The following is a 288,358-nucleotide window of genomic DNA, read 5'->3' as shown; positions in this document are numbered from 1 at the left end:
AGGGAGGAAATAGGAAGAGCACTGTTTGAAAATGGACTCGGGTTAGTTGTAAATGTGTATTGCAAACTCTGGGGTAACCACCAATTTTTTAAAAGTATTATTAGTGTGTTAAGAAAGGAGAAAAATGGAATCATATAAAATGCACAATTAAGCTGGGCATGATGACACATGCCTGTAATCCCAGTGACTTAAGTGGCTGAGACAGGAGGATCACAAGTTTGAGGCAATGTAGTGACAAAAAAAAATGTAGCTCGATAGTAAAACTTCCTCTGGGTCAATCCCCAGTACTGGAAAAAGCAAAAAAGAAACAAAATTAAAACCACAGAAGTAAGAATATACGTGGAAGACAAAGTAGATACAAACAGGGCTGAGAATGTAGCTCAGTGGAAGAGAACTTGCCCAGCATGAGTGAGGCCCGGGGTTTGAGCCCCAGTACTGGGAAAAGAAAAAAGGAACAAATAACAAGTGTAACAAATATCGAATGTCACTTTATATGTCAAAGACCTAAACACAACGACTAAAATATTATCAGAGTGGATTAAAAAAATGTTCAGTTATCTATTGTCCACAAGAATCCACTTTAGTTTGTTCTTTTATTTTGGTGGTGATACTAGGGATTGAATCCAGGGCTTCACACATGCTAGCCAAGTACTCGGTGAGTGAGCTACATCCCCAAAGAAACCCACCTTAAATATAAAAACATATATAGATTACAAGCAAAAGATGGAGAAAGATATACTCATGCTAACATTAATCAAAAAAGAAAGTGGGAATAGCTACATTAATTTCAGATAGAGCAGACTTCTGAAAAAGAAGATGGAAAAGTCATCAAGAATAAAAAGGCGTTACACGGACTGGGGTGTAGCTAAGTGGTAAAGTGCTTGGTGCTTGTCTATCATGCACAAGGCTCTGGATTTGATCCCCAGAAATGCAGGAGTTGGCGGAAGAGGCAAGAGGCATTCTGTAATGATAAAGGGGTCATACTCCATGAATATATAGTAATATTTAATATGCATGTTCCCAAGAACAGAGCATCAAAATACAGTACATGAGAAAAAGACTGATAGAATTGAAAGTGGAAATAGATGGATCCACCATTATAATTAGAGACACCATCTATCATAAATTGGCAGCGGACACAGGTGAAAAATCTGTAAGGACATAGTTCAACTCAACAACTGGATATAATTGGCATCTGTTAGGAACTGAAAGTTGGTGTTCTCTAAAAATTTATATGTTGAATTTTGGTAGCCCCAACCTCCACTGTGTAAATATACGGGCTTTTGGATGTAAGTAGGATTAGAAGAAGTTATGTGGGACTCTCATGATGGGACAAGAGACGCCAGATAGCTAGCTCTTTGTTTTTCCTCTTGTCTGTACAAGAAGAGGGTATATAAGCACACAATGAGGTGGCAGCTACCTACACACTGATAGAAGAGGGCTCAGAATAAAGCATGCCTTGTTGGCATCTAAAACTATGAGAAATAAGCCATAAGATATGCCTTAACAAATTTAAAAGAATAGAAATCATCCAATATCTGCTATTAAGCCACGATGGAATTGCACTAGAAATAAATGACAGGATAGTGAAAAACTAGGCATGGTGATGCACACCCATAGCCCCAGTAGAAGCTGAGGCAGGAGAATCACAAGTTCAAGGCCAGCCTGGGTGACTTAGTGAGACCCTCTCTCAAAACAAAAAATAAAAAGGGATGTGGATGTAGCTCAGTAGTAGGATAATTGCTTAGCATGTGTAAGACCCTGGGATCAATCTAGAGATTGTACTGAAAAACAAATAAATAAGAAATCAATGACATTGAAAATAGGAAATAAATAAAGAAAATCAAGAAAACTAGAATCTGGGTTTTTGAAAAGATCAATAAAATCCATGAGCTGGGCTAATTAAGAAAAAAAAAGAGAAGACTCATATTATCAATATCAGAAGTGGAACTGGAGAAAAGGAGATATCACTGCAGATACCATAGACATTAAAAGGATAATAAAAGGTACTGGGGTTGTAGCTCAGTGAAAAGAGCACTTGCCTATCATGTAAGGCACGGGGTTCAATCCTTATCACTGCATTAAAAATAAATAAATAAATAAAATAAAGGTATGGTGTCCATCTTTATCTAAATTTTTTTTTTTTTTTTTCGGTGCTGGGGATCAAACCCAGGGCCTTGTGCTTGCGAGGTGAGCACTCTACCAAGTGAGCTATCTCCCCAGCCCCTAAATTTTTTTAAAACAATAATAAAAGAACATTATGAGCAACTCTATGGTCACAAATTTGGAAACCTAAATGAATGAACCACTTCCTTGAAAGACACAATCTGTCAAAATTCACACAAGAAGAAACAGACAATCTAAATAGAGCTATGTCTGTTAAAGAAATTGAATCAATAATTAATAACCTTCCAAAACAGAAAACACAAGGCCCAGATGAGTCCTCTAATGAATCTCATCAAACATTTAAGAGAGAAATTACACCGATTCTCCACAATCTCTTCTAGAAGACAGAAGCAGGGGAAATACTTCCTAATACATAAATAATAAAAAAAAAAAACTATCTTTATAAAATAATATGAAGATAGTATAACCCTAGTACCAAAACTCAATGAAGACATGAAAGAAAAAGAAGTACAAAAACCAATATCACTCATGGACATGAATGTAAAGATTCTTGACAAAATATTAGCAAATTGAATCAAACAAGCATAAAAGGAATTATACACCATGTCCAAGTGGTATTTACCCCAAGTATACACAGCTGGTTCAATACTTGAAAATAAATCCATGTAAGCCATCACAACAGGCTAAAGAAGAAAAATCACATGATCATATTAAAATATGCAGAAAAAAATCACTTGACAAAATCCAATGCTTGTTGATGATAAAATCTCTCAGCAAACCAGGAATAGAAGGGATCTTTCTCAACTTGATTAAGAATATCAACAAAAATATATAGCTCAGTTGGTAGACTGCTTGCCTTGCATACACAAGGTCCTGGGTTCAATCCCTGGCCTCAAAAAAAAAAAAAAAAAAAAAGACTGACACCATATTTAATGGTGAGAAGCTAGAAGTATTTCATCTAAGATTAGTAGATCAGTAATAGAGCAAGGATGTTCCCTCTCACTACTGCTTTACAACAATGTTCCATAAGTCCTAGGTAATTGGTAAGACAAGAAAAAAGAAATGGTATGCAGATTGGAAAGAGAATAACTTCATCTTTGTTCACAGATGACATGATTATCTATGTAGGAAATTCAAGAAAATTGACACATGTAAAAATTCCTGGAACTTATAAGCAATTGTAGCAATGTTATGAGGTTAATATACAGGAGTCAATTGCTGCCAGGCACACACCTGTAATCCAGCTACTTGGGAAGCTGAGACAGGGTGATCACAAGTTTTAGGCTAGTCTGGATGATATACTGAGATCCTGTCTCAAAATAAAATAAAAAGTTCTGGGGGTGTAGTGCAGTGGTAGAGGACTTGCCTAGCACATGTGAAGCCTTGGATTCAATCCCCTGTACCAAACAAGCAAAAACAGTCAATTGCTTTCCAAAGTACCAGTAATGAACAAGTGGAATTTGAAATTAAAAACACATTACTATTTATATTAGCATCCCTAAAAATGAAATACTTGTATCTGAAGTTTAAAAATGCACAAGATATATATGGAAAACTACAAAACTCTAATGAAAGATATCAAAGAATGAAGAAATGGAGAGATATTGTATGTTCATGGATAGGAAAACTCGATATTGTCATGATGTCATGTCTTCCCAACCTGATCTATAGATTAGTATCATCCCATCAAAATCCCAGAACAATAACACAGCCACATCAATGCTTATAGCAGCTCAGTTCACAATAGCTAGATTGTGGAACCAACCTAGATGCTCTTCAGCAGATGAATGGATAAAGAAACTGTGGTATATATACATAATGGAATATTATTCAGCCATTAAGAAGAATAATATTATGGCATTTGCAAATAAATGGATGGAATTGGAGAATATCATGCTAAGTGAAATAAGCCAATCCCCAAAAAACCAAAGGCCGAATGTTTTCCCTGATAAGTGGAGAATGATATATAATGGGGGTGGGGGGTGGGGAGGGAGAGAAGAATGAGGGAACTTTAGATTATGTAGAAGGAAATGAGAGGGAGGGGTATAAAAAATGGTGGAATGAGACAGACATCATTACCCTATGAACACGTATGATTACACGAATGGTATGAATCTACATCGTGTACAACCATAAAAACAAAATGATGTACCCCATTTGTATACAACGAATCAAAATGCAGTCTGTAAAAAATTAAAAGATAAATTAAAAAAAAAAAATCCCAGAACAAGATGAGCATGGTGGCACATGCCTGTGGCAGGAGGATCACAAGTTTAAAGACAGTCTCAGCAGCTCAACGAGGTCTTAAGCAGCTCTGTGAGACCCTGTTTCTAAATAAAATACAAAAAAGGGCTGGGGATGTGGTTCAGTGGTTAAGTGCCCCTGAATTCAAACTCCCTCACAAAAAAAAAAAAAAAAAAAAAAAAAAATCCCAGAATATTGGCAAACTGATTCTACATGTCATAAGAAGAGGACAAGACTCGGAATACCCAACTTGATATGGAAGGAGAATAAAGTAGAGAGGAACCGGAAGACCAAGGACACCTAAAACGGTGTGGTGTTGGGAAAAAAATAAACAAATCAACAGATGAGAATAAAGAGACCAGAAATAGACCCACATAAATATAGTTAACTTATCTATGACAAGGGAGCAAAAATAATACAACAGAGCAAAGATAGTCTTTTCAATAAATGTCACTGCAACAACTGGATGTCCACACGTCAAAAAAAAAAAAAAAAAAGGCAATAAGATATAGGACAATTAAGAAAGAAAATAATCTAGACATAGACTTTACACCTTTTACAAAAATTAAATCAAAATGGATCATAAACCTAAAAGTAAGACATAAAAATATGAAATTCCTAGAAGGTAACAGGAGAAAATTTGGATGACCTTGGGTGTAGTGAAGAGTTTTTAGGTACAACATCGAAGGCGTGATCCATGAAATAAATGGTAAGCTGGATTTCATTAAAATTTAAAATTCCTGCTCTGTGAAAGACAATGTCAAGAAGTGTGATTGCTGGATGGTAAGAAAAAAGAGCATCAGTTTTGTAAGAATCTGCCAAACTGTCTTCCAAAGCGGTTGTACAATTTTCAGAAGACAAGTCACAGAGTGGGAGAAAATATTTGCGAACACATCTGATAAATGACTGTTACCCAAAATACATAAAGAACTCTTAAAACTCAATATGAAGATCTGGGGCTATAGCTCAGTGGTAGAGCGCTTGCCTCCCATGTGTGAGGCACTGGGTTTGATCCTCAGCACCACATAAAAATAAAAAAATAAAATAAAGGCACTGTGTTCCTCTGCAACTAAGAATATTTTTTCAAAAACTCAATCTGAAAATGAATAACCCAATTTTTTAAATGGGCAAAAGACCTTAAATGACACCTTACTGAAGAAGATCTACAGATGGCAAATCAGCATATGCAAGGATATTCAACATTATGACATCATTGGGCAAACACAAATTCAAAACAACAATGAGATACCACAACACACCTATGAAAATGGCATAATCCAGAACACCGGCAACACAACACTAGCCAGTGTGGAGCAACAGGAACTCTCATTGGAAATTTCTCTGATGGAAATGCCAAATGGCACAGCCACCCTGTCTTCTTACACCCACTGTAAGAAGACAGTTTGGCCGCTTCTTACAAAACTGACATACTTTTTCATATGATCCAGCAATCACACGCCTTGTTACTCATTCAAATGAACTGAAAATGTATATCCTGTGCATGAATGTTTATAGCAGCTTAATTCATAATCGCCAAACCTGAAAGCATCCGAGATGTCCTTTAGACAATATTATTCAGCACTAAAAAGAAATGAGCTAACAAACCATAAAAAGGCACGAAGGAAACTTAAAGGCATATTACTAAATGAAAGAAGTCAATCTGAAAAAACAACATAGACTATAATTCCAAGTATATGACATTCTGGAGAAGGCAAAACTACAGAGACAGTAAAAAGATCAGGGGCTAGTGGGGAGGGAGAGGTGAATACCTGGAACATGGAGGATTTTTAGGGAATCAAAACTGATATTACAATGGTGGATACATGGCATTATACATTTGTCAAAATCCATGGAATGTACAACACCAAGAGTGAACAAGAGTGAACCCTAATGTGAACTATGAACTTTGGGAGATAATCCGTGTCAGTGTAGGACCCTGGATTATAACATATGGTGTGGGACATGGGGTAGGGGACAGAGGGGTATATCAGAACTCTATACTTTCCATCCAATTTTGCTGAGAACCCAAAACTGCTATGAACCTAAAATAGAGAGAGAGAGAGAGAGAGAGAGAGAGAGAGAGAGAGAGAGAGAGAAATTTCCTTCCTGCTTGCTCTGTTCTTTTACACTTTCATTTCACCTATGGCTTTTTCTTTTTTTCTTTCTTTTCTTTTTTCTTTTTTTTTTTGTACCAGGGATTGAACCCAGGGGTGCTTAAAAACTGAGCTGCGGGGCTGTAGCTGTGGCTCAGTGGTAAAGTACTTGCCTGGCATGTATGAAGTACTGGGTTCGATTCTCAGCACCACATAAAACTAAATAAACATAAATGAAGGCGAAGTGTCCATCTACACCTAAAAAAATGTTCAAAAAAAAAAAAACTGAGCCATATCCCCAGCCCTTTTTTATATTTTATTCAGAGACAGGGTCTCACTAAGTTGCTTAGGGTCTCGCTAAGTTGCTGAGGCTGATCTCAAGCTTGTGATCCTCCTGCCTCAGCCTCCTGAGTTGCTGGGATTACAAGCATGTGCCACCGGCCCAGCACCTATATGATTCTTTTTTTTTAGGTTATTCAGGGAACAATTTTTTTTTTTCAAACTCCTGAAAGAAATTTATTTTTACGCTGTTTCATACTTTATGTCAGCCTTCTTAGTGAACAAACCAGCTTTGCCCTTTTAAAGAAATATGTCCTCAAAATTAAACACAAACTCAAAATGTCACTTTGATATCACATGTAATTTATAAAATATAATCATCTCTCACAAAAAAACTGAATAAGAGAAATTTCAAAAAAAAAAAGAGAAAGAGAATGGGTCAAAAAGAAGAATAATATCATCTCACTTTTTAAAAATAATTATTTTTTTTGAAAAACTTATCATTATTAAGTAAAACAGAGGTGCAGACGCAGTCAAAGGTGCTGATTAGAGACAGATGTGAAAAGGCCAGAATGCTCCGCTCCTGCAGCCCAGATGGCTCTGAGTGTAGCAACCCCACTGCAGACAGCTGTCAGCCAAGACCTGTGGCAGTGACAGCTTTCTCCCCACACCCTGCTTGTTCTGCGGACTCCTGGCTCTGACTTAAATCGCAGGAGTAAAGGGTGGAAGGAAGCCACCAGAAGGCAATCTTCAACTCAGAGAAAGGAAGAGCTTTCCAATATCCCCAAACACTGAGCTTCCCATCACAGATTCAGGGTCAGTGGTCTTCGGGGAAATCAGCCAAGGGCTTCACGTGCGAGGAGGGATGTTCTTTTCTGACTGCGAGTGCTCTAGGTGGCAAGGACCCTGACAGATTGGCCCTGGGCATGTCTGATTTACCTTGCACCTGTCCATCTGCCTGAAAAAGAAGGTGGGTAGAATGTTCTCCTCCAGAGATGAGGCCATAGGGAGCCAAGGACCCCTGGGGACATGGCCCCAAGGAAGGGCCTGCTCTTCTGGCCTGGTATGGTTTGGATGTGAGGCGCCCCCTAAAAGCTCATGTGTGAGACAGTGCAAGATGTTTTAGAGGAGAAATGACTGGGTTATGAGTCTTAACCCAATCAGTGACCGCATCCCCATGGGATTAACTGAGTGTGACTGAAAGCAGGCAGGGTGTGGCTGGAGGAGGGGGTCCCTGGGGCGTGCCTTTGGGGTATACATTTTGCATCTGGCAGGTGGAGTCTCACTCTCTGCTTTCTGATCATCATGTGAGCTGCTTTCCTCCACCACACTCTTCCACCATGATGTTCCGCCTCACCTCGAGCCCCAAGGAATAAAGCCAGCTGTCTATGGACTGAGACCTTTGAAACTCTGAGCCCCCAAGTAGACTTTTCCTCCTGAAAATCGTTCTTATCAGGTCTTTTGGTCACAGCAGTGAAAAAGCTGACTAAAACCCGGCCCTACGCAGATGAATAGGGACAGCTCTCCCTCTGTGCTCTGCTCATGCCCTCAGAGCACTGGGCCTTTCCACTCCACAAAACACCCCCCGAGCCTCACAGCACCCGGGAGGTAGGAGGGAGCTGGCATTTCTCTATCTGACAGGCATCACAGATCAGATGGAGAATCTGAAGATCACAGGCTTCAACGGACTGTCCCAAGTTCATTTGCATTGTCACTCATAAAGCTGAGACTCTAATCCAGGCCTCTCGATTCCAGATCCTGAGTCTTCCTTTAGGCCTGGTTGTCCCCTGAAATATCACAATTCAGAAGAACCTTCAACTTATCACTGGGTCATTGTATCAAAGCCCTTTCCGTGTGGCCCAAAGCACACCCAATCTCTGACCTGCAGTGAGACCGGAAGGGGGAGGGGACAGGCAGGCTCATCCCGCAGATGAGAAGTAAAGGAGAGAAGGACTCCGTGGTCAAGCCAGGAATAGAAGCGGAGTTCTCTTCTCTAGACAAGCTGCTGACGCGGAGTACAAGGCTCCTGGTTCTCTCTCCCCTGCCTGCAGGCCCGAGCAGCCTCGGCGCAGGCGCAGCTGGGTCTGAGTCCTACCTATCCTGCACCAGAAGAGTCCGCTGCTGACGCCTCCCTCCTTCAGCGCGCTGTGGCGCTGAGTGAGGCCCTTGTGCAGTGGGTCCCTGCTGTCCTAATTTCCTGGCTGAAGACCTAGATAGAGTGTCTAAATTTTCCTCTGGCCGACTGCTGCCCCAGATTTAGCCTCTCTGATGGATAAGTCTCCCCTCCCTGCTGGAGGCTGTGCCCGCCACTCCATCCCACTGCAGGGCTTCCCAAATCACATTTGTGTTTTGTTTGGTTTTGGTTTTGAGACAAAGCTTTCAACATTCCACGGTTCCAAGTGACTGGTATTACAAGTGTGTGCCACTGTGCCCAGCTCACCTGTCTTTAAGGTGCTGACGACCCACCAAACTCTCACTTAAAAGGTATGTGACCGAATGGAGAACATGCCAAAATTGTAATTTGAACCTAGATGAAAGACTAGAGACAGGAAGGCCTCACCCTGGAGGGTGGAAGAGACACGCGGTCATCGTGACAGTCTTCAAATCCATACCTCGAAATACAAACCCTCTGTGGATTTTTTTTCTGTTTATTTGTAACCAACAAAATGGCTCTTAAGTTCAGTTGGAAGAATAGATGGGCATGAAAATCTGATAGATTTTTGGAAGAAGAAAAATGAAGGTGGATTGTCCTACTGGACAATCAAGATGTAAAGTCGAGAACAAAGGTGTTCACTCTTGGATTCAGTCCAGAGTGCCAGGCTCTACGGCTTGCCTGGGATAGAACAAGGAAAAGCGAAAAGGCAAAGAGAATGGACTCCACTGGGCCTCTCTCCATGGGCTCCTCTGGAAAAGCCACTCTGCAGCTTCTGGCCTCAGACCATTCACGTGTGGGATGGGCTCATAATTAATAACAACATGAGCATACCAACAAACACAGGTATTCATTAAACACATCTTAGGTACCAATCACAGTATATGTAATACCTTCCTCAATCTTCACAGCATCCTTAATAAGATAGGTTCTATTATTACTGTCATTTTTCAGGTAAGAATATTGATGTTCAGAGAGGTTAAGTAATATGTCTGAGGTCACACAGCCAGAAGGGTGAAAGGCAAAGATAGCCTGGTTCTGGATTCTGTATTGCCAACTACTACTCACCCCTGACCTTCAGGTGTCAGAAAGACTCCTCAGAATGGACTACCTCGAGGTTCCAAATGAAGCAAACTTCAATGGCTCCAATGAGGCAACAGTCTCCTGAACCACAGGCTGCTTCAAGTCAGTGACCAGCCTGCTCAGGACTTGTATGGTTGGCAGAGAATGAAGGAACCTCTGAGACCATCAAACCCAATCACCCTCACAGTGCCAGAAGCCCCTGTTAGATAATAGAGGCCATTGCAGCCCCCTGTGAATACTGGTGACAAGCACCTTATAAAATTTTTGGAGGAACTTACCCTAGAAGGTTGTCACCTGCCCTTCTTAAATTCATTTGGAGGGTTGGCAAGGAGAAATGCACTTCCTGTCAAGAATCTATGGCAGTTGCACGTATTGTCATTGTACTTGGCTCCTGGCCCCGCCCCACCTGATGTTCCAGCCTGTCCCTGGGTGCACAGCTCCCTGCACGACTCCCTAACGCTGGAAGCACGCATCAGTGAGACAGCAAGCAAGGCTATTGAGTGGCAGTGACAGGCATCGTTCTGAGTGGCCTCCGTGTGCACCTACCTCTCTCTGCTCCCGCTGAAGACAGAGCTCTTCTGTCTCTTCCATCAGTTTGTCTGCCAAGGCAAGCACACGCTCACAGACCGCCCACTCACAGCTGAAGTCCTGAGGGGCAGGTGCCCAAGGTGGTCTCCATCACCCCCAGCATCTCCCAAGGAAGAGGTCAGCACCCCTGCTAGCCAGGGACTGACCTGAGCTGCCTCCCTCCTTTCTGCTTCATGCATTCACAGGGCCTTGTCCTTGGGAGCCCAAGAGGGTCCATGCATTCCCCAGGGCTGCTGTGGCTGGGCTGGCCCTCGGCTCCCTCCCGCCTGCACTGGTGTCTGGCTAGTGGAGAGGGCAGTCTTGGTGGGGAGGGGAAGGTGTCCGCAGCAGGCAGAGGGGAACCAGTGCTGGGGCCCACGTGTCTCAGCGGGCAGAAGGCGGGGAGTCCCAGGCAAAGCCCCGAGCCCAGAGCCTGCCCATCTTCTCTCTCAGCTTATTTACCAGTCAGTCAGGGCACAGGGGCCTGGGGCCCTGGGCCAAGTTCAAAGTGGTCTTGGTGTGGGGAGGGTTTGGGGTCAAGTGCGTGATTTGGACGCCCAGGTAGGACAACCACATCCTCTTCTTTTATGGCACTCTCTCCGCAAGCCCTATGCCAGCACCTGAAGGAACCTCGTGGCACCTGATGAACCTGATCCCCGCACCACCTCTAAAAGCTGGGGACTATTCTTATCTTCATCTCAAGTGGAGGAAACTGAGGTTGAGAGAGACCCAGCCGCCTAAAGACACACACAGCCCATAGGCAAGTATAAGGCTGTACGCAGACGCCGGCTCCTGGTCACCAGGCTCCCCGTCTCCAGCCGCACTGACCAGAAGGACATTTATCACACCATAAAGCCTTCTAGGTGCAGAACTGGTCTCTGGTTCCTCCTGGCCTGCTGAGCCCCGCCTGGACACCCCACCTGTGTCCTCCACCAAGCCCCTAGCCATAGCCCAGGCCCCCAAGTGCTACCACTAGGGAAACTCAGATTCCAGTCCGCCCCTTGAGCCAACCTAAATACTCCTGCTTTTCCTTAGCCAACTGCAGCCCCTGGGCCTCCAGGCTTTTGATCATGGCTTCTCCCAGCTGGGCATTCTTCCAGGTCCTGGGGAGTGAGGGCAGACGGGACAGAGGAGAGAAGAGGAAGAAACAAGTTCGTTAGGCCAGGAGCGTCTGGGAGAAAGGGCAAGTGCATGTTTACTCACCTATCCAGAAACTCAGCTGACTGTCACTCTGGCACCAGGCCTCTGGGCACACCACCAGCATGGATCAGTTACAGTAATTGGAAACTGGCCCAGGCTGCAAAGTGGGCCACCAGGGGCTGGGCCACCAGGGGCCAGGCCAAGAGCACTTTCAGAGCAGGGAAGAGATTGCTTCCCAGGCAGCTTCCTATCTCCCGGAGAGCCCGTCACTGAGCACAAAGCCACATGCAGGATGGGATTCAGTGTTGTTTATTGGACCAAAAGTGTGACCCAGCTCAAATAGGTAGGTGCCAGCGCAGGGGTTTATGTGCAAATGGACCATGTTGGGTACTCGCTCTGGTCCTTGCTAGGGGAGGTGAGACAGATGTGAGGAAGTGCCAGATACAATGAGTGATCGATGCTGGATTCACTCCCAAGAGCTGGAGACACATGGTGTCCACCTCTGCCACCTGGGATGGTAAATACTTCCCAAGCTCACTCAGGGGACCCTCGGAGGGCCTGCCTCCTCTCACCCGTCCTAGCCAACTCCTGCAGCCCTCTCAGTGCCCACGAGGATCCCAGCAGAAAAACAGGGAGTCCAGGGTGGCCCAGTCCGTCCCCACCCGCTTTGGATCCCAGCTGCCCTCCTGGCTGTGAGCACTTACACCTTCCCAGACTCCTGAAGCATCTCCAGCCACTGCGTCTGTTCGAACTCGGACTCAGCAGCCAGCAAGACATTCCCCTGCCAGGAAGAGGAGCCATGGGTGTGCTGAGATGGAGGCTCACTCTGCTCCCCCAACACAGCTTCCCGGGCCAGGCCGCTGTGGAATTTGCTCAGGAGGGAGGGAGGGCGTCACTTACGTGGAAGTCCTGATGGGAGATCTTCATGGCATAGGGCATGCTGGGCTCTTCCTTGGCCTCCACCAGGCAGCCCCCAAGAGGTATGACGCCCTGAGGGAGAACCAGAACACTCAGTCCCCACCCCACAGCTCAGGTCACTTGGGGCCCATTAGGGCCCCTGGATAAAGCCAGGTCCCACCAAGACCCCCAGGCTGGACCAGATCCTGGAGCTGCTGGACAGGGGCCAGAACTGACTCTCAGAGGGAAGAGGAAGGGGGGGCAGGCGCTAGGGTACAGGAGAGTTGGGGGTCCAGCCCGGTGGCAGGGTAGCGGGGTCTTATTCCCTGAGAGAACTGGCTCTCCACACTCCCTGCTAGACCACCACAAGGCGATGGACAGTCCCCAACATCCCCTGACAGGGCCTCGGGACTCTCCCCACGGGGGCCCTGGGAGGGGCGCCTCACCTTAGGATGTATATTGAAGTATTTATTGGTTTCAAAGCTCTTTTTCTCACTCTCAGAGTAGTAAAGCAGAAAGCTCTCTTTGATGATGAAAAACCTACAGCGGTGAGGGGAAGAAAGGGCGGAAAAGGTCAGGCCTCTGGGGACAACAAGAGTGCCTCTGGAGCCCTGGACTCACACAGGAGCCCACAGGGCCACCAGCTCATGTTCCACATCTGCACAAAGGCCTCAGCTTGTCAGCCAGCTGCCCCTGCATCAGGGCAGCGAAGAGGGAGCCCTCCCTGCTCCACGCATGACCCTAAAAATGGAGGTCGTGCTGCTCCTCTGGGCTGGCTACCTCCATCCCCCCTGAACCCTCGGCAGAGCAGGACACCCGAGGTCCTTCCCCTCAGGTTCCTTCACCCCTTGAGCTATCACCTCTCATAACTTAGGGTCTCCTCCAGGTGGGGTGGGAGGCTGGGAAGAAGACACATGACTTCAAGATGAGTCTTTTGGTATAATCTTGAAGCTGGCAACCAAAGGGCATGGGCCCCAGGCTGAGGCCACGTCTGCAGCGCCTGACACCCCACAGTGGGACACCTGCAGTCCCTTTGGTCTCAGACAGCTTCACGGCCTCCTTCTGGGACTTAGGCTCACTGGACCTTGATGCTTTCTGATTATTGAGGAGCTGCATCCTCAATGCCAACCCCTGGGAGCACCGCCCTGGGGACTCGTACAGAACCAATGCCTGAAGCCGACTAGGATAAGACCCCAAACACCCCTCACGGGAAGATCCAGTTTGGCCTCAAAGCTCCTGAGGCTCAGAGACACCCAGGAGCTGGCTCCTTCCTCCAGGGCCACTGATGTAGCAGTAGGATATGAGCAGAAGGTGGGAGAGATTCTGAGTTGTTGAGAGAGAGAGGAGAGAGAGAGAGAGAGAGAGAGAGAACACATGAAGGAGAGTTCAAAGCGGAGGTTTGTTGGAGCCTGCTAGGAGGGACTCCCAGCAGCCAACAGTGTGAAATCTCACTGCTGTGCATTCAAAGACACGGCGTTAATGACATGATATTGGCCATGGCAAATACAAGGAAAATCAAATACTACCGGACCACCCTGCCTGCCTTCCCAAGAGCCACTGCAGACCTGCAGTGACATCCTGGCCCCTCCAGCAGCTGGCCCTGCCCGTGCTCAGCTTTCCCACCACCTCTGCCCTTCAGTGTCTCTGTGCTCCACGGAGCATGGAGCCTCCTGCCAATGGCGGTCACGCTGCTCCACCCGAAACGCCTCCCTCTGCTCCCCACGCGGCTGCACGCTCCTCACCCACCCTGATGTCTGGGCCCCTCCTCTGCTCGCCCTCCAGGCTGTGCACTTGGCACTTAGTACCCACTGCCACCGCCTGTGTGCTTGGCTCATCCAGAGAGGGCTGCTGGGTTCCTGGAGGGTGGGGCCAGGCCACTTCCGTCCCACCGACTGAGGCGGATGTGCCCTGCTTGCTCCAAGGGACCCTCATGGAGTAGGAGAGACATGGGCTTTAGCATCACCAATTGCCCCTTTCCGGGTGGTTCTGGGGAGCCTTGCGAGGCACGCTCAGCTCTCTGAGCCTTAGTTTCTTCATCTATAGAGTGGGCGTGAGAACACCGACCTTATGTGGTTACTGGGAGACAAATGAGACTGTGTCCACCACTCTGCCAGCCGGCGAGGACCCGGGACAGGGCTGAGTGGCACGTGGCATGAAGGTGTACCTCCCCATACAAGGTGAGACGAGCACAGAGCTGCCTCTGCTCCCTCAAGGCATCTGAATATTGCTATGTGCCCCCCCCCATTCACATTGAAGCCCTAGCCCCAAATGTGACTGTATCTGGAGGCAGGAGGTAATTAAGGTTAACTGTGCTAAGAGGGCAGGGCCCTATTTGGATAGGACTGAGCCTTTACAAAAAGAGGAAGATTCTCTCCTCCTGTTCTTTCTCTGGCCTTCACCCTGGCTCTCTCCCTCTCCCTTTCTCTCTCTCTCTCTCTCATCCTCTCTCTCCTCCCCACTGTCCTGTGAGGAGAGTTGGCCCTCTGGGAAACAGGAAAGGGTCCTCACAGAACCCGACTCTGCGGGGTGATGGAGTGGGAGCGGGGAAGGCACTCCAGGCAGAGGACCTGCAGAGATGCAAAGGTCCTGAGGCCAGAGCGTGCTGGCTCTGGCAGGAACTGCGAGGCTGGGGCGGAGGGAGCAAGGCTGAAAGCGGCTGGGCCTGATGGTGCAAGCCCTGTGGCTCCGTGATGGGAATGAGGAGAGCACCCACATTCCTTTAGCTCTCACCACAAACCAGGCTTTCCTCCAAGCAGTCACCTCTGTTGACGCTTCGGACACTCACAATTATCCTGTGAAACAGGTGCTCCCTGCATTTTCATGTGACTTGCTGGAGGTCACAAGGCCACTTGGTAGAGGCTACCTTTTCCTCCGAGTCACGGAGGCTTTGAGCAAGAACAAGATCTGAAGTACATTTCGAAAGGCTCTCCTGCCTGCTGTGTTGAGGACAGATTTGAGAGGGGACAAAGAGGGGATGGAGTAAGAGTTGCCGCCACAGTGATCAGAGGGCAAGAGAAGATCTAGAGAATGGGGGTGTGCAGGAATCCTAAACTCAGGCCTGACTCCCTGCGCACAACTTGAGGGTAAGTAAAATCACATAAAGGTAAAGATTCAGGAAGGGTTTACTCTTATTATGGCTATTAGTGTTTATTGTTTGAGGTTTTCTGTTGCAGTTCCCCTCTGACCTCCTTTCCCATTTGTGCTCACACAGCCCCTGCTGGAGGGTCACTTGTCTGCACCCCCGACTCCTTAGGACCCTCCCTGTCTGCCCCTTTGGGTTGTGGGGAGCCCAGTGAATGTGGGTAAGGGCGTGTCAGCCTGGCCGCCTCCTCTCTGTGGTCTTAAAGAACAGAATTTTCACCTCTAGAATAAGGAACATTTAGAAGGGAGCAAGCTAGTCACTTTGCCAAGTGCTTTATTGACATTCTCTTATTTAGATTTCTCACCAAAACTCTAAGAGATGGAGGTGTGTCATTTCTATTTCACGGAGGCACAGAGAGACTGCGCCACTAGTAAGTGGCAAACTTGGAACCCGGTTGCCTCTGCTGACAAAGACTGAGCTCTCAACTGCCTGTGCCCCAGGCCTCCTCATCACCTGCCACCCTGGAATCGTTCCTCTCCCTAGAGCTGATCTTGGCAAAGGGATTGCAAACTCCTGCTCGGCTCAAGTCACAGAGTGTCAAGGAATCACCTTGACAGGTAGGTGCTATGCTAGACCCTGGGGCGAATGAGTCCCTGCCCTCAAGGAGCTTAGAGGTGAATGAGGAGAGAGAACATAGAAATCAATACTCTAAAAAATAGCTAATGTCATTCAAGCTCCTTATGTGTGTTAATTCACTCACTCCTTACAAGAGGTAGGTGAGGAAACTAGAGCACAGAGAAGTTAAGTAATGTGCCCCAGATCACACAGCTGGTAAACGGAGAGCTAGGATACTTGTAAAGGATGTAGGGCAACATTGAAAAACAACAGGGTATACTGCAGTACTACACAGCACTGGGAGGATCACTGTGACATTGTCAAGCACCAGAATATGTGGCAACAGAGTCCGTCTGTGTGGAGTACAGGGAGAGTGCACAGCAGGGGGAATGAATGGGTTAGGGGTCCAGCCAGGGGAGTCACTGGGAGGATTTCATAGCTGAGCAGGGTTTTGACGAGTGAATAGAAATATCTTAGGAATTTGGGAGGAAGCAGAACGGGGGAGCGAGAGAGTCCAGACAGAATGAAGGGAATGTACAGAAACTAGGGGATCAAGGTCATCAAAATACATCTGGTATCACAGGCAGATAAGTCCAGGGTACAGCGGGGAGGGGGTGCTGAGGAGGGAGTTAAGGTCAGAGAGAGAATCAGGGCTGAGAGCAGAGGGGGGCTTCTTCCTGCAGTCAGGGAAGCGGCCAGTGGGCTTTAAACAAGTACCATGAGGTCAAGTTGTAGTGTTAGGCATGGGATGGGGTGGCGTCTTGAGGAGACCCTGGTCAGGCAAACGGGCAACTTAGTCATTAGGAGATAAAGACTAGCAGGGCTTGTTGAACAATTAGACCACGGCAGAGTGAACTGAGTCTCGGGGGACAACAGAGGATTCTAGTTTGGTTGCCACTAGGAACATAGGAGCCATCTAATATGAATTGGAGAACCCAAGCTCCATTCTCTGAATTCAATAAGGTCCCAACCAGAGCCTGAAGGTTCACACTGGGCCCCTGAGAGCCCCACCTGGAGCCGAGGTGCATGCCTCTTAGACCACAGGCACCTTCCAAGTTGGGTGGGTCCTGTTGGAAGGGCCTCCCCTGTCCACTGGTGGAGCTCCTCCGTGTTTAGAGATGCAAATGCCCAATTTGGGAGTAGGAGCTGGGAGGGACTTTGTATAACAGAGTGATAATAATTTGAAGTAGGGGCAAAGCCTGAAGGGCAATGGGGAGGAGGAGTGATGGGGGGTGTGCAGAGGAGGATGCGGAGAAGATGCAGGAGTCTGAGTCCTACAGGGTCAAGAGAGGGTGGTGGACAGAGCGGGCTTGAGAAACCAGGCAGCCAAGACTCAGCATGACAGTGTTCACACCTCTATGTCCTAAGCGTTCTCTGCCTCCTCAGTGCCACACCTGCCCTTCAGTTCAGCCTGCTAGACCCATGACCACCTGGTGCAAGAGGCTGGGGTGCACCTTGTGGCAGTGGGAAAGGGTGGGGGAGACTGAGGAATGAACTGAGTTCCCCCTCTGGTAACGTAACAAGGACGCCTACACCAACCAGCTAGCAATCCACACAGGAAGTCTGAGTTTAGAGCCTCAGGCTCACCGGGACAGGATGTAGACTCCCTGTGGGATCTGATCTTGGGGCCAAGGTTACCTCACTCTCAAGAGGGCAGCAAGAGCCCGTGGAGTTAGGTGTGGGTTACTTTCCCAGGAAGGCAGAACATTCAGTCGGGTTGCTCCCTCTTCCCAGAGCCTAACGTCCAGCATAGACCCTGCAGAGGCCCAGCCCTTACTCCTCTTACTCTGAACTCCTCAGACCCTAAGGGAGGGTGTGGGGGTTGAAGCTGGGAAAGGACAGCTTATCAAAAGTGTCCTTAGTACAGAAGTGACAGAAGGGAGGTGGAGGTGTCAGAGCCTCCAGTGTTTGTCCCTTCTTGTCCAAAGGCCTGTATGCTCAGGGGATGCTCATCCCGACCTATGCTGCTTGTCTAGCAACTCGTCTGAGATGGCAGGTTGGCAGGAATCCCACCAGGGAGGCTCATATGTTCCTGGAAAGATAAAGTTCAAAGAGGTTCAAAAAATTGTATCAGAACTCTTCAAGCAATATAGTAAAGACAAGCTCAATACGCCAAACAGATACTAGCGTGGAGACACTGGTGAAGTGGGGGAGGACCTTGGGGCCCTACCACCTGGTCCCCACTCCCTGTGGTAGACTCAAGGCACCTCTAGAATCATCTGTGGAACACAGTTTAAGAAAACACAATTTGAGCTAGGCCTGGTGGCGCACGCCTGTAATCCCAACAGCTCAGGAGGCTGAGGCAGGAGGACGGGGAGTTAAAAGCCAGGCTCAGCAACAGCAAGGCACTTATTGAGACTCTGTCTCTAAATAAAGTATAAAAAAGGGCTGTGGATGTGGCTGGGTGGTTAAGTGCCCCTGGGTTCAATCTCCAGTACCAAATCCAAAAACAAAATGACAATTTGATCCCCCCACCCTCACTTTGCAGATATGACACCGGCAGCCAGCAACGAGAAGTGCCACAGCCTAGGACATGCAGCTAGTCAATGGCAGAGCAGGGACTGGAACTCAGAGCTCCTGCTTTTCAGCCTAGCTTCCTGTTCCACCACACCCACAGCTGCTCTCAGAAGCAGTCACTTTCTATGTTCGAGACCTGGATGTAGGAAGCTGAATGCCTGCAAGCTTGGGGTCTGCCCCCCCGCCCCCCACAGCTGAGACTCATCTTCAAACAGGGACCATCAATGGTGACTAAGGGAGAGAGTGGGAAAGAAGTGAGGTTTGTTTGCACAATGAACTCACTTGACTCCAGCAGACCTGTCTGTCTGGGCAAATGTGACCCCACTGAAACCTGAAGTAACAGGTGTGTCATTTCATTTTATGGCTGTGTGGTCCAGAGACTTTGCTCATCTCCTTGATGATGGGTAGAGGGACCTGGAGAGACTCAACAAGGCACCTTCCCCCTACCTCTGTTCCCTAATTTTCCTTCCTATTATTGGGCTTAGAGAATAGCAACTCTGTGATTAGGAGAAGGTAATGTTTTCCCAGAGAGTGAAAAACACTATGAAATCTTTTTTTTTTTTTTTTTTTTTTTTTTTTTTTGGTGGTGCTGGGGATCGAACTCCAGGGCCCTGAGCTTGCAAGGCAAGCACTTTACCAACTGGGCTATCTCTCCAGCCCTGAAATCTTTAAAGTAAGTTGCTCACTACTTATTTTTTTGGGGGGAAGACACTATCCTCCAAATCCCTGTCCTTCACCAATGCTGAAAGAAAGTCCCTGCTCTGTCACCTCCCACTCTTTCCCACACATATCTGCAGGAATCCCTGCCTCCCAGCTGCCTCTTGGCCAAGCCCCCACCCCCTCATTCTGCCACTCTGATAGAAGTATGGAGAATACAGGTTGATACCAAAAGGAGGGGGAGGGTGTGGCACAGATGCTTGAGCCTTATCTGCAGGTTGCAGCCTAAGATCTGCAACATGTGGATGCTGTTTTCACAGAACCCTAGGTGCCTGATGGGCACCATGAGTCTTAGCTGCCACCAATGACCACCAGAGACCCACCAATGCTGCCCAAGAGGGAACTCCTGCTGGGCTAGTCCCTACTGGTCACCTTGCAGCAGGGTGGAAGAGGGGACTGTCACAGGAAGGAATTGGCTGGGCCCTCTTCATCAGGGGCTCTGGCCTTAGGAGGCATTCAGATGGGATTTGGGAGAGGGGCTAGAGTACTGGACAAAGTATTAAATCTGAGTCTGGGCTGGGGAGATAGCTCAGTCGGTAGAGTGCTTGCCTTGCAAGCACGAAGCCCTGGATTCAATCCCCCAGTACCGCAAAAAAAAAAAAAAAAAAAAAATCTGAGTCTGGCTGCTTGGCTAACCCTGGCTGAGGCTGGGACTCCCTGATCTGTTCCCCTTGACTCAGAGCTGCCCATGTCTGTGCACCTATGTTACATAGCCCAAGGGGAGCGCAGAGTCATCGGGTCACCCTCTAAACACCTCCCCAGATTCCCTTTCCTCTGTTAACTAATGCTTTTGATTCCCTTCCCCTTCAGTTGCCTAAGGGAGAATAAAATGTGGCTTGAGCTCAGGGTATTCTCCCACCCCCGGAGGGCAGGGCTGCTTGGGGTGGGGGCTGGAGGCAAGCTTCCTCAGGCAGCCCCCAGGGGAAGAGGGTTTATAGAACGCAGTCAGCCCCAGGCAGTCTATCCTGCCCACTCATTATTTATGCAGCACCAACGGAGCCTTTCCAAGCCCTCTCTCCTTAGCAGCCAGGCCAGGGCATCGACCGCTCTGCAGTGGCAGGCCTGGGCTGCCTTGTCCCCAAGCTTCCCGTGGCTGCTAATTAGCTGAGGTCTGGAGACTCCACAAATGGGAAAACTGGGGCGCAGGGGGCCTTGCTGGGAAGCAAGAGGGGGTTAAGTGGATCATCAGGCCTCCCCCAAGCCCAGACCCACCCAGGCTAGCTGTTGCTGACTCAAAGCTAAATCTGCGGGGTGTGTGCATGTGCTGGGGTGGGGGGAGTGTAGTCCCAGAGCAAGGAACTGAGACCATGGACAGAAGCCTAGTGTGGGCAGTTTCCTGAACCCCAGTGGAGTGGGCCTCTTTGCACAGTGGGCGCCCCCAAGGAAGGAAGGGAACCAAAGTGCCAATCTCCTTTGAAGGGGATCGGAGGGCTTGACTTGGAGTTGTATTTGCAGATCACATGCGCTGTTCTGACTTTGAATGTTCTGACAGACTGGGTGGCTGTGGGGACCACTGATGGAGATTATCTGGGCACCCCAAGTCCATCACTGTGGTTAAATTGGGAATCTACCCTAGATGCTTCTGGGTCCCCAAATCAAATGTGGGTTCAGGTCCCTACTGTAACTGTAAAGGTAAGGGGGCCCAGGGACATATGCTGGGAGTCCAGGTACCTACATTTACTGGATGCAATCAGGTGAAAGTGCCTGACAAGAAAATCTTGGCTGAAAAGACACAGAGGCAATACCTGGGACAGCAGCCAGACCCAGTGGAGAGGAGTGTCTGCTGCCTGGAGGAGCTGAGGCAGAAGAGGGGAGGGGACATTCTGCTAATGGTGCTTGCATCTCAAGAAGTCAAGAAGACTTCCCACCCCCACTCGAGTGCCCTGGCAGAGACAGGTTGCTCCCCACCCTCAGCAGCTACAGCTCAGGCAGTTCAGCCCTGGAAGCCCCTCATACAATCTTTGTGCTGCTCCAAACCTCCACTAAGAGCACCAGAGATAAGAACTTTGGAGGAACTCAAGGAGTATATATTCCATGAAATCTCAGAAATATTTCAAAAGTAATAAAAATACATGAAACTAGGTATGAAAAATGTGAAATGCTGTCCCCAACTCCATTTGTTCTGCGGTCTTATAGGAATATTAAATTATTCATCAGAATTGAACATCAGAATCAACCACTGCCATATACACATGATCTGTGGTCCTTTTTTTTTTTTTTTTGCGGTGCTGGGGATTGAACCTAGGGCCTTGTGCTTGCAAGGCAAACACTCTACCAACTGAGCTGTATCCCCAACCCTGTGGTCCTAAGAACATTTGAGGCTCCTCTGCTCAGGGACAGTCTCCTGGTATAGGATGAGGAAAGGGTATGTAGATGCACCCTAGTTTCCTGGAAGGGTCACAGCCTCGAGGGAGGGGCCATGACAGGGCCTGAGTTTTTTAGGCGCACAAGTAGCATATCTCAGACTAAAGTTGAGGATGAAAACCATGCAGAAGATGGCCCATGGCACCTGAGACCTGCTTTGGGAGCTTCCTGCAAGTCCAGAGCTGTAAGATTCCCCTGTCCCAATACCTATACCTCCCAGGCCATTTGTAAGTGGAAAGTGGTCACTGACATCTGGGGAGTCCTCTCCAAGTGGGGGTGAGGAAGCTGGTGCTGGGGCTGCTCTGGATTTCCCCACCCAGCACCCCTTCCAAAATCAGTCCTTTGAGCAGAACCAGAGTATTCCTTCCCCCCTCCAGGCTTCATCCCCTCCAATCCCTGGGGTAGCATGGACTCTTCCAGGCCCTGCTCTCTCCTGGACTGAGTTTTTCAGTAGCCCAGCTCGCTCTATAGTGCTCCATCTCTAGCCAGCTCCTCTAGACCTAGGTGTGTTAAAGGGAATTGCCAGCGGAGGTCCGGAAGGGTGTCTGTGGCTGAAGACGGGGTTTCTCCGTGGGCAGCAGAATCTGGCCCAACTAGACTTGCTACAGCCATGATCTCTTCAGCCCGCACCCAAACTCCCCGCTCGGGACTCAGTTGATTCCACAAAGAATCCACTAGCTCCCGCTGGCCGGTGGTCCCACCCCAGCTCTGGCGGCCCAGGTTAAGAACCACATCTTTCTCGGGGAGCCTGTGCAAGTGAAACCGGCGAGATCAAGGTCACAGAGGAAGGCAGAGGCGGGACAGTGACTGGAAGTGATGGGAGGTGTCCTGAAACGCGGAGCTCCCTCCCCGGTGGTCCTCTGGGGGGGCTGGGGACGCACTCACCGCCGGGACCACTTGGCCGAAGGCCTCCCGAAGGGCCGCTTCCACAGCACCCCGTAGAGCTGCACTTTGGTGCTGATGTCCAGCGCGTCGGAGTCGGCCTGCTCCAGGGACGGCGAGGGAGACACGGAGTTGGACTTGGACGTGAACATCCTACCTCAGCCGGGCTGACCCGGGCCGGGCCCGCCCGCTCCCCGGGGCCGACAGGGACCCGGTGGACTGTGGGAGGCAATGAGGGTGGCGTCCGCAGGCGACTCGAGGCACCGTCGGGGCGCGTCCCACCGAGAGGAGATGCCGAGCAGGCCCGGGCTGGAGCTGCTGCATTAAAGCGCGCGGGGCACGGAGCGCGGCGCCGAGGGCCGCGGGGCTGGAGGCCGGCGGCTGGGACTGGGCTCGGGATTGCCGCGGGCCTGGCGGGAACTCCGCGGGGAGGGCAGCTCAGTCGCGCGCCCGCAGCATCTCCCCCTCCTCCGGTGACAGCCCTAATTCTGGTGGCCTCGATTGGCTGGGAGTGGCAGGTGAGCCCGCTGGAGGCCGACGGCGAGCGCCAATCAGGGCGGGCGCCGGCTGGATGGCCCGGCTCCCAGCGCCCGGAAGGTCCGGGCGGGTCGCGGCCGAGGATTTGGCCACAGAACCTCCCCACCCCCACCCGGCGCCCAGCCTTCCTCCAGTTCCCTCTGGCGTGCAGCACCTGCATCGAATCGCGGGACAAGTCTGCTTTGGGATGGGCGGGAGTCACCCGCAGATACCTACTCGCTTGAGGCGGAGCAGAGGAAGGAGCTCCGGCGCGGTGAAAAAACTGGGCTTGGGGTTCAACTCAGTCTTTAGATAGCGCTGTTAACTGCGGGAGCCTTGGTTTTTCTCACCTGCAAAGCCGAGATGCCTGCACCTCTTGGGGCAGACCGGTGGCCAGGTAAGACTTTGATAAATGCCTAGGTGCCCGCCCCAAGAGGAAGCTCCACCTAGATTGGTGTCCTCTCCCCGACCTCTCCTGTGGGTTTCTCTTTGCACCGCCGCGGTCGCCTCTCCCAGGTCGGATTTCTTCTCCTGGAACTTGGTTGCCTGTGTCGGCATTTGGCGCTCAAGGCTAATCTCAAACTGTCAGTGCAGTTCGTGTTCGTGATTTACTTGCGCGCCTGGCCGATGCTCCCTAGGGACGCGCGTTCCATTCATTTCCGCTTTCCTTGGGGTAGGTATTTGCTGACTGTCTCACTTTCTGGCCAAGGCAGACAACTGCCCAGCCCCTGGGGAACACCTCCCTCCCAGCGGGTGGAAAGGCTGCGTTAGCACGGGACACTCTATAAAGTGTTGGGTTAGCAACACTCTAAAGGCGAGGAATCGAGTTTGCGCCGCCTCGCTTTCCCAGACAGAGGAGCCACTGGCCCTCTCTGGGCAGCCACCATTCACTTGTACCCTTGGGGAACCACTTCCCTACTCAGGGTCTCTGATTCCTTATATAATGAGATAAAAATTGAAACAAACTTGCAAATGGGTAGCCTGAAAGCCAAATTAATTTACATATAGACATAGTAACTTGCCCAAGTTTTTTTTTTTTAAAGAGGTATACTTGATATCTTATAAAATGAACAGATCTCATAAATACTTATTTGGTGAATGCATACACCATGTAACCACCACTCAAAGCAACATACAGAACGTTTCCCTCACTCCAGAAAGTTCCCTCTTGCCCCTTTCTAGTCAATTCTCCAGCACCACCACCACAATCACTTTTATCACTCTTATCACAATTGTACATCTTAAAATTTGTGACCTGAATGCCTAATGGGTACTCTCCAGGGATCCCATCAGCCCCTATTATCCTACCTGCCTAGCTCCTCCCTGTATTTGAGTTTGTGGTCCTTTAATGCCTGGAAAGGTTCCCACATTAGGATTCTTGCTTTTCTAAGATGGATACTAAAAACTTTGCCTTAGGCCTGGTGCAGTGGTGCATGCCTGCAATCCCAGTGACTAGGGAGGCTGAGGCAGGAGGATCACAAGTCTTTGGTCAGCCTCAGCCTCTCAGTGAGACCCTAAGCAACTTAGTGAGACCCTGTCTCTAAGTAGAAAATAAAAGGATGTAGCTCAGTGGTAAAGTGCCCTGGGTTCAATTCCCAATACCAACCAACAAATAAAATTTGTCTGTGTGAGCAGTTCATTGGTCAGGACAGAGACAGGAGTTACAGATGATAAATGCAAGGAAGAAGCATGCAGAGACATGTGACTTGTTTTGGGTGGCCACTGTGACTGTAGTGGCGGTGGGTTCCTGGCAGCACACAACAGCTGCATGAGTGCTCTGTGGCACTGAGCTTCCTCCTCACGTGCTTCTGCAACAGGGTTTTGTTTTGTTTTGTTTTGTTTTAAAGGAGTATAATCTATGTTGTTTATTTATTCATTATTTTGTGGTGCTGGGGATTGAACCCAGGGACTCTTGTATGCTAGGCAAATGCTCTACCACTGAGCTACACCCCCAGCTGCAGCAGGGTTTTGAGTGTAGTTTTGGAAGCTTCACCTCAGGCCTGCCTCTTTGGCTCTCCTAATATCCTTTTAGTAAATTCATTCCTTTTCAAGTTTTGACCACTTGTGGTGAGTTTGTGAACCATCATTAGGAGATAAAGCCAGGATACCAGGAGTCATTTTGAGAAGTCCTTCAAGGATATGAGTTGAGTAAGCCCAGATGATCCTAGGAAGGGCTTAGTTTCTTCAGTGGAAGAGATGGCACCGGGTTTCTTCAATGGCAGAGAGAAATCTATCTTTGCCCATTCCTTTGCAAATAGGACCTCTGGACACGTAACGAACAGTGGCAAAGACTGTGGAAAGACAACTGGGAGACAAATGAGTTTGATCAATCACTAGATACTTGAGTGACTTCTGTTTCCCTCAACTAACAGCCCAAGTCATGCCAGGTCAGCTGTGGGAGAAGCCGTTTCTGCTTCTGCTGTGCTCTGCCCTGCCCAGCAGAGTGCTGAAGAATTCTGGGGAGAGCGAAACAAGTCAGAGGCCAGTCCAGGGCCCCAGGTCAAGTGGGCCAGGGCTGCCCAATCTTACCAGTAACCAAGTGAGACCAGTTTTTAGGGAACTTGCGCTTCCCAAAAGTGCCCCCCACTGCTTAGGTGCAAGTTGATGTTCTCAGTGGTTTGTTCACAACTTACTTATTTCATCTAATTTGACAACAGACCAGGAGATACTATTATTTTTAATTTCCCAGGTGAGAATCAAGTTTTTAAAAGTTGTCTGTTTGAGGTTACACAGCTGGTCATTTCCTAGAATGTGATAGGCTCACAAATCCATGTGGAATGAGGGAAAATGGCAGACTCAAATGTCTTGATTTGATCTGAATCCTAAGCCCAGACCCTTCCTGCTGCAGGATAGGGCCATGTGAATTAAAGTTTGGACTGGGAAAATTCTAGATCCCTTTCATTCTTTTTCTTTTCCAGTACTTTCTCAGTTGTCAACTTACCTAAGGCTCAATGTTCCTGTAGAGCCAAAAAGACAATTCTTCTTGCACTATAAAATTCCGGCTTCTCAGCTGAGGGACTCCTGACAGTGAATGTGCATTTTCATAATGTGGCTACTGTCTGGGGTCCAGCTCTCTGATCTTATACTTTAGTTACAGTGAGTCAGATACAAGGCTCACTCAAGCCAGAAATAGGCAGCAAAATATTCCCCAGCAGGAATGGTGACAGGGTCTCCCTGGAATTAACAACCTGACTGGGTTACTGAAGTTCCCAGAACCCTGGACAAACAAAAATGGCTCTTCCTTAGCACCACTGCCACTGCTCCCTGCTCCTGGGTCCTTGACCCCACCCTCAGGTATGCAGGCCATGCCTTTTCTACTTGTTTCCAGGCTGGTGCCAAGTGAAGGACCCAGGAATGCTGCTACTCTGTTTTCCCTAAGCCGTCCCAACACCAGCATCAATTTGATGACTTCGCTGGGCCCAAGCTTCCCTATGGGACCAAGTATCAGAAGTGAGAGATCTGGACACCAGGGTGGGCTATGGAGCAGCATCAAGTGTCTTTATGGAACCCCTTTGCTTCCTTCTGTGATAGGTGGGCTCTTGGGGAGAGAGGAAGAGACTTATGGTAGAGGGCAAACGGAATCCATGAACATGACCAGTCATGCTTGTCCTTCCGGTTAGGAGAACAAAACCACCAGCATATGTTTGGAATGGATCAACTAGAACAGAAGCATAATTAATTTAAGTGTCACGAGATTCAAAGACTTATACAATGTGCCCACAACTAATATATAGCTAGAAAGCTTAACCAAAGAGGAATGTTCTAAACCCGTTATCAAATGAATTGTCATGGAACTTGATTTTCAAAGAAGCTTGCTGAGAACCTGCACATTTCTTCCCAGAAAAATCATATATATAGTCAGAGAGTTCATCCCAGATGACTCACTCATCCTCTCTTCTATGAGAGGTGAGGGTGTCCACGGCCTGCCTTTGGGTGCTGTCCTTAAATAAATCTTTGCTTACCTTACTTCTTTTGCATCCTGGAACTTTCAACGGCAAAAAACCAGAACAAGCCTGGGCCAGGGCGAGGTCCTATCCTTCTCTTTGGAGGGACCTTCTTGGACCCCTGTCTGGTGACACTCAGACTCCAATTTCATCACTTGGACTCCCACTCTAGAGTTTGTGATATGGTTGTGGCACTGATTTCAGCTGTAACTACCCCCTCCTCTTGGTGCTGTGAACCTTTACCGATTCTGTTCTAGCCCATGTCTGTCCGCCTGCTTTGGAGTTTTTCTCTGTGTTAGACTATGAACTCTTTGAGCATGGGGGTGGGGTATATAGTACGCTCACTGAACTGATTCTCTTCACTTGGCTTCTAGTCAGGGGTTGCAGTTTCCTGTTCTAGTTTGCTTACCAAATGAATTCTGACCTCTCAGATCCTGGCTTCCACTCCTCTCTAGAACAGAACCTATGCGGTGCCTGAGAAAGGTTGTGAAAGCAACCTTGTGTGTGTGTGTGTGTGTGTGTTGCTGGGGACCAAACCCAGGACCTTGTGCATGATAGGCAAGCGCTCTACCGAGTCACATCCCCAGTCCCTGAAAGCAATCTGCCAGTGGCAGACTTAAGATCTGCTTTTGGCAGTAAGCCAGGTTGAGGACCAGGCTGTAACGTTAGCCTTGTGAACTAAGGACAATCACTGCAGTTCTCTGGCCTGTTTCTCTCACCCCACTTCTCCTCCAGCTCCCAACTTCACGTTCAGCTTTCACTTGGGACTCTGCAGCAGCCTTTTCAAATCTCACCCTACCCACAACAGGATCCCCAAAGAATCCAAGCTTACAGTATCCTCCATAGGATCTTTTCCACACTCAAAGTGACCATGTGTCTGTTTCAAGCCCTTTGCTGGGTGTCCCTTGCTGTGACTGCAGTTCCTAACTCGTGCCCTTTGGCTGCAAGTCCCTTCAGGGTCTGCTCCCCCTTCTCATCTGTTCTCCCCAACACTCCAGCCAGCCACGCTACTTCTGGCATTCTGAGAGGCTGCCAAGCTCTTTTGTGTCTTTTCCACTTGTACTTTCCTTGGTCTCAAGTGCTTTCTTCTTCCTCAAATCCTACTTTAAGACTCAGCTCAAATGACTCTTGGATCCTGACTCCTTTTCTGATGTCACTCCCTCCTCTCCTGGCAAGGATTAAAATGCTTTCCTCTTTTTGTTGAATCCTATTCCTACTTTGATTGGACTTTGTAAGATCATGATGGGTCTTAGGCTTCTTTGCCTGTGCAAGGCTTGGCTGCTTCCAGAACCTGAGAGGGAGCTGAGGGACAGGGTGCCATGCATAGGTGCAAAGCCAATAGGTCAAAGTGCAAAGGAGGCTGGGCAGGGGGAGAGCTTGTGTGGACCTTGAGGACCAGCTGCCCTGTCTCTGGGTGTGCAGGACTAGCAGGCCCCCACAGGAAGCCTCGTCACCCACGGGGAAGTCACATGAAGCCATACCAGTAGCCCCTGTGTAAGCTTTCTGACTCAGGCTCCTCTGCCCGAGGCTGCATAGATTCTGTTCTCATCAGCAGGGCCCATGTCTTGCTAGGCCTCTGGCCTCTCACTGCCCAGTAATTGCTCAAACCCAAGGCTGCCCATGCAGACTGTTTCTGGAGGTGGCCTGAGCACTTGCTGCCCTGCCAGCCACTTACAGGACTAACATGGGCTCTTGGCACCCAAGGGCATCCCCGGGGGCAGCACACTGCTCAGAAAAATGGCAGTGCTCCCTCTCAAGGGTGATATGTGGCTCAAAATGTACATATTAATTTGGATTCTAAAAGTATATTTTATTTGGAGTAAGGGGTGGATGTGTTGAGTCTGGCCAATAAGCCCATAAGCTATTTATTGTTACAACCTCACTCTCCCAGAACATTTGAGGCAGAGCCAGAGTGTTGGTATTTCATCTAGAACATTAGTAACTCAGGGAACCAAGTGCCAGAGCTGGGCACGAGTGTTAGCCCCATCTTTACTCAGTGACAAGACCACAGGCATGTTACTTTGGAACCCCCTTGCAGCTTCATGTATCCAAGGGGGAGCCTTCTCACTTTTAGCATATTAATTTGGGATTTATCCCCCCAAGTCCAAGAGCAAGTTCTTTTTTGGCTTCTTAAAGTACTGAGCAAAGGCAAAGGCAGAGACAGAAGACAAGAATAAAATGTGTACCTAGCCCAGGGGAAGACCTGCAATCAGGAAGTCAGGAGCTACAGAGTGAGAAGGAAACACCAGGTATGGGATGGAGGCCTCGGTGAGCAGCAGTAGAGGCCTGTGCACACGCAAGGTGGTGGGCGGGTACACTTCTGCTGCAGGTCATGACCCCTTAAATAAACCAGGGAGCAGAGGAAGGGAGTACTGGAGAGGAGGTAGCAGACTGAAGGCAGAATGGATGGCCTGCCAGAATGAGTAGGTCATTTATACAGAACTGGAACATAGATGCCCGGCAGTGGACCAAGAGGTGTCCTTGGGACCCAGCCAGCAAGTGAGGGAGACAAGCAGGATAAGGAGGGGAAGTCATTCAGCTTCCCCTTGAGGGTCAGAGGAGTTAATGAAGTGCAAGGACCTGGAAACTACTACTGCCACATCCACAAGTCATCTGCATGGTGACTCAGGCCAGCCAGGGAAGGGACACCAATTGGAGTGGAAGCAGGGATTATAAAGACCCTAGGTAGGCCTAAATATATGTAGGATTTTTAATCAGGTCTTCTAAGGAACCAACTCATCTCTATACCTGCCTCCTGCCTCCCCTTTTGGCCAGAATGACTTCTATGCAGAGCTCATGTTCTTGTGTTGCTACCAGGCCTTTGCCCGTAAACAAAGGTTCCTACCGGGAACCTTCCCCAACTTCTCCTCTAGCTTATTCTGCTCTGCCTCCAGATTCAGCTCAGGGATCACCACTCTTTGGAGGCCTCCTAGAGCCCATTCCAGGTTCCTGGCCCTGGGTGTCCTACTGGCCCCCATGGTCTTGCTTTCTTGTGCCAACCTCACTACCAGTACTTGTGATTTCCTGTTTGAAGTTCTCTAGGGAACATGAATTCTTCAAGGCTATGAACTGACTCTTGCTCCCTCCTGTAAATGCAGTTCCTCGGAGTGCTTGGTCCATAGGGTGACACTGCTGATTGAAGAGGTGAACGGAACACAGGTAGGGTTCCACCTACTTCTGGCTCTGCCCTCTGCAGAACACAGGGTCACTGCTTCCCTTGAAGAACCTGGTTGAGCTGTGCCCCAAGAGCATCCTGTACAGGCAAACAATCCAGTTTAGCTTCCTCAAATGTCCCTCCCTTGTCTGACAGCTCATGAATTTGTCAATATCTCTCCATAAAGACGGCAGAGTGAGGCACACCCTTTGCCTCTCATTCCAAGCCCTGAAGCATAAAACTGGGCAATGGCTAACACTGCAATGGGAACCAGCAGCCAAGACAGGAACGGGATCCAGGATTCCCCATCCCTAAGTCAGTCATACAACACCTTCCTAAGGTTAGTACTGGATTAGTAACTTGAACCCAGATAATTTCCTGCCTATACTGTTTCACATCCTTCTGACTCCATCATTCACTGTTAACCCCCAAGTGTGAGGCAAAACTGGAGTGACACAAAAGGTCACCGCTGGTTCTGCCAGGGACAGGCCTACAGCTCCTGGTGATGGTGAGGTATTGTAAATGAAAGGAAAAGCACCCCACGCCTACCCAGCAAGATCAATTCATTGAACACATATTTGAGAACTTACCTGCCTGGACCTTGTATTCTAGTGGGCAACAGGGACAAAGTGAAGACATGTATTATAAAACACATTAGAAGGTGATTGGTTTGCCGGACATTGTGGTGCACCCCTGTAACCCCAGCAACTCAGGAAGCTGAGGAGGGAGGACGATGAGTTCAAAGTCAGCCTCAGCAACTTAGCAAGGCCCCAAGCAATTTAGTGAGAACCTGTCTCAAAATGGGCTGGGGATGTGGCTCAGTGGTTAAGGACCCCTGGGTTCAATTCCTGGTATTAGGGGGAAAAAAAAAAGGTAAGGAGCATGGGATGGTGCAGGTTACAATTTTTACAATGTGGTCACAGGAGATTAAGCAAAGGAGATACTGGATCAAGAAGGCAAGGAGGCTGGGGAAAAGCATCCAGACACAGGGACAACATAGACAAAAGCTGCTCATTTCTTACACTATAAAAACCTCACTACAGGAAGCAGTTCTAGCTTTTAAGAATTAAAAACAACACAAAACTAAGGACTGCTGGCTGTTCTGGCTATACAAACCCTCCGTTGCCCCTGCCCCCCGCCCCCACACACTTTCACCTCAAGACAGCAGTGTGAAAGGGCATAATGCTGACTTCCTAAGATTTCAAATTCCACTGCTCAAGGCAGAGAAGGGACAGAGCGCTTCACCTGGCGACTCCTGTAGAGATGTCAGGGATCATAAACAGCATGTCTTCTTTGCTGGTTTTCCTCATGAGAAAGTTTTTAAGAAACATGGAACACTCTGGGCACAATCCTTATAACCAGCCAGCACACACATTTTGATATATAATAAAAACCCAGCACAAAATGCACCAGTAATACTTAATGAAATCTAATGACACACAGATAATACATTTCAGTGATACCTCATGTGTTCTTGCTTCTTTCCGCTGGGAGAGCTATCTTTATAAATTACATTTGCTAACAATGACAGCAAGGCAAAACAAGTATGAATGAATTTGTGCCTTTTGGAGCAGGTGGTATACTGAGTCCCTACTCACCCCCCGCCACCCCCTTGCCTAAAGAATGTGCACAGAGTAGATACATCTTTCCACTGTCCTTCATAGCTTTTCATTACCTTTTTGATGTTCAAATGTGGGCCAAGTCTGGCTGTCAAACAAACACTGCTGACAAGTAAGTAATGAGCCACTCACACAAGGTATGCACTAATAAAAATTTAATATCATAAAACAAACCAGAAAACAGCATTTTTTTAAAACCATTCACAATTAAAATGGAAAGAGACAAAATTATAAGGCAGCCATCCATGGAATGATTTCATGTGTACAAAGGATCCAGAAAAAGGGATATTTAAAATCACTGTTTAGGCCACTGAACCAGGGGAACTGCAGTGTCATCATTCCAAGAGACTCCCAGCCTGCAGAAGATGCCACCAGACAAAATCAAAGCCAATCTACCTGTGTTAAGCAACTGTATTAGGCAAAGAGTATCTAGAGAATTCCTAAGTGGTTGGCTAGTCTTTTCCCACAAGTCACAAGTCTCCTTCAGAGCTCCTGAGGTGATTCTGAGATGTCTCAGGAACAAAGAGGTTACATCACTCGTTTTAATTTCATAGCATCTCCAAGAGTGTTCTTAGGGAGACAAGGACCATTCTGTACTGAACACATTTTCTGATGCAAGGCAGGGTCCCTTGTAGGACAACTACAAAGGGCTCTCATCTTGCTTTGCAGCTGTTTGAGATGGATGTGATAATTATTCTCAGTCTCCAGAAGGGCTCAGGGACCAAGAGGCAGGAGCGTTCTGCCACAAGTGGGGGCTTGTGCTATGAACATACAGTTCCCATGTTCAGTACCTACCTACCAAGTGTCAGGGCTTTGATTTCAATGCTGGTGTGTCCTCCTAGTTCTACTGAAAAAAGAGGAAAACCAGGCAGTGACACTTAGAAGTAGGCTGGTTAAAAAAAACCCCACAAGTACACTTTCTCCTTTCTACAAGAAATGATACCTCAAAACAGCCACTCCCTTTCTTTTCTCTAATGATTCAAATACTAGAACAGGCTAACTTGGCTGTTTTGAATTGGGGAAAAAAAGGTGAAGGGCGGGGAGAGAACATACAGCCTCTGTAGACAGTACTGCTTCCAACTTCCTATGTTCCAGTGCAGAACCTCTGCTTTAAAAAAAAAAAAAAAAAGAATCTGGAAACAGCATGCACAGGAAAACTGAATCAAACCTGGCACATCACTGCTTTGGTGATATGGGAATTGAGCAAATAACTGGAGAACAAGTAAGGGGAATTAGTGTTTTTCAACCTAATCTGTCATTTCAGAGAGCACTTGGAATCTGAAGAAAGTCTATCCCTACTAAGGGACTCAATTGCATTAAGATTGACTTTGGTTACGAGGAAGGATGGACCATGCTTTTTGTCATCAATTGCATCTCTTTGGTCACCAATCATTCCATTTGTAATCATGGCAGCAGCTTAAGTATCACCAATGTTTTCAAATGTGTTAAAGCATTAAGGCATCCACATCTAAGGAGGCAGTTTTAAACAGGAGGAGAAGGGGACTGAAATGTGGTGAAGAGTAAGCACTGAGATGGCCTCTCCAGGGACCCTGCCCACCACATGAGCGAGCTCCTCCTCCAGTGAAGGAAACCTCTGCAACACTTCTTGGTTCTCTGCTGCCTGAAGATACATCTGAGCCCTATAAATTTGTATGGCTATTTTTGCCTGCTGCCCAGGAGAGAAATGAGTAGTTCCCGAGGCAACAGCTTTAGGATCTAGGAAAGCCCACAGCTTCTAAGAGCTCGTTAATATGGAGGTCCAGAGGGAAGGCAAATCTGGAAGTTTGATGGTTCAACCCTTGCCATAGTTCAAGGCCCTATCGAGCAAGATAGTCTAGCCAAATTTTTAAGCATGATGGCAAGGCACTGCTGAAAGGGTTTGGCCAGCAGAACGAATTTCGACCATTGCACACAAAATGATAGGAATTATTTCCATTCAAATCAGACACAGGAATCTATTATTTACTTGATCTCTTAAGTTTCTAGAGAAAATCACTGCAGCTATACCATGGAAGGACTAGATGACCCCCCCAAGCCTCTCCTGAGCCAGTGCTATCATATCTCACCAGGAGAGTCCCTCAGACTTTCCCTGCTGTGATTTTAACACTGTATGCAATGGCCGCCAGCCACTATACAAAACCCTATCCTACGTATGCTACTTTCTTCACTGAAGCCAGCAGAGGGCTCACAGTTTAATTCTACGGCTGCTGACCCAGTGACAAAACTAGGAAAGAAATTAAAAAAAAAAAAAGAGAGAAAGAGAAAAGAAGATCACAGGCATGCTGGCTTATGTGTTATATAAAACATTTTTACAAAATGATTAAATCCACTGCCCTGTAGAAACTAGTCTTGGTTCCATCTTAATGTTTTGAAATGGTACAGAAAATCAAAATAAATTAATAATACAGTATTATACACTCATTTGACAGACTGGTTTATGCAGATTTTGGCAAACATGGAAAATAACCTTAGTTTGTTAAACACTTTTGCCATTTCAATTGTTTAAATTATCAGATATTAGTGATTGTGTCAATTCACATGAGGAAGTGATATTTTAAGGGTTTAACAAAGCTGCATTTGACACAAAGGTAACTTCTTTGAAGGGAATTATGAAGGGAGACAATATTATCTTCATCATCACAGTTCAAGAAGTGGTTGTCCTGATGAGAATTCATTTCACACAAGTATTAACATTGCCACCAGCAGTTAGCAGCAAATTGTGGGGAGGAGGGAAAAGTCAGGAGAAAAGCATGGGAAAGATGAAGACACAGAGACATGATTTCGATAAGCTTTAAACAACAGGCAGACACTTCCCACTCATGAGACGGCTAGACTTTCTTCACGCTACAGGTGCTTATGTGAGCAGACATAACACTCTCCAGGCTGGACAAGGGCTTAGCCAGAGGGACTGCTGACCTGCTAAAAGAAATACTTAAAGAAAGAAAAAAAAAGAACAACATAGATTTTGGTAGTCTTACTTTAAAAAAGGTCACTACAAAGATGTCAACAATTATCCAAATTCACTTAAAATTTAGCATCTCTTAATTTCCAAAGATCCTTTGTGATCAGACCATTCTTGAAGGAGAGGCTATGCCTGACCCTACTAGAACTTGGCCTCTCTGTAGGAATGTGCTGGAGGCAGGTATTCTGCAAAAGAAACTTCAAAGAAATGCTACAAAATACCAGTCGTCCTTCAGAAGCTAGTCTCACCTCTGCAGCTCCACTGGATGGAATGACAGGCTGTATTTAGAGGCACGTGCAAAGGAGGTGTTTAAGTCTCTCTAAAAGTATCCTTTCAAAGGATAGCTCTTTCTAGGATAAGGTCAGCTTTCAATGTGTCTTGCCCTTACTTTCCTTACTATAATCTCAAATTAACTGCAATCACCTTTAGCATCTAAGAGAATGGGTGCTATGAGCTCCTATCAAGGCATGTGGCATAGATGCTAAAGCACCATTCGTACACGGTGAAAACCATGTGAAAAATCAAGGGGTAAAGTGGCAGAGCCTCTAACTAAGAGATTAAGCTTAATTATCGAACACTGTATTTTCATAATTACTATTTCATTATGAGTATGAAGTTCTCTGCTTTTCCTTAAAACTAAATTCCATCTTCCCTGAGAATAGGGTTAAGAGAAACATCAAAACTCAATATGCCAAGGGCCCTTTAAAAGACAACACAAGCCTATACCTAATCACAATGTGTTGCTCCTACTCTAAAAGCTTTCCCATTACTCCAGGATTGAATCTCACCTCCCTCCGGACTCTAGGAACACAGGTGGAGATGGGCAAGGCGAGACAAGAGACTGAGGAAGTGAGTAGCTGTCATGTGCCGGCTGATCTCACTGGCTGGCAAATGGCCATTGACTGAGGCTGGAACCTGAACATTAATGCTGGTGTCCTACTGACAGGATGAGCGGGATGAGGCAACCCAGAACCAAGGCTGCCACCTCCAGGCGGCTGAGGCCTCTCCCTCCAGTGGTGTCAGGCTTGTGGCTATGCCCCATTCCGCCCACCTCAGGGAGGACATGTACTGTGGCAACATAAAGAAATGTCCCAGCAGAGAAAAGCATGGCCACTCCAGTGGCATTGACCTCTGAAAGGGCTTCTTTACTGCTCTGTGAATTAAAAGAAAGAGGAAAAATTAAGTAAGATTCAGAGTCAGGAAGACGTTCCCATTGGAAAAACATTCAAAATTCACATCTGGTGCTACCTAGGTCACTGGGGACATCTTGTGAGCAGAGTAGCTCTATGTCATTTTTAAGGAGCTTCCAAATAAGGGTTTAACAAGAAGAGTGATGGAAACAATTATTTTAAAAAATGTATTACAAATTGACAATTTATAATTATAAATATTTACCGGATACAAAGTAATGTTAGGATTTATGAATACAATGTGGAATACTTAAATCAAGCAAATTATATCAATTACCTCAAATACTTATTTTTTGTAGTGAGGATACCTGAAATTTACTAGAAGTGGTAATTAAAGTACACTATTACTAGCTAAATTCACTACCATTGCTTTTCGAAACAAACTTCAAGTGCTGATTGAACAGGTTTTCGTGTATTATTCTTGAGATAGAATCAACAAGTTAATTAGATATTAAGTTTCAGACATTAATTCGTTCATTCTACTAATATTTAACAAGTATCCTTTGTGTGTCAGGCTTTAGGCTAGGTACTTGAGATATAGTGGCCATCAAGATGCAGGAATCCGGCTGGGGAGACAGCTCAGTCGGTAGAGTGCTTGCCTTGTAAGCACAAGGCCCTGGGTTCGATCCCCAGCACCGAAAAAAAAAAAAAAAAAAAAAAAAAAAAAAAAGATGTAGGAATCACCTTCACCCAGCTTAAAATGGTCTCATTTGCCAAACTTCATATAAACTTTCTATAAAAAAGGACCTATAGGTTAGGGATAATAAATTAAAGTTTTAAGAAAAGAACCTGCCACAGATGTAGCATTTAACTCCATCCCTCCAAAATTATCAGTATCTTCATACAAAAGTTCAAGGTTTATATGATCAATGAAGTAATAGTCATATTTTAAAAGGAACTATATAGCCACACAATGCATGCCTATAAACCCACCAATTCAGAAGGCTGAGGCATGAAGATCACAAGTTTAAGGTCAGTTTGGGCAACTTAGTGAGACCCAATTTCAAAAGAAAAAAGAAAAAGAACTGGGGATGTAGCTCAGTAGTAGAGTGTCCCTAAGTTCAATCCCCAGTACCAAAACAACAACAACAACAACAGCAACAACAATGATAATAAATAAAATAAAAAATGGTTAAAGGAACGAAGTATTGTTCATTGACTGAAAAAAGGTAAGGGTCTTCAGGTAAATGGGAAGAAGTTTCATAATGACTCATTTGTTAGCAATGAGATCAACAAGCCCTGTATGAACAGACTTTCAACCATTCTTTATAACCATCTCATTTTTCACGTTTCTTTTAATACAGGTTTTACTATATTAAATATAGTCAATGACCTTCAGAGAGGGCATGGAGGAAAGCAGGTTCCCTGAACAAGCCCTGGCCCAGCTGGGTTGTTAAGACTTTCTCCTACAGCTTGCCAGTTGACATTTAGGAGACACAGGGAGGGCTGTTGCTAAGAACCATAGCCCAACTAGACAGAATTACGAGGCACAAAAAGGTGCAGCCTAGAAATGAAAGAGTGCTCAGGCTCTGAGCTGGCAAATGATACAGGTCACTGCAGGTTTAATGAGAAAGGACTAGATATTCGCTATGGGGTGATAAGAGAGCTGGGAGTAGAAGATCTGAGTTTTAGCTGACCATAGCCATCTTGCTCAACCTCTGCTCTTTTAAGGGCTGCCACATGGCTTGTCACACAAGGGTATGACAGAAATTATTTCCATCCAAACCAGACACAGAAACCTACTATTTACTTGATCTCTAATTTTCTTTTTTAAATTTTTTTTTATAACTCTGTTTTGTTTATTTATCTTTTTATGTGGTGCTGAGGATTGAACCCAGTGCCTCACACGTGCTAGGCAAGCACTCTACCACTGAGCTACAACCCCAGTCCCTTGAAAGAATCACAGCAGTCACACTTAGAGACCCCCAAGCCTCTCCCAAGTCAGCTGGAGAGGTCCTCAGACTTTCCCTGCTGTGATTTTAACAATATGCAATGGCTGCCAGCCACTATACAAAACCCTATCCTGCATATGCTACTTTCTTCACTGAAGCCAGCAGAGGGCTCACAAGTTTAATTCCATGGCTGCTGACCTAGTGACAAGTCTAGGTAAGAAATAAAGAAGATCGCAGGCAAGCTGGCTTATGTATCATATAAAACATTTTTACAAATAATTAAATCCACTCCTGAAGAAACTAGTCTTGGTTCCATCTTAATGTAATGTGCCTACTTCAACATTCACTGAGGTACCTTCAACATTAGTTGTGGATGGTTGTGACTTACTGTACATCTAAAATAAAATAGGCATGGCTGGTTAAGTTATATTATTTTTAAATACTGAAGTTCTATCACATATCTGTGCAAATACTCTCAGAACTGATGAAAGAAACCTTCAAAATGAATGAATAAGGAAATGTTAAACTTATAAAGAGGACTGACTTGGAATTAAGACACTTTACATTGTACAGGTTTTTACTCCTGATTTTATCTTTAGTTTGAGAAGGTAATTATTTGAAAATTTTGATGTAAGAGACCATAAGTTTCTAGTAGATCACAAAGGAACCAGACATTTGTCTAGAAAAACTAGGAATGGTAAAACTTACCTTACTTAGGCCTAAGTATGTCACCATGGACATAACTGGTGCTGCCAGTGCAAAGACCAGCAAGTGCTTTCTGATTCGATTCCGCTCCAGACCAGCATGCATTAAGAAGGAAACCAATCCAAAAGCTGCTGGTGCCTAGAAATGAGAAATTATCCCTTATCATCATTCTAGAATTGTGGATTTGTTCTCCATCAAAAAGTACATGTCAGTTGGGCACAGTGGCACAGATCTATAATCCCAGCGACTCAGGAGGCTGAGGTAGGAAGATTGCAAGTTCAAGACCAGTTTTAGCAATTCAGCAAGGCCTTAAGTAACTTAGATTTTGTTTCAACATAAAAAATTTAAAAAAGCTGGGAATATTGCTCGTGGTAAAGCACCCCTGGGTTTCAATCCCCAATACCATAAAAAAAAAAAAAAAAAAATTTTACAGATGGGTGAGGTGGTGCAAGCCTGTAATCCCAGTCACTCAGAAGTCTGAGGCAGGAGGATTCCAAGTTCAAAACCAGCCTTGCAACTCAGCCAGACTGTCAGCAACTTAGAGAAATCCTGTCTCAAATAAAAAATAAAAAGGGTTGGGGATATAGCTCAGGGGTAAAGCCCCTGGGTTCAATCCTCAGTACAAAAATAAATAAATAAATAAATAAATAAATAGGATATTGCCATTGTCTAGGAAGTTTCTTACCAAAAGCCCAGGCAGAGTACCGAGACTGAGTTATGCCTTTTAGAAGTTAACATTCTAAGCTAAGTAAAGATTCTATAATCAAAAAAAATAAAAATATTTATGAACAAAATTCTATGAAATACAGAGATCCCTAGAGAATTTAACAGTTTGTGTATATGGTCTGGTCACAAAAACATAAAGCCCCATAAGTAAGACTTTTAAAAAATGGTAGCAAAAAGATAAATATAAATAGATTTATTCAATTCTGCAAAATGAAACTAACTCAAAAAAAATTTAGTTAGGAAACTAAAAAAATGTTTTAAGTTAGGAAACTAACTAAAAAACATTTTCCCACTCTAGCAAAACATTAAAGACCAAGAGAAATTTTAACTATGCATCTATTCAGTTTCAAACCTTGGCTTACCTTATGTAGCATTATTGCCACAAACACAATTAACTGGACACTAGTCTGTGAAGTAGAAGCTGCTGCTCCCAAAGCAACACCATCAGCTAAATTTGGAAACAATGAAACATAAAATGCCATAAACAACATCGACAACAAGGTAGAGGCTCAGTGTGTGGGCTTTAGTCAGGAAGAGCTGGATTTGACTCTGGGAAGGTTTACTTAACCTTTCTTTAGCCTTCTCATCTTTTGACTGATTGCTAATGCTTTAAGTTCTTTTTTTATGTCAGATACTTGAAATTTTTGAATTGGGAATTTTTTCAGTGATAAGAGGAAAAATATTCAACTGTAAATTGAATGTATGTTAAGGATCAGAATAAACATTGATGAAATTACTGCTTTTTTATTTTTGGAAGAAAAAAATGGGTTCAATAAAGCATGTATTTCTTAGGATTTTTACAAATTAAATGAGAGAATATATGTAGAAAGCTTAGCTTCTGGTCCACAGTATTCACTATCTGTTATTTTTGTGATTGTTAATGAGAATAGTATGAAGCTCAAAAATCCACTGCTTAATCAAATTGCAATAACGAAAATGCAAGAATTTCAAAGGAGGCATCTCTTCATCTTATAAAGACCTTTGGCTTTGACCTAGATGATTTATACGTAATGAATATATTGGCTAATAGGTGAATTTTGTTAGAAAAGCACGTCATGCCAGAAACGCCCAGATAATATAGGGTGCCACCTTTCATAAGCCTGCCTTTGTATTTGACAGAATCCTAATGCTAGGACTAGGTTTGGGTTAGGGTTCTGAAGCATGCCCAGTAGCAATGCTGTGACTTCTTCCACCTTCCACCTCTGCCTACACCGGCACTTTGGGTATACACTGTTCAGTAGGGCTATTCAGTACAATAGTTTCAAGGCTCTTTTTTAGATAAGATCCTAGGGCAGAGGTCAGCAAACTTCCGAAAGGGCCAGAGAGTAAATGTTTTAGGCTTTGCTGGTCATTTAGTCTCTTGTAGCTACTCAACCCTGTCAGTGTTGTGCAAAAATTGCCACAGAAAATACATAAACACATACGCATGGCTGTGTTCTAATATAACTTTATTAATTTGAATTATATAATTTTCATATGCCATGAAATATTCTTTTCTTTGTAATCATTAAAAAAATAGCAAAACTATTCTTATCTTGCAAAACCAACATCAGGACAGACCAGGGCACATACTTGTGCTGGAGGACTTCATTAAGTAACCCCTTCCCTGAAGACCAGCCTAAGAGCACTGAGTGCAAACAGGGTCAGTAAACACTAAGGCTTCCCCTGAGACAGGAAGGAGAGAGGTCCCGCTGCAGTCCAACCCTACCTGCAGCATGGACGACCAGACCCAGTGTGGTGGTGATTTTGGAACTGCTAGGCCTTCCTGTTTCTGGATCTGCAGTGAACATGAGAAAGACAGCATTAAGCATTGTGCGGCAGAAACTTCTCAAACACTGGGCTGTGATGGGTGAATTTTTTTTGAAAGCTCTTAAGAGTCGTAGATTATGGGCTTCACTACTGTCTTCTTTCTTCCTGTTTCAAACACCTGGAAGTTTCCCCCGACTGCCCAAACTTCCTCACACTCCTTAAACCTCCACCCTCCATGGAAAGCTCTCTATGACCTGATTGCTTCTTTCCAGACCCATCTATTTGTCATTGTTTACCTCTTCATCTTCCCCAGTCTCCTGCAACTTTATCTTCATTATAATATCTGTCACATTTGCCTTTCTCTATTTTATCACCACTACCCCAACCCCAATTTTCATCAACTCAAACCTACATATGCAACAGGCTCCCACTGTTTTCTCTTCCTTTCATTTTCCAGTCATCAAATTCAATCTCATTCATGTCAGAATCAACTTTTGAAAACATTACGTTGCATTCAATAATTAAGAACCTGCTTTTAAAAAAATTTATAGGAAGAGTGAAACTGTTTATTTTAATAGTGTTTTATTTATTGAAATGTTTATTTTATAGAGAGATTTTTAAAATAAATGTAGGAGCCAGAGGTCCAGTCTAGTGGTAGACTAGTTACTTGAATTTAATCCCTAGCACCAAAACTAGAATGTCTCTTCTCCATTTTCTCCACTTGATATGTTTCTAGTTCTTTCAGACTTTCTCAGTCACTCTCACCACAGTCGAAACTCTCAACTCCTGCAGAGGAGTTACTAGGCTTTCCACCCATGTCTCTGCCACATCCCACATGTCTGTCATTAGGTGGGTAAATATATATTAAACACTTGTTAGTCTGAAAGACTAACAATCTTACAACATTCACATATCCCATGGGCTTCTGTAGGGGCTTCTGTTGTTATTGTTGCAGTACTGGGGATTGAACCCAGAGCCTCCGATATGCTAGGTATTCTACTATTGAGCTACTCACTTACAAAATTTTTTCTTCTTTGTTGGGGGTACCAGGGCTTGAACTCAGGGTACTCCACCACTGAGTCACATCGACAGCCCTATTTTGTATTTTATTTAGAGACAGGGTCTCACTGAGTTGCTTAGCATCTCGCCATTGCTGAGGCTGGCTTTGAACTCATGATCCTCCTACCTCAGCCTCTGAAGCCACTGGGATTACAGGTGTGTACCACCGTGCCCAGTTTAAAAGAAGTTTTTGAGATAGGGTCTCACCAAGTTGCTGAGGCTGTCCTCAATTTTGTGATCCTCTTTCCCCAGCCTCCTGAGTCATAGGGATTACAGGTATGCACCACCTCATCTGGCAAAACTATCTTCACTTTTAAAACCAACTTTAGTCTTTCTCCAACTATTCCTTTGGAGTCATACACAAGGTATCAGAAAGAAAAACACCTCCAATTTGAAGAAAACAAGAATATTTCCCTTCAGAAAAATCACAGCTAAATGTGATGCTATTAAAGTGTTCCCTATCTAGCCTTAAGTTGAGTGACTTCACTACAATGGCTCAGGAAGGGCCAGACTCCCTCCATCCAAATCAACCCCATCACAGAACAACTGTTGCCAAGTAGCAAGCCAGAGGTTTGGATTGGATGCCCATAAAAGAAGACTTCGAAAGAGTTCCAACCTCTGAACTCTGTCTGTGAAAGAAAATAATATTTTTGCGGTGCTGGAGATGGAACCAAGGCCTTTCACATGTTAAGTGAGTACTCTACCACTGAGTTACATCCCTAGCCCCCCAATTTCTCTTGGGATGAGGTCTTACTGCATTGCCTAGGGTTGAACTCCTGTACTCAAGTGGTGTTCCTGCCTCTGCCTCCCAAGTGGCTGGAACTACAGGGGTGTGTCACCACGTCCAATTAAATTAAAAAAAATCTAAATATGAGTGTGACAACGAGTGCTTTGGGGCCACTACATAGCCATAGTCTGCAACACAGCCCAAGGAAAAAAAGGCAAAATATCTGTCTCTCTTCATGCTGAAGGGCACACCTCACAGTAGTCATAGCCAGGGGTAACTGCTTCTCACAGCACGCGTCCTTCTGGTCTCCTGGGTTAGGTACAACGATGCCAAGGTCCTCTCAGAGTTATTAGAACTCTCGCCCTTTCTTTAATAATTTGAAACAACGACACTGGTCTGGCTTAATTCTTCCTCTGCATCTAGGTAAGACTGTTCTTTCCCTATACAAGCTTTCTGTGTTCTACTTTAGTTTCAAAAACTATGAACACATTGAAATCAAAATATGAAATGTCTAAAACCACAGTATGATACAGTCAACAGCGTGGCTTCTGTAACAACCTACCTCACCCTTCCCAGCAGCATGCTTAGGCAGTCATTGCAAAGCTGCTCCAAGGTTACATGATCATTATCACCTAATCGTCATATTCGAAACAGCAACGTAAACTCACACCAAGATGGGCTGTCCTCTCCACGGAAGCCCGAATGTCTTCTGCAATAGAGTTTCTGTGCAAGGCAGACCCAGGCCCTGGGAGGATAGTGTGTGCTGGGGACATGGTTCCCCTGAGCAGCTGAGTGAAGTTGGGAGATTAATATTGAAAACTGCACTTTGTCGGGGCATCTTCAAGAATATGCTCCAGTTCCTCATGTTCAAACCGTCCCTTCAGGCTTGGGATAAGAGCTCGGACTCCTCAGCAGTCTCTGGACAAAGTTGGCCAAACAAGCCAACTCAAATGTATGCAACTTTATATCTGGAGCAGCAAGCTATAAACAGTGGCATTGGTCTTTCTATTTTTGAAATGACCGAAAAAGGAAGTGTAATTTAAAGTTTTCATGAAGACTCTTAAGAGTTCCTACTCATCCTCTGCATTCTTATTCTGCTGTTTTCGATGCTCCAGAAGCATATGAACTTCTGAATTTAGAATAGTCTTAGCTGCTTTGAACTCTTTGGCAAAGATCAGCTTCTATGTAGCCTGCTCAAGGATCACTGTGCCTACTGCCATCACTGCACCACATACTCTTAAGAATCTGCTGTTTTTCAAGCTGTCCGAAATGCTCTATTAGGTAGACTCTTAAGCCATTTACCAACTGCTGCCACCATATTTCTCTCTATCCAGACCAGTTAAACCAACGTCTTTAACACTCTCTAACAAAATATTCTCATTCTCCTTTCCCCGAATTTCCTCACCTCTAATTCTTGACATGTATTTAACTTGTCAATCCAAAACAGAATTCTAAGACCACCTCCTTCAAGAAAGGACAGAAGATTAATTCCAGCTCAAAGCAACAACTGTCCTCTGGCTCCAACCTAAGGTTCTGTGCAGCCCAGATCCACATGCTACTTCAGACACAGAAGACCACTTTCACTTAAATATGTCTTATACCCCCAGATTGACTGTAACTAATAAAGAATACATTTTCTACTTTTTTCTCTTTTTAACATGTCTCACAGAATGTGGCATAGTACTGGGTACCCAAGAGTTGCTTAATAAGCTCTTGTTGAAGGGTGAAAAAAAGTATTTATCTGTGGCTCATGAAGATGTTATCACTATTATAGGAAATACACAAGCAAGTAAATAATGTCTACATGAAGTAATGATGTTAAAAGATGAGAACACAAAAATGCCAAGTAAAATGACATGTAAACATTAGTCAAATAAATTTCAAGACATTTAATCCTGAGAAGACTTGCAGACAGAAGGATTTATAAAGGAAGGAGTATCTGAGTAAAGCAACAGAATAAATAAATTTTGTCATTCTCTAAAAACAGTAGAAGGGAAGCTAAAGCCATTAATCACTCTGAGACAAGAAATACTTCAATATCACCCCCAAAATGGGAAGAACAGTCATATTACTGTGTGATAAGCTTGTTTGGGCCTTTTAAAATATATAAGTAGTACCTTAAAGTACTTTATAAGTAGTACCTTAGGGACTGGGGTTGTGGCTCAGTGGTAGAGCACTTGCCTAGCATGTGTGAGGCACTGGGTTCAATTCTCAGCACCACATATAAATAAATGAATAAAATAAAGGTCCATCAACAACTAAAAATAATTTAAAAAAATAAGTAGTGCCTTAAATAAAATTTAGAGGCTTTATAATTAAACATCATTTTTAGAAGTGGGCACAGTGGTATATGCCTATAATCTCAATGACTCTGGAGGCTAAAGCAGGAGGATGTTTTAAGATCAAGGGCAGCCTGGGCAACTTAGCAAGATCCTGTTTCAAAATAATATAAAAAGGACCTGAGGATGTATCTTAAGGGTAGAACACCCTAGGTTCAATTCCCAGTATGACCAAAACAAAATGAAACAAGCCCTCTCCAAAATCCAGTTTTTATAAATCTATAGGAAAAGACTATACTTTAGCATAAGTTTAATTAGTGAATTAAATTTTACTGATATTTAATAATATATAAAACCCTGCATAGCATATGTAAAACTACCATCAGACTTTAAAGGCCAGCAAAAACAGTGACTACAGATGTAAAACAAAAGAACAAATAAAGAAAGGCATGCTACATTTAATTATTTGTATAGGATTATAGGGCACTTTTGGACCTATGCAGTTTTTTTAAAAAATTAACAAAAACACAGCAACTTTTGTTCCAAGTAGCACAGATTCATGACTATGGCTAACTTTACTTAGGTCCAGGTTAAGTCTCCCAAAGGTTTCCCACAGAGTCATTATTCAACAGACCTCTTTGCAAGGCCTTGTTTTCACCCCAACCCTTGATTTCTGTTAACACCTTTTCTTGTCACCTGGATTCCAGTCTCTGTCCAATGGCCTCAACCAGGATTACAAGGCACAGCTACTAGTTTAAAGGTGCCCTCAGACTTGGCAGACACCACATGGACAAAAATCCAGTAGAATCATTAGATCCACAGCCTCTTGAGCAGCTGGGACTAGGTTCGTGGACTTCTTAGTGTAGAGGAGTGTCCTCCGGGTGCACAGGCACTACTTCTTGCCCAGTCCTACATGGATATCAATTCACCTGGTGATGAGATACTGCCACCATGAAAACACTGGCCTTACGTTTTCTTGATGACACAGTGTCAGTCTGATGACTTTCCACTGAGGATTATGCAGGTGTCACCTATCTCTGTTTGCAACCTGACAGGTGGTGAGTTGGGGAGCTCAGCAGGGCTCTAATGGCTGCCCACGTCCTCAGTACCAGCCCTGCAGAGGCCATGTTTGCCTTACACTCGTAGGCCTACAAATTTTAAAGCAAAGAAAAATATCATAGAGACCATGTGGGCAACTATGTAACATAGCCAAGTCAGATTTCATCCAACAGAGGGCACTTTTCATTTGCTATTTGAAATAAAGCACATGAATCAAACCATTTTAAACTAAATCAACTTTTTAAGACAATATTTTTTATCTATCTATCTATCTATCTCTCTATCTTTGGATTGAGTCCAGGGGTGCTCTACCACCGAGCTATATCCCTAGGCCTAGGCCTTTTTTTTTTTTTTTTTTTTTTGAGACGGTCTCACTAAATTGCTGAGGCTGGCCTCTAACTTCCAATCCTCCTGCCTTAGCTGTCTAAGTCACTGGGATTACAGGCATGCACCATTGCATCCAGCTAATATTTTATTTTAAACATGTCTATGGCAAAAATTTTTTTTAAAATAAGGAATAGTAAGTACAAGGAGATTAAAAACCTTTCTAGACCAAGGGTGCTTTTTGTTTTATGTTTTTTGATATTGGGGATTGAAGCCAGGACCTCCTATATGCTAATAAGCATGTACTCTACCACTGAGCTACATTCCCAGCACCACTTTGATTTTTAAAAATCTTTATTTGAAAATCACTTCAAACTTTCACAAAAGTTGTAAGAATAATTAAATATATATCCATTTGCCCCTTTCCAGCTTGACCTACTTAACATTTTTCCCCACTTGCTTCATCACTTGTGTTCATGTTTGCTCATACACACAAATCTTTTCTGTACCATTTAAGGGTAAGTTGCATATATCATAATCTCCATTTCCCAGATATGTCAATGTGTATTTCATGAGAATAAGGATATTATCTTAAATAAACTCAGCAAGTTTAACATTGATATTTTTTATAATTTCTCTTGCATATTCTGTCAATTGCCCAATAATATCCTTCAGGACATTTCCCCTTTCCAGGAAGGATTCTGTCTAGAATTACATATTGCATTTATGAACACTGACATTTTAGGAAAATACATTTTTGAGAATACATTCCTCTTCTTGCACCTTTCTTGTACGTAACAGAATAACCATTCTTTCAGATTTGTCAGATGTGTTCCCTGAATCTATGTTCTTAGATAGAATACTAAAATATTAATAGAATAGTAGGTGAGGCTTCTTAGGGTACCACATCTAAAGTAGGATGTACACCTGCTATTCACTAGTAGTGTTTATTTTGGATTGTATACCACACATTGTCAGTATTATCTCATGGATACTCTGGATTTTGTTATATTCCTCTAAAGAATTTTTGTTTCAGTTTAAGTAGCTTTGGCCCAAGCTGCAAATTCTGCCTTTTGGGCAGCTGTTCAAATCACAATTTAGTTCTTTGATCTTTAGCTGAGTTGCTGGGAGCCTGCCCATGTAAGAATAGTTTAGTGGTTGGCCAGAAACTTGAACAGCTATATATACAGAATTTGGGGATGAATTTCTCTGTTCTCTCCTTCCTAGTACTCTTTTTTTCCCCCCAATGCTGTGGTTGTCCTGAATTCTGTTCTCTAGTTCTTTAGGCCAGAAAGAGTGTTCTATTAGAATTTTAGCTGCTTCACAGGATGCTCACTGCTAAAGTAATCAAAACAGCAAACTTACCCTTTTCCAATTGTTGACTCTCCTTTCCTCCAGAATGTTGCCTGCTTCAGTTTACTCATTAATGTCTTTTTAAAAAAAAAATTCTGTTGTTGTATATGGACAGAATGCCTTTATTTTATTTGTTATTTTTATGTGGTGCTGAGGATCAAACCCAGTGCCTGGCACATGCTAGGCAAGCACTCTGCCACTAAGCTACAGTCCCAGCCCCACTAATGTCTTTTTTATTTTTATTTTTTTGGTACTAGGGATTGAACCTAGGGATACTTTACCACTGAGCTACAACATAGTCCTTTTTATTTTACATTTTAAGACAGGGTTTTGCTAAATTGCTGAAGATTGTCCTTGGCCTTATGATCCTTCTTCCAAGTCATTGGGATTATAAGTATATACCACCATGCCTGGCTCCAAAGTCTTTAAGGCTATAAGTTTATGAATTTTGTCCAGAGTTTATACTTTATAGTTATCGGTAAGGAAGCTTGTCTGATAGCTTATTGAGTTATATCAAAAAGGAGAATGATGGTGACATTTTGATTATCTGGTTAAAGTATTGTTTGATTTCTTCATTTAGTTACTACTTTCCCTTTGTCACTAATAAGCAAATCAAAATTTACCTCCTAGATTTAACATTCATTGATGACTCTTGCTTGAGTCAACCTTTACAATGAGCGTTAAAAAATGATGGTTTTTCTAATTCCAGCACCTTTTTCAAATTTGCCAATTGGCATTCAGCAATCGACTACAAGTTAAGTACCCTCTCTTATCCTTTTATCTCTTAACCTATCATGTGGATGAGCTCATAGATTCCTATTCAATGATTTATACTTCATTATTGTTCTTTATTTTGGTGGTCAAATATTATCAGAATCCCTTTTTATTTAGTATAAACCATATCAAAGATGCTGACTTAGCCAAAGATGAATTCACTGATCTTAACACACAAAAAAGTTACTATGGGTGGAATTAAATTCACAAAGTCTTTACAAATTCTAGTTGTCCTTAAGAGAAGTTATCTTTCCTTGGAAAGAATGTATTTAAGTACATTCGTAAGGAAGTACTTTGTGAACCAGGATTTTCTACACTAGTAATCACCAAAACAAAATGCACAATCAACTGGAAGTTCAACTTAACATGTTGTCGTGTTAAAGACTGCCTCACCGTTTAATGTTCTTAATCAAGCTAAACAACAATAGCTATCATACTGATGTCCTAAAAACCAAAATTAAACTGCTGGACATGGTGGTGTACCAGCTACTCAGGAAGCTGAGACAGAAGGACTGCAAATTTGAGGCCAGCCTGGGCAATATAGCGAGAACTTGTATCAAAATAAAATAGAAAAAGGGCTGGGGATGGCTCAGTGGTAGAATACCCCTGGGTTCAATCCTCAGTATCACAAAAAAATTTTTAAAAATTTTAAATTTTAAATTTTAAATTAAACTTTTAACTTAGGATTTAAATGTATAATGTTGTTATTTAATGTACTGATAGAAGATACACAACACTATATTATGAATTTGTTCCAAAGTTTTGGTAACTATTTTTTCAACATAATTGATTTTTTTCTCTAGTCTTAAGTACTATGCTTTTTACACTTACAAACAATATCCTATAGGCTTTAAATTGTCTAAGGGGCCACAGCATAAAATAGGTTAAGAACCTCTGCCCTAGACTCTCAACAAATGTGACAGCTTTAAGACTAACAGGGTAATAAATCAACAAACACTTTCTAGTGCCATGCTACAACTCACTAGCTCCCCCAGTTGAATGAAATGTTCCCCAGCACCTGCAAATTTATTATAGAGTCCAGAAAGCCTTGGAGCCACTCACCGTCACTAGCATGAACATGGGAGCTGCCAATCTGGTCCACCAGCAACATGAAAACGAAGCCCAGTACGAGGGACACACCGATGTAGGCGTGCAGCTGTGTGTGGTTTGTGGCTGTGCTCATGTTCATGCACAGCTGACATTTCTGCTTTGTCTGATGCAATCACATTCTGTGTTTCACTGGCTTGGTGGTGTTTCCCTAGAGCAAAATAAACCATAATAAGGAATGTTTTTCCCTTAAAAACATTTTCATGTAGAAGCTGCCTTCTCTGGGATTTCTGTCACAGGAGAGTGGGGAGTTGAAGCTCCAAATCTTGATTCTTGTATTCCAGTGAAAGAAAATTTTAAAGTCAGACATGAAAAGCCAAGCAAGACAACTTTATAATAATGAAAGTAAAGTAAGGCTCCAAGCAAAAATCACTCTGAAGAGTGAAGGGAGAGTGGGTTCGTCTGAGAGGAGAACGACAAAGGAAATAGTGCTATTTCAAATTTATGGCTGTTTATGTTTGCCTAGAGAACTGGGATCCACCTTCTGCCCTCCTCCCCAAAGAGATGTTCAATTCCTCCTTACTTGGTTTTTAATTAAATGTCTAAATCTTTCTTTAAAAAAATGAAAGTCTGCTGAGGTGTAATTTACATACAATAAAGCATGATAAATTTCCACAAATGTAAAAATCCCCAGGAACTACTACTAAGGTGAAGATATAGAACATTTAAATTATTCCAAAAAGTCCTGTTGTATTCCTCTGATGTCATCATCACTTCTGGCTCTAGGCAAGCACCAATCTGTTTTTTGTACGCAGACAGTTTTCCCTGTTCTAGGATTTCCTATCAATGGAGTCCTGCAACACACATCCACTCTTTTATTAAGGCTTCTTTTACTCAACATAAAGTTTTTAGGATTGTGTGTGCTTTGTGTATAACAGTAGCTCATTTGCCTGTTTCTGTTAAGTAGCCTACTTTGTGCATCTAGCACCATTTGTCTATCCACTCACCTGTTAAAGAATGCTTGTGTCATTTCTAATTTTGACCTATTACAAATAAAGCTTATAGGAACATTCAATAGAAGGCTTCCTGCAGACACATTTTCTTTTCCCTTGGGTAACACCTTAGAGAATTGATGAGTTGTATGTATGTTTAACTTTCTTTAAAAAACTGTCCAATTGTTTTCCAAAGTGGTTGTACTATTAACCTACCCGACAGCAATGCACGAGGGTTCCACTTGCTCCATATCATTGTCAACAGTTGATAATGTTAGGCTTTTAAATTTTAAACATGTTTATATACATGACCATGTCATCTGCAAACAGACAGCTTTACTTTTTCAATCTTTATGCCTTTTATATATTTTCCTGGTCTTACTGAATGCTAGAATCTGGCCAGTATCCCAACACAGTTAAACAGAAGTGGTTGAGAAGAGATAACCCAATGTTATTTGAACATGTCTTTTCTCTGCTGTAGAATTATTTTTCTTTCTTATTTTGCTGAGAAATTTTTTCATGAATAGAAATTTAATTTTGCTAAATGCTTTTCTGCAACTGTTAAGGATAATCAAATGGTTTTTCTATTGTATTTATTTAATTTAATAAATTGAATTGGCTTTTGGATACTAATTCAACCCTTACTCCACATTCCTGGGATAAATGCTATCAGGTCCAAATGTATTATCCCTTTATATACTGCTGAACTCCATTTGTTAATATTTGGTAAAGGAGGGCTGTTGTATGTAATATCTTTGAGCTATACTGCTATCTTAAAATGAGATGGACTACACTTTCCAAGAGACGAAAGATCTCCTGAAGCCAATAAGATTCCATTTCACTAATTCGTAATACTAGCTAAGAAAGTCTTAAAACTGTTAAGTGTTATTTAAAATTGGTGAAATGAGATTTATGACAAAGTTTTTTAAACTTTTTTTTTTTTTTTCCCCAGTACTGGGGATTGAAAGCTGGGGCACTTAACCAATAAGCCACATACCCAGCCCTTTTATTTGAGACAGGGCCTCGCTAAGTTGCTGAGGCTGGCCTTGAACTTGTGATCCTCCTGCTTCAGCCTCCTGAGTTGCTGGGATTACAGGAGTGTGCCACCATGCCCAGCTTGTTTTTTAAACTTTTAAGACTCAGTAAAAAAAACAAAATTTATACCATGATCTAGTAAATATATAAATACATAAAAACCAAGTCAAAAGTTTCACAAAATGATACTTAACCTTACAATGCACTATTATATTTTCTCTTTCTTTTTTTGTTTTTTGGACTCAGGATTGAATATGGGGGTGCTTTACTGAGTTACAGCCCCATCCCTTTAAGTTTTTTTTTTTTTTTTTTTTTGGAGACAGAGTTTCATTAAATTGCTGAGGCTGGTCTTGAATTTGCAATCTTCCTGTCTCAGCTTTTCAAGTTGGTGGAATTACAAGTTTGCACCATTGTACCCCGCTCCTTGGTCTCTTTTTAGATGATAGTCACAAGTTTAGCTCACTAAATTGATGTCAAGATCACATGTTTTTACTCACTAAACTGGTATCAATATCACCAAATTGTTACTTCAGTGTGAAAGCACTATTGTAGGTAAAGAGAGAATGTCAGAATGAAACAAGAAATTAAAGGCCCCATTGAAATAAAATCAAAAGCAACTTGCTGTAACTATTTTTTATGTATCCCATACTGCTGCTGTTGAGGACTGACACCAAGAAATTAAGGACAGACAAATTCTCTAGCTAGCTAACTCTACATATGTATATCTCCTGGCTTTTGCTTCCATCAAACTGTAACCACTTCTATGGCACTGGGTGAGAAGCAAACTAGTTGCTTCTCCCCAGTTTGATCAAACAGCATAAAATTCATCTTTCCTTTTCCATCGTTTGCCTATTTCTTATGCAGGCAGGTGGCTGAATCCTGCAGTCAGAATCCCTGGGCTAGACTGCCAATAACAGGAGAAAGAAGTGGATGATTTTTGGATTAAGGGACAGAAATTAGAAGTCTACACTGCAGCAGCCATCAAAGACAGCTGAATGTGAGAGGTCAAAAGGTGGGCAGGTTGTATGTGCCCGCCGTGTCTTTACCCAAGCAAATTACTGTTAGAATAGATCAAACAACTGACTGGAAGCTCAGAAAGGAAAAATAAGAAAGAAACGATCTAAGAATCTTGAATTAGTGATGGTGAACAATTAAAATGTAGCTTAATGGTAATATAAGTATGTTTCATTTGTGAAAAATCATTCATATATATACTATCAATAAATGTACTTTCCTAAGTGTATGGCATATACTTTTTTTTTTTTTTTTCCCTGAGATGGGGAGCTGTTCTCAAACTCCTGGGTTTATGCAATCCCCTTGCTTCAGTCTCCCTCTCTAGCAGATGGGACTACAGATGTAACCCACCACGCCTAGGGACTTATATTTTTTGCATGTGATATTTCAATAAAAGATTTATAAACTCCAAATGCAGTATTCTGATATCTAATACTGAGATGACAGACTCCACTTTTCAAGTAGGGTCTTTTTTGTAGGTAGGGAAAATAGTTCAGCAGAGTTTCACATTTTAGGATGTGAAATAAATGTGAAGTAAAACATTGGATTTTCTCTAGGGACAGTGTGCTTTCATTTTAATATGAAATACTATGATTTAGTTCTTATTATTTATAATATTAAGAAGCTACCCTTAGCCAGGTGCAGTAGCTCATGCCTATTTCCCCAGCTACTCAGGAGGCTGAGGCAAGAGGGTCACAAGTTCAAGCCAAACCTCAACTTAGTGAGGCCCTTGTCTATAGAAAAAAAGGGGTAGGGGTATAGCTTAGTCAAAGACAGCACCTGGGTTCAACTCCTAGTACTGCCAAAACAAACCAACCAGCAGCAGATGCTGCAGCAGTTACCATGTGAAGTAAATCACAGAATTTTAGTAGCTACAATTTCAGTATTTAGAAAGTCATTGTTGGAAAGGAGTCTGAATGTTACCTTTTCATAAGGCAATCACTTTTTAACAAGTTGGGCTTCCATCTCAGCCTCTGCCTACTCTGAGTGAATGGACCCAAGGGTTTCTCATGATGCTTCTCCTGGACCCCCCTGTTCTTCAATGCTTAACTCACAAGTCCCCTCCCTCCTCCTCAGATTTTATCTTTGTCTCCTCTCCTCTTATATACTCAGCATACTGGATGTTTCTTTCATAAGACTTACCTCATTGTCCCAGAATTCAGAGATCAACAAACTGTAGTACAAGGGCTGGTGCAATTTTTATAAAAAAAGTTTATTGGAGTCACAACCATGCTCATTTAATCATGAACCATCTATGGCTGCCTTCATGCTACAATGGCAGAGTTGAGTAGAAACCGCACGGCTGACAAAGCCTAAGATATTTATTATCTGGCCCTTTACCGGAAAAGTTTGCTTGACCCTGCTGCCATTGATACTTAGCTTATTCATTTTTCCACTGGCTGTATCTCTTCTTAGATTTCTGAACTTCTAACAATTTAAAGCCAGAAATCTAGTAGACACTCAATGGAGGGTGCTGAAGGCAAAAACTGGCCTTCACTTCTATAAATTTTAATGTGACATTTTCTAAGTTGTGGCATTAATTATCTCTAGCCAAAAACTATATTTTAAAACATAAATAAAATAAAATTTTAGCTCTGTGTTTCAGGAAATTGTGCACATGCCTCTTATATAAATAAATCTGGTCTTTAATAAGTACAAAGGTATGTGCTAAATTAGGCGAGAGGTTAGGCTAAGAGTTTAGGTAAAAGTAAGGGCTAATGCTTGTTAAAGGTTGTTGGTCTACTATTATTTGTGAACAACAGCTGCATAGTAATTTTTTAAAGACAATTATTTCTGGGTGCCTATAGCATTGGAAGCTAATTACAATAACTTCCAGAAGGTAGTTAACATTATTTCACTTATGAGACAACTGTATCAGAGTTCAGACATATATTACAAGATCCTGCCATACCTTACTTGATAAAGGTTTATCTAAATAACCCTAAAACTCCATTTTTAGCACTCCCTTCAGAATCAAGTTTATGAATCCTAAGAAACACATTGTTATTCTCTAGTTACTCATCAGCTTTTGATCTAAAGTGGTATTGAATGAACTGATCACTTATTAAGCAGATTGGGTACTGAGTACATTTTTATTTCCTCAAACCAAAACTACTTTCAGGAAGGAGTCTACCAAAACTGACAATTTCATTAAAATGTGCTGCACATGCTTAGATGAATTAAATAAAAGTTCCAACATTTTTTAAGCATCACTGGTATAAATATATAATTCTAAAGTTATAATTGTGAAGGGGTTAATGCTTACTTTGATGGAAATTCTGGCAAGAAAACAGCAATATATAACAAATTGCTTGAAATAAGTAGACTACAGTTTAAGGCTTTTGAAAACAGATGTGTGACTAGCATTAAGTGGGAATTTAACTTTATGTAAACATATGAAATACTTATTGGGTAATAAGTACTAATTTCACATAAGGCTTATTAAGGTTTTGTTGGAATTCACACACACACACACACCCAAAAACCAATTGCCCCAAGAAAAAAACCTGAGTTATAATCACATGACAACTAGCAAAGTATAAAAACAGATTAGTTAGTGGATCCAAATGTTCAATATTAATCTAACCATTTTTTCTTCTACTTTAGGATGTAGAACCAATCTAGCAAAACTGAAATCTCAAAACCCAGCTCTTCACTTAAAATATATTAAGTTGTGAATATATGGTAACTCATTTATGCAAGAACTTCTAGGTTATTATTTCTGTTTTATAAGGAACACTGGCTGGTAATTCATGAGACAAGATATGTTCTATGTCACATTCCCTAATGCAAAGTACGTAACAAATGGTGTTATCAGTGGACACTGCACATCAGTCATATACTTCTCATGCCACTAACCAAGAGTGTTCAGCACATCATTATGGGTTCAATTCTTTCCATAAATATTCATGCAGGATTTCTTCCAGTAAATTCTATCAGTATGGGATGTAGCCTTCCCATGTCATAAATATACTAAGTTCAATGTAATAGAATAATTTACCTATTGAAAAGATACCTAGAGCTTTTCCTTAGACCACCTGGTACTTCCATGCTTTATATACAGTACAAAGTATTCCCCAAATCAAACATTCAGGTAATCTGGCTTTTTTTTTTTTTTTTAAAGGTGATTCCAGTTTTCATTTTTAAATTTTGGCCTTTGTTGACTGTTTTAAATTTCCTAACTTCTATTCATAGCATATAACTGGTTTTTATATCTGAATATTTTATTAGTTTTGAAGTCTTTAGGGTTTTCCACATATTTTACTTCTTCTTTCTAGATGCCTTTATGTCTTTTTCTAGCCTAATTGCTCTGGCCAGAGCCTCTCTTTTATTATATTTATTTAACTGTAGGGCAAAATGACAGAAAAAGACACAGAAATTATACCTTCCTAAAGAATCTATATGTGGTATTCTTAGAAGAAGGTAAAAATTACTGGGATCATCTTTGTTGAATCCATTCCTGACAACAGCAGTTTTGAAAATTATCCAGAAAGCTATGAATACACACATTTAGATTAGGTCTTTCACCTGAAGTTTGTCTTCCAAAACAGTTTTAAAAATTCCAAGACTTATAATGGTTTCAAATTGTAGCTCCATAGTAACAAGCAAAGCAATTTTCAATAAACTTTCAAGTTCTTAAAACCTATTTGTATAGAAAGTTTTTCCGACAGGAAAACTAATATCATCTAAGTCCAGTGATTTTAGAACTATAATTATAGGAAAGTACTTGAGAGGTTCCTTTTTTACATTAAGCAGCATTAAAACTGCTTACAAAAGTATCAGAGTGCTTAGTTAACTCAGGATACTGGCTCTGAAACATGTCTGTTAATTTTCTAATTATAAGATTCATAGAAGAACAAAACCATAGGCTTCAGTAACATGCAAACAAACTCCTTTAAAGTATAGAGAAAAGTTGGCTTGATCTACAAGAAAGATCTTTTACTTCTTAAAGGAGATATCTGGTGCTGGCCAGGAAGAAATGAGCCCAATTTAACTTCCTTCCACTGATTACTACAAGAATTCTGGACAAAACATGCAGAAAAAAGTTGTGAATACATGGTAACTCATTACGAAAAGTAAATATTACCAAATGAGGGCAGCAAAAACTTCAAGAAAAACTCTGTTCTACTTGACCAGAGGGCCAGGAAAATGGACTGCTGAGAGGTAGAGGGAAGTCTCTCCCACTTTCTTGTGACACTGGAGATGGAACTCAGGTCCTTGCACAGGCCTAGGCGGGTGATCTGCCACAGAGCCACAGAGCTACATCCTGGACCTTTCCCCTCTGCCCCCCAAGGAATTAGTTCTATGTCTTTAAAACAAAAAAATTTTATAGTTGTAGATGGACAGAATGCCTTTATTTGTTTATTTTTATGTGGTGCTAAGGATCAAATCCAGTGCCTCACACATACTAGGCAAGTGCTCTGCCACTGAGCTGCATACAACCCCAGTTCTCTGGATCTTTTTTTTCTTTTCTTCTTCTTCTTCTTCTTCTTCTTTTTTTTTTTTTTTTTTTTTTTTTAATTTTCTTTTCTGGTCTGCCTTGAAGGTAAGTCCAGTTGTAGAACTTTATGGCAGCAATATGAGCAGTAAAACCTCCAAGGAAAAAACATTGTTCTTCCAGAACAACTAGATAAGGGGACTCCAGTGGTCTGAAGGTATGGAGTGAGGTGAGTACCCTGGTTATCTGTCCTGTCTTTTCTATTGCCACTTGCCCTGAGGGGCAAATCAGCAGCTGTGTCAGCACAGGTAGCTAAAACTCATAAAGAAAAAAACTCTGGCCAGAGGTCCAGGAAGAGTCCTCTGAAGCCAGGGTGTGAAAGAACTACTGTGCAGAGGAAAGAGCTGAGAAGGGGCCCCCCTAATTAGGTGTGTAAACTCTCAAGCCCCAGGCTCACACCTGTATTCTGCATGGATAGCACACATTCAAACTGCACTGCAAAATCTTTAAAACTGAACTAAAATTGGAACCATCAGCCAAAAAAAGGCAAGATAGAACTTGACATTTGAATCTAAACAGGTTAACTGTTGCTAAAACCAAATAAAATTCCCCAGAGGATTTTGACAGAACCAGAGTCTCAACTATGTGGAAAAAACAATTCAAATTGTTGAAATCTGATCAATTAACAAAGGAAAAGAACAATCAACTCAACCTTACTGTGACAAATATTGGAATAAGCAAAGATTTAAAAGCAACTACGTTAACTAGGCTTTCTGATGTAAAGGTAAACACGTTTCGTATGAATGTAAGTCCTTAGCAGTGAAACAGTTACTTATAAAAAGTAACCAAGTGGAAATTTTAGAAGTGAAAATATCTGTAATAGTAAGACACTGGATAGGATCAAAAGAAGAACAAAGATAACCAAGGAGAGAATCTGAACTTGGCTACACAGCAGAGTTAAATAGTACCAATGATAACCCATGGCTCACAAATCCTAAAAATTTATTATCTGATGTTTTACAGAAAGTTTGTTGACCCCTGGTTTTAAAACACCCATCAGAAGACAGAAATTGTCAAACTGAATTTTTAAAAATTATCAAACTATATGCTATTTATAAAAAGATCTACTTTAAATATAATAAATGATATAGAATAAAGGTAAAGGACAGGAAAAGATATACCACCAAATAAGCTGGTACACTGACCTAAAGAAAACTGGATGGCTACATTAAGAATATTACTGGGAATAAAGGGGGATATTACATAATGATTAAAAAGGCCAATTTACCAAGGCATAGCAATCCTAACTGGGTAGGCACCTGACCAAAGGCTTCAATATTCATAAGCAAAAACTATAAATGAAAGATCAAATAGACAAATCCATGATCATACTTGGAAACTAATATTCTACCTCAATAGCAGATGGAATAAGCAGAAAATCAGCAAGGATATAGAAGATAAGCATTATCAAGCAACTTGACTTTTTTTTTGCACTACTGGGGATCAATCCAATTGACATTTATTGATCATTCCACCAAGTAATAACAGAACACATTTTTTTTCAAGTGAACCTATGAGCATTTAACAAGATAAACCATATCCTAGACTAGCATTTAACAAGATAAACCATATCCCAGACTATTAAAAATATTTACAAATTTATAAGTATTCAAATCATACTAAATTTGTTCTCTAACCAAATGATATTAAACTAGAAATCAGCAATAAAAAAAAAGGGGCATGGGGCGGGGAATGGGAACAGGACATTGCCCATATTTAAATGATACACTTCTAAATAATACATAGGTAAAAGATGAAGTTGAAAGGAATAAATGAAAATTTAAAATGTAGCATATTAAAATTAAGCAGTGCTTAAAGGGAAACTTATAGCATTAAATTCTTACATAGAAAGATCTCAAATCAATAACCTTCTAACCTAAAGAAACTTGAAAAATATAAGCAAAAAAAGCCCAAAGCAAGCAAAAGGAAGAAGATAAAAGGCACAGAAATAGATGAAACAGAAAGCAGAAAAATCAATAGGAAAAAACATCAATGAAATCAAACAATTTTTTTTGAAAAAGGACTCAATAAATAGATAAACCTCTAGCTATAATAACAAGTGAGAAAGAGAGAAGACAAATTATCAATGCGAAGAATGAAAGAGAACACTTCACTGCAATTAAAGGACCTTAAGGAATGACTACCAAAAACTTTATGCCCTTAAACTCTTCAATCTGGAAAAAAGAAAAAATCAATTCTTTCAAAGGCACAAACTTCCAAAGCATACTCAAGAAGAACAGGTAACTAGAACAGTCTTATATCTACCAAGGAAATTGAATTATAGTTATACACCTCTCAACATAGAAAACTTACCTAATACTTAAGGAAAAACATCAAATCTGTAAGTATCTTCCAGAATATAAGTGAGAACAGAACACTTTCCAACCTTGAGGCTACTAGCATTACCCTGATATTGAAACTATATGTATTAGTCAGGGTTCTCCAGAGGAACAGAATCACAGGAAGTATAATTATAAAAAGGGGTGATTTGTTAGATTGGCTTACATGACCAGAAGCTGGACAGTCCACAATGGCTGTCTGCAGTTGGAGAAAATCAGCAAGGATATAGAAGAACCAGCAGCTATGCAGCCCAAGAGGTGGAAGCCCCAGAACAAGAAGAATTAACAATACTAGCCTAGTCTGAGAACAAGGCTTCTGGAAACTATCTGGCAGAGTCCGCTTCAGAAAGGTAAAGAAGCAAGAGTCTGATATCCTCAGACGATCGAAGCCACAATCAAGAAACCCCTTCAAGAAGAGTAGAGCTTCATCTGCATCTGCTCTCTTGTTCTTCCAACTTTAATTCCATCCAAGCCACCATTCTTTGGGGCAGTGCTGCCCACACTTAGGAGGGTCTCTACTTCATTTCATTATCCCACATTCCAAGCATTCCGAGACATGCCCTCACTGACACCCAGAAGCCTCTTGATCATCTGCATCTCTTAATACAATCAGTTAACAATTCAAATTAACCATTACACTATATAATGACATTATTAGCAAATAAAATCACAGTCCAATATTCCTCATGAATGGAGATAAAATCCCTTAACAAACAACTAGCAATTTGGTCCAGCAAGTATATAAAAAGATACGATACTCTATAATGACCAAGGGGAGGGGGCATAAACAACATAGTAGTTCAATGTGTGAAATCAATCTCTGTAAGTCACATTAACAGACTGAAACAAGCATCAGATGCAATTTAAAATCCATTCAAGATAAACACTCTCAGCAAGCAAGGAATAGAACAGAACTTCCTTAACCTGAAAAATGGCATCTGTGGAGAGTAAAAAACCAAAAACCAAACCAGAGCTAACATCAGAGCAGCATGCTTAATGGTGAAAGACCGAATGAGAACAAGGAATGTAGGCTTTCAATCCTACTCAGTCTCATGCTGGATGGTCCACTCAGTGCAATAAGAAAAGAAAATATAAGGCAGATAGGAAAGGAAAACATCAACCACCTCAATTCATAGATTATGTGATTTGTTATGCAGCAAATCTCAAAGAATCAACAAAAAGCATCTCTGACTAATAAGTAAATTTAGCAAGTTTCTATAGAATACTAGAAATTGAAAAAAATTTAAAGTATCATTTACAATTTCAATAGACACTATGCATAAATCTAATAAAATATATACAGATCTGTATGCTAAAAATAGCACTGATGAAAGAAATCACAGAAGACCTAAATAAATGAAGAGATATACTGTGCTCATAGACCAGAAGACACAGTATTTTAAGGTATCAGTTTCCCCTCAAATTTATAGATTCAACTCAATCTCTATCAGAATCCCAGTGTTATTTTTTTGGACAATAACAAGCTGAATCTCAAGTTTTTATGGAAAGACAAAAGGATTTCATGGAAGGCCAAAACAAATTTGAAAAATAAGAACCAAGTCAGAAGAACTCACCACTTGGTTTTAAGATCTGCTATAAAGTTACTGTCATCAAGAAAATGTAGTATTGATGAAGGATAGACACATAGATCAATGAAAAACAGAATAAGAATCCAGAAATACATCAACACAAATCTGGTCAATGATTATTGACAATGTTGCAAAGACAATTCAATAAGAGAAAGGATGTTCTTTTCAACAAATGAAGATGGAACTATTGAACATCCATGCATATGCCAAAATATAAACCTTCATACTGTATGCAAAATCTTATCAAGGTGGATCATAGTTTATGCCTCAAACGGTTATTAAAGTGTAGGCATTCTCTCTTTCATACACACACACACATACACCCACATGCTCCAAACTACACCTGAAGGACTTCATTCCTCTACTCCAGTGTTTCCCCAACTTGTCTAATAAGAATCAAAGACAATTTGGTGAAAATAAATATTCCCAGGCCCCTTTCCTGGAGATTCTGATTCAATGGTCTAGGTTGGGGAGGCAGAAAAATTGCTTATAAAATGTACCCCTTCCTCATGGAACTTTTATCATTAGACACTTTAGAAAACACTGGCATTTGCAATTCTTTTGTAGTTCCAACATCAAGCAAAAACATTTGAATTATCTATTTAGGTATGTTCTGAATGTTCTCTAGTACACTAGGATGGTCATTTCTAAGTGAAAAAATCATAATTCAGAAAAATTCAGATGATCTTCGGAATATGAAAGAAAAATAACTGATCTTCTATATCATTTACTTTAAATGTCAGACTTCAAAAGTTTTCTATTTTAGAAGTATGTTTATAATGTACACAGTAAATCAGTGAAATAGGGCATGTAAATAATTTTTCCCTCATGGTAGGCTAATACAAAAAAAATGGCAACCATTGATCTAGGGCTCCTGACTTATGATCATTTCCCTAAAGCTGACAATCCTCAACCCCTGTCCTACTTCACAATAAGACTTCCACAGTCCTCACATGTATCTCTCTACCACTCTGGCCATCAACACCATGCCCATATTCATGCCCCAGCATAAAAGTGCCATCATTCTAGAGAAAGGATGCAGGAACAAGGTTCTTTTCCTCTACCTAGAGCCAAAAGTATGTGTTACATTATCTTAGAAAGAAACATGGAAGGTGCCTACCTCTTTAAGCTATTCTTTTTTTTTTTTTTAAATGGTACTGAACCCAGAGCCTTGTACATGCATATTAGGCAAGCATTCTATCACTGAGTCACATTCCCCAACCTTTTTTTTTTTTTATTTGAGATAGGGTCTTGCTAAGTGGCTGAGGCTGTTCTCAAATTTTGGATTCTCTTGCCTCTGCCTGCCACAGCTGGGATTACAAGGTGTGTGCCACCATACCCAGTTCTTCATACTATTCCTAATACCCAGTAAACACTGGCATTTAAGAACTCAGCTCCTTGACTTAGTTGTAATTTTCAATCCTTCAGAGGTAACTAAAAGGTTTCATGAATATGATAATCTGATTTTACTGAGTCACAAATGTGAATCAAACAGATGTCTGAGTTGGTGTGAAGGACCAAATCCACTTAGCTGATAAGTGAACCAAGCTAACCAAACTAGACATTCTCTATGCTTATTATTATGAGAGTCAGGAAAGGTTTCTTTAATTTTTTAGTTATCCTCATCAATTTGGTCTATCTCAATTACAGACAATGATTACTGTAAAGAGTCCTTGAATCCAAATGTGCATATCTATAAATTTTTGAATTAAAGATCACTAAGGGGGCTGGAGTTGTAGCTCAGTGGTAGAGCGTTTGCCTAGCACATGTGAGGCCCTGGGTTTGATCCTCAGCACCACATAGAAATAAATAAATAAAATAAAGATAATGTGCCTATCTATGACTAAAAAAATTTTTATAAAAATATCACTAAAAATATAACCATTACCATGTGGGAATTAGGAATTTTCTGAGTGACATTAAAAAGAACTATCAGGGGCTGGGTGTGGCTCAGCAATGGAGCACTTGACTAGTACCTGTGATGCACTGGGTTCGATCCTCAGCACCACATACAAATAAATAAATAAAATAAAGGTACTGTGTCCATCTACAACTGAAAAATTAAAAAAAAAAAAAAAAAAAGAAGAAAGAAAGAAAGAAAAGAAAAAAGCCGTCAGGGGGCAGGGGTTGTAGCTCAGTGGTAGGGCACCTGCCTAGCACATGTGAGGTGCTGGGTTCGATCCTCAGTACCACATAAATGTAAATAAATAAAACACAGGCATTTTGAAAAAAAGAGGAAGTTCTGTCATAAAGAACTGGATGTTACTGATTACTATAAACAATATTAAGTGAGTATTCATGAACCAGAGTACTCAATTCACAACTGCTAAGGGATGTGTTCAATGTCAAAGGTGTCAAACCATAACTGTTAAGAACCCTCTCAGGAAGAATTCTAGGGAAACATGAACTGTGCTCAGACAAAATACCACTAAGCTTCCTCCGTCTCCTGCCAACTTCCTAAATCAATAACATATCTCAATAAGGATCTTCTCTTTCTTACCCTCCAGAATATCTTCATAAAGTGCGTGTACTCCTTCAGGCACAATGACGGCCAGTGCTGTTCCACAGAGAAGGCCAGCACCCAAAACAGTCACCAGCTTCAGTCGCTCCTGGAAAGAAAAAAAAAAGACCACTGAAAAGACTGATTAATGAATGGGGAACAGTTTGTGAAGTATCTATAATCAGACTATGAACTGTATATTTGTGAAACCAATACCTACAATGGCCAGCAAACATGAAAAATGGTCAGCTAATGAATAATTAATTCCAATTAAAATAATGAGTAGCTGGACACAGTAGTGCACACCTGCAGTCCCAGCTACTCAGGAGGCTGAGGCAGGAGGATCCCATATGGTCCAGTGTTTGCATTGCATAGGGAGATGCTGGGTTCAATCCCCAGCACTACAAAAGAAAAGAAAAGAAAAGAAAAGAAAAGAAAAGAAAAGAAAAGAAAAGATTTAAAGTCACAAAAATGTGAATTCTTGTTGATGCTCTCTCCCCTTCCTACTTCTTTCCCCCTTTTCCTTCCCATGCCCCACCCTCCCTTCCCTAATGTTTTGAAAAAAGTGAATTCTTCGATTCAGAAATTTCACTTCTTGAAAGTGATCTTAAGAAAGAACTAATCAAAGAGGACCACCACCCTTATTAAGAGTGCAAACCTAAGAGAATCTGAATGGTCAAGAAAGGAGATAGCTAACTAAAGTGTAATACTTCATCACAGTACCACAGCACTCAGTCAGAAAAACTATATCTCAATGTCTATTCACGGATATAGGAAGTCATGATGTGCTACTTGTGGAAAAAGCTGATGGTAAATAGTATGTATTGATAATTTCATACTTATTTAAAAAGTACATAAAAGTAGAATAAGCACACATTAAATTCAACAAATTTTACTTCATATGTATAAGCATATGATAGGTAACAATTATACAATTTATAAAACATTTGTAATTTATAATGAACATTATTATTCATGATGAAAAAATGCATTTAGATATCAATACTAAAAATTATTCTATGGTTTTAATCCAACTTGATTCCAATTATTTCCTTTTAATTCTGGCTTCTCTGAGAGACTGCCTCCTGTCCACACAAATACAAAAGATTAGGTTTTCCTGCAAATGTCATAATTTCATTCTTCTTTATGACTGAATAAAACTCCATTGTGTATACATACCACATTTTCTTTCTCCATTCATCCACTGACAGACATCTAGGCTGGTTCCATAATGTGGCTATTGTGAATTGTGCTGCTATAAACATGGGTATAGATGTATTCCTATAGTACATGGACTTTAATTCTCAGTGGTATAGCTGGGTCATATCGTGGTTCCATTCCTAGTCTTGTGAGGAAGTGCCGTAGCGACTTCTATAGTGGTTGTGTTAATTTACAATCCCACCAATCGTCATACCCACTTTAAAATGGCCAAAATTAGAGAAACTGACAACACTAAATAATGACAAGGATATAGAGCAACTGGAACATTTGGGAGCATACACTGCTACAACTACTTTGGGAAACTGGCAGGCTATTGTAAAGTTAAACCAGCATTTCCCTTTTGGGTATTCACTCAAGAGAAATAAAAAACACATGTCTACATAAAACTGGTACAAGGATGTTCATAAAAGCCTAAATAAGAGTCACAATCTGGACTGGATGCTTAATGAAAGGAGACTGGGTAAATACATCATGGAATACTTAAGTAAATATAACTCAACAATCAAAAGGCATAAACTGGACTGGGGATATAGTTCAGTTGGTAGAGTGCTTGCCTTGCAAGCACAAGGCCCTGGGTTCAATCCTTAGCACTGCAAAAAAAAAAAAAAGCATAAACTGCTGCTACACATAGCAACATGAATGAATCTCAAAAGTATTTTCCTGATATATGAGTGAAAGAAGTCTTAACAAAATAAATATGTATTGTATGATTGCATGAGCCCACCTCTATGAAATTTTCAGAGGCCAAAGTAATCTATGGTGACAGAAATCAGACACAGTGGCTACCTCTGGTGAGCGAGGTAGGGAGAAACAGGTTACTTTCTAGGATGATGGAAATTCTCTAAATCTTGATTGGGATGTATGTTAACATTTGCTAAATTGATAAAATTATATTAAGGTCTGTCCTTTTCATTCTATAAAATTACATATTCATAAAACAAAATGAACTGGCAATAATTGACTCAGTCAGGATCTCAGAAAGGACTGATTCATTTGGAACTAGTCAATTTTAAGCAGCCTTCTTCACGGCAGCTCTCTGAAACCAAGGCCAGAAGTCTATGTAGAATACCAAAAAAGCACTTCCAAATTTTGTCCTTAAGCAATCACATCTGTCATTCAGATATTCCTTAAAATAACCCATCACAATTTTTGAGTCAATAACTGTGGCAAAACCAGTGGTGTTCACAATTCTGGATCAATCCCCATTCGGTAGGCCCTTACCTTCATGATATTGTACATTGTGTCACATGAAGGACTACATGGAGATAAGTCTTAAAGGCAGGAGCAGAGATGAATTTTTGATGTGTCCCTGCCATGAATTATGTTATAAGTAAAGGTGTACCATTTAAGATAATTGGGGGAAGAAAAGATAACTGAGAGCTAACAATTATACAGGATAATTTAAGATATTCATGAGGACTACAAACAAAAATTTTAAACTAAGTAAATGGTTATTTTCCTATACGCTGCCTTTTAATTTTAGTAATTCAAAATAACCTAATATTTTAGATATTCATGTTTCAAAGAGAAATTACCATAATTCCATTAACTTGTTTACATGAACCAAATTTCTGAATATTTATCCATTGTAACAGAAATTTTCTTAAGAATTTCCCTGAAGTACTACCAAGCTAGAAAACAGCTGAATCTCTGGCAGCTAATGCCATTACAAAAAAATATCATGGTAAATCTTTGAAGTACATAGACATAAAATTATATTCCTATGTTAATCACATGTGGACAATTAAATGCTCTCAGCTGAAGGAATATGAACCAAAGTTAGGTCCAAATCTTTTACAAAGACCCAGTAAAGCTTTTTATTCATCTTTAGAGACACAGGACAAATGTTTAAAAAAGAAGGAAACTATCTACCTAAGCTTTCTAAAATCCAAGTTTAAGAGCTAAAAAATGTAAGAAATTATCCTCTTTCAATACAAGGATTGAGAATCAAAGGCCACAGATGAGAAGTGATTTGCCCAATATTAGGTGGTGAAGGTAGTAAATGGTAGACAGGTGATTAGATGTTGCACTCTGCTGCCCTGTACCATTCCAAAACAATGTCCACCAGACAGCACAAAACACACAGTCCATTACATAAATTTTCTCTCCGAAAAAAAAAAAAAAAAAAAAGACAGTCATATGATTCTCTTCAAATGGTGTGAATCAGCAAAATCACTTAGCAACAGTAAGAGGAAAATCCAAACAATTAGTTATAATTGTTCTCTATTAACACATTTCTAAAGATACATGACAAAAAGAAAAATGAGTACTTCATAAAGTTGTATCTTTCCAATGTAAAGAACTATTCTTTATTCTGAGATGGTCTAGCCTACTTTTTGATGTTAAAATGTCCTTTCTTTTAAGAAATACTGGTGACAATAGTTTTGTTTTAATATTTAGTGTCCTTACTTGCCAAAATTAAAAGCAAGCAATACTGTACCAATTCTCCCAAATTTCAAAATATTACTGACCTGTGAAATCCAAAAACCTGGAAAACCTGATCCAAGTGAAGCATGAGATCATATCATAAAACATTCAGAAACAAAAGGATTTGAGAGTTTGTGGGAAGAGATCATCCTGGTAAACATGAGTATATCATCTAGCTTTGTAATTTTTCCCTGGGAGAAAGGCAGTGTGGGGTAAAATTACTGTGTCATGTTATAGTTCAGTTTGAAATTAAGTAAGGCACATTAATTACCAAATGAAGTTGAATCTCTTCACACTTTATTATTTGTCTCTTTCTTCAAAATTCTATCAGGAAACAGATTTTGTTTTTTGTTTACTTGCTTAGTTCTCGAGTTTATAGACAGTATCTGGCACGTAGATGTTTTTTCCCTAAATTGAAAGAATGAACTACATGCCCAGCCATGCAAGGCACTGGAGACGTGGTAGCTGCCACTTCACCAATGCAGTGGACCCTCTTTAGAATACTTGTGCTGGGAAATAATTCTAACATATTCCTTGAAACTATATCAAGACTTTTAAATAATTAGTTGATTCAGAGTTGTGGCTTGGCTCAGGGGAATAAACGTACATTTAATAAAAGACCATAATAGGATTCCATCATGTACAGTGACATAAACTGTCATCTGTCTAATAAATTCAAATATCTTCAGTGACATCTATTTTTCCAAGGAGTTCAAAACCCTTTTAGTCATTATTCCAAATATATGTATTATATGCATATTTATTCATATGGTAAAGCAATATAAAACTGTACTACAAAATTTTATCAGCTTGATAATTGTCTGAGTCTTTTGATCGTGACCAATATTACAGAGGTAAGACTTCTGATGAAAAAAACCGTGGTCAAAAAAACAAACAAACAAAAACAAAACAAAACAAAAACCAAGCTCACTGATGAGGGCTGCAGTTCCAATTTTTATTTGATCGGGGGGAATCTTGTTAAAGCTAAGTCACTGTAGACTCAACCTATATATTTCAAGCCTGGAGATGTGGTTCCATGTTATCTGTGTAACTGTATTCTTTCACACAACTGTCACAACTTGGGATTCAATCTCAATTGTGTGTTTATCAAAGTTAACAAAATGCTGCAGATTCTCTCCTTTGCTTATAGTAAATCACTAAAAGGGTATATTTAAATGGAGAACTACAAATTCCAAGTGTAGTTCAAGATGAAAAGAGAGTTCCAAAGCAATAGTTCCTGTCAGAGTGATGAAATATTTTCCTCAAGAGAGGCATGAACTGTGCAATGCCATTGGTTTTATGTTATCTCATTTTAGAACTTCACAGTTGTAGCTTGACAGAGCCAAAGGATCGACCAGCTGTATTAATTAAGACAACAGCTTGCACTCGATGCCATTAACTATCAGCACAAAGCTTTGAAGTCACTTTAATTTTCTTGGCAGACACCAAAGTAGTTAAATGGTTTTTCTTTTCCTGCTCATAGAAAACAGTCAAGAAATTATTTGGTTCAACTAAATATAGACCAACAATTTAAAAGCTCATGATATTGAAAATATGTGAAGCATAAACTACAATTTCCTAATAAAAAAAAAAAAGAAAGAAAAAGAAAGAAGAAGAAGAAAATCAAAGGTACATCTCTTTATTTCAAGATGAATTCCTCCAAAGTTCTAAGCACTGAAGAGGCAATAAAGATTTTCTCCATATTTTTAAAAACAAGTCTACCCTTTTTTTGGTACCGGGGATTGAACTCAGTAGTGCTTAACCACTGAGCTACATCCCCAGTCCTTTTTATTTTTTATTTTGAGACAGGGTCTTGCTAAATTGTTTAGGGCCTCAATAGCTGAGGCTAGCCTTAAAACTTGCAATTCTCCTGCCTCAGCTTCCCAAGCCACTGGGATTACAGGAGTGTGCCACCATGCTTGGCAAAACAAGCGTACTTCAAGGAGATATTTCCTAATATTAATTTAGTCACCACAGTATCTGCTGTTAAGTGTTAGTAACAGGAAGTCAAGAAAACACAGATCTGAATTTTGTTCAAGTCCTTGTAACTGAAACATATGCTGGGAAGCTCCCTAGCTCTAAGTAGCAGCTGTGAAAAAGCTGACCAAGTTCTTGAACCCTCCTAAGTAAGTTTCAACATGCTCCTCTGAGGTGCTACTATTACTATTATTGTGTAGCAGCTGTATACTATCTCACCTGGTACGAGTAGATGCTGTTATGACTTCTCTTCAACATCATCAGCTGCATGCATAAAAGCTTCCAAACAACCTCCACTACCAAGAATAAGAAAACAACTCAGACATTTGGGAAACATTTCAAGTGAAATGCTTCAACATAAGCCATTTGGCTAGTGACATATAGGAGTCCCCTTTCCTGATTCACTGGACTTTATAAAGGTTACATAATTCCTGTGTGTGTGTGTGTGTGTGTGTGTGTGTGTTCATTCTTGGGGATTGAAACTAGGGGTACTACACCACTGAGCTACATCTCCGGACCTGTTTGCCTAGCCTGCCTCAGACTTATTAGTCACTGGGATTATAGGTATGTGCCACCAAGTCCAGCTGGTTATCTCCTACAAGAGGTAATAACAGGTATGTGCACCAAGTCCAGCTGGTTACCTCCTACAAGAGGTAATAACAAGCAATATAAAGGTATCTAACTGAACTGAGCAAACTGATAAAAATATTAAATGAGTAAACTTTTTTGGTGGTGGTAGAGAGTACAGGGGATTGAATCCAGGGGTGTTTTACTACTGCCTACATCTCCAGTCTTTTCTTTTCTTTCTTTTAAGACAGGGTCTTGCTAATTGCCAAGACTGGCCTAAAACTTGCCATCCTCCTGCCTCAGTTTCCCGAATTGCTTGGATTACAGGCATGCGCCACCACACCCAGCTCAAGTCAGTAACTTTTTAAAATGAATAATACTCGGGCAGGGTTGTAGCTCAGTGATAGAGTGCTTGCCTCACATGTGTGAGGCACTGGGTTAGATCCTTAGCACCACATAAAAATAAATAAATAAAAAAAAGGTATTGTGTCCATCTACAACTAAAAATGCTTTAAAATAAATGAATAATACTTATGTTTGTAAAGATACAGTGTCATTTGCATTTATTGGAAAAAATGCATTTTAAATTAGCAATAGATAGATTGAGAAACTTCTTAGGGGCACGGTTGCATAAGCTGTCATCCCAGCAATTTAGGAGGATGAGGCAGGAGATTCCCAAGGTTGAGGCCAGCCCTATAAATGGAGACTCTCAGCAACTTAGAGAGACCCTGTCTCAAAATAAAATATTTTAAAAAAGGGCTGGGATGAGCTCAGTGGTTTAAACCCTAGTACCAAAACAAAAACAAAAACAAAAACAAAACAAAAAGAATTTATTAGGATGGGGCTATAATTCAGTATTACAGCACTTGCCTAACATACTTGAAGCCCTGGGTTTGGCCCCCAGCACCCCCCCAAATATAAAATTAAAGTAAAAAGAGAACATTTATACCCTTTGACCCTATCATTCTAAATAATCTGAAATATGGCCATAGTTTAGACACAAGAATATCCATACTAGCCAGGAGCGGTGGAGTACACCTGTAATCCCAGCAGCTTGGGAGGCTGAGGCAGGTATCTTTTTATATGTTATGATTTGTGATTTTATTTTCCTATTATATATTATAGTAGTTTTAAATTTTCCCACAAACTGCCTCTGTATATATAGTCAGGCCTTTCAAAAAATTGTTAATTTAACTAAAGGTCACATAAACAGTGGCTTGTAGCTACTAAACTTTGAGGCTCAGTTTCTTCATATTATGAACAGGTAAGAATTCTTCCTTTTCAAGGTTACTGTTAAAATCAACATAGAACCTGACACATAAATTGACACGTAGTTATTATTAATTATTGTACTGTGGTGAAAACTGCACTTTGAGGTTTTGTGATAATTGGGAATGTTTTGTCTTTTCCTGCCTGGAAGTCATGCTGTGACTTATTTCCTCTGCTGGCTCCCACACCCTTCTAGTTCCCTGTTCCTAGTCTACAGATGGCTTAGGAATCAGATAATCTTCTCTAGAGGTTCTAGACTAGCAACTTGCAAACACAAGTTGTTTGGCATACACAGTGCACCAAAAATTTGCACTCCAGGGTATTGGGAAAAGCTGTTGACGGGAAAGTTGTCATGCTGCAGATGCTCCTATGAAACCACCTGAAAGGGGTGCCAGCGGAAACTACCAACTGCAGGCAGGGGTGGTGGATGTGTGTGCAGCAGGAGTTTTGGGGCCTGAATAGCTGCCCACAGTGCAGAAGCTGTCTCCTGGGAGTCTCCCTGGAGAATGACGACTCCTCATGCCTGCAACCAGGAAGCTGGGTACATTGTAGGGGAGGTTTCCTCACTATAGGATTCGGTGCCAGAGAAGCTGCCTAGGAGGGTGCTAAGCAACATGCTAAAACCCAGAGGGAAAACCCCTTCCTTCTATAATTTCTCTCCAGTACCCTCTATTGACAAGGCTTAACATCCTGCCAACTGGCAGAAGAAAAAATATTTAACAGGCCCAGATGCATTTTTACAGTGTAGTCAATGAAAAGTGAATTTGGACTTGAGAAGCAATAAATTGATAACTGCACTCTAGCAAATAAAAATGCTTACTCTTCAGGCTATTTGGCTAATTAAAAACTTTCTGGTTGTTTAGATTAATGAGATTTCTGGATGGCCAAGTTCTATACAAGAAAGGTGCTACCAATATTCTTCTCCTTCCTCATTATTATAATAACATTTATTAAGTATTTAGTGTACCATTCCCATTTATTATATTTACTTACAACAATCCCATGAGATAGTTACTCCTGTTATCTCCACCCTACAGAGAGGAAACGGAGGCCTAGAAGTAATCTGCCCAGATTTACGCTGCCCGTAAACGGCAGAGGCCAGATATGACCCAAGAAGTCTAGACCCAGAATCTATACTCTTAAGCAGCATGTTAAAATTGCTTCTCATCAAGCCCATTCCATTGTTTAGTGTTTATTTTTGCTTCTACCATCTGTCTTTCCCCAATATGCCTTTGTCAAATGCATCAAGAATGAATGTGGGGGGCTGGGGATTGAACTCAGTGGTAGAGTACACACCTTGAATGCACAAAGCCTAGGGTTCAATCCCACCAATTTAAAAAAGTGGTTGAGGTATAGCTAAGTGGTACAGCTCATTTAACATGCCTGAGGCCCTGGGCTAGACGGTCAGTACCAAAAAGAAAAGGAAAGGAAGACATGTACAACAAAGTGTAGAAGCTGGGGTACAGTATTTTAAATAGAAAATTGAGCCCTAATAAATACAGGGCTTGCAATGGATAGTTTAATGTAATTACCTAATAATCAGTCTCAATACCGTCATCTTAAAACCCACATAATTGGGACAGAAAAATTTCCAGCCCAACAAATACTACTACCAGTTCAATAAAATTAGAAATTGAACATGAGTATTCAAGGAAGATTATAGTTTCTATAATTCTCTCGTAGGCTTCAATAAAATATCAGTAGCCATACTTAGCACTACTATTTGTTACCTGGAATTCCAAACTGAGGGGATCTTAAATCTCATTATCATTCACAAGAGTCACATCTCTAAATTCTCCAATTAGGGGAGAGATTAAGAAGACTGTCAGAAACATTCTGAATCCATTTCATGCCTTCATCCCTCAAAAAAGAAATCACTTCTTGAACAGTACAATTTAGGTTTGATTGAACTGTAAAGATGTCAAGTGTGAAATTAATCTTGGATAGCTCACAATGGGAACTATTTCAGAGTCCAATTCAGCAGGTGTTAATTTAAAGGGCATTTACAACATATCTGCTTTTTTTTTTTTTTTCTTACAGATTTTAGTATTTGGAGATTGTTTACCTCTGGAATTTCACATTCTGCGACACCAACTAGCACAAGGCATGATAAATGTTATGGAAGGCAAATGTAGTGCTGTTAAAGATGTTCCTAGGGGGCTGGGGTTGTAGCTCAGTGGTAGAGCACTTGCCTAGCATGTGTTCGATCCTTAGCACCACATATAAATAAACAAATAAAATAAAGGCATTCTATCCAGATATAACACAACATAAAAATAATATTTTAAAAAAGTTCCTAATATGAAGAACTAAAAGTACTAATTTAGATAGATCATATTTTTATTTCTTCTTTACAGAGTGACCATCAGGCAATGTCATCTAGTGTTCAAGTGCTCTGGCCTTGGGAATCACAGACTTAACTTCAAATCTCACCTCTACAAAAGTTTGTAACCTCTCCAAGCTTGTGAATGTGTATTTGTAAATTGAGGTATAACAGTATCTCCTTATCTTATCTAAAGGATTAAATAAAATAACACATATAAGTACTCAATGAACAGTAGCTATTACTATTATTAGGTAGGTAAGTCTTAATTATGTTTTTTCATATTGTATCCTGTAAAAAATTTTTTCAGAAAAATAGTATCAAATTAGATCATGTCCAGATTGTATTTTATCTAAACTTCATTTTATCAACCAAAGATCCCTACAAAAATAATAATCTACAGTTCAATCTGAGGAAAGACACATTACTGACTGTTTTCCAGATATGGGATAAAATTACTGAGGTTGCAAAGTTTAAAATCTTGAAGATAGAAATAAAATTCCAGGGGGATGGAGGGTAAGAGAAGAATGGAGGAACTTTAGATTACCTAGAGGGAAATGAGAGGGGGGAGGGGGCAGGAGTATGAAAGATGGTGGAATGAGACAGACATCATTACCCTATGTACACATATGATTACACGAATGGTGTGAATCTACATTGTGCACAACCATAGAAATGAAAAGCTATACCCATTCATGTACAATGAATCAAATTGCAATCTGTAAAAATAAAATAAAAATACCAAATGAGATAATATGGATGGAATGTATATCCAAGACTCTTAACACAGAACCTGGCATGTGGGAGGCACTTAAAAAGTATTTGAATTGAATCTAATTCAGTTGTTATTGGTTGAAAATAAGTATCTAGATGAAAAAAAAATAAAAAATTAAAAAATAATAAAATTCCAAACAGGTATAAGAGAAAAAAAGGTTAATTACACTTGACAATGCAAAAGTCCTTAAAAACGCAACTTTGTCAAACCTACTTCACAGAGAACCAATTGGAGAAAAAACACACTAAACAAATTTGTTCTTCAATCAAGTAAGCTTTGATTTGATGGTTAAGTAAACCCCCCAAAGATAACAATTATGAGAGAATTGATTATTATAATGAACACAAAAATAAAACTTTAAAATGTTAAAGAACAAAGCTTAAAATGGAAATAAGTATAATAAAAAAAGACAGTTAGATGTTAAGAAAAATAGTATAAAACAGGGAGGTTACAGGAAAAGCCAGGCCTCTCCAAGTGGAACACTTGAATAGGATTGCCAATCCCAAAACAAGACCTTTGAATTCCAAACAAATTACTGAGTAGTTTCTGAGACTGGGAGGAGAAGGAACAGGAGGGAGGAGTTATAAATTATAAATCTAAACAGTTATAAGATGAAACTCCTAAAAGAATTTTCATAATCAGTACTGAGCATCCTCCTCAACATTTTCAGAAGTTCTTTCTATGTTCTGCACATAGTCTTAAGCCCTGTGCTTGTATCATTTCCTTTCATCTTCACCACTATCCTCGAGCTTTCTAACAGAAGAGATTTGGATGTCAAATAGCTCACTCAAGTAGTGACCCTGATTTGGAACTACACTGTCTCGGGCAGTTCCTTTTGAAATTAGTGCATTATTAATCATACTAAATTTTTAAATCATCTCAAAAGTAGCACTACTTTCATTTACCTGCTTATGAACTTAGGCTGTTTTAACAATGAAAAATGTGGCACTACAACCCAAACTGCTCTGCAATAAGAGAAGTTCACAAACTGGAAGTCTCCAGAATTATTATAGCAATAGGATCATTACAATTATAGGAATAATTTTATGTATGTACAATACAGTAACAATACTCATGGGCATATAGTCTGCATGCCTTTTTTCTACTTCATTTCATTTTACAAATGTATTGGTCTGGATTGGAACAGAAATTTAAAACAAAAATAATCCTCTAGCAATGAACCTAAGATCACAATTTGGCCATCTGTTTGTAACTAATTTCCTTCATCATCAGAGCAGCTGCTGAGTTTGTAGAGGTAATATAGGTTCTAAACCTATTTATATAGCATTGTTATTAAGAGCCGAGCCAAAGAAAACTGCTCATTTGCAACAGAATCTAAAAAACATCAGATGGTGTCCAACTCCTTTACCAGACGGACCTCATTTTTGGCCTCCTTTACAAGTTTAGCTTTTCTCCTTCCCATATGCTGAAAAAATTAGCAAATTAATTATCATAGTCATTAATAACTGCATTTGAAATCAGAGTTTTTTCCTCCTTTGTTTTGTGAATTGTTTAGGGCACGATGGTACAGTTGCTAGGTCCGACGGCAAAGAAAGTCACAAAAGTATAAAAAAAGGGTGGTTTTGAGGGTGAGGCAAGTTGGAGAAAGTGAAAGAGAATTACATCACACACAACTCTTCCTGTGACTCTGCTACAGCAATTGTCAAACTACTTGATTTTAACACATTTCTAAATATCAACCCCGCCATAATTAATGTTTGATTGGTCATCTGACTTTATTATGGCTCTGAGAAATTCTGAAGAAGAAAGTATTGAACAACAAAGGAGAGCAAGATTAAGAACATGAATTAAAGGCCTATCTTTTCATATAAATGACAGTGAACTATAAATAAAGTAGGTTTACCTGCTCCTCTTCTCTTATTCATAAATACACTAGACCTTAAAAAAAGCTAGACTGCCTTAAAAAGGTAAGTCTTTTAGCCAATTTAGGAGTTTAGGGAGTTATTTCCTAAAGGGAGTAACTGTGCTTCCCAGTTCCCCCACGAAAGAAGCTTATTTATTATCTTGCTAGTTTCGTGACATATCAATCTATAATGGTAGCATCAAAAGCAAAAAAAAAAATGTTAGCTCCAAGGAGATGGAAAACGTCACTTGAATTTTTAAAATGTTTTTGACTAAGTTCTATATAACTTTTATTTACACTTAAACAGTTCAAAAGCATGGCTCCTTCCATCATAATAAATGATATTGTGAATGCTGATTTATAGCATTTTAAGACCTACATCTGGAAAAAGACCACTTGACTATCAACTTGGAAAGCTGTGAATGCCATGGGTTACTATGCCATGGGTCTGGTTAATAACATCACTCATGTAGACATTTCCTTTCAGTAAAAAAGAAAACAGCACATACCTGCATTTTTCAAGGATATTCAAGAAAGTTTGAAAAGATACTAAAATTGGAAAAGTTGAAAGCACTGTATAGAATTTTAAAAAGATTTAGCAGAATATGAGGGTGCACACCTGTAGTCCAGTTACTTGGGGAGGCTGAGGCAGAAGGATCACTTGAGCCAAGGGGCTTGATGTCAACCCAGGAAACAATATAACCCCATTTCAAAAACAAAAAAGAAAACAAAAACAACAACAACAACAAAAAAATGCTTTCCAGTTTGCTTATTTGAATTAATTATAATTCTTCATAAATGTTACTTTGGTAAGTCTTTAAAATAAAAACCAACTCAAATCTCACAAATGCTAAACCTAATACTGTCAATTCAATTCTAATGTAGTTAAAAGAACATTTTTAATATTAGAGGGTAGACAGCAGGCTCATAAAGTACTAGACAGGCAGGCAGGTAGGTAGGTACCCAGAAGAGTAAAGTGGGCTTCACAGGCCTCCAAGAACTGCTGCCTTGAGAGAATACAAGTAAAAAACAGCAACACTAAACATTCTGCTATCTAATAAGTTAAGTCTGTGGGCTGAATTTGTACATGGGCTAACGTTGTACATGTACTATGTACTTTTGGTGCAATGCACAGAGTGGCTAAGAATTGCTCTGAGTCAGAACTTATATACTTGATATTGCCCAAGTTTCACAATCTGTCTGTTGTTTCCTCTTCTGTACCTTGGTGAGTTTAAGTGAAGTAAAGTAACATGTATAATGGGGGGTAACGTTATCATTAGATACTGAGGAATTCAGATAAAAAAGGAAACAGAAAAGGAGCAGCAACAATTCAAGCCTCTTTTCCATCTGGCTATGGGCTTCATTTTCCTCAAACTTGAAATCCCTCATCCCTCCTTCTTTCCCACCCACAGAATATTTTCTTCACCAGCAAGGCCTCTTCTTTAGGGTCCTTCAAGGCTTACCTCATACTTCATCCATAACTTCCCTTTCCTTTGAAAGCATTTTCATGATTGTCACTGAGGCGAGAGCCTATTTTACTGCTGATCTCTAGGGCAAACTCATTAAATCTCGTTCCCTCTGAATATAGTAGTTTTTCTTCCCAAATTTTTGAACCCTGTGTACTTTAACTCTCTATAACAATCTTAAAGAACCTATCTGCATTTCATTGAACACTTTCATCTATCCTCCTTCCCCACTGATATTTAGAAATGATACCTAACAAATTAACCAAAATGTCAAAACACTAACCAAAGGTTCATTTCTAAGCAGATTTGAAAACAAACTAAGGACATTCATTTCAATGCTCTGCTTCTTTGAAAGGAAATGTAAAGTAAGAACAATATAATTTAAGCCAGGCGCAGTGTAATCCCAGAGACTGGAGAGGCTGAAGCAGGAGGACCACAAGTTCAAAGCCAGCCTTGGCAATTTAACAAGGCCCTAAGTGACTCAGTAAGAACCCGTCTCAAAAAGGGCTGGGGATTAGCTCAGTGGTAAAGCACCTCTTGGTTCAATCCCTAGTACCAAAAAAAAAAAAAAAAAAAAAAAAAAACCAAAAGTTAGTTTTTTTTCCTCATAAATTTACTGTAGTACAGTATTTAAAAAAAAAAAAAAAGCTGCCTTAGCTTGAGTTTCCCTAAAAAGAGAAAAATTATCAAAAAAATCTGCTTGATTTTCCCAAAAAGAGAAATTATCACATTGATACACTGATTTAAACTTATGAACAAATAATATTTTCCACATTTCTTCATAACAATCTGGTACCTTCATTCATGAAACCTCTAGGAATCAACAGAAATGTGATAGCTCCTCTCTCCAGGAATATGCACAGAGCCCCAAATATTTTTAGACAATTTCAGGGGATTCAGAATATTCCAGGGTCTCCAGTGGAGTATCCACTCTTCCCAGAGTAAGATTTCTAGTGCTGAATATGAGATTTGCTCCTATCATGAAATGTTTTGTACCTTTAACAATGAGTCTTCCTTATAAGACCTTTAGCTTTGTGATTAACTAGGGAAGCGGCTTCCCTCGGCAACTATCACTACTTCTAGAAGCCATCCTGATAAACTGGCAGAAATTGAGACTTTCTTACCTCTGAGAAATTAACAGCCAAGGGAATGATTCCAGCCACGTAACATCCCACCAACATAGCCAAGACAGCAGACTAATGGAGATGAAATCATCCATTCTGCCCTCTTTTATTCACCCACCACCACCAGACTTCAAAATTCCAGAGGCTTCAAAAGGTGCTTAACGTGTGGTGGTTCCAAGGGAACAAAGTGGGCTTTCCAGTTCTTTCGGCCTCCCCACCTGCAGATGTGTTCACGAGGCACCTCTTTCTCTTGAATGTACTTATAAAGAGCCCCTTTTTGTTGATACTAGCACCGGAGAAAACTTTGAGCAGTCTTAGTTCCTGGATTCTCGTGGGTTAAGAGATGTGGGAAATTTGTGCGAAAGAGCGATTTCTTCAACCGTTGGAATGAGGGTGGCACAACGGGCCCACTCCCTCTACAGACAACGTCCCAAGTAGCAGCAGGAAAAGGAGGAAAAGCCAAGCGAACCTGTGCGTTTTCTCCGCGCCCCTGTTTACCTAGGGTGACCAGCTGGTGATCCGCCCCCCACCAGGACTGGGACTAGCCCACCAATCCCAGCAAACTCCCTTCAATTCTAAAGGGGGAAAAGGAGTCTTGCAGGTCTTAAACGATGGGTCCTCGGGATTCAGCAGCAAAGCTGATGCAAAGCTGTCTCTGCCCTATACCCGATGCTGCCCATGGTACTCCACTCCGCCGGGCCTTGACCCGGAGTCACAGATACTACAGCGGCCATGGCCGCCAAGTGGCACCTCTTCATTACACCCACTTCCGGATTGTCTCACGCCTCCTCCTTAGGGGGCACTTCCGGGTTACAACCGATCTATAGCCCGGTATACTTATATTGCCGCCATTTTTGAGTAGGGCTAATGAAAGATCGCTGTTGTCACTGTCTAAACTGGTGATCACTTTAGCCGTATGTATGAAGCATGGGGTACAGAAGACAGCGTAATGAAAGAAAAACTTCTTCCTAAAGCTCCGAAACTTTTCCTTACGTAGTTCATCGCCCTTATAAAAGATGGCTGAAGCAGCGTCAATATCTGCTCTAGCTGCCGGAAATGAGTGCACCTCTATGGTCCAAAGGCTTTTTTGCGTCGCTCTTCCGACGACTTCCTGTGGCTCCTCTCGCGGGGATTGGCTGTTGGCGGCGTTGTGGCTGAGCTCGTGTGCGGCGGCGGTATCGGCAGCGGCTGCAGCAAGAAAGAGTTTGGCGCGATGGTGAGGAAAGGCCTCAGCGGCTACCCGAGCCCCCCAACCTTTGGGGCAATCTCCGCCCGTATATCTTCCTATCCTTTCCGCCCCAAACATCTTTCTCCAGCGTGCTGCTCCCGACCCTGCAGTTCGTGGGTCGACCCTTCTTCCTCTTCCCGCCGCGGAGACGCCGGGCCTGGCTTTAGGCCCCGCACCCGGGTCCGCCTTGCCGTGGCGCGCCCGCCTGTTGGTTGGGTCAAGGCGTGCAGTGGGCCTGAGAGTGCGCTTTCTCCCGAGTGCTAGTTGGTGGAGGAAGGCCTGGGGATGGTGTTCTTTGCCTCCAAATACTCAAGCCTGCTGTAGGAACAATGGCCGAGGGGTGTTTCCGAAACTGACAGATTTGTCAGCTTCCTGTACCCCGCGTGTGGGCCAGGCGGGGTCGTACTTGCTTTGTAGTGTGCTTCTTCAGCCATTCCCTTTTGTTTTCCTGCACTTGGCCTTTTAAAAATAATGTAATAATAATTTTTTCTTTTTTCTAAGATCTCTAGGTGCATTATTTATTGTTTCAGTCAACTGCAGTCCCGTTCTTGCACTTATTTATTTTCTTGGGGCCAGAATCTGAAAAGATAGGCTCAGCCTGGGGTTCAGGCCTTTTAGAATCTGATTGGGGTGATAGTAGAGTGGGTGGGTTTTTCGTTTGTTTTGTTTTTAAATCAAAAGAGAGATGCTTACAGGGATTACAGGGACTCGGGATTATTCTACACTTACCCTTTCTTTTCTAGTTGCTGCAATTATTGTTAACGAGTTAACTTTTAAGTTGTACTTTTCTGAGTTTTTTCAGTGTTTGACCCAGCATAGGCGTCAAAGGAGGACTGCAAATTGAAGGCCAGGTTTTAGTTCCTATTTTGCCATAACTAGCAGTGTGACCTTGACTGAGTCATTCTACCTGAGTTTCCTTCTTTCTCTACCTGTATTTCACTATTTGGTATTGTATTAAAATATTTAAATTCTGAGAAAGTGACAGTAACTAATATCAATCCACTTTTATTGGACAATTGTCAGCGACAGCTTTTTTTTTTTTTGGTTTGTTTTAACTTTGGGGAAAGCATTTGAAACTAATTAGCAAACTGTATGTATTGTAATATTTCTGCAACAACAATAGGTTTATAATTTAGTTGGAAAGAAAAGGTACCCAAGAAAAGGTACAAAGAAGCTTTACTGAGTACCTACAGGCAATAAGTGAACTCCACCTTTGAAAAGGAGTCATTAAGGACTCAGAGACCTTTGTCCCTTAGATACCTCTTTAGGGTTCATGTGTGTGGGACTTTGCTTTTCAAAACCAGATTAACTGTTCATCGGACTGAATAACTGCTTTTTTGTAATCAGAATAAGGTTTCTATTAAGGAAATTTTGCATTAACTTTTTCCTGATTTGCGTTTTACAGTCTCTTATCAAAAAAAAAAAATGCTCATATTTTTGGTCATTTCCTTGAGAAAGGTTCATAAGAAAGTCAAGGACCAATACTGTCCAGAAGGAAGAAAACCAGTAAGCCAAAGAGACCAAAAGTGGTTTGGGAGGTATTATGTATGATCTTCAAAAAATTGTTAATAGGAAAACACTGCTGCTTTAAAAAAAAAAAAAAAAAAAAAAAGACATTTTGACTACAGTTTTTAAAATTTAGTCACATTTCATCATAGTTTTTTGGGGGATGGGGAGGGTGGTACCGAGGGTTGAATTTAGGGAACAGACCACTGAGCCACATCCCCAGCGCTATTTTGTATTTTATTTAGAGACAGGGTCTCACTGAGTGGCTTAATGCTTCATGTTACTGAGACTGGCTTTGAACTCTCCATCCTCTTACTTCAGCCTCCTGAGCCTCTGGGATTATAGGCGTGCACCACTGCACCCTGCTCATAGTAGTTTTTAATCCTTTTATCTGAGGGAGTATACCGAAAATAGTAAACTTTGCACACTGGTTCATTTTAAGACTAGATAGGAAAAGCAATATATCATGTAACTATTTCTATGTGTTACTCTTTCAAATAAATTAGTCTTTAATTTGCATTAGAATTAGAACAAAATGAATATAGTAGCAACTGGTATAGCTAGGGTATAGGTCAAGCCCTGTTGCAAGAGTGCTATAGTGTGGCAAATGATACAGAAATCCCCCCAGCCATCCCCACTCTCACACGCTAGGCAAGTGAACCCAGAGCTTTATTTTAGTATTTTATTAATCAACTTTATGTACATGGCAAAAAAAAAAATGTACAGGGGGTAATCTCAATAAAAGTAGTGATTCTCAACTGAGCAATATTCTCCCTACCCCCCAGGGACATTTGGCAATATCTAGAAATATTTTTGGATTTCACAACTTGGGGGGGGAGTGTTTGTCATATCTAGTGGGGATAGGCCAGGGATGCTGCTAAATATCCTACAATACCCAGAGAATCATCTATCCCAAAATGTAATAGAGTTGGAAATGAGAAACCCTGAAATTGACCCACCAACAAAAACCATGTTACCTGGTGAATGTGAGAGGAAAGCCATAAATCTATCTGCTGTTCTTCAGGCATATTCATATTTCTTACTGTTTTAAATCAGTCTAACAGTTTCATGAATCTAGTGTTAAAGACAAATGATTTTGCTGTAAGCTCCTGAAGGCAAATCATCTACCAGGTGAATGGTTTAATGGATTTTTTTAGGGCAGTACTAATTTTATACAACCAGTTTTGTCTTATGCCTTGATGTTAGAGTATAACCCCTGTATAAAATACTACTCCACCATTGTGCTAAAGTTGGAAAAAGAACATTGGTGATAAAGTGCTTGGAATGATTTTTCTTTTTCTGAGTTTTATTAGGGACTCAATAGAGCTGAAGATAAAAAGTGACCAGTGGAGTCAGCAAACCTTAGTAGGTTTATAATTTAATTGGAAAGAAAAGGCAGTACAAAGGAGCTTTTGCTGAGTACCTACAGGCAATAAGTGAACTCCACCTTTGAGAAAGAGTCATTAAGGACTCAGAGACCTTGGTCCCTTAGGAGACTTTACAGGAGAGACGTGAATGCAGCTGTTAATACCACACTTGGGCCAAGGCCTAAATATTGTAGGATGAACAACTGGATCAATTACCTTTTAAGAACTGACAATCATATATTGTCTGACAATCACAAATAGGGAATTCTGCGTTGTACTGTGAATTTCTCAAATGCAAGTCAGAAACTTATATTGTAATTGCTTTTTCCCCTATAGTCTCACACCATTTTGCTGGTACAGCCAACCAAGAGGCCAGAGGGCAGAACTTACGCTGACTATGAGTCTGTGAATGAATGCATGGAAGGTAAGTGTAACCCTAATCAAGGAGTACAAGTCTTTGAGAGTTTTTTCCCACCCTGACATTCTTTATTAAAATATGTCTCATTTGGGAACTGGACTTTTGCCTCTAAATTACTTGAATTGTTAATTTGAGTAGGGGAAGTAAATATTAGAGTAGACCATATTTGTTAGATTTTCATACATTTAAATGTATATACTGTGTTTTCTTTGCTGTAAATATTACTTTAATGTTTTAAATCAAGCTTATTGTTTTGTGAATTTTTATTATCATTATTTTGTTATATTGCATTATATAAATATAGATATCCCTTGTATATTCTGGTTAAACTTCAGCTCCATGGAGTGGTTAAGGCAGGCTCTGGGGTTGGCCTCTGAACCCAATAGCCTGTCCATTAAACAAATAAACATTAAAAGCTGTTTAGATTTGGTTACAGTCCATCAGACTTTGTTAGAAAATAAACAATAGCTTAGAGAGTATAGGCTAAAGAAACCAAATCAACACAGTTTATTAACCATTTGATAAACTGACATCACCTGAAGGGAGCTATTAGCCTTTAATGTTTCTTTACTCAGTAAACCCCATTAGAGTACATGGATTGGGTATTCACAAGTCAAAACTAACTGGATTATACCTAAAATCTGTCATGTAAAACCAATAATGAGTATAAGTGAGAAAAAGTACTTGTAATCAGGTATCTTTTAGGAAGCAAACTAAAGTCCATAGTTTACAGTGGAGTTTATTCTTTACATAGTACAGTTTTATAGATTTTGCCAAATTCATGAGGTCATGGATTCACCATTATAGTATCATATGAAATACTTTTGCAGCCCTAAAAATTACCTGTGCTCCACCTGTTCATTCTTCACTACCCCACTCTCCAGATCGCTGACAACCAGTGGTCTTATTATTGTCTCCATAGTTTTGCCTTTTTTAGAAAGTCTTTCCTCAGTGTTCTTGAAGGATTGGTCCAGGATCCCATCAGTTACCAAAATCTGCAAATGTTAAATCCCTTACATAAAATGGTGTAGCATTTGTATGTAACCTATACACACCCTCCTGCGTACTTTAAATTATCTCTTAGATTATTTATAATACTTCATATAGTGTAAACGCAGTGTAAACACTTGTTAAACTTATTGTTTAGAGAATGATGACAAAGAAAAGTGTATGTTTAATATAAATGCAATTTCTTTTTTCAGATGTTTTCAATTCATAGTTGAATGCATGGATGCCAAATCTGTGTATATGAAGGGCTGACTGTACTGGTTCTTTATCACATGTAGCCTTTTCATGCTGGCTTCTTTCATCTAACAATATGCATTTAGGGTTCTTCCATGTCTTGTCATGATTTGATAGCTCCTTTTATTTTTTTTTTCTCTTTTTTAAAATTAGAAGTAATGATTTATTTTCCATTTTAGAAAGTTAAAAAATGAGGAGCCAAGGGTGTAATTCAGTGATGTCAGTGATAAAGCACTGAACTAGCATGCATGCAATCCTGGGTTCCATCCCCAGTGCTGTTTTAAAAAAAAAAGTTAAAAATGTTAAAGCAGAATTACTGAATCAGTTCTCACATAGTAATTGTCAAACGGTAATTTTCTTGGTTTATTTTCTTTCTTATATTAATATTCTTCTGTAAACCAGCACTTTTCCTCCCTAATCCCCCCACCCCCAAATTTTTATAAATGAAAACTTTTTAGAGCAGCTTTAGGTTTATTAAAAAAAAAAAAAATTGGGAAGTAGAGTTCCAAGGACCCCCTTTCCTTCTCCTCTCCCACTTTCCCTTATTACTACTTTTTGTATTAGTGTGATACATTTGTTGCAATTGGTGAACCAATATTGATACATTCATTAAAATTCACAGTACACATTAGGGTTCACTTTATTTTTTTATATTTTTTTAGTTGTCAATGGACATTTTTATTTATTTATTTATTTGTCTGTGGTGCCGAGAATTGAACCCAGTGTCCCATGCATTTTAGGCAAACGCTATACCACTGAGCCAAAACCCCAACCCCTAAGGTTCACTTTTTGGTTTGAACATTTTATAGACTTTGTTATATGTATAACGGCATGTATCTGCCTTATGCTATCATACAGAAACACGCTACCCTGCAAATATGGTGTTCTATCTATAACTTCCTCCAAACCACTAGCACCCACTGTCTTTAGTTTACTGTCTCTAGTTCTGCCATTTCCAAAATGTCATGTTAATTTTAATTGTAGGTGGACAAAATACCTTTATTTTATTTATTTATGTGTTAGGCTGAGGATCAAACCCAGTGCCTCCAATGTGCCAGGCAAGTGCTCTACCACTGAGCTACCACCCCAGACCTCACCTATATTTTTTCATGGTTTTATAGCTCGTTTCTTTTTATCATTGAATAATATTCCATTGTATGGACAGTTTGATTATCCTTTTACCTATTTAAGAACATCTTGGTTGCTGCTTTTTTGGCAATTATTAAAGTTGCAGGGGTTTATTGTGGATGTATTTTCAGCTCATTTGGGTAAAAACCTAGTAGCATGATTATTGAATCATGTGGTTAAGACTATTGTTTGTTTTGGTAAGAAACTACCAGACTGTCTTCCAAAGGGGCTGTATCATTTCATGTCCTCACCAGAAATGAATGAGAGTTCCTTTCACTCTACATCCTTGCCAGTGTTTGGTGGTATCATTACTTCAAGCTTAAACCATTCTAATAAGTGTGTGGAGTTGACCAGTGATGTACGATGTTGAACATTTTTTTTAAATGCTTATTTGCCGTCTGATTCTTTGGTGAGGTGTCTATTCAGATCTTCTGTCCACTTTTTTATTGAGTGTATTATTGAATCTTAGAAGTTCTTGATGTATTTTGGATACAAGTCCTTTATCACACAATGTGTATTGCAAAGATTTTTTTGTCTTAGTTTCTTGATAGTGTCCGTTGCAACATGGAAATTAATTTCATGAAATCCAACTTACGTGTTTTTTCTTTCATTACTTATGATTTGACATCTAAGAAACCATTGGTCTAATCAAAGTTTTTCTAAGACTTTTTTTTTTTTTGATGCCAGGAATTGAACCCAGGGTGCTTAACCATTGAGTGACATCCCCAGCCCCTTTTTTTTTTCTTTTCTTATAATGTTTTATTTTGATACAGGGTCTTGCTGAGTTATTTAGGGCCTTGCCAACTTGCTGAAGCTGGCTTTGGACTTGAATTCTGCCTTAGGCTCCGAAGCTGCCGAGATTACAGGTGTGCACCACCATGCCCAGCTTTCCAAGACATTTTATCATTTTACCAATTACTTTTAGGTCTCTGGTTCATTTTGAATGAATATTTATTTATGGTATGAGGAATGGACCCAACTTCATTCTTCTGCTTATATGTAACTATTCAGTTGTGTTAGCACTGTTTGTTGAAGACCATTCTTAATCCATTGAGTTTTTTTGGCACCGTTAATGAAAGGCAGTTGACTATAAATGTGCAGGTTTGTTTCTGGACTCATTTCTGTTCCATTGATCTGTGTGTTTGTCCTTGGGCTAGTATCACTCTCTCAATTATGATAATTTTGTAATAAGTCTTAAATCAGAACTTTGTTCTTTTTGAAATAGTTTGGTTATCCTGAGTCTCTTGAATTTCCATGTCAAGTTCAGGATCAACTTGTCAGTCTCTCCAAAAGCAGCTCGATGTAGGTCAGTTGTGGGGAGTATTACCATCTTTCTCTCTCCCTCTCCCTCTTTTCTCTCTCTCTCTCTCTCCCTCTCTCCCTCTCTCCCCTTCTCCCCCTCTCCCTCTCTCTCTCCCTCTCTCTCCCTCCCCCTCTCTCCCCCCCTCTCCCTCTCCCTCTCCCTCTCCCTCTCCCTCTCCCTCTCCCTCTCCCTCTCCCTCTCCCTCTCCCTCTCTCCCTCCCTCTCTCCAGTACTGAGGATTGAAACCCTAGGGGCTCACACATGCCAAGTGAGCACTCTTACCCTAACCTACATTCCCAGCTCTTTTTAAATTTTATTTAGGTCTTTACTTTCAGTGACATTTTGTAGTTTTGATGTACAAGTCTTGTGCTTCTTTTTATTAAATTTGCTCCCAAGAACTGTTACTCTTTTTTATACTGTTGTAAGTGGAGTTTTCCTTATTTCATTTTCAGGTCGTTTATTGTTAGGTGTAGAAATACAGTTGGTTCTATTATGTTGGTTTTTTTTGTCTTGTTTTTTGTTTTTGCTACTGGGGATTGAACCCCAGGGTCGCTTAACACTGAACTCTATCCTCAGCCCTTTTTTACGTATTATTTATTTAGAAACAGAGTCTTGCTGCCTCGTTGCATAGTACCTTAATAAGTTGCTGAGGCTGACTTTGAACTCAAAATCTTCTGTCTCATTCTCCCAAGCTACTGGGATTACAGGCATGCACCACTATGCCTAGCTCATATGTTGATCTTAACTGTAATTTTGCTGTACTTATTCGTTGGTTCTGATAGATTTTTTGGTGGTTTCCTTAGGATGTTCTGTTCAACAGAGATAGTTGTACTTCTCTTGCAGATATAAATGCCTGATTTCTCTCTTTCTTGCCTAATCATCCTTGCTGAATATGTAGTACAGTGTTGAATGGAAGTGGCTAGAGTAGATGCTTTAGTCTTCTTCCTAATCTAAGCAGAAAAGCATCAAGTGTAATGGTAACTATGAATCAATGCCTTTTTATGGCGAACAGTGAATTTATTTTATTGGTTTTTATGCCCTTTCCAGATAATGTGCTCTGTAGACAATTACATTAGTAATGCGATTTTGCTTATTTTAGTATCTTTATATTTTGGAATACTGAGAAGTATATTACACGTTTTAATGCTTTATATGCATTATTTCACATAACCCTCCCAACCCTGTGAAAAGAGGTACTATTGTTGTCTCCCTTTGACAGGTAAGGCTTATTTATGGGTAGAGTCATTTGTCCAGGATTTCATGATTATAAACAGACAGCTGGAGTTCAGGTCTGTTATAGTCTAGCATCCAGAATCTTAAGTACCATATTAAGATAAACTTCAAGCTGGTTGTGGTAGCACATGTCTATGATCCTAATGACTCTGGAGGCTAAGACAGGAGGATTGCAAGTTTAAATAAGACCAGCCTCAACAACTTAGTGAGACCCTGTATAAAATAAAAAATAAAAAGGGCTAGGGATGTGTGGCTCAGTCTGCAGATGTGTGGTTCAGTGGCTTAGTGGTTGAGTATCCCTGACTTCAATCCTTGGTATCAAAAAAAAAAAAATTAGGGTAAGCTTTAACCTCATTACCAATTTTTATTGTTTTTTGTTTGTTTGTTTGTTTTTTGTTTTTTAATTGCATCAAAATCCAAAGGCAAAATACTCATTTGTCACCCATCCTTCCAATGTGTGGTGTTTTTCATTACATACTTCGTGGTTATAGGAAGACTTACTGAATAATCTGATGTTATAAACCACAGTGTTACCCTTTTTTTGTGTGTGTATGCTAGAGATCAAGCCCACACATGCTAGGCAAGTGTTCTACCAGTGAGCTGCATCCTTAGGCCTAAGTCACCATTTTTTTGAACCATCAGATGACAAACCTTTAAAGCCCATTTAGCTCCAGTGGTTTGAAGTAATCATTTTATTCTTAAGGCACAAAATGGCTACCAACATTCTAGTGGATTTTTTTTTTTTTTTAATGTTACTACTGGGGCTGGAGCTGGGGCTGTACCTCAGTGGTAGAATGTCTGCCTTGCACATGGGAGGCACTGGGCTTGATCCTCAGCACCACATAAAAAATTAAGTTATGGTCTGGTGCTGTGGCTCAGTCATAGAGCACTTGCCTGGCATGTGTGAGACACTGTCTTCAATTCTCAGCACCACATAAAAATAAACAAAATAAAAGTATTGTATCCATCTACAACTAAAAAAAAAGTTTTTTTAAAGTTACTAGTGGCAGGGCCAGGGAGATAGCTCAGTTGGTAGAGTGCTTGCCTTGCAAGCATAAGGCCCTGGGTTCGATCCCCAGCACCACATAAAAGAAAAAAATTAGTAGTGGCAGTAATTAAAATGATCAATCTACCGTTCTTTTCCCAGTTCAGTTTTACTGAAATATATCGACATAAAGAACTACTCTTATATAATCTTTTGCAGTTGTAAGTTCTTGATTTTTTTCCTCCTCACTTAGGAGTTTGTAAAATGTATGAAGAACATCTGAAGAGAATGAATCCCAACAGCCCCTCTATCACATACGATATCAGTCAGTTGTTTGATTTCATCGATGATCTGGCAGACCTCAGCTGTCTTGTGTGAGTATTAGCTACCGTATCTTTAACTTGCATTTTTGTATTGTACATCTATTTGAGGTGGTTTATATTGGGAGTTCACTGTGTGTTTGACATTTATCTTTGCATTTTGCATACTTTATACTAGTTATTTCACTTACATATACGTCATAAATTGATAACAATGCCAAAGGTGCAGGGATGTCTTAAAACTTTGCTAATTGATAGCATTACTATTGCAGAGAGACTTCTAATTAAGAAATTTCATATCCTAATTTTTTTTATACCTAATCCTTTTCTTAGGCTTCCACACCTTCCAGTCTTTGTCTTAAAGCAGTTAGCTTTGAATTAAAACTAAGACTATTCTCTTTTTTAAAAAACTTAAATATATATAGGATCGAAATTTAATTTTAATCCTATTTTGTGTAAACATATTTATTTTGGTTTACTGGAATGAGTTTTTTTTTTTTAAATCCATGTTTTCTATTCTCTGTGATTTGTCAGATTTTTAAAATATTTTTTTGTTATAACAATGTTTTACAGTCATAATTTGCTTATCACCATTATTACTGAGGAGCATAAAGTGTTAGAGAGTGACTTAATCTTCTCACCATTTGTGAATGAGAAACTAACTGTAAATACAGCTCATTTTACAGAGGAAAATGGAAGCACTTTAGGATGACATTCAGTCACCATCAAGTGCTTGAAAACTTACTGCATGTCAGGCACTGTGTTAGAATGTGAGGGAGCAGTGTTGAAAACATAGGACCTACCCACAGGCACTTCTGAACCATTACTGCAGGATGAGTGAATGAGATATTCAAAATTGGGAGATTGATAATGATGAGGTCTGTGGATCTGGCCAAGGAGGAGCAGGGAAATAAGAAGTTTGAAAATGAGTGCAAGGCACTGAGGGGCCTAGGTATCAACAGAATCATCTACTAGATATGAAATCACCAATAACTTGTGTTTTTACTGTCTAAAATTTAAGAACAAGAAACTGTGTTTTTGTTCACTACTATATCCCCAGTATCTAGAATAGAATTTGAAACATAGTTAGCACTGAGTAAATATTGGTTGCATGTCATCCATATAATAGGATTTGAAGTACAGTTTATTAAAATGATTGATAAATTCTGGGCTGGGGAGATAGCTCAGTTGGTAGAGTACTTGTCTTGCAAGCATAAGGCCCTGGGTTCGATCCCCAGCACCGCAAAAAAAAAAAAAAGATTGGTAAATTGTTTAGAGAGCTAAATTCTCTAAACAAAGGTGAAAGACCTTTATGCTAAATTTTGGAGGATTTTATATTAGAAGTCTTGAAATTATATAACTGATCAACTTCGAGATTTATAATTGTCCTAAGTGTATTAACGTTGAGAAATTTTTACACTTGGAATTAAAAACTGACTAGATGCTTCAGTTGGAACTTAAGGCTTTAATAAGAGTTCATATATAGAACCTTCTATCTTTGAATTATTGGTTGATTTTTAAAAACTAACAGTTATCTTCATGATTTTTTAAGACATCACTTAGTCAGATATCAGTTATCTAATCCTAATGCTCTGAACTTTGGTGCTCATTCCCAGTAAATGGGAAGTAATTTAAAGCTAAGGATTGTTTTACTCACACTGGGAGAGGCTGTGGTTAAGAGCTTACTGGAGTTTCTGAATTAAACATAGCTGAATTTGAATCTTAGCACCATTAGTTAACTCCTTTGGGCAAGTTAACTCAGCATTGCTAAACCTTAGTTTGCTCATTTGTAAAATTTGTTTATTATTTATTTATTGGCACTGGGCATTGAACCCAGGGGCACTTAGCCAATGACCCACATCCCTAGCTCTTTTATATTTTATTTTGAGACAGGGTCTCACCAAGTTACTGAAGCCCTCACTAAATTGATGAGGCTGGCCTTAAACTTGTGATCCTCCTACCTCAGACTCTTGAGTTGCTGGGATTACTGGCATGAGCCATGGTGCTGGCTCATTTGTAAAATTTACTTAAATCTACTTCCCAAGACAATTTATGAGGCCCAAGTGCTTGCTTAACACATCAATAGCAGATATATAACAAGAACTCCATTTTTAACTAGATTGATGGAGTCAGAACAGGATTTTATTGTGTTCTGTAAAATTCGTCACAAATTTGTGAATTTATGAATTTCAGTTTAACAACTATATTGTACTGTTAACCAATAAAAATCTTTAGGGTTTTTGGCAATATAAAAAGCACACAAAGTAAAATACTGATTATAAAGGACATTCTGCAAGCATGTTATTCATGATAGGACATAACTGTGTTGTTAAATGTAAACCAGAAACCATATCTAGCATGCTAAGATGTTATTACTATTACCTAGATAATTCTTTGCAGCTCACGTAGTTTAGGTATAAGATTCATGGTAATCTGCAGTTAATTATCTCTTTAAAAAACTGTAAGTTGTAGCCTAAGTTATGTTTCTGTTTCTAATGTTAAAATTGAATTTAGGATTTAGACCATTTTTCCCACATGACTTTGATTATATCCCTTTTGTTATTTGAATATTCTAGAGAAAGGAAGTATTTCCAAAGGGGTCACCTACTGTTGTGACACTTCTGTAAGCACATATCCCATATCTTGCCCTCCCCCCCACCCTTTTTTTCTTTTGAGATGTGGTCTCAATGTATTACCCAGATTGGTCCTGCTTCTCCTCTTAATCAAAGATAATTTGAACTGTTACTTCTCAGACCAGGGATTGAGTCCATTTTGGGTTTGTAAATTGTTGTATTCCTTGCTCTATTAAATTTGTATAGCCAAAAAAAAAAAAAAAGATTTTCAAAGATTTGTTTTTGTTTGTTTGACCAAGACATTAGAATGAATTGGACAAACCTTTCCTGTGTTCATGTATGAATACACTACCAATGAAACTCTACATCATGTACAACCACAAGAATGGAATCATAATTAAAATTAGTATGTATATATAATATGTCAAAATACACTCTACTGTCTACATATCTAAAAAGAACAAATGAAAAGAAAACTCTGTGGCCACGAGCTAGGACCTTTTTTCCCCCCTTTCTCTCTTTTTTTTTTTTTTGTCTTGGGGATTGAACTCAGGGACACTCAACCACTGAGCCACATCTCCAGGCCTTTTTTGTACTTTATTTAGAGACAGTGTCTCGCTTGAGTTGCTTAGTTCCTCGCCGTTGCTGAGGCTGGCTTTGAACTTTCGATCCTCCTGCCACGGCCTCCCAAGCCACTGGGATTACAGGCATGTGCCACTGCACCCAGCTTCTTTTTCTCTTTTGCAGTATTGGGGATTAAACCCAGGGCCTTGTGTATGATAGGCAAGCACTCCACCACTGAGCTACATTCCCAGCCCTTTATTTTAAGAGAGGGTGTCTCTTAAGTTGCCAGGACTGTTCTCGAATTTTCAATCCTTCTGCCTCACTCTAACCCAGGACTTTTTAAAATCCTTTTCCCCAAAATCCCTTATTTAAAGCATTTTAGAGGTAGGGGTGTGCAGCTCAATGGTAGAGAACTTGCCTAGCATGCCAGACCCAGGTTGAATCATCAGTACCACAAGAAAGAAATCATTAAACTAAAAAACAGTATAGAAGAAAACGGAATATGTAACTTGACTGAGATAATGAAAAGGTACTTCTAATCAGGAAAACAACCTGTTGTCAGCAGAGACAGTACTGATTTCTTGGCTCAGACCTTCAGGTTGTTTGAGCCTACATTCATTTACTGTAACAGTGGGCGAAAAATTCATTTGTACCAACAGCTAGGAATTTTATTAATATACTTAACATTTAATTGTCACATTTTCAAGTGCCAGTTAAAAGCCATCAACTGACAGCCTTTTGTAAAGAAGGCATTATTACTATTTCATGAGCTGGAAAATAGCTTGCCGGAATGATTTTATGGGGTGGAATGGTCTAAATCTCTCCCACCCAGATGAGATGGTTCTGAGAAATTCTGTCCCTTTTGAATCCTTTTTCAATGTTAATATAAATACTATAGTCTCTTCTCCACACCCTAAAGTAGACTAGGTTTATTTAGGTAGGAAACCTGAACAGACGACAGTAAAAGAAAATTCTCACTTTTTAGAGTGTTCTCATTGTAACAAGGATGCTTAGGAGAAAACCAAATATTTCTTTATATTTGATTAAGGATTTTACAGATCAGAAAACTGCATTTTTTAATAAACCAGTTCTGGCCTTATCATTCACAGGAAAAATATGATGTTTATTATATAAAGCATTCCTACTTTGGAATTTGTTTCCCTTGCCAAAAGTTGGTGTGTGAGTTAACAGTGAGGACTCCGGCTTTAGGAGCGTAAAGCTCTTACTTGCCCAGCATCACTTAGCTGTTAAGTTGCTTCACTTCTTTGCACCTTTGTTTCCTCGCTTGTGAAAAAATAATGATAATTGTACCTTCTAACAGGGTTATTACAAAAAGGATGAAGTGAGTTATTTCAGATAACATATTTAAAACAATACCTAGTATTTGGTAAAGTCTGAATAAAAGTACTTTTATTGGTATAATTTTTTACTTAGAAATTAAAAAATGAAGCTTCTGGCTAAAATGAGGTAATAACTGATAAATCAGATATTTTGTTTTTCTAAGGTAACTCTAAGGTATCTTCTTAGGCAAACTAAATGAACCCCTAAAAGCAAACCAGGTCTTTGACCTCTCTGGGATGCTGTGCAGTGTTCCCACCAGGTGGTGCACACAGCTTTGAAACACTTCTTTGTATAATCTCTGGTGACTTACTGCTTTTTTATACTACAACTGTAGTTGAGAACTCATATGAAGAATGTATTACTTAACAGCTAAATTTCAGTTGTAGGTCAGTTGGAAGGTTTCTCTTTTTCCAAGTCTTGCAAGATAATCTTAAGAAGTGATTGGCTATTAAATGTACTATGGGCTCTGGAAACATTCAGAGTCCCATGGAAGTTTTACTGCTAGTGCTGTTCATCACACCTTCACCCTTCTCTTCTGCCAAGAGAGCTTTTGGAGCTTGCTTTGTGTTCTGAAAATTCTCTTCCACAGGCCTCATAGTATTTATTTTCTTGTGGCACTGGGGATAGAACTCAGAGAAACTTGACCTGAGCCACATCCCCAGCCCTTTTTTTTTATTTTTTTGAGACAGGATCTTGTTAAGTTGCCCAGACTGTCTTCAAACTTAGGATCTTTTTGCCTCCCATGTATCTGGAATTATAGGTATGAACCACTGCACCCAGACCTAGTGTTATTTATCTTCAAAAGAAATGCTAAAATATAGCTTATTAGAATTCCTTCTGTGATACTTTTTGCAGGGGAGGGCCGGAGGTGTAGCTCAGTGGTAGAGTGCTTGCCTGACATATACATGAGGCCCTGGGTTCAATCCCCAGCACTGTTAAAAAATATATATATACAGGAAAAAATCAACAGGAACTCTTTTCCAATATGTGTTTTTTAAGATTCCTAAATCTTAAATTAATTCAAAAATAAATTTAGCAAATCTAAACTTTATACTAGTGTTTGGTTTTGTTTTTTAATCACAAAAGGAACTGTAAAAATAGAAACTACGTGGGAGAAAGAACACATGGTTTCTGGTGGTACTCTGCTGAGAAGTAGAAATGTAACATATTGAGCATTTAACTTAACAGCTCTGGGCCTTGGTTTCTTTTTTCATTATAAGATTATACTAGGTGATCTGAAGTTCATATTGGTTAAAATTTAGCAGCTATATAAGCAACTTTTTCAACATTTCATTAAGATCACATATGGGAATGTGCACATCAGTACCATCATTGGGCAGTTATAATTTGAGGCTTTAAACACATGTCAGTAATTGACCACTATAACTTTGCTTATGACCTTTCTGTTCCTCAGTTACCGAGCTGATACCCAGACATACCAGCCTTATAACAAAGACTGGATCAAAGAGAAGATCTACGTGCTCCTTCGTCGGCAGGCCCAACAGGCTGGGAAATAATTGAGCTGGAAGCATTAGGGGGCTGGGGGTGGGCTTGGAACACAGGTGTGTACAGCGTGCTGTAGTGAAAGTTTTGTATTATAGTAATCCTGTTTCCATTTTGTTACACTCTGGCCAAGATTGAATGTATTAGATGAAATGTGAGGGTCTTTGAGGATCTTTTCAATCTGAAACCCCCGTTGCCCCTTTTTTCTTTTTTCTTTCTTTCTTTTTTTTTTTTTTTTTTTTTTTACTTAAACATTTTTATGACGATTTAGGTTGCAGTTGCTCTTTGTCAGTTTATGTTGGTTCCAGTCCTTCGAACTGTTCATATCTGCTTTATAACATTCACTGTACTAATCCTTCAAGATCGGGTGGGGGGTGGTGACACAGTTTAGTTATGTCCTCAAGATAAAGTCTTAGTGAAAAATAAATAAATGTTCTTTAGTTATGGTTTCTCACTGAGTGATTTTTTAAATTTTTTTATTTCCAAACATTTGGATTACCTTAAAAAGCATTATCAGTTTTAAACCAGTAGGCCACTACACAAAAAGAATTTGAGGCAAGTTAATGTGCTGTGAACACATTTTGCTGTTGTTTATATGAAACTAATAAGCTATTACCTCATTTGTCCCACATTCAGCAAATCTCATTTGTAGCTCCAAAACTTGTATCTACATTGTTGCAAACATCATACAGACACTCCTGGACACAATGGGATTATGACTTTAACTCACTAGAAGTTAAAAATATCCTAAATCCAGTGTATTTAATATTCCTAAACCGTGGAACACAGTAGAGTATGGTAGTTTCCCCTTGTGGTCTTGTGGCCAACTAGGAGCTGCAGGTCAGTGCCATTACCCAGCATCACTCTACTGAATGCATATGACTTTCATACTATCTTAAGTCCCGGACCATCTGTAAAAGATTTTCTGGAAAAATAGCTTGCCTGCTGCAGCAGTCAAATGAGCTCCTTGGCTTTGACCAAGTACTCCTTCTGGGAGGTCCTTGGGCCATTTTCAGAGCCTTCAGCAGTTGAATATTCATTTTCCACTTCTGTATGGAAGCCATATGGGTGAGGGAAGGTCCACAGAAAAGTCCAAAATAGTCTTCCTAAAAGAGTCATGTTGTGATTTAAACTCACCATATTGTACTTCCAGTCATCAGGTATGTGGATATTCCCTTATTCTGTTATCACTTCACCAGGGGCTAGTATCTTAACACACATCCTTCAGTTTGGTGGGTTTCAGGGAGGCTCTGGTCTGTTCTAATATTCCCCAACCCTGCTCCCGCTTCCACATTAGGGCCTTAACTTTTGTTTTATGCAATACCAAATTGAGTATAGAGTATCTGACAAAAGTATAGCAGTGATTAAAATTTCACTGAATCAGTCAGATTTTAAAACTGAAGTCTCAGAGAAAAAAACAAATGAAAAAAAAAAAACAAATGGATAACTAAGTAGTGCTGAGAATGTGTTTCAGTGGTTAGAGTACTTGCCTGGGATGTGTGAAGCCCAGGATTTGATTCTCAGCACTGCAGAAGAAAAAAAGAAAAGTCAGATGGTATTGTTTTTCACTTGGCCTGCTCTGCTAATAGTTTTATTTCTCTAACAGATATGACCTTGGCTTCATAACAAGAGCAAATCTGATGGGAATGGGATTTTTGAATTATTAAAAGTATAAGGAGAGTAGGACTGAAATAAACATTTAACCATGTCCAGTATTACACAGAAGAGAAACAAAAGTAGCCTTTTAGCTAAGGTGGAATCTGATGAAACTGGTTTGACCTAACTGCAATCACTAACCCTTTGTTGTTAAGAGATTTGGTATGTTGATTGATTGGCTTTGCCCCAACCATAAGTAAAAAAAGGTTTAATTTATGCATAGTAAGTGATGTACTACTACCCAAAGGTGGAACCTAATAGATAAATTACCAAAATCCTGATTCTTTAATCCACCATACTTTGTTTCATATACTTGAAAATTTCTAAAATATTTCTTGTTAATGGCTACATCTGTTCTTGAGTGCCTAGGAGGTTGCAGGAGTATAAAAGGGAAATTTCTAGTGTCTCCCTTCACTTTCAGTTCCCTGGCTTAAAATATTTCTAGTAACTCACTAAATGCCCAAACATGTTATATGCCTTGGTCCTTTTGTTAGAAACAGAGGTGATGGTGTACTGTTTTACTTTTAATAGGGATGACTACACAGTTTGGTACTGTCCTAAGAACAGATGAGGTTGGAAGAAATAGGATGGGGCAGTTCTTTAAGCATCCGGATGACCCTCCTTTATTGGATTTTTTTTTTTTTTTTAATTATTTGAAGGTTGAAATGAAAATCAGGATCAATATGTGAACTATTTAATAAATACTTGCCAGCCAGGTACAGTAGCACATGCCTGTAATCTCATAAATTGGGAGGCTAATTCAGGAGAATCATAAGTTCAAGACCAACCTTGGCAATTTAGTGAGACCTTATCTCAGAAAAGGGCTGGGAGTGTAGCTAAGTGGTAGAACCCTCTGGGTTCATTCCCCAGTACTGTAAAGAAAAAAATATTATTCTGTAGGGATACTTTTAAATGGAGAAATGTTAATTTATATGTTAGCATAATAATACTAGTATCAATACTTAGGCATAACATTTTGCTACTTAGAAAACGTTTTCACATAAATCATCACAGCAGTCCTTTGAGGTAGGAAAGAATGATTTCTGTTAATGAGGAAAAAATAGTTTCAGAGCAGTACGACAGAAACTTTGCCAAATGGAAGAGACAAGGGATTAACCTTAAAGTTCTTGAAGGGAATGGGGAACCACACAAAATGAATGGCTGTGAGCAATCTAATGACTCTCTAATGCCTGTCAAAGGGACCTTTTTAGACTCAGATATTTGGATTCACAAGATCTGAAGAGGTCACACTTGGCACAAGTGTACTTAAAAGGAAACAACTTTCCGACTAGGCAGCAGCAAGTGTTTCCCCTCCATGGGAATAGACCCTGTGGCAGTTCATAAAACAACCCAGGAATTATTCTAAACACACACACACATACATGTAGACCGTTCAGGTGCAAGAGACAAGACAGATTAAGTGCAAGAGCCACTGTCTTATATCACTCCATAGATTGTCTGAGTCCCTGCAGGAGTCATACTCCAGTAACAAGTGTCTGCATTCAAAGAAACATGAGGCCATGTCTTCCAGCCAGGTAGGTGTAGTTTCTCCCAGTTTTGGTGTGATGTACCAGTAGAGGTTATTTTCACTAGGACCAATCTTACGTAGTTAATTGTACCATTGTGTTCCCAAGAATAGAGCGCTAGAAAGTCCACAAATTGTCTATAGAGCATGAGGAGTTTTGTTAATCTTTTATCTACAGATACTTAAGTGTAAGATGGCACATCTAGCCGGCTTCATGAAGAAAATGACAGTTTGTCTATGATAAGATCTCATTTTGTTACCCAGGCTTGTCTTGTGCTCCTGGGCTGAAGTGCTCCTCCAGCCCCAGCCTCCTGAGGAGCTGGGACTACAGTTTTATGCCACTGTGGCCCAGCTGGGAAGTCCATTTGAGTTGGGTTTGAAAAGATAGCTAGACTTCGAAAGCAGGAAAATAGAACTCAAGTAATAACAAGATAGCAAAGCACTGGAAGTGTTTGAAAAATAGCAAGTAAACCATGGTAGTGGGAGGAAGGAGAGGCGGGATGAAAGCCAGGAAAGCTACAGCTGCAGTGCCTTAATCAGCAAGCTGAGGGCTTAAATTTAATTCTAGGGGCTGCAGGTCACCTTAAAAGATTTTTCAAGCCAAACCTGTCAAATCATTGCATTAGAAGGATTAAGCACTACTCTTTGTAGACTGGATTGGAAAGCCAAAGACTATAATACCCCAAAGCCAAGTCAAGAGAGGTTTTCAGTGAGACAGTAAGGTGAGAAATCATAGAAGGGCTTTTGCTTTGGATTTTAGGAGGACTTTTCGATAGTGTGATACGAAGGCAAGTAGCAAATTTAGAGGTGAAGAGGGAAATGGTGAAGTATAGTTAGGGAAGGCAAAATTTACTGAGAACTTGAAAAAAAGGTCATGTTTATATGAAAACAGTAAGTTGGGGGCCAGGGTTGTGGCTCAGTTGTCGAACCCCTGCCTAGCATGTGTGAGGCACTGCACATAAATAAATTTTAAAAATAAAGGTCCATCAACAACTAAAAGATAATTTTAAAAAGTTGGAAGGATGGATTTTCTTTTTTAATAGAAGCACTAATGAAAGTAGAAGAAAGGTCTAAGCTTTTAAAAAAATGTATTGGCTCAGTAGTAGAGCTCTTGCCTAGTATTTACAGGGCCCTGGGTTCAATCCCCAACACCATAAAAAATTAAAGAATATAATTAGACATTGATAATAGAAGATTACAGTCCCATTTGAAAAAAAAAAAAAACATTCTGATTTATCAATAGAAAGGTTAAGTTAACCTCAGAATAAAAAGTGAGGGTTTGTGTCAATGCCTTAATCAATTAAAATGTGCAAAATAGGTTACTATTTGGAGACAGGAATAGATACATCAGGACCTTGAGGACAGTGAAGAAAGTTTGAAACAGATAATAGGGAGTATAGAGAGGATAACAGGTTTTTGATGGAAACATTTTGTGACTTTGACCAGAAACATTCAATCAGTAAAGGAAAGGAAGGAGTTAGATATTGAATGCTTTTTGTTCAGTAAATTTAAAAAATAATTTTAAAAAATTTAACTGTTGATAGACCTTTATTTTATTCATTTATTTATATGTGGTGCTAAGAATTGAACCCAGTGACTCAGACAAGCTAGGCAAGTGCTGCACCACTGAGCCACAACCCCAGCCCCTAAAAAATAATTTCTTATGTCAGCCTGTGCAGTCCTACACAGAGACACTTTACCTGAATAATCTTCTCTCTCATTCTCATCCCTGGACATCAAATTGTTCTTATTTTAGAACTGAATAAACATATTTAAGAGCAATTATCCAAAGCAATAAAATGAAATCCAGATCTTTCTGGCTCCAAAGATCACATTCTTTCCCTAACACTAATGGATTGCAAATACTGTTTCCACCAACTAGTGTTGAGATGTCTACACCACAGTCACTGTGGAATACCAGGTTCCCAGCTCCTTCCTCTAGATTTAGTCAGCAAACATTTTCTATGAAGGGCCAGTAGTAAATATTTCAAACCTGTGCATCTCAGCCTCTGTCACTTTTTTTCCCCCCCAATTCTTTAAAAATGCAAAAGCCATCCAAACTTGCCAGCCATACAGAAATAAACTGTAGGCTCTCCCTCCTCTGGAGGTAGTGGGCATGCTCCCTTGATGTGTATTCCTGCATTACTGCAAAGGCATCTCTTGTCCCCATTCTCCTTTGCATGTGGGTCTACTTTATAAATAAACTTCTGTTTATGCTTTTGCCTGGTGTGTGCTGAAATTCTTTTCTGTCACATGCCAAGAACCCCACTGGTCAAGTTTCCCCTTCTCCCTGGGAACTCCTCAGACTCTTCTTCAGTGACATTTCTTTGTTGCTTCTATGGGGATTTTCAGAGGCATTGATTATAACAATTCCATGTTAAGAGGATGGCAACACAAGAATTCCAAATTATCCCCACAGCTGAGACCCATGTCTGTCTCCTTTAGATCAGTCAGGATGAAATTTTTTTGATCCCTAACTAGGGAGGGTCATTTCCCCTTGCCAGCCTGAAGCAGCCTTAGAAGATGGGTCTTCACTCCTCACCAACACTTAAGATGAAGGATCAAAGTCCCAGGGGGGAGGGGAAATGGCAAAGGGATTTAGGATAAAGAGAGATACTGAGTCTTAAATTCCCACAAGCCTCAAAATGCTGAAAGCATTGATGTCAACCTTGAGCAACATGCCCTTGTAAAATGAGGTAAATGCGCAAGCAAAGGGAAAACTGGCATAAAATTTTGTAGCTCCACCCTGTTCCACCTCTAGTCCAGCCCCTAGCACTGACCTTCTATAAATATTAACACTCCACATCACGGGGTTGCTATCTCCCTCTGGAGGTAACCCACACACTCCCTTAAATGTGTATTTCTTGCTTTACCCCATAGGCATTTCTCTGTTGAGAGTCCACTTTTTCCCTTGAATGTGTATCTATTTCCTAAATAAACCTCTGCCAATGCTTTTGGAAAAAATAAATAAACTGTAACCTTGATTTAGCCTGTGGATTGTAGTTTTACAACTCTGCTCTAGAGAATTTGATTTAATCAATCTGGATTGGGACCTGGGAAAACAGAGTAACAAGTATCAGACTTAACAGCTGGCAAACTGGGCAAAATAAATGAAGCTACTATTTTTCAGGCACTATACAACAGGCAGCACAGAACTGTGAACCCTGAGTGAAGGGAAATAAGAGGGAGCTCCAACACGTCTGCCTGCAGGCATTTTTCTGAAAGGGAGAATCTAAACAGAGGCCTGGTGCTGTGCGGAATTGAGAGAGGAGTTTGAGAGAAGCTGAGGGAGTTGGGAGTTGCAGGACAAAGTTGTGGAAATAGGAAGTTACATGGAAAAAGAACTCCAGAAACCTGCATGTGGGTCTCCTGACATCTTTGCTGAGTACCAGCCTGGGCCCAAAAAGACAGGAATCCTTTGTTGTTTTCAGAGCTCTTATGGGGTGAGGAGACATACAAGTCTGACTAGTCAGAGTAGAGTCCTTAATGGCCATCAAGGGCATGTATGGTAGCCTCCAGATGTGTTATACCTTAGTAATAGGCCAAATCTGTCCCTCCAGCAAAGACTACTCTAGAACTTCCTAGCAACGTTTTAAAAAAAGACTTGAAGGGATCAAACTGATCTACAAATAATTTGTGTGCCAAAATAAAGTCCAACTCTTATTAAAAGAAGATGAATAAAATAACATTCACAGTTGTCCAGCATTCAAATGACTAGCCATGGGAAGAAGCAGAAAAATATTACTCATAACCAGACTAACATCAGAAATGACAGGTGATACAGCTACCAGACGTGGACACTAGACAACTATTAAGGACTGGGTGTGTTGCTCAGTGGTAGAGTGCTAAGCCTCAGCCCTGCAAAATAAAACAAAAACAGCAAAACCCAGCAATTATAAATGCACAGAAATATTTAAAGGAAAATGAATTATTAGGAGAGAATTTGATTTTTAAAACATGGAATTTCTAGAAACGAAAAATAATCCCAAATGAAAATTTAACTAGATGACCTATAGTTTCAACGTATATTATTGAAAATCAGTGAGAGTAAATTTTTAGTGTTTTCACCACAGAAAAAGTTATTTAAGTATGTGAAGTAATATATATATGTAGCCATTGAAATGTACAAATATTTCAAAACATGTTTTACCTAATAAGTATATGCAATTTTTGTCAATTAAGAGTAAGTTAGGCTGGGGATATAGCTTAGTTGGTAGTGTGCTAGCCTCGCATGCACAAGGCTTTGGGGTCAATCCCCAGTACCACAAAAAAAAAAAAAAAAAAAAAAAAAAAGAATAAGTTAGAAAATAAAAATAATACTTCAAAAGCTGTATTAAGAATGTAAATAATAAAATTACATATATAAAAATTCACTGCATGAGATTTATAATGTTAGAAGCTGCAGAAAAAAGCAGTTAAACAGTGGAAACTTAAAAATGAAACAAAATTGAAGGAAAAAAAAAACAGTTTTAGTGAACCATAGGAGTATAAGCAAGCACTCTAACGTGTAAGAACATTCTCAAGAAAAAAAAAGGCAGAGGTGGAGAGAAAAAAATTATAGACCATATTTCTTATAGTTGAAGATTTATAAAGCTAAATCAATCCCAGTTACAATAACTATGACAACACACATAATCAAATTGTTAAAAATTAGTGATAAAATCTTAGCAGTCAGGAAAAACCCATTATATACAGAGAAATAAACAAGAATGACAGGAGACTTATCATCTGAAACTATGGGCACCAAATCACAATAGAATGACATTTTAAAATTACTAACATTTAAAAAATATTAACCTAAAATCCTATAATCAGAAAAATATGCAAAAATAAAGGCAATGGACTGGGGTGTTGCTCAGTGGTAGAGTGTATGTTTCACACGCACAAGGCCCTAGGTTTACTCCCTAGCAGCAAAAATAAACACAACCCAGAAATCCAAGTAAAGGTTGGGGATGTAGCTCAGTGGTAGAGCACGTGCCTACCACGTGTGAGGCTGTGGGTTCAATAGCCAGCACCATAGGGGGAAAAATAATAATAAAGGCAAGATAACAAAATTCTTAAGCTCTGGTTTTGACAGCACATACATTAAAATTGGAACAATCCAGGTATTAATACGACCCTCAGGCAAGGATGACTTGTGAATTAATGATTTGTTCCATTTTTTAAAGTGTTCTCAAAACAAAAAAAGTGTATGATGTAAGGTACATAGTAATTAACTTGACTTAGCATTCCAGAATGCGTACAATTTTTTCATAGGAACTTTTGCATGCTAAGCAAACACTCTACCACTAAACTACATCCCCAGATACTATATGCATATTTCAAAATATGTTGTATTCCATATATAGAAATATATATTCACACACACATATATTCCCACCACCCCAGAGACGGGATCTCACTATGTTGCCCAAGCTGACTTAAAACTCCTAGACTCAAGTGATGCTCTCACTCAGTCTACCAAGTAGCTGGGACTACATGTGCATGCCACTGCACCCGCTCCAAGGTATTCAAATTTTATTTCTCAATTAAAAAAAATAAAAGTCAGACATAGTGGCCCATGCCTATAATTCCAGCCACTGAGGTGGTCAAGGCAGGAGAATGACCAGTTCAAGGCCAGCCTCAGTAACGTAGTGAGAAGCTGTCTCAAAAAATAAAAAGGTTAGGGGATATAGCTCAAAGGCGAAGCATCCCTGGGTTTAATCCCACCACCACCAAAAAGTTAAAATAAAAAAACAATAAGTAACAGGGCACAGTGGGGCACATGCCTATAATCCCAGTGGATCTGGAAGCTGAGGCAGTAGGATCACAAGTTCAAAGCCAGCCTCAGCAAAAGCGAGGCACTAAGAGAGACCCTGTCTCTAAATAAAATGCAAAATAGGGCTGGGGATGTGGCTCAGTGGTCGAGTGCTCCTGAGTTCAATCCCTGGTACCCTCCCAAATACATAAATGAATAAAAATTGTAAAAGATTCTTCAGATAAACAAAATCTAAAATAACTGATTGCTAGCATGTGTGCACTACAAGAAATATTAAAGAAAATTCCTCAGGCAAGGTAAATAAAAGCAGATGGAAACTTGGATCTATGCAAATGCATGAAAAGCATCAGACATGCTAAGTCTGTGGACAAATATAAAAGACTTTTTTCATTTTTAAATTTCTTGAATAAACAATTCAATGTTTAGAGTCCAAGTGTACTATGGGGTTTATAACAAAGAATTAAAATGTATGACAATATTGCAAAGGACAGCAGGAGGAAAAGGAAATACACTATCAAAATGTTTTTTAACGTTAGCACAAAGTAGTATAAGATCATTTGAATGGTAGACTGTGAAAAGTTAAAGGTTCCTATTTGTAAGCCATAGAGAAATTACTCAGCCAGGCACCTGTAGTCCCAGCTACTGAGAGGCTGAGGTGGGAGGATCATTTGAACCCAGGAGTTCGAAGCCAGCCTAAGCACAGTAGTGAGATCCCCATCTCAAAATGAAACTCAATCCAAAAGAAAGTAGGCTACAAGATACCATGGACACTCTACTAGCATATGTATCTAAAAAGAACAAGAACAACAAAAGATAACATGGAAATGTGGAAATGGAAGAGTTGCCATGGTGATGCCAACCCCCATTTTTATCTACAGGCATTTGTTGAGTAGTACCTGTTCTATTCCAGGACCCCCCTAGCCTGCAGAACACCCAAAGAACAGGTAGGAAAATAGATAACAAATGGTAGATTTAGACCCAGTCATATTGATAATTACATTACATGTAAATGGTCTAAACACTCCAATAAAAAGACTAGATTATCAGACTGGATCAATAAAGCCAGGTGCAACTACATGCATCTACAAGAAACCTTCCTTAAAGACACAGAAGGGTTAAAAGTGAAAGGATGCAGGGTGGATATGCCATGCAAACACTAAGCATAAGAAGTAGGAGTGGAGCTGGGGTTGTGGCTCAGTGACAGCACACTTGCCTAGCACATGTGAGACCCTGGGTTCCATCCTCAGCACCACATAAAAATAAAGGTATTGTGTCCACCTACAAATATATATATATATGAAGTTGAAGTGTCTGTGCTTAGTATCAGGCAAATAGTATTCATAACCTGGAATAAAGAGGGATATCTTATAATGATAAAAGTGCAAAATCATCAAGAGATAAACCTAAATGGAAGTGCACCCAATAGCAGAACTTTGAAGTAGATGAAATAGAAAGCTCAAGAGATTTTGAGGCACATTAACCTGTGTGTCTCATTCTGAATGCTGCACGCCTGGCTGTCTTGCTCAGTCAGTTGGCCTGAGGTGGCCTCAGATTTTCTGCATTTTAAACACCCTTCCAGGTGATCACACTGGATAGCAAGCTGTCCTGACAACACTTTTTCTGTGATAACATGTAGGAAAGGGTCTGGGGTGTTTAAATGCATTGTAATTATTGATTGTACCTAACTAGACATGGCAAGGCACATAATTGGATACAATGATTAATTAACTAATAATTAATTAATGAGTAAAGAATGACTAGAGACAGTATGGACAGAGAAGAGCAAAAATATGAATATATATTTGCATGTATTATGAAAGTGTCCTGGGAGGGAACACTGGGGTGGGAGGAGTGCAGGGGTCAAGGAATCATGGGTAACAAGCATAATATGGAAACGCTAACCAAGCTCTAGGATAGGCATGAAGGCAAGTGAGACAGGCCAGGGAATAGAAAGGGCTGAGAGCCCAAGATCAACAGGACATTTGGGAGATGGGGAAGCTGGGGGAAGCTGGCTGATGGTCTCAGGGGAATTTCAGTGATAGAAACCTTAGAGTAGGGGCTGGGGCTATAGCTCAGTTGGTAGAGTGCTTGCCTTGCATGCACAAGGCCCTGGGTTCAATCCCCAGCACCAAAAAAGAAAAAAGAAAGAAAGAAATCTTGGGGGGGTGTATAATTTCCTAGTGATTCACGTTCCTGGCTCCAATGCACAGTTCGACTTGTAAGCCTGCTCAAAGAAAGATGTTTGCCTTGAAGACAATACAATCCCTTCAGCTACATTTGGAGAGCCTGCGCCAACTCATCTAGCATGTACCTTCCTTTCTGTAATATCCTTCCACTGGATGCTGAATTGGAGATATACTGTGAAAAGGTGGGTTTAAACGCCTCTTCTGTACCAAAGGTGATTTGCTTTGTGCTTCTCAAGACAGAAGGGAGAAGACTAACAAGAATGGATTACAACACTTAACTGGGACAGGCCGTGGGTCCTTGTTATCAGAGTTTGAATTTAAAGCCTCTGGACTGTAATTTAAAAGAAATGGGATAGATCATGGTTTCTTCCTTGGAAGCCTGGGGTTGGAGGAGTTGCCATGGTAATGCCAACTCCCACCTCCACCTGCAGTCTTTATTGTAGAGACCCCCTGGGCTTGGCCAACTATAGAGCCCCTCCTGTCTTGGAGGAAGAATGGCTGTTTCCAGTGTCTGCTCCAGGGAGAATGGGTGGGACTGCATCCAACCATGCTGGGCCGTTTCCACCCAGTGGCCCTGGCCGTTCCAGGGATGGCTTTGCCCTTGATGCTCTCAGTGGGCCCAGATGCCTGGCAGTGGCATGGTCCCTACTTCTCCCCACAGTGCAGAGCTCGTTCCAGTCACGAAGCCAGTTCCACATGGGAAGCTGCAGTTGCAAGAACACCCTCTGGTGGGTGGTTCTCTCACAAGCTGTCCTTATAGCTCTAGTAAGTGCCAAAAGGTCTGATAAAAACGTGACTTTTTGAGGGGAGGGGGTGTACCAGGGATTGAACTTGGGCACTCAGTTACCGAGCCACATCCCCAGCCCTATTTCGCATTTTATTTAGAGACGGGGTCTCACTGAGTTGCTTAGTGCCTCGCTTTTGCTGAGGCTGGCCTTGAACTCTTGATCCTCCTGCCTCGCCTCCCTGGATGCTGGGATCACAGGCATGCGCCACTGTGCCCAGCTAAGGAATGTTGTTAAAGCTGCTACAGTTGATAAGCACATCAGCCTGGGTGAGATCCTGCCTTGCCTTGATCCTGTCTTACATTGTTCCTGTTAGAGATGACAGGCAAAGGAGAAGATAGTGCCAGTATAAGATCCCATCAGGATTAAGGAATTACAATTTTTTTTAGGTTTTATAATCGTGATGTGGTTGTTATTATTTTTGTGGTGCTGGGTATCAAACTCAAGCCCTCCCATGCACTGTGCCACTGAGCTATACCCTAAGTCCCAGCGTGGTTATTTTTTCAAGTTATCTTCTAGAGTGCATATTGAAATAAAATGAAGTAACATCTAGGATTTACTTCAAATAATTCTGTGAGAAGGTATAGATGAAGCAAGATTGGCCATAAATTGATCATTGTTGAAACTGGGTGGTGGATATTAATCTTTCCTTTGTTATATGTTTGAAGTTTTCCTTAATGACAAGTTTAAAAGGATTTAAAAATCAAATAATCAAGTTACATCCTGTCTTGACTATGCATAGCCATGGTGCAGAAGCCATCTGGTGCCTTTATGACACTGGCTGTGTGTGCTTGCCCCTTGTCCTCCAAAGGGCTTTGCCATTTGCAGACCCTCAAGTCCTCTGCTCCATTCTGCACCCGCCACCCAGCCCCTCTCTGAGCCCAGGAGTGGGATGCTGCATCCGTAGCCACAGCCAATCGGCCATAAATGGAGTCTTTGCTCTGGACTATGTGGCTGGCTGCTCGGCAGGAGGAACTTCCAGGGAGGCCACAGTGGGCCTTCTGCAAGCTGGGAACAGCGGGGGATGTTCGGAGCCCGTGAAGCTGCATCTCTGACGCGCTAATGAGCCTTGCCTAGGGATGTGAGCCGAGTCAGCTTCCCACTAAATCCTGGTGACATTTAACAACCTTTGCTTAACCACCTCCCTAGACTGCTTCTGGCTGGACAGAGTGCCCGAATAAAAGCGGGCGTTTCCCTCCTCTGACAGCCTTACAGTGCCAGTTGTTACAAAGCTGCCAACTGCGCCCAGCGTTGGTGTGAGCATCCCTAAAGAGAAAGGCAATGTTTCTGAAGAGCCGATCCCACGCCTCGGCTTGTCGCCACAATCTTCTGCAGTCTGGTCAAGGAGGAAGCTGCTGAACAGGGGGCCTTAGAGACTTTCTGTTCAAGGAGTCAGAAGGACTCATTAAGCTGACACTTGACAGCTGATTTTGTCATGCTAACTTCAGCCCATTCCTAACGAAGGGCCACCAGTCCCTGAGGTGGTTGTGAGTTTTGCCTATTTGCAAAAGTAGATCTTTCATGCATGAAGGGGTTTTGAAAGTGTGTTGTTACATCACTCCATGGGTCAGGGGCGTTCCTCATGAGGCTAACTACCCTGCTCCCCAACAGCCACTCACCTAGAAATCATGCCAGGAGTTCAAAACTGAACTCATCTCCCATCCCCGACTGAGTCTAAGGTTTAACGTTTTCCTTTTCTGTATCCTGTCAGTCAGCAAGTCTTCCCTTTCTATTCCTGCCTACGCTCATTCATTTTATCATTCGTGTCCCCAAATGTTTACTGAGCACTTACTATGTGCCAAGACCCAATGCTGATCTCTCAGGATACAATGATGAATAATGATCCCTGCCTTCAGTTCTTACGTGTTTTCCTGTTTGGACCCTAATCACCATCCCAGTGTCTTAGTTCAGACCCTCATCATTTTTCCACTGGTCTTCCTGACTCTGGATAGTCAGTCATCATTCTCTTGTTACAAATGACAGAAACCCATCTTGAATTAGCTTAGGCAAGAAGAGAGGGGTATATTTTATTGACGCATGTTAGCAAACTGGGAATGGCCAGAGCACAGGTGAGTCTTTCGGTCAAAGGGTGCGAGAAGCTGATGGGACTTTCAGGGATGCCCACCACTTCATGTCAAGGTCTCTGCTTCCCTTAAGTGTCAGCTTTATTCTTTCCACAGACAAGCTTCTTCCTTTCAGTGGGGAACATGGCTGTTCACGGTCTTTGAATTACCACAACTATCCCAGTGACTTGGGACCCTGAGGCAGGAAGATCACAAGTTTGAGGCCAGCCTTAGCAACTTTGCAAGGCCCTAAGTAACTTAGCAAGACCCTGTCTCAAAAGAAAAAGTAAAAAAGACTGGGGACGTGGCTCAATGGTAAAGTACCCCTGGGTTTAGTCCTCAGGTCACACACCAAAATAAATTACCATAATTTTTAAAAGATGTCTTCTTTCTAGTCAAGTTCAAAAATTCCAAGGAAATGGTCTGATTGGCTCCACTTGGGGCATCTGACCTGGGGAAGAGACAGATCTGTGTGGTGTGCTACTTTTTTTTTTTTTTTGGCTCTGACAGTGTATCTTTATTTTTTTAAGAATTTGTTCTAATTAGTTATACATGACTGTAGAATGTACTTGAATACATCATGCATAAATGAAGCTTAACTTCTCATTCTGATTGTACATGATGTAGAATCACACTGGTCATGCGTCATATATGTACATAGGGTAATAATGTCTGATTCATTCTACTATCTTCCTACCCCATACCCCTCCCCGCCTTTCACTCCCCTCTACCTAAAGTAACTCTGTTCTTCCCTAGCACCCCACTCTCTTATTGTGAATTAGTATCTGCATATTAGATAAAACTTTGACCTTTGGTTTTTTGAGATTGGCTTATTTTGCTTAGTATAATATTCTCCAATTCCATCCATTTACCAGCAAATGCCATAATTTCATTCTTCTTTAAGACTGAGTAATATTTCATTGTGTATATATACCACATTCTCTTTATCCATTTATCTGTTGAGGGCACCTAGGTTGGTTCCATGTTACCTATAGCGAGTTGAGCTGCTATAAATGTTGATATGACTGCATCACTGTAATTTTAAGTCCTTTGGATATAACTGAGGATTGGGATATTTGGGTCAAATGGTGATTCCATTCCAAATTTTCTAAGGAATCTCCACACTGCTTTCCAGATTGGTTGCATCAATTTGCATTCCCACCAGCAATATGTGAGTGTGCCTTTTTCTCCATATCCTGACCAACATTTAAGGTATCCCCAATGATCCTCACCTCCTGGTAGTCATATCCTGATGTAAACCTCTGCTTACCAGTAAGGGTGGATTTACTAATGGCTCTCTCCTAATAGAAGATAGCAGAAGCTATGTAATCTCCTTCCAGGACAGAGCGACAGACTATGGCTTTCATCTTAGATGTTCTCTTTCTCATTCTTTGGGATCATTCACTTGGGCAATAACCAGCCACCATGTTGTAAGAGGGCCCAGGTGAGCAAGGTTGAAAGGCAATCATGAGGGCCTACCGAACACTGTATCATGGAGCTGTCCCCACTGAGCCTGGGGGCGCCTACAGCCCTGGCTTGACCCCTGACTGCAACCTCCTCATGAGTTCCCGACTCCTAGAAATTGTGAGACAATAAATGTTGTTTTCAGCCACTACGAGGTAATTTGTTACTCAGCAATAGACAGTGGTCAGGTGCCACTGTGCCCAGCAGGGGTTAGGAGTTCAACATGTCTATAATAAAATGGAAGCTTCTATTTCAAATCGCAAGGAAAGAGCATTTCCTAGAAAAAGGAGGGGGACAGTTTTGGCTAATAAAAATATAGATGCTCACTGCTTCTCCAAGAGTTCATCCTCTTCTTTACCATGGAAGAGAAATTTCTCTATACCGAACGTCTGGTGATGTCACTTTCCTGCTTGAGATTTTTAAAGCTCTCCATCACTTTTAATCCATCCACGCAGTTATAACCAAAGTACGAGGCCGAGCAGCTCATAAACAACAGAAATTCATACTGTACAGACGGGAGACTGGAAGCCAGAGTCTGCTGGGGTGATGGGGAGGGATTGCCGTGGCCACCCTGTCCTGTCACATGACAGAAAGGCAGCAAGGGAGTTCCCAGGATCTCCGTTCTAAGGTCTATTAGGGCTCTCGATGAACAGACCCCGCAGAATGGGGGAAATATCTATATTTATGAAAGGGTATGTACTAGACTGGCTTATGCGATCAGAGGCTGGAGAGTCCCACAGTGGCCATCTGTAGGCTGGAGAGCCAGAGACCAATAGCTGCTCCAGCCAAGGAGCTAAAAGCCTCAGAACAAGCTGGACCAATGATGCAGCCCCAGCTCAAGGCTGAAGCCTGGCAGCGCCCTGGAGAGGCGTTGGTAGGAGTCCGTGTTGAAGGCTGAGGAAGTAGGAGTCTGGTGTCCACGGGAGCGGCAGCAGCCATAGATGCACCCACTCTAGAAGAATCGAGTTTGCAGGCACCAGGGGGCTTTTCCTCCTCCTGCTTTTGTTCCATTCAGACCCCCAGCCCATTTGATGGGTGGGACTCCCTGCTCAGTTTGCTGGTCCACATGCCAGTTGTTTCTTTTTTTAATTATTTGTTCTCATTGGTTACACAGGACAGTAGGATGCATTTTGACACACTGTACATCAATGGAGCCCAACTTCCCATTCCTCTGGCTGCACGTGGTGCTGGTCACAGCAGTAGTGTGCCAGTTGTCTCTGGAAACATCCTCCTAGACACCTAGAAGTGTACTTGGTCAATTTCCTAGGCATCTCTCAGTCTAATTAAATTGATAATCAAGATTACCATCACATCAGGGCACTAATCCCACTCTCAATACCTACTCACCTCCCAAAGACCTCACTTCCTGATTCCTCCTCCTCCTCCTTTTGGCAGAACTGGGGATTGAATTCAGAAGTGTTCTACCACTGAGCTACATCCTCGGTTTTTCATTTTGAGACAAGGTCTTGCTAAGTTGTGGAGGCTGGCCTCAAACTTGCTGTCCTCCTGTCTCAGCCTCCTTAGTCGTTGGGATTATGGCCAGGTGTCACTGTGTGCAGCAGAGGTTAGGAGTTCAACATGTGAATTTGAAGGGGACACAAATATTCAGTTCATTGTACACTCTTCAAATAAAATCCAAACTTCTTAACTTTCCACCTGCAACCCTTTATAATTGGCACCTGCCTTCTTATTGTGAAAGAAATGTCCAAGTTGTCAGAAACAAAATGGAGTCACTGGTATCATCCCTACCAAAAAAAAAAAAAAAAAAAAAAGAAGAAGCAAACAAAGCTGGGAGGTTGTGAAGAGAGGATTCTTACACATGAGAGCTGATAGTAACCATCACAAAAGGCTGCCAGAATCACAAACTTTCTCAGAAGCCACCACAGTCTTGTACAAAACAAAAAAACTCATCCAAGGACATCTGCCTGGCAACTCTGTTCAACCTTGGTCTGCTGCCACTTTTTGTTATTAGCAGGTGGCAAAGGATTATTGTTTCAAAGTATCTCATGTAATCCTCCTCATTTTTGTCTTTAAAAACTTCCCCTCAGGAGAGAGAGGAGAGGAAGAAAAGGGAAGGTACTGGGGAACAAAACTGACCAAATCATATGGTCAGATCTTGGGCATGTACAAATACGCAGCAATGAATCCCACTTTATACCTAACGGTAATGCACCGATAAAAGCCACAACTTCCTCTTGTCCCAACATCTTTGAATATATTGATAATTTACAGTGGCATGTGTACTCCTATTGCAAAGTTCTGCTGTTCTCAAATATCAGTATTCTTTGGAGAATCTTTTCCTTTTTTTTTTGAACCGGGGACTGAACTCAGGGGCACTCAACCTCTGAGCCACACCCCAGCCCTATTTTGTATTTTATTTAGAGACAGAGTCTCACTGAGTTGCTGAGGCTGGCTTCGAACTCCTGATCTTCCTGCCTCAGTCTCCTGAGCTGCTGGGATTACAGGTGCATGCCGCCGCACCCGGCTCTTTGGAGAATCTTTCTTGGATTTTTTTTTTAATTTTTTTTTTTTAAATTTTTACAGACTGCATTTTGATTTATTGTACACAAATGGGGTACAACTTTTCATTTCTATGGTTGTGCACAATGTAGATTCACACCATTCATGTAATCATACATATATATAGGGTAATATTATCTGTCTCATTCTACTATTTTCCGTGCCCCACCCCCTCCCACCCCATTTTCCTCCACACCATCCAAAGTTCCTTCATTCTTCTCTTTCTTCCCCCACACCCCCCCTCCTTATATATCACCATCCACTTATTGGAGAAAACATTCAACCTTTGGTTTTTTGGGCTTGGCCTATTTCACTTAGCATGATATTTTCCAACTTCATTCATTTATCAGCAAATGCCATAATTTTATTCTTCTTTATGGCTGAGTAATATTCCATATATCACAGTTTCTTTATCCATTTGTCAATTGACGAACCTACGTTGGTTCCACAATCTAGCTATTGTGAATTGAGCAGCTATTAACATTGATGTGGTTGCATCACTGTAGTATGCTGATTTTAAGTCCTTTGGTATAAACTGAGGAGTGAGATAGCTGGGTCAAATGGTGGGTCCATTCCAATCTTTCTGAGGAATCTCCATACTGCTTTCCAGAGTGGCTGCACCAATTTGCAACTCTACCAGCAATGTTTGAGTATGCCTTTTTCCCACATCCATGCTGACACTTATTATTGCTTGTGTTCTTAATAGTAGTCATTCTAATTGGAGTTAGATGAAATCTTAGGTTGGTTTTAATTTGTATTTTTCTAATTACTAGGGATGATGAGCACATTTTCATATATTTGTTGATCACCTGTATATCTTCTGTGAAGTGTGTGCCCAGTTCCTTAGCCCATTTATTGATTGGGTTCTTTGTATTTTTGGTGTAAAGGTTTTAAGTTCTTTATAAACTTTGGAGATTAGTGCTCTGTCTGAAGGGTATGTGGAAAAGATTTTCTCCCACTCTGTAGGCTCTCTTTTCACATTACTGATTGTTTCCTTTGCTGAGAAAAAACTGTTTAGTTTGAATCTGTCCCATTTATTGATTCTTGCTTTTATTTCTTGAGCTACGGGCGTCTTGTTAAGGAAGTCTGGTCCTAAGCCAATGTGATGGAGATTCGGGTTGACTTTTTCTTTTATTTGTTGAAGGGTCTCAGATCTGATTCCTAGGTACTTGATCCATTTTGAGTTGAATTTGTATAGGGTGAGAGATAGGGATTTAATTTCATTTTACTGTATATGGATTTCCAGTTTTGCCAGCACCATTTGTTGAAGAAGCTACCTTTTCTCCATGGTAAGTTTTTGGCACCTTTGTCTACTATGTACTTACATGGGTATGTCTCTGGGTCTTCTATCCTGTACATTGGTCTACCTGTCTATTTTGGTGCCAATATCATGCCGTTTTTGTTACTATTGCCCTATAGTAGAGTTTAAGGTCTAGTATTGTGCTACCTCCTGCATCACTCTTCCTGCCCAGGATTGCTTTGGCTATTCTGGGTCTTTTGTTCTTCCAGTTGAATTTCATGATTGCTTTCTCTATTTCTATGAGAAATGTCATTGGGATTTTAATTGGAATTGCATTAAATCTGTATAGCACCTTTGGAAGTATGGCCATTTTGATAATATTAATTCTGCCTATCCAAGAACATGGAAGATCTTTCCATCTTCTAAGGTCTTCTTCTATTTCTTTCTTTAATGTTCTGTAGTTTTCACTGTAAAGATCTTTCACCTCTTTGGTTAGATTGTTTCTCAAGTTTTTTTTTTTTTTTTTTTTGAGGCCATTGTGAACAGAGTTGTTTTCCTCATTTCCCTTTCAGATGTTTCATTGCTTATGAATAAAAATGCTTTAGATTTATGTGTGATTTTAATATCCTGTTATTTGCTGAATTTGTTTATGAGGTCTAGAAGTTTTCTGGTGGAGTTTTTTGGATCTTCTAAATATAGAATCATGTCATCAGCAAATAGTGACAACTTGAGTTCCTCTTTTCCTATTCATATCCCTTTAATTTCTTTAGTCTGTCTAATTTCTCTGGCTAGTATTTCAAGGACAATGTTGAATAGAAGTGGTGAAAGAGGGCATCCCTGTCTTGTTTCAGTTTTTAAAGGGAATGCTTTCAGTTTTTCTCCACTAAGAATGATGTTGGCTGTGGGTTTAGCATAAATAGCCTTTACAATGTTGAGGTATGTTCCTACTATCCCTATTTTTTCTAGTGTTTTGAGCATGAAGGGATGTTGTATTTTGTCAAACGCTTTCTCTGTGTCAATTGAAATAATCATATGATTCTTAACCTTAAGTCTATTGATGTGATGAATTACATTTATTGATTTCCAGACGTTGAACCAACTTTGCATCCCCAGGATGAACCCCACTTGATCGTGGTAAAGTATCTTCTTAATATGTTTTTGTATGTGATTTGCCAGGATTTTGTTAAGGATTTTTGCGTCTATATTCATCAGAGATATCAGTCTAGAATTTTCTTTCCTTGATATGTCTTTGTCTGTTTTGGATATGAGGGTGATACTAGCTTCATAGAATGAGTTTGGAAGGGTTCCCCCCTTTTCTATTTCCTGGAATACTTTGAGAAGTATTGGAATGAGTTCTTCATTGAAGGTCTTGTAGAACTCGGCTGAGAATCCATCTGGTCCTGGACTTTTCTTGGTTGGTAGGCTTTTGATGGCTTCTTCTATTTCATTGCTTGAAGTTGATCTGTTTAAATTGTGCATGTCCTCCTGGTTCAGTTTGGGAGGATCATATATCTCTAGAAATTTGTCAATGTCTGATATTTTCTTTTTTGTTGGAGTATAGATTTTCAAAGTAGCTTCTCATTAAGTTATGTATCTCAGTGGTGTCTGTTGTGTTATTTCCTTTTTCATCATGAATTTTAGTACTCTGAGTTTTCTCTCTCCTTCCCTTTGTTAGTGTGGCTAAGGGTTTGTCTATTTTGTTTACTTTTTCAAAGAACCAACTTTTTGTTTTGTCAATTTTTTAAAATTGTTTCTTTTGTTTCAATTTCACTGATTTCAGCTCTGATTTTAATTATTTCCTGTGTACTACTTTTGGTGTTGTTCTATTCTGTTCTTTTTCTAGGGTTTTGAGCTGTAATGTTGGGTCATTTAGTTGTTGACTTTTTATTCTTTCCTTGGATGCGCTCCATGTAATGAATTTTCCTCTTAGTACTGCTTTCATAGTGTCCCAGAGATTTTGATAATTTGTATCATCATTCTCATTTACCTCTAAGAATTTTTTTTATCTCCTCCCTGATGTTTTCTGTTATCCATGCTTTATTCAATAGCATAATATTTAGTCTCCAGGTGTTGAAGTAATTTCTGTTTTTTATTTTGTCATTGATTTCTAATTTCATTCCATCATGATCTGATAGAACACAAGATAGTATCTCTTTTTTTTTGCATTTACTAAGAGCTGCTTTGTGGCATAACATATGATCTATTTTCAAGAAGGTTCCATGTACTGCTGAGAAGAAAGTGTATTTGCTTATTGATGGTTGGAATATTCTATATATGTCTGTTAAGTCCAGGTTATTGATTGGGTTATTGAGTTCTATGGTTTCTTTGTTTAGTTTTTGTTTGGAAGATCTATCCAGTGGTGACAGCGGTGTGTTAAATTCACTCAGAATTACTGTGTTGTGGTCTATTTGATTCCTGGAATTCAGAAGAATTTGTTTGATGTACCTGGATGCAACATTGTTTGGGGCATAAATATTTACGATTGTTATGTCTTCCTAATTTATGGTTCCCTTAAGCAGTATGAAATGTCCTTCTTTATCCCTTGACTAACTTTGACTTGAAGTCCACTTTACCTGAAATAAGGATGAAAACCCCGCTTTTTTACTTGGTCCGTGTGCATGGTAGGTTTTTTCCCATTTTTTCCCATCCTTTCACATTTAGTCTGTGAATGTCCTTATCTATGAGATGAGTTTTTGTTTTTTTTTTGTTTTTTTTTTTTTTGGCGGTGCTGGGGTTTGCCCCAGGGCCTTGTGCTTGCAAAACAAGCACTCTACTGACTGAGCTATATCCCCAGCCTGAGATGAGTCTCTTGAAGGCAGCGTATTGTTGGGTCTTTCTTTTTAATCCAATCTGCCAGTCTATGTGTACTTTCTCTTGTGCCAGGCCAGCTCAGACTCAGGGTAAGAGGGCAGAGTCAAGACCCACACTCTGGGAGTTGGGTGGAAGCAGGCTTATGGCGAGCAGCCTGCAAACTCACTTACTGCAGGAACAGCTATACATTTTATAGGTTTCTTGTCCAATCACAATGCGCCACAGGGGATCAGACTACCAGGCTCCTATAAGGGTTCCCTTGGTAATACTGAGTCAAACTGGGGGAGTTGCATACTTTCCTAGGTGGCCAGAGTGGAATGCTCCTCTCTGCAGGTTTTCCTGTCGGACCTGAATGTGCAAAGGTTTTCCTTACACGCTTGAGATGTTCACTGCTGCCAGCCATGAACTAGGATTTCTCCCAACAGCTATGTCTTTTGATTGATAAGTTTAGGCCATTAATGTTCAGGGTTATTAATGAGTTATGATTTGTATTCCCAGTCATTTGGCTTATTTTTGGTTTTTAACTTACCTTGGTTTCTCCTTTGATTGGTTTTCCCTTTAAGGTAGTCCCTCTCTTTTCTGACCTAAATTGTTGTTTTTCATTTCCTCCTCATGGAATATTTTGCTGAGAATATTCTGTAGTGCAGGCTTCCTATTTGTAAATTCTTTTAACTTTTGTTTATCATGGAAGGATTTTATTTGTCTTCAAATCTGAAGGTTAGTTTTGCTGGGTATATAGGATTCTTGGTTGGCAACCATGTTCTTTCAGAGCTTGAAATATGGTGTTTCAGGCCCTTCTAGCTTTTAGGGTCTGAACTGAGAAATCTGTTGATATCCGTATTGGTTTCCCCCTGTATGTAATCTGATGCTTGTCTTTCGCAGTCTTCAAAATCCTATCTTTATTTTGAATGTTAGGCATTTTCATTATAATGTACCTTGGTATGAATCTGTTGTGATTTTGTGCATTGGGTGTTCTATAAGCCTCTTGTATTTGATTTTCCATTTCACTCTTCAGGTTTGGGAAATTTTCAGATATTATTTCATTGAATAGGTTGTTCATTCCTTTGGTTTATATCTCTGTGCTTTCCTCAGTCCCAATAAATCTTAAATTTGGTCTTTTCACGATGTTCCATAGTTCTTGGAGGTTCATTCATGATTTCTTACCATCTTCTCTGTTTGGTCAACTTTATTTTCAAGATTAAATATTTTGTCTTCATTGTCTGAGGTTCTATCTTCCAAGTGATCTAATCTGTTGGTGATGCTTTCCATTGAGTTTTTATTTGGTCTGTTGTTTCCTTCATTTCAAGGATTTTTTTTTTTTTTTAAGAATCTCTATCTCTTTGTTGAAAAGATCTTTTGCTTCATGCAGTTGCTCTTTCAACTGCTTATTGGAGTGATCATTCATTGTCTGCATTTGCTCTCTTATATCATCCTTTGCTTCAAAAATCATTTTAATCATGTGTATTCTGAACTCCTTTTCTGACATTTCTTCTACCATGCTGTCACTGGGTTCTATTAATGTAGAATCTAGGTTTGTTTGGATCATTTTCTTCCCTTGTTTTTTTACGTTGTTCACGTATCTTCCCCTCTAGCAGTGCGGATCTGGGATATTGCAGTTTCCTCCCCTATGGGCTTATAGTGACCCTATAGGTTTCCAAAACCTCTTCTTTAAGGGGGAGATCAATATTAGCAGTGCCCAGTACAGATAATATGCAGCCCTAAACCAAATAGCCCCTATAAAGACATTCCAATATTGTCATAATAAACAGAGAGGATGAGTTCAATAATTATCTACAGTATAACAAATAGATTTGCAATAAGGTCTGCAGTTTCTAATGGAGGACAAAGAGGATGGGGAGGGGTGTAGGATGTAACTGTTAATGGGATAAGAAAAGAATATATAGAAGTACTAGATTGTAGGAAGAGTGAAAGGGGTATCAAAAGAAGTTGGTTGTTGGCATGAGAAAAGAGAGAAAGAGACTCTGAGGAAACAGGTAAACAAAAGGAAAATAGAGTGAGAAAAGTAAAGAAATAAAAACTTAAAATTTTTTAAAAAGGAGAAAAAAATAATCTACACTATAACAGTCACATAGTATTCAGACCTCCCAGTCTTCAGTAGCCTGATGCATGAGAGGTACCTGACAAAGAGCTTCCAGTCTCCAGCAGGCGTCTCAGGATGGGATTTGCCCCACCTAAAGATGGCAGCTACCGCTTCCAGGATAATCCAGGATGGCTACTCTGGCTTCCAAGCGTGTTGGCAAGTGGGGAGCTGCAGCTCGGGGTGAGGGTGTGGTCGGCTGGGGGTCCTGGAGGTGGAGTGAAGTTGGTCTGTTTGAGGGGTCCTGGAGGTGGGGTTCGGTCAGTCCAGGGGTCCTACAGTTCCTGGCTGTTGTCTCAAAATGGCGGCAGCCACATGTAACCAACCTGCAGGTTCTGTGACAGTGAATTTCCAGGCAACAGCAGGCAGCTGGCTATCCACTGGCAGTCTGAGGTCGGTCTGCTGGCTACTGGCAGACAATCAGCAGGTGAACCTCTGGTGGTGGGTGATGGGTAGGTGAAAGGCAGGCAAGAGGCAGGCAAATGGCGGATAATAGGTGCCAGTCAGTGAGCAATCTGCACTCAAAAAGTAGTCGATATGCTGGCAGATGATTGCAGCTGACAAATGGTGTAAACAGCAGGGGATCAATAAGCAGCAAAGACTGCCTCACCAAGAAACAGATATCCTCTGCTTGAAACCCAAGTTATGGAGCAACAAGGAACGCAGCCTCCCTCTAGTCTGCCATCTTGGATCCCTCTCTTGGATTGTTGTCTACACTGGCACTATCAAAATTCAACCCCCATCCATTTTCTCCCTTGCTCCCTACCCTAGCCACACTTCTTGCAGTTCCTTGAGGCCCACTCATTTACCCTTAGTCATAGGTTAAGGCTCCACTCAGGCATCGTTGCTTCTAGGAAGCCTCCCCTACCACCAGATCCCTCCACCCTCTCTCTCCTGGACTCTAATAATGCACTGCTATGGCTTATTGCACAGGGTGGGACTGTACTATGATTCTCCACCTTTCTGCTCTCAGGAGGAGGAACCGAATTTTTCATACTGGAATCCCAAGTGCCTTCCAAATAATAATAGGTTCTCAGCATATGGTTGTGATTAATCAACCAGCTAGTTAGTTGATGTTTGGTATCAAGGAATTCCTCTCATCTCAACTGCCTTTTTTCTTCCTGCACTGGGGATTGAACCCAGTGGCATTGAGCTACATCCCCAACCCATTCTATTTTTTGAGACAAGGTTTTGCCAAGTTGCCGAGGATGTCCTCAAATTTAGCATCCTCTTTTTTTTTTTTTTTTTTTTTTTTTGTGGTGCTGGGGATTGAACCCAGGACCTTGTACTTGTGAAGCAAGCACTCTACCAACTGAGCTACATCCCCAGCCCAAATTTAGCATCCTCTTGCCTTAGCTTCCTGAGTGGCTTGGATTACAGACATGTACCACCTTCCTAGCGTCTACCTGCCTATTAATACTACTATTATAAAAAAGAGAGGGGTGGGGTGCATAAATGAATGAAATAGACATGAGCCCTAATCCATGATACCCTCATGGAGCTTGAAGTCAAAGCTAAAATCTGATTTCATTAGGAAATCATCCAGGTTTCATGAGAGAAAATACTATTTTGAGCTGCTTAAGCTTGGGTGGGCAGAGGCCTCTCCAGCCTGGCCTTTACCCTGAGACCTGAAAGATGAGAAGGAGCCTGCAGGTGAGTGTGGGAGGAAACTTTCAGGGGAGGATCTGCAGGTAGAGGCCCTGGCTGGGGAGAGGTCGCTGCCTTGGGGCAGGAGAACACTGGCACAGTGAATGGAAGCAGGGTACCACAAAATGTGGCTGGACAGGAAGGCAGGGGGCCATCCTGGTCGGGGGCACAGTGAAGACTGGGGAGACACAGCCCCTCCACCGATGTCATTTATTCATTCAAGCAATGTGCTTCTCTCTGCGGGGCTTGCCCTCAGTCCTCCCTCCACCCAGGACACCCCTCCAGCATCTCCTGACTGACGTCCTTCGCTCGGGCCTTGCCAACTCCTGCCCCATCTGAAGTTAGGCCTCGCCCTCCATACACCTTCCTCATTACTCCATCCGCTGCCGTATTTTATTTTCTGATGACACCTATTCATATCTTGGAATACTCTTTTATTTTTTAATGGGTTCTGGAGGTTGAACCCAGGAATGCTCTACCACTGAGCTACATCTCAGCCCTTCAAAAAAAACATTTCTTTCTGAGACAGAGTCTCACCAAGTTGCCGGGGATCCTGCTAAGTTGCTAAGGCTGGCCTCAAACTTGTGGTCTTCTTGTCTCAGCCTCCTGAGTTGCTGGGATTCCAGGCAGGTGCCACCACATCTGGCTTTTGTTGGAATAATCCTGTGTGTTTTAGTTTGTTCTTCTAGAATATACATGCCATGGGGCCAGGGGCCTTGTGCATGTCGTTTACTACTGTTGAAGCAGACCAGGTACTGCCACCAAAGAGACCCCCTACTGCATGAAAGATAGGCTTCTCCAGGGACACCCCCTGCATAATCGAGCCTCTCTTGTTGTCAGAAAGGTTTTTACACAGGATATCAGCAAAAACTTCTGCAGAGAGCATCATGCTTGGTAGCTTCCTCTTTTTTTTATAAATGTCAGGTTTGCAACAACAACAAAAAAACTTGTAAAACCTCCGTCTAGCCTAAAAATATGGGACAAAGAGTAACTGTGAGGTACCCACCCACTGACATGTAACCACCCCACTGAATATAAATCTAAAAGAATTTCCAGACTCAGGGTTCAGAGATTTTTAGGCAATAGATACTCTGGACCACTGCTAAATAAACCTGCTTCCTGAAAATTCTTCTGGTGTCCAGCCTCTTCTGTCCTACATCACTGTGTGCCCTATACCTAAAACAGGGCTTGGTATGTAGATGAGAAATATTTGTTGCATTGTTTCATTGAAGGAGACAATAGCCTCTTTTTTTTTTTTTTGGTACCAGGGATTAAACCCAGGGAACTCAGGGTCACTTAACCACTGAGCCACATCCGCAGTCCTTTTTATTTTGTATTTTGATACAGGGTCTTGCTAAGTTGCTTAGGGCCTCACTAAGTTACTGAGGCTGGCTTTGAACTTGTGATCCTCCTGACTCAGCCTCCTGAGGCACTGGAATTATAGGCATATGCCACCGCACCTCACTTAGCCAATAACTTTTTAACCTCTATCTTCTGTCAGACCCAATGTCAGACACCAGGACAAAACAGACATTCGTCACACCTGGAGCCAATTCAAGGCCAGCCTCATGGGCCTGTAACCCACACAGTTGTACAGAACTCTATATGAGTAAGAAGGGCCCATGCTTGGTCTAATGCTCTGCTGTCATTGTTTCGAAATTCTTAATTTTTAAATTAGGTGACGCATACTTTCATTTTCCACTAAACCCCCAAATCGTGTAGCTAATCCTACCCTGACTAACTCCAGAAAACTCCCACCACATTTAGATTTAAAAACAGCTTAGGGGCAAGTTGGTAAATCCCACACACTATTGTGAATAATTATATGAGAATTTCTTAAGATATTTAAATAACTGTAATGAGGAAGTGCTTCAAAGAGATACTGTAGTTGAAGAATAAATCCTGGGAGTCAGATGTCCTTGGCTTCTAGGCCCTGCCATTTCCTAGCTGTGTGACCTTGAGAAACTCACTTAACATCTCTGAACCTTGGATTCCTGATTAAAAATGGGGTGATCATAGTATCTAGCCCAGAGTTGGCTTGAGAATTAAATGAAATAATACTTCAAACACTTAGGTCAGATCCAGGGTGTCCTAAAAAGCAGGTTTGACCAGCCAGCCCCTTCTGTTTCCTATGGCTCCTTCCACTCTCCTGTGCACTCCTGTGATGGAAGAATCTGGGTCACTGTGAGTGGTTGCTAAGTGAGAGGAATATTGAAGAGAAAAACTAAGGAATTATAGCCTTCAGGGAAGCAATAACATTTCACTTAAAAATTGGTTGAGCCAAGACTTTGTAGATGTTTGCAATTTGTATGCAAATAAAGTTAAGACTCCTCTGTCCTGAGCTGAGACATGGCCCCAGGCAAGACCAGAGAGGAGCCGCCTCCACCAGTTTCCCTTTGCTGCCAATTTAAAGGAAAACCTTAGATAATTCCAAAGCTGTAGCCTCCACTGCCTGAGCCTTTTAAGGAATTCATTAGTATGTAAGACTGCTTTCTAACAAGTCAGGGGCATCCCCATCTGTATTTCCAGCATCTTCTCTGCTCTGTCATCCTTTCTCTGCATTGTCTGTTTAATCAGGCGCTGCTGGTGTGGCATTAACTTGCAAATGCTGAGTCTCCCACACCCAATGAAAAAGAATTTGCACTGGGTCAAACCTCACCTGATTTCATGAAAACCCAAGTCAACAGTCAAAATTAGAAGAGACAGCTGACAGGCATCCCAAACCCCAGAGACTCTCAGAACAAAGGGAGAATGGCGGGTTTATTCTACTCATTTCGGCGCTTCCATTCATTCCGCAAACATGCACTGAGCTCCTTAATGTGTGCCCGGCACCGTACTAGGTACTGTGGCTATGTCTCTGTCTTCATGCAGTTTGCAATCCAATGGGATACAGGCCTTTAGGGACTCTCCAAGAAAGCTCCTCAACCTGTTGGCTAGGAGTGAGGATGGGGCTCTCAGCGAAGCATCTGGTACTCTTGCCCATGAATTACATCACTTATCCATCTCTTGGATCCATCGCTGCCAGGACTTCTCTGTCTGCAAAGTTAATAAGCTGAGCACACACTGGGGTTCCACAAAGCACCCTCCAGCCCCCACCTTGGATGTGAGTTAGGAATCTGGGGATACAGAAAAAGAAAGGCTGGGTCTCAGAAGTGCTCACAAGCTGTTGGAATGCAAGAAACATCAGTGAACTTTTATAAAGCAAAACGAGCTTTAGTGAGTGACCCAACCCAAGTTCTCAGCCTGCACCCTTGGCCCACACCCTTGACTGCAAAAAGTAACTTGAGGATAATGCGCAGGCACAGGGAAACTGGCACAAAATTGTGTGACTCAACCCTGATTCCTCCTCTAGTCTAGCCACTAGAAACCATCCCACCATAAATATCAGCACACACACCAAGGTCCTGTCTCTCCCCCCGAGATGAACTGTGTGCTCCCTTAAATGCATCTCTGCTTTCTTAAGTAAACCTTTGTGACTCTGATAGGTGCTGAAATTCTTTTCTGTCACTTGTCCTCAAAGTCCTCCTTCTGGGAACTCCTTGGACTTTCAGTGACAGGTAGACAAAAATCACAAGTCTGAACAAACACAAACTAACATTCTGAGAAAAGAAAACCTCAATCCCAGGAGGACCTTTGGAAAAAACAGCCCCGGCTAGGAGGCAGGCCACGCAGACAAGCAGCCCTCAGTCATTAGGGTCAGACTGTTCAGGGGTCCCCCCCTGCCCCCCCCCGATCTCCAGATAAGATGCCCAACACCAAACATGCCATCGGCAGTTGCTTCTGTCCCTGTGTCTTAGGACATGGTGTCCTTGGTTTTCTGTGTCCTGTGCTCCTGATTTCCTGCTCTGTGATTCTGCGCTGTTTTAACCTCAGCCTGTTTCTACCTTGTAAGATGACGACAGTACAACCAACCCTGGCTCAACCTACCTTTCGGGCTTCTGAGAATCAGCCAGGCAAGGAGGTGGAATGTAGAGGATATGCATAGGGCTTTGCAGTGAGCTCTGCATGGAGCCTGGTGTTCTCAGTTGCAATATGGGGATAACAAAAGTTTCAGGGCTGGTGTGAACTTGGAAAGCCTCAAACTTGGAACCGAGACATCAAAGGGCAGTAAAGTGTGAATCCTGGGTAGACTTCACAATTTTAAAACCTGGCTCTAACTCCTGCTAGCTGGGTAATCTCGAGCAAGTGTGTTAAGCCTCTCTGGCCTTCGACTCCCTAGTTTGTCAAGGGAGGGTGAAATTGAAAACACCTACCAGATAGAGTTGCAGTAAGGGTTAAAGTTAAAATGTGAGAGTCTCAGGGACTGGTTAATAAGGGAGAGCTGACCACCAACCCGGTCATTGGATGAAGGATCCACAGAAGGGACTTTGCCATGTAACTTATGGCAAAATGTACACCTGTCCTGCAGGGCGGCACATCACTGATGGCACTGATTCCCTGATTAATGGATCTTCTGGGGCAGAAACTCTTCTAGAATGAACTCAGCCATACGTGGCTGACGGTAGGGAAGAGACTCATAAATCACACAAAGCAAGGTTGGCATGTGGCAGCTGGCTCAGCAGCAGCCCTCGGCCCAGCCTTCTGCTCACCTGCCCTCTGCCCCAAGGTCCTATGGCTGTCCCAAGCTCCATGGCAGGCAGCCTGCTTAGCAAGGCTGCAGGACATGGTTCCTGCACTGGCGTTGACTCATGACCCCCAGTAAGGCACCGAGGCCCATCACAGTGACCAAACCTGAGCGTGCCTCAGAATCCTTGGGACACCGGGCCCTGTCCCCGGAGTGTCTGACTCAGCAGGTCTGGGTGAGGCTCAGGTTGGCACGTCTAGTCGGTTCTTAGGTGATGCTCAAGCAGCTGGTCCACAGGACCACATTAGAACCACGCCCTCTACAGGGTGGTGGTGCCATAGGTTCCAGCTGAGCTCTTTATGCTTGGGCAGATTTCTTCTCCTGACTTCTCCCTACTCTGGCCTCCATGAGGCTGTGTGTGTCCTGGCCTGCCCTAGCGGGGCGCACCTGTGGCCTTATCAAGACTAGGTGCTTTCCAGGCAGAGTCGCTCAGCCTGAGCACCCCCAGCATCACCAGTACATTATTACTGAGGACTTGGAGGCAACTGCAAAGTAGGAAGGAAAGATACCAAACCGAGAGAAGTGAGGGGAAAATGGAACAAATAAATATGGAGGCTCGCTCTACACAAGGCTTTTTTGCCTCATGCTTGCAAGGCAAGCACCCTAACCACTGAGCCACACCTCCAGAACAAAAATGAATGCAGCCCGAATGCGCTATGTTTACACTCACTTACAGAGCTCTGTGGAAGTGAAAGTGGGAGCAGACCTGCTTCTCCAGCAAGGAGCTGAGGCCGGCAGAGAAGAGAAGGCAGGTGAGCACCAGGAAGGAGACGATGGAGGTAGGAGAGGAAGAATCAGAACACTGAAGAAACAAGCTGGACAGATTCTTTTAAGGCAGGGGACATTTCTTTCGAGAAGTAAGCCTTTGAAAAACTGAGTGACATTTGACCCATGAAGACAACAAAGCAGAGAGCAGAAGGGAAAACACAAATAAGTGGAAGCAGAAAACATTTCAGAAAACAGGGTGCAGGTGATTTGGTTGATGAGGAAGAGGGTGGGAGCCGAGTCTCAGTTGCAGGATGGACTTGACCCTTGGCCATGTACATGATGTGCCTCTGTAGCGGGGGCGTCTGCGTGGCCTGCAGGGCTGGCTCTGCTGCCTGGGCCTACCCACCTTCCCAGCACCCTTTGGATGGAGGGCAGCCCAAGCTCCTACCCATGGCAGGCCACACAGCACACCCAGGAGAAAGCCCAGTGTCATTCTACTGTCCCCACTGCTGACTGTGATCTCATTAACCTGAACGAGTCTGCGCTAGTCCACCTCCATGGGGACCAAGGCTTTGGAAAGCAGAGTCTTCCTGGGACAAGGGCAGCCCCTGCCATGGTGAGCAGGGAATCCCGTGCCTGGCAGCTGCATAAGATGTCCACCCACACGTGGAGAGCAGCTCGCCTCCTGCCATGTCAAGAGCTGCCCCAACCCACACAGCCAGAAGAGGGAGAGGCCAGACCAAGGCTCTTTTGGAGTGTCCCTGTCGCAGCCACCTCCAGAGCCTCTTACATTCTGGCTCTGGGCCCAGAACTCACACAGTCCTACCAGTGCTGGTTTCCCATCGGCTGAGAATTCCCCGGAAGAGGGGACTTCTCCACCGCCGCTTGGCTTGAGCCTCTGGCTTTTGGCTCTGATCCCCACACTCTTCTAGCTCCTGGAAGAGCACAGCAAGTACCGGGCGGCCTTCCTCCCCCTGTGACTTCTCCAAGTGTGCTCCTTCCAGAGCCCCACCCAGCCAGCCCCACTCCGCCGGGCATGGCGGCCCCTCCAGTGCAGGTTGAAGACTTAAATGTGGGTACGCAACACCTGGGCCACTTGTTACAATTATGGGAATACAGAGCAACAGGTCTGGGTCAGAGCCCAGAACACAAGTCCCCAGAGGACTCTGAGCAGGTTACCTCAACCATAACCTGCAAGAGATTTATTTGAAAGACACATTGTCACAAGACAGCCTTGGTTTTCGGGTGTCTTAAGGGGATCAGAGACAGTCAAAGAGCAAGGAGAAAACGAGTCTTTCCCGGGCCCCTCCTGAGCATTTTCATTCTCTCCAGACAAGGAATGCTAAATTTCCCAGACCTGCTGGGCCCACCACAGGAAGAAAACTGAGCCCTGGAAAAAGGGTCACTAGCTCCAGAGGCATGTTTGTTTGGCCTTTATACTTCCTTCCAGAATTCCTGTGTTTATATCACCACAGTGCTGCGTGTACAGGGTGGGAAGCTCAGGACACCCAGCAAGGTGCCTGCTGAACTGCCAGCCTGGCAAGGGGGGCCAGTTGACTTCACCTGACCTTACCCAGCCCAAGGCAGAAGGCTCCTGGGATGTCATTGCAAGCTGTCCTGGAAGCATCATCTTCCGAGGGACCCCCAGGCCAGTGAAGAGGCCCCTCTTGGGGGTCCCACAGATCCTGCCTTACCGCATTGCTTTTATCTTGTGGGATTATAGTTGCCTAATTTCTAGTTTATAAGTGAGTGTTTGTCCATCTCCCTGCTAGGAGGGCTGGGCCCATTTCTGTCTGTTTATATGCATGTCATCACCCCGGCAACAGCCTGGTACGTAGCAGGCATTCAGCAGGCTTGTTGATAATAGTAATAACCTGCATTTAGTAAGCATTTAGACAGGGTCAGATGCTTCTCAATCATTAAATAAATCAGTCTTCACAAAAATCCTCTAGTGCTATGAGTACCCCCATTTTACAGGTCAGGAAATCAAGGCTGAGAGATAAATTTATTCCAGCTCACACAGCTACTAAGTGGCAGAGTGGGGAGGGACACAGCTGATGGGGTCTATAGAGTCCACACCCCAGTCCACTCGTCCCCCGCTTCACAGGTTGAATTAGCAGGCGAGGCCTGTCCTCAGATGGCTCTGGAGCCTCAACCCCGCTCTGCTGCTCAGGCAGCCTGGCCGCCTGACCAGGAGAAAGCAGGCCCCTCCTCTGCTCCTTCTCCAGGTTTTTGCTACGTGCCTGGCAGTGAGGACCCCTCACCACAAGAGACTGCCTAGGTCCCCTCCCTCCTTCTGGAGGAACACTGACTCAGACCAGCACAGGGGACACACAAATACCAGACACACCGAGAACATTCTCAGGAGTGAGCGTGTGGACGTCATGAGCTTGTCTTTCCAGTTTTCCTTTCCTGTTTCTTAGTGGGGAGGACCACATCTCACCCAGTACAGTGGAAGACCTTCCTCACAAGCCTGGGGGTGCCAGACCCCCTGGAGGACAGTGACATTGTCTGGGTTATTTCTACCAACTGCAAACAGGGAAAGCCCTACTGAGAGGCCAGGGAAGAGTGTGAAAACCTAAGCCAAGGGACAAAGAGTGCAGCTCAGTGGTAGAGCCCTTGCCCAGCAGGCGTGAGGCCCTGGTTCCATCCCTAGAACCAAAAACCAAACAAAACCAAAGCCAAGACCTAAAGGCCCAAAACCCAGGAATGGCTCCCTGCTGGACAAGTGGGAGTCTGGGCCCCGTACAGACACCCCTCCTCCCACCCCAGCAATCCTGTTCTGGGAGACTCTTGACAAGTTATGTAAATCCCATTGTTAATGGCCAGCCTAAAGACATTTGTGAATTCCTCTAGGGGCTGGCTGAAGGTTGACAGCCTCAGTTTCCAGGAAGAAAAAGAGGTGGGAGGAAAAAATGTGCCTCTGGAGAGGCAGTCTGGAAGGAAAACAAAAGAAGACAGACGGACTCAGGAGAAGCCAGCACCAGAGTGCTCAAGGCTGGGAGCAACGATGGATGGAGAGTGGAACACTGGCCCACCTTGGCCAGGAGGGGGCCTAAGAGGGTGCTGGTCACTGGGTTGGAGACCCAGAGGGACAGATGGAAGGAGGGAGGGATGGAGACTGCAGCCAGGGGCTTCTGCTGTGACAGGCCTCCTAAGTTTAGACCAAGCTGTATGCACTGCGGCCAGCTGGGGTTATGTTCTGAGCCCCTCAGGTCCATGGGTCAGAAGTTCTGGGAAATCCATGTCAGCAGTTAAGTGGGGGCAGGGGAGGAAATGGCCATGTCCAGGAGAGGTTAGTGGCTCCTTGGCCTGCTCACAGCAGTTCATGTGTGGCTCAAAGCAGCATTTATTTTTACCTAGGTCGACTCAGCTTCTGATCAGACATGGTAGGAGTTTCCAATTGGTTTCCATGGAAACATTAAGCAGAACATCTGCTACCTGATCAAGCGAGCCTAGGCCGGCATGACTCTTTCTAGAATTATTGTACCATTTTTTACCCAGGAATAACGTCCTGCTTGGATGCCTTCTTGTGCGGTGGAGGAGGGGAAGGGCAGCTCAGAGGGGGCAGAATGGGCTCCCAGGGTAGGACAGAAGGTTGGCTAAAGGTGAGCACAGTGGTAGGGCCACCTACGTTTCCATTTCTAAGTCCCACAGTGTCCTGCAGTGAGGTAACAGGAGCCTGGGCTGAGCTGGTTCCTGGGATTTGGTCCCTGCTGGCTCTCCCCAGGAGGCTGGCCCAGCTGCAGGAGAGGGTGAGACTTCAGCATGTGCATATTTCACTTTCCCCGAGCCGAGGAAGCGGGTGCTGCTTGGAGCTGGAGTCAGAAAGGAAGGTGCTAGCGCACGTGAACATGTAAGAAGTGGTTTTATTCCAGGTGTGGTTTCATAAAGACAATGTCCTCGAGGGCAGCTAGTGGCACATGCTTTGGTCAAGAAGAGGAAAAGCAAAAACAGAATGGGCCGAGTCCCCACCCAGGACAGCTGAGAAGTCCAGAGCCTGGCTGACCATGGAAACGAGGTGCGACCCTCTCAAAGGCTCTCTGAGCAGCAGTCCTTACATTCAAGAGAAGCCCGTGCTCCCGGCCCCAAAGGTCCATGCCGGACACGGCCTAGGCTCTAGGGAGAGGACGCCGCCCCAACCCTGGTTCTGTCCTAGGCTGCAGCAGGAGCTTCCCGGATGAACAGGGATCTGAAGCCAGGCTTGCAGATGGCGGCGGATGAAACTCCACAACGGAGAATGGGAGAAGTGTGGCCATCGAGGCAAAGGACCCCCACGCCGTGAGTCCACGGGTGCACTCGAACCTGGGCACAGTACCACTACTGGAGTGTGCTGGTGAGAGCCAGGAGGCAAGAGGACACTGCTGGAGAACCCTCCGGTGTGGGTGCTGGGGACCACGAACACTTGGCTTTCAACCCCAAGGGCCGTGTGGAGGAACAAGGCGATGGCAGTTTGGGTGCAGTAGGAGGGAGTTTGGGGGGCTGCAACTCAGATAGATGGTAGCTCCAATCCAGAGCAGAGGCCTAGACCCTTTGGGACCAGGGACCTCCTTAAGAAGCTAGAGAAATCCCTCTTTTCCTGGATCTCTCTCCAGGAAGATACACACACACACACGCACACACGCACACACACACACACACACACGCACACACACACACACACACACACACACACACACACACACCATATTGGGGACAATTTCTGGAAATTCCTAGACCTTCTAGAATGCATGAACTCCCTAGAATGTGTCTCTTCTATGAAAGATTGAGTGCTCCTGAGGTAGGAATGTCCACCCCAGGCTGGTTTGCTTTTGGATGGAGACCCCAGGGGTCCTGGTACCAACAGTTTTTTTTCCCAAGATCATACTGCCCAAGCCAGTGGCCAGGGTCAGGTGCTGAAGGGAAGAGCAGCAGGAATCTCAAGACAAGGCCACAGGGGAACTGGGAGTTCTCCACACAAACGGGAGCCACCAGCCAGCTTCCCGCAGAGTGCAATGGAATCCCTCCTGATCAAGGGAATCCCTCCTGTAAGGACAAGGGACCAAGGATGTGGTTTGGCCAGGCAACTAGCTCCTAGTGACTCAGGGGATGTTCATGCTCTGAAAGGTCACATTCTTATCAGTCACCCGATGTGCTATATTTACAGAGGCAAAGTACTTTGAGAAAGCAAGGTTTAAACCCACAAACAAGGGTGGGGTTGCGCAAGGGTGCATGGTGGCTACCTGTTTCCCCATTGGACCCAGGAGGAGAGACAGGGCACCAGATGTCATTAAGGTCCGTGAGAGAGGTCTCAGCCTGACACAGGGCCAAACAGAAGTAGAGTTTGTTGAATAAGTTGCACCCCAAGTCTGCCCTTAAAGATCCCTCTGCAGCCTCCTGCTACAACTGTGGGCACCCACAGGGTTCAGGCTGGAGGCGCATGTGGGCACAGGTCTTGGGATTGGGAAGTGTGGGTGGGACACTTCTGGGGAAGAAACCTTGTTCTTTTGTTGTTTTGCTGCTCCTCCATCTGTATTCTGCGAATTCTCCATCCCTTGCTCCCAGGATCCCGCCCCTCCCACACCCAACCCTTGGGTTTGGCATCTCTCAGGGCCCTGAGCTTCTCAGCTCCTCCTGGTTCTCTATCTGCCCCTGCAGGTGGCCCTCTCTCTCTTTCCCTCTCTTCTCAGCCTTAAGCCTCTCTACAGCCTGCCCATTTTCTCCTCTAAGGCTGTCCCCACTAGTAGGCCCCCATCCCCACTTGGTCCCTCTGTGGGCCTCTGTCCTTCGCACCCCCGGGCAACAGGGGGAGGGCCCATACAGCACTGTTTGAGTCCCATGTAGGGCCCCGGGAGAGGACAAAGGGCCAGGGGCACCTGCCCAGTCCCTAGCCAGCAATAGCCTGGCACCCTGACCATCTCCTCTCCCGGGGCAAGGCCAGGGTGGCACAAAGGACACTGGGTGTGCCCTCGGCATCTCCCCGGAACAAGCTTTGGAGTAATGTGTGTCGTGGCAGGGGTGTTTGCTGATGACTCCGCAGAAATGTGAGGAGATGGAAACGGCCCGCTTGACACTCCCACCCCAATCCCCCTCCGGTCCCAAAGTCTCATGCAAAAGGTACAGGAGGCCCTGGGGCTACTGTCATGTGTGTGGCAGCAGCTGCCACTGCTGGGCCTGGGCATCGGCTTGGCACTTGCTGGTCACCAGTTGGGCAGGCTTCATCTCCAGGCAGAGGCCGCTGACTGAATGCTGGATGAAAGACCCTTTTCTCCTCCATTTCTGGGAAGAAGAGAGAAGAGAAGGAGGGACACGAGAGCGCAATGGTTAGAAATGATAATGATGTACGTATCTTCATTTCACTCATCCCCCCACTTAAAACAGACTGTGTGTCCCTTATGTAAGTGACTGCCCATCCTGCCAAGCTTGAAGTCCCATCCCTCCCAACAGGGCACCTGTTTGGCAAAAAGCTGCTGTCTGGACCGAAGAGGCAATGCAGATACCCAGGGGCTGCATCCAGCCCGAGATGTATTTGGTTTGGACAGAACAGTGTTTATTTAAAGTTTGGCTTAGTTACTACACACAAATCTGCATGTCGAGCTTCTATTTGGACATTGGGCCCGATTTCTTGAGCGGCATCAGTTGGCTGGGCTGAGGACTTGCCTTCTCTCTGCTCTGGATAGGGCTTTTGTTCTCTAGTTTGTCACAGTCTCTGCCTGGTCCTCAGGGGCTTTAATCCAGCTCCCTGTAGGAACTTAAGTTTGTGAGCCTTGGCCTAGGTGACTCTCTTATTTCTGTGAACAAGATTTCTTCTTCCTGGCCAGGTGTGGTGGCACATGCCTGTAATCCCAGTGGCTTGGGAGTTTGAAGCAGGAGGATTGTGAGTTCAAAGCCAGCCTCAGCAAAAGCGAGATGCTAAGCAACTCAGTGAGACCCTATCTCTCAATAAAATACAAAATAGGGCTGGGGACGTGGCTCAGTGGTTGAGTGCCCGTGAGTTCAATCCCCAATACCAGCCCCAAAAATGATTTCTTCTTCCTGCAGTGCTAAGCTTCTGACCCAGCGCATAACCATGAAGCTGATTACCTCCACCATTTAGTAGGAACTGGACACCACCTTTACAGGCACATCACTGGGATGGCAGGGGCACTTGAGGTCCCCTATTGCACCTTCTCGTGCCTTCCTGCCCCAGGTTTAATGAGCAGGGAAGAATTTTTGCTGTAGAATATTTTAGAAGGGCCTAGATGAAGGATAGACTGTTGTCTGGAACATAGAGGGGAGTGGGTGAGAGATCAAGGTTTCAGGGATCAGGGAGACTGAACCGTGAGATAGGTCTATTTCTGGTTTCTCTCCTGTTTTCCTCCTATGCAACTCCCTCCCCCTCCCCTTTTTTTTTTTTTTTTTTTTTGTTTGTTTGTTTTTGGTTACTGGGGATTGAACCCAGGGGTACTTAGCCACTGAGTCACATCCCCAGCCCTTTTTTATATTTTATTTAGAGACAGGGTCTGAGACAGGGTCTCTAAATAAACTCAGAGGCACTGAGTTGCTTAGGGCCTCACTAAGTTGCTGAGGCTGGCTTTGAACTCGTGATCCTCCTGCCTCAGCCTCCAGAGCTGCTGGGATTATAGGCGTGCGCCACCACACCCATCTCTCCCCTCTTCTTCTGTCCACCTTTTCCTCCAGAAGAGGTGGGAGTGCTCAGGACTGCAGATCTGAGGGAGGGGGTCCATGTTCTTGCCGAGCAGCTAGGCAAAGCGGGATGATCTGCACCCAGCCATGGGGCAGGGCTAGAGCTGGAGGAGGACAGGAGTGAGAAGGTGAAAGGTGGGGGCTGCAGAGCCTGGGTTCCCCTTGGGAGTGTGGGGCTGTGAGGGGCCGCGTGGAGATCTAACCTCGCTAGGCCTAAGTGGCCCAGCTTAGAGCCTGAAGGTCAAAGGGAGAGAGATAGGGCCTGTGACCCCCTACAGTTCACAGCACACTACTGCTTTGTAGTCTCACATTCAATCATGTCCAGCAATGCCCATCTGGGGACAGTGTGGCCGTCCTCTCCCCAGGAGGCCTTACTGGCCCTGCCTTGGGGTGCAGGGCTGTCCTCGGCTGCACAGCCCGTGCTTAGCACCGTCGCATCCAGCCGGGTCTCGCAGGTGCGGCCCTTCCTCCTCCCGGCTCCTGACTACGTGCCTTGGGAGTCAAGTCCATGGCCCTTTCATTCCCGTGGCCAGCATGATCTGTACCTTCCCTGGCACAAGCGAGGCGCCGAGGGCAGCTCAGGATTCCACTTCCTGCCAGTGCTCCCAGGTCGTCTCAGGGCCTCCCGGCCACTCAATTCTGGGACTGGCCAGAGATAGTGTCGAGTCGCAGTCCTTTATCGGCACAGTCTCCGTTTGTGCAGTTCCTCATTATATAAGTGAGGAGACAGTCCCAGGGAGACGCAAGGAATGTCAAGCAAGGACTGCTGACCCCACTGACCTGGTCTAAGGCACAGGAGCCTGTCCGGCACATTAAACCCACCCAACCGGCCGAAGGAGAACCAAGGAGAGAGGCCCAGATTCCAGAAGGCTTTGTCTGAGAGAGCTGCTTATGCTGTCCTGGGAGGGGAGGGGCAGAGTCCCAGAGTGCTTGGGGACCTGGCAGAACTCACAGGAGCAGAATGAACGGGCCCAGGAGAGTCCTGTAAGCCCTGCAGGCTGGGTCGGCACAAGGGGGAAAACAGATGCATGAACCCCAGAGAAGTATTTGAGTGCAGGCTGCCCGGACACCTCCCAGGTCTGTCCTCAACTAGGAGAGGGTGGGCGTGGCTCAAGGCTTTCCCTTCATGGAGGTCCGAGCACATTATGCACCGGCTCTGCTGCTGGGCTGGGCAGAGGATGGGCAGCCTCAGGGCAGAAAGGATAAGCTGCACCCCCACCAGTCAGAAAGCTTCAGAAGTCTGGTATGGTTGGGTTGGCGCTCAGCTATGATTATAGCCACTTGGGAGGCTGAGATAGAAGAATCACAAGTTCGAGGTCAGCCTCAGCATTTTAGTGAGGCTCTAAGCAACTTAGTGAGACCCTGTCTCAAAAATAAAAAATAAAAAGAACTGGGCATGTAGCTTGGGTAAAGCGTCCCTGGGTTCAATCCCTAGTACCAAAAGGGGAAAAAAGCAGTTCAGAACTATTCAGTGGGACCAGCAAGCAGGTCACAGAGCTCTGAGACACCCCTGCCACACACACATACACACACACCCAAACTAGAGGAAGAGGACCTGGCTGCTTTTCCAGAATGGAATAGCAAACTCCCAATCATCCCTGAAAAGCCAGCTGGCCCTGGGAAGAAGAAGAGGGGTGGGTAGAAGCAGAGAGCCACCCTCCATCCACCCGGGCACTGACTACAGGTGGCCAACACAGGAAGCACTGCCAGGAGGGAGGGCAGGGCAAGGGCTGTCCCCCTCCCCAGCGACAGGCAGCACCTCCGGCCAGGAAGGGAACAGCACAGAAGGGAGCTCGGCTGATCCCAGAAACCTGGCCTCCACTGCCCCTCAGTTACTGCTGTGCCCTGAGCAAGTGACTTGGGCTCTCCAAGCCATCAGTTTCTCCCTCCCAGCCTGCCTCCCAGGACTCAGGGAGAGAGTGAGGGTGAGAGTGGACATGTGAGGTTGGTCGGGCCAGCCTAGAAATCACTGTATTTGCTGGGCGTGGTGACACATGCCTGTAATCCCTGCAGCTTGGGAGGCTGAGGCAGGAGGATCAAGAGTCCAGTCAGCCTCAGCAAAAGGGAGGTGCTAAGCAACTCAGTGAGACCCTGTTTCTAAATAAAAAGGGCTGGGGATGTGGCTTAGTGGTTAAGTGCCCCTGAGTTTGATCCCCAGTACCAAAAAGAAAAAAAAAGAAAAAAAAGAAATCACTGTATTTGGGTCTCAGTTTCCCCAGTCAGTCAGCAGTCAAGAAATACTTATTGGGCACCTACTATGTGCTGGTTTGAGTCAATGGGCTTAGGAGTCACACTGGCCAAAGTTTAAATGCTAGCCTTCCCAGAAGTGTGATTTGACGACCTGTAATCAGCAAGCCTTACTTTACTGCCTAAAAAATGGGGCAGTACTGGAAGTACCTCACTTGATGGTTGGGAAGATCAGATGAGGTGATCTATGTAAAACTCCTAACACAGGCTGGCAGGGAGAGCTGGCACTTACTTGAGCTGTGTAGTTGTCAGGGGCCAGGGATACAGTATTAACAAGACAAACTTCCTGTCCTCAGACCTACAGGGCTAACATTAAACAAATACCTAAAGAAGCATTTCCTCATAAGCAAAATAGTAGGCTGGCTCTAGAGGTTGACTTAGGCCCCATGGATCCTCATTCTGGAAGCTTCTCTGAAACTCCAGATTCCTGCCAAGGTCTGCCACCTGCACTGCATGTCCCCCTGGGGTTGCTGGCCAACCGTACCCAGGAGTGGAGACTTACCTGCTTGCCTTCTCTTGAGTTGCACACCTGCAGTATGACTGGGGACCCGGGAGAGGACATTAAGGTGGAGGTGGCAGCCAGGCACTTCCCCTGCTGCTGGATGAGATGATCACTGAATAGCCATGCCTGTAAGACAAGAAAAGGACAGTTCTAAATGGTTAGGTGGGTGGATAAGTAAAAAAGAAAACATGATGTGTAGTTTTTAGAATATTTTTACAAATAATTGTAGAAACTAGGAGTGGGTATATGGGTATTTACTGGACAATTCTTCCAATTTTTTTGTATGTTTGAAAATTTTCATAATCAAATGCTGAGGTGAGGAAGCTTAGCTGGAGCTGGCCAGAGGGAGATCAAGAAAATACCAAGGGACCCTGGGTGGGGGATGATAGGACATGGAGCCAGGCAGCCAGGGGGTGGCTGATGTGGGTGCGACACTCATGTTTGCTCATGTGGGCACAGTCCGGGCCTGCTGCTCCTGACATGGCTGCGACCAGGAGAGAAGGGCCCTCCAAGCCTTTCTCCCACTTCATGCTGGGAAGCCACGTGGCAGGAGCACTGAGAGGTCCCTGGGAAGGAGGGCCTGTGGAGGGTGTAGCTAGACAGGACGAGAACTAGCCCAGGGAAGCTCCTGACCCCATTCCTGGCCAATGTTCCTGGCTCCTCTCCCGCCCCCAGATCTGACCCCCACGCCCTTCCCAGCTTACCTGGGCTGGTGGGGGATTCTTGGCAGACCCTCTGCAGATCCCCATTCCAAGCAGAAAGTCCCCAGCTGTGTTCTGGCCCTGGGATTCTAAGCAATTAACCCCCTGCTTAATGATGCCAGGGAGCACTTCCTTCACCGGGACACTGAGGGAGAAGGCAGCAGTTAGGCTGGTCTGTGGGAAGCCGTCCTTATTTAGCAGAATCAGAAGAGGTTGAGCCATGGGACCCAGAGACCTGGCTTCTAGGAACTGCCGGGAAGCATGTGGCGCTGCGTGGGAGTGGTTCCCTGTCTCCTTCTGGAATTTTCCCCTAAGAGAATGGCCTCCCTACCTTCACCCTATCCTGTCCATCACAGAAGAGGCTCCTCCCGGTCCTGGCCCCATTTACCTGTACATTATACATGAAGGAGAGTTGGGCGACTCCATGTTGTAAGAGGCCAGAGCTGGTATGGCCGGACCCCTCACACCCCTCTCATAAAAAGAGCATTGGCTCTCGTGTGTTCATGGAGTAGATAAGTTTTTTGGGTAATAGACAGAAAAACCACCAACATCCTCCTCCGGCAGTTAACCCTTTCCTCTTCCACGTGGGATGAGGCAGAGAGAACCCCCACACTGGTCCTCTGCCCTCCCTGGCCTACCCATGTCCTTTGGCAGAGGGCAGTACCCTGGCACAAGGTCACTATGACCTGCAGTCCTGGTCAGCAGGGGAAGAGGGGGACGGGGCAGCCTAAGCCCCAGTGTTTTCCTGAGATTCCCTGAAGGACAGGTCTGAGACAGACGACCCTGGAAGGAGAGAGCTCAGACCAGAACACAAGGCCTGAAAACAGGAAGCCCGGGGAAAGGTTGGGGCCTCATCGTGGGACTAAAAACCATCTCAAAATGTCAAGGAAGGGGTGGTGGTTTTGAAGAGGCAAACTTAAAACACACAGATATGAAAATGTGTTCCATCTCATTAAGGATTAAAGAAATACATATTAGTTGCCACTCTGTGTTTCCCACATAGACTTGCATACGCACATCATGTATGTATACAGTTAATGACAGAGTTTGTGAGATTGAATCTTCTCATACCCCACCAGTGAGAGCATAAATTAGTCCAACTTGGGTAGTGTGGTATTATGTATCAAAGCCCTTAAAAATGTGCATAGCTCTGACCTAACAATGCTACTTCCAGGAATTTATCCTATGGAAATAATTAAAGATGTCTTAAAAGATATTCATCTCAGAATGGCTGACATTGAAAACATTGGAAATTCCTAGTTGTCCAACAATAGGGGCAGGGCTACATCAATTCTGGTTTATCCACAGGATAGGAGATCCTACAGCTATTATAAATGACTTTGTGAAAGACTATCAGGTAATTTGGAAAAATATTCACAGCATACTGTCAAGTTAAATAGACATGTTGCAAAATAATATATTATTAAAACATTTTCAAAATATTTTTTTAGTTGTAGATGAACACAATACCTTTATTTTATTTACTTATTTTTATGTGGTGTTGAGGATCGAACCCAGTGCCTCACACGTGGTAGGTAAGTCCTCTGCCACTGAGCGACAGTCCCTGCATGCACAGGGTAACGAACCTAGAGGGCTGCTGGCTCCGGCTGGCGTGGTCCTGTATATCTGGGTTTCTTGGATTATGGACCACCAGGGGGTGACAAGGAACCAGGAGGGTAGAATCTGACCTGTGTCTACTCTTAGCTGCCTCCTGGTCTCTCCGTCAGAGAAAACACGGGCCTGGGGTGGGGATAGGCTAACATTTCTGGCACTCCTTGATGCAGACGCCTTGTAGGATCTGGACCAAATCAGGGCTTCCTCAGGCTGGCCGGAACCACGGAACCCCAGAACCGACCGGCTCTCAGGAGGGCACCTTCATGTTCTCTCGCTCACCCTTGCAGCAGCAAGCCTGCCTCCAGACTCCCCTTGAGAGGTTGTGTAGCTCCAGAGCAGAGGTGGCAAGCTGCTGGCCTCTGAGCAGAATCTGGCTCTCAGAAATGTTTTGCCTGACCCGTCCAGGGTGGTTGTTATTTGGTTTTAATTAGTTGACAGTAATTTTTAAATAGAATAGAAAAATCTGAGTTCAGACTCTCGAGGAAATAGAAAGATCAAGGCTCACTGAGCCCCCACCGTTCTAGCATGCCGCTTATCCACCATCTGTGTGGTAGCTGTCCCTGCCGGGCTTGGCCTTCGCATCCCGGATTGCCACAGGCCTCACCATTCCCTCTTATCTCATCCCACCCACCTGACTTAGTTACATTACCTCTCTGCCTTGTCTAGTGACACTGTGTTATACTTCCCTCTCTGCCGAGACAAGAGGCCTGCTGAGCCCCTGTGAGCACTGTGTGAGGAGGGGGCTGTGGAGATGCTGTGAAGGGTCCAGGGTCGTTCCTGACCCTCCTGTGCTCTGCTTCTCCCCACTCGCCGCTGCTTAGGGAGGTGTGTTGGCTGATCAGCTTGCAGGGGTGAGGGAGGCACTCAGTGTGGCTTCCCATCGATGCTAGCAAAGAAACCCTGAGCTGGACAGCAAGCTCAAGAGCAGGTGCAGCTTCTGATGTGACTCTGTGGCAGTGGTCCGGGGCCAGGGGGTGGCAGTCATTACCCTTCCCCAGCTGCCTTCCAGGGGCCTGAGCTGCCCTCTGAAGTCCACCTCTGATTCCCTTTCTGTGGACCTGCTCCAAGCAGGACTGCCATTAGACCTTAAGAAGTAAGATTTATAGAAATAAGTTCTCTATTTCTCAAGCTGCTCCACTTGATCCATTAGAAAGTTGTCATAATACACTGATTTGGTTAGAGTATCTCCTGCCATCTGCTTGGGATTAGAACAAGCGCTCAGTGTCCACTCTGCCAGCACCCTCACAATGCACAGCCCACACCACCGTTCCTGACAGTCCTGATGAAGGCAATCAACTAGCAGCTGCTGAGGCCAACTGCAGAGTGCTGGACTGACAGGGGACAGAGCTGTGGTAGAGGTGCAGGCAGCCTAGGAAAGGGACAGCCTTTCCTTCAAGCTCCTCTGTCTTCCTGTGATGATATGGGCAGCTGTCAGGCTTCTGACTGGAAGCAAGCTGGTATCCTCAGGGCTAATACACCTCCTTTCTAACCAACAACTCATCCACTCCCGGCCTCTCACCCTTAGAACGGGTGGGGGGGACAATCTAGAGAGCAGAGTGACGAAAGCAACAGAAGGGGCCCCTGTTCCTCATTTAACATGGCTAGAGTAACGCACGCTCTTGACTTGGGATCCATCCAGGTATCTGACAGGGACAGCACTGCTTCCTCATGGACTTTGGGGGATGCCCTGCGGGCGGGGACTGAGGTATGGAGAGGGAGCACCCACAGGCTTCCCAGTCCTGCCCCTGGGCCTGGGGTCCATGGGCTCCGTCCACATGTGCAAACCCTGACAGGATGTAAAGAAATGTGTCACAGAAGTGACTCATGTGAATGAGTATAGTTCCCCTAAGAGCAGTCACTTCAGGAAGTTGTTCACTTCTTACACTTTTATAAATTAATGTTCTTCCCTACCCAGCGATTGTCCAGGGAGCTGGGTTATCCAAGCCACCCGCTTTCTTCTAAGGCAGCTGCTATTGCTCAAATTGTTCTGGAATTTATTGGAGATTGCTTGAAGAGTCACTTCGGTCGTATTGAGACTTATCTGAGGCATGCCATATTGGGCACTTGGGATTGTGGTATCTGGGGTAATCATCTAGCTTATTCCCTGGGTGTGGTTTCGGCCTAAGTGTGGTCACTTTCCAGGCATCAAATGTGCCCTCCAAAGACAAAGATTTGCCTCTTTCGAGGACATGCAGGCTCTGAGGGGTGTGGTGCTCCAGACAGCCATGGCAGCATCCTTGGGAGAGAGTGGCAGCGGAGGGGCAAGCCGTGGAGGGTGTGACTTAGACACCTCGGAGCACGCTGACTCTGCATTTGTTCAGCGAACACGGTTATTAAGTGCCTCTGTGGTGACAGGCACTACTGTAGGTGCTGGGGATAGAGCAGTGGCCCAAACAGACCCAAACCTCTATCCTCCTGGAGTTTACAGCAAGTTGACAACTGAATTAACGGGCCAGATGTATCCTAGATGCCAGTAGGGGTCATGGAGGAAAACCCAGCAGGGAATGGCAGGCAGGGCAGGCTGCTGCCAGTCCACAGTGTCCAGAGAAGGTGTCCCTGAGAGGGGGACGTTTGAATCAAGGTGAGAAAGTGAGTCACATGGACAGACCAAGATACCAAAAGGATTTGGAAATAGGACAAAGCAAGCCCCAGCCGGCACCGCTCACCCCCTGCAGTCCTGTTGAGGCTGCGCACAGGTCCCCAGGCGAGCGCACCCGCAGGACAACCTCATTCATATCTTGCTACCTCATCTGCTGGAAGAATGATTTGGTTTGGGGGTTTTTTGGGTTTTTTGTTTGTTTGTTTGTTTGTTTTGCTTTTCACGATCTTGGAGATTATATTATCGGATGCACAATATTTGTTCAAACCAATGTGGATTCACTGAGCCCAGCTCCCTCTGAGAATCGTTTCTCCTCGTGCCCCAGCAGCAGATAAGCCTGCAGGATCTACCATAACTGCCTTCTGCTGTGGCTGCTTTATTTCCTCAGGATAAATTCCCAAAAGGAAGAGGATCAGTCAAAGGTGATGAGAGTTCCTGCAGCCTTTGCTGCATAGTGCAGTGCTGCGGGACAATATCCAGTCAGCTAAAAATTCAGTTCCTATCAATCACACCTAACAGATCCTGGTAACGCCCTCTCAATTTCCCCAGAGACTTGTCCCAAAGATAAACACTGGCAGCCAGAAGGAGCCAGACACTGGCAGGGAGATCCCCTGGGCAGCACAGGTCCCCAAGCTGCTGGCCCTGGCCCAGACCCATGTGGCAGGTGAGGGCTACACTCACGTGAGCTCGGGGTAGACGTTCTCCAGGTACCAGCGGAAGGACTTGCAGTCCATCTTCTTCCTCTGCTCGATCCGTGTGGCCACGCTGAGGGGAAGACAAGGCCCAGGCAAGGCCGCTGTGTTGGGAGGAAACCTGGGAAGGGTGGCAGAGGCCCCTTTCCAGGCCCCAGGAGGTTGGTCCCCTCTTCCCGCCTACCTAAAGTGGCAAGGGTAGGAACCAGGGAAACCTGCCCTGTCCAGTCTTGGCCACTTGTCTCCTGTCATCCTCTGACCTAGAAACTCACCAGATGTCCTGGCTCTCCCTCTTTCCTCGCCTCAAATCCTGCTTGGGGCTCACCTTTCTGGACAAGCCCAGACCACAGGGGACCACACTTTGCCCAGGGCGTCTCACTCCTGAGACCTCAGTTAGCACACCACAAACTGGTCCTTATTTTGGCAGAGACTTCGTGACCTAGAAATTGTCCTCTCCCACTTTTCAGTTTAGGAGGAAGTGTCTGAACGACAAGAAGAGCGAACTTAGGATATCATTCAGGCGTCAGAACCATCTAATGAGTCCTTGAAACACCTCAGTTCAGCTTCCTCACCCTCCTCAGTCACACCAACCACAATGGCCACTGGCCGAGGACCTCATTGCCACCAAGCCCAGTCTCAGTTTCTTCTACAGGAAACTGGGGGCATGACTATTCACCTTGGGAGGTTTTTGTGAGAAGCAAATGAATTTAAAGAGACATGAAGCCCAGGATGGTTCTCAGTAGATGTTAGTTTCCCATTAAAAATATTTAAAGACCTAACTCTTTTTAAATGATAGATATAGGGCTGGCGATGCAGCTCAGTTGGTAAGCACAAGGCTCTGGGTTCAATCCCCAGCACCACACACACACACACACACAAAAGACAGAGATAAACAAATGGAGGGAAGATGATTCATCCATGATTGATCATTAACAATGTTTTCAAACTTCTCTGACCACAACCTTAAGGAGGAGATAAATATATATCTTATAGCATGATGTCTCATACCCCGAGAACACAAGCAGGTGTGCACACTGCACAAGTGAAACGAGAGTTTCAAGAAACAACACTTACCCTTAATTGCAATCAACTCAGATTTTCTAATCTAATCTATGGCGCTTTTCTCTTTCTCTCTTTTTTAATGCTGGTCACGACTCACTAAGTTGATTTCACAACCCGTCTGCATTTTGAAAATGCTTAACTAGACTATAGTCATAACAGTCCATGACAGGAAAACAGAGGGACAGATCACAATTCTGAATGGGGTGGTGGAGGCAGAACCTGAAATGTGTTCCGCAGACGGCCCCTCCCTAAGACACCCCTCTTCCTGCAGGCAGCTCCTGGACGGCAGGACCGGGGTCTTGTACCTGCATCGTGTACCCTCCCTGGGCCCAGAGGAGCCCAATCATGGCTGGTTGCCAGGGAGACCATGAGTGGCCCTGGCTGCACAGCACTTCACGTTGCTGGGGTCATGCTGACATGGGGAGGGAGGCAAGTGGTGGGGAGGCTTGCCGGAGGGCCCACCTGCCGAAGGCTTTCCCGATGGCCGAGGGCCGGGCTTCGTAGTAGTACTGCTTGTATTCATCCATCCACACCTCTGCAGTGCGCTTGGTGTTCCTAAGAGCAAAGGGCAGGTTAAGTTCACTAGAGAGGTGACAGGGGAGGGTTAGGATCAAGATGAGCTCTAAATGACTTTTGTTTGTTGATTAAAAATATATTTAAGAAAAAAGTTGAGCTCTATGAAGTACAAGGCAATGAGAATCTCAGGAATACAGGCAAAACAGGACCGATCAGGGTGGTCTAACGGTACAGTCCTGCTGGAGGATGGTCTGTCAGTACCCACCCGCTTTGAAAAGGAAGGCCAGGGTTAGTATGTGTTCACATGGAAGGACATAATGATGCAGTGTAGGGTGGCAGAGAAGTCACTAAAGGGCAAAAGGCAGACCCGATCCACACAGGCACAAACACATCTGTGGGTGTGCACCTCTCTATACACAACTATGTGGATGAAAAAGTACTTAAGGCCTGAAATGACAGACTAGCAACCCATTAACAGTAGTTAGTTCTAGTTAAAGGTCTGGAATGAGAGACTAACGATTACTAGTGGTAGTTAGTTCTGAATAGACAATCAGGATGCACAGGAGAAACGATGAGTAAAGAGGACTTTCACTTGTTTCTCTGTAATAACATAAACATGGATATATAATATAAATGTACATTATCCATATTGGTACTACTTGAGTTTTTACAGTAAACATGCATGACTTTTATAATTATAAAAATAACAAAAACGGGGTAGGGGAAGCAAAGCAAAACTCTACGTCACTCCGTTAGCTAGACTTGGGTAGCGGCTGCTCGAAGCCCTGCGTAAATAAGCCTGGCTGCCCAAGGTGGAGAACCATCCTTAGGAGAGGATGCTCACGACTTCACACTCCCCTGGCCACTCCATCAGGACAATGGGTCATGGGGTGGGCTTCCAGAACACTGCCCCCTCTCCTGAGACCTGGTGCACCCTGTGGCTGGGGTCATGAATGGACAGATGCTTGACTGAGTCAAGATCCGGGATACTGGCATCCAGAACCAGGAGCACCGGGGGTTCATTGAGTGGAGGGCAGTACTTATTTGGTCATTTGGCCAGTTTTTCAAGACTGTCATGGACAAAAGGAATCAAGACCAGAGAAAACTGGTGGTAACACTCCCAACTTCATCCTGGAATCCCAGAATGTCCAACCTGGAAAGGGCGAATGGGTCAACTGAGGGCAGACAGGTGGGTGGCAGCCCAAAGTCACCTGGTGAGTAATCATCGGGGTGGGATCTGGAGCTGTGGTGCCCCACTGCTACTCCAGGGCTTCCCAGGTCACCTACCTGATGTAGGTGAGGGCATTGCCCTCAGGGAAGTTGTAGGGGTGCCGCTTCCTGAACACATGGCCCACCCGGCTGCAGGGGACGATCTCCAAACTGCCACCGCACATCCACACCCTGAAGGAGAGCTCTGCAGGAGAGGGCAGCCATTAGGAGGGGACCACTGGATGAGGGTGGGAGGGGCTGGCTTTCTCACTGATTTGCTTGCTTTTTTGGTGGTGGGGTAGGGCCCCGGGCCTCATGCACACTGGGCAAGCGCTCTCCCGCTGGCTGCACCCAGCCCTCCTCTTTGTTGTATCACTGGAAGTATGTGCTGGGGTTGGAGCTCAGGGGCCTGGTTCATGTGGTGCTCCCCGGCCTTGCACATGCTCACCCAGGCATGCACACACGTGCACACACACTCCCTGTGGCTGATCCCGGGGGAGCAGTGGGAAAAGTTTTAAAGGAACACCAAGACCACAAGTGGAGGGGAACTGCACCAACACGTCCAGCCTGGAGCCAGAGGCCCTGCCCACACACAAGCTGGGGAAGAACATGTCTGCTCACTGGCCAGCTCAGGGCACCTGTGAGCCTGGGAAGCCAACCACCAACTAAACCGCAAGCTGCTCCTTGGTGTCCCTCGGGTTGGTGCCAGCCCTGCCTTCAGCCCCAGGTGGCCTCGTATCCAGGCCTTCTTGAGACTCACTTCCTTCGGAGGGTGGTGGTGCAACCCAAAGAGATCTTGCAGAAAACTGGTCCCTAGGAGCATCAGGAGATGCAAGAAGTGGCCACCGTACTTGCCATAAGGGATGTCACAGTCTGCCCTCTGTTCTCCACTTGCCATTGCCCTTTTGGCAGCTCACAGAACTTCTTAATCTCCTCTGAATCCCTCCTTTCCTTCATATTAACCTTGCAGTTAGACAGCCTGTGGCACTAGAACACTTTTTTCCTGCCCCAGAAAGTCCATAATTAAATAAAAAAGAAAAAGACTGGTCCTCTCCTGAGTTCCAACCTTGAACCCTCTTTTCATTCCCCAGTTGGCCCTAAGGACTTTTATGGTCCCTGGCCATGCCCAGAGGCTGTCACCTGGCACACCTGGCAGTGGCCCTCCCTGTCATTAGCAAGTGGGAATGGAGGAAGCAGGACTAACGCCCCCTTCTGTCCAGCCTGTGTGTACCAGGCAATGTTCAGACGTGGCTCAGGGCCAGGATGGCCATTTGGCATACCTGAATCCATACGAGGTTGGTCATGTTAATGGGCTTCCCTAGAAACTGAGGTTTTAGAACTGGGGACAGACCTGCGGGACAGAAGACCTACATTCTGGTTCAGTTTCTGCCAGACCGACTTTGTTATGTAGTTATGTTTGTTATGTAGTTAAGTTACCTCATCCTGTTATGTAGTTAAGTTACCTCAGCCCACGCCACCCAAACTATTGTTAATTACTGCTACTGTTATCAACAGTGGCAATGATGAGAGCAATAACCACCAGCCATTTACTGAGAGCATTAACCATGTATCATGCTATCTACACCCAAAATTAATTCTCACTGCAGCCAGATTATTATCATTTATACCATTTTGGGGTGATTTTTTTGTTTGTTTATTCTTTTGTTTTTGAGATGGGGTCTTGCTATTTGACCAGGCTGGTCTTGAACTCGTAGGCTCAAGCTGTCCTCCCATTTCGGACACCTGAGTAGCTGGGACTACAGTTACAGACCACTGCACCCAGCTCTATATATTTTGTTTTGTTTTTTTGAGACAGGATCTCATTTGCTGAGGCTGGCCTCCCTAGTAGCTGGGCCACCACACCTGGCTTAACTCTGTTTTTAAAATAAGGACTGTGAAGTTCAAAGATGTTAAATGACCTCTCCAAGTTCATCCAACAACAGAATCACCGTTACAGAATCACAACATAAAATTTACACTTTTAGAATCAAATTCTTTAGATCATTAGGCACGTTTTTATTGAAAACCTATTATGTGTCATATACTGTTCTAGATTCCCTTATACTCTAGTAGGGGGAGACAGAAATTCAGTGAGGTAAGTAATCAAGAAAGTGCATAGAACATCAGATGATCGCAAGTGCCCTGGGGAAAAGCAGGGTGGGGGCAGAGGAAGAGGAGTGGGGTGGGGGGTTATGGGCTATATTTTTAATTAGGTGGGTTAGGGAAGTTCTCACTGAAAAGGGGACATTTGGGACAAGACCCAAAACAGGGGAACAAGTGAGTCATGTGACTGTGTTGGAGATATCAAGGGTCCTGGCACCCCAGGAACTGAAATGAACACTCAGTTTGACAGAAAAGACTGATGGGCTTGTTTTCCCTCAAGTTTCAGGGAAAGAACTTTCTAGGCAGAGGGACCAGTAAGGGATAAACCCAGAGGTAAGAGCTGTGAGTGGCAGGGGCAGCCATGTAGAGTAGGAGGTGAGGGTGGAGCTCACGGGTGTGGTTTTGGAGAAAGGAGGATGGCATAGGGCCTGGTCTCCAGGGTGAGGACTTGGAGTGCTGCTTTTGAGTGACATGGGACAGGGTTTGAGCAGAGGAGGAACACAACCCAGCTGTGTTTTGAAAAGATTCCTAGGTCTGGGGGTGTAACTCTGTGGTAGAGTGCTTGCCTAGCATGCACAAGGCCCTGAAGTCAATCCTAAGTACCACCAATAATGACAATAATAACTATTATTATTAATCAAGTAAATTATAAAGTTATCCCTAAGGAGAATCCCAAAGTTTTCACATCTGCCAACCCAACTCAGGGTGGTCTCTGGACTCCCGAGTTTGGATGTCTCAGGGGACACAGGAACACGTCTTAAAGGTTTAGGCATCTCCTTTCCTTCAACAGAGGGATGAAATGAAAGACTCCAAGCCACCAGAGAGAGGAGTCTCACGCCTCAAAACTAGTCCCAGCAGCTGACTGGCTGGGCACTGCGCTAGCCTAGGCATTTCTTTGAATGCGCAGACGGTTCTTTGAATTTCTTCTAAGAAACAAACCCTGGGCAGAACCACTCAGCAGAGCTCCTTTCAAGTTCCCCAGACACAGAGCCCGTGCCTCAGGCACAGTCTGGAGTTCACTATTGATCATTCACTTGTTTCTCTGTCAGTCCCCAGTGAAAGAAAGAAAGGACAGAAGGGAGAAAGAAAGGGAGGGAGGGAGATAGGCAGGCTGGCCTCCGGACGCAGAGACTTTCTTTTCCAGCTTTCTGAGTCTTTTTAGAAAACTGGCTTTGCCCAAGTTGCCTTCAGGCTGAGACCCAGGACACAGAGGAGGTCGCGTGGGCCCAAAACACAAGTAAGGGGGTCAGGATGGAAGGGTCATTGTATCCCAGCTGCCAGAATTTACTCGTCCAAATGCCTGCCTGGTAACATCTTCCAGTAGTAAGTTACCGAGTGAAGAAACCCAACACCCATTTCTATCAGGTCGGTTTGAGCAGAACTGTTTTCAGTCCACTGTTCCTGGGTGTCCCTGCTCCTAACCTCTGGGAGACAAGCCTTTGACTCTGGTAACACAAGTGGCTCTGCTATAGGAGCAGCGGACGCCTGTCAGACATGGTATTTCCTGACTGAAATCTGAGAGGCGGTGCCACCTGTTGTCCCCCGCTCCCTGGTCCCCCTGATCAAGAAACCAGATCAGGATGGAAAAAGGAGGCGGTAGAAAGGACTGTCAGGGTGAGAATGGGCCTTGGTATGTTACAGGCTGCAAAGCACCTGCCCTTGTGTTATGGTCTGGATGTGAGGTGACCCCAAATCTCACGTGGGAGGCAATGCAAGAAGGTTCAGAGGAGAACTGATTGGGTTGTGAGAGACTTAACCCCATCAGTGAATTAATCCTCCGATAGGGATCAACTGAGTGGTAACTGACATGGTGGGGTGTGTCTGGAGCAGGTGGGAACTGGGGCGTGGCTTTGGGGTGTAGATTTTGTACCTGGAGAGCGGAGACTCTCTCTCTGCTTCCTGATGATGCGAGCTGCTTCCTACTACCGCCCTCTCCTGCCATGATGTTCAGCCTCACCTTGAGCCCCGAGGAATGGAGCCTGCCGTCTATGGATTGAGACCTCTAAAACCGTGAGCCCTCAAATAAACTTTTTCTCCTTTAACATTGTTCTGGTCAGAACTTCTAGTTACAGCAGCGAAAAAGCTGACTCAAACACCTTGCTTCTGGAGAGCCGCGGGATGCTCTGCCCTTCTCCACCCTGTGGGCGGCCCCACTGGGCTTCCTTTCCTGGGGATGATGGGTCCCTCCAGCAGGGCACGCCAGCAGGAGATGGCAGAGGGCTGAAGTGTGTTTATCCCCATCAGAGTCTAGGCTCCAACCCCACCTGGTGACCACGCCATGGTGCTCTGCAGCCCCAACACCCAGCTGAGAAGCTAGCATTGAAGGGGCAGCAGATCCAGCTCCCTACTGCTCGTCGCCTTCCTGCGGCTTCAGGGAGGACGAGGTGGCTTCCTGACCCTCCCGGGCCTCAAGGCTTCCTACCCACGAGTGTACAGCATTAGTGGTCTGCGTTTCATTCCTCGTCTCTTTGTTATCATTACAACCTCTGCAGGGCACAGAGGCTTGGGGAGGCTTTCCTTGGCCCAGCAGCAGGCAGCGTGCTGGTGAGAGGCTGACCCAGGCTGACGCATCGTCATGAGTCGCCAACACCCACACTGCCCACCTGCCCAGCCCTTCTGGGAGGGAAGGAGCTGTGGTCTGTGTTCAGTCCCTATGTCCTTCCACACACGTCTAACCATGGCCACAGGCTCTTCCTGAATAGTTAAATTCTTGACTGGCTGGATAAATTGCTCTACCTCTCTCTGCCCCAGCTTTTTGATCTATAAAATGGAGACCATGGTACTTACCTCAGAAGATCCTCGTGAGGATTAAGTGGCTTAATATGTGTAAAGTCTGTAGACCAGAGCCTCATGCATAGGATGTGCTTGGTCAGGGCTGTTACTATTGCTGCTGGGCTTATTGTTATTTCCCAACTTACCGAAGTTCTCTCCCCCCCAGATGTCCATTTGGGCATCATATTTTCCCAAGTGGTTAAACCAAGACTTGTCAATCACGAAGATTCCTCCAGCTATGACAGGTGTCCTGGGGTCAAGGACAGAAAAGAGGCAACGTGAGTTATAGAAGCTAGGAGTCCCTTAAATAGCCCCAGGACCTAAGGCCACTTGACCCAAGTCCCTGCCTGCAGAGTCACTGGGGCAGGATGTCTGACACACTCTCTGGCCCCTCCTTTCAGTCCCTGCAGGGTTCAAGGACCCAGAACAGAGCTGGCACTGAGACTGTGCCTCCTCAGGAGCCCTGGTGACTGATCTGTCCTCCCAAGTGCCTCCCAGTTCCCAGGTCCCTGGCCCAGGGAAGAAAGGGGACTCCCCAGAGTTCATGGCCGCCCTGACCTGATGGGCCTGGTGGGGTCTGTCCGGGTCATCTTCTGCTCTAGAGGGATCTGCTCCCACTTGAAGTGCAGGCTCCAGTCAAATCCTAAGGGACAGAACAGGGTGAGGATGGGGCTTGGGCAGAGCCACCCTGCTTACCCCCTCACTCTGCCACCCCTCAGGGTCTCCTTGCTCAGAGCCCAGTGGTAGAGGCTCCTCGTGCAGTCATTCCTTCGGAATGTGACAAGCCCCTGCCTTCACGGGGTTCACAACCTGCCAAACAGGCAGACACTACATAGGTATGTAAATGAGTGCTCCATACATCAGTCAGGGGTGAAAAGTGCTTTAAAAAGGAAATAAAGGCTGGCGCCATGATGCATGCCTCTAATCCCAGTGACTCAGGAGGCTGAGACAGGAGGATCACAAGTTCAAGGCCATTCTCAGTAATTTAGTGAGACCCTGTTTTAAAATTTTAAAAAATTAATCAAAAGGGCTGAAGATGTGGCTCAGTGGTAAAGTGTCCCTAGGTTCAATCCCTAGTACCAAAAAAAAAAAAAAAAAAGTCATCAGCAAAGGTTCTCTGAGGAGGTGGATCCATGAAGATATCCTGGGAGAGGGAATTCCAGCCAGGGCAGCAGGAAGCGCAAGGGCACTGGAGTGATTTCCCAAAGGGGAGATGCTAGGCCCCCAGAAGGCCACCAGCTCCAAGACCTAACTAATGGCTAAGTCCCTTTATTTGAAGTCCAGGTCCCAAAGATGAAATCCACTATGGCCTTAGCTCTTCTCTAGAGCAGTCTGTTCAGGAACTTTCTGCAGTGGTAGACTTGCTCTGTATCGGCACTAATGTGGTAACCGGGACCTCGTGTGGCTGTTGAGCACTTGAGATGTGGCTGCTACAACTGATGAAATGAATCATCAGCTTAAGTCTTAGTTTATTTTAATCAATTTAAACTTTAACAGCTAAATGGGGCTATTGTCTACTGTATAGAACAGAGTTGAGACCAGAGTGTTCCAAAAGAAATATACTGCAAGCCACAAACCTAAGCCACATACATAATTTAAAATGTTCTAGGAATCATATCAAAATATAAGAACATATGAAGTTAATTTGAATAAAATAGGCATAATGCAATGAATCTAAAATAATACCATTTCAACCTATAAACGAAATAAAAGATCCTAATGACATATTTTACATTCTTTTACACTAAGTCTTGGAAACTCCAACTGCCACAGTCTGTTTTTTTTATGCTTATAGCACATCTCGGTTCCAAAGAGCTGGTTTTCAAAATGAGCCACTTTTCAAGAGCTCAGTAGCCAAGTGTGGCTGACAGCCACTGTATCACACAGCAAGGCCTTGGCCATCCATGGGGTGCACGTGTCGGGAATTCACACAAGGCCTAGGGCTCCCCCTCCCTTACCCTAGAGACAGCTGTCACATTGTGGCCCTCTGCCAGGACCTGTGGCCATGGTCCCTGGGCTGGCAGCCTTTGGAAAGGATGTGCCAGTGCGTGGGGAGGGGAGATGAGTGACTAGCCCAGCTCTGTCACTGATCGTGCCAGGAACTTGCGACTCCAGCTCAGGCCCCTTGCCCTCAAACCCAGGGCTCCACCCAGCCCCTCTTCATTTTATCTTTGCAATGAAGGCTTGTAGGTGGTGTAAGACTCTGGCACAGCTGGGAAGAGCACCGATCCAGGGCTCTGGCTGCCCTCACCTGCCTCTTTTCAGGCTTAGAGCCCCTTCCCTGGGAGCAGGACCCACCTCCACGAAGATCAGCGGATGCTGCCAGGTAGGCAAAATTATCCAGACTGATGACGTCAATGATGGGACTCACCACACGGGTGTGGTCCTAGGAAGGGAGGTGCAAGATGGTGTGAGATCCTCTGCGAAAAGGAAGAAAATAGGCCCAGCCACCTGCTCTGGGAAGAAGGTCTCCTTGGATGTGGGGCAGTCAGCCTGGGCCCACCCCAGAACCCTAGCCAGGCCTCTGCAGGCCCCAGAAGCCAGCCAGCGACCTCGCTCACCCTGCACGTCCAGAGCTCAGGGCCCAGCGCTCTCAGTGATCGCGGAGACCAGTGCAGGCAGCCGAGGGCCATGGGCCGGTTCCTTGCCACACAGGGGCTTTCTGTGCAAGCCAATCTCTTTTTCAAAGTAGCTGCACTATTTTATGTTCCCACCAATAATATCTGCAGGCTCCCATTTATCCACATCCTTGCCTGCACTTGTTAGTGTCCCTCTTTTTGACGATAGCCGTCCTAGTAGCTAGGAAGTGGGATCTCATTATGGCTTAGAGTTGGGTTTCCTGAATGCCTAATAAAGTCGCACATCTTTTCATGGGCTTGTTGTATATCTTCCTTGAAGAAAATGTCTATTCGAATCCTTTGCCCATTTTTAAAATTGGGCTATTTGTCCTCTTCTAGTTGAATTGTAACTGCCTCTTCCTTTCCTGCCATCTGTCCCAATCCTCCCACTCTGGAGAACCGCAGGCACATGGAAGGAGCCCCCACCCTCTCCTCTCCTTGAGGGCTTCAGTCTCTCCTGCCTCCTTCTAAGGCTTCCCAGCCTGACTGCAAGCTCCCCCTACAAGGACCATGCCTCTCCCAGGAGCGAAGCAACACCCATTCACAGGAACCCTCCTCACCCACCCAATGTCGTTCTCGTGACAACCCATGGGACAAACACTGCCAGTTAGCCCTGCTTTCAGACGGAAAGAGGGATGTGGTGAAGTCACTCAGGGGAAGCAGAGCTCGGAGGCTTCCCACCATGCCTGCCCAACATGGCAGACTTTTCCCTCGGCAGCCCTGGAAACAGAGCAGCTCACCTCCTTCACCCGCTGCAGCATGGGCTGCAGCCACTCGGTGTTCACTTCGCAGTGGCTGTCCAGAAAGGTCAGGATGGCAGCTGCGGCCACATCTGCCCCGCGAACCCTGGATCGGATCAGTCCTGCAAAGGGAGAGGACAGACAGCACTTGGTGCCAGGACTGAGTCAATTTGCTTCCCAGGGCTCTCTGCCCCTTTGGGCACAGGCTCTTGGAGTTGCTGCCGGTGGCCTTCCTTTGCACTTCCGTTTGCTTCTCCTCACCTCCCTTCCATCACCCGTCACTGCTTCAAGGTCGCTCCCTGAGCACCCTCCATACACCAGACACTGCCGTCCAGTTTAGGGAGTGTCGTGAGTAGGGAATTCAGTAAAGTGTGATTTGGGACCAAAAACAGAGCCCTTTCCCTGGAACCTCTGGGTGGTCCCCTCCAGTTGCAACATCAAGTGTGACATGGAGAGAATCCTGTAGACTGAGACAGGCTGGAGTTTGTGTGCCCGCCCCTTTGCTCACTTTGAGCATGTTGTTTAACCTCTCTGTCTTGGATTTCTTATCTATAAGATTCAGAAAGATACAAACCCTGCCTGTCAGGATGAACAAGACAAGGACAGAGCCCAGTGCCCAGGTGACCTAGGCATGTTAGGTTCTGCTCGTCCATCCCCATTCCACGACAGTCTCACCAACGGCTCACTGACTGGCAAAGAATGGCCTTGCATTTGGCAGCTTCCTGCACAGGACTAAGGACCTCTTTGGTCAGGAGAGAGGAAGTCCAGCTGGTCCTGCCCTTGACAGAGCAGCCTTCCGTGTCCCGTGAGCTGTGGGGAGGAAGGGCCTCACTCCGGGACCTCTGAAAACCATCACTTTTTGGAGTGATTTCCCTGGCCACATTTCTGTCCAGCTCTCAGCCTCTGTCTATGAAACTAGCCATTCATCTTTCCAAAAGCCTATTAGTAGGCTAAGGTAGGAGAAATGCAAGTTCAAGTTCAAGGTCAGCTCTGGCAATTTAGCAAACTAAAATAAAAAGGGCTAGGGATGTAGCTCAGAGATGAACCCTCAATCCCCAGAACTGACAAAAAAAAAAATCCTGCAGCCCCCAAAGGTCTGATGACCCCTGCAGTGCAGTGACTTGGGAAACATTTCTCTTTGGTCACTTCTATGACAGTTTGAAGTCCTCCCTCATCAATATCCTCATGGCTCCTTGGACTGACTGGTCTTCCTTAAGTTATCTATCACATTCTCCTCTCACTCTAAAATCTTCAGTGGCTCCCTGCAATATTCTTTACCAACTCTAAATGCTCTCTTCTGGCTTCCAAGCCTTTTTTTTTTTTTTTTTTTTTTGGAACTGGGGATTGAACCCAGGGACTCTTAACCACTGAGCCACATCCCTGGCCCTTTTTAATATTTTATTTAGAGACAGGGTTTTGCTGAGTTGCTTAGGGCTTCACTAAGTTGCTGAGGCTGGCTTTGAACTCACAATCCTCCTGCCTCAGCCTCCCAAGTCACAGGGATTACAGGCATGTGCTACCATGCCTGATCAAGGTTTTTGTTTTTCTTATTTTTATTTTTTGTAGTTTGTAGATGGCATGGACAGTGTGCCTTTATTTTGTTTGTTTATCTTTATGTGGTGCTAAGGATCAACTCAGTGCTAGGCAAGCACTCTGCAACTGAGCTACAGCCCTAGTCCGAGGCCCAAGGTTTTTTTTTTTTTTTTTTTTTTTTTTTTTTTTTTTTTTTTTTTTTTTTTTTTGCGGTACTGGGGATCGAACTCAGGGCCTTGTGCTTGCGAGGCAAGCACTCTACCAGCTGAGCTATCTCCCCAGCCCGGCCCAAGGTTTTTTGACATCAAAATTCATGGTTCTTTCCCCACTGTGGACCAGGACTGGATTCTCACAGGAAGGAAGCATAAATGGGGAAGAGGCTAAGAGGCTGGCCTTCAGGTTGGACTCCGGGATCGGAAGCCTGGATCCTCCATTCATCACCCTGGGCAAATTACAGAACCTCCTGAGACCTCGGCTTCCTGTCTAAAAGATGGGGACAACAGCCTGTCATGAGGATGGGGCGTGAGAGCGCAGGCTCCGGGGGTGCCTGGCAAGGTGAGCACCACGCGCACCTTGTGCCTTGCCTTGCGCCTCCTGGCCTGGCATGCCCTCCCTTGCTACCCTTCAGGGGTCCCACGGGCCTACCCGCCTCAGGTCACTCCCGCACAGAAGCCCTCTTGCTTCCCCAGCTCCACTTTATCCAACTATAACCGGCCTGGGTGGTGGTGATTTCAGACCCTTGGCCACACACTGATCCCTCAAAGGGCCATGCTTTGTATTGTTGTGTGTCCCCTGAAGGGCCGAGCACAAAATGCCATGCGCCACTGGGGCTCCCCAACACCTCTCGGTCAAGGTGAGTCCACGGCGGCTTTATCCTTCCCTCGGTTTCCCACAGCCCTGCTCCAAGCCCTTTCCGTTTCATCCTTGCAACACCCTCCATGGTAGAGAGTGCCCTCTCCGCCCCGCTTCTCAGAAGGAACAACAAAAGCAGCCAGGACAGCAACATGGCTACAGTTACGGTGACAGTGCTGACCTCAAGAGAAGGAAGGTCTTCTGCAGCCCTGGTCCCCGCTGTCGGGAAGGAAGCAGGACCATGCAGGCTTGGCACGACATGGTCCCCACAGAGAGCTCACCAAGGCAGGTCCCGGTGGCACCTGAAGTTCAAGCACTCACCTTCCCGCCGGTCGTTTCGCAGGCACTTGACCTTGGGGATCCTGGTCAGGAGCAGGCAGTCTTCAGCTGGGGTGGGGGAAGGAAGGCAAGTTCATTCAGATCACGAGTGGTTAGGCTGCCCCAGGAGCTGTCCCATTCCAGGCTGGGAGGGGGTGGGGGTGGGAAAGGATGGAGGGCCATGGTCATCGTTACTGGCCAAAGGACTGCCCGGTCCCCCACCTCAGAGAGTGCTAGAGAGCACCAGCAATGGGCAATGGCCCAATCCTCAAACCTACTCTTTTGCAGCGCTGGGGCTTTTTACCACTGATCTACATCTCTAGCCTTTTTATTTTGATGCACGATCTCCCTAAGTTGCGGAGGCTGTCCTTGAACCTGCCTCAGCCTTCTGAATGACTGGGTTTACAGTTGTGCCCCACCATGCCTGTCCTTGGCCCAATGCTCACAGACCTAGAAAGAAGGGACGCTCCTCTGCACGTGGCAGTTAAAATCGTGAAGAACGCTGTTTATGTTGTTTCCATTTTTTTGAAACATATCATGTCACTGGTGTCCCATCCAGAGCAATATCGCTCTATCCCCTCCTATGGCACCAGGGTTGGGGAGGGCTCCTAGAAAAGACCGAGGCTCCCACATGGTGGCAAAGGGGTCAGTGTGGAAAGGCCGGGTCAGGCTGAAGAGAGCTTGCCTGGGCATCCTGGGGGCACAGGCCAGGTGGGGTGTGGAGGGGTGCAGAGAGGTGGGAGGATACTCACGATCTGAACTGAAGTCATCCACTAAGATGATCTCCTGGATCAAGTTGGCAGGAGTTCGGTTCAGGACACTGGAGCAGCAACAGGGAGAGAGACAGAGCCTGGATTTAGGGGCCACCTCCCCTTTATATCTCCCCGTATGTGAGGTTCTCCCACCCCGCAGCTCTAGGGCCAGCACGTCAGTCATGGGAGCCTGCTTGCAAGCTCCCTGAGCTCCAAGGACCTGGCTGGCACTGCTGCCTGGGCCTCAGGGAACTGCACCGCTCTCGGGGCTGCACTGCTGGGGTCATCAGGGCAGGAGCCGCGTGAGCTGCCTGAGGCTTAGCAAGCCGCCCAGGGAGCCCAGCTGGAGGGAGCTGCCCGACTGAGGCTCCTGCTGGCCCAGAGGTCAGGAGCAGTGTTTCCAAGGAGCTCCTGCCCTTCCTCTGTCCCTCCTCTTCCCCCTCTTCTGGGAAAGGACACCCAAGTTTCTTTGGTCCAGGGAATTCCACTGAGCACGCCTTTCCCATCCCATTCTTATCTAAGTTCACTGAGGAAATGGGGTGAGCGGGGACTGAACTTGACTGTAAGACCAAGTTTAGGAGGACAGCGGGCCACCGATGTGCACCTGTGGGGTTGGCCCCAGCCTCCTGAGGCCTCTGCTCCCAGCATTTCTGTCCTCACCCTGGACACCTGACCTTGCGTTCGACTGCTGTGTTAGACTTCTGGGATCTCTGACCCCCACAGACACCAGTCTTGGCGGAAGGACAGGATTCATCCTCCCAGTCCTCTCTGGCCTTCACATGGTCCGATCTCAATCTTAATGTCCTGCCTGGCCAGAGGCACCACAGACCCCCGAAGCTTTGGTGAAACAGCACCAATGAGATGCAGGTGGGTGGCTGGCCCTACCTCTTCACGGTGCGCAGGAGCGTGGAGCGGGCTTCGTTGTGAAAGGTGATGATGACGCTGGTGGCCGGCAGGTCCAAGGAGTAGGACACAGACGGGCAACTGAGAATGGAGCAGGGAGGTCAGCGGCCAGCCGTGGGGACATCCTCAGGCAGCCTCCATGTTTCTCCTTGCCCAGTCTGCTGCCCCTTGGAATACTTCTGTGAGGCAGAGAAGGCAAGCCCGAAGCCAGGACACGGGCCCTACCCCTTGTGCCCAGGCTCCAGCCCACGCTGGCCCAGTCCCTAGATGCCACCTAGCCTGGAGTCCTGGGAGGGAAGCAGCAGGGTGGGGGTGTCTCCCGGCTGGGGAGTTCCTTACCAGAGACCAGGAGAACCCAGAGCGCACAACCACTCCTGTCGGGGAGGACCCCCGCTATTCAGGCCTGTCACCAGGCCCCAGGGTACTGCCCGGAGTCAACAAAAATGCCTGCAGATGGGGCGTCTAGTGAGACACACGGGGCACAGGACAAAATGGAAAACCATCTCCCTTTTGTCTTTGGTCCCCTGGGTTCTTCTTTCTGCCATCTCAGGACGTTTGGGAGGCTCTGGAGAGGACTTGCTCCCACCCTGCCTAGCGAGGGACCCCTCCCTCTCTGGCACTCGGCACTACTGGAGACACCAGGCAGGCGGGCAGGCTGAGTGGCTCTAGGGGAACCAGCCTCAGAGGAGACGAGAGCACCTCCGGCCACCCTGCTTCTGCCCAGCTCTGCCATCTAGACACCACCTTTTTGGACCACTGTCTCCCCGTCCCCAGGTAGGGGAATTAGAGCCACCATTCCTGCCAGCCTTCCTCCCGCCATTTATTCAGGCTCCGGGCCGGCTGGAAGGCGACTGCCTCTGCTGGTTTTCGTGAGCCATCTTTATTACAACTGCTCTCTGCCTATTCCAGCAGTGACTATTTTTTCATTACAGAATTCATCCACTGATAGCGGCTTCCAGCCTGAATTCCCAGGCCCATTTCCTGCCCTGCAGAGCAGCCGGTCAGCCAGGCAGGAGTCCCACTAGCCCGGGTCCCCCATGGGAGAAATCCTGCAAGGCTCTAAAATAATTCTCCTTGAGAAAGACGCGAGACAGCAGTGGGGGAGGGACTTTCTGTCCCTGAGAAGTCATGCTTTCCAAGTGCTTGATCCCAAATGCCTGCAGACTTGGGGACAGGGGTGGACATGGCTAGCTGAGAAGGGGCATGAGGGTACCCAGCCTCCTGGCACTGACCTCCAGGACCTGATTCTCTGTCCTTGTCCCCTGAACCTTAGGTGCCCAGGAAGGAGGAAATCTGGGTAGCAATGCCCTTATCTCCCTGAAGGGGGCACACCTATCCACGTTCTATCTGGAGGATGGACATGAACTCCCACCACCCCTTGTATTCCTCTGAAATTTAGATCAGCAGGGATGGTACCCAGCTCCAGGGAGTCAGGAGTCTCCAAACCATTTGTCCCCTGCCCCTGCTTTACCTGGCTGATGGGGTTTTCTCTGGGATCCTCGTGGGTCTGTCTTGTGTGGTTTACTTCCCTATGGTCCCCTGGAGGGGGGTCCCTAGATTGAGGGCTGGACTAGGAACTAGCTTGACAGTTTGGAGTCCAGCAGAAACTATCCCACAGCTGAGAGGATCCATCATGGGAGGCAGAGTCCAGTTCTGCTCCCTATACACACACACACACACACACACACACACACACATACACACACGCTTGCACACATGTACATATGCACGCACACATACACACACACCCTGATCCACCTGAGCTCTCAGAGAGGGCCCCATGGCAGCATATGACGCCTTACCAGCTCACCTCTGCCTTGGTTGTAAAGAGTCTTATTTTACAATGTGCATAGCCTTAATAAGAGCGATCCTCTTTTTTTGGTCCAGTACTGGTGATTGAACCCAGGAACACTTGACCACTAAGCTACACATCCAGGTTTTTTAAAAAAATAATTTATTTTTGAGACAGTGTCTTGCTAAGTTGCTAAGTCTGGTCTCAAAACTGCAATTCTCCTGCCTCGGCCTCCCAAGTCTCTGGGATTGCAGGCATGAGTTTCAATTTCTCAGTAAATAGCAGAGAAGGTGGATGAGCTAGGAGGGTGTGCAGAGATGATTCAGGCCAGCCCTCAACTCACAGATTTGGGACAGCAGATCCTCCAAGTTGAGGGGACTAGGTCAGCCGTGGCTAGGGCTCCCATAAAAGGCCAAGTGGAGCTTTATGACCAACCTCATCTGCACTGCAGGTAGTCACAAGGGAAGACTGCCCCAGGGTTGACTGAGAAAGGACTCCTGAGGCCTGGAAGTGGCCATCAGAGCCGGGTGGGGGACCTAACCTAGTAGCAGGATGATTGACTTATTTGGTAGCGTGGAGGGAAGCTGACAGTGCTGGGGCGACAGGACAGTGAGGCCAGGGTCCCTCAGCCCCTGCATTCATCTCACCTTGCGCAGGCTGGCAAGCCTCTAGACCTCAGGTGTGCCTCTGTGAGTGACAGGAAGGTACGAGAACCAGTCCCCCTGCACCCTTATCTCACATGTGTCCTTTGTGCTATGGAGTAGCGGCTTCCCGAGTTGTGCTCACCTGCCCTCAAACTGGAGCCAGACAGAGGCCCCGCCCAGCTCTGTGTACATGGCTCCTTTTGTCACTCAAAGCTGCAGGCAGGGTGGTGGACCAGCAACAGTGCCCTGGTGGCTCTGTTAGATGTCTGCACCGGGCACAGAGGAGGGAACTAGCTGGGGTTGGCAAGGAACCTTCTGGGAGGAGAGGACACTGAGCCAAGTCTTGAAGGATATAGGTGGGGTGGGGGAGGCGAATTCAGGCAGAGCAAGCAGCATGCGTGCAAACAGGGACGGGAGGAGAGGAGTCTAGGATTCCAGGAGCATAGAGAGCTGGGTGGAAGGGTGGACTGGGAAGCATTTCCAGCTGTTGCCGAGGAGGTGGGGCAGCAGGGCAGGAGGAAAGAAGGGGTGGGCAGAGCACTCTGCCATTTGCACGGAGCAGGGCCCGAGGCCCCACCTTGGCTGCCTGCCTCACCTGTCCCCCAAGCCTCCCTGTGGTCCCCTGGCATGTCACTCTTGCTGGAATGCCAGATAAGACACTGAGGGGCCTCCCTGGTCCCAGCGGGGAGGTTTCCATGACCTTCATCAGCCCTGAGTAAGCCAACGAAATAGAGGAGGCCAGAATGTAGCCAGGGGCGTGGGTTTTTCAATGTCTAATCACTAGACTGAGACCAAGGGAATCTTCCTCAGTTCTTAAATGCACATGAATGAAAGAAAACAAGCTGAACCATGTTGGCCCTTTCTCAAACTTTCTTTCTGATGCACGCTATGGAGGCCATACCTGTAATGGCGAGTGTCCCGGATGGGCCTGTCTGGGCTCAGCTTGTCACTCTCCAGCTGGTTGAAGGCATGCTGCCTGTAGGGGTCCTCTCCCTCCTTCAGCTGCTTGGCTGACAAGTATGCCTTCTCATCAAAGCCTTTTGAGGGTGTTCCTGTCACCTGAGACAAAGGTCAGCATCAGAAGGGGTACAGGCAAGAGGGTTCCACTGTGTGTTGGGTGCTTAGCATGTCCAGGTATTAGCAACTGCTTCCCCTCATTTGTACCTTACCCTGGCTCTCTCCCATTGTACAGATGAGGAAACTGAGGCTGAAGAGACTTTTTTAAAAAGGACCCCAGAGAAGAAACTAATAAGTCATAGGTCTGGATTCAAATGGGTCATTCTGAGTCTAAAACCCACTCTCAACCAAAGCTCTTTGGAGAGGATGGGTCTTGGAGGGCACCAAACTCCCAAGACAAGGTGTCCTAAGAACACTGGAAACCAGAGTGGAGACTGCCAAGCACACTACAGATTGACCCTCTCCTGGGGATTAAGGTGGGCCTGACCCTGGGCTAGGCACGGTGCTCCATCAGACTTGGACAAGTTGCTGCAGACAGGACCACCCATAAGGACAAGCAAGCCCTCCCAGGCTAACACCAGAGCCACCAGAACTCAATGCACAATGCAGCCTCTCTGAGACTTCCGCTTGCTACTGAAGTGGTTCCACGTCAGATCCACTGGGTCACTGGCATTAAGTGCTGGGGAATGAGGGATGATAGATACCACAGCCCAGCTTCTCCCTCCTTAGCCACAGCCTACCCTGTGCTCCCAGAGTCCCCAGCGAGAGACACTGGGGAAAGACACATCAGAGATGAGTGGATGGATGAATGCATCCTGACATCTTATTACTGGAACCAGACTTCTGGCCAGATGTTCCCCAGAGTGCCATGAGATATCATCAACTGTGAGCGCATTCCAACTCCAACCCTTCTGCCCAGCTGGCACCCCTGGGCAGGAGTTTGAGGCCCCTGAGGAAGCAGGAAGGAGAGTTAGAATTTCCTGTTCACAGAACCCTAGTGTGAAGACTCTGTCACAGGCCTAGTCCTAGAGGAATGGTCCAGCAAGGCAGCTGGACCTGTTGGAGAGGGGACTACTGCGTGGGGTGATATCCATGTCCCTCTAGAGCCTCACTCCCCCCACTCCCTGCCACTTCCTTGGCCAGGAATGCTAAAGGTCTGGGGCGCCCCAACCTCCTGAACTGGGACCACTCTGCAGGGCTGTCACTTTTTCAGGAGGCCTCTGTGAGGATAGCCTATAGGGAGCTTCCTGAGAGCAGAGCCGGGGAGATCCTGTGTCCCATGGGCCTGGCCACACGCTAGCCACAGATGCTCAGGGTGTGTATGCTCAGAGGGTGACACAGGTGCAGATGTCACCCTGTAATATTCTGAGTTGGTGTCACGCCAGGGACTGAGCAGATGGGGAAGAGCCCTGCCCCCCATGGTCTCAAAATCCATTTCAGGAAAGACAGGAGGGAGAAAAGGAGGGAGGGAGGGAGACAGGGAGGGTAATATTCTGGCTTGAGTCCTGGATTGCCAGAAGAATCCAAGTCGTCCAGCTCAGAGCGTGAGTATGGAAAGGACAGTGGTCCTTTTTGTCCCTCCCACCTGGGATGATAATGGTGCTAGCGCTGTCCCCACTCTTCCTCCCAAATCTGGGTCAGGAGAATGGAAAGAAGCCTCCATTAAATGACTGAGGAGCTAAAATTAAAGAAAAACTGCAGAGGAATGAGTTTTTGAAGCTCCCAAAGGGAGAGTATATCACTTCATTATCTTACAAGTCAACTGTGGGAAATAACCGTGTTTATTTATTTAGGATCTATGGCCACTCGGTGGGTTCAGAAAACCTCCGAGTCCTCATCCCGTGCTCAGGCTGCCCAAGAAACACTGCTGGAGAGCCGCCCATCCCCCAGCTGCTGGGGCACCGGCCTGCCGTCGTTCATTTGGATCACCTGAGCGTCTACTCAGGGATGCTTGAACTCAGGGCCTCCCTCACGCGCTCAGCAAAGCTCTGCTAAGCACCACCTGTGTGCCAGGAAGCAGGAGGAATACTTCTGGGACTGTTCCCCAGCCGGCCACCTCCACACGCCTCACTCACAGCTTCCTCGGGCCACAGAGGATGTTGTGGAAGAATGTCTGCTCATGCTCCAGCTCTCCAGAGAAGGCCCCTCTAAGGGAGTTACACACCCCAGAGGGGCCATCACGGAAAGTCCGGGGCTCCCTCTCATGGGCCCAGATCCATGGAGTGGCCCAACACTCCTCCAGGTGGACACTTCCACCGTGAGACCACTTGTGAAGGAGGGTGCCATGGAAACACCAGGCCCACTCCCTTCCAGAGGTCTCAGCTCCTCTTCCATGGTGACCCAGCAACCCCTCGGGTTTAGAGCTCAAATATCAGTTGGCCCTGAGTCAGCGAAGAGAAGGACACACTGAGGATGGGTGGGATGGGGCTCACGGAGACGCCGGGCCCTTGCAGGCATTCCTCCCTCCTAGCCTCTCCCCAGCCGAGTCCACTCACCACCCAGAGCCCTCGGACCTCTGATGGCTAAGTGCCACTTCACACACCAGGGCCTAAATCAGGCCCTCTCAGGCTGCTGGATTCCTGCTTTCACTTTTAGTGCCCTTCTTTGCTCTTGATCTTTTAGGTCTTTGAGTGTCCCTCGGATGCCTCTAACTCAGTGTCTCAAAGCCAAGTCCCCGCTCTCCTCAAGCAGCTGCTTCTGTACTCCTGGTTGCAGAGATGGGCAGTTCCCACATTGACCTCCAATTCAAGGTTGTCCTTGATGCTTCTCCATGATCTGCAGCCTCTTCCCTGGGTATTTCCAGGTGGTACCCCATGAACATATCACTAGTATTAACTCAACAAATATTTCTTGGAAATCCACTGTGCAGGCACTGTCCCGGAGGCTGGGAATATGGAAATAAGCAGGGTGGCCCCCAGAAGGGGAGTCTAGGAATCTGGTCCCTTTCTTGCCCGTCCTGTGCCAAGCATGGCCACGGAGGATCAGGAAGAAACTCCCATCTCAAACTTAGAGCACAGCAGCTAGAGATCTCACCCCAGAACCTCAACACACCCCAACCAGTGGGGGCAGTGACCAGTGAACCCTGTTTTCCTTCTGCTGCCTTCTAAAAGGGAATGGGGAGCTGCTATCTGACTTTTCCATTCGTGTTGCTAACAGCATGGCCGGGATGAGGAAGTAAGTGTGTCATCTGGCCCTGGGCTGCAGGACCATCAGGAGCCATAGCTGGACCAGGTAGAGACTGGAGATCCTGGGCATGGAGCCCTTTCTGGAGTGGGTGGGTGCTGTGGCTGTTTGTGGAATCCCCATGTCAGGCTGGGGCATCTGTGACCCTGACTCTCCTCTTATTTTTGCTGGAAGGTTGAGTTGCTCATCTGTGAGCCCTGACCACCTGAGGTAACTCAGCAGGTGCTTCCTGAATAGAGGATGGATGAGGGAATGAACAAATGAATGAATATCTAAATATTCTCCCTGCTCTCAAATTACTATATCAGAGAGAAAACATCCTCCCACATGTCACATGCCCTTCAGTGACCTCTTCTCAGAGAAGTACAAGCCCTGGTCTCAGGGTGGCCTGTCACTCTGCTGGACTTAGCCTCCACGGTTGCTCTTGCTTGCTCTGCTCTGTCATACTGGCCTCCTTACTGTTCTGTGAGCCCTCCAGGTACCTCTCCTTAGCCCTCTGGTTCTTTCTGCCCTCCTTCTGGAAGGTTCTCCCAGATGTCTGCATGGCTCACTTCTTCACTTCTTGCAAGGCTCCAGCCAAACACTGCCTCCTCTGTGAGCCTCCCCAACCACTTGACCTCCATCTCATCCCTGCCTTCACCGCTTCACTTTCCTATGGCACTTGTCCCCATCTGTATTTGTACATTGCTTATTTATTTTGTATTTTTGGCCACCTCTTGCTGCAAAATTGTGTCACCAGAGTGCGGATTGTCTGCTTTTTTTTTTTTTTTTTTGGCGGTACTGGGGATTGAACCCAGGGCCTTGTGCTTACAAGGCAAGCACTCTACCGACTGAGCTATCTCCCCAGCTCCCAGCCCCTGCTTTTTTAATACAGGATCCCAAAGCCCACAACAATGTCTGTGTGATCACTAGACAATGGCTAGTGAACCACTAAGTGTGACCCCCACCCCCACCCCTCCACACACACACATTTGTTCAAACGCAACACTTGAACCTCAGGTGGCTCAAGCAGGTGACCAGGTAGTTTTTGCCTGCCTTAAGGATCTTCCTCTCCACTCACATGCTCCTGGCAAAGCTGTCATTTACTGTCCCCCACCCCAAGCCCTCCCACAGGAGTGGGCACGAGACTGGGGCCAAGCCAATCCTATCACTGGCCCTCTAGACACAGCATTGGTTTAGGAATGGTCATTAGATTCAATCTGGGCCAATCAGAATCTTCCCTGAGGCTTTTCTATATGATGAGCTCTTTTCATCAACTCTGCTAAGCTTGGGAAATGAAGGTCTTCTTGTCCATCACATGGGGAATCTTGTCTGGAGGATGGAATCAGGAAGAAACAATAAGAACCAAGAGATGGAAAGAGCTAACTCTGACAATATTGCATGGATCCTTAGAGTCAAGTCATCTCTCTCTCAGCCTCTCCATCTCTCTACCTACCTAACTACCTACTTAAATCAATTTTTCTTCCTTTCTTTCCTTCCTTTTTGCCTCTCTTTCCCTCCCTCTCTTTCTGCTTTTTCTACTTATTAAACTAGTTTGGGTTGGATGCCCCACTCCAGGAACCCCAAGCTCAGAGACATCAGTTCTTTTGTCCTTTTAATGAATAGAAAACCATCCTCCAAAAGCAAAAACACAAAACCCAGCAAATGAGAACCAAAGACAATGGCAGTGACCATTGACCAATGGTGGAACCATCTACTCTGAGTTGTCTGGCTGGTCTCTGGATTTGGCCCACCCGCTGGAGTCCAGGGCCGGGTGGGACACTCCCAGCCCTCCCTGGTAGGCAAGGGCTGTGTTCAAGCCTTGGGGTTGGGGTTCCATCTGGACCCTGCTGAAGAGTTCCTGTGTTGCCATGGTGAGGAATGAGCTCTGGGAGCTGGTGAGTGACAGCCTGATGAGCCTCCCACATCCTTCCAGCCCCCTGCAGAGAGTTCTTGGCTGAAGTTTAGGCTGTGACTCCCTCCCCAGGCTTTGTCCTTTTAGGGAGTGCCAAATCCAGCACTTCCGCATCCAATAAGGTCCATCACATCTGAAATTGTTTAAGTTGAAATAATGACTGTGCTCTATAAAACGGGAAGAATTACTTCTTGAGAGTTGTTTTTTTTTTTTTTTTTTCTGCCCATCATTTCGATTAAACTTTGAGACTTGCCTGACTAGCTTCAGTTTTTTTCCAGCTAGATTTGTTTATTGCTTCTTGGATTGCTAAATTTAGGAAACAAACAGCAAAGGGGAAGTTTTAAAATAAGAAAGGAAAATATTTTCCTTGTCATTTTCGTCAAGAACAGTTCAACCCCAATCCCCAAGCCTTGTAAACTTTCTCTTAAAACATACACATACTGCTAAATTTTAGATTTAAACAACTCCAACTCCTTTTAAATAATTGCTGCCCAATTTCCTTTTACTGCCAGTAAAACAGGTACCTGCTGGGTTTGCCTTTCACTAAATTTCAATGAAACTGAAAATAAAAAGGCTTTGGCCCTACTTTATGGATGGCTCCTGACTTTTTTTCTGAGTCTGCTATAAACCAAAAACACCTGGTGGACAAAATGTGCTTCCCAACCACTCCCTCTCCCCTGGAGCAAACTCTCATCTGATGCTGCGTCCCAAGCGCAAAGCCTGCCATTCTTACGTGAACTTGGAAGCTAAGCACATGATTCAATTCTTGGAGCTCAAGGTCTCAGGCTCTTCCGAATGAAAACCCGGGTCCCCAGGACCTTCCTGAGACCTGTCACTGCTGTCATCCAACCAGACAAGATGCAGTGGTGACAAAGGACCAAGATCTTCAGGTTAGGCATAGAGGACCCCTGAGTAAGGTGTCTAGAGTCCTTGAGGGGCCTGCTCTACATGCATCCCCATTTTCCATTCCCCATTGCATCAGAAGCAGCAATTATAGTAGCAGCCAACCCGGGCTCTGAAATTTGATGGCCTTGGGGTGAAATGCCAGTTCTTCCTGCTCTCTGACCTTGGAGTTTCTTACCCTTTCTGAGCATGTTTTTCATCTGGAAAAAGGGGAATTATCATAAGAATTAAAGATTTCATATATATATATCACTTAGCACAGGCCTGTCCCATACACTGTAATCTTTCTTATTAATTATTATTGCCTTGCCTGTCTTTTTTTTTTTTAATCAATGGTTCTTAGCCTTGGCTGCACCTTTGAAGTACCTGGGAAGATTTTAAAATTCTGATGTCCAGGCCATACTGAAGACCAATTCAATCAGAGCCGCTGGGGGAGGCGGGGAGAGAAGGTCAGGTTCTGGACACTCTCCAGGTATCTCCAGTGTGATGCCAAGGCCAAGAGCAGATGCATGATGGCAAGGGACTGCCAGGCATGGCTGCTGGAATCACAGGATCTTAGAACTAAGAGGGACTTCGAGGCTATCTCCTCAGACCCTCCCTCCCAGGGAGCCTCTCCATGATTTTGGTTTTGGGCCTCTGTTTGCTCTGTTATGGAGCTTCACCATCAGCAGAGCCAACTGCAACTCAGCGTGAGCCTAGTTACTATGGAAACCCTCTGCCTCCCAGCACTTCCGTCCCACAGACCTGGGAGGCTCTAGTTCAACTACATATCAAGACGCAGAGAACAGGGGCTGCTCTGGGGACACCCATCAAATACCTCCAGTTAGGTTTCCCACCATACCCTAACATCACTCCTCCAGGGGTGCTGATGACCACACAGCTTTATGACAACTAGTGGTTTCACCTAGAAAGGGTTCTTGTAGGTTTATAAGTTCCAGCAGTTCTAGTGGTCCCACTAAGAAAGTTGGGGGAGACCCATTGTCTTTAGGGAGCCAAGTCAATCAGGGTCCTCTATCCAAGCCTGGGTCAAGGCATCAAGCCACCTCCAGACAGTCTCTACTCAGATCCAGCAGGTCCAATGGGATCCCCAGGCCTCCATCTCTCACCTCTGCCTAGCCCATTCTGCTGGTATTCTAAGGAGTTGCTGGAGATTTTTGGTGCAAGAGCTCTTTTTCCACCTGCATATCAGTTTACCCATCTTGGTTAGAGCATGCCTGAGTCTGTGAAGGGTACCATGATCCTGCCTTACTTTCTAAGCCACTCTGGCTGAAACCCAGGGGAAGAGGTAAATTAGGGTCATACTGACTGTTCATTGAGGGTCTACTGGGCTCTAGGTGCTATGATAGGTGTTTATTTCTTTCTCCAAATATTTCTATAAAATAGATGTCCTTATTCAGACTTTGCAGAAGAGAAAACTGAGGCCCAAAGAGGTGCAATAACATGCCCAAAGTGACACAGCAGCTGTGTGACTGGGCTGGGACTGGAATGGAGGCTGTCTGGCCACAGAGCTTAGCACAAAGCCGCCTGTGTCTTCAGACTGCAGCTCGGCCCGAATGTGCCTTTCCAATTCTGAGCTCCTTAGCTTTAAGACAGGCCAGCTTCTGGTGCCCAGTGCCAACCCAAGCCCTGACAAACAAAGTTGGAGGCTCGCTCCCTCCTTGGCCTCAGTCGATGGCTCAGATGAGGACTTGCTCAATGCTGTCACCTCTTGGCCTGCACACGGGATTGGAAACACTGCTTAAGTGGCTCAAAAGAACATGGAAAAAAGGAAAAACACAAGAATTTGTGTTACTCAAACCAAACCAGTACACCACCAGACTTTCCTGGATCAGCCTGGGCCCTCCTGCTTCTTCCCCGCTAGGGACACCCTCAGGGTCCTGATGACCCTCATCACAGGTACATCAAAGGGGAGACAAAGCCAATTCCTGCTTAGGGTCTTGTCTGCCCAGTCATACGGATCCCCAAATGATGTGGCCACACTCTGTGAGAGAGGAGGTGAGCAGAAAGAACTGCCAAAACAGGGTGACCTCGGGGCTCCCCAGGCCCCAACAAATATCCCTTTATCCAACGTTTGGTGCGGGTCAGCACCTGTTCTGCTGTAAGTCACAGGGACCAAGGGCCAAGGTCAGCATGCTATCATTGCCTGTCAGTGTCTCATAGTCAGAAGTTATTGAACTTGGACCTGCCAGACATTAACCAGAACAATACAGGCAATAATGGGCCATGTAACACACAGAACATGCAGCATGACTGTGGCGAGGGTGGGGACGGGAGGGCAGGACCACCTAAGCCAGGGTTAAATTCAACCCCCTAGAACTCAGCCAGGCCCTGGTCACCGACTCAGAGCACTCTTCAGACAAAGAGCCGAGTCAGAGGAGCAGCTGATGTGGCACGGTACTGACATCATGGGGCAAATCCAGAAAAGCACTGCCCACGGTCTGTGACTAATAATTAAACAATGAGGATATACTTCTCACAAAAATGTCCACCAAAGGACAGAGCATGACAAAAGCAGACTTTTTGAATCGGATGAAGCATAAAGAGAAAAGGGAGAGGGGAAGAACTGGGGAAAAGCAGCTGCCTCGTGGGATCTCCTTTGGGTGTCTGCTCAGACACCTCCTAAATTTATGTTGAAACTTAACCCCCTTTGTGGTGGTATTAAGAGCTGAGGCCTTTTGGGAATTGAGGCAGCCCTGTGAATGGATTAATGTCCTTACCAAAGAAGATTCAGAAAGAGTGTGCCCCCTTTTGCCCCTCCACCTCCTGTGGTGTAGGGGCGCAGCTCTGGGGAGGGTGCAGCAACCGGGTGCCATCTTGGAGGCAGAGAGAACAGCCCTCACGATGCACCAAACCCACCAACCCAGCCTTGATTTTGGACTTCCCAGCCCTCAGAGCTGTGAGGATAAGTCCCTGTTGTTCAGCTACTTTACTCAGTCTGTGCTATTCTGTGCTACTCTGGCAGCACAGACAGACTAAGACAGGGGCCAGTGACAGTGCAGGGACCACTGTCCCTTCAAGAGGACCATGTCCCTGGACTGGCACCTCCTCTCTCCCTGGAGCCCAGCCTTTGATCAAGTTTCAATATACAAAGTGGGCGTAAAATCTGGAAACAGGGATAATACACACATTTTTTAACAGGTAAAACTTTTTTGATTACTTCCGGGTCCTACTAAAGGTACAGTTTTATTTGATGAGAAATCAAAGACGTAAATGTCCACCTGGGCTCCATGCAGGACTGAATGAACACACAGCGCTCTTCGCAGCTTCCCACGGACACCGAACCAAACATTGTTCGTGAGCAGCAACACACGCCATGTATTGTCACATAATCTAAATGAAGTGCTTATTATGTGTGTTTATCCCTGTTTTCCTTTATGGCCACCCACCCTGTAGTTAAACAGATCTGAAAAGGGAAGACTCGGCTTCTTAAAAAAGACTCGGGGAAAGATGTAAAGATGCAAAGATGTAAATTCTCTTTAACTTAATATACAAATTTGATGCAATCCTGATCAAATGGCAACTATGTTGGAGGGGAGGTTCAGCTGGAAGAGTTTAACCATGAGAGAACAATCAGTGGAAATCTGAAAACAATTAAAGATTGGGAAATAGACCCGCCAGATATTAAGATGTAATCTAATATTACAGATTTTATATAGCAAAATTTTTATGGCAGGTAAAAGATCAAATAAATCAATTGGAGAACATAGGTCAGAAATAGACCCAAATGCATATGGCGAGTTGGCATGAGGTATAGCTGCATTTCAAACGGCCCTGCGGAGGGAGGGCCGTGCTACTCAGTGAACCAACTCAGGAAAAGTGACTGGACAATGGAAAAGAAAAAAGTTGAACTCATTTCTTAAACCAAAATAAATTCCAGGTGACTCAAAAATTTAAATTTGAAAAGGAAACAAGAAGAACAAGGAAATAACTCATTTTTGTTTTTGTTTTCTAGCCTTGGACATAAAGACCAAATGCCATAAAAGAAAACACTGCCTAAGAACTGACACTTTTTCCGGGAATGGAGGTGCACGCCTGTAATCCCAGCTACTCTAAAGGCTGAGGCAGGAGGATCACAAGTTTAAGGTCAGCTTCAGCAACTTAGAGAGACCCTAGCTTAAAATAAAATAAATAGGGCTGGGGATGTGGCTCAGAGCACTTGCCTAGCATGTGCAAAGCCCTAGAGTTCACCCCTATACTCCCCCCACATATGAACACTTTTATAAGGAAAAAATGTCACAAAGTCAAATACAACCACACTGGGCAAAAATGCTAGCCAAAAGATCTAAGAAGAAAGGATTACTTCTTTAATATACAAAAAGCTCTTATAAAACCAATAAGAAAAAGACCAAATGCAAAAGAAACATACAATAAGGGATACGAAGAAGTAGTTAGCAGAAAAATGAAATGGCCAGGACTTTATACTCAAAAGACTTAAAATCAGCATACAGGGACACAGTCACATCAAGGTTTATAGCAGCTCAATTCACAGTGGCTAAGCTATGGAACCAGCTTAGATGCCCTTCAACAGATGAATGGATAAAGAAACTGGTATATACACATGATGGAATATTACTCAGCCATAAAGAAGAATGAAATTATGGCATTTGCCAGTAAATGGATGGAACTGGAGAATATCATTCTAAGTGAAATAAGTCAGTCCCCAAATAACTAAAGGCCAAATGTTCTGATATGCAGATGCTTATACACAATGGGGGCTGGGGAGAGAATAGAAGTTCATTGGATTAGACAAAGGGGAATGAAGGGAAGGGAGGGGGGATGGGAATAGTAAAAAGAAAGAAAGTAGAATGAACCTGACATCACTTTCCTACGTTCATATATGAATATACAACCAGCAAAACTCCACATCGCATACAAACCCAAGAATGGGATCCTAAATAGAATAAGTTATACCCCATGTGTGTATAATATGTCAAAATACACTCAACCATCATGTATATCCAAAAAGAACAAATACAAAAAAGATGTTCAGTGTCACTGATGATTAAATAAGCGCTAATTAAAACAAGATATAATTTCTTGTTAGTTCGTCTGGCAATGTGTAAGAAATATCAATTTCAATGTATGGAATTTTGACAGTTGTAAAAACAGAAGCTCTTATACGCTGGTGGATTATAGGTGGTACAATTGTGAGGGAAGGCTGTTTCTCCACATTAGTCTGTTAAATACTACTCTTTGACTTAGTAGGAATTCCGTTTTTAGGTAAAAATACACCTGCTTTTCCTGATCTGGTTCCGTTCGACACCTGCGTTCTCAGGATTCCCTCTGAGTCTGCATCAGCCCTGGTTCGGAGGATGAATTATAGGATCGCCTTGCCTTTCTAAGCATTAACCCTACAATTAAACTCGAGCAGTACATGAAATGTGCAAATGTTCTCACTGCAGCATTATTTGTAATAGAAAATGCTGGAAAAAGTGTCTATCAGTAGAGGCTGATTAAGTAAATTATGGGTTTTCCTTAAATTAGAATTCCAAATGAGGGTTAGGAGGAATAAGTTAGTTTTGTATAGCGATTCATTTGCACAAACTGTTTTCATAAATACACGCATAAACATGTCTGGAAAAACACACAGCCAACTGCTCAACAGTGGTCACCTCTGGAAAGTAGCGTGGGAATGAGATGGGAAAACTGAAGAATTTTACTGTTCACTTCATACAAGACAGGCTTTTAAAATACAAGACATGCTTTTACAATACTCTTTTAAATGAATGTTAGGACCTGGGTGCATCGGCACACGCCTGTAAGCCCAGCGGCTCTGGAGGCTAAGGCAGGAGGATCGCAAGTTTGAGGTCCATCCAGGCAACTTGGCAAGGTCCTAAGCAACTTAGGGAGATCCTGTCTCAAAATACAAAATAAAAAAGGGCTAGAGATGTACCTCAGTGGTAAAGTGCCTCTGATTTCAATACCTAGTACCAAAAAAAATTTTTAAAAAAGAGTGTTAATCCTTCTCTACCTGAGATAATAAGCTGAGTTAATCAGCGTCACCGTTGACATCGTTGCCCTGGGAGTGAGTGGAGGATGAACAGAAGATGGGAGGTAGGCCCCTCCTCAGCTGTGACACTTGAGCATACAGGTGTCATCCCAGAAGCTGTTCCTGATGGCCAGGAGGGGTTGGGGAGAAGGAAGGTGGTGTGGGGGCGGCGCTTTTGCAGGTGAATTCATCCTTCAGGTGATACTTGGAGACACAACTTGGTTTTTCCTAAAGCTCAAGTTCAACAATTAAAAACAGGGTGGGGAGGGACCAAGTCTGTGTGCTTGCCTTGGTTCACTGCAAGCATTATCCTCCTGACCCCAAGTCATGGAATCAACCTAAGTGAACACCTATGGATGAATGGATAAAGAAAATGTGGCATATATACACGATAGAATAGTATGAAGCCTTTAAAAAGGAAGAAACTCTGTCAACTCTGTCATTTGCAACAACATGGATAGCACTGGAGAACATTCTAGGGGGGTGGGGGAAGCAGGGAGATGGCAATCTAAGGGTATAAAGCCTCAGATAAGATAAATAAGTCTGAAATTTTTTTGGAGATCTGTTGCACAGAATGGTAGCTATAGCTAAGAGCTGAGTGCTGTATGTTTCCATATCTCTGGGATTGCAAATCTGCAATGATCCCCTCGTGGAAGATGTCAAATGTTTGAGGTGATGGATAGATTGCTTGGCTTCATTTGTTCATTCCATATTGCATTAAAAAATCAGCATCACTTGGCACCCCATAAATATGTATAATATGTCAATTATTGACAACAACAATAATAATAAGAAAGAGTGAGGCAGGGTTAAGAAGCAGAGCCCCTGTCAAGGGTAACTGACCTCACGTGTATTTGAGACTGTGACCACAGGAGGTCACCCTGAAGAAGCTGGTACTTAGGTACCTGGGTGATCAGTGCCATTTCCTTTTGTTTTGTCCATGTTCAACACTTTTTTTTAAAAAGACCTTTTCTAAGCACCTGGGTTGAGCACTTAACTTAGTAACTTTGCCGAAGGGGTTGGACAGGCTGAGGACAGCAGAGGGGGCTGTGGGTCAAGTCCCTCCGGCTAATCCACAAGCCATCTGCAGTGCAGGGCGACTTAACCTGAGTTCAGCGGTAGAAACTGCAGCAAAAAGGAGGTGATGATACCCCCCCCCGGGGGTCCCGCACGGTAGGTGAAACCATCCCAGCCAGCCTGCCCGGCAGGAGGGCGTTCAGCAAGATGGCCCCCAGGGCCTCTTCCACCCTGGATGGTAACTGATCCGGAACACGCCCTCTCATCCTGTCTGTGTTCCACAGGTGGTGACTGCAGATCGGGGAGCAAATGCCCAAACATGGAGGCCCCGGGTCTGTGGACAAGGCCACCGAGGAGCCGAGAGCTTCTCTGCACACGGCAGGAACCTGGGTGTGTGCTTGGGCCCCAGAGACCTCTGCGCTGGGGAAGCTGGAGAGAGGCAGCAGCTCTGACAAAGGGCCACCACAGTGGTATTCGCTCCCTCCGGGGCCTTGAGATTCAGACAAGAGAAGACCAGCCAAGCTCTGGAATGGGAAGCTCCAGGAAGCCGCTCACGGTCAAGCCCCCTGGTGGCTCCTGTCGAGTGTGTGAGCGAGGCAGATGGGCATGCTGGCGTTGGGTCCAGGGGGACAAAAATGTGTGTCTTACTGTGGTTGAAAAGTCCTCTGGAGAATGTCGTGGTGGGTTAGTGGGGATATCTTTGAATGTTACACTAAATCATTTTTAAGTCACCATAATGGTCATTAAATCGGGCCCCTTTTGGAGAACAGTCTGGCAGTCCCTTCCTAGTGCTAGATCTTTGGCACACGGCCTTGTCTATTTTATTCTGTCTACTGCCTCCCCCTACCCACGGCACAGTGCGCCAAATCTCCCACATGCCCAGAAGATTTAACTTTGGAAAAAGGGAGCGATTTGCACAAATATGTCCTCTCACTCGGGAGTCACTCACTCATTTACTTTTCTCTTCCTTCATTTTCCTTTCTTTTCTTGTTTCCTTGCAGTGCCGAGGTTTGAACCCAAGACCTTGCGCATGCGAGGCAAGCCCTCTACCACTGAGCTAACTCCCAGTCCCTGAGGTTCCTAGTTGAATCACAATGTAAATTATAGACAAAAATTAGGCACAAAGATATTCACCATAGTCTTATTTCTGAGAATAAAAATTTGAAAACATTCTAAATGTCAACAACAGGGAAAAGAGTAAGTTATGTTCTGTCAACTGAATAGAGTATTTGGCAACCATTCACAATATTTGCTGCAGGCTGCGGGGAAATGAGAAGGGTCTTTATCCCAAAAGACTGAGATTAGGCTGGGCTTGGGGTGCACATCTGTAACCCTAGCTACTCAGAGGCTGAGGCAGGAGGATTGCAAAATTCAATCAGCCTGCGCAAATTTAGAGAGACTCTGTCTTAAAAAACAAAAAGGGCTGAGATGTAGTTCAGTGGTAGAGCATTTTCCTGGCCAAGCATGAGGCCCCGGGTTCAGTTCTCAGTACTGTACAAAGACGGAAGGAAGGATGGAAGGATGGAAGGAAGGAAGGCAGGCAAAGGAAGGAAGGAAAGCAAAGGAAGGAAGGAAAGCAAAAGAAGGAAGGAAAGCAAAGGAAGGAAGGCAGGCAGGCAGGCAGGCAGGCAGGGAGGGAGGGAGGGAGAGAGAAATGAAATCAGAATCTTAAAGAGATACTAGCATTCCTAGGTTCACTACTGCATTGATGGACAACCAAGTGACCACTAAGAGATGAATGGATAAATCAGGTGCGGTGGCACACACATGTAATCCTAGCTACTCTGGACGTTAAGGCAGGAGCGTTTCAAATTCAAGGCCAGTCTAAGCACCTTAGCAAGACCCTGTCTCAAAAGAAAAATTAAAAGGACTGGGGATATAGCTTAGTTGAGAGCAGCCCTGGGTTCAATCCCCAGTATCAAAAAAAAAAAAAAAAAAGAAAGAAAGAAAGAAATCTAGGCTGGGGATGTGGCTCAGTGGTAGAGCATTTGCCTGGCATGAGTTGGCCTGCATTCTATCCCCAGTACCACAAAAGAAAAGAAAAAGAAATCTCGCCATTTGCGAAACATGGATGAGCGGTGAATGAAATAAGCCAATCGCAGGGGCTGGGTTTGTGGCCTAGTGGTGGTGGGCTCGCCTAGCACACATGAGGCCCTGGGTTTGATCCTCAGCACCACACAAAAATAAAATAAAGGTATTGTATCCACCTACAACTAAAAAATCTATTAAAAAAAAATAAGCCAATCACAGAAAAACACCCTGGGGTGAGGGTAGGGGAGTACAGGGTTAATAATCAACAGGCATAAAGTTTCAGTCAAGCAAGATGAACAGGCTCTGGAGATCTGCTGCACCACGCTGTCTACAGTCAACAGTTACGTGCCACACATTTTGAAATTTGTTTACAAGGTAGATCTCATGCAGAGTGTTCTTAAGACATTAAAAATAGAGTAAAATAAAGTAGAAGACAATATTTGTGGAAGAAAAAGACCTACATCTTCCCATGCATTAGCATGTGACCTACTGGAAGTTCCTTAAATTTTCCGACTCTCCATCTCTTCATTTATAAAATTAAATCATGATAGGACCTGGAGGACAAGTTATGGGATTACCCTTCCAGGAGAACGTATTATAATTACTAAATATAATGTAGAGGCTGAGGTTATAGTTCAGAGGTAGAGCACATGCTTAGCCTACTTGAGGCCCTGGATTCAATCCAGAGCACTGCAAAATAATTAAATAAATAACACGGAAATGAATTTTTAATGTGGAAAGATGTTCATCGTGCACAGTTAAAAGGGGGGAAGAAACAAGCTACAAATTAATAAGTGCATTGTGATTCCATTTTTGTTTATCTGGATGTTTGCATTTATCTTAATGAATAATTATTATACTAACAAAGTGAACTCTGAACGTTCTGTAGCAGCACCGAAAACTGCCTGCTGAATAATGGGAGGAAGGGGCAGGATACGAATCCTGCGTACTCTGGTTGCAGTTCCGTAAAACTTAGACAAGAAAGGCCTGGTGGAAAAGGCCTGTTATGAGTACGTGATGGGTGATTTTCTGTCCTTTTTGGTGCTGGTTATTATTATTATTATTTTTGTGTAATTGTTATTTCTTAAGCGTATGTGTGTTGTTGGGGAGAACCCTTTCAGATTTGTTCCTCTGAAGGAAGGCTGTCTCTATGGTGAGGAAAGCTGCCTTCCCTTTTTTTTTTTTTTTTTTTAGTAATTTATTTTTATTTATGTATTTTTTAAAATTTTTTATTTTGAGGCAGGGTCTTGCTCGTTGGTTAGGGCCTCACTAAATTGCTGAGGCTAGACTTGAACCTGTGATCCTCCCGCCTCAGCCTCCTAAACCACTGGGATTACAGGTGAGCGTCACTGTGTCCAGTTTGGTTGCTTACTTTATTTTTTTTAAAGGGCGCTTCCCTGGGCCTGGTTCACAGTTTACTGGCACTTTACATGGGGGAGAAGATCGCCTCTTTAGCAAGTCTAGCCCTGGGTGAAGTCCACCATCCCTACCCTATTTCTTATCAGCCCTGACCCCTGACTCCAAGCACCTTTAGGCCACCCTATCTGCCACCTTGAACGCTCTGGATCTAATTTGCCAGGCTTGAAGCTTCCTGGACCTTGCTGGGGCACAGTGACAAGCTAATGTAAGCCAGTAATAATGGATCAAGGCAGACTTAGCCCCCTTGAAACAGGCAGGCTTGCACATAGCTGCTGAGGATACATTCCTTTGTGGAAAACAACTTGGCAAATGTAACCAAAGCCTTTCAATGATTCACAGGCTTGGGTCTAGCAATTTGTATTCTAGAATGTTCCATAAAATAATAAGGATGTAAGGATATGGTATAAAGATACACTGCTTACTGTTTTTTATAATAGGAAAACATTGGAAATAATCTAAATGTCCAATAATGGGAGACTGATTAGATAAATTATGGCACATCATAAAGGACACCCAGTTAAATTAGAATTTCTGATAACCACAAATGATTTTTTAGTATAAGAATGTCCCACACAATGCATGGGATATATTTTTATTCTAAAAAACCTATTCACTGTTTACCTGATATTCAAATTGGGACAGCTATTTGTTTATAATTTACCTGGACATCTTGCATTTTTATTTGTTGAATCTAGTTATCCTCTACATCATATAATCAAATACTATGTAACCATGTTTTTTTACTTTTTTTTTTTTTTGGTGCTGGGGATTGAACCCATGGGCACTCAACCACTGAGTCACACTCCCAGCCCTTTTTATTTTTGAGACAGGGTCTTGATGAGTTGCTTAGGCCCTCACTAAGTTGCTAGGACTGGTTTTGAACTCAAAATCCTCCTGCTTCAGCCTCCTGAGCTGCTGGGATTACAGGCATGTGCCACCATGCCCAGTTGTCCATGTTTTTAGAGATATGGTTTTCAAATTGCATTTCTTCTTTCCTTGTGCTTTTAAGTAGAATTGCTCACCTTTTATCTCTTTCATATTTTAGATTTCTGTGTAAGACTTCGTTTGAAAACAAGGATTCCATTAGTAAAAAGAAAATAGGTTGAAAAACACTGTTACAGAAAATTATTTAATAGCAGGAGAGAGTGCTCATAAAATACTAAGTAGAGAAAAACATTAAAAACGAGTCTAAGTTTGTGTAAAAAAAAAGAGAACAAAAAATTTTTCAAAAATCTTTTTTTAAAATCAGTTATTATCTCTGTGGCAATTATAGGTAATTTTTTGGAAGAGTTCTAGAAGATTTTTCTCAGACTTTTTATAATGAACTAATACATCTACATTTTGGAAAAGAACCTTTATTAAGCGTATCTTCTCTCAAATGACATTAACAGCGTTCAGTCCTTTCAATTCATCTTTAAATCAGGAGTTAGGAACTCTGGGGACCTGAGGAAATCCATGTCTTACTTTCAGATGGTATATTCACATAAAATTTTGCATACAGTCCCCTCCCCTCCCTTCTTGTTAAGAACCCCTCCCTAGGTTCTAGAGAGCAATTTATTTACTGTGCCTTCTAACATCCGACCCTGTCTCTGAGGCAGTGGTCCTTAACTTTGGGGGGCCTGGCGATGAGCACACACCTGCTCTGAGATCCTATTCAAAGGGAGGGCCTCCCTCCTCAGAGGGGGAAATAAGGCACACAGTACTCGCCACTGCTGCAGCTGGTTCTGGGGTTCACAAACCCTTGAGGCCCGTTCTTAGAGTTCAGGTTTAGAAATCCTGGGGAGTCACGGCTTTGGCCCTCGCTGGAGCCTGAAGAATTCCTTGCATTCTGGGTACCACTGAAAAGCACTTAAGTTGGGAGGGCTCCACCGACAGAAAGAAGAACCAGAAGGGGTTCAGAGTCCACCTCCTACCTCCTCTGACCTGCACCCTGGGATTGCAGAGTGGGCGAGAAGGGGCTGAGGGAAGCACACTCAAGTTTTACCTCCATTCCACGTTGGTGCCTGCTCGCTTAGAAGGATCTCTCCAGCATCTGCATCAAAAGCCAGCCTGGTTTGGCCCTACAACCCTGTCCCTTGCCAACTGACAAGGTGAAGGAAACTACCCAGGGCCTGGGAGAAAGGCCTGTGCAGTAGCGTGGGCCCCGCGTCAGTAGCTACTGGACCCATTGACCCTGTGGAAGTTCCGCAGGTGGTTCTGTGGCCACTCCTCCAGGAGGCGTTCAGAACCATTCCTGCAGGCTTCGAGCACCCGGCCCCAGGACGCAAAAGCCAAAGCCATTTCCTAAGGGATCAGGAATGCTGCCTGGGCTCCCGGGGGGACAGCAGCTCTTGGAGGCAGTGACAGCAGCACCCACGGTCACAGCCCCAGTGACAGCAAGGGCAGAAACGGCTTCATCTGGGTCCTGACTCTGGTCCGGGGTTCCATTTCTTGGTCTGCACACCTGCGCACGCGTGTGTGTGGTTGGCATGCAGGGTGTGCCTGCGTGTGCACAGGGCAGGAGCGGGGGAGTGGACAGGGTTGTGTGTCAGGGCACAGGTGCGTGGGCAGTTCTGTCGGATGCACTGCTCAGATCTGCACTCCTCGGGGGAGGCCCAGGAGCCTCGGGACGGGAGGGCGTCCATCAAGGAGAGGCACGAGACAGACATGACGCAGCAGCCTTTTGTTCAAAGGCTTGAACATTGTTTTTCTACTAAACGGAAGTAGGTGCGGATTTCTTGTGCATCTTTAATAAAAAGAGATTCCCCCGGTTTTATGGGGCCTCAGGCCCTGTCTGCTCCAGAAGGCAGGACCTGTTCCCTCTCCTCAGAGGGGCTCTGGGGACAGGCCTGAGGAGCCCAGCAGGTGTGGTCCCAGCAGTGGGGGTAGCAGGTAGCAGAGCTGGGGGACTAGCAAGGCCCCCTCGTTCACTCAGCATGCTTTGTTTTTGGTACTGGTCGCCCTGAGCTACCTCCCAGCCCTTTTCATGTTTTACTTTGAGACAGGGTCTCCCTTCGCTGAGGAGGCTGGCCTCACACTTATGCTCACCCTGCCTCTTCTGCTTCCCCAGTAGCTGGGATGGCGAGCGGGCACCACCACGCCCGCTCCTTAGAGGCTCTGTGAAGCAGGGACGAGCTGGCAGGTGACCACACTGGGCCTGAGTCCCAGCTCCCCATGGAGGGCGAGTTGTGTAAGTTCACTCAGCCTCAACCACTGCACCTGCAAAATGGGGACAGTGACGGAAATGCCTCTTAGGGGGATTAGGAAGAGTCTGAGGTAATGCCCTGAAGAAGCACCTGACCTGGCTGGGGACCGAGCCACTCCAGCACCTGCAGCAACACCATCGCAGCTCAACTCCCCGCCCTGCCCCATCCTGTGTCCTGTCCCTGCCAGGAGCTCATCCCGGGCACTGCTCTGTGAAGATGCCCCATGCAGAACCGCCCCGAGGCAGCTTCCCAGGGGAAATGAAGTTAGAACACGCAGGGGGCGGGGACTAACCCTGAGCCCTGGGACCCCTGACCTCAGGAGAAACAGCAGCCAGTATGTCCAGGGGAAGGAACAGCCAGGCAAGTGTGGTCTTCAGAAATCAAGAGTGACAGGAGAAGAGAGTGACCGACAGGGTCAAAAGCAGCTGACAGAGAAGGACGAGGACCAAGAGTTAACTGCAGGATCTTGTCCTATGTGGCAGACTTTGGTGACCTTGACAAGAGTAGGGAAGACAAAAACCAGAGTGGAGTGGATTCCAGAAAGAACGGCAGGAGAGAAACAGCCAGCGAGCACAGCCGAGGTTCCCTGGGTCGCTATTTCACCCGAGGTGCGGAGATGCAGACAACGCCTGCTTCCCCAGGGCTCCTGCAGGTACAGACCCACCCCAGCTAAGGACAGCGCCTGTCCACCGTCTCAACCTCACACAAACACCTTTTGTGCTTTGTTCCCATTCCCAGTTGTTTTCGGGGCGGGGGGGCTGCTGACAGGAACTAGCTCATCCTGGCGGGAGCAGAAGGGCAAGGCCTCAGCTTCAGACCATGGCCCCAGGGGGTCTGCTCAGACCATGGCCCCAGGGGGTCTGCTCTCTGACTCAGGGCACAGCTCCCTCATCATGGGGCTACCTCTGCAGGACAAAAGCCCCAGCCTGGGTCTCGCAGACACCAGCCCCTGCCATGCACCCCAGCTCTCCTCCGTCACGTCCCTCCCCACAGCACCATACCACAGAAGAGGCCCAGTAAAGCATCTGCCAATCTTTGCACTGGGCTTCCAGACTTGGTTTATGAAATTGTCTCCTGCCAGAGGACCACTTACTCAAATAGCCGTTGCCACAACAACCAAGCCACCAGCCTGCTGTCCTACCTAACAGCCATGAACCTCCTGCTGGCTATTTGGCTCGGGGACCTGCAGGGGAACATACCCCTGAAGTGCCTAAAGTGTCTGAGAGGTGGGGCCACATGGGAAGTGAGGGGGAGGGAAGAGGAAGGTGTTTGAGAAGGTCCAGTTCAGTGCTTATAGTATTATTCTAGAGTTTTCCATCAACTGGTGGAGGTGAGGAGAACTGCAAAATCCCTTGTGCCAGAGGGGTCCCAACATCCTCCTGTGAAGCAGACCACTTCTCCAGGGACACCACTCCACACCGCACCACCTTTCTGCAAGCTGGAGGAAGCAGGGCCCTGCCAGGCAGAAAGACAACCACACAACAGGAGAATTTGCCAATGCAGGTGAAGGGCCCTGGGTATTAACCAGCCCAGAGATAGAGGGGCCATCAGGAACTGGCATTGGTGGGTTCCAGGGTTGCTCTTGAGGGGCTGTGAGTCATTCCTGCAGGAGGGGCAGTTTCTTTTCACGAATCCTGAATATCTCCAGCCTGAACAATAGCCGAGTGACCAGGGTTTGGAAGTCCCAGATAAGAGTGCAAGCCATGGTTCCTTCACTTGCTACCTGTTTAACAATAGGCAAATTACTTAACCTCTCTGAGCCTTCAAGAGGCAGTTTAACATTAGACAACTTCTGTGAGCTATAAAATGAGCATAAGCATGATACCAATCTCTTGGAATTATTTCAAGGATTAATTGAGATGGAGAACACCAAGGACGCAAGACAGTGCCTGGCACAGAGCAAGCGCCCTCTGGGTAGGAAGTCTTGTCATTAGTATTGCTATTGTTATCATCAAGGATGCTATGTCACTCGCAAAGCTAGAGGACAGAGGCATAACTGAGGGACTTAGGAGGACTGAGAAGGAGAAAGCAAACCTCAGCCTTGTATGTACTTCTGTGAAAAGTTACCAGGGGACATCGGTAGGTGACAGTGCTACATTGTTCTTTTCTTTGTCCTTTCTGTTTTTCCAGCTTTCTGAACTGAGCATGTAATACTTCTCTAATTAGAAAACACAGACTTTTCTTAAAGGTTAGAGATGAGCATTAAGAATGAGCTAAGGACTAAAACTCATTGAAGTGGGTGAATTCTGCCATGTGAACTGCATCTCAAAGAAGTTGTTATTTAAGTGCCTTAAAAGATGAATCAAGGTGCACAGGATGATCCAGTCAAACAGTTTAAACATAAAAGGTGTGAACTAAAGCAGGTTAAAAAAGTAAGAGAAAAGAAAAGAAGGCGAGAGTTAAAAAGTAGAACTATTGAAAAGTCAGGTACTTATTCCCCTGGGCAATGAGGAACAGAATATGTGCATATATGCCGGGAGAGTCCAAGGTGGCCAAAGAGGGTAAATCACTGAAAACTGCAGGTGCTACAAATGCATGTAGCCTCTGACCCAGCAATCCCTTTGTAAGAAGTTCATTCTATAAATATCCTAGTGTGACAAATGGCATATGTAGAAGGTCCCCCCCCCCCATACTGGGGATTGAACCCAGGGCCTTAACACATGCTAGGTGAGCACTCTACCACTGAGCTACACCCACAGACCTTTCTACTTTCTTTCTTTTTTAGTGGTGCATCTCACAGATCATTTATTCATGCAACATAGTAAGTGGTACTTATATCAGGGTATGGCGACGTTGCGTGTTCCCATCTAACAAAGCCTGCTTACATTCAGGCAGACCAACAATTCTGTACTCAAGCAAGCTAGCTAATGATGACCACCAACAGGTGCAGGACTTGCACCTTTCAAAGCTTTACTTCTTTCATCAGCACTCCTGATTTTGTAAACAATGAAGCTCATCAGCCCCATTCCTATTCAAATCTCTTGGTAAACCTGGGTATATAGTAGGGCTTCAAGGGAATCCAGTATTTTTTTTAATTTTTAATTTTTTTATTTTTACAGACTGCATTTTGATTCACTGTACACAAATGGGGTACATCGTTTCGTCTCTATGGTTGTGCACGATGTAGATTCACACCATTCGTGTAATCATACGTGTACGTAGGGTATTGATGTCTGTCTCAGTCCACCATCTTTCATACCCCTGCCGCCTCTCATTTCCCTCTACGTAATCTAAAGTTCCTCCCTTCTTCTCTGGGACCCAGTATTTTTTAATAATGGTTTGAAGCATCTTGGCAGAACCAATGGCTCCGACAGCACCCGATGGCGCAGACCACAGGCAAAGGTCACCAAGTGCACAGGCGCCACCCTGTTTACTTGATTTCAAGGCAGGATCTCACTAAGTGGCCGAGGCTGTCCTCAAACTTGCAATCCTCCTACCTCCACCTCCTGAGCAGCTGGGATTACAGCTGTGCACCACCACGCCCGGCTGTACAGGGTTATGAAGCACGCGTGGCCTGTACTAGTGAAAGACAGGAAATAGCCCAGTTGTCCATCAACAGGTGACTGGTTAATAGCTTATGGTACAGCCATGCAAAGAAATAATATGTAGCCATAAAAATAAAAGAAAGAAGGAACTTCTGATATGAAAAGATTTCTAAGCTTTATTAGTAAGTGAAAAACATCAGTACAAAACAGTATATGTAATACACTTTAGTGTAAAAAGTGGGGAAAGATGGTCTATTCCTATTTTCTTATATTACAGCTAAAGAAATTCTGGCAGCATACATGCAAATAACAGTGTTTGAGTGAAACTGAGCAGATGGGTGCTAGGACTTTCCAGAATGAAACCGTATGCCTTTCTATATTCTTTGGTTAGAACTTTATGAACATATCACCCATTTGAAATTAAATAAAAATGCATATACTTTAAAAAAGAAGAGTGAAATGAGATGATGTCTGAGATCTGCTACAAAATATTCCAGAAAAAAAAAATAGTAGAAACTCAGCAAAGAAAGTATTCCATGTGGAAGGCAGTTGATGGGTCTGTGGGGGTTCATTATGTTTGAAAATTCTCATAATAAATTATTAAAATTTAAAAGGGTCAAAAGGTCAAAAGATGGAAACCATCCAAATGCCTATCAACTAGCGAATGGAAAAACCATGTGGCATGTCCATATGTGGAATGCTATTCGTCTATAAGAAGGAACAAACTACTCGTGTAAACCTTGGTATGGGTGACCCTCCAAAACATTACTGGAAATAAAAGGAGCCAGCCATAGAAGAGTGCACTGGTTCATTCGCCAGAAAGGTTCCTCCCAGGCAAATCCACAGAGGTAGTAGAGGAGTGGTTATCCAGGGCTGGTGCTGGGACAGGGAAGGGACTTATGGGGGATCCTTTGGGAACAATGCAGTGCGCTCAGCTTGGTTACGGTGATGTCTGCACAGCTGGAAATTTAGTGAAGTCACAGGATTTTACACTTACAGTGGATGGATTTTATGATATCTGGATTATATCTCAATAAAATGTTTTTTTTCCTAAGTGGAGGGGTTGGGTCTACTACAGGGTAATAGTGGTTGGGAAGTGCAACCACTCTAGAAAGCAGTGTGGAGATTCCTTAGAAAACTTAGAATGGACCCACCATTTGACCCAGCTATCCCACTCCTCAGCCTATACCCAAAGGACTTAAAATCAGTATACTACAGAGATACAGCCACATCAATGTTCATAGCTGCTCAATTCACAATAGCCAGATTGTGGAACCAACCTAAATGTCCTTCAATTGATGAATGGATAAAGAAACTGTGGTATATATATACAATGGAATATTACTCAGCTATAAAGAATAAAATTATGGCTTTTGCAGGCAAATGGATGAAATTGGAGAATATCATGTTAAGTGAGATAAGCCAATCTCAAAAAACCAAAAGACGAATGATCTCACTGATAAGTGGATGATGACACATAATGGGGGGTGGGAGGGGGGCAAGAATGGAGGAAGGAGGGACTGTATAGAGGGAAAAGAGGGGTGGGAGGGGTGGGGGGGAAGGGAAAAATAAAAAAAAAAAGAAAAGAAAAAAAAATAGTGGTTGGGAGCAGGAGTCCTGGCATTAGACTCGCTGGATTAAAATGCCAGCTCTGCCTGTGTCGCTGGGCAAGCCATTTGACCTTTCAGGGTCCTTCTCTGTAAAGTAGTCCTGATGGTAGCTAATGCGTACTTACGCCAGCATCATTCCCAGTACTCTACATGTTAGCCCGCTTGAGCGTCACAACCCTCTTATGATCATAATCATTATATAAATTTAAAAAAAAAAAAACTGAGCACAAATAGGGTAAGAGACTTGCCCATAGTCACACAGTTAGCAAGCAGCAGGTAAATACAGTGACATTTTTAAGGGTCAAATGCTTAACCACCAATCTGCTACCTCACAATGACATCACCTAACGCAGGTCATTCTAAGAAGCAAAGAGAAATAATTAATATGAAAGTCCTGACCTACAGCCAGCGCACCACAATTGCTAACCAGGAAAAGGGTCGGCTCTCGAATTGACTCGAACGACTTGGGTTTGTCCGACTGCATTTTGAAATGTTCAGGAAGAAAAACACCAAGCCTCTTTAAGAAAAGGGCTAAACTCCACGAAGCAGTTGTGACAAATCCCTTTGCTGCGTGGTGAAGGCATTAAAGGAAGGGCAAGCGATGCCTGACGTGCCTGCTGTCCTCGAGGCAGCCAGGAGCGTGCCGTTTGGGGCCCAGGCTTTGGGGCAGACAGTGGGGTTTGATCCTGACTCCTACCTCATTTGGCTTCTGATCACTGACATCCACTTTGGTTAAGTCTCAGCTCCCTCATCTGTAAAATGGGTTGGAAAAAGATCCGCTTGTAGGTGTGGGAGTTACACTTGCAATACGTGCAGAGTGATCAGCCGGCTCCTGGCAGCTGCTTAGGGCTGGACAAGTGCAGGTTACTGTTCAACCTCGTTTTCCGGCACCTCGTTTTCCCAGGCCCAGGGCTCACTGACGTCCATCAAGGAACCGTAGCGTTCTGCAGAGGAAGAGGATCCCCATGTCTCGTGCTCCCAGCTTAGTGGCACTGTGCAGTGGGAAGGGCTGCCCGACAGGCCTGCCAATGGCTTTCACAACATCTGGATCACATCACCATGGAGGGGTGACGGGAATGGGGGCCACTGTCCCCCAAGATCTGACAGCCTCTCCGAAGGCCAGAGGAAGTCCGCCTCATCCCACTAACGAGAGCAGGACCACGTGCTGTGAGTTTGGTAAAAGAAAGATCATCATGGGAGGGAGAGTAGTTCTCCATCTCTCCAGGGCACGGAGAAAGGCCACTGGTCTAGGCTGGGGCCTAGGTTAGACACAAAGAAGGACTTTCCACAGGTTGTAACACCAGCCGAGGGTATGAAGGAAGCCCCGCCCTGAAGTCTTCAGAGATAGGGCTGAGGCGGGAAGCAGTCAGGTGTGCCCTCTCTGCCCTGCTGGCCTAGATTGGACTGGTCTCTGTCTCTTGTCCCAGGAGGGTTGGGGCCCAACAGGGGCAGCACCATTAAGCAACTGACCCATATTTTCCCTCTGATGCAAGATAGAGGCCATAATGGGAAAGGAGGAGGTTGTCGGCCTACCAGCTAAGAGCACTCACTCCGGAGTAAGACCGTCTGACTGAGCACAAGTCCCGGTTCTGCCATGGAACTCCTGTGTGGCCTTGGGCAAGTTACTTAATGTCTCTGTGCCTCAGAACCTACCCATAGAAGTTCTGGGAGAAGAAAATGAGATCCTGTCTGTAAAATGCTTAGCACTCCTTGCTTTCAGAGTCAACACTGTATAATTTGCAGCCAGTATTCAATGAGCCCGGGCCGAGGCAGAGACAAAGTCATATATAGGTCCCCATTCTCACCGGAGATTCTTTTCTTGAGCCATCAGGTCTGTGTCCAGGGGGGGTATCTGAACCCCTCCCAAGTCAGCAAGGTCTGTGGGTCACGGGTCATATCCACTACAGAACGTGGGGCACCGACCACAGTGATGACAGGCTCCTCCAGCTCTTACGGCGCTGGGAAGGCCGTAAAGCAGTTCCACAGGCGCCGTCTCACTTGAGCTTGCGGTTCATGAACCTGCTGGTGTCACCATCACCCTGACTTCACCTCCTCCTAACAGAGGTGAGGTCGTCCTGCCCATCACACTGGTCTCCTGCTGCACATCTGTGACCTGCGGTCAGTGGGCACAGGAAGGAGGTCTGGCAGGCCAGCCTCGAAGTCGGGCCTTGGTGGCCATCTGTGCTCCCCACAGTCCTGACCAAAGGCGCTGGTCTCACTTTGTCCTCAGCAAGCCAGCGTGTCTGCAGAGCTGGTCTTCCTGGTCTCCCAGTGCAGGGGTGCTAGAAAGTCAGAGTCAGGTCCCCCCAGGAAGTTTTGAGGAAAACCTCAAAAGTTCCGACATAACATTTTTCTTTTCTTTTCTTTTCTTTTCTTTTCTTTTCTTTTCTTGATACTGGGGATGGATTGCCCCCTGGGGTGCTTTTCCACTGAGCTACATTCCCTGTCCTTTTTCATTTTTATTTTGAGACTAAACTGCTGGGGCTGGCCTAGAACTTGCCATCCTCCTGCTCAGCCTCCTAAGTCACTGGGATTACAGGTGTGGGTCTCAGCACCTGGCTACGGACAATTTTTAAATATTAAGTGTTAAGAAAACATAAAGACCTCCACTTTAAAAAAATGCCCTTATCCCTCAGACCATTGAAGCTGAGGATTTAAATACAAAGAAGGTCCTGAGCCAGCGGGGCCTGGAAGCCTCCCTCACCCATGAGCCTTTAACCTTCTCTCCTGTCTCCTGGGCCAAGGTGTCTCCAAGAGCCATGTGTGTTGAGGGAGCTCGGTGGGTCCTGAGAGTCGCATGGGCCTTGCCAGGTGACATTAGCTCCTTTAACAGAGTTTAACTGACTATTGTCCGTCACGGAGCCCGGATGGAAGGTTTTGGCTCTTAATTCTTTTCCCCATGGGCTCCAATAGCGTTTTCACTCTCCATTCTCATTTTCTGAGACTGTTACCACTTGAACTGAGATTTTGATCTGAGCCCAGAGGTGAAGCGTACAGGGAATTTTTCTAGTGCTGGAAGGTGCTTTCAAAGGCCACTTCTTTTTTTTTTTTTTTTTGGTGCTGGGGATCAAACCAGGGCCTTGTGCTTGGAGGCTGAGCTACACCCCAGCCCTAGGGCCACATTCTTAATGTGAATCTTTCAGTCACTCTCCACCTAGCACCCAGGCTCTCAATGACAGCCTGACTATTTTTAATAACCTTTTTATTTGCTTCTGTCAGTTTAAAATCATCAACAGTGAATCCAAAGGGCACAGCCATGCCGACGGCCAGCCTCTGCTCCTCTGGGGAGTGCCCCAGACAGATGACTCTGGAGTCTGCCAGAGCCTGTTCCCAGCCACGGGCAGCCTGGGTCCGGTTCTGACGTTTTGGGACAGCTTGCTCTTCCCCCGCCTTCCTGTTTGCTTCAAGACCATCCAAGATGTTGGTTTCCTGAGGCAAAGGACACCTCTCCTGGGAGTGCCCAACTTGTTGGGAAAAAAAAAAAATTACTGCTTCCCAGGAAGCCGGCTAAGACTGTGCAGGTCAAAGTGCAAACTCGCGCGAATCTCCAAAACACAGTTCTGACATTCAAGATGCACACGTGGAAACCCGAAGATAGCTGCCATGTGGCAGTGTCCTTTACTTCTTAAAATTTTACAGATTAGATCACTGATATTGGCCAACCAAGCATATGTTCATATTAAATTAATTAACCAAAATAACTCAGAACAATTTCTACACTGAGCGTGGAGGACAGTCTTTGTTTTGGAAGCCTAATATCCATTTCCCCTTTCTACGGGCACCAGGATTCCTTTAAGGAAACAGCCTCCTGTCGCTGAGGGCAGCCTCACAGGGAGGGTGAGACCAAGGGCTTATCCCTCACCACCAGCTCCATCATGGAAGCCAGAGGGGCCTGCAAGGGCCTTTTGAAGACTTCCTACTTCTTCCTGCAAAAGGGCAGGAAGTTGGGCTGAGTCCACCAGGATGTCTCTGCCTTAGATTGACAGCAGCAATAGGGACTTACACAGCCTGAGCCTTCCAGCATAGTGAGGCCTGTAGGGCTTCTGACCACAGGGACCTTCTCCAGATCCTGCTTCCCCGAACACAATTCCCAGTGACTCAGTCATACTAACTACAACCAGAAACTCAACATGGCTCTGCGGACCGTACACAAGTGAAACCTGGGCTTCTAGCAGAGTAACGACTCCAGCCCTGAACCCCTCCCAGGCCTCCAGCACCTCAGCTTCCCTGAGGAGCTCCATCCACCTGCAGAAAGAGAGACCCAGGGCCAAGCTCAGCCCAAGTACCGGCCCTGCCACCGGTGTGGCGTCTTCTTGTCTAAGTGACGACTCTCCACACCTTCTGATGCAGTAGAGACCGACTACTTCCCAGTCTCTAGGGTTCCGGGTTCACCGAAACTTTCTGGTCCTTGAGGATATGCACTGTGGACGTCCCTTGATCTCATTATTGCCAGTAATTACAGACAGTAAGTTAGTGGGGTCTGGTGTGGCAGCTCACCACGCCTAACTAGGTGCTCCCTCAACGTAAAATGACGAAGGAAATGCTACCAGCCCTGGTTGGGACCCTGGAATGCACTGCACCAGAGTAACTGGCAAGGAGGTGTCGTCTCATGTGGGCCCAGCCTATCAGTGGGGGTGGGGACAGGTAGCACCCCAGCTACAGTTCATCACTAATTGCATCAGAGGCTCCTTTGCAGCTAGCTATCCACCTGTTCCCAAAGGTGTCTGGTTTGCCTCAACACAGAGCAAATGTTCACTGGTGTTTTACAGAGTCACCATGGTACAGAGGGAAGAGTTGTGGCTCAGAGGTTCCAGCCCTCATCTGCCGGAAGAACTGTGTGACTTCAACAAATGGTACTGTCCCCTAACCTTCACTGCCTCCTCTGTCCATAGGCCACCAGACGGCCTTCCAGCTCATTTCCTCAGCTCTGACCTGGGCTTCTGGTCCCATCAGAAGGCAGCACACAGCACTGCAGGTAGCCAAGGCACACATCCCAGAGAGTGGGCTGTGGATCCGGAGGCCCGTTGCTTCCAAGAAACACTGTGGGGCTGGAACACCTGTCTCTGAGGCCTTGGGAGACTTTGGAGGGAATTTCCAGCTCCCAGCACTGCGGAGGGCCTTCTCCCAGCCCTCAGAACTAGTCCCTAAACACCCAGATGGGATCACATGGAGAATTTCCTGCTGGATCTGGGCTCTGCAGTTAGGGTTTGTGGTTAGTGCATCTCACTTGGAGGCAGCTGCATCCTTTCCAAGCTGTGGCTGCGAACCCAGGAGGCCACGCGGCCCAGGAGGGTGGGATGTGGGTTGGCTCTGCTGCCCAACACACTGCTGTTTGCCTGTGAAAAAGTCACCTAACCTGAGTCAGTTTTCTCACCAGCAAAATGAGACTCTGGACTTGATTATTTCTATTCATGTATTTATTATGTATTCTGGTAGCATTAGATGCAGAAAGATAAAAAATTTCAGAGTCACGAAAGGGAGGGCTCCTTCCCACTCCCAGGGAGGGAGCCCAGGATGCGGGAAGCAGTTGTAATTGCTATATTGAATTTCTAGCTGCAACACTGTTCACTGCTTGGTCCTCACTGTTTGCTAAAAGGAAGCTTACCTGTCAATCAAGAGAGCAATGCTTCTTTCCAGCTCTGAAATCCACAATTCACCCTTTCCTGCATCAAGTCAGTAAATGTTTCCTGAGCATCTAGTTAGGCAGCTACGGGGTTGGACAGACCAGCAGCCAGACCTGAGGCCTCTGCCCCTGGGGAGCCCTTGTATCCCAGGCCACTATAGAATGATGGGCATCTCATGCGCCATTGTCCAACTCCTGCCGGTTTTACCTCCTGGGTTGGCCTAACAGTGGAAATACCACGGTGATGTCTATGATTGTACAAATGGGGGCCCTAGAAAAGCAGGGGGGCAAAACAAACATGCAATTCTATGAAGGTGTTCCGAGAGTGGACACGATCCCAAATCACGGCCAGGAACGCCTCTTTCCCATGACCTGGCTTGACTTGGGGAACTCGATCTAGAAAGCCAGGAGCGGTGAGTGACACTCAGATCCTAGAGATTCTCAATTACTCATCACCCAGCCTGGCTTTTGGCGGGAGTTAGACACCGGCCAATGAGATGCCCAGCATCCTATGGTGGCCTGGGGAACAAGCTTACTGTGCCTTGACTGGAAAAAGAGCAGATTGTGTTGCAATGCCAGTCAATGCCTGCCTGCTCACAATTGGTTTATTCATTAATATGTTCACATGTTATAGTGAAAGTTTTCCAACATACGAAGAAGATGAAAGAATTGCATAGCGAACACCCATGTACCTGCCACCTAGATTCTAATGCTAAGGTTTTGTTGTATTTGTTTTTTCTTATATCTATCCTTCTATCATCTGTCAATCAATATATCTTAATTTTTTTTTCATATAAGGAAGTTTATTAAGCAAACAGAGTGTCTCCCTGCAGGGTAAAAGAGAAAATGAGAGGAAAAGAGAAAGGGAGAGTGGAAAAGCGAGGAGGAGAAAGAAAGAGAGTCAGGGGGAGAGAAAGGCAAGAGAGAAAAGATCAATATATCTTAATTTTATGATGCATTTCAAAGGAAGCTGGAGACCTCAGAATGCTTGGCTTAAACATGTCTGCATGCATATTAGCTAGAATTCAATATGTACTTATGGTGTGTGTGTAAAATGCACATCTTAAGAGTACCTTTGGATGAATTTTGATAAATGAAGGTATCTGTGCAGTAAAAATTCCTACCAAGAAATAGGACATTGATATCATTCCAGAAAGTTCTCTCATCCATGCTTGTGAAGGATTCTGCCCTCACCCCCACATCTCTATTGCTGTGACTGAGTACCTAGCCACAGCTTTAAGACCAGGGTAGGCACCTGACCCAAAGGCAGCCTGTTCAAATGTTGGCAAGTCATCCTTGACCTTTGTGGCCTGGCTCAGTAGGGCCAGCTGGGCCAATCAGAGGCTCTCCCAGGAAGTAGGAAACTGAGAAACTGCTGGCTAGGTAAGCACACTGCGCTGAAGGGTCATGAGGCAGATCTGGGGTCACTGGGATCGTGAACCACATGCCAGCAGAAGTGTGGAGAAGCTGGGACCAGAAAGGCACACAGGATGTGTACCTGGGAGACAAAGAGACTCAGAAATGACAGTATCCCTGAGAGAGAGGTAGGCCAGAGGGCTTCAGCCTTCTCCAATTTCAGTAGCAGTTCCAGGTCTCTGCTGTCCTCACAAAACCATCTTTCTTGAAGGGAACTTGAGCAGGCCTCTCTCCATGCCACGCCCCAGACCCAGTGGCGAAGGCCATGGAGACAGTAGCACAGTGCAGGCGCAAACTCGCCGGCCGACTAGGGGAGCTGAAGGAGGCATCCAGCTTCTGCTTGTGACGGGCACCTTCTCAAATCCTTCTCTGGTATCTACACTGGAATTTGCCCGTGCCTGTCACCATCTATCCCCCACCCTTCTGTAAACACCTTGAGGACAGGTGCCAGAATGGCTTGTTTACCTCTGATTCCCTGGCACCCTGGACGGTTCTTGGTGCAGGGTAGGTGCTCAGAGCTATCTTCAACGAACGAATGCATGACAGGAGAGCTAAGGAAGCAGAGTGGTAACGACAGTGAAAACATCTTAGCATGCCAGGCGTGGTGGCACACGTCTGTAATCCCAGGGGCTCGGGAGGCTGACGCGGGAGGGTCGAGAGTTCAAAGCCAGCCTCAGGAATGGTGAGGCGCTAAGCAACTCGGTGAGACCCTGTCTCTAAATAAAATACAAAATAGGGCCGGGGATGTGGCTTAGGGATTGAGTGTCCCTGATTTCAATCCCCAGTACATCCCCCCCCAAAACATAGCATAGCACTTACTACACTTACTAAGTGCTGTGCAGCATTCTAACAGCACTAACCAAATCTTTTTTTTTTTTTTTTTGGTACCAGGGTTTGAACCAGGGGTGCTTAACCACTGAGCCACATCCCCAGCCCTTTTTTATATTTTATTTAGAGACAGGGTCTTGCTAAATTGCTGAGGTTGGTCCTCCTATCTCAGCCTCCCAAGTCACTGGGATTACAGGCGTGAGACACCACACCTGGCTACTAACCTGACCTTAATTACTCTATGATGTGGGTACTGAGGCACAGAGAGTTTAAGTAACTTGCCCAAGGTCACACAACTAGCAAGTGGTAGCTAGACTGGAACCTAGGCAGTGAGATTTCAGAGTCAGTGATCTTAATCCCTGTCATTCTCTTTCCTACCCTGAGAAAGCTTCTTGGCATAGGACACCAAACCAAGAGTTGGAACCTGTGAGAGGTCAAGTGTGACCCTGGACACCAAGACGGGGCTGATGCAGCCCACGAAAGGCTGAGCTGTGTGCAAAGAAACAACAGCTTCGGCAGGGATGGCCAGCCCCCTTCTGACTAGCCAACATTCACGGCACGCCCACCAATGCCCGGCACTGTCCAGGCCCTGGTGTGGCCTGGCAGACATGCTGCTTGCACTCAAGGAAGCCAAGTGACAGTCACCTGTGCTTGTTATGTGGCAGGCACAGTGCCACGTGAGCACGGTATCTTTTAATACTCATGACTGCAGTTACGCCCACTATATTGGTGAAGAAACTGAGGCTTAGAGAGGTTCAGTCACTTGTCCCATGGTGACTACGTGTATTTACAGTATCCATGTGGCAGGCACTGTTCTGGTGGTACAGACGTGAACACTATAGACAGCCTTTCCTCTGAGGGCTATGCATGCAGTGAATGGGGGTGAGACGAGGACAGGAAGGAGCACATGAACAAGACCATTTCCAGGTGTGACAAGTGTCAGGTGGGGAGAGCAGCTGACCATAGTCAGACATGGGGTGGGGTGGGATGTTTAAGGCAAAGGAGATAGCCTGTGCTGTGCAAAGGCCCCGGGGCAGGACACGACTATGCTAGAAGAAAGCAAGGAGGATGTGGCTGAAGTGTAGGGAAGGGAGGGCACATTAGAGTAAAATAGGGAGTTTGAGCCCAGGTCTGGTGGATTCCAGGCCTGTGAACTCCAGCGGCACACAATATTATCCAAGCAGGCAGTGTGCAAGGAAGTCAACAAAGAATCGCCTCCGGAGGACAATAAGGACGGTCCCAGGTTACAGCCCCTGTGAAGGAGACACAGCCTCCCATGCAACTTGACTGTGTGCACATTAAAAACCTCAGCTAGTGCAGATGCGACCTTCATCAGTTCCAGCGTCTCTCAAAGGCCCAAGACAGACCCCACCATGTAACTCAGGAAAATTACATGCGTACACGAGTACTCACCAGCAGGAAGCAGTTTCAGAATGAATACTGTTTCTTTCATGCCCATCATGGCCGCTTGGGATTTAGCTGAGCCTGGGGACAGGCTCCACTCCCACCCAGCACCCCACCCACCAGAGAGGACTGTGTCTGGAGCACCCAGGACTGTACTGGACTCCCCAGTGCAGACTGTGAAATATCAGATCTCAAAAATGCCACACGGCTATGTCGTGGGAGGAACCGAGCGAGACGTCAGTGTTACTGAGCAAGCTACATCCCTGGGGGGTGACATGAGCTCATGGAACCCAGCTGGTGTCCTGTCAACAGGGAAGGAGCCACAGCCCTGCTACAACAAAGAACAGAGACTCCCCCCCACCCCAGGCTCAGGGAACACAGCAAGTAGGGAGAGCAGACAAGCCGAGTGGGGACCCACCTGCTTTGAAATTGCTCCCCTTCCCTCTTGTCCTTTCCCTCTGCCCCACTCCCGGGGTTCAATAGGGGCTGCGGGTGGGACTACACACGCCTAACAAGGTCTGGAGCTGAGTTGGAGTTCCTTCTCTATGACTGTGTGGTTAGGAGACCATGTGCCTGCTGTATACCCAGCACTACTGCTAATCAGCTGGCCCGTCCTCTCTGAGCCTCGATCTCCGCATCTGTAAAGTGGGGATACTGGAAAGCCCCAGCTTCAGAGTGCTCACCATAGACCAGGCGCCGTGGGAGGTTAGGTATAAACTCTAACCCTGTCCAGTGGGGGTGGGAGGGACAGCTAAGGAAAAGTCGGGTTGACAGTACAGCCGCTGCTGCCGTGGCCTCTGGCAGATAGCAAAGACCCTGGAGCTTTATTAGCCACGGACAGCCCCCGCTGTTGCTGGTCTTCTCAGCTGGGTGACTGGAACTGCCCCTTTCTTTCCCTAAGAGTCACAATGATCCCTGACCATCTTTGCAGCCAAGGGCCTCAGGGCTGTATCCTCAGCCTCTGCCCCAAGGGGAAGCAAAGGTGGAGGCTTCTGGTGGTAGTGAGGAGGCGAGGCCCTCTCAGGGCTTCTCCAGGAGCCACTCGACCTGGAGGCAAGGAGACTGGCCCTGGAGTTGGCGTCCTAGGTAGACATCTGTGCTGCCCATCCCTCCCCTCCCCCACCACAGTCACTAGACCTCCAGGAGCCTCATCCGTCCACCAAGGTTCGCTGCACATGTACGAGGGGCAGGCACCGCACTGGGGGCCTCGGCTCCCTTATCTGGTAAAAATAATGGAAATGAGAAAACAGTATGTTGGTTTCTCAAAAAATTAAAAATAGAATTACCATAGAATCCAGCAATTCCACTTCTGAGTATATACCCAGAGGAAATGAAACCAGGTCTAGAATATTTTTCCACCCACGTTCACAGCAGCATTATTCACAGGAGCCCAAAGGCAGGAGCAATACAGGTGTCTGTCAGTGGATGGGTGGATGGACGGATGCGTGGATGGGCAGGCCGAATGTGGAATAGACACATATGGGACATTCATCAGCCTTAAAAAGGAAGGTCATGGGGCTGGGATCGTGGCTCAGTGGTAGAGCACTTGCCTCGCATGTGGGAGGCACTGGGTTCCATCCTCAGCACTATATATAAATAAATAAAATAAAATAAAGTTATTGTGTCCAGCTACAACTGAAAAAAAAATTTAAAAAGGAAGAACATTCTGATACATGCTATAACATAGAAGAACCCTGAAGACATGTTAAATGAAATGAGCCATCCCCCAAAGTCAGAGGTTAGGTGATTCCATATCATTCAAATACAATTTATTTCAAGTACCAAAGTTAGTCAAGTTCATAGGAGTGGGCTGGGTGCGGTGGTGCATGCCTTAATCCCAGTGAGGCAGGAGGATCACAAGTTCAAAGCCAGCCTCAGCAACTTAGCAAGACCCTGTCTCCAAATAAAAAATAAAAAAGAGCTGGGGATGTAGCTCTGTGATTAAGCAGCCCTGGGTTCAATCCCTGGTAGCAAAAAAAGAAAAAAATCATCGATTCAGGAAGTAGAACGGCGGGGCGGGTGGGAGGTAGTGCTTAACGGGGACCAAGTCTGAGCTTGCAGAGAAAAGTTCTGGAGACCAAGAGTCGCGATGGTTGTGCCACCGCGCGAATGTCCTTAATGCCACTGAATGGCACGCTACTAAATGGTTACAATGGTGACGTTTATGTCACGCATATCTTACCAGAAAATTTTAAAACTCATTAGAAGAAATCAAGAGCAGGCATCAACAACACCGTTACTTCTGGTACACAGGGAAGTGGCCACCTGAGAGGCTTGTTCCAGGCTGGGCTCTCTTGTAGTCTGTGCGACTTGAGAAGAGAACAGACAGTGGCCTTGGGGTGAGGTGATAGTCTCTTTCCCACCACCGCCCAGGCTTGTTTTGCACCTAGTCCTCTCCTCCATCCCAGGATGACCCTGGAATTGGAGTCGCCACACCAAGAATTTGCTCAGGCCGCACCTCTGCCGGATGTTCCGTCTCTTCCTGCCTAACGGGCACGTGCTCCTGTGAAGACAACCAGATTTCTCACCCTCAGGGATGCCTCTCCGTGAGGTCGACAGTGGCTGCACTCAGCACACACCCAAGGTCAGCGCCACAGCCCTCCCGCCTCATCAGCCTCTTCCAGAGTCCAACCACTGAGGGTGGACACTGGGTCCTATTCCTCCTTGTGCCCCAGCCTCTGGCCCAGTGCTGGTCACACATGGGAAAGCCAGTGTCTGAGTGGGTCAATCCATGCACCTGTTGAGCGCACTGCCTGTGGCTGCTGCTCGGAGAGATTTAGGAGCACTGTCACATAACTCTAAAGGACAGGTGCCACTGTCACTCAGGACTGAAATCAAGGTGCAGCAAGTAAGGCACCCAAGTTAGCTGCAGGGGCCCCCCAAAGCCTCAGTAATGAGGGCACATCATATTCGAATGACCTATTTATTTTTAAAAATCAAAATTAATTCCCAAAAAATCCTTAATGATGAACTGGGCACAGTGGCACATGCCTATAATGCCAGAGGTTTGGGAAGCAGAGGAAGGGGGAATCTCGAGTTCAAAGTCAGCCTCAGCAACTTAGTGAGTCCCTAAACAACTCAGCAAGACTGTCTCTAAATAAAATACACAAATAGGGCTGGGGATGTGGCTCAGTGGTTGAGTGCCCCTGAGCTCAATCCCTGGTACCAAAAAAAAAAAAAAAAAAAAAAAAAAAAAAAATATATATATATATATATATATATATATATATATCTCCTTAATGAACAAAATACTAAAATTTTAGATAAAGACAGGCTCTGACTCTGTACTTACATGACTCAATTCACTCTAATTCCAGCCCTGTCAGATTCAGTCTTTATTTAAAAATTAGATATTTTATTCAGCAATTCCATTCCCAGATATTTAAGGACTATGTGCAAACATCGACCTACAAGAATTTTCAGCGTTGGGTTGTTTATAAAAATGAGCCTGGCTGGGTGTGGTGGCGCAGGCCTGTAAGCCCAGCTACCAGGGAGACCGAGGCAGGAGGATCGCAAGTTTGAGGTCAGCCCAGGCAACCTAGCAAGATCCTGTCTCAAAATTAAATAAAACAGGCTGGGGTAGAAGTGGTAGAGCACCCCTGGGTTCAATCCCCAGCACTGCCAAACGAGAGAAAAACACTGACAACATGTTCGGTTGAACCACATGAACCTGCCAACATTTGACCATTTTTACCTAAAAAACAACAATTTCATATAATTTAATGCAATTTAACTACTCGGTGTGAATGGTGATTATATGACCTAAGGAACTGTCACACAGTGAGACACTAGACAACCATTAAGAAATACCGCAAAGACAATTCATGGCACAGGGAAGTGTCCATGAGACACGTTACCCAGAGCAAGCTACAAAACACTATAAAATCATTTTTTTCCTAAAAAAAAAAAAAATCAATCAAAAAAGATCTGAATCAATGATGGGCCTGAATGCTAACGTGAGGACTCTGAACGGTGGGGTCCGGGGTGATTTCGTTTCCTTCTTTTTGATTTCCGTCTCTGGGGTATTACACATGTATTATTGTTTAAAGGGAGATGGAAGATCAATTAAGGAAAAGCTCCTTGTCTCCGATCTCATACCTTTCTGCCAGAAGACTTTGTCATCCCTCTGTCCCCAAGAAGGGGGAAGAGACACATTTGGGATTCATATCCCTGGGGACCCTGGCTCTCGGTCCCCTCCTGAGCCCCTCAGCGTGGAAGTGCTTTCCCCTCCTCAACCATTCCAATGACAGCCGGCCAGGTTGATCTTAGGTTCAGAAGACAAGCCTGAGGATGGCTTTGCTGTCCTCCAACAGGTGACAGCAGAGCCACGTGGGACAAGCTTGGGAGGGGCGGGCATCTTGCCTTCAGGCTGCTGCGCCTCCTTCTCCGTTTACATGCAGTTGAGACCAGTCACTCTGGGTCACTAGCTCTTTCTTTTATTTTACTTTTAAAAATATCACTGTATTTGAGAGGTCTGGGGTTTGTTTTTTTTGTTGTTGTTTTTGTTTGTTTGTTTTGTTTTGTTTTTGAGTCAGGTCTAACTATATGTCCCAGGCTGGCCTTGAGCTCCTGGTCCCCAGCCATCATCCTGCCTTAGGTTCCCAAGAAGCTGGGACTATAGGTATGCACCACCACATCCAACTCTAGAATTGAGGGTTTTTTAAATTCCAGAAAGCACAAAGACTAGAAATACAAATACCTGCACTACCACCAAATTTAACAACTGTTCACACATGGTTACATCTACTTCATGACTCTTATAAAAATTAATGAAAACAATTCAAATAAAGACAAATTCCCTCTTGGTCCCCTCTGCCTCTGTTTTAGTCAACTATTTCACTGCTGTGACTGAAAGGATCTGCCCAGCTCAACTGCAGAGGAGAAAAGGTTTATTTGAGGTTTATTTCAGAGGTCTTAGTCCATAGGTCAGTTCCATTCCTCGGGGCTCGAGGTGAGGCTGAAAATCATGTCAGGGGAGGGTGGCGGAGGGAAGCAACTCACATCAGGATGATCAGAAAGCAGAGAGAGACTCCACATTCCAGATACAAAATATACACCCATAGCCACACCCCAATTCCAGTCTCCTCCAGTCACACTCTACCACTTCAATTAATCCCATCAGGGATTAATTTACTAATTGGGTTAAGACTCTTACAACCCAATCATTTCTCACATGTGAGCTGCATTGTCTCACATGTGAGTTTTTGGGGGACACTTCACATCCAAACCATAACAGTCTCTCTCCAGGGACACTCACTGTCACAGTGTGCCGTGTATCCTCTTTGATGCATTTTTATACTTTGAGGTATATACGTGCTCACCTTACTACACACACACACACACACACACACACACACACACACACACGTATTGTGTGTGTGTGAATTTTTTTCTTTTTTTTTTTTACTAGGGGTTGATCCTAGGGCCACTCAACCACTGAGCCACATCCCCAGCCCTATTTTGAATTTTATTTAGAGACAGGCTCTCACTGAGTTGCTGAGCACCCTGATTTTACTGAGGCTGGGTGTGAACTACTGATCCTCCTGCCTCAGCCTCCCGAGCCACTGGGATTACAGGCATGCGCCATGGTGCCCGGCTAACATCATGTTTTTAAACTCCATTCACACTGCTATATATTGACATGGTTCATTTATTTCACTACTGTAAGGATCCATTCCAGGTGGTGGGCCTGCTCCCTTTGCGCAGAACTCCTGGGCGTCAGTATCACCAATACTCTCTCTGAGCTCAGAAGTTTCAGGAATTTGGAGAGCCTAAGGCAGTGGCAGGGGCCCTCCTCAACTCCTAGTCCATAAAACCTTCCAACTTGCCCCGGTCCCTCTGTCTTCCCACGGCCCTGGCTGAGGGCTGAGGTTCCACTTCTTCACCCCAATCCTTCAGTTGGACCATTGATACACCTGAGGCTCCCCATGCTGACTTCGAGAGATAGGGCCCATCTCCCCCACATAAGTGGGGGCATCAGGGGGTGGCATCCTGAGAAGTGGGTGTCCCTCAGGCTTGGAGTCAGGCAGCCCTCACTGAACCCTGGCTGTGCTGGCAGGTAGCCTTCCATGCCTGAGTCAGTTCCTTCTCTGTGAACAGGCACGGGAAGATACCAGGCGCAAACCAGGCGGCTGAAGGTACTCCTGCTCTGGCCCTTCTTCAGTCTCAAATCGGCAGCCTCAGCGAGCTCTCAAAATCACAGTAGTCTCCCATTTAGGCGATTTCCAAGGCTAGATAAGAAGGCATTGCAGTATTGGCCTCAATCTCCTGGATCGTTTGCTCCCAGAAAGCCAGTCACCACCCTATAGGGACTCTCAGGCAGGCCCTTTTGGAGAATTGAGGCCTCCTGCCAATAGGTAGCACCAACTTTCCAATTATACCAGGAAACACAGGTGACTACAGCCCCAGCTGACGTGACTGCAACCTCAAGAGAAAACTCAGAACCACCCATCCAAGACACTCTCCGATTCCTGACCCAAAGAAACAAGGAGAGAAAATCAATGCTTATTGCTTTAAGCCATTAAGATCTTAGGGTGATTTGTTACGCAGCACTAGGTAACCAATAAACAAGTTTAAAAATTGTTACTGCTAACAACTTGTATTCCAGTGCTTGTGAGGTACTATGTGCTAACTACAATTCTAAATTTTTAAAGTATTTTTTAAGTTGTAGATGGATACAATACCTTTACTTTATTTATTTTTATGTGGTGCTGAGGATCGAACCCAGCGCCTCACACAGAGGGGCAAGCACTCTACCACTGAGCTACAACTCCAGCCCCAGAGTTCTAAACTCTTTCTGTGAATTAACTCATTCATCTTCACAGCCATCCTCTGAAATGGGGCCTGATAGCATCTCCATTTCACAGGTGAGAAAACCCAGGCACAGAATGTTTCAATAACTTGCAAAGTGGCAGAACAGGAGCACACACCCAGACGCTGGGGCTCCAGTGTCCACTGATAACCACCATCCCAGGCTGCACCCTGAGCAGAGCCACAAGCAGAAATTGGACACCAAGAATACAGATATGTTCTCAAATCCACAGTCCCTACTTTGTGTGTGTGTGTGTGTGTGTTTGTGTGTGTACCAAGGATTGAACTCAGTGGCACTTGACCACTGAGCCACATCCCCAGCCCTATTTTGTATTTTATTTAGAGACAGGGTCTTGCTGAGTTGCTTGGGCCTTGCTAAGTTGCTGAGGCTGGCTTTGAACTCCTGATCTTCCTGCCTCTGCCTCCCAAGCCGCTGGAATTACAGGTGTGCTATTGCACCCAACTCAGTGTTGTGGGGAGTACAGTACCAGGGATTAAACTCAGGGGCACTCAACCACTGAGCCACATCCCCAGCCCTATTTTGTATTTTATTTAGAGATAGGGTCTCACTGAGTTGCTGAGCACCTCACTTTTGCTGAGGCTGGCTTTGAACGCGAAATCCTCCTGTCTCAGCCTCCCAAGTCACTGGGATTATGGGCATGCACCACCATGCCAGACTCACAGTCCCTACTTTTAAGGGAAGGAGAGGAAAAAACAGAGAAAAAGGGCCAAGCCTCCCTTCATCCCCCAGACGATGATCCTGCCCTTCTGGGGTTTATGGCTTTGCCAAAAGGCTGGCCCTGGACCAGAGCCAAATTCATCTCCATGGAGTAAGGGGAGTGGCTGTTGGGATTTTCCCAGCAGACGTGCTGATTAAATCTGTGCACATCTTCTTGAGGTCCTGGCCCCTGGAGGTGACCACCGTCTCCTCTGCACATGGTCTGACGTTCTGTGACCCTCATCCCTTGCTTCTTCAAGGTGGCCAGTGCTAAAAGCATATCCAGTCCCTGAAGTGGAGAAAAATCACTCCAAAAAGACAACTCAGCTAATGCAGGATTAGTAAATATAAGGCACATGTTCCGGGGCCCCTTTCCAAGCCCTTTATAGACACAGTGAATGGATCACAGGTCCTTGCCCACCTGGCCCAGATGCAGCTTCTGAATGCTCACCACGGGGCCCCAGCCTTCCATTTCCACAAGTTCTGAGCTGGCTGCAGAGCCGAGATCTATTTGTCATTCTGGCTCTAACAGGACAAAGACGGAACACCAAAAGCAACAGACTGGAACTAATCCCTCTTCTTTCCAGGGGAGTAAAAGGCTTCCTGCATCCACTGCTCCCACCCTCCTCCAAAACCCATTTCACCACAGCAAGGTTTAGAAGGGACTTCTAAAAGAAAAGGCACTGCAAGAAAATATGGACCTTGATTTTAATGCTGGCATGAGGACGAGGACCCAGAGATGATGATGGTGAATCAGGAACCCCAGCCTGGCAGTAGCCAGACCAAAAATGACCGAAAAGCCTGGAATCCAGGTAAACAAAGGTGTGGTCATTCTCCCCTTGCGCATGCGCATTCTTGGACACCCTCCTAGACCTTGAGGAGCACCGCGCTTTCCAATGCAAATGGAATACGAACTATGTATGTAATTTAAAATTTTTCCAATAGCCACATTAAATAAGTACAATGAAACAGGTGAAATTAATATTAATTATATATCAGGAACGGGGATGTAGCTCACTAGTAGAGCACATGCTTAGCACACGGAGAGGCCCGGGTTCGAATCCCAGCACCTCCCCCATACATAGATAATTTAGCCCAGTATATCCAAATAGTATCATTCCAACACCTAAAAAGGTTAGTCAAATATTTTATTTTTTCGCTGCTAGCCTGTGAAATCTAGTATATATTGTTTAGTACATTTCAATTTAGATACAAAATTGTCACTAGATATATTAATAAGTAAAAATTAGTTAAAAATGAAGATTTCAGAGGCTGGGGCTGGGGCTCAGTGGTAGAGCGCTTGCCTCGCACATGTGGGGCACTGGGTTCCATCCTCAGCACCACATTAAATAATAAATAAAGATATTATATCCATCTTAAAACTAAAAAATATATGTAAAAAAATGTAGATTCCATATAGTGAAGTTCTTCTAAACACTCGTAAAAGTTTTCCAACAACTGAAATGAGTGTTTTAAATTTTATATCAACAAAAAATAAAATTAAATTAAAGATACAGTTTCTTGGTTCCAATAGCCACATTTTAAGTACCCAATAGCCACAAGGGCCTGGTGGCTACTGTAAGGTCCAGGCAGGTTTGGACTAGATAAGGGGAGCTCTCCCTACCCAGGAGTGATGCCGGTCTCCTTTCAGAGTCCCCGTCTTTTCTGAGGGCTTCTGGGGAACGAATGGGCCAGGTCCTCTGAGCACTCTAGCCTGGGCCTGTCCCCTCCCACTAGGTTTTACTTCCTGCTTAGGCCCTTTCTTGGATACTGTGCTTGGCTTGCCCTCCGCTTTGCCTGGGGCTGGCTTTCTGCTTTACCAGGCTCCATACTCTAAGTTCGGTAGCAGACCCATCTCCACCTCGCTTCAAGCCCCCAGTCCAGACCCAGGCCCAGGTGTGGTTCAGGGACCCTGCTTCTCTGGAAGGGCTTTTTAGGAGATGCGGTGGTCTCTGTTACACAAAAAAAGGGGATTGGCAATCTTAGAGTGCATCCAGGGATGAGACATTTCCTTAGTGTTTTGGGAGAGGGCCCTGGCCATCTTCGTGCTCCCAAAGGTGGCACCAGCCAGTGCTAAAACATTACCATGGGTAGCCTCCACTCTGCCTGGACAATCCCTTTTGCTTGCTCCTCCCAAGGCAGCTCATTGCCCTCCCTGGTCCCTATTGTGTGTCTCTTGGATCCCCTTCTTATCTGGCCTCTTGGGTTGGTAAACTATATGGGGACTGTGCTCAGTCCTGGCCATTTACCCCCTCAAGCCACCAAAACCACAGCAGATCTCAGTGATCAACAACATGTTCTTTCTCACAGAACCTGAGTCCAGGCTCTGCCCCAATCCCTGGAATAATGTCCAAGCCTCCCGCTCCCAGTGAGAGATTCCACAGGGAGGTGAAAGATGACTTCCAAGCAAAGAATCAGGTCTCACACTTGAGAGGTGCCAGAAGCAAACCCCCGGGGAACTGACCTCTGACAACTTTGGGGGTAACATGGGTTCCCTCCGGCTATGGAAACACAAGGCCAGAACCCCCGGAATGAAAGGCCTTGAAATGTCAGCAGCCTCTGCAACAGTCTGTTTAAAGAAGTTAAAAGCCAGAACTGCGGGGAGAAGATAAAGGGCTGCAAATCTGGACTCTGAAAGCCGCGTCTGAAAGGGCATGACTGACAGCGGCTTGCAGCCGGGCACGCGTGACCTGAACCACAAAAACAAAGCACCTGCAGCTTCCCAGGGACACGTGAAGCCACATCAGACCAGCCACCTGGGCACAAGGGACACAGCAGCCCCTGCACCCACACAAGACTGAAAAAAGCTGCCTGCCACGCCTTGGGCTGCCCCTGCACAGGCACCCACCGCTGGGTCTGAGGAAGGCTTTGGTGGTCAGGGTCTGCTTGAACGCCAGGGGAAAAGACTCCAAGGGCCTGCATTCCAGAACCATTCCCAGAGTTTCAGCTGTACCTGATGAGAACACTGCAAAGCGGATCAGGAAACAAAGGCGGCGTGATCAGATACCGCCACCGAGAGGAATCCTCCCTCTCGCAGCGAGAGTCCTCCCCATCCCGCCCCACTCCAGTATTTCAACGAGGGCCCCATTATCTTTTGTCCCTTCCATCTCTTCAAGCACCAGCACATCTCTTCCCCCTCACCAGTCACACACACACACACACACACACACACACACACACGCCATACACACCTCTCTCACACAATATATACCCCACGCAAACGCACACGATACACATACCATGCACATACCCACACACATTGCACGCGATGCACACACACACATCATACACACACATCACACACACACACCACACAACACACAAGTATCTCTTTGATCACACATTATAAGGGAACAAAGTGTTCTGAGCCATAGAACATGAAGAACCAACACTTATAAATAAATTTGATCATCTTGCTGGAAATTTTTCTAAAATGAATGACACAGTTCCCTGACTTACCACGCCTGTACACTGAATGTTATTTGTCACTTCCTGATGATTCAGGGGTGTTTCTGAGCCTGTCTTTACCATGCCATGAAGCCTAATAACCTGGCCTCTAGCACTGGCTGCTGTCCCACTTCTCAGGCTGCCCCAGCCAAGGACACCAAGAACACACCCTTGGGACAGTGGCCTGGACCTTGGTTGTCTGGATTTTTTTTTTTTTTTTTTTTTTTAAACAGTGCTGTGTATTGAACCCAGGAGGGCCAGGCCCATACTAGGCAAGTGCTCTACCCTGAGCTACGTCCACAGCCCAGCCCTGGCTGTCTGGAACACTCTCATGTCTGCATGGCGCACTTTCTCCTATTCAGGACTCAAATGCCAGCTTCCCTGAGAAATCCTTCCTGATGGTCCTTCTTCCATCTCTCAACCTTCTTATACTACTTTATTTTATTTTCATAGTATTTCCTACTACCTAATAAATCATGTTGATATGTTTATTTTCTGTTTCCCCCAACTAAAATGTTAGCTTATTTCAGTTCTGTTTTATTATCTCCAGTGCTGAAAATAGTCCTGGCACATAATAGTTGCTCAATAAATAATCATCAAGAGAATGAATAGACTCTCCTGTTCCATCCAAGAGATGAGGGCTGGTTTGGGGCCTGGGAATCCTGGGAGAGAATAGGGATCACAGTGCTGGCCTGAGAGGGTGTCCTGGATGTCCTGGATGGCATCCCCCTGCCAGAGTGAGGGCACCTCCTCAGAACTTATGCTCAATCTGGACAGAATCTGCAAATACTCTTGCCTAGATGAAGCGGATGTGGGAGGCGGTCGATGATTGGCGGTAACCAAGGAAGAAGCTGCGCTGTGATTGGTCCGGATCGGAGGGGCGTTTGAAACAGCTCGAGGCCCTGAATCCTCCGTTGGCCAACTGAAGCTCAGGGAGAGCCTTGGTGGCTTTAGTACCTGAGAATGTGGTCTTACACGGTTTCCCACCCCGCCTCCCGATGCCGCAACAGCTGGGAAGACTGTGGCAAAACCTTTGTACAGCAGTCGAGGTAGAAAGCAGTACGTGCTTACAGCCGCAGAGCCAACCGGACCCTTTGCATCCATGATTCTGCTTGCTCTGTCTCTGGACACACCTGTAATTCCAGGTACACTGGAGGCTGAGGCAGGAGGATCGCAAGTTCAAGGCCAGCCTCAACGACTTAGCGAGACCCTATCTCAAAGCAAAAAATAAAGGGGCTGGGATGTAACTCAGTGGTAGAGCTCCCCTGGGTTCAACCCCCAATACCAAAGAAAAATAAAAGTAATATAACCAGGTTTTGAAAAGAGGAGTACCCTATCTCCCCCTATTTCTTAAACTACTTTTAACTCTCTTTATTAATTTGAGTTATAGAGTACATACAGTAAAATACACAGATCTTCAATGTAAAATTCCTTGAGTTTTGATAAATGTAACTATTACCCCTAACAAGATGTAGAACATGGATGTCACCTCTGAATGTTTCCTTGTGTACCCTTTCCAGTCACTTTTTTAAATCGACACATTAAAATTGTACGTTTGTGGGATAAAAAAAAAAAAAGGAGAGAGAGAGAATGAATAAATGATGCCTGCGGCAGTCTAACCAGTGTGTGCATGGGGAGAGGGGTCACTCCTATCTCGTGTGGCCCTTTTTGGCCTGGTCCTTTGCTGTCAGCTATCACTTCTCAGTGTGGTCAGCAGCTCCTAGCAATTCCCTCACCTTCGTTTAATCTGCTGGATTTGTAACCATGGAAAAGCTAAAGGTTGGCAGGAGAAGACCAACCTTAAACTGATTTTTCTGAACAATGTTGATTTCCAGGCCGTGGCCTCTGGCAAGTTCCATGCCTGCCTTCTGCTCTCAGTGCCCTGCGCAGAGATCTCTGTAGCTCCCTTCAGGTGGTGGGTGGTTGAGATGTCTGACGTCCACCTGGAGACACGTGTGCATGCCCTGATGTGCTCACAGATACCTTCAGTTTCTAATACAGTAGAAGGGAATGCACAGCTCTGCCAGACGGTGTTTCAAGGAAGGACAAGAGCGGTGGGTCCAGTTTATTCCTCGGGAGAATTTAAAGGTTTCAAGCATTTCTGAACTCTCTGCACTGGTGGACGTGCTCATCTGCTGAGTGGAGAGACCTGGCCAGCCTTTGTTCCACTCCAGTGTTGGCTGGTTCTGCAAGGAAGTTTTCCTTCCGCTATCAAGAAATCTCTCTCCCCACAACTTTTACCTACTGGCTCAGCTCTATTCCCTGGAACCCCACAGAATAATTCAAATAAGCCCCTTGCCTTTGATGTTGGCTCAATGCAAAGTCTTGATGGGGGATTCGGAAGTGTATGACATATTAAGAAGTTTCTATTTTCATTGAGGAGTCAAGAGTGAGTCTAAGCAGTCAGCAAATATTTTAAAAATAATGATATTGAAAAAAATGATATTGTCTTTATCATGATAATAAAGGCATATTACAGAAAATGTTGAAGGAGAAAAAATATCCCCCGCTGCTAGCATTTTATTCTGTGTGATTTTTGCATTTTCCCTCCAACAAATGCTTATGGAGTGAGTACAAAGGAAATGGCTGTTCTAGGGGCTCCAGGAGAGACCCACTGATAGTTATCCCTAGGACTCTGAAAGGGACTCAAGTTCGAGGACTTGCCCCATAATGCCTAAATCCAGTGGTGGTCAAGTCCCTTGCCAAAATGGCAAAGTATCTGCATATAACCTATGCACATCCTCCCATGCGTCTAAATCATTCCTAGATTCTTATAATACCTAATATTATATATTATATTATATTATATTATATATATTATATAATATAATATAAAATTATATATTATAAATGCCTTGTAAATAGTTGCTCTACTGTATTGTTTAGGGAATAATGGCAAGAAAAAAAAGTCTACATGTTTGGAACAGATGTAATTATTGGGGGGGGGGTACCAGGGATGGAACCCAGGGTACTTTCCCACTGAGCCACATCCCCAGCCCTTTTTAATATTTTATTTAGAAATAGTGTCTCACTGAGTCTCTGAGTTGCTTAGGGCCTTGTGCTAAGTTGCTGAAGCTAGATTTGAACTCATGATCCTCCTACCTCAGCCGCCCGAGCTGCTGGGATTACAGGTGGGAGTCACCATACCTGGCTCCGATATTTTTGATCCACAGTTGGTTGAATTCAAAAATGTGGAACCTGCAAGTGATGGCAGCCTGACAGTCCATCAGACTTGACTCATCCCCTGAAGATGCTCCAGGGAAAAGACATGCGCATGGGCTGTAGAATCAGAAACACCTGGTTTCCAATGAACTCAGTCACTATAGGTGAGCCTCAGTTCACTCATGTTATTGGACCTAAAAATGGTACCTAGTTTCTTAGGTTGTTGAGGGGATTCAGAGGTAAACCTTGTAAAATATGTACACAGCGTCAAAAGTATCCGATGAATGTAGCTGCCATAAATATAATAGAGAGTAGACGGCTATTATGAAGGCTAGACAGGTGTAAATGATCAAGGACCACAGTGTTCAGAGACAAGCCGCTTGAAACCGTTTTCAAAGAGGGCCATAGAGTCAGTTACTGTACCAGGCAAGCACGTGGTCTGATGAAGTGAACCGAATTTACTGTCCAAATATAATCATCGTTTGACTCCCCGCTGGGGGCTCGACTCCCTGGCTCTTCGCAGAGGACTTGAGTCCTGAATCTGTTTGGCCTCTGCGTCTTTGTCCTGCTGCTCATGGGGAAGGTGCTTCAGGTCTCCTCAAGAAGCAGGAAGGGTATTAAGCTCCATCCAGTCGTGTAACCATAATGAACTGCTTGGCTGTGTGCCCCCCTCTGACCTGGAGAGGTTGCCTTCATTATAGCACGACCATCCCCTGGGCAGCGTGGCCTGGCCTTACCCTCCAGTGCCCCTTCCATGTCTACCTTCAATGGCATTTCTAGACCCAAGGGCTTCCTCTGCTTTCTGAGCTGACACACACAGCCACCAGAGGAGGAAGCCACTCCCACTGGCCTCAGAGTGGCTGGTGGGGGGACTGCTGTCACAGCACAGAAGTAAAGGGGCTGTCAGGAGAAGAGAAGCACCTTCCAACTGTTCCTGTGCCCTGAGGCCTCTGGCTTCCTGGGAAGGGACTCTTTGGGCTGTCAACACCCCCTCCAGATTTAGATGCCTCTGAGCTGTCCCCATGTCCCCGGGGTAGGTCTCAAAAATAGCCCAGGGATGGACCCTATGGACAGGAAATTGACCCTTTAAATCAGAACATTTTGGCAAAGGGAATTGTGGGTGTTTGTGCTTTTCCCTCCGCACCCTCTTCCTCTAGTGTGGCACCTAGACAAATTAAATACAAAATCTTTTTTTTGTCATTTAGTCAAATCATATTCCCATGGCACCAAAATGCATACATTATAAATAAAATACAAACTCATCCAGATCTTAGTGAATCCTCTGCTTTCAGAGAACAGTGCCAGAAAAGTCATCATTGCTATCCCCATCTACTAGGTAAGTGGAGACCCCTGAAAGGCCTGAGGGTGACTGTGGGACCTTCTCCTGACAGGGGAGGGTCCCTCCATGGCACAAACCTCACAGCACCTGCAGCAGAACTTCCTTAAAGCCATTTACTTACTTCAAGAATTAAACTATCATTGGTCTATCAAAGCATCAACAAAGGTTGCCAATCAATCAACCCAAATTTAACACAGAGAGTAACCAAGACCCAGAGATGGTCCATATATTGTCCATGGTCACTCAGCAGGATCTCAATTTCAGGATAAGAAACTCCAGTTAGGAAAACTCTTGTCCACATCTCTCATGGTTTGACACAGAAGATGGTTGTTGCACATGAGTATACCTATGCTGAAGACAGCCATCATGGGGAGTCTTTTTCAATAAAGTAAAAGTCCATGAAACACCTTGGCCTCCCATGCCTGCCTGTTAGAGAATTGGCATGTGGAAACGTGAGTTCAAAACCCAACCAATCACAATGTCCTCCCCCACTCAGCTGCCCAAGGTTCCAGCACGTCTGCTCTGCCTCCTGCATTTGCTGGTGTTCTTGCCAGTGTACATCAGTGTAGGTTCAAGGGCAGTGTCCCAACCATACTGCCTTTTCCATGAAGTACAAGGCAGGAAAACTGCAAATCTTGCCACATCCTCAGCAGCTATAGGGAGATGGAACCAGGATCTCCCTTTAGTTTTGCAGATTCTATAACCAATTTTTCACATCAAAATTTTGTGATACATGGGCTGACAGCGGAACGGAATATTAAAACTCAGGACCTCCCTGAGAAATTGGTCCATACGGTTGCCATGCCGACAACCCACAATGCCAAACAAGCATCTCTGAAGTCCAGAAGGAACTTGGCTGGCTTCGAACAGCCCAGACAGCAAGAAGGCAGAGCTGTGCCTGCTCGGGCTCTTACACAGCCCCTCCCTCTCCCAGCTCAGCTCTTTGATTCCCCAGGGGAGTGATGATGACGCTTGTCTGAGTTTGCTCAGCTTCTGACCTCAGGACTGGCCACCTCATTCACTAAGAATCTGAAAATCCACATGCAACATTCTGGCTTGCTTTGAAATGGCAAGGACAGCCAGTGGTTACAGTTCCAGGGAGAAATCAATTCTCCAGCTGCACCTGCCCCTTTCAAGTTGAACAAAGGGTTCCACTCCTAAAGATGCATGATCTTGCATTTCCTTCCTTACAGTCACAGTGGAGTTGCAAAGAAATATCAAGGGGATCTGAAGCTTTGACCACTGACTGCTCCCAGAAATGGGCAAGAATACTATTGCACTTCTTTTGCAAAAGAAGTGCTTATTAGGACTTGCTGTGTGCATCAAGGTGGGGACGCGAGGAGCTTCCAGCACAATCCCTGTGTGCAAAGCCTTACACTCAGTTTAGAACTACTCAAAAGTGAATTAACTGAAAGATAGGAATACAATTCCAGGCAGTGTCAAGGGCAGTGTGTGATTGGGACTGATGCTGGTGGAACAGACTTCCAGAGCTAAAGCTCAAGAACAGAGAGGGCACAAGCTGTGCACTTAAGTGGCTAGGGAAGCTCAGTCATTTCAATCCCCAGGATTATTTCCTCTCCTTTCTTCCTGCACCCTCTCTTCCAGGTTCCCAGGTATCTTCCCGATCCTCTTTTGCTCTTTCAACTTAGCTTCCAGATCCCAGCCCCTTTCTTACCTGCAGCAGGCCAACACCTATGGGGATAAGGAGGCGCAAGAAGGTGTTGACCAGTATACTATTCCCACCTCTAATTCCTTCCCCTGGAAACTAGTGTATCCCTCCAGTAGTGGCCCCACTCCCCCATTCCAGGACTCACATGTGGGAGGAGCAGGAGAGAGGTGCCCCAGAAAGCTCAGGCAAGGGTCAGGGGTCTGCCTTAGAGGCTTGGGTGACTTTCCCGTGCCCTCTCCCTTCCTCCATGCCCTTCCTTGGCCTTTCTCCCCTTCCAGCTCACAGCCTCCTCCCATCAGTCACCCCAGGGAGGGACAAGAGCATCTGGCCAGCCTGCATCTCCCCTCTGGCCCCAGGTTGACCTTCCCTGAGACCAAGCTAGTCATTTCTGATAAGGGCAGCTAGGATGAGGGCAGTGTGGGACCTCTGGGGTCACTACTGGTCTGACTGGTTCCAGTTCTAACCTGTCGGTCGCCTGGATCTCAGCACTCTGGGGTCTTGACATAGAAGGCTTTTCCTCCAGTCTTTCTGTCCAAACACTGACAAGTGCTTTGGAAACAGGGTCCCAGGGAAAGGATCCAGAGCTCAAAAGGAAACTCTCCACCTAAACACACTTGCCCCCACAGATGCATCCAGCCTGAGACCTAGGACAAAGTCCTTCCATAACCCCCAAGGTCTCCTCACGCCAGGTTCCTTTGCAGAAATAATGGTTCCTTTGTAGAGAATTTTCTCCTCTTCCCAGGTGGGTAACGAGAGTGGAATCTGGGGCAGGATGGGATATGAGAGTGGTTCACACGGATCCTCCACATTCCTGGAGTTCTGAGGCACCTTTGGGTAAGCATCTCTTATGCCAGTCTACACAAACCTCAGCTCTCCTGACCCTGTACCTCCCGGGGAGCTCCTCACCCCGCCTCTCCCAGACCCAGATCTTTCCACGTCAGGATTGCACCCTCCCCCAATCCCCTACTCCAGCTCCACTCTGCTTCCTGGTCCTCGCTCCGCCAGGCTACCGCGGCCAGCAGTCTGTCGCGGCCAGAGTCTGTCGGGAGGGTAGTCTGAGACTCTCGTTCACCACTCGCCACTGCTGGAAGAACGCACCCGTTCGAATGCGCACTCTGCGGGACCCAGAGTCTCCTGCCTCAACAGGTGCCCCTGCCTGGCCACAAGAAGCTGTCACCCAGTGCCCGGGCCAAGGCGGCGACAGGAACGCCCCCTGCAGGACGGCTGGGGCTCCGCATGCTACCACCTGGGTCCCCAGAGGGCTTAGGACCCCGCAGCTCCGCCAAAGCCCCAGCCATTCCACACGGCCTTTGTTTCCCCGCTTGCTTAGCGGTCCTGAAGCTGACCCTCTGCGAAGGAATCACCTGGTCCAGACGCGGACACTGCCGGTTCAACTGCAATGGGAACCCTAACGTTGGGGGTGCGGGGCGCATACAGGACAAGACCCTTCCCCGACCCACAAAACCCCTTCGGGAGGGTGTCAATGCCAAAGAAAAAGGTTCGCATTGATCCGGGCGAGAAGGGGGCGCGAAGCCAGGAGCAGCGTTTAGCGACCCTTCCCTACCCACGCCCCCACCCGATGTCCTTTATCCCCAGGAGGCTGGAGACCCAGTGCGCACCGCCACCTACGCGCTCAGCTGCGCGGCTTTCACCGCCCGCTCGCTGCGCTCCAGGGCCGGCTGCTTTCTCCCGCGGGCAAGGCATCCGCAGCCCCTCAGCCCCCAGCCCTGGCTGCGCAGTGCTGGGAGATCCGCCACGTTCCCAGTCGCGCGTGCACGCAGGGCCCACCAAACTTGCAGCACTTTCTCCCAACCCCCACCCGCTGTCACCCTCCCTCCATCCGTGCACCCTGGCCCCGCCGGACCGACAGAGGTTGCCATAACAACAAACAGGAATGCTCCAACGTATACAAAGCCGGCCTGGCGCGGCGGGCCCCGCGCCCTGGGCTGCCGCGCAGGGGCAGGACGCGCGCCACGGCTCCCCGGCCGGCCGGCCGCCCGGCGCGCCGGGCGTACTCACAATGAGCGGGATGGTGCGGTCCTCGCGCAGCTGCTCTGGCCTCCCGCCGGCCCTCTGCGCGCCCCGGCCGCCAGAGGATGCTGCGTGGGCTCGGTTGTCCTGCCATAAGTAGTAGAAAGTGCCTAGGATCCAGGCTACAGTCAGGATGGCGATGGCATTGGCGCGGATCTTCCTCATGGTGGGCGGCCGGGCGCCCAGGGTGGGAGCCGGGTCCGGCGAGCTCTCGAGGCCGGGGCGGGGGCGCTCGCAGCCCCAGCTGTTTGTTTTCTCTCGCGCCTGGCTGCTCAGTCCTGCAGAGCAGAAAAAGGAGAGAGGTGGGGGGGTTGTGATAGGGAGAGACAGGAACGCGGCGCGATCCTCACGGTCCTAATGCCCTTCAGCCCCGAGCGCGCGCATCCCCCGGGCGCCCATTCATTCGCGCGCAGAGCCCCATCCGCGCTCCAGCTGCTGCCGGCCGCCCGGGTCGTTGTGCACCAGCAAAGGAGCGTGCCGAAAGGAAAGTAGCGCGGGCCTTCCTCCTGCGCTCGGAGACCTGGCGAGACAGTCGCCCGCGGCGGAATGGCGACGGGTCGGAGCCAGCTTCGACTCCCACAGCTCGTTGACCGATCGCCGGGCGCTGCCCCCGCGCGGCACTAGTGGGTCCCGCCTACCCACCCCACCCCCGGACCAAGAGGCCCTGAGTCACCGACTGGAAATGCGCGACCCCCGGCCTTGGCTCACGCACTGGAGCTGCAGTTCCGGGCGGCGCTCTGAACTGCGCTCTGGCGCGGGGTTCAAGGTGTGTTTCGCGAGTCCTTGGGAAGGGGCGGCAGGGCGGGGAGGTGTCCTGAGTTTACACTGGAAACCTCCACAGCCTAGATTCCGAGCCAGGGGCAGGGGGCACACAGAGAAGGTTTGGAAGCTGGTGCACTTGACTTTCCGGGAGAGCGAAGGGGAAGAGATGTTGCCTCGCAGCCAGTGCGAGGAGGGGATACAACCACTCCACATCTTTCTTTGACCCGGGGCTCCGGCTTTAATGACACTTTCCTCCATCCTACCTCGCTGTCCCCTGGATAACTCTGAAGTATTTTCATCACCATTTCATCAGAAAACTGAAGCCAGAGTGACCCGACGATTCCACCTAGGTCACATGGCTCACATTAGTGGGAAGAGCCCCGTCTACAAACCATCTGACACTTTTCGACAAAGTGCAAAGCACGGTGGTGAGAGACGAGAACACAGACATCACTGAGATTCTGCGCCTGGTCCTGGAGGCGGTGAGAATCAGGTGTGAACTACTCTCCAGACAAAAGGGCAGGTGGGCTGAATTAGCCCAGGGTGGGGTACAGGCCAACACTCAATGAAGAGGTGGAAAATGAAGTAGGGATCACAGAGGGAGAAATAATTTATTGCAAGGCGGTCTTCTTTTAGTTGCCAAGGAAAGCTTCTTAGTGAAGCCTGAATAAATCCTTAAGAGGCAGAAGGGGGAGGGGAGGGCAGAAGGGGGAGGGGAGGGCAGGGTGATGATTAGCTTACCAGCAAAGATCCAAGGATGGAAGCATTTGTGTTAAAGGGAGAGCTCTAGATGTTGGTAAGCGTTTGGAGGGACCTGAGGCTGGCAGATGGGGCAAGTCTGGACTCAGGAGATCCTTAAATGCCAGGAGCCGTGGTCAGGGAGTTTGCTTCCTGTTGATGCTGCTGGGTGTTATGGCTCTTCTGAAGACCCAGGCAGGGTCAGAGCTGCAAATGAAGCCACCTGGGGAATCAGGCAGTGAGATCACAGCATCATGTCCTCCCTCACCCACACTATCAGCACCACCCTGAGGCATGGAAGTGAAATGAGGCAGTGTTTCTCTGCTTCTCCATTTCTCCAGCATTCTGGAAGTGAACCATGTATGCAATAGATGCTTGATACATTTCTAAGGCAAAGGGAGGAAACCTCACTTGATTTTCCCAGAAGACCCAGAGTTATCATTGCAATTATGATACCTTGACTCAAAAGGCTAATCATGAGGATACCTAGACAATTCCAAAACTGGCCCAGCCAGGGAAGTGACCCTACAAAGTAGAGAACACACCAGAGGGTCTATGAAAGTAGCAGTGAGTCTGAGGCATAGGCTGTGTGGCAGTCATAAACAATAGGGGCAAGGGGACAGAGGTGCCACCGGTTCTGGGGCAGTAGTACAACTTGCTTTCCCAGGTCTCTCTTGCCTGGGGAGTTTCATCAGACTGCCTCAGGCCTTTGCACAGACGGAGAAAATCACTGTAAAGTCACTGCCTGATTTCACAGGAATCTTGGAACAGATCCAGTGTCATAGCATCTTCTGGAGGCCAGGGAAGACCTTGCTCCTTAGGCATCTGACTCCACAAACATCTCTACTCAACTGCCAAAATGAGAGGGAGCTGCCCCCTTTTCGCACGGGTGATCAGGAGGCCAGTCAGGTGGGAAGACTAGAGGAAGGACCTTCTACTTGCCATGGGTTGCTCCCTGCATCCCAGGCTGTCAGTGTACGTCTGGTTGCCTTTGATCTTGAGAGATTCAGGTGAAAGGATGTGAGATCCAAAGGCATCCTCTCAACTCACCCCTGGGTGTGGGAGATAAAGCCTGACATCAGGCTTTCCTTGGCTCCAGAAAAGGCTTCATGAGGCCAGGGAGGGAGAAGATGGAATTTGGCAGGGTTTCTACAAATCTCACCACTTATTCCCCAGGACTCAGGAGGCCAATTGTCATTATCTGGCAGAACTGTCCCTAAGATAAGACTTCCCTCACCCTCTACCAGAGGGTGTAGTCCTTCTGGAAGGTGTTGAACTGCATGATAACCCTCAGATGGGCACTTCCCTGGGGATGGAAGTAAGGAGGACTGTAAGTTACCATGTTCATTTGACTAACAGAAGTTTGATATAGAGGTTGACTGATGTGCCTTATGTCACAGGCACTCTGACAGAACTGGGGACCAGGAGCTGCCACTTTGGCTATAGCCTATGGTCCTCCTTCCAGATTTGAATCCCAGATGGGCCCGGAACTGAGTCTGAGATAGATTTCAGTGATCAGGGATGACAGTGAACATTGTTTCCTTTCTGGTCCGAGGAGTGGGTCCCAGCAGAATGTCAGAATCAAAGCCATTCCTAAGAGACTTGCTGATTCCTAATGTCACTGAACTTTGAAAACAAGAGTAATTGTATTAGCTACAGTTTACTCAGGCCTCCCAGGTGCCAGCCAGCCCACCATGCCAGCATTCCACATATCCTGTCTCTCAAGTTCTCACGCTCTTGAGATGAGTTCAATAGTATCATCCCCACCTGCAGGTAAGGACCCTGAGGTTTCATGAGGCTGCTCAGTTTGCCTGGAGTCATATAGCAGGTCACTGGTGGAGCTGGGTTTAAACCCTGAGCCATTTTCAATACCAGTGTCTGCAGGGTGCTTAAGAGTTCTGTGTAGAGAGGCCTCACTTCACTTTGGGCCTGTTTTGGCCTCTGTAAAAGGAGGGATAGAGAGATGCTCTCAGATCCCTCAAACTGAGCCCTGTTAGACTTCTATTTCTTTGGCATCTTCCTGTTTGATATTTCTCTGACTCAGTTCACGTTCTCTTTTAAGACTACCAAAGCTGGCACAGGGTAAGCTGAGGCCCCTGTGCATTTGATGTGGAGCCCAGCAACTCAGTTCAAATGTTGATTATGTCAGAGTAAGAGAGTGAGCAAATTCCTAACCTTAGTTTCCTCAACTGTAAAATGAGGGTGTTCTCCCTTAACTTGAAGCCCTGTTGGGAAAGACGGGATGAAATACAGCCTGCAAAACTCAGTGCCTAGTAACTACCCCAATCTACTGCAGATCCACTCCCACAGACCTGCTGCCGGCTTCTGAGGGTGAGAAAGGACTTCTGAAGGGCCTGCCCAGGGAACATGCAGGGGATTGCTGCCATCACTGCCAAGAAGGCCTCTCCAGTCACACCTAAGGTCCAGTAAGGATGGACTCTCCTGCCCAACAGGTGGGTGGATGCCTCTTCCTGAGTCTCTGCTGGGCAGGCTGCAGGCATAGTAGGAGAGAGGCACAGAGAAGGGCCCTGGCCTCGTTGTGTCTAAATACCCTTGAGACCTCAGCCAGCTCAGACGCCTCTTGTCCTAGCTGCTGCTGCAGCCAGACCCCAGAATGTAGGGGAGAAACCTGCTGGACTGCCTGCCCTGCCTGTGTCTGCCCTGAGTGGAAGGAAAGGCTGGGATGGGGTACGGCACGCTCGTAACCAGGCAACAGGCGCTGTGCCAATACGGATGGCAGAACACAGGTACCTATGAAGAAGGCCCCAACGTCCCCATTTTACAGATGAGACTGATACCATCCAGTCTCATCTGTAAAATGTCACAGCTATCCAATGGATGTATGCTGCCCATTGCCAGCTAATCACACTTAATGCGCCAGTTTCTTCTCAGGAAAAGGTATCTAAGTTTCTATAAACTTGTAGATGAAGGGGAGGGCCTGGCTCTCTGAAAGGAACTTCCAATCTTATTCTCAATCCTCCTCCTATTTGTCTGATAACCTTGACTTTTTATTACTAGTTTCTGCCACTAAAGTGTAAACTCTAAGAGGGAAAGTCTTTTTTGTTTGTTTGTTTTTGTGTTTTTCGTTTTCTTTTGCAGTGCTAGGGATCAAACCCAGGGCAAGTACACTACCACTAAGTATACCCCAACCCTCGGGTGTTCTTTTTTTACTTTATTTTTCACAGGTGGGATCTCACTATGTTGTCCAGGCTGGTCTTGAACTCTAGGGCTCAAGTGATCCTCCCACTTCAGCCTCTAGAATAGCTGGGGCTATAGGTACTCCCTTTCAGGGGTTCTTACATGCTTTATTCTCCACTGTTCCCCCAGTTCTTATGTTAATGGTACACTATAAATGCTCATTTAATTATCTGTTGATCGAAGGGAGGGAAGAGAGAGGGAAGAAGGAAAAAGGTAGGTCTGTGAAGCATTCACTTCTCTCTTAAGTACTTGAGAGATTGGTGTGGGACTAGAGCCCAGAGAAAGGGGGCAGCTCATTTAGGGTCAGGTTGGGCAGAGTTAGAAGCCACCTAACAGTGCTTCTGCCGGAGCAGCTGACTCTCTCCGAATCAGGGGCCCAAGGGACAAACACTGTTGCCCCAAGACGAGGGGTTGAGAAAGTCTTTTGTGGTCCCATCAGAAGTTATGGAAAGAGTGACGCTGATTCCAGTGGACAATGGCAGAACTACAAGTGTTGCTGCTAATCATAATGATCCAGCTGTTGCATTTGGGAGTAACAGGACAGCAGAGGCTTTAAACTAATTAGAAATGTCAACTGAGTGCACACCTGTAATCCCAGTAGCTCAGGAGGCTTGAGAGTTCAAAGCCAGCCTCAGCAACTTAGCAAGTTCCTAAGTAACTCAGCGAGACCCCATCTCTAAATAGAGTATAAAAAAGGGCTGGGGATGTGGCTCAGCAGTTAAGTGCCCCTGGGTTTAATCCCCTGTACAAAAAATAAATAAATAAATAAATAAATAAATAAATAAATAAATGTGTCAAATGCTCTTTACTAACAGTAAGGAATTCGTACAAAAGAGAAATGCATAAATAAAGCCACTGGTTAGCAGAACTGGTCCCAGAGGCAGAGCCTTTTCCAAAGCCCCTGACCTTCCCATCTCTACTACCTCCTTGGCCTCTTCCCTTTCCACGCAGCCTCTGCAGAGCTGAATGGCAAAGGTTCTCAGAGCAGACCAGATGGCCCACCAAGATGCCAGACCAATGCCTACCACATGCCTGTCTCTCCACCTTGAATGGAAGTGCCTCTGAGCAGGGCCTGGCAGCCTTTTCGGTATCATGAGTTCCTAGCACAATGTTGGGCGTCTTGGCAGCATGTATTAAATCTGTGTGGAGTAAAACAATGAGTGAATGAATATCTAGGGTGGGAAGCTGATGCTTCTTGCCATTCTGGCCTGTGAAAATGCCAAACAGGCCTCAGATGGTGAAGCCAGTGCCTGTTGCCTGTTTTGGTGGTTTTTCCAGTTCCTTCCTTTCCTTATTGAACATCTAGAAGGTGCCAGGCACTTCTAGGTACTAGGAACACAAAAATGAACAATATGAACAATATCAACCATATCTGGCCACAGCATCTGAGGGATTCAGTAACTGACAATAGGGAAACATGTGTAGTCACAGGATTAGATAGCATCTGCACAAATTGGAAGTCATTTGGAGAGCTAAGCCTTAAAGGATAGGCAAGCAGGTAAGTCCAAGAAGAGGAGCAGACAACAGTGGCTAAAATACGTGAGTGTTTGGGAGACTGAATCCAAGGGCACTTTACCACAGCCTTTTTATTTTTTATTTTGAGACCATCTTGTTAAGTTGCTGAGGCTGGCCTCAAACATGCAATCCTCCTGCCTCAGCCTCCTGAGTAGCTGGGATTACAGTTTGTAAGCATACTCTTTTCTTTTCAAGAACCTCATTACTTGGTATATCAGGATGAGCCTTTAGATCTAGGGCTTGAACAAAGTGGCTCAATATGGAAGAGGCCAGGAAGTAAGACCAGAGAGAATTTGAGTTGAAGAGACACATGGTCTTAACATTCCTTCAGTCTAATGGTGCCAATAATTGATACTTCCATTTCTTTATGAAACTGTGAAGCCAAAATTAAAGGAATGTTCCTGGGGTTGGTATATATTTTGAAGATGTTAGCCAGGCTGAAAATATCCATCGATATAGTCTGAAGTGTAATTTCTACTCCCTAACCAGTCAAAATAATTGAACAGGAAGAAAAAGCTGTTAATGCAGGAGGTGTGTATCACCAGATCCATGTTGCCTGGAAATTTACCATTTCAAAGCAATTGAGGGTTTTACAACCAGCATTTACAGTCATACATGTCCCCTCAGTGGAGCTACCCTCTGAAGCCATCAAAAGGCCCATCAGTCTGGCTTGGACACCAAAATTGTTCACAGTGTCTGAAGCAGATGCCAGAGCAGAAAAAAAGAAATTTAAAAGCATCCTGTCATTTTATCAGCACGTAAGTCTTGGGGAGATTCCTTCTGGTAGGTGGTGGTAAACAGCGGGGCTATCTGCACTGGGGGGGCCAGTGGTGGCAGAGCGCCAGGGTGGAGTAGTAGGGCAACTCTTCCCACCTCCTCCTTTCTACCTTGGCATCCCTGCCCCATGTCCATGTACAACTTGGTCTAGGGTGACATTTTTCCTTCCTGCCAGACAAGAACATACTTGCCGCTGCTTCCTGCAGTGACAGCAGGTTGAGGGCTGCAGGTCCTTCAGCAGAGGGTGGCGCTGTGCTACTGCTCACAGTCTGCTGGGCCCCTGATCACAGGAGATGGACGATGGACAACAGTCCCTGTCCTCTGCCAGTGCTTGTTACATGGATGCGTGTGTGTGCATGCGTGTGTGTGCATACGTGTGTGGAGTCCACTTTTCAACTGGAATTTATTTCAGTTTTTCTTGGAATTAGTGATTTCTTTCTATATCTCTGTCTAATCATTTGTTTTCCCTTCCATCTCTGAGTTACATCTTTACAAAGACTATAGCCTAAAAATGGAGGATTTAGTGTGTTCTTGGAAGCAGGGATGACAGGGAGGTGGGAAACCTGGATTTTAGTTCCAGTAATGCCATCAGTCATCCTGGTGACCCTGGAAAAGTCACTTATCTGGGCCTTTTCCTCATGTTTAGACATAGGACTTTTGTACATAAGTACTTGGAAGGTCCTTTCGAGGGCTAGCATTTTAGGATTCTACTTATTTTAATATTCTAAATAATTCCCTGCCCCAGCAAGAATTATTAGCAATAAACTGAGATACAATTTTTTTTTTTTTTTTTTTTTGGTACTAGGAATTGAACCCAGGGGTGCTTAACCACTGAGCCACATCCCCAGCCCTATTTTGTATTTTATTTAGAGACAGGGTCTCACTGAGTTGCTTAGTGCCTTGCTTTTGCTGAGGCTGGCTTTGAACTCAAGATCCTCCTGCCTCAGCCTCCTGAGCCACTGGGATTACAGGCATATGCCACCGCACCTAGCCCAAGAGAAAATTTTCTTTATCATCATTCAATCCCGTTATACATTACATACACATGTATACACCCAAACAATTTGAACCATTCTATATGATCAAGAATCTGAAAACTTCCAGATTACAACAGACGTAAAAAGGAGAAACTGGAGGAATGTACAAGAAGTCGGTACACCCAGGGATGCCTCCGAAGAGGGGAACTTGAGGGCAGGAATGAGAGACGTTTTCATTTCACATCCTTCTGTACCTTTTGAATTTTTTTGCCATTTATTACCTCTTCACATTTCTTTTATTTATTTATTTATTTATTTATTTATTTATTTATTTATTTCTGGTGCTGGGATCAAACCACGGGCCTCATGCCTGCTAAGCACATGTTCTACCATTAAGCTATACTCACAGTCCCTGAAAACATTTTAAGCAAGAAAAAAGTTCTCCTTTCTCTTTCTTCCACCAAAGGCCTCTGTGCAGCCTCTTGCTGGGGGGAAAGGAGCCAGTGTTGGAGCTGAAGTCATGCCGAAGCCGCCTTTCAGATCAGACCTAAGACAAACCCCCAGCTCTCCAGCTGGGTTGGCCAACAGCCCCGCTGCTCTGACTGCCCTGCAGCCTGGAGGGATTCTGTGGGTGCACACCCGCTGCTGGCCCCTGGCCCTTGGCACTGCTGGGCTGTCAAGTTGCACAGGGATCCAGCTCGGCACATCCAGCGTGGGGCTGCCTCTCACTGCTCCAGCAAGCAGGTGGGCAGAGGCCTAAGAATCCAGCAAAGCGTATGTGCATTCACTGCCTTTTGTTGTTGTTGTTGCTGTGAATATAACATGAGGACAAGAATATTTTTAAAAGTAAATAAATAAAAATAAAAGGCTAGAGATCAGTGGGAAAAAGGGTCATCAAGGACCCTTTTCTCCTGGCCTCCCCTGACACTGCCTGCCTCCACTTGGCAGAGCAGGCTTGTGGCATTTCCAACCAGGTTCCACTTCCCTGGTTCCCCGGTGCCAACGCCTCATCAGCTTTCTTATGGCATTGAGCCTCCACATGGTCTTCCTCTTCTGCCTCCTTTATTGGTTACAACCTAGGATGTGTGCTGGGTCATCACTTCATTGTCCCCTACTTCCCACCCCACCCCCGATTTCAGAGTCCCCCTCCTTTGGTTTGGCTACTACCAAGAAACAGCTACCATGGTTGAGGTTCATTGCTCAGGCTGGCGCTGTCCCCCAAATGAGATTGCTCCGGTAGGTTCTTCCACTCCCACTCACACCCCTATGCCCTACTTCTTTCCAGGGTAAACATGGCCAGTTGCCCACTAATAGATTTTAAAAATTAGCTTTCTTCCTCTGCATTATTTCTTACTGGGAAACCAGAGATCAAAGGTAAAGTGTTCTGAAAATTACTCCGAGGTCTTGTAAGTGGTCTCTGTGGGTAGGGTGGGAAGAGGACACACTGGTCCTCTGAAGTCCTAAGCCTCTCTCTACCAGAAGGAATCCTTCTAAAATGACACAACATGCTGTCCATGCTCCATCTGGGGTGCCCTGGCAATGCTGGGGCACTGACTGTGACCTCAGGTCGAAGGTGCCAGTGTCAAGCACTGCAGCAGGTGACCTCCCCTGCCTTCCCAACTGCACACAAGCCCAAGAGGGGATGGCTGTGTCCTGCAGGCAGTGGGAAACTGAGAGCAAGAGGACGATCGAAAAAGCATGACAGAGCTGGGCACAGTAATCCCAATGGCTCAGGAGGCTGAGGCAGGAGGACTGTGAATTCAAGCTCAGCCTCAGCAACTTCGCAAGGTCCTGTCTCCAAATAAAATATTAAAAAAGAGTTGCAATGTGGCTCAGTGGTTAACTGCCCCTTGGTTCAATCCCTGGTACCAAAAAAAAAAAAAAAAAAAAAAAAAGAGGAGAAGAGAGAGAGAGAGAGAGAGAGAGAGAGAGAGAGAGAGAGAGAGAGAAGGAGGGAGGGAGGGAGGGAAGGAAAGGAAAGGAAAGGAAGGAAAGAAAGGGGAAGGAGGAAGGAAGAAGGAAGGAAGAGAGAGAGAGAGAGAGAGAGAGAGAGAGAGAGAAAGAAAAAGAAAGGAAGAAAGAAAGAAAGAAAGAAAGGAAGGAAGGAAGGAAGGAAGGAAGGAGGGGAGGGAGGGAGGGAGGGAGGGAAGGAAGGAAAGGAAAGGAAGGAAAGAAAGGAGGGAAAGGAGGAAGGAAGAAGGAAGGAAGGAGAGAGAGAGAGGAAGAAAGAAAGAAAGAAAGAAAGAAAGAAAGAAGGAAGGAAGGAAGGAAGGAAGGAAAGAAAGAAAAGAGGGAAGGGAGGGAGGGAAAGGAAAGGAAGAAGAAAAGAGAAAAGAAAAGAAAAGAAAAGAAAAGAAAAGAAAAGAAAAGAAAAGAAAAGAAAAGAAAAGAAAAGAAAAGCCATGACAGTCAGACAAGCAGCAGAGGGAGACGTGGACTTGGTCGAGTGGAGACAGACTCCAAGAGACGAAAAGATAGAGAATGTGAAGGAAAACAGCTTCAGGGAAAGAAAAAGCAGAGGGTGAAAACCAATAAAAGTGTAACAAACACTGAAGCCAGAAAGGCCTAAAGAGAAACCATCCAGAGAGCAGCGAGGAGAGGACGGTTAGCAGTAGAGGGCTGGGCGCGGGGCGCGGTGGAGGAGGGCTAGGATGGCCAGTGTTCCGGGCTGGAGGCAAGAGCACTGGCGCAACACAAATCTCTCGGGAAGGGTCACTCACCTTCCAAGCCGTTGGGCTTATTGGCTGCAGCAGGCAGAATCTATTTAAAACACACCAGGCATTTTGCCTCATTCTGTTTCCCTGCCCAGAAAAGACTGGAGCCAAAGGCTGAGGGAACCTGTCCAGCATTAGGACCCCGCATGGACCACAGCCTGAAATTGGGAAGATCCTCACCCATCTGCAATGACCCCTCCCTCCATCCCAGCACCAGGCCACTGAACTGCTAGCATACTGAACACAGTCCCCCAGACTCAGAGACTTCCTTCAGCCTGTCTGCAAGCTTGTCAGAAAGCAGATGCTGTTCAAACGTGACAGCTGCTCTAAGGGGCCTGCCCGACCAGCGGGCATTTCTGCATGGTGACTGAGAGGCCTCGGTGATTAGATTTCAGCAGGACAAAGGACAGCATAAAAGGGCGTCAAGGGTAAAATGGCTCTAGGGGAACCATATGGGTCTCGATTTGGAAAGTCACCAAGGGCCCCACTCTTTTTCCCGGACTCTGTACCTTGGGAAGCTCCAATCTGGAGACTTGACTCCTAGCCACCTGTCACAGAAGACATACAAAAGGCTGGGAGCTGGAAGTGACCAAGGAAGGCCATCCCTGCAAGATTTGTTTCCTCTCCCACTGAGAGGGTCAGATGACAGGGCACTCCTTCCTGGCTCTGGAGCCTGTGAGTTGTATAAAATACTGTTCAATGTGGCTGAACTGAAGTTCTCTACTATGCATGAGATTTATACGCTTGAAAAACTTAGTGTACAAATCAAATAAAAACTTCGCCTGCCAGAGATGTTGGCTTTTCAAAATAAATTTGAGGTCAATCCTATGTTTAAAGAGAAGGATGGCTTGTGAAGGTACATAATCTTCCAAGTTCATGTTTATAAAACTGTATGGAAGGTAGGGAGTTTCTGTGTAGAGATTTGCCTATAATTTGCTTTTAGGATGCAAATGAGCTTTTTTTTCACTTTTTTTTTTCATTTTGTTCACTTTAACAAAAAGGCAGACAGTTGTGCTGCAGGAGCTACTGCAAAAGAAAAATGAATAAACACATTTAATGGAAAATTCCAAATATATATAAAAAGTAGATAACTCAATATAATAACCCAACTTCAACAATTATCAACTCATGGCAATCCCATGCAAAACATGGACTTCTGAGCCAAATGACAGAGACAGAGGGTAAAGAACAGTATAGGACAAATAGGATTAGCACTACGATGGTGTGGGATCCAAAACACTTCTGCATAAATGCTCTGGAGAATGAAGGGAAGGGGCAGGAAAACATTTTTGGTTAACAACCAAAGAAGAAACTTGAGATTTAAAAATCAAACTATACACTCTTTTCTTTGAAGGATGTACAATGTACAAATAAGACTGGTTGCCTTCAAGGAAATAAAGGACTAGGGAGATTTCATTATATACTTTTTAAAAAATTCTAGACTATGAACACATATTACTCACCCCAACCTTTTTTTCTTTTTTTCTTTTTTTTTTTATGGTACTGTGGATGGAACCAGGGGGTGCTTTACCAGCCACTAAGCTATTATCTCCAGCCTTTTTTATTTCTTAAGACAGGGCCTCACTGTTGCTTCGGCTGGCCTTCAACTTGTGATCTGCCAGCCTCACTCTCTCAAGCAGACAGGATTATAGGCTGGTTCCACTGTGCCTGGACACATCTTACCCATTTTTTTTTTTAATTATTAAAATCAAACTTTATGAAGCTTTGTAGTTACCAAGTCCACTACATGTGGGCAAACTGCCTGGACTCAGACACCGTCATTTTTTTTTTTTTTTTTTTTTTTTGCAGTGCTGGGGATTGAACCCAGGGCCTTGTGCTTGCAAGGCAGGCACTCTACCAACTGAGCTATCTCCCCAGCCCATGACACCTTCCTTTTGACTTGGATTTACTCCTTTAGAGTAATTTGCTCAACCAGATAAGTATACAACCTTCCGATACCCAGAAGTATATCACAAGGATATGCATTCACATAGTGTAAAAACCCAGCCCTTGAGGGTTATGTGAGTGTGTACACTTATCAAACTTCATCCAGCTATTTTCAGATGTGTGTATATGCTATAAGTTAACTACGGCACACTTCAATTGAGTAGTGTTAAAAACAATAATAAAAATCCTAGCCCTTGTGTACAAATAAGTCAAAGAACCACCAGTTAGAGGTTTGCTGGGTTGATGGTTCAGAGAAAGCTGTTGTTTTGATAAAATAACACTATGCAGACTTTTTGCAAAAACTTGCTCTTTGGAAACCACCACTATAGCATGTGCTTTTGGTTAAGCATTCCACGGCCAAAACGCAACTCTATGCTGAAATGCCGAGAGGATGAGGCAAAATCTTGGCCAAGGTCAAGCTCTGCTGATGGTTTGAGAAGGGGGGTGGCAGCCAACAGCTCTGCACTTGTATGACATTTTAAAAAGAAAAACTAACCCCAAGTCATCTTCTGTTCCTTTTCTGAGCCAACTTTAGTCCTGCTTATTGTATCCAAGAACTCAGGAAGCCATATGTGCTTCAGCACAGGCCTACCAGGCTTCCGGCGCCAAACTCTCCTATCTTGATTTAAAAGAAACTAATTCAGCTGATTGGGGCTTTTGTTGGCTTTGTGAGATATGACAGAAGATGTCAGAACTCTAGGCACAGCTAGAGACCATGAGGCTGGAGTAATATATTTGAGCCTTCTTTTTGGCTCGCTGGTCATTTTTATTTCTGGAATGTCAATCTCTACCCCCAAAAGAAAGATCCCAATTTGGTAGAAACCAGGGCTCACATCTATGTCTATCTAGATGACTGAAAAGAGCTTCAAGTTGAGCATACTCACTACAAATCTGTGTTACACAAAGAAAAGCCAACACATTCCCTTTGGGACGGAAACTAACCACAAGGATGATCTAGAAAACGCATTTTCTGCCAGGCACAGTGGCATGTGCCTGTAATCCCAGCTACTCAAAAGAATTAGGGGCTCAAGGACAGCCTGGTCATCATGATGACACCCCATCTCAAAAAGTATTCTCTGTCAGGTCACAGGGAATGTATGTGTATAGAGAGATCATTCCACAGCTTGTAAAATGTAAACCTTACATTTTGCACATGTCTGTCCTACTGATGCCCGGCCAAAGGCAAAGAGGAGCAGGACAAAGTCCAAGGCAAGCCAGCTGACCTGAGACACAGGCTCCAGAAACTGCTCCCAGGCCCCTATGAATTAATCTCATCTAGGGTTCCTGGATGGATAACGAGGTAGTAACACTGCAGACATTGCTCACATTCTCATGTTTTCCAATTCTATTCAATTCTCTATCATGCATAATTTCTCTTATCATTAAACTGAAAAGGTCTTTTTTCCCTCTCATCAACCTTTCTCTAAACACTTGGCACACTCCACACTATCTCTTAATAAAACTTACAGCACTGACCATGTGGCTACAGATAAAGCTTTCCCTCCTGCCTGTGGCTAAATAGTAGACTGAGTAGAAACAGGAGAACCCGAGGGCCACACACAGCACATCTCTGGTGAGAAGGGCTTTTTTTTTTTTTTTTTTTGTGGTGCTGGGGATTGAACCCAGGACCTTGTACTTGCAAGGGAAGCACTCTACCAACTGAGAAGGGCATTTTGACCCCAGGTAGAGCACCAGAGGAAGGGAGGAGGTTTCCCTCTAGTCAAAGAGGCCAGAAGGACATGGGGTGGCATCCTGCTTCCCTCATTCCCTTGCTTCTCAGGGCTGGAGGCGGGATAAGAATGTGCAATGAAGCAGACGGCACACAGCGCCTAAGGGAAAGGGCCACATAAAGAAATGGTGAGATGAATCATAGAATGCTGTAGCTCAGAGGGGCCCTTCTGGCACATCTAATCCAAACCCCTAGATTTACAGGTACAGAAATAAGCCCAGAAAAGTGAAGTGTCTTATCCAAAGATACACAGTAGGTTAATGGAAGCAGAACCCAGGTCATCAGCACACTCTTCTCTGAACCTCTAATACATGATGAACTGAGTTTAGGGAAAAAAAGAAAAAAAAAGAAAAAAAATTATCTCCATGAACAAGGCTCTCTGCACCAAATAAACATATCTCCTCTATGACTATTTCAGTCTTCCATTTCTCTCAGTCTCTTTAGTTTACTAAGTTCAAATTTCAGATTCTTATCCCTGACTTAATAGATACCTGAAACTCTTCCCAGCATGTTACACCTTGAGAGAGCTTTGGGAAACAGAAGTACAATATAAGTAGCTATTCCTACTCAGGAATATTCTAGGTCACACATTGTTCTTATAATAATGCTGACTCTAAACTCAGCAGCTTTTGAAGGTAATGCTGCCAAAAAGACAACAGACGACCCATCCACTAAGAAAGAAATATTCAAGAACTAGTAACAAATAAGGAAACTGGAAGGAGGGCACATGCTGTAGGCTCAGCCTGGAGGACGAGATTAACCATCTCCACACAGAGCAGAGAATGACCTCGAAGGCAGTGCGTACCACATGGGAAGAGGGCAAAACCCAGGATGCGTGAACCAGGTCCTCTGACATTCCCCATTTCTGTGTGAAGGAAATCAGTTCTTGATTATCTCCCAAATGATGACCCATTTGGTCCAGTTACCCACAGTGTCTAGGGGCCTCTGACCAGAGCTGGTCACAGGCAAAACAGGTTAGAAGGAAACATGATCTAACGTACTTTCCACCTTCCCAAATGACATGATGACACTTAAGCAAGGGCCTCAGTGCCTCATGCAAAAGGAGTGACCAGTGCGTCCCCAACGGTTGGCAGAACCTGTGTGTCATTGGCTGCATGCCAGCCCTGTTCCTGCTCCACGAAGAAGCTGCAGAGTCCAGAACCAGGGACAACTTGGTGAATGCCTGAAAAGTATGGCTGCATTTCAAAACAAAAGTATTTGGGGGGGGAATATGTATTATTTTTATGTTGTTTGGATCAAAAGTTAATCATAATATGAATCATCCTTACACCCTCTTTTAGCTCACTCTGCTAAGAAAAACTGGTTCTCACTATATTTCTGAGAGGATTAGAAACTCTCAAAATGACCTTCCCATAAAAGAAAAGACAAAAGTCCAAAAAAAATTTCATTTCAAATATATCATAATTAGTCATAATTAATCATAATTAATATAGGATAATTAGTAAACTAGCAAACTTTAGAAAATGCCTCTCATAAGAATGAGACATAATAAAGAAAAAAGGAGGAAAGGATAAAGGAATGAATGAAAAACACAAGAGAGGTAAGGTAGAGTAAGAATTTAACTCAATTCAAATATGGGGCTCAAACCAACAGGCAGAATAAGCTGAACCAAAGCTATTTCTGCCTGCTGGATTTCTAAGAGTCAAAAAATGAGATTAAAATGGCTTTATTGCAGAAGAACACATTTCGTCATCTGATCTATCCACGGTGGATAAGAATAAGTAACTTATGACTGCACTCTTAAGTGGAAATAAATCCCTAAATATGTTCTCATTCACTTCAGGATGGCAAATCACCACGTGCTTATCTATTTTAAAAAAATTATAACCTGTCTATAACCTTTTTTAAAAGAAAAAATTTACTTTTAATTCAATTTTTTTTTTACATTTTTATTTTAAAATAAACTGTTTCCAAAAAACTCTGACGGAAGAGGAAGATACACAGCAATGAAGAGTGGGAAACAGCAAAGAAACAGAAAGACACTCAGAGCCCACCAACATGATAACCAGGGACATTCAGAGACCCTGGCTATGGCACTGTCCTCCCTCCCACTCATACTACTCACATGGAAGCTCAGGCAATGCACTGGGACACTTGGAGCTAAAGGGTCAAAGAGCCACATTCCCTCAACATGTAATCCTAAAGGTGGTATCAGTTTGTACTCACTCGGGGATGAGAGTCCCCAGCTTCACAATCATTTCTAGGATTCTATCCTAAAGAAATTATAAAGGATGGAGTCAAAGAGCTATACACAAGAAAGTTCACCACCTCATTGGTAATAATGACAAAGAAGGATCCAAAATAACCAAATTTTCAACCAAGAATGAATAACTAAAGGAAGGTAGAACTACTAGGAATTTATTTTCAAAGAAGACACAATTAATTACTTGTGATACCATGCTAACGAGGGAAGAAAATTAGGATACCAACCTGCGTGTTTGTATCCCTCAATTTTGTTTAAATATTATACATATATTACATGCATTTTTAAATATTGAAAGAAAATTCATAAACATATCAGAAAGTTAGTTCTGTTCTAGATGAAAGATGGTCTCTGTTCTAGAAGATGGATGATTTTTATTTTTTCATTTAGACTCCTGTCTAATGAGTATAGATGAGTTTTATATCAGAAAAAAAAATAGATATTTATTTTTAAAAAATATTTACCCTAAAATCTCTCATTTAAGATGATAAATGTTAGTCTTAGGAAAGACTGCTAAAATTCAAGGCAGATTTAGAATAAAAAGACTCACATCTATGTAACCCTTTTCTGGTCTAACTTCCTCTCTTTCCTTACCACTGGCTCTGTCACTGGACCCTTGCACAGAGGTCCACCAGAGAACCCATTCCCTCTTCCCACAGCACACAGGGTACAAGAACTGACCTCCTAAGTGTTTCTTACCTCTTTGTATGAGGATCAGAAGAAAAGAGAGAACCCTACTCAGTTATTTCAGGGAAAAAATGTTTTTCTTATAAAGCTATCAAAATCAGCTCTGTAAACTCTGAAACACAGGTCATGAGTTATGTTTAGTAACCTTGTATGAAAGTTGCTTAATCTCAGGAATGAATATAAAAACCAACCTATGAGTGCCATCTTGTGGCAAGCCTAACTACCACCATGACCAAATACCCAGCTGTTGTCCCCATCATCCCCGTGGCTCTCTTTCAACCCTGGGCTCCTCAACCAGAGGACACAGGCCCTGTGCTAATCTACTACATTGACCATACATTCTCCAAAGTGGCCGGAACTGTTTGTTTTCAAGGATTTCTAGTTTAGCTCCCAGAAATGCCTGGTGGAAGACAAGTGGGAATGAAGAGGCAGAGGAACAGAACACAGGGTGTGTATGCGGATATGGGCTGCAGGCACAGCCTGAGGGACTGTGGGGATGTGTGTGGCATATCCATGCATGTGCACTCTGGTGCTATCACTAGGCAAGGACCTCTAGGGTAAATATCTCCTCCCCCAAGAATACTTACTGACTTTAGTAAGAAAAATTTCACGTTTACAATCAGTGAGCCTTGTGCTTAGTAGTTTTATTTATTAACATCAGATCAATTATCACCAACTTGGGCACAAATCCAAAATACAGCTTTTGTTGGATTCTGGCCATAAAATTCTTTTCAAGCTTATTAAGATCTTGTAAAATATGAAAGTTTCCCCAAAAGTTTAGAAAAAATACTAATCACTAATAAACTGATTTCATACCTAAAGTGGTAGCCTATCTTTATGAAAGATGAAACTCACCCTTCTGAACACTTAATATATTAATTTGTCCTGGTATCCTGGGCTTCTGCGGAGGTGGAGAAGTCCTCGCGCTACAAACAAATGGCTCTGGAAGTGAAGTAAGTGCTGAAAACAGGTCAGCACTGTCAATCTGAGGGAACATGAAGCACTGAAGGGAGCTGACACTGATTTTGAGAAAAGATAATCTTCTCCTCAGAAAGGGATTAAACTAAGAACTTTACAGTTCCGGGCAGGGGGAGTGCAGCGAGCAGGCACAAACAGCATGAGGAAAAGCTAAACAAAGTTCCAAAGCTCTCTGGGAAGAGGGTGTGTCTGCTTCCCTCTGCCCCACTCAGGATGAAGGTTTATTTCCAGAAGAGGACTCCCCCAGTGTTAGGGAAGCGCATGGCAGGAAGTTGCTGCTTTGGTCCCAGGTGTATAAAGGGGAGCATTTGCAAATAAGTGAAATAAACCAAAGCAACACCAATGGGATGGATTCCAACCAGATGAATTATGGGAGAGCAGAAGAAAGTAGAATTACTAAGTTAATCTGACTCCTTGGTTATTCCTCTAGCCTCTGAAAGAAGTTTTTCTCCCTCCTAACCTGACAGGACTGATACCCTAAACAATCCCTGTTAGAGATAATCAACATGGTGGACAGGGAAGAAACATATTACAAACATTTTCTGAGAGCCTTGATGAGTCACTTCAGGGAGAAGTCTTCATTTTGCATTTTTACAGGGAAATTAGAAGAGGGAGAATAAAAATAAAGGCCAAGACCTCTCTTGTCCACAAAAATAAAAGATGATGATGGAAAAACAAACAAACAAACAAACAAAAAATACTGACTCTGCTCAATTAAAATTCAAAACCATCAGCTCCCCTTCAAACAACAGCCTTGCTCCATCAGAAGCACTCGGGTTTAGTACAAGTTAGTGTTCTGAGGCACCGCCCAGGCTTTGATAATTAAATATGTCTTAAAACAAGAAGAGATGACTTTTCCACCTTGGCTCCAGCTTCCCAGCTGTCCTGACCTGGACAGGAAGCAGCTATCATGACAGTTTGATGGGAAGGTCCTCCCCATATTTGCGGAGCAGCTTCTGATGGTTGTGGTCCACTGACCACTGCTGGGGCAGGTGCTTGGGCTGCATGGAGTCCAGGAAGTGCTGGCGCCAGCGGCTCTCCAGCTGCATGAGGGAGCGCAGCCCACCCTGGATGTGACACTGCACCACCTTCAGCCCATGAGGAACGTAGTTTTCGTTGGAAATCCTGCCAAGACATGAAACACAAAGGGCTTGAGGGAAACAAGCACAGGACAATCTCACTGACAGCTTCAAATGCTGCAGGCCAAGAGTATGGGAGACAGACTCCTAAAGTTCTGGTTACTTTAATGTTTACAAAACATCTTCTTTCTCATCTCTGCCTTTAAAATAGTTTGAACTATGGTTCAAAATCCAACAAAAAGTATTCAGGGGTCTAGAGCTATACTTATTGCAGGGCCATAAAGTCTGGCTGATGATAGGTGAAGAATGCTGGTCCTTTATTTATTCCAGTATTACTCAGTGACCAGCTCACGCTTCCTGTAAGTTATTCATTATTCTGAGCCATACCCAGTATCAGCCTACGTGGTCCAGTTCTTCGTAACACTGCAATACCTGAATATAAAATGCAGGGTGATAACACTTCTTTAGTGCCTTCTTTCCCACAAACAGAATGCCAGAATCTGGGATGGCGATGTGGCTCAGAGGTAGAGTGCATGCCTAGCATGCACAAGGACCTGGGTTCCATCCCCAGTACTCAAGGGGGAAAAAAAAAAAAAAGAATGCCAGACCACAGGGACAATAAATGCTTCAGTCACAATGAAATGCTCCAGTGGTTGCTCAGCTGTGCAAATTGTGCTGTCTGAAGGGGAAGATATCTCTGTTACTTTCCTAACCAGGCAAAGAGGCCTTGAAAACTGCTCTGACATGACAGACGACCTTTCTCAAGGAAGCACCCCATCCCCACAGCCTCTTTCCTCTCCCTACAACTGCACTCCACTCTCAAGTCGCCCTCCAAGACCCCAATCAGTCTAGCAATGTTAGTATCTCTGAGTATTTGCATGTATTTTATTATTGGCTCATAAGTTTCCCCCTAACTTGCCTATCTGTCTCCAAACAGCTGTTCTCCTCAGTCTCAATCTAGCATCCATCTATCCAGAAAGATGCATAGAAGGGTCTGTGGTTTAAAGGGGATGTTTAACTGTTTTAGGAATTCCATTTGGAAATTAACCAAAGGAGCCAGTCACTACTTTGTAATAAGACCTTGGTGAGTTGCTTAACTTTAACCTCAGGACATTTAATATAAAATTTAGAAATAACATTTAGAAGTACACAGAATAGTTATGTGGATAAAATTCGATAATAAATTTAATTTAAAAATGTTTAATATAAGATATTATTAGCAGTTTTATCAGTAAGAGATCTAAATCCTACCTGATCAGGTTGCTGTAAGAAATAATTGAGGCAATTTATGTAAAGTTTATTAGCTTGGTGCCTCACATGTTCAGTAAATATATGCAATATCTGTGACAGATCAGTAGCATTAGTAAAATACTTCAGTTTTGAATAAATAAGAAAATATATATTTGCTGCTTTATAAATAAAGTTTTCATTTCATTTATCTTTTCTTGATAAATGAAAACTACTATTGGCAACCAGCATCACTATCAGGGTTTTACAGAACTCTAGTACTGTTGAAAAAAGTGACAGCTGAGAAGCAACACTATGTACCATAGCCCAAGTTATCACCAGAGCCCTGTGCCCATTCATTTCTCAGGACCATAAAACTTTTCATTTAGGAACTCTCAGTTATGTCATGTGAATCCAACCACGTACTCATAGGGAAAAAGGGAGAAAGCAAGGAAGGTAAGAAAAAAGAGGAAAGTAATTTATATAGGACAGTAATTCTGTTCAATGTTCCATTCAGTGGGCTAATACCCTGGCCTACAGGTGAGACTGGAAATGTGAATCCATCAGTCAGACTTTTCACAAACCTATATATGGGGCCAAAGACACAAACCCACACATACTGTACTTGATAGGACTTTACAGAGATTTCAGGGTATTACCGCATAGTTACTTTCATGATTCGTGCTGATGTCAGAATTTACCTCTGCACAGAATGACTAAGGCAGAACTTCAGTGCATCTGAACTCTCATGCCAATCACGAAAATTTGCTTCATGAAAGGTAAATCTCCTGTGGAAAGGAAACTCTCAAATAGGCTATTCTACTCTACCCCCGTGCTATCTTAAATCACTAGACACTTTCTGCGATAAGTATGAAGTTAGCCACTGCCTCTTGGTGGCTAATGCTCACTCCCTGACAAGCATTCTCACAAGTAGTGAGGGTTGACATTGCTGTTATTCCCCAATCCCTTTTCTGTTGTACCTGGTCTCCAGGCTGGCAGCCTCTTGAAGCATCTCATCTGTGATGGTGTCAGTGTTATAAAATTCTTTCAGTGCCTGCAGCAGCTCCCGCTTTCGATGAGCAGGCAGGCTCTCCGCGGTGAGCAGGGCTCTGGCCCCAGAACGCACCTGCCGGCGCTCAGGATCTTCCAGCAGACGCAAGCCCTCCTCAGAGCCAATGGGGGCCTGGAACTCCTTGGCCAGCTGCTGCTTCAGATGGTTATCATAGTAGTTGGAGATGGCATGGCAGGAAGTGCAGAGCAGGAGCACATCATGGGAGTTGTGATCCTTCATCTCAATTGGGAAGTGTTTCCGGTACTCATGTGGAATCACGTTCTTCCTGGACCAAACCCACCCAGAGAGCAGTGCTGATTAGCATATGACAGAGTACATGTGAAGCTAGCAGGTGGACAACTGGGAGTCTAACCGGGACCCAAACATTTCTGAGAAGCCCTGGGCACCGCAACCTCAGAGAGATTGCATGAAGGCAACACTTCTTATTCTACTCTCAGCCTGACCTGTGCCTTAGGTTCCTACCTATCTGCCTGTGCTTCAGGGTTCTCTCCTTGAAGTAAGTTCAGAACACCTGCTGTCAGGCTTCAGTGGGGGACTAGGGGCAGGGAGAGGTTAATAACAACCTTTGAGAAGGCTGTGCCCCCCAGAAGAAAAAGTCACAGAGAAATGAAAGATACTGTAACGATCTTTGACATCTGGAAAGTAACTCTCTCAAAGAAGCCTGGTGACCTGAGCAAGCCAATTTCCTTCATCTTAGGAATTCCTTAATCTTATTTCTGGTTCATCAAGACCCATCACTATTTTCTAAGGGGAACTAAGCTCTCAGGAAAAACTCCTGAGAGCAACAACTATTTGTCTTACTTTGACAGGGAGAAAGGAGGAAAGTGAATCACTACACAAAAGCCAGGGAGAAAACCCAAGCATGGACACTCAGGCCGAGAGAGCAGCCTCACCTTCGCTGTGTGGAGACTCTAGCATGAAAGAGCAGCCTTCGGGTAATCTGAAAACTCCATGAACAATGCTCAGAAAGCTGAAAGCCTCAAGGTAACATTATAAGGACACAGTTTCTTCTGAAGGAAGTGGTCTTCAAAACTTAGTGAGCAAAAGGAAATAACTTTTTTCAAGGCAGACTGTTACTGAGGATAATGCTGCATTCTAGAAACTAAGAACTGGCTCAGGACAGATAGGGGCCACTAAAGAAGGCCAGGCAGAGTGTTGAAGACCTTGGGGAAGTCAAGTCTCTCAAACAAAGTGGGCAAACTCAATCAAGGGCTCTGCATGTGGTTACCAAGGTAATCTCCATGTGAGCAGACAACGAGGGCAGCCAGTGCCACACTCACCGAATGTAAGAGTCTGTCTTGCCACACACTACACACAGGTTTTCTTTAACCATCAAGTAATAGTCTCCTGGGGATTCAGGTCTTCCCGCAGGTTCAAACTGTAGCTTGACCACAAAAGGTTCTTCACTCACCAGCTCTTAGAGAAAAGAAGCAGTGTCAGTGTCAGTGTGCCCTTCCCCATCCCCAGGGAAGAAGCACCCTCCTAACTGTCTCTGCTGTGTGCTGGTGGAAGACTATGTCTGAGGCATGACCATCCAGTCCCATGTGTCAAGGTCTCTCTGCCTTCTTTGACTACCTGCTTCCTTATCCCATCCCACTTCTGTCAGGATCCATATGCTGCAGCTAATTAAACTATGACAGCTGAATCTCACACCTCCAATGCCTTTGTCCAGGTACCACTGAGCTTTTCTTCGGTCACAAGTGCAGAGGGGCTGACCATCAGGAGCATGGAGAAAGCAGTTATCATAAAGAGGAGATTTTCTGCAGATAAAGGAGAGAGAAAGCTCATGCTGAAAGCTAACTGTTGGTCAAGGTACCCATTACCTTTCCATAATCTCTTCTGAATGACTTAAATTATTTTTAACACTAGGGTCAAACACACCAAGTATGGAAAAAACAAATAGGGTAAGAACCCATGTTCAACCCATGTTGTGCTGAGCTAGCAAGCAAAACTAGAAATCAATCTGTCGATGCCTCTAGATTTTATACTTAGGGAATGGGACATTAGGGAGTGAGTTAGGTAGTATTTACATAGCTCTGCTGTGACCAAAGAGAAACAGCAACAAAAAAACTGCCAAGTGACTGGATTAAGCATAGTAAAGTAAAAATTTTAAAGTTCAAGCTTAATTCATGAGGGCCATGTGGCTCACATGACATACTTCATTCAATTTAATCATCTAATTCCTCAAGGCACTTTGCTACAGGGACCAAACTTCTGCTCCAAAGTACTTATTACTCATCTTCTTACAACAGAGGTGTATGTCCCACAGGAAAATTCTCATTGGTTAGAAAGTACTGTTGGCTTAGAGCGCGACATCATTCTAAACCATCAAATACCAAATGAACAAGAAACCTGATGATGCATTTCCCCTGAAAAGTATCAGGCACCTCGTGTTACACATTTTTACAGCTATCCTAAAACAAACAAGGAATAATAATTACCTTCCCAGAGAAATTATGGTCTAAGGTCACGTGAGGGTCAGTGATTAAGCTAGGCTTAACTCCTCGTTTCAACTTGAATAGTCAAAAAGAAAAGTAAAAGAAAGGGAAAAGAAAAAAATACAAAAATAAAGCAAAAAGATAGTCCAAATGTCCCTGAAGGCAGAGAAATGTAACATTAACCCCCAAGGAGCCTCTGCTACCTGACCCAAGCCTTCTCCCAGACCCATGGTGAAGTCCCTCACTCTTTACTAGTTAGGGAACGACTTGGTCACCTGGCAGAATAGCCCACCCCCAAGGGCTTTCTTCTGTGTTTCCTGGGGTCTCTTCCTTGGTGGTTGCCTGGCACCATTCCATTGACCTTAGACTTCTTATTTCTCAGCTTCTGCTGACATTCTGTTGCTTCCCCATTAACCTCTTCTCCCGATCTGCTAATTCCTTTGCTTCGAAACGGGATGTCTACCACATCCTGGCATTTCTCCAAGACTTTTCTCCAGTCAATGTGGTCATTGTTTTCTTCCACAGGCAAATTTCTAGAGAAAGGGTGTCCAAGAAGATGGAGAAAGAGAGCCACTGAAATCTGGGCATCCCTGGCTGCATATGTTACCTGAAGAAAAAAATCAGAGATCAGTAGAATCCAGAAGGCAAACTAGAGAGTAAAGTCAAAGTCTATCACAAAGATATAGACAACTTTTCAGAGTCTAATTAGAAATGTATTATAATCTAGGTATCATGTAATTCTTAAAAACTTTATTATAAACAATTTCAAGCTATACAAAAGTAAATTAAATAGTGTAATGAACTTTCATGTTTCATTTTTAGTTAAAATAATGATTTACTTTAAATGCCAGGTAATCCTTATCTATATAAATCAATGAAGTTCTATTTGCTACCAAATTGCTGGACAAAATTTTCTCAAGTTTGGAGGAAAGATAGTTAATGCAGGTCTGACAACAAGTACATGAAATTCACTTTGGAGGCAATCATCTTCCAAAAGAGCTGAAACCATGATTTCTTAAGAGACCTATATGATTGTTAATCTGAAATGACCCACCACACCTGTTCATACTATGCTGTACAAATGGGTTTTAATCATGGGCTTCAAATCAAAAGTCACAGGGTCCATTCCCATAATTAATTTATTTAATAGTACTAAGTCATTCTTTCAGGCAACTGATAACATCCAAGCTGGTCATTAGCAAAAGTAGTCAAAATTAAAATGAATAGCTCTTCCCAAAAGAGTAAAGACTTTAAAATTCCTCTAATTCACCTTTAATAACCAAGTTGGGTAAATAATTTTATTGGTAAGGATGTTTTATCTTTTAGAATAATACAACAAGTTTGGCTACAATTTTCCACCTAGGTCCAACAATCTACTTATCTATTGGCAGACTGTCTTCCACTGAAGAGTGTGCTTGACTCTAAAGAGCCCAGAGTGCTTCTTAACACATTATTTTCAAAAGATTAGAGAACAGGTGCTTTCAAAAAACAGTGCTGTTTCCTTCAATGTCCACATGCAAAAGAACAAGTGTGGATCCCTAACTCACAAGACACATAAACATTTAACTCAAAATGGATCACACACCTAAATGTAAAAGCTAAAACAAGATTATTAGAGGAAAACACAGGGTCTTGGGCTATTCAATGATTTCCTGTATATGACATCAAAAGTATAAGTGCTAAAACAAAAACTAGATAATTGAAGCTCATCAAAATCAAAAACTTTGGGGCTTCAAATGACCCTGTCAAGAAAGTGAAAAGACAATCCACAAAATGACAGAAAATATTTATAAATCATTTATCTGATATAGGACTAGTACACAGAATATATAAAGAACTCTTAAAACTCACCAAAAAATCTGGGCTGGGGTTGTGGCTCAGTGGTAGAGCACTTGCCTAGCATGTGTGAGGCACTGGGTTCGATCCTCAGCACCACATAAAAATAAGTAAATAAAATAAAGGCATTCTGTCCACCCACAACTAAAATAAACATTAAAAAAAAAAAAAACTCATCATAAAATCTGAATAGCTACTTCTCCAAAGATATAAAAATGGCCATTAAATACATGAAAAGATGCTCAGCATAATCAGTCACAAGGGAAATGTAAACAGAAACCACAGTGAAATACCTAAAAGGATGGCTATAATCAAAAAGACTGAGCAACAAGAATTGGCAAGGAGGTAGAAAACTCTCATACATTGCTAGAGGAAATATAAAATGGTGCAGACACTTTGTAAAGTTTGTCAGTTCTTCAGTTAAGCATAAAGTTACCGTACAACCCAAAAATTCTACTCCTAGGCATACACCCAAGAGAAAAGAAAATATGTGTCTATACAAAAACATGTACACAAATGTTCACAGTAGCATTATTCAGAATAGTCAAAAAAGAAGTCACCCAACTCTTTACCATTTGATGAATGTACAATGAACAACAATATCCATACAATGGAATATTATTTAACAACAAAAAGAAATGAATTATTAACAAATGCTACAACATGGAGGAACCACAAAAACTTGGTAAACGAAACAAGCTAATCACAAAAGACTATACATATTGTACAATTCCATTTATATAAAATGTCCAGAATGGGCAAACCTACAGAGACAGAATGTAGGGCTAGGGTTCTGGGAGTGAGAAAGGAAGGGACTGACAACTAATGGGTATGGAGCTTATTTTTGGAGGATAATAAAAGTGTTCTAAAATTAAATTGTGGCAGCCAGGTGTGTCAGCACATGCCTATAATCCCAGCAATTTAGGAGGGTAAGGCGGGATATCAAGTTCGAAGCCAGTGTGGGCAACTTAGAGAGGACCTAAGCAACTTCGTGAGACCCTGTCTCAAAATAAAAACTAAAAAGAGGTAGGGGTATAGTTCATTGGTAGAGCACACCTGGGTTCAAATAAATAAATAAAATAACATAAAATTAGAGGATTGGCAAGGAGGTAAATAAAATAACATAAAATTAGAAGATTGTGGTGAGGGGTATACAATTCTACAAATGTACTAAAAATCCATCATTTGTGTACTTTAAAGTGGGTGATTTTTATTATAGGTAAAATGTACCTAAATAAAAATGTTCTAATGTTCTAAAAAGACAGGAATTTAGGGTCACAAATCAGAAATCTCTGGAGAAAACAAACTCAGAGTTGGAGGTATAGCTCAGTGGTAAAGCACTTGCCTAGCATATGCAAAACCCTGGATTCAATTTCTAGCACCACAAAAATAATAAATAAATAAAATCTATAATTAAAATTAAGCTTTAAAAAGAAAGAAAACAAACTCAGGTAATTTGATTCTTAGAACTCTCCCACAGGATATTAAACTTGAGATACTATTGCTAAATCTTCCTTTTTTGTTTTTGTTTTTGTTGTGGTACAGGTGATTGAACCCAGGGGCGCTTAACCACATTCCTGCCCTTTTTATTTTTTATTTTTATCATTTATTTATTTGTTAAAATTGTTTTTAGTTGTACTTGGACACAATACCTTTTTTATTTATTTATTTATTTATTTTTATGTGGTGCTGAGAATTAAACCCAGTGCTTCACATGTGCAAGGCAAGCACTCTACCACTGAGCCACAACCCCAGCTCTTTATTTTTTATTTTGAGACAGTCTTACTAAGTTGTTAGGGTTTCACTAAGTTATAGCCTTCGATCCTCTGCCTCCACCTCCTGAGTCTCTGGGATACAGGTGTGTGCCAGTACCCCAGCTCCATGAACACTTTTGAAGAATGAACAAGTGGAACCTAACCTGGCAAACGAGAAGGCCAAAACCTAGACCTACCTGATGTGGGAGGACAAAAAGCCAAAAATCAAATTGGTATGAGCCACAGAGACAGGAAAGTAGGGAGGACTGGGGGCAGCAGGTGTCTAGGAAAGCAAGGGTACAAGAAGGTGCAGAAGCCGAAAGATAAGGTGAACGTCTCCATCGAGAGCACTTCTCATCCCAGATCTCCTCCTACACCACAGGGTTGGGCAACTACCCCTTCCTACCCCAAAACAGAGTGAAAGTTTAAGTCATATAATGGTTAAAACAGAGAGGATCTGAACCTTGTATATCAGGCACAACACAAGAAAGGCCAAAAGATCACCTGAAAAAAAGGGGGAGGTTGTGAGAAAGTCTACATATTGAATGGTGAGACCACCAGCTCTCTTTTCCTCCTCACCAGCATAAAAGCAGTAGGGGCAGAAGCCCAGAGGATTCATCTCTGGAGAAACTAAGTAGCCAGAGAGAAAAAATAGTTACTGACATCTGATTATAATCTACAGCTACCAACAATGAAGCCCACTAGTCCAAAAGTCCTAGACATACCTCTGTGCTCTCCATGAAAACTTTTTAAAATATCAAATGCAAATGTTATTTTCCATATTTTTAAGATCTTGTTAAGCATTATTTTTACAATTAGAACAACAACAATAGCATTGCTAAAACATGAATAAAAGTCACTGGCAATTCTGCATGCTCATAGAAGTAATATGGATTACAAATTTGATTTCAAATTTGGTAACAATAACTTTTTCACCCTAACTTTTTATTTGAAATTTCTGAAATATAGAAAAGTCAAAAGACTAGCACTGACAAATGACATTCGTAATTATCAATAACTGCTTTATCTCTTTATAAATAAACACATCACACTTTTTCAGCTTAATTCATTTCAGAGTTAAGTTGTATCCATTATACTTCATCTCTAAATCTTGCAGTGTTTATCTCCTAAGATCAAGAACACTCCTACATAATCACAACACTCAAGAACTATAACAGTGACCTAATTCGAGATAACTGGGTACGATAGTGCATGCCTATAATCCCAGTGATTCAGGAAACTGAAGCAGGAGGATTGCAAGATCAGCCTCAGCAAGTTAGTGAAGTCTTGTCTCAAAATAAAAAAATCATAAAGGGCTGAAGATATAGATTACTAAAATGTTTAAAAAACAGTCAAATGTCTCTAATTGTCACAAAATGTCTTCTACAGATGTTCCAGGATTTGGGATCCCTGATTCAATATCCAATTAAGAACCTCACAGAGCCAGGTACAGTGGCGCACGCCTGTAATCCCAGCAGCTCGGAAGGTTGAGGCAGGAGGATTTCAAGTTCAAAGCCAGCCTCAGCAATTTAGTAAGACCTTAAGCAACTCAGTGAGAGAAAGAAGTTTAACATGAAAGACAAAAACCAAAACATTTTTAAAAAGGAATTCAGAGAAAAAAGAGACAATGCAGGAAGCAGAAGAAAACTTCAGAAATCTTTAATATTCTACAATATGATATTATATCCATTAAACAGAAACAGAAAACTGTTTTAGAAGTGAATACTCAAAGATGACCAAGGAGCTCTTGTGGCTTAAAAACATGATAAGGAATAATTTAAAATTCAACAGAAAAACTAGAAGATAAATTTAAAGAAATTTCCCAGAAGATAAAGAAAAAGATGGAAAATAGAAAATATTTCTCTAAGAATAGCAGAGGAACAGTGCAATCCCCAGCATTGCAAAAAAAATTAGAGGATCAATTCAGGAGGTCAATATACTAAAAATATATGAGTTCTAAAAACGAAAAGGAGACTACAACATTTTCAGAAATAATTTGAGAATAATTCCCTGAACTGAAAGACATTAGCTTCCAAACTGAAAGGTCCACTGAATTCAAACAAAATGAATGAAAAGTGACCCACCATCATGTTTGTCATCACGAATTTCAAAAAACTAAGGAGAGGAATCTTCCAGAAAGAAAAAGAAATCACATACATCACATCAACACAGGAAGATAGATGACAAGGAGCACTGCCTTCAAAGTTCTGAAGGAAAAACATTTCCACCCTAAAATGCTATCCTCAAACTATTTGTGAAGAGAAAGTATCTTTTCAGAGAGGAAGGTGTCATAAATCATATCCCAGTGCTCCCTTTCTCAGGAAGCTGTTATAAATGTATAAGACAAAAAAGGAAAAAGGCAGAGAATCTAGAAAATACAGGATCAACTATAGAATAGAAGTGAAGAGAATTCCTGGGATGATGCTAGAAGCAAATTCCAGGATGAGATTTGGGCAGCAGGGCTGGAGCACAATCATCCTAAGAAGAGCAGAATGACAGAGGGCTCCAGGGGATGGCTCCCTGAGAAGATGAAATGAGTAGGCCATCCGATGTGTCTGAACCAGCCAAGAGCAGATCTACAGTCTGGCAAAGAGACGAAGGTTAAAACAATTAATAGTTATACAGAACACTAAGCAAATAAAATATAAATATTATTCCTGGGAAAACAAAAAGCTGAGTAAGAAAAAAACAAAATTGTAGTTTACCACGTTACTCGGTTATAAATAATGTCAATGTGAATAGTGGAAGGGCTAGTAGAGTGCCTAGCAAGTGCAAGGCCGTGGGTTTTATCCCCAGCACGTCAAAAAAAAAAAATTCTCCATATATATTTATGATTTATTATATTAACCTAATAAAAATGATGATTTACCTATATTAGGAGAATGGGGTAAGGAATAAATAATTGTTTGAAGGTAGGGGAATTGCAAGACTACTAAATTATACTTTCTATAATACAGTCAAAAGACATATGTACAATAAGAAAGAGCAATGCACGCATGTAATTTAGAAATATACTATAAACTACCAGGAAGAAGTTTCCTCTGATAAGAAGGAAGAGGAATTAGGAATGAGGAGGGTAAGGCAGGGAAGTACTTACTGTTTCTTATATGAGGTCTTATGATACTATGTTTTTCATTTATTATGCATTTGTATTCATAAAAATTACATTTTATGAAATCCTTGGCACATAGTAAATGCTCAAAACTAAAATATAATAGAGACCAAATATTTTATTTAAGTGGCATGTACATTATCTGAAGTATCACCAGATTCTAAGTCTATTTTAAAGCACTTCTACCTAATATTTATGTCACATTTGAAAATTAGAATATTAAAAACAATTATACTTCAGAGGCAATGACTTCTATTCTTCAACTATTCTGATAAGAAGTACCTGATCCTCTGAAAGATTCTCAGCATCCCAATTGCTGCAACGAAGTACAAGGGACTTGTCAAGAGGAAAGTTCAAAACTGTCTCAGCAAGTGATTTCAGGCTAAGTCCATTAAAGAGCAAATTTTTCCTACAATAAAGAAAATCATATATCAAAAAATGAGCAAAGAGCATGAGCAGGAAAATAAAAAATGACATATGAATGGCCAATAAGAAGCAGAGGACAGATAATCACTACATATCAAAAGAAAATGATAATTTGTTATCTATCAGACTGCAAAGGTTTTTTAAAAATAACTATATCTAGTGTCAATGAAGAATAAAGAATCACGCAATACTGTCAAAACTTTGTGAATGAATGGGCTGGGGATGTGGCTCAGTGAAAGAGTGCTTGCCTAGCATATGTGAGGACATGGGTTCAATCCCTAGTGCCACACACAAAAATTAATAACTAAATAAATAAAATTTGTAAACTATATGTTTTTTTAGCCTTTGGGAAAAACAGTTTAATACTAAATAACTGCTAAGACATTGAACATGCAAGTACTCTGATCCAGCAATTCCACTTCTGGGAGTTTATCCTAAAGACAAAGGTACATAAAATGATCTTCATTGAAGCACTATTTATAGTAGGAAAGAATAGTAAACAAAACAACCTAAATAACTATCAATAGTGTTTATGTATTACTTAAAAAAATTTTTTTTTTAGTTGTAGATGAACATATACCTTTTTTGGGGGGGGTTTGGGGGATATCAGGGATTGAACTCAGGGGCACTCAACCATTGAGCCACATCCCAGCCCTACTTTGTATATTTTTTAGAGTTGCTTAGTGCCTCACTTTTGCTGAAGCTGGTTTTGAACTCACAATCCTCCTGCCTCAGCCTCCTGAGCTACTAGGATTACAGGTGTGTGCCACTGCACCCAACGACACAATGCCTTTGTTTTATTTATTTTTTTTTTATGCAATGCTGAGGGTGGAACCCAGTGTCTCACATGTGCTAGGCAAGCTCTGCTGCTGAACTACAACCCCAGCCTCTATGTATTACTTCTTAAATTTGAAAAAGTGATAAGACTATTTTCACTGAAGAGGTGAAAATTCAACAAGCCAATAATATAACCTATTCCTTCTGTACTTCAAAAGATTCTGATTAAAATTGCCACAGAGTGGTACAAAAAATTAATTTGTCCAAAGATCAGAGATAAATATGAAATTAAGAACACATGCAGCACATGTCTATAATCCCAGTTACTCAGAGGCTCAGGCAGGAGAATTCCAAGTTCAAGGCCAACCTGGGCAATTTAGAGAGACCTGTCCCCCCAAAAACTGAACATTTGCCTAGCAAGTATGAAGCCCTGGGTTCAATCCTCAGTACCACCAAAAACAATAACAAATTGGTCTGTAAAAGCAGAGCTAGCTTCCTGGTTACCAAGAATCTGGAAGGCATAGAGTTGGAAGCTTGGAGTGGGTTCATTTCAGTATTAGAACATACAGTATTCCCTCAAGTACTGCAGGAAACGCAATTGTTAAAATCATGAAAAGAAGGAAGTCTTTCCTTACAAAACAAGCAGTAAATTGATATATCTCCCCGTAAAGGCAGTGCAAGCTAAAAAGCCCCCAAACACTTAGGCAAAATATATAAGTTCTTGGTTCAATAAATGGAAATTAAGGACTTACAGACATGAAACTTTCTTTAGGGGTTGGGAGTATACATAGCTTAGTGGTAGAGCGCTTGCCTAACATATAAGACACTGGCTTTGACCCCCAGCACCACAAAAAATGTTTTAAATATTAAAAACTCAAATCTTTTGATTTGTTTTATTAAAAATTACGAAAGTAGCCAGGCATGGTGGAACATACCTGTAATCCCAGCAACGTGGGAGGCTAAGGCAGGAGGACTGTGAGTTAAAAGCCAGCCTCAGCAAATTAGTGAGGCCCTCAGCAACTCAGTGAAACCCTGCCTCTAAATAAAATATAAAAAAGGGATGGAATGTGGCTTAGTGATTAAGCACACCTGCGTTCAATATCCAGTATGGGGGGACAAAAAAAGTAGCTGGTGTGGTGGTGCATGCCTGTAATCCCAGCAGCTTTGGAGGTTGAGGCAAGAAGATCGAGAGTTCAAAGACAACCTCAGCAAAAGTGAGGAGCTAAGCAACTCAGTGAGACCCTGTCTCTAAATAAAATACAAACAGGGCTAGGGATGTGGCTCAGTGGTTAAGTGCCCCTGAGTTCAATACCCAGTACCAAGAAAAAAAAAAAAAAAGTCTAACAATTCGGGGCCAGTGATGCATACCTGTAATCCCAGCTACTTGGGAGCCTGGGGGCAGGAAGATTGTTTAAGCCCTGGAATTTGGGCCAGTCTGATGAACACGGTGAAACCCTGCCTCTTAAAGAAGTCTAAAGAGTAAGAAGATAGCATTTGTCCCCCCGAAATCCTGCTCCCCCTAGTTAAAGGTCAGTTTCATCTAACTTCCTAGTCAGCTGAAAGAAACAACTACTTACCATAGTCAACAACAGGAGCAATCTAGTAGCTGTTAACACTGTGAGTCTTGCCTATAATGTTAAATATACTATGTCAAAATTTTTAAGTTTTATTACTAAAAGTGCTCAATAATAAAACAGATTTTAAAATTCTGATTAAAATGTCATTAAAAAATGAAAGGTCTGATAAGTTTTATTCTCATTTCAGGAGAAATTCATGATACTATTCAGTTTTGGTCAAATTCTTGACACGTGATCATTCTGCATTTGTCAAACACGGAATTCAATGTACCTTCAATTTCTGTACATTCATACTGGTAAGAATAAAAGTAAAGAAAAAGATCTAAAATGAAAATCAATCAGATGATGATAGTGCTTTAAGTTCAATGACAATAATGATGAAGAGACTAACAGTTAAAATTTACAGAGTACTCTATATGTCAAACACTAAGCTTTTTACATAGTTCAACTGGTTTACTCCTCACACCAGTCTTACAAGGTGGAAACATTACTCTCTCTTACAGATGAAGAAACTGAGGAACAGAGGTTAGTGCCCTGCCAAACTTCACACAGCTAGTAAGTGGCGGCTCGGGTACTCCTCCCTCCAGTCTGCTCCTGAGTCAACCCTGAGCCTCTGTACACAGCACAGAACTGGGAGGGTCTGATGAAAGGTGACTTTTGCTGCTATACTTCAAATATTTTTTACAGAGTTTTCGTTTTTACAGCAATACTTTATTGTATTACTAGAAAAAACATGTATACTTACAAGAGCTTTCTACATAAAACCAAACTAAAATAAAATTTCATCTTATATTAAAAAACTATGATAAGCAAAAAAAAAAATTATGATGAGCACAGATGTTAACCAGGTCTTCTCTGAGCTGATCAAATCCTCCCACCTTTTACTGTCAGTGTCGCTTGAGGCAGGGTGAGCTGTTTCAGCTCCTGTCATTTATAAAGGAGGACTGGTGCAAATACATGAGGAGGTAACTGTGACCCCTGGAAAAAACAAGTTGAAATAGAATTTCCATAGGAATAGACGTCTAAGGGAAAGGGAAATCACTCTTCCTCCTAGACAAGGGCTGGTTCTACCAATTTTTAGCCTAAAACAAGGTTTGCAAACTCAAATGCTTATCAGGATGAGCCAGGGTTACAAGGGAATGGTGGGAACTCTGATGAATTTAAAAGAGCATGTTCATCTAAAGGGGACAGTCACTACCTGGCCCATTATTGCCCTGGACTCATCTAAATTTTCAACGGAAGCCAGAAATACTGATACTTACAATTAAATCTTCAGGATTTAAAATTGAATTTTTAAAATTTTCATGTGGGGGGGGGGAGGAGCTGCAGCCCTAATTTAACCAGTGGGATCATCAGTTTGTAACTTATAATTTACAGTGATACCTTATTAACATTTCACCAAAAAGGACAAATTCCTCAGGCACGGTGCACACACCTATAATCCCAGCTACTCAAGAGGCTGAGGCAGGAGGATCCCAAGTTTGAGGTCAGCCTGGGAAACTCAGTGAGACCCTGTCTCAAAAAAATTAAAAAGACCTGGGGATATAGCTCAGTGTTACAGTGTTTGTCTAGCATGCACAAGGCACACAAAAATGACAAATTCTAGGTAACTAAAGTGGTCTCAGAAGTTGAAATAATCCCCTTACAAGTTTAATATGCACCTCAGAATCCTCTCAGTTTCTAAAGAATTTCGAACGTTTCATTACTGATTCCTAGTAATCTACAAATCTTGCTAAAATGTTTGCCCCACAGCTATGAGTATCCTAGCATTCATATAAATCATACCTTTGTCGCATGGCCAGATATCGGAGGTCCAGGCACCCCCTAACGATGAGGCCATAATCCTGCAGAAGCTTGCTGGCATCTTCTGAACATCCCACTCCGACTTTTAAAATGGTGCCATCTGCCAAAATGTCCAATAACGTTCTTGGTAGTGTTTTACCTCCACAGATCAGCTTGGGCAAGCGAACCAAGACACAGAGGCCACTTGGTGAGGCCATCTGTAAGAGTGACAGAGGACTGGCTTTGCCTTCCAAATTCACCTGTAACAGAGCAAGACAGACTGTGATCTGTGGTTCATACCACTACAGAATGGTAAGCACAACATAAAACTGGGGGGTGCGGTATGTGTGTAAGGCTAAGAGGCACATCGTTTGCTTCCCAAGGGGAGAAGTCAACCAGATTTGGAGTTAAATCCAAGGAAAGCAAGTATGAACAAACACAATGGACCTTGTGAAGCAATGACCTAAATAAAGCTTCCCAAGGGCCCAACTCCAGGCCCTGAAACATGAGCAGTCCATAAATAGTGGCCAGCTGACAAAGAGGCACTCTGGAACACACACTGGCAGAGTCCAATGCAGTGCTAAGAAAAGAGGGCTGAGGAGCAGAATGCCAAATGACGAAGTTCTCTTCATTATCCAGACTCTGACACACATGCCAGCAACTCCACTCACCTTGCTACTGCAGTCTCGAAAGCTGACTTTTTAAAAGAGGCAGGGAGTGGTACCTGCCAACGAAACAAACCCTGGAGGCAGAAAATGCTTTCTCAGCATTTCCTACCCACAAACAGGGATCATAAAGATAAAAATGGATATTGAACATTAAGTTAGGACCTTTATATCTATCTATCTATATCTATCTAGTTAGTGTACCAGGGATTGAACTCAGGGGCACTCGGCCACTGAGTCACATCTCTAGCCCTATTTTGTATTTTACTTAGAGACAGAGTCTCACTGAGTTGCTTAGCGCCTCACCATTGCTGAGGCTGGCTTTGAACTTGAGATCCTCCTGCCTCAAACTCCCAAGCACCTGGGATTACAGGCGTGTGTCACCGTGCCCAGCTAGGACCTTTATATCTTTTTTTTTTTTTTTTTTGGGTGCTGGGGATTGAACCAGGGCCTTGTGCTTACAAAGCAAGCACTCTGCCAACCGAGCTATCTCCCCAGCCCCCCTTTATATCTTAAGAGATAAAAATAATTTCATGTATTAACTATATTTAGTTCTAGTTTTAATCTTTTGGAGGTCATAGGTCAATTTGAGAAAATACTAAAAGCTAAAAATGTTATCCCTAGAAAAACTTACATACAAAATTCACATATACTTTCAAGAGTTTAAAGAATCCCTAAAACTATCCATGGAATGCTAAGCATAGTGGTTCAGGCCCATAATCTCTGCAACTCAGGAGGTTAAGGCAGGAGGATCACAGTGGAAGGCCAGCCTGAGAAACTTAAAAGACATCCTGTCTCAAAATAAAAAGTAAAAAGGAGTGGGAATTAGGGCAGTAGCACATGCCTGTAATCCCAGAGGCTGGGGAGGCTGAGACAGGAGGAACGCGAGTTCAAAGCCAGCCTCAGCAATGGCTAGGCGCTAAGCAACTCAGTGAGACCCTCTAAATAAAATACAAAATGGGGTTGGGGATGTGGCTGAGTGATCAAGTGTCCCCAAGTTCAATACATACCTGGTACAAAAAAAAAAAAGGAATGGGGATACAGCTCAGTGGTAATGGTACTAGGTTCAACCCCAGTACCAAAAACAAAAAACTATCCATGGGACCCCAATAAATTTCAATCCTTCTCACATTTCAGGAGAGGAAACTTCAGGCCTACAGGTGAAGCAGTTTAACGAACTATGATGACAGAATGACAAACCAGGGCTATAGCCAAAATTTCCCAGTCTCTAGAACAGTACCTCTCAAACAACAGTGATTTTTGCCCCCCAAGGGAAATTTGGCAACGTCTGGAGAAATTCTTGGCTGTCACGTCTAGGGGAAGGGAGCACACTGGCCAGAATGCTGCTAAACAACCTACAATGTGTAGACTGGCTGCTCACAACAAAGAATCACCTGCCCAAAATTTGAAAGATGGGGAGGCTGAAAGACTCTGCTTTAGAACAGTGTGGCTCTCTCACTGCCATACTGCCTGTGTGCAAGGTACTGCACAGTGCCATCTCGGACATGGTTATGCATGCGCGGTTCCTGACTCAGGAACTTACAACCTTACAGGTGGAGCAGTGGACGTACAAACACAAACTCACAAACACAGAAAATGACACGGTGAATGCCAAAGGAGTGATTCAAGTGTCACAAGTAATCAGGAGGAATATTTCATAGTTGAGGCAACCAACAGAGAGTCACAGAGAGAAAAGAGCATCACAGAATTGCTGTTAGAAACAAAAGTTGAGAGTCTTGGCCCTCAAATTCTACCTTAATGCTGGGTAAAACCATGATTTAACTCATATGAACCTTAGAATTTCTTCTCAGGCACTGCTTTACAAATGAATTGTAGTTCTAGACCCTTAAAAGAAACTATGCTAGTGTGAACTCTTTGTCATCTATCTCTTGGGACTTAGCCAAGGTCTGAAAGACTCAGAAGAAATATGACTACTGCTGGATGTGGTGACATAGTAGTCTCAAGTGACTCAGGAGGCTGAGGCAGGAGGATCACAAGTTCAAGGCTACCCTCAGCAATTTAGTGAGGCCCTAAGCAACTTAGCGGGAACCCATCTCAGATTAAAAATAAAAAGGGCCAGAGATGTGGCTCGGTGGTTAAGTGCCCCTGGGTTCAATCCCCAGTAACCAAAAAAACAAAACAAAACACAAAAAGAAACCTATCGATTTTTGTTCTGTAATCAAAACTGACCTTTTGATTAATGAGCAGTTTTCTCCCTTTTTAATACAGGTTGAATATCCCTTATTCAAAAAGCTTGATGCCAGAAGTGTTTTAGATTTAGATTTTTTTTTTCAGATTTTTGGAATATTTACATACATAAGGAGATATCTTGAAGATGAGACCCAAGTCTAAACAAGAGTCATTTATGTTTCATATATACTTTATATACATACACAAACTAAAGGTAATTTTGTACAATATTTTTAGCATAGATGCATTTTGGCAGTGACCTGTCACTTGAGATCAGGTGTGGAACTTCCCACTTGTATCATGTCAGCACTCAAAAATTTTCAGATTTTGTAGTATTTGGGATTTTCAGATTATGGATACCCAGTGTGTATCTGCTAAGCCTAAGAAAAAGCCATAGATCTCTACTAATATGTAGTACTGATAATTTGGTCTAAAACTCACTGCAAATTCTTAAGTCTGGACCTTTGCACATCTTTATAGTTTCAGGTTCGATAAATAAACAACTAGATACACACATACACACACACATACATACAACATACATAGACTGAATTGCCTTTTTAACAGTGCTTCTGGATTGTGTTGAAGATCCAATAAATTTTAATCAAAGTTTACTCATTAGGCATTCAAATATATAATTATGATTCTAATTTATATTGAATGTATAACTGAAGTGTAATTTTCTGGGAAAGGCAATTTGGCTTAAAAAATAAGACTCCCAGTTTTTATTTCTCATATCTCCCCCTTTTGCTTTATTTCATTATCATCATTTAATCCTGTGATCTCAGGGGTTTTTTAAAAATATTTAACCCATATAAAACATTTGAAATATATATAATATAGTCATACGCCATATAATGTTTCAGTCAATAATGGGTCACATATACAATGGTGGTCCCATGCAATTATAATGGAGCTGAAAAATTCCTATCACCTAGTGATGGACATACAGCCATTATAACATTATAGCCCAAAGCATTACTCATGTGTTTGTGGTGATGCTGATATGAACAAACTTACTGCAATGCCAGTTGTAAAAAATTAAAGCATACCCAACACAAAGAAATGATAAATTTGAGGTGATGAATATGTCTATTACACTGATCTGATCATTACACAATGTATTAAAGTATTGAGATATCATACTGTACCCCATAAATATGCAAAATTATGTAATTTAAAAATAAAAATACATATTTAAACACACCACTATGTACAGTACATAAGACTTGATAATAATAAATGAACAAGCCAGGAGTGATGGTGCATACTTGTAATCTCAGGGACTCAGAGGAGGCTGAGGCAGGAGGATCACAAGTGTAAAGTCAGCATCAGCAACTTAGCAAGACAAAACAAAAAAGGCTGGGGATAAGGCTCAGTGATAAAACATACCTGGATTTTCTCTAATACTGCAAAAACGACAACAACAAACTACTATGTTACTAGTTTATGTACACCACATTTTTATTGTTATTTTAGACTGTACTCCTACTTATAAAAAAAAAGTTTACTGTAAGACACTATGCCATGTACTCCAGTAGCAGCTTCATATAATCTCCTGCTTATGGCACCTCTGGATTGCATCAAAAGGCCACATCAAGTGACTAACCGACACCATCTAGGTTTGTGTAAGTATACGTTCTGATGCTCACACAATGACAAAATTGCTTAATGAAGCATTTCTCAGAATATATTCTTTTCAATAAGTGACACATGACTGTACACATATATTTATTTATAAGTCACATACATGTAATGTGATACTACTATAATATACATACATATTTTTGGACTGGGGATTGAACAGAGGGCCTCATGCATTTTAAGGATGTGCTTTATCACTGAGCTACACTCCTATCCCTGTATACACTATTAAATATACACAAAAGTAACAATTTAAAATGAATGATGCAATCAGTCATTATAGATGAAACTTCCAACACTCTTCTGTGTTTTGGTGATTCATTTAGAGAACATGGGGTTAGAGAACTTTCTTCCTGAGAGTCAAAGGATAATCCATTTTAGCTTCAGTATTCTGAAGTATTAAACTGGAAGCTGTTAAGTCTCTGACAAGGCCTAGGAATCTTTAAATGACCCCATGATGGCGGCAGAGAGTAAAGAATGATATGGGACCATATTCTGGGCTGGCACAGGTTAAAGGAATACTCTTAGTCTGTGGAGTTCACAAATCAGTTAAATTTAGACTATGGCTTTGATATAGGAATAAGTTTTCCCTGTTCAAGTGGCCCTGTGTGGCTGGAGAATAATAAGAAGAGGATGGGAAGAAAGTAAGGAGACAAAATCAGAAAGCTTTTAAGTCCTTAAGAGAATGTAACTAAGACATCTGGATTTTATTCTGAGAGATGGAAGGGTTTTTAAACAGAAGACTGACATGATCTGACTTGCTTTTTTTGTGATGGTGGTCCTGGGGATCCAACCCAGGGCGTCAGGCATGCTAGGCAAGCACTCTACCACTGATCTACAACCCCAGCCCTGATTTGCAATTTTAAAAGACTTTTTTTTTTTTTTTTTTTTTTTTTTGGTACCAGAGAGTGAAGTCAGGGACACTTAGCCACAACCCCGCCCTTTTTTATATCTTATTTAGAGACAGGGTCTCACCGAGTTGCTTAGGACCTCGCTAAGTTGCTGTGAAGCTGGCTTGGAACTCTCAATCCTCCTGTCTCAGTCTCCTGAACCACTGGGATTAGAGGTGTGCACCACCATGCCAGGCTAAAAGACCATTTTGTCTACTACATAAAGAAAAATTGCAGGTGCAGAAGAGTCAAAGCGAGCAGGCCAGTCAGGAGGCTACTGCAATAGTTCAGATGAGAGATACTTGAGGCTTGGGATAAGGAAAGAGCAGGGGAGATACATAGAAGTAGACAGATTCAAAATATATGTTGGAAGTAGCATTTATAATACTTGCTAAGTGGGAAGGAGGGGTTAACCATAAGAAGAAAGGAGTGAACAAGCAGGCCTGAAGACTAGGCCTGCAGAAGGATACTCTTGGGAAAATGACCTTTATTTAGCTCAGTCTTTATCACATCAATTATTTGCATTTCTTAAGCAGGGACATATGCAGTAAGTCTCCAGAAAAGATCAGGCAGGAATGAGGGAGCCAGAAGGTACTTAGGAACATCCTCATCTCTACCTCCAAAGGCAAAAGGCAAATGGCTTCTAAAACAAGGTTCCCCAATCTTTTTTTTTTTTTTTGCGGTGCTGGGGATTGAACCCAGGGCCTCGTGTTTGCAAGGCAAGCACTCTACCAACTGAGCTATCTCCCCAGCCCCAAGGTTCCCCATTTGTACAGATGCTCTGTACACCACCATGGGCAATTGCTCTGTACATCACCATGGGCAATTCAGGGGTATCCGGTATCTCATGCCTCTATGTGGAAGCATGCTGTACTAATTCTTGTTCTGGTCAACCATTTTTTTGAAATTTCATATATCTTGCCAAGAAAATTAACATACTATAAACATATATTAACATACTATAGTATGTTAAAAAATTTAACATACTATAACTGCCTATTTGTCTGATGTTAAATTTTATCACCATGGGACAACTCTTAGAGAGAAGGTCTCCCTGATTGTCATAATCTTAAAGGTACAGAAGAGTGGGGATTATATATTTGAGAAGAAAAATACAGAGTTCTATTAGGAACATATTGAGATTTTTGTTGTTATTTTTGTGGTACTAGGGATTAAACCCAGGGCCTCACACATGCTAGGCAAACACTCTATCACTGAGGTACATTCCTAACTCTTTTTCAAAATTTTATTTTGAGATAGTATCTCCCTGAATTTCCCAGGCTGTTCTTGAACTTGTGATCCTCCTGCCTCAGCCTTCTGGGTAACTGGGATTTCAAGTGTGTACTACTGTGCCTGGCAGGGACATGTTAAATTTGAAAGGACTATTAGACATTTAAGGGCAGATGTCAAGTAGGTAGGTAGATGTAAAAGGCTGGCATCCTATTTTTGAGACTAATCAACATATCAATGACATCCAAAGCTATAAAATTAGATGAGATCATAAGAAAAGAACATAAATTATAGGGAATCAATTAGTGCCCCATGGACCTGCTGACCTATAGACATTTATTTTTATTCTTATTTTTTTAGACATTTATGTATATACGCATATTCATTCTCTTTCGGTCTCCACATATTTGAAAACTTATGCCAGAATTTTTAAATTAGTAGAGTTCACATTTTAAAAAATTTATATTCCAAATTTCTCTTTCAAGAACTGAACAATCTAGCAATAGTTGGCTTAAACAAAAACAGCAGCTTCTTCATTTATATGAGGCATTAATTGGAATTCACCATAGTATCTTCTTAACACTGAAGGCAACTGTCCTCATATTTGTACACCACTGTTTCTCAGGATCCACATCTCTCTCAAAAATAGTAGGAAAATGAAAGATAGCCCTTAGAGGCCCTGTGTTTAAAGAAAAAATGAGTTGGGTGTGGTAGCGCATGCCTGAAAGCAACTTAGTGAGACAGTCTCAAAATAAAAAGGGATTGAGTTTCAGTGGAAGAACACCCCTAGGATCAATCTCCAGTTCTGTGAAAAAAAGGAAAACAAGAGAAAGGTCTGGGGATGTGGCTCCGTGATAAAGGGCCCCTGGGTATAATTCTCAGTACCAATTTAAAAAAATGAAAGAAAAGAGAAAATGAGAGGGATCATGTTTCTTTATGAATTTAAACATATTTGAAAATACCATCACTCTGTGTCACTCATTCACCTTGCCCATTTTGACCTTGTAGGCATCAGAGTTTGTCATTTCTGGGGTAGATAAACAAAGCTGGAGCCCCTTCAATATTTAGATGCCAAGTAGAAGGGAGTTCAAAAAAGGAAAAAAAGAGGGGGAAAGGGTGTAGTTCAATAGTACAGCACCCGAATGGCATGTACAGGGTCCTGGGTTTGATCGCCAGCACTCACAGAAGAAAGAAAGGACCAAGAGGAAAGAAGAGTAAGAGCAGACAGGAGAACGCGAGTGTATGAAGGCCAAGCCTAGTATTGAGAAGGAGTCGTGAAGATGCTTTTGAGAATCCAAGTGTCCACTGGATTAAAAAGCAAGTCTTCAACTTGATTCATGAATGAAACATTATCGAAAGATGTTGGATTAAAGCAGGCTAAAGAATAAATGGAGAAAAAGAAATTCTACTTGAGAAAGTAGAAGGAAAGAAATAATAGAGCAGAACTTAATGAAATAGAACACAAACTTCAAAGAAGATCAACAAAGTTAAAAGCTGTTTCTTTGAAAAGACTAAACTCATGGAAGAAATAATCAAGAGAAAAGGAGAGAAGAGTGAATAGCAAAGTCAGGAATGAAAAAGACATTTTTACATTATTTATGAAACAGGAAAACAATTGTCAGAGGATACTATAGATAAGCGTATGCAAATAATTTAAACTTTTGAATGTATTTCCATAAAAATAATAAAATAAAAAATAAAAAATAATTTACCAAAACTGAGACACTGGAGATGTGGCTCAGTGGCAGAGTGCTTGCCTAGCATGCTCGAGGCCCCAGATTTAATCCCCAGCACCAAACACAAAAGTTGCTAAAACCGAGACATGAAAACAGAAAATATGAATAGCTCATAACTCTTAAAAGAAATTGTATCCATAATTTAAAAACTTCCCTTAAAAGAAAATTTCAGATGGCTTCACCAGTAGACTCTAACCAAACATTTAAGGAAAAAAAAAAATGTAGATCTTACACAAACTCTTCTAGAAAACAGAAAATAGGGAATATTGATACCTGTTGTATAACATTTTGTTTTGTCTGCATAGGTTTTATCAAAGCCTAATAAGGCCACTTCGAGAAAGGAAAGTTATAGAACAATACCATTCCCATAGATTTTTTTAAAGATTTTTTTTAGATGTTGATGGACCTTTGTTTTATTAATTTATTTATGTGATGCTGAGAATCGAACCCAGTGCCTCACACATGATAGGCAAATGCTCTACCACTGAGACACAACCTCAGCTCCCACATTGATTTTTTTAATTCCTCTAAAAATCATTAGCCAGCTGGGCATGGTGGCACAGGCCTGTAATCCCAGGGAGGTTAAGGTAAGATCACAAGTTTAGACCCTATCTCAAAATTTTAAAAAAGGGCTAGGGATGTAGCTCAGTTGTTGAAAGCCACTATACCAAGAAACAAGAATAATAATAATTAATTTAAAATTTAAAAAAAATAAAGTAATTTAGCAACATTTAAAAAGAATAAGAAATCATAGTGAAGTTGGATTTTGAAAATCAATGTATTTTGAAACACAACAGAATAAAGAAGAAAAGTTACACAACTATCTCAAGAAATACAGAAAAAGCATTTGATAAAATTCAACAGTCTTTCATGAATTTAAATTACCAAAAAAAAAAAAGCAGGATGTGGTGCTGCACACCTGTAATACCAGCTTCCTAGGAGGCTGAGGCAGAAGGACTGCAAGTTCAAGGCCAGTCTAAACATGAGACCCTGTCTCAAAATAAAAAATAAAAAGAACCGGGAATGTAGTTCAGTGGTAGAGTGCCTTGGGGTTCAATCCTCAGTACTGGGGCGGCAGGGGAGGGAATAGTAATGGAGGAATTTAGCAAGGACAGATGTCTTTTTTCCTTGAAGCTTTTCTATTATGGCAATCTGGGAAGTGCAGTCGTCTGAAGGGAGATGTGACATCCAACATGAGTTCAATATATATCAGAAATCAACAATAAGTTGGACATGGTGGCCCACACCTGTAATCCCAGCAATTTGGGAGGCTAAGGCAGGAGGACTGCCAATTTGAAACCAGTCTCAGCAATCTTGTTGGATGTTGAGCAATTTAGTGAGACTCTGTCTCAAAATAAAAAATAAAAAGGACTGGGGATTGTAGCTCAGTGTTAAAAGCATCCCCGGGATCAATCACCAGCAAAAAAAAAAAAAAAAAAAAAAAATATATATATATATATATATATACATATATATATATTGATTGCAATAGTATTTAATGAGCACTTACTATATGTTAAAACTCTACTAAAGCCTTTATACTGGAGATAGGTACCATTATACCCTTATTATAGACAAATAAGTAAACTGAGACTCAAAGAAGCTAAGCAGCTTATTCAAGTTCACAGAATAAGCAGTGAAATTGGAAACTCATGTAGGTCCATCCAACTCCAGAATCCAAAATCATAAGTATTCCTCTAATCTGAGAAAAGCAGGAGCTCCATCTGCCAAAATCAACTCACATATTGAGAACAAACTTATTCTCCAGCCAGCCTATCCTCTACCTGACCAGCCAAAGCAGCTAGTCAGAAAAACAGAAGAGGTTTGCATTTTGTTTTGTTTTAAAATACTTTTGCTTTTTAACTTACCCACTCACAGTCGATTCCAAGTACTGGAAAATCTTCTAATTCGCTCCTAAGCAAGGGCTCAATCTGATCCCACTCTGCCTCCTGAGACACCATAATCACATCTGCATGGAGAATCCTCTCCTCCCATGAGGCTCTGGGAACATCAGAGGGCAGTTGGTCCTCTTCTGAAGGAGGCTGCTCCCTCCTCGGTGGCACTTGCTGCTGCTGTTGCTCCTGCTGCTGCTGCTGCTGCTCCTGGGTCACATCGCTTCTCTTATTCCTTCGGCGCTGGATGCCTTTCCATAGGACAAACCCCCCCACAGCCACTCCCAGAAGGGTGGTCACTGTCAAAGCCACTAAATTCTGTCTAGACATCTTCACCTTTATACTGTTTAGGAAAGCATTTTACTAATCACACAACCTGCAAAACAAATGTCAAAAATATATTTATAAACAGAACATAAGCCTATGTATAAGCAAGTTTTCCCCCAGAATCTTCCACCTATAATCTTTACACCCAAGAACTAAAACAAATGCTACAAATATCCACATGAAACAGTAATATTTTAATTTTTTTACTTTTGCGCTTTTTAATTCCATCTCTATCTTCATCCTCCCCACCAAACATTCCCTTGCCCTCTGACAGTTACCCAGGGTTCCCTTAATGATATAAAATCTTATTAATCGGAGCTGGGGAGATAGCTCACTCAGTAGAGTCCTTGCCGTGTAAGCACAAGGCCCTGGGTTCGATCCCCAGCACACACACACACACACACAAAAAAAAACTTATTAATCAAAACAGAATAAGCTAGAACTTCACCTTGGATTGCTGATTTACTACTAAATGAATTTATTAGTTAATGAGTCTTTCTCAAAGCCTTTGCATTATGGCCAGGCAAGGTCACATAAGCTCACAATTCCAGCTACTTGTGAGACTGAGGCAAGAGTTTGATGCTAGCCTCAGCAACTTAGCAAGACCGTTTCAAAATAAAAATTAAAAGGGCTGAGGATGTACCTCATAGCAGAACATCCTGGGTTTAATCCCCAGTATCACACACATGGGGAAAAAAAAAAGTGTTTGAACTCTAAACCTTTAATCTCCTACCAGATGAATAAAAGTTTTGCTTTTCAATTAAAAAAAAAAAAAAAAAAAAAAAAAATCATGGGCTGGGGAGATAGCTCAGCTGGTAGAGTGCTTGCCTTGCAAGCACAAGGCCCTGAGTTCGATCCCCAGTACCGCAAAAAAAAAAAAAACTTAATCATTTGCAAGTTGGTAGGGAGATTGTTTTACTCTTCTGGAAGGTGTGGGCAGTGGAAACACAGGAAATGGGCTTCAATAAACACTTTTCTGTTGCTATGGAAGTTTCCGTTGCTCAGTCATTCTCCAAAGAAACTGACTTGGTTACTAAAAGGTAAGGCAGGGGCAGCACAAAAGGGGAAGAATGACAGGGATGAAAAAAGAAAAAGGTGACAGATATTATTATGGTTTAGATATTAGGTGTTCCCCAAACTCATATGGAGACCATGCAAGACAGTTTAGAGGTGAAGGGATTGGGCTATGCAAGTCCTAACCTAATCAGCTCACTAAAACCCTGACAGATTAACTGGCTGGGGACTGTAGGCAGGTAGGGTGTGGCTGTGGGGGGTCACTGGGGCATGCCTTTAGGGTATATATTTTGTCCTTGGTGAGAGGAGAAGTCACCTCTCCTGCTTCCTGGTTGGCTGCTTTCCTCCTCCACGAATTCTGCCTGTTATGCTGCCTCACCTAGGGCCCAGAGCAACAGAGCTGGCCGGCTATGGACAGAGGCCTCTGAAACTATTAGACCCCAATAAACTTCTCCTCCTCTAAAATTGTTCTTATCAGGTCTTTTAGCATAAAAGCTGAATAAAACATATCAAAGAAGCCCAGAAGGAAGTTTCAAACAAATGCCCACGGGACCAGGCAGGTTAATGTAGATAAAAGCAGCAAACCACAAAATAATCCCTTTGCCTTTACTTAGCACATGTGGCTTTTACCATGTATCTCCTGTTTCCCTCATTTTTGATAAACAAATGAGTTTACAGTATTACTTCTGTACTATTAAAAACAAGGGCACAGTGGTACATGCGGGAGGTTGAGGCAAGAGGACTGCAAGTTCAAGGCCTGCTCAAAAACTTAGAAAGACCATGTTCAAAAAAAAAAAGGGGGGCTGGGGAGATAGCTCAGTCGGTAGAGTGCTTGCCTTGCAAGCACAAGGCCCTGAGTTCGATCCCCAGCACCCCAAAAAAAAAAAAAAAAAAATCAGAAAAGTGTGACAATAACTTGTCAGTGGCCCTTGGCCTCAGTGGCAGGAAGAACACAGGGCAGCAACCACGCAGAACATGCTGATGGAGCCTGTGTGGGGAAAAAGGCCCACTGTGGTCAGATACTGTGCTTAATCGAGATCACTCACAGATCTGAATTTTACAAGGAATGTTACCACTTTTAAATATTAGTGACAAACTTACAGCTTCAGAAAATATTGTGCCAGTCTAGCAAAAATACTGTTGCTGAGCTACCAACCTGTAGGCTCTACCCCAGACCTCAACTGCCCGAAGACAGAGCAATCTGCTGCACCCTGCCTGACTGCCACACCTTTTCTATGACTCAGGGTTTCCCACTGCCTCCTGTTTTTATCACTTTTTAAAAGTTTCAATAAACTTTATTAAAATAAGTTTATATTTACAACAACCTGGAGTATAATAATGTCTATAGAGATATTTGGCTATTGGAATAGAAAAATGGAATCACAATTATGACAGTAAAAATAAAAAATGGTACTATACAGGCTATGCTATTTTTTAAACATTTACTTTAGTCTAGAAACTGTGCTAAGTACTTCATATGTATTTTTTCCAGTGCTTTTATTGAAAAGGAAACAGACTTAATGAGATTAAATAACTTGTGTAGAGAGACATCTGTTTAAAAGAATTTTGAGTAGATATAAAAAGCCTTCCCTTTCCTACTCTAAATAACACAAATGCTGGGGGGAAAAACACTAAAAAGATAAAAATAAAAAAAGAGAGAAATCATCAGGTGTCAGAAATGGAAGAGGAAACCGAAGTATGTGGGAGATGCAGCTAGATGAAGTTAATCCCAGAAGTATGGGATACATTATCAGTATTTAGGAGGACTTCCACAGAACACTGGTTCAAGACCATTCCCTAGAAAAGGGATTACAAATAAATTGAAACCAAACAAGCTGGACACTGTGGCACACATCTTGTAATCCCAGGGACTTGGGAGGCTGAGAGAGGAGGATCGAGAGTTCAAAGCCAGCCTTAGCAACTTAGAGAGGCCTAGGCAACTCAGTGAGACCCCATCACTAAATAAAACACAAAAAAAGGGCTGTGAAGATGGCTCAGTGGCTGAGTGCCCCTGGGTTCAATCCCTCGTACCCACAGACCTCCACACCCCCCAAAAAACCTCTAAAGTCAATAAAATCAGTTCACAGAGCCATCAAACAAGTTTCTTGGGGTCGGGGATTTAGCTCAGTGGCAGAGCACTTGCCGAGCACGCGCAAGGCCCTGAGTTCAGTTCTCCGCCCTGGAAAAAAAAAAAAAGAAAAAAAAGTTGCCTATCTGGGATCTGAAGGGACTTTAAGAATATTCATAGATGGTAAGGAAAATACTAGCTAAAACATGAACAAGAGGAAAAAATTAAAAGTAGAATTCTAGGTATGAAAATATTTTAAAAATTTTGAAATTCAATACTCAATAAACAAGTTGAATACCATATCAGACACACACAGTCACTGAACTGAAGATAAGTCTTAGGAAGTCACCAAGAGTGCAGTGTAGTGCAGAGAGAGAAAGGGAGAACCACAATGGAGTAGAGGAACGGAGAATGGACTGAGAAATTGCAGTATCTAGGTAAGAAGGACTTGAAATATATGAAGGGGGTCAGATTTAGAACTGTTTTCTGAGTCTCAAGACAGATAAATTAAATCTATCCACAAACAGACTTGTATCAGAATGTTATAGCATCTTTATTCGTCATAACCAGAAACTAGAAAAAGCCTAGGTGGTACATCCCTATAAGGAAGTACTACTCAGCAATGAAAAGGAATGAACTGATAAATACAACACAGGTGAATTTCAAATAACTTCAGGCTGAGTGAAAGGAACCAGACACAAGAGAGATACAAAAGGCCAGATACAAAAAAGGCTCTATTTATATAAAGTTCTAGATCAGCTAAAAACCTCTGTGGATAGTAAGACATCTGAGCAGTAGATGCTTCTGGAGCAGAAAGGGGTACAGGGCAGAGATACTGCACCTGAGCTTTGAAAGACAAAAAGAAGCCCATCATCCAAAATCTCAGGGAGAACATTTCAGGTATGAGGGAACTTTCTGGAATGGTGGTCAAGTTCTATAACTTGTAGGTGCTTAGAGTTATAGTTGTCAAAATTATTTCTGATTTTTCCTCTGCTGACCTGATTATGGTCTTTCTCACCAGAGTGCACACTCCATGAAAGCAGAAAGCAACTGGCTTCTTGACCACCATATCCCCAACAAATGGCCTAGAGGTGAAATTACTCAATAAATCTTCATTAAGTGAATGAAACTCAATTTGAGGTATTAGATTAACATGTCAAAGATATATGTCTCTAATTAAATTATTAGATTATAAGAATGTTTATTTTTTAAAAAAATTGTTTCCCTTATTGAGTCCTGATGCTCTGTATTGGCATTAGGATCCAATACTGGGCTGAGAGTGAGGAAACCAGACCTTGCTGAGGGCCTGCTCCGGGAGCCTCCACAGTTCCTATGACTGAAGCAATCTACAATCCTTATTTTAAATTTTTTTTGTTTTATATTCACAATTATTTTATATAATTTTACATTTAATATAAGGAAACATCACACCATTTAAGCATAGTTTCCCAAGGGTAGTAAAACTATGAATAATTTTTTCCAAATTCTGTATATGTCTAGAATTCTATGGTGGTATGTATTCATACTTACAAAAATAAGGTTTTTTGTTAAGTGTTCTTCATAGATAGGCAATGTAAATATACCCACTTAATAAAACATGTTAATTATTTTCCTAGAATAAATCACATTTTAAGTGTTAAAATTATTCAGAAAGATTATAACAAAATGAGTCCTAGAGTTAAACAGCCTGGGTTTAAATCCAACCTCTGTCACTTGCTAACTATATGAACTTGTGCAATTTGCTGAACTTTTTCTACACCTCAGTCTCCTCATCTGTGAAGTAGGAAAGATAGTACCTACCACGTAGGATTACTGTGAGGCTTAAGATTATCACTATAATTTACTTAGCATATTGGCTACTATACTAGGGTTCAATAAATGTTAGCTATTAATATTACTGCAGTTCTAGAAACCAAAAAACTCCTATTAAAGGAAAACAAAGAATCTTTGACTTAAAATACAGAAGTCAAGTACAGTTGCTACCATTAAAAATTCCTTGCCATGGTTATCTTGACAGACCATGACCTGTCTCTGCCGAACACTTTCAATCACAGACTTTGTCATCTGAAGAGGAGTTTTTGTTGAAAAGGCACTGCATTCTGTAAAAGCTTCCTACACAGAAAATACTCTTTGATACTCAGCTGGTCTCTGAAATGACAAGAGTGTGCTCCCTCCTGAGAGCCTGTCAAATACATGAAGGCAGCTCTTAGGACTGCCTTTAAGGTCTTCCTAACTTGTAGACTTGAAGGCAAGGGCTCCAGGTTTGTCAACAGACCTCTTCAAATGTGGCACCCAAGTCTGTACTCAATATTGAGACACAGTCCAACTGAGGCAGATTACATTGATACTAGTACTTCCCACTGTCTGAGCTCTGTATTTTATTAATGAGGTAGGAAATAATACAATTTTAGTAATAGTAACACATTGTTGGGTCACATATAAAGTTTATGGCAAATTAAAATTCAGTGATACAAAATCAAGTCCACATTTTATATACTTCTAGTTTCTACTTTGCACTTGAACTCAAAACTTTTGTTTCTTCCTTATAAATGTTTCAGTCAAACATTTCAACCACTGACACCAGTCTGCAGCTTCACTATGCCTTCCCTCTCAAAACATGATCTTATATACATATGTGAAACTTTGTTTTCAAAGCAAATATCATCTTACATGTTTTAATTCATTCATTTCTATAGAAAGAGGTTTTGTGAGTTTTGTTTTTGCCTTTCCTAGCCAAAGGACTCATTCAGAAAACATGTATACAGCACCTTAAAAAAGGCAGACACGGGGTGGGGTGGGAGGCTGGAGTTGTGGCTCATGGGTAGAGCACTTGCCTAGCATGTGTGAGGCACTGGGTTCGATTCTCAGCACCACATATTTAATAAATGAATAAAATAAACATCCATCATGCTTTAAAAAATATTTAAAATAATTTTTTTAAAAAGGCAGCCATGGGGGGGGGAGGCAGTACTAGACTGAGTTAAAAGGCACAGTCTGTCTTCAAAATATTCAGGGTTTCACAAATGAGAGATACATGTACTGAAAAGGTTGCAACTGGTGAGATAACACCAACAACAACTGAAGCACATAAAGCACAGGAAGAACAAGGAAGGGCAGTTTGTATCAAGGGACACTTGCTGAGAGATGATACCTGAGATGGGTATTAAAAAGTGGGCAAGATTGGCTGGGGTTGTAGCTCAGAGGTAGAACATTTGCCTCCTACATGTTAGGCAGTGGGTTTGATCCTCAGCACCACAAAAAAATGAAATAAAGGTACTGTGCTCATCTACAACTAAAAATGTTTTTTTTAAAAAATGGGCAAAAGTCCTCCAGGTGCACAAATAAGAGATGTCTCTCCAGGCAGGGAACAATATGTGCAAGGACAACAAAGCCAGAAGCATCATGGTTATAGGTAAAAGTTTAAGAAAATTTAAGTTGTAGGCTAAGTATAAAATACACATTAAATTTAAAAGATGTACTACAAAAAAAAATGCAAAAATATCTTATTGATAATTTCTATGTTGATTTTTCTCCCCGGCACTGGGAACTGAAACTCAGGGGTGCTTTACCAAGGAGCTACACCCTCAGCCCTTACTTTTTATTTTAAGACAGGATGTCACTTAGTTGCCAAGGCTGGCCTTGAAGTTGGGATCCTCCTCCTCACCTACCAAGACACTGGGATTTCAGGCATCACCACCATAACCAGTATAAGGGGTCTTATATAACCCTACAGGATAAAAGTCTTTTAGGTAAATGAAAAGACAGAGTGATAGGATCAAGCTAATATGTCAAAGATCACATGGTGGCAGTGTGGGTGCTAGATTGGAGAGAGGCAAAACCAGAGCGTGGAGATCAATTAAAAGACAATCCTAGATCCAAGAGAGGAAGACCATATGAATCAGGGCAGAAGAAATCAGAATGGATAAAAACAATAGCTCCCAAATGGTTACATCAGAATCACCTGAAGAAATAATAAGTCATCAGCCAACTTTTAAAACAGAATTTAGAAAGTTTGATGGATATGAAAGCAACAATTTACCAATTCTATTATAAAAATGTGAAAGAAGAAATTTCATTCATAATAGCAATATACACTTTTAAAATGCAAAACAATAAATAACCACATACACATATACACAAAGCTGGATTGAACTCACAATGTACCAGCTTAGAAGTACATACTCATGCATATACTACTCATTTAATCCTTTCAACAACCCTTACAGGACATACTAAAACTATCCTATTTTTTAATAAGAAAGGAAGATTGCTCTTTCAGTCAGCATTCCAGCACTATAACAAAATACCTGAGATAATTAACTTATCAAGAAAAAAAGGATTATTTTGGTTCATAGTTTCAGAAGTTCCAGTCTATGATCAGGAAGACACATTGCTTTGAGACTCTGGAGGGCATGTTGGATGGCAAAAGCAGAATGCCATGAGGTAGAGCAAACTGCTTGCCTCATGGCCCAATGACCTAAGGACTCCCATTAAGCTCTGCCTCCAAAAAGGTTCAACCACTTCCCAAGAACACCAGCCTAGGAACTGAACTTTTAACACATGGACCTTTGGAAAACATGAACCATCCAAACAATATTCATTGTTTTATAGACATACTAAAAAAATAATATATAAGCTCAGAGCAAACTTAATTTTTAAAAACTTTTTTTAAATTGAACTGACCATTAAGACAACCCAAACAATGGAAGAAAATATTTGCATATCATATAACTGATAAAGGTACATATCTAGAATATTTTTTAAAAAACCTCTTATAACTCAATAATAAAAAAGTAAATAAACTGATTTAAAAACAGATTAAAGATATGAATAGACATTTGAAAGGAAATAGAGACATGGCCAATAAGCACATGAAAAGATGCCCCACATCTTTAGCTATTAGGAGAATACAAATCAAAACCACAATGAAATATCACTTCACACCACCAGGATGACTCAAAGAGACAGATAATAAGTACTGAAAATAATAAATCAGAACTCTCGAACATTGTCAGTGGAAATGTCAAATGGTACAGCTAATTGGAAAACAGACCAGCAGTTCCTCAAATGGTCAAAAAAGTTACCATATGACAGGATACAAAATCAACATACAAAAAACAATAGCTTTCCTACACACCAACAATGAATTCACTAAAAAAGAAATTATGAAAACAATTCCATTTACAAAAGTCTAAAAAAAAAAGAAGAAGAAGAAAAGAAACCTTAGGATAAATCTAACCAAAGAGGTAAAAGACTACAGTAGAAATTATAAAACACTTTGGGGCTTGGTGGCGCCTGCCAGTATTCCCAGCAGCTTGGGAGGATGAGGCAGGAGGATCACAAGTTCAAAGCCAGACTCAGCAAAAGCAAAGCATTAAGCAACTCAGTGAGACCCTGTCTCTAAATAAAATGCAAAATAGGGTTGAGGATGTGGCTCAGTGGTTGAGTGTCCCTGAGTTCAATCCCTGGTACTGTACTCCCCACAAAACTGAGTTGGGTGCAATGGCACACCTGTAATCCCAGTGGCTTGGGAGGCTGAGGCAGGAAGATCAGGAGTTCAAAGCCAGCCTCAGCAATTTAGCAAGGCCCAAGCAACTCAGCAAGACCCTGTCTCTAAATAAAAAAAAAAAAAAAAAAAAAAAAAAAGCTGGGAATGTGGCTCAGTGTTGAGCATCCCTGGGTTCAATCCCTAGTAGCCACCCCCCCCCCGCCAAAAAAAAAAAAAATGAAATTATGTCATTTGCAGGAAAATGGATAGAACTTAAGAGCATCATGTTAAGTGAAATAAGCCAAACTCAGAAAGTCTGGGGTCTTATGCTTTCTCTCATGTGTGGAAGATAGAGTGTAAAAAGGTGGGAGGGGGTGAGGAAGTAGGGAATCTTATGAAAATAAGAAGGGAGACCCGTAGAGGGAGGAAGGGGACCAGTGGGAAGGAGGAGGAAAGAGAAAGGGGAAATACTGGGAATATTAACCAAGTGATATTGTTATACTGTATGCACATACGTAACAACAAATTCCACTATTATGTATAATTATAATGCACCAACAAAAAATATGGAGAAAAAATTTATCATATGACCCAGCAATTTCACTCCCAGACATACACCCAAGGGAAATGAAAACATGCCTACACTAAAGTTCATAGCAACATTATTTATAGCCCCAAAGTGGAAACACGAATGTCCATTAGATGATGAAATATATAAAATGCAGTGCGTCTACATGCTATGGCTTGAACTGTGTCACCCAAAAAGATATATTGAAGTTCTAACCCCCAATACCTGTGAATGTGACCTTATTTGGAAACAGGGTCTTTCCAGATGTAATTAAATTAGGATGAGGTCTTATTAGAGTAGGATGGATTCTTAATCCCATATGACTGGCATCCTATAGGAAGAGGAGAAGAGACATGGAGTCAAATGTGAAGACAAACATGCAGGAAAGAAGACTTGTGATGACAGATGCAGCAACTGGAGCTAAGCAACTGCAAATCAAGAAAGGCCATGGACTGCCGACAACCACCAGAGCTAGAAAGAGGCAAGGAAGGATACTCCCCCAGAGCCCAGGAGAGGGCACAGGCCCACCAACACCTTCCTAATGACCAGAACTGTGAAAGAATGTCTTTACCCTGTCAGTCACCCAGTTTGTGTTGCTTTGTTCCTACAGCCCTAGGAAACAAACGCACCATTGGATGGAATATTATTCAGCAATAAAACAGAACGAACCTTGAAAACATTAAATGAAGGAAGCTAGCCACAAAAGACCACGTCTTGCTTTATTCTATGTATACAAATATTCAGATCTATACAGACAGAACACTGAGAGGCTGGCTAGAGCGAGGGCGCTGGGAGCAGGGAATAGGGAGTGACTGCAAACGGGCATGAGTTTCTCTGGGGGTAATAAAAATGTTCTAAAGTTAGACTGTGGTGGTGGTGTCCCAACTCTGTGAATATACTAAAATTCACTGAATTGTACAGTTTGAATAATGAATTAACTATATAACATATGAAATGCATCTGAATAAAGCCAGAAAAATGTTTTGACAAGTTGATTCTAAAATTAATCTGTAATGAAAACCAAGAATAGCTGAAAATACTGTTTTTTAAAATACTGGAGCATGCCAATAACTCAATTGAGGCAGGAAAATCACAAGTTCAAGGCCAGTCCCAGCAACTTAACGAAACCTTCAGCAACTTTGCAAGACTCTGTCTTAAAATAAAAAATAAAAAGGGCAGGGGATGTATTCAGTGGTAAAGTGCCTCTGGGTTCAAACCCCAGAGGGAACACATAAGCTGACAAATTATGTGATTTCCAGTAAAAGAATCATGTGGGAGTATTTACTAGATTGAAAGTATGACATACAATTTACTATAGGATGCTATGGTATTGCGGTCCAGCGATACAGAAAATTAGTCCACAGAACAGAGTCAAGAAACAGGTCTTGTGTGTGTGAGAAATTAGTATATAATAAATATGACATTTCAGATTAATGGCTCAAGAGTGGACAGATATTCAAAATGACATTGTTTAGAAAATAACAATTATACACATGCATGCACACACACCAATTCTAGAGAAATTAAAGAAAACTTCAAGAATATAAGTACAATTTATTGGAGAAAAAATAGTTATAAAAGAAAACCCTGGGGCTGGGGAGATAGCTCAGTTGGTAGAGTGCTTGCCTTGTAAGCACAAGGCCCTGGGTTCGATCCCCAGCACCCCCCCAAAAAAAAAAAAGAAAAAAGAAAACCCTGCTCTGTCTGAGAATAGAGAAGGATATTTTAACCTCAGCACACCTGACATTTTAGGTTGGAAAATTTCCACGTTGGGGAGCGCTATCCTGTGCATTGTGGGATGTTTAGCAGCAGCCCTGACTTCTACCCACCCTGTGATAATAACAGCACCCCTTCATCTGGACAACCAAAAAATGTCTCCAGACATCACTAACAGGCCCCTGAGGGAGCAAAACCTCTCCTTTTTGAGAACCAGTGGGGTAAGAAATGATAGCCACAAAACACAAATACACACAAAAAAGACGGGTTAATGTAAACATATGATGCAAAGCTTTGTTTCAATAGGATGCCATAAAGTTAAGCAACAAGCAACAACTTTTAAGAGTACTAAGTTGAGAGTAAATATTTAAAACACATATAAATGACAAGAGATTAAAATCCAGTATCTATAAATCAACAAGGAAAAGTCAATCCACCAGAAACAATTCTCAAGAAAGGAAATACAAATAGCCAACTGTGAAAAGATTCTCAATCTCACTAGGAATTAGGGGAATACAAACTAAAATAGCAATAAGAGAGCATTTTCTATCCATCAGATTGGCAAAAATTTTAAAAAGACTGTATCATCAAATATTTAAAAGAGCCTGTGTGATGGAGCTGGGGTTGTGACTCAATGGTGGAGCATTTGCACCACATATGGGATCCTCAGCACCACATACAACAAATAAAATAAAGGTATGGTGTCCATTTACAACTTAAATACATATATACATATATAGAGAGAGAGAGAAAGAGAGAGAGGTGGGGGGGAGTGTCTGTGTGAAATGGGTATTTTTACTATACACTGTTGGTAAGTAGTTTGACATTATTAAATGTCCACCTCCCATTCAGCAATTCCATCCACATGAATCTATCCTTTAGAAATGCTCGCCAGGACACACAGAGACATGTGGAAGGATGGTCTTTGCACGCCATGTGTCCAACGGTGGAAAACTGGAAACAACATATGGAATTTCACATACTCCGCTGTTTTTTTTTTTTAATTATTATTTTTTTTAGTTATAGGTGGACACAATACCTTTATTTCCCTTTTAATGTGGTGCTGAGGCTCGAACCCAGGACCTTGTGAATGCTAGGCTAGTGTACTAGCACTGAGTCAGAACCCCAGCTCACACACTCCACTATGCTAAAGTACTATGGAACGTAACAGAAAGAATGAATAGGTTGATGTCTACACAGTGACGAAAGAATATTTCAGGATTCATTTTTTTAGATGTTGATAAACCTTTATTTTATAAATTTATTTATATGCCGTGCTAAGAATCAAAGCCAGTGCCTCACACATGCTAGGCAAGCGCTCTTTCACTGAGCCACAACCCCAGCCCTCGAGACTCATTTTAAGCACAAAACATCAAGTTGCAGAATATGGACAATATGCTATATTTGTTTTTAAAAATACACATCTGTGAAGTTTTAACACAAAATCTTACAAATACATATCTCACATACGATGTATACACACTTGCCAATAAATGTAAAGAAAAAGAAATACAGCTTGGAGTGGCAGCACACGCCTGTAATCCCAGTGGTTAGGGAGGCTGAGGAAGGAGAATCATGAGTTCAAAGCCAGCCTCAGCAAAATCAAAATCCTAAGCAACTCAGTGCAACCCTGTCTCCAAATAAAATATAAATTAGGGCTGGGGATGTGGCTCAGTGGTCAAATTTTCTGAATTCAATCCCCAATACCAAAAAAAAAAAGAAATAGAAAAATACAACCCAAAGTGATTACAGTTCTTACTTTTGGGTAAAGGACTAGTAAGGAAAAGAAGATAAATAGAAAAAATAGGGCTGGGGTTGTAGCTCAGTGGTACAGTGCTTGCCTAGCACATGTGAAGCACAGGGTTCCATCCTCAGCACCACATAAAAATAAATAAATGAATAAAATAAAGGTATTGTGTCCATCCACGACTAAAAATAAAAATTTTAAAAACAAACAAAAAATATATAGAGAACCTGTCTTGTTTAATAATTTTTCCAGCTACTAGGGAGAGGCCTTAGGATCGCAAGTTCAAGGTCAGCATGGATGGACAACTCAGCGAGACCCTGTCTCAAAATAAAAAAAAGATCAGGGATGTAGCTCAGTGGCAAAATGCCACTGATAGAAAGACAAACCGACAGACAATTTTCCATGATTTTTTTGTACTAGATTGTATGCTTGTAGTGCAACTACAATAAAGTTTTAAAAGACACATTTTTAAAACAATTTAAACTAGACCAAATTTAATCATTTCCCTCGCCCCCCTCCATTAAACCGCTTTTCTCCCGCACTTTCTAATGCAGATAATTAACAAAACCTCTCAGAGCTGGGGATGTGGCTCAGCGGTAGAGCGCTTGCCTGGTACTTGTGAGGCCCTGGGTTCAATCCCCAGCACCACGAAAACAAAACATAAATAAAGGCTTTCCATTGCAGTCCCCCACCTAAGTCATAGGTAGGTGGGCTTATTGAAGGAATGTGTCTGAACCAGACAGCGTATAATGGCTTGGTTCGTTGGTACTTAAACGTGCCGGTGTCAGTTTTATAATAAATTATGAAGGTTCTCGTTCGGATAACAAGTAACTATGAAGGTTCTCGTTCTTGCGAATATGAACAAGCGAACGAGCGGCTCCAAGCAAGGCCCACAGAAGCGGCAAGGTCCGGCAGGTGATGGGTGTGGGGTTGGTCCCCCTGAATCCAGGGGAGGGAACTGTAGCGGTGGATGCCAGGAGCACCGGGGGCCGAGGAGTTGGCGGGGCGGCGGCACGGCCTCCTTTTCAGCTGATTGGGTCAAGGAGCCCCGAGGGCTTGGCAGATACTCTCAAACTGGGAACAAGGGATCGGGAGGGCGACCTGGGGCGAGCCTGGGGACTACCGGCCGGACCGGAGTCTCCCGGCGCACCTGGATGCTGATCCGCCCCCGCCCTGGGGTTGAGGATACCGGGAGGCCGCGCCCGAGGGCGGGGAGAGGGGCAGGGCCAACTCGCTTGGGGACGGCGTGTTCCCCGCAAATCACTCGCCCACGCACACAGTGATGCCACCAACATCACCATCACTACCCTTTCTGTCGGCACTGAAAACCTCCTCCGCCCGGTACACAGGAACAGTGAAAGCTTCGCTAATCCCTCAGCTTCACTTACCTGCGGCCTCAGACACGGCCTGAACACCTGCGGCACCTCACCTCTCACTGAAAAGCTGGAACCTTCGCGACCGCCTGCCTCACCCACCCGGATCCACTAGGACCGTAACCACTTCCGGTACAACTGCAGGCGAGGAGGATGTAACCCCCGTTGGAGTGCGGGGATGGGAAACGCCATCTTGTACGGAAGCTGCTGAGACAACTGTGACCTCTTCAGCTTCTACACTGTTGAACAAAAGGACTATTAAAGTTGGAAGGGGTAACGTCTTTTCAGGAAAGTGGTGCTTTTGTTTCTGGGGTGATATTGTAGTTTTTTTCATTTTTGTTTTGGAGAGAGAAGCCTAGAGAGCTCTGACAGATGCAATGTAAAACACCTAATTTTCATTCTTTATTATCCTGGGTAGTGTTTCTCTACTACATTAATTTTCTTAACTTCTTAAATGTGACAGTGAATAGGAGAGACAGTTTATTTAAATAATGTATTCTTCATTAGCAATGCATATTATCCTGTAGCCATTAATAATTTATGCCATCTTTTATAACAATAACCATACCTTTGATTTATGTATTATATAAGTATATAATATTTATATATTAAACCATTAAGTCTTTATTAGCTCTTTGCTATTCCTTTGTCATGAACTGTGTAAAGCAGAAGGAAAAATGAGATGTGCATAAATAACCAATATAAAGTATAATAATAGCTGCCATTTGTTGACTATGTGCTTGCTCAGTGTGCTAGGAATTTTTCAAAGCATTTTATTTATTTTTTGTCATTTAATCCTTAACTCCACAATGTGGCACTAATAAGAGTGCCATTTTGAATAAAATGGGAGAAAGGTCAATAACTTTGTCAAAGTGTCTCAGCAAGTAAGCATTGGATCTTGGAATCAATTCTCAGTATAGTATATATTAGCTGCCTCACATATAATTGTGAATTGTGTTGCCCTCATCGTCTATACTATGTTTCCTCTAATACAGAGAAAAAGGTTCCAAGTCCCTATTAGATAAATAGCCATAAACAGGAAATTTCCAGCAAATATAGAAGATTAACTCACTGCATTTTGTCTGTTCCTTCTTGAAACAACTTTAAAAAAAGCACTCTATAAATAGGAAATACAACTGAAAACCACACTGATGTATCACTGTTTACCCCCCAGAATGACTAAAATGAAAAAGACAGAAAATCCCTAGTTTAGATTGTGGAGCAATAAGGAAACATAGTCTCCTGAAGAGAATATAAATTGTTGCAATTACTTAAACTCTTTGGCCATAAATGTCAACTAAAACTTTTCCCAACAATTTCACTCCTAGTTATATGCCCATAAATTCAAGAGGTCATGTACAAAAAAAAAAAAAAAAAAAGAACCCTCAGTACCCACACTTTGTAATATGCCCAAAGTGAACCCTGCCTGAATGTGCATGCTGTTAGAAGTGTAGTGATTGATCTTGAAGGAGTATTATTAACTGGAACGGAACTTGAGGATGCTCCTGAAGTGCTGTCAATGTGTTGTTTCTTAATCTGAATTCTGATTTACATGTGTGTTCAGGTTGCACATTTGTGGGAACTTTTTTTTTTTTTTTTTTTTTTTTTTTTTGTGGTACTGGGGATCGAACTCAGGGCCTTGTGCTTGCGAGGCAAGCACTCTACCAGCTGAGCTATCCCCCCAGCCCGTGGGAACTTTTTTGAATGCATATGTATTTCAATCAAATGGTTTTTAAATGACGGTAAAGGGGCGTGGTGGCACACGCCTATAATCTCAGCTACTGGGTAGGCTGAAGCAAAAGGATCACAAGTTCAAGGTCAGCCTCAGCAATTTAGCGAAATCTTGTCTCAAAATACAAAATAAAAAGAGCAAGGGATGTAGATCAGTGGTACAGCACCCCTGAGTTCAATCCCCAGTACTGCACATAGAAAAAACAGAAATATTAGATTAGAATGGCAGAATATTGACATTTGGGGGGAATAATAATGAGCTGAGTGGATCCATAACCTATCACTTTATGTTGAAGCCCCAGCCAAAAGCTCCATGTGTGAAAACAAAAATTCTAATAAGCCTTTTAAGTGCCTCACTCTTTCTTTTTGTACCTGAGATTGAACCCAGGGGCACTTAACCACTGAGCCACATCCCCAGCTCTTTTTTATATTTTATTTGGAGACACAGCCTTGCTGAGTTGCTTAGGGCCTCGCTTTTGCTGAGACTGCCTTTGAACTCGAGGTCCTCCTACCTTGGCCTCCAGAACTGCTCGGGTTATAGGCATGCACCAGGCCCAGCAAGCCTAACTCTTAAATAAAAAAAAATAAATCTCTCAAGAATCACCAGTCCTTGTGGAAATGTTTCCAACAATTAGTTAACCTTTTCTAAGGATGTTTGTAACTATGCACCCACATGCACAAAAAAATACTTTTCAAATATACAAGGAAGATTTAAGAAAATCAATTTCGATTTAAGTCATTGAGCAACTATCTGCAAATTGCAAAAAGAAAAAAAAATGCTATCCATACAAACTGCATTCTATGACCATATTATAATTTAGAAATCAACAATAAAATGATCATTTTTAAAACTCTACATATTTAGAAATTTTAAAAACTTCTAAATGACCAAAAGGTCAAAAAAAATCACTATGGAATTTATGATAGTATATTTTGTGGTAATGAATATACTATTTAGATCTGGGTTTGTAGCTCAGTGGTAGAGCACATACTTACAATGTGTGAGGCCCTGGATTGATCCCCAGATCATATAAAAAAATGCTGTTTATCAAAATGTATAGGATACATTTTGGCAAAGTAACAACATTATATGTCTTTACACTAGAAAATTAGAAAGATTAAATGTTAATTCTATAAGTGACCTGCTTAATACCTTAGAAAAAAGTGAAACAATACATTCAAAATAGTAGAAGACAACAGACTGAAAAATAAATTAATAAAATAGAAAAAGACGCAATAGAGATGGACAATAAAATGAAAGTTAATACTTTAAAAAGACTAAAGAGAAAACAAAATTCTGTGAGATTCATATGGATAAGAGAGAAGCAGCATCTAATAAATAATAATATGAAAGAAGACATAAAATATAGCAGCGATTTAAGAAAATTAAAAATATAGCAAACAACTTTATGCCAACAAATTAGTAATACAAGAGAATGAAAAGACAAACCACACACTGGAAGAAAATATTTATAAAACACATATCTGATAAAGGATTGATATCCAAAATACACAACGAACTTGTATAGTGAAACCCCATCTCAAAATAAAACATAAAAAGAGTTGGGGATGTAGCTCAGTAGTAGACACCCTTGGGTTCCATCCCCAGTACATAAAACAAACAAAGCATCGGCAAAAAATCTGAACGGACAGCTCAACAAAGAACATACAGATGATATACAAATAAACACAAAGAAGATTCTCTATTGACCACATATCATTAAGGAACTACAAACTGAAATAAAAATTAGGAGGTTGGGGTTGTGGCTCAGTGGTACAGTGCTTTCCTAGAATGTGTGAAGCACTGGGTTTGAGCCTCACTACTGCATTAAATAAATAAATATAAAGTTATTATGTCCTTCTACAACTAAAAATATTTTTAAAAAATTAGGTACTTGTGTACACCTGTTAGAATGGTTAAAACCCAAAATATTGGACTGGGGCTGTAGCTCAGTGGTAGAGTGCTTGCCTACCATGCACGAAGCCTTGGGTTCAATCCCCAGTACTGCTCTACGAAAAAAAAAAAGTACCAAATACTGACAACACCAAATGCTGCTGAGAATGTGGAGCATTGGAATGCTCATTCTTTATTGGTGAAACACAAAATGGTACAGCAACTTCTGAAGACGGTTTTTCAGTTTCTTACTAAAGTTAATAAAGTCACAGCATGGCATCCAGCAATCACACTACTAGGTACTTGCCTAAGTGAGTTGAAACATAGTTCCACAAAAAATGTTCACACCATTGTATACAAATATTATGTACCAGTAAAAAATATGAAAAGTGCATGTGAACATGTATGTAGCAACTTTATTCACAAGTTGGAACAACCAAGATGCCTTTCAATAGGAATTGGATATCCAAACGGTGGTACATCCTAACAAGGGAATATTATTTAGCAGTAAAAATGAAATAAACTTTCAAGTCACACACGCAAAAAAAACAAAACAAAAAAAAAAAAAAAAAAAAAAAAAAAACATGGAGGAAACAAATGTATATTGCTAAGTGAAAGAAGCCAGTCTGAAAAGATTTATATACTGTATGGTTTCAACAATCTGACATTCTAGGAAAGGCAAAGCTATATAAAGTTAATAAAAGGACCAGTGGTTGCCAAGGTTTGTGGAGAAGAAAGGAGTGATAGATAGATAGGTGGAGCACAGGGCATTTTTAGGACAGTGAAACTATTATAGTCTGCTGCAGTGAGACAAACCTGTAGTCCTAGTGACGTGGGAGACTGAGGTAGAAGGATCACAAGTTGAGGCCTGCTTCAGCAACTTAGGGAGACCCTGTCTCAAGGAAGAAAATAAAAAGTACTGGGGATGTGACTCAGTGGTAAAGTGTTCTGGGGTTCAAACCCCAGTACCAAAAAAATAGAAAAGAAAGAAAGAAATGATGACATAATGGCAGATGCATGACATTCTACATTTGTCAAAATCCATACAACTGTGCAACATAATGAATTCTAAAGTAAACTACAGAATTAACTAATGTATCAAGGAGCTGAGGGTAGAAGAGCTCAGTGGCAGATTGCATGCTCAGCATAGGCAAGACTCTTGGGTTCAGTCCCCAGCACCACACACACACACACACACACACACACACACACACACACACAGTATTGGCATAACGTTGTAACGAAAGTATAATACTAATGCAAGATGTCCCTAATAGGAGAAATAGTGTGTGGAGGGTGAGGCATCTAGGAACTTTCTGTACTTTCTGTCCAAATTTTCTATCAACCTAAAACTGCTTCAGAAATAAAGTCAATTAGTTTTTTTTTTAAAAAAGTCATTCTGTGAACTGTTTGATCTCTAAAATTCTTTAATCATTTACTAATTGATTCTAAAGACAACTCAAGGCCAAGCACTGGGCTATGGACTCATGGGACATTGTATACAGAAAATTCAAGAGGAACTGTAACAGGAAGTGCCATTGCCCACCCAATATCTAATCTCTCTTTCTGATTAGTGATGAAAGTAAAGCAGACAGGGCTGCGTTGTGACTCAGCGGTAGAGCCCTTGCCTAGCACATGTGAGGCACAGGGTTAGATCCTCAGCACCACATAAAATAAATTAATAAAATAAAGGTATTATGTCCATCTACAACTAAGAAAAGTTTTAAAAAAGAAAGGGAAAGAGACATTTTTAATTGCATTTTTTTAATACACTTTTTTTGTCTCCATCGGCAGTAGGTGTGGCCATGTAATTAAGTGCTGGCCATTGAGGTATAAGCAGAAGCTTCTGCATGGGATTTTTTGTATTTTTCCCTGAAAGGGGAATGGGCATCTTCATGAACTTTATTTGCCCTTTGTCATTGCCCTTCCCCTTCTTCCTTGTTTAAACCAGGACTGGACTGGGAGTGTAGCTCAATGGTTGAGTCTATACCCAGCATGTGTGAAGCACTGGGTTCAATCCCCAGCACCACCAAAAAAGAAAAGAAAAAAGGACCTGATGGTTGGAGCTCCAATAGCTCTCTGTCACCAAGTATCAATATGAAGGTGGAAGCCGGGTCCTTAGGAAGGTGGAATTGAGAAGCTGCCTGGATCCTGGATGCCCTGTGTAGTTTCCATACTAACCCTGAACTACCTGCCTGCGGATTTCTTTTTCATGGGAAAGTAACTAATTCTTTTTAAAGGCCACTGTAGACAAGTCTTTGTTACCAGTGGTGGAACCTAATCCCTGATTGATGTGGAAACTAAAGATATTAATAACGAATGCATGCCACACCAGTCAATTTAATAAAGTACCCAGAACTGAAGATACACAATAAAGGTAGAAGTCCTTTATTGGATTTGTTTAGTATGTTGAAAATACAAGACCAAACTCAGAGAAGCCACCACCTAATAGACACTTTCTGAAAATCCTCTTTGCTTCCATTAAGATTCTATCCATCCTTTCTTCTATGAACTTTCATAATATTGTTTGTTACTATGCAGAGAGGGTAACTCATAACTTTTGAGTAGCTATTATCTGTGCACTCAAGAAGCTTAGAAACCTACCATTATGTGTAATTATAATGCACCAAAATAAAAAAATAAAGGTTAAAGAAAGAAGCTTAGAAGCTAGTTGGAAACAAAAAGACTGTTAGCCAGTGAGAAAAGGTATCTTTTTCTGGTGATTTAGAGACGTGGAGAACTTTTTTCCTCCTATAGAACTGGAATGAGATTACCTCTTGGGAGAGATACCCATAGTAATTTAGAAGATGTTCATGAAGTCCCCTTAGAATGAGGAAAAGACACACTCACATGTACACACACACACACACACACACACACACACACACACACAACGGGGGTTGAAAGCCTGGTGAGTCTGCATTCCTTTCATTCTGCAGGGAGTGGTATATTGAAGGCAGACTGAAAGGCTGAGCCGAAGCTTTGTAGGCAAAGGGATAAGGAATTTAAAGGCTCAGGGGATCAATCAGAGATAGTCAGCAAGGCTCCAGACTTCTTGGGAGAAAAGAGAAGATATCCACAGAAGAGAGATTTGGAGGAAGAAAGAAATGTTTAAGGCATTTGGGGAATTGAGTTTGTGTTCTTGCTTTGGTGTATGTGAATGTTATATAACTTCATCTTCTGTCTACCATAGGAAAGGCTCAGAAAAGTGTCTCTCCTTCCCTAATGCTTATGTTCCTGCAGATTCCTTGGAGGAATTTGAACAGATAATGAATTCTGCATCCAGGTTTGCAAGAACATATAACGAAGTTTATTTCAGGGCTGTTGGAACTAGAGAGTGAAGCGTGGCCAACTGGCATCTGGGTCACAAAGGAAAGAGCACAGAAAAAGACTTGCAGTTGAAAACGATGAATTGAGCCACATATAACACTTCCTCCTGAAATTCCTCTAAAACATTGAAATCCCTCCAAAACATAAAACTTCAAAGTCAAAAAGATGAGGACCACCCAAATGAAAGCAGGCTATTCAGGCTTCTCGTCAAGGTCAACTCTCATACTCAAGTTTGGCAGAAACTGGACAGCACGCAGGGGGTTTCAGATATGCTGTTTGGCAATTATTATCAAGGGGAAACTGGAGTTGAGCTTACCAGAAACCAGGTTTCTTATATGATTGATTGAGTTTTCTTGGGTTGGTCCTGACCTGACCTGGAAGTAGGGATGGGGGGCAAAATATTGGGATGCTGACTCATTGACCAAATCATGATCGTGCTGGCCAATTGCTACAGAGCTTATAGGCCAGAGTTCTATTGTCATATATGGCTGAGTATTTTCTGTTGATATAATCTGACTCAGAGAACAAAAAAGGAGATCCAATCACTAACATTTTGGAAGCTGGAAAATAAGAGGATAGTGGGAACTGATTTAGCAAATTTACTCTCAAAGTGAACAAGAGCAAGAGCAAGCCTGATTTGCCTTAAGAGCTGGCAGCATCAGGTACCTGGAGATGCAAAGGTAGAGTTGGGACTAAAATTCAAGTAATTGTCTCTGTCAAGACAAAATTGCAACAAATTTGGTTATAGATTGAATTCGCTTTTATTTATGGTCCATGAGTCTGGGCATCCTCCTTTCTACAAAATAGAATAAGGCTCCCACTGGCAATGGCAGGAGGTGGGCGGTTTTTTTCTGGTACCAGGGATTGAACACAGGAGTGCTTTACCACTGAGCCATATCCCCAGCCGTATTAGAGAGAGGGTCTCACTTAGTTGCTTAGGGCCTTGCAAAGTTTCTGAGGCTGACTTTGAACTCACCATCCTCCTGCTCTTGGGATTACAGCAGCTGATCCCTGTGCCTGGCAGGATGTGGATTTTGTAAAATGAGAACTATAGAAAAAAAATTGGATTGGTTAACATCAGTTCACTTCAAGTTACATTATTGTAAAGACTAAAGCAAAAGGGACTTCCTTATTACACTGTCTCAGACTGGAATCTCCTGTTTTCAGGGAAAAAAATTAGTCTGGGGACCTATCTGCTTCCTTAAAGCTTAAATTTAGCCAAGAACAGTGACAGACACCTGTAATCCCAGCAACTAAGAAGGCTGAGGCAGGAGGATTACAAGTTTGAGCAATTTAGCAAGACCATCTCAAACAACAACAATAAAAAAAAAGTTGGGAGTGTAGCTCAGTGACAGAGTGCCCCCGGGCTAAAAAAAAAGAAAGAAAAGTTTCAATTTGGCTACATGGTAGTTAGTATGACTGACTCTTGATTTGTTCTAGTCTGTTAGGACTTGGTGCAGGAACAGTCCAAAACAATGGTGTCCATAACTTAACAATTCAAAGTATATTTCAGAAGCTTTACACTGCAAGGTTTCCTCTCCAGCTCCCTAATGACCATCCCTCCTGCCCTCTGAAGACTCAGGACTGATATCCTGAAGAGGGCAGAGGATAGCTTGTCGAGTTAAGGAGAGGGTGCCCTACTGAAAATGAGGATTCAGTGAAAATCACTTACTTTTGAAATTCCTGACTGACTCCCCTAAATCAGCAACTCATGTTAGAAGCCAACTGTTAAAGAAAAAATCTTTAATAATGTTTTGTTTTGTTATGATCCTGTATCAAAAATTCATTGCCATCTTGCAGCAAGGGATGAGGCATACAGAAGGATGAAAGTGAAAGTGTGAACAACTTTTAAATAGACTGAAAGATTATTGGGAAGTGCTGACAGGTATGGTGGTGTACACCCGTAATCCCAGCAACTGGAGAAGCTGAGGCAGGAGGATCATAAGTTCAAGGTTAGCCTCAGCAACTTAGCAAGACACTGTCTCAAAATTTAAAAAAATAGAAAGGGCCGAGATGTATGTAGCTCAGTGTGCCCCCCAGGACTGCCAAAAAAAAAAAAAAAATATATATATATATATATATACACACATATAAATGTAAATACACACACACACACACTCAGAAAGGAAGTGGAAAATCCTGCACTGTTTTGAGTCTACCCTTCTTGCTTATCAGATTCAATGAGGTTTATGTCTTTCATTGTCTTTGAGATATTTAACAACTCTGAAGAACTAGAAGCTAACTTGTAGGAAACCGATAATAACATAAGTATTATCTTCAGACATGCAAATGAATTCTGTTCAGGGGAGTTTCCATTGACTTCTCTCCCCTACTGTGTAATGAGCCAGCTTTGCATCTACTAAGAAAATTGATTAAAAAATAAAATTAAAACAGAAAATAAAATTGATTTCAGCATTTCTGATAGATTTATATATCAGTCTGGTCTTTTGGATTTTCCTTTGAACTGATTGTAGTAGCTTTTCTGGTTCCCTCAATTAGGGCATTAAATAAAAATCTTTGACCCATATTAGCTTCATGTATGTATGAGAGTCATAATTTTACCTCTTTTAAAAATGTTTTCAGGGTTGGGGCTGTAGCTCAGTGATAGAGTGCTTGCCTAGCACATGTGAGGCATGGGGTTCAATCCTCAGCACCACATAAAAATAAATAAATAAAATAAAGGTATTGTGTCCATTCACAACTAAATATATATATATATTTTAAAAAGATAGCCCATATTCAGAATGGCAATTATCAAGAATACAAGCAACAACAAGCGTTGGCAAAGATGTGGAGGAAAAGGTACACTCATACATTGCTGATGGAACTGCAAATTGGTGAAACCACTCTGGAAAGCAGAATGGAGATTTCTTAGAAAACTTGGAATGGAACCACCATTTGACCCAGCTAGCCCACTCTTCCATCTATATCCAAAGGACTTAAGACCAGCACACTACAGTAACACAGCCACATCAATGTTTATAGCAGCTCAATAGCTAAATGGTGGAATCAATCCAGAAGCCCTTCAATAGATAAATGGATAGTGGAATATTATTAAACCTTAAAGAAGAATGAAATTATGGCATTTGCAAGTAAATGGATGAAGTTGAAGAATGCTAAGGGAAATAAACCAATCCCCCCAAAACAAAGGTCAGATGTTTTTTATGATATGTGGACGCTGATCCATAATGGGCGGGGAGCAAGGGAAAAATGGAGGAACTTTAGATTGGACAGAGGGGAGTGGGGGGAGAGGAGGAGGTCTGGAGGTGGGAAAGATGGTGAAATGAGACAGACATTACTACCTTAGGTACGTGTATGATCGCATGAATGGTATGACTCTACATCATGTGCTACCTCAGAAATGAAAAGTTGTGCGTTGTTTGTGTACAATGAGTCGAAATCCATTCTGCTGTTATGTGTAACTAATTAGAACAAATAATTTAAAAAAAATGAAACAAACAAAAAAGATCCATGCTAATTAAAAAAACAAAAGGAATGTAATTTTGACACTTGCTACAATATTAATGAACCTGGAAAACATGCCAATTGAAATAAACCAGACACAAAAGAACACATATTGCGTTCCTACTTATATGAGGTAACTAGAATAGTCAAATTCAGAGAGTCTGAAAGTAGGATGGCATATACTTTTTTAATTATTATTTTTGATTCATTGTACACAAATGGAGTACAACTTTCATTTCTCTGATTGTACACAAAGTAGAGTCACACAGTTTGTGTAATCATACATGTACATAGGGTAATAATGGTTGTCTTATTCTATATTTCCTTCCCCCCACCCTCTCCCCACCCCTCATTTCCCTCTACACAATCCATCCTTCCTCCATTCTTCCCTTACCCCCTCCTCCCCATTATGTATCATCATCCACCTATCAGAGAAATAACCTTTTGACCTTTCGTTTTGTGAGATTCGCTTATTTCACTTAGCACAATGTTCTTCAACTCCATCCATTAACCTGCAAATCCCGTAATTTTATTTGTCTTTATGGCTGAATAATATTCCATTGTGTAAATATACCACAGTTTATTTATCCAGTCATCTATTGAAGGACATCTAGGTTGGTTCCACAATCTAGCTATTGTGAATTGAGCTGCTATAAACATTGATGTGGCTGCATCACTGTAGTATGCTGATTTTAAGTCCTTTGGGTATAGACCAAGGAGTGGGATAACTGGGTCAAATGGTGGTTCCATTCCAAGTTTTCTAAGGAATCTCCACACTGCTTTCCAGAGTAGCTGCACCAATTTGCAGCCCCACCAGCAATGTATGATTGTACCTTTCTCCCCACATTCTCGCCAACACCTGTTGTTGCTTGTATTCTTGATAATCACCGTTCTAATTGGGGTGAGATGGAATCTTAGGGTAGTTTTGATTTGCATTTCTCTCATTACTAGAAATGTTGAACTTTTTTTTTTTTCATTTTTCTGTTGATTGTAGATCTTCTGTGAAGTGTCTGCTCATTTCCTTAACCCATTTATTGATTGGGTTATTTGCATTCTTGGTGTAAAGTTTTTTGAGTTCTTTATAAATTCTGGAGATTAGAGCTCTATCTGAAGAACACACATCCTTTTTTAAACCACAATTTTTAAAAAATTGCAGACTGGTCAGTCAAGAGAGTACAATTGTAGTACAATTGTACTATATTAGACTCCAGGATTCTTAAACTAATTTATCAACCCCAGCAGATCTTAGATGCTATAACTAGTTCCTCCCTACACCCTCTCCATATATACTGTAGCTCTTTCTCCACTATTCTTTTAGTTACCAAAGCTAGAAGCTTATGAAATACCCTACTCTGCTACCTCTCCTTCATCCTTTTGTACATCATCTGAACAATGGTCAATGACCTGTAACTGTGCTGATTATGAAGAAATGTCCCACAGCCTCAAACCCACCTCCTAGAGCTGTCCTGTGGGGCTGAAACTGGAACTCGGCAATCTACCATTTCCCTTTGCCAACCTGGCTCTCTGTTAGGTTCTGCCAGTCGTGGGAGATCAGAAGGCAGAAAGAAGGGAAAAGGGACTTGCTCCCTCCTGTTTCTCTTTGTGTCACCCAGGCAACAACTCTTCATGCCAACAGTGGCAGTGGGGAGTCGGTTCCAGCTCTGGACTTCTCTCCACACTCAGAACAAGCCTCATTATAGTCCCCCAGAGGCCCTGGCACCCTTCAGGGCTCCTCTTTTTTATTTAATTTAATTTAATTTAATTTTAGTTGTGGATGCACACAATACCTGTATTATTTATTTATTTATTTTTATGTGTTGCTGAGGATGGAACCTTGTGCCTCCCACGTGCTAGGTAACTGCTATACCACTGAGACACAACCCCAGCCCTCTAGGGCTCCCCTTTCTAGTGTTTGGTCCCCAAAATCTCGATTCTTATTCTTTTCCCTTCCTCATCTACTTTTTTTTTTTTTTTCTTTTAGGGCTACTAGAGATTTAGCCCAGGAGTGTTCTTCCTCTAAGGCACACCCCCAGCCCTGTTTTTAATTTTATTTTTTATTTTTTAATTTTAATTTTAATTTTTAATTTTAATTTTTAATTTTGATTTTTAATGTTTTTAATTTTTAATTTTATTTAGGATCTTGCTAAATTGCCCCAGCTGGCCTTCAACTTGTGATCCTTCTGCCTAAACTTCCTGAGTTGCAGGCATATTGCAGGCACATGCCACCATGCCCAGCCTCCATGCACTTCTTACAGTTACTATCTCTTTGCTTTAGTTTCCATTTTTAGTTCTCCAGTATCTGTAATATCTCCAGTAACACTTTATATTAGTCTTCTCAGTTAAGGTATCTGCCACGGTAAGGCACTTCTTCAAAAAGTTAAAAATAGAATGATCATATGATCCAGGAATTCCATTTCTGGGTATATAACCAACAGAATTAAAAGCTGGGTTTTGTACACCCATATTTATAGCATCATTCTTCACAATAGCTAAAACATGAAAGTAACCCACATCTATTAATAGATGATTGGAGAAGCAAAATGTGGTATATATATGTTCAATGGCATATTATTCAACCTTAAAAAGGAAAAAAATTCTGACATGTGTTATAACAGATGAAATTTGAAGGCATTATGCTAAATGAATCAGCCAGTTACAAAAAGACAAATATAGTATGATTCTACTTATATGAGGCAGTTAAAATAATCAGAATTGTAGAGACAGAAAGTAGAATGGTGGTTTCCAGGCAGTTGGGGAAGAGAGGAACGAGGAGTTAATGCTTAATAGGTATAGAGTTTCAGTTTTGCAAGATGCAAAGAGTTTTGAAGATAGATCGTGGTGATGATTATGCAACATTATGAATGCATTTAATACCACTGAATTCTACATTTAAAAATGATTAAGATGGTACAGTTCATCTTGTGTGTACTTTTACCACAATAAAACATAGATTTTATTTTAAAAGATAACTATTACTGTTTCTGGTTGTGTTATCCCCCCCACCCCCGCACCCCCATTAAATCCTGACTAACACAGAATTAGGGATGTCCTGTGTGTTCTAGAGCATTTATCATCATGATCCACTAAATCCAGCAGCATCTTCCCATCCAAGTTTTGTCAACCAGAAACATCTCCAGACATTTACAAAAATACCCTAGGAAATAAAGCCATCCCCGTTTGAGAAGGAAATAGATGACAATAAATTTGACATTGGATTTGATTGAATTATTGACATAGGTACTCTTACAATTCTGGATTTAACTTTTTTTTTTTTTTGGTAGACTTGTTCTCACTAAATTGTGTGGCTAAACTCAAATTTGCAATCCTTCTGCCTCAACCTCTTGAGTAGCTGGGATTATAGGTCCATGCCCCTATCAAGAACTTCAAATTCTGAACTTAATGTGTTTGTGCAGTTGCAAATGGTTCTAACAGTTATTTTAGAAACTTTGTTTTAATAGTGGGTTACTTTCTTTCATTCTTTCCCTTTTTCATTTGG

At 43.7% G+C, this 288,358-nt stretch overlaps 5 protein-coding genes, 3 non-coding genes and 1 pseudogene across 13 annotated transcripts in view; 3 read left to right on the top strand and 6 right to left on the bottom strand.

The window, feature by feature from the left end:
- Plekhd1 (pleckstrin homology and coiled-coil domain containing D1) overlaps positions 1 to 23,888 on the bottom strand; it is a 38,785-nt gene extending 14,897 nt beyond the window's left edge. For 3 of the 5 annotated variants that reach the window (XR_007107049.1, XR_007107050.1, XM_047539551.1), the window contains exons 1-6: positions 23,626 to 23,879; positions 22,763 to 22,860; positions 12,586 to 12,675; positions 12,390 to 12,466; positions 11,557 to 11,648; positions 10,525 to 10,577 (exon numbers count right to left, since the gene is read on the bottom strand). Coding sequence is in view for 3 of the 5 variants with exons in the window: in XM_047539551.1 (XP_047395507.1) it covers positions 10,525 to 10,577; positions 11,557 to 11,648; positions 12,390 to 12,466; positions 12,586 to 12,675; positions 22,763 to 22,860; positions 23,626 to 23,833 (618 nt within the window). In the remaining 2 variants the exon portion in view is untranslated. Of the gene's footprint in view, positions 1 to 10,524; positions 10,578 to 11,556; positions 11,649 to 12,389; positions 12,467 to 12,585; positions 12,676 to 13,028; positions 13,123 to 22,762; positions 23,234 to 23,625 lie in introns of those variants that run through there. The other 2 variants (XM_047539553.1, XM_047539552.1) reach the window with 2 other exon arrangements.
- A 1,268-nt stretch (positions 23,889 to 25,156) lies between these two features.
- Positions 25,157 to 25,229, bottom strand: Trnaa-agc (transfer RNA alanine (anticodon AGC)). Its single transcript has one exon. It is a non-coding gene; the product is annotated as a tRNA-Ala (tRNA).
- Positions 25,230 to 32,132: 6,903 nt separating this feature from the next.
- On the bottom strand, positions 32,133 to 79,585 carry Slc39a9 (solute carrier family 39 member 9). The gene is given in 9 exon segments (XM_047539554.1): positions 32,133 to 36,107; positions 38,745 to 38,879; positions 39,830 to 39,915; positions 41,176 to 41,244; positions 49,854 to 49,959; positions 49,961 to 50,049; positions 63,806 to 63,914; positions 78,819 to 78,883; positions 78,886 to 79,585. Coding segments are annotated over 9 exon segments (918 nt in total). The 5' UTR covers positions 78,914 to 79,585; the 3' UTR covers positions 32,133 to 35,876.
- Positions 79,586 to 79,929: 344 nt separating this feature from the next.
- Positions 79,930 to 95,980, top strand: Erh (ERH mRNA splicing and mitosis factor). Its single transcript, XM_047536035.1, has 4 exons — positions 79,930 to 80,034; positions 83,256 to 83,343; positions 89,482 to 89,602; positions 95,441 to 95,980. Exons 1-4 carry the CDS (start codon positions 80,032 to 80,034, stop codon positions 95,541 to 95,543), a joined length of 315 nt encoding a protein of 104 aa, XP_047391991.1. The 5' UTR covers positions 79,930 to 80,031; the 3' UTR covers positions 95,544 to 95,980.
- Positions 95,981 to 130,459: 34,479 nt separating this feature from the next.
- On the bottom strand, positions 130,460 to 215,149 carry Galnt16 (polypeptide N-acetylgalactosaminyltransferase 16). The gene is made up of 16 exons (XM_047540660.1): positions 215,089 to 215,149; positions 214,557 to 214,846; positions 161,350 to 161,507; positions 157,995 to 158,093; positions 157,110 to 157,177; positions 156,361 to 156,426; positions 153,655 to 153,776; positions 152,595 to 152,682; positions 150,855 to 150,939; positions 150,443 to 150,546; positions 145,500 to 145,626; positions 144,159 to 144,251; positions 142,624 to 142,707; positions 137,733 to 137,874; positions 137,029 to 137,154; positions 130,460 to 132,872 (listed from the first exon to the last, which is right to left on the bottom strand). Exons 2-16 carry the CDS (start codon positions 214,731 to 214,733, stop codon positions 132,735 to 132,737), a joined length of 1,677 nt encoding a protein of 558 aa, XP_047396616.1. The 5' UTR covers positions 214,734 to 214,846; positions 215,089 to 215,149; the 3' UTR covers positions 130,460 to 132,734.
- LOC124977235 (ATP synthase subunit ATP5MJ, mitochondrial-like) lies at positions 183,891 to 184,314 on the bottom strand (annotated as a pseudogene).
- A 15,730-nt stretch (positions 215,150 to 230,879) lies between the features above and the next one.
- Positions 230,880 to 274,542, bottom strand: Exd2 (exonuclease 3'-5' domain containing 2). 2 transcript variants are annotated; one of them, XM_047542376.1, is made up of 10 exons: positions 274,458 to 274,473; positions 269,832 to 269,937; positions 260,118 to 260,517; positions 249,898 to 250,154; positions 245,615 to 245,741; positions 238,906 to 239,237; positions 237,846 to 237,952; positions 237,473 to 237,608; positions 236,101 to 236,457; positions 230,880 to 233,939 (listed from the first exon to the last, which is right to left on the bottom strand). In XM_047542376.1, exons 3-10 carry the CDS (start codon positions 260,469 to 260,471, stop codon positions 233,723 to 233,725), a joined length of 1,887 nt encoding a protein of 628 aa, XP_047398332.1. In that variant the 5' UTR covers positions 260,472 to 260,517; positions 269,832 to 269,937; positions 274,458 to 274,473; the 3' UTR covers positions 230,880 to 233,722. The 2 variants fall into 2 exon arrangements, with proteins under 2 accessions (XP_047398332.1, XP_047398331.1); XM_047542375.1 differs by lacking the exon at positions 269,832 to 269,937 and having other exon boundaries at positions 274,458 to 274,542.
- Trnat-ugu (transfer RNA threonine (anticodon UGU)) lies at positions 271,202 to 271,276 on the top strand. The gene has a single exon. It is a non-coding gene; the product is annotated as a tRNA-Thr (tRNA).
- Positions 274,543 to 278,112: 3,570 nt separating the features above from the next.
- On the top strand, positions 278,113 to 278,186 carry Trnag-acc (transfer RNA glycine (anticodon ACC)). The gene has a single exon. It is a non-coding gene; the product is annotated as a tRNA-Gly (tRNA).
- The last annotated feature ends 10,172 nt before the right edge of the window (positions 278,187 to 288,358 follow it).

The sequence above is a fragment of the Sciurus carolinensis genome, chromosome 2, assembly GCF_902686445.1.
Source record: "Sciurus carolinensis chromosome 2, mSciCar1.2, whole genome shotgun sequence".
NCBI lineage: Eukaryota > Metazoa > Chordata > Mammalia > Rodentia > Sciuridae > Sciurus > Sciurus carolinensis.
This window is presented reverse-complemented; position numbering and strand designations above follow the sequence as displayed.

Bases quoted from the DNA above. Each gene is read 5' to 3' on its own strand.
- Erh (XM_047536035.1), top strand. The intron at 83,344-89,481 runs GTAAGTGTAACC...CTCCTCACTTAG, and splicing joins TGTGAATGAATGCATGGAAG to GAGTTTGTAAAATGTATGAA. The intron at 89,603-95,440 runs GTGAGTATTAGC...TCTGTTCCTCAG, and splicing joins GCAGACCTCAGCTGTCTTGT to TTACCGAGCTGATACCCAGA.
- Galnt16 (XM_047540660.1), bottom strand. From the start codon at position 214,733: ATGAGGAAGATCCGCGCCAATGCCATCGCCATCCTGACTGTAGCCTGG. The intron at 158,094-161,349 runs GTATGGCCTCCA...CTCCATTCTCAG, and splicing joins CGGGACACTCGCCATTACAG to TTGCCCGTCTGTGTCCTACT. The intron at 153,777-156,360 runs GTGAGTGCTTGA...CTCCCTTTGCAG, and splicing joins GCGAAACGACCGGCGGGAAG to GACTGATCCGATCCAGGGTT.
- Exd2 (XM_047542375.1), bottom strand. From the start codon at position 260,471: ATGTCTAGACAGAATTTAGTGGCTTTGACAGTGACCACCCTTCTGGGA. The intron at 250,155-260,117 runs GTAAGTTAAAAA...GCTCTGTTACAG, and splicing joins TTGGAATCGACTGTGAGTGG to GTGAATTTGGAAGGCAAAGC. The intron at 233,940-236,100 runs GTACAACAGAAA...ATGTCTTGGCAG, and splicing joins GCTGCCAGCCTGGAGACCAG to GATTTCCAACGAAAACTACG.